Here is a 221747-nt window from a genome sequence, read left to right on the forward strand (position 1 = left end):
AAAATCCAGAGGCAAGATTGCTCTCGAGATTAAAGAGAGAACAAAACAAAGAGAAGGAAAAAGAGAAAAACACATGCAGAAACAAAGATGAAAAGACAGGATGTAGAGGTTAGGCAGAGAAAACAAATCAGAAAGAGACAGAGAGACAGAAATGAGACAGAACGACACAGACAGAGAAGGCAGGCAGAGACCAAGAGAGGCAGACAGACCAAACTAGGGGTCAGAAGGGAGGGGAATGTCATTCAGTGACTCAAAGCACAAACTGGAGGTAGATTTGGAGAAACAGAAAGACAGGTGGAGGCAAAAGATACAAAATAGGTGGGTTTTAATGGAGAATTTTATAAAAGGGAAAGGGCATGTGAAGGGGCCCCTGGGCCAGGCCCGGGACCACTGCATCAGTGGGAGCGCTGGGGGAGGCGGGGCAGTGCAGGGCGTCGCAGCTTCCAGGCGTCTGTAGGTCCCTTCTCCAGGTTCGGGCGGGCTGCGCCGTGCACATACGCATAAGAGGGCTGCAAGATGCACTGCAGGGGCCCCGTGTGGTAGGCGCGGATGAGCGGCCAGCAGGTGCCAGGGCTCAGGCCCGGGGCCGCGCGGGCGCACAGTGGTGCGGCTGGTGCGTGGGTGCGAATCCCTGGCGGCAGATACAGCGGAAGGAGCCATCCGTATTGAGGCAGCGCGCGTTGACGCACAGCGGGGAGGCAGCCTCGGCCTCATCACACTCGTTGATGTCTGCGGAGGGGGGACAAGGATCGCTGCTGAAGGCTGGGGCCCCAGAAGCTCGCCTCCTCGGCCCTTTAGGCTCTTGGAACAGAGGAGCAGATGCTGAGCCTCTCGTTTGGAGTCCAGTCTGACCTCAGCCATCTGCTAGCTGTGTGAGCCCGGCCAGGTGGCTTAACCTCTCTGTGCTTGTTTCGTGTTCTGTAAGACGGGTATGGTGGCCCATACGGCACTAGGATTTTGTTAAGAAAATAATAACGGCCGGGCGTGTAAGGGCTCATGCCTGTAATCCCAGCACTTTGGGAGGCTGAGGCGGGCAGATCACTTGAGGCCAGAGTTCGAGACGAACCTGGCCAACATGGTGAAACCCCGTCTCTACTAAAAATAGAAAAATTAGCCAGGCGTGGTGGCGGGTGCCTGTAATCCCAGAGACTCGAGAGGCTGAGGCACTAGAATCACTTGAACCCGGGAGGCGGAGGTTGTTGTAAGCCGAGATCAGGCCACTGCACTCCAGCCTGGGCGACAGAGTGAGACTCCGTCTCCAAAAAAAGAAAATAATAATAAAAAAAAGAAAATAATACTGATGATGGTGTCAACAACAATAAATGTTCATGCATTGTTTTAAGCACATTACGAGTATTAACTTTGTTCTTCTAATATCCCTATTAGGTAGGTACTGTAATTCGTTTTACACATGTGCCTCCATTTGCGCATGGGTCTTAATGTTATTGTAAATCAGTGTTAATAATATTCACAATTCTGTGAAATGGGATCTTTGACTATAGCCATTTTTCAGATGAGAAAAATTAGGTAAGGGCAGCGACCTGTCCAGCGTCACACAACAAGTTGCTGGACTGGGCCTGAGGTCTATGTGACCTCCTTGAGTTTTTTTGTTTGTTTTTTGAGACAGAGTTTCGCGCTTGTTGCCCAGGCTGGAGTGCAATGGCGTGATCTCGGCTCACCGCAACCTCTGCCTCCTGGGTTCCTCCCAAGTAGCTGGGATTACAGGCATGCACCACCACACCCGGCTAATTTTGTATTTTTAGAGACGGGGTTTCACCATATTGGCCAGGCTGGTCTCAAACCCCTGACCTCTTGATCCGTCCGCCTCCGCCTCCCAAAGTGCTGGGATTACAGGCATGAGCCACCGCACCCGGCTGAATTCTTGATTTTAATCACTTGGCTTTACTACCATCCAAATTAGGCAGACTTGATTAATACTCCCATTTTACAGGTGGGAAGACTGAGGCTCTTCAGAGAGGTCCTGCAAATTGCCCAAGGTAGCATTGCAAGTCACACCAGCACTATTCTATCCTTCTATCCTGCTTCAAGGCCCAGTTCAGCCCTGCTGACACCCTGACTCCGCCTTCTTCAGTCAAGCCCCACCCAGGTGCAAGAATTACTCCTCCCCTCTGGGCTGGTCCGTCCCCTGTAGTGAGGTCGTTTCCCGTCCCTTACCAGCACCTCCTGCTCAGGGCTTTCACCCTCCCTGGACAAGCCTTGCCTCTCCCCACGCATGCTGGCCCCGGGGCCGCCCTTACCAACGCAGGCCATGCGAGTCATGTCCAGGCGGTAGCCATCGAAGCAGCGGCAGGTGAAGCCTTCGGGGACGCGCACGCAGCGGCCGTTGGTGCAGCCGTCCAGGATCCCGCACTCCTCTGCCTCCAGCTCCTCGTAGGGCTCAGCCAGGGAACCTGTGGGAAATGCGGGGACCCTGTGACTTGAGGTCCCTGCCTTAGTCCCTTACCCACCACGGTGGGTGCGCGTCCTTGGCTCCATCTTTCTTGCTCTAAACTGTCCATCCCGCTCCAGGGCTGCGGCGGGCGCTGTGGGGCCAGTAAGCTTACCGCATTCTCTCGCCAGCTTTCCCTCTGCCGCTTTCTCGTTCTTTGCCGGGCTACAGACACTTGTCTGTCCCTCTCCGTGGCTCTCTCCAGTTGCACCTGTGTTCCGTCTCTCCTCCCACCTCTGTTTCCCTCCCTCCTCTCTCTGTGCACACCTCACCCCTCATTTCAGTCTCCTCATCCGCTGGCGGTGCTCACCAGCGTAACTTCCGCCTTCAGGAAGCTCCTCGGGCTCTGGGAAGGAGCGGCGGGTGTCCCGGGACCGATAGGGCCAGCGGGTGCCCGGGCCGGGTGGCGCAGGAGCCTCAGACTCGCCATAGGGACCACCATCGTCCTCAAAGTCTGGCATGTCGAAGCGGGGTGCCCCGTAAGGAGCCTCCCGGCGGGCAAAGGGCCCAGGTGGCGGTGGGTAGGGGTCGTAGGGTAACGCAGGTGGCGGGTACAACTCAGGCCCATACGGGAGGCCCTGGTAAGGTGGGCCTAAGTCTGGGCCATACTCGTAGGGGAGTCCAAAGCCACCTGGTCGCGGGGGGCTATATGCAGGGGGGCGTAGCACATTGCACAGGGCCTCGAAGTCATCTGGGAACAGAAGTCAAGGCAAACAATCAGCCCCCGCTGGCCCCCACACCCACCACTCATGTACCTCCCTTGGGAAGAGGAGGCAGAGGAGTGGATGGGGAGGGTCCTGGGTGGCCCTGGGGTGTCTGGAGCCAGCACTGAGAATCTGAAGGCTAAGACTGGGATTCCAACGTGCTGAGATCAAAGGTAATGAAGCCTGCTAAAAATCAGGGTCTGAGGCTGGAACTGGAGGGACCCATGGGAGCTAGGACTAGGGACCTGAAGAAGTTAGAGGAGGGTGTTCTGTGGACCAGGACTGGGGAATCCCAGGAATTGCTGCAGGGGAACCGAGGGGGCAGGATGTGTGGGAGAGGGTCTGAGCCACTGGGACCTGGAGGTCTGAGGACCCAGGACTAGGGTCTTTGGAACTGGGCTCCTAAGGGCTGAGGATTGAGGACCTCAGGGGTTGTAGGAACCAAGACTTGGGAATCTCTGGGGCTGTATGTTGGGGTCTTAGGCACCCGGATGTGGTGTCCAAGGAAATGGGATTGGAGTTCTGTGGGGCTGTGACCATGGGGTCTGGGGCCAGGATGGTGAGGTCTGAACAACTGGTATTTCAGGTCTAAGGGCCCAGGATTTAGGGGAGGACATCTCATAGGCTGTGTCTTGTGGTTCTACAGACCAGGAGCGGAGGGTATGAGAGACCAGACCTCAGGGGCCTGCGGGGCTGGTACCATGGGATCTGCTGGGTCAGGCCTTGGGATGTCTGTGGCGAAGACTTGGAAGTCTTTGGAATGTGACTCGGGGACCAAGATTTTGGGATGGGCTGTGACATGGGGGTTGGTCTAGGGGACAGAGTTTGGGTAGAGTCTGGGGGTTCTGAGACTGGGGATCTGAGGGCCTAGATTTGAAGCCCATGGGGCAAGGCCTCTGAGTTCAGCTTAGGCCAGCGTCAGCACCTGAGTCCTGGGCAGGGCAGAGGGCACAGTCCATGCCCCAGGCCTCTCCATACAGGCAGCAGCACTCTGTGTAGGTGGCCTGACGGTCCAGCCGAGGGTGACTGCACACGAGGTCAGCCCCAACTTCCTGCCAGCACACTCCCAGATTGTCATCTGCAGGTGTAGACAGCATGTGTCAGATTGGGCCTGGCACTCAGGTCCTCCCAGGGGCTGGGCCCTTCCCCTGCTGAGCAGCCCAGTCACCCTCTGCCTATCAACAAATCCTTCTCATCAGCTGTGATCTAACTCCGGAAGTTCTCTGAGGTCGCTCCAGGGGTCTGGATTGAGGAACAAGGAGACTGTCATATAGGAGGAGAGGGCAGAAGAAGGGGGTCTAATAACTAGGAGGTAGGGCTTGAGAGGGGTCTACCCAAGTCTGGCTTCTGGAGGGCTGTGTGACCTCGAGGCAGTTGCTTTGCCTCTCTGAGCATTGTCTGACATCTCAGTGTATGGGGGCAAGTGCTGAAGGCACAGGAAATGAGAGAAGAGTGGTTGGGACAGTGGGCAAAAAGAGAGGTGGCAAGATGCATAGAGAGTGTTGGAGCCTGTAATCCACTTTGGGAGGCTGAGGTAGGGGCGTTGCTTGAGCCCAGGAATTCAAGTTTTGCTGGGCAACACAGCAAAAATCCAGCTTTATGAAAAAAAAAAAAAAAAAAATCAAACAAAACCAAAAATTAGCCAGGCGTGGTGGCAGGCTCCTGCAGTCCCAGCTACCGCAAGACTGAGGTGGGAGGATCATTTGGGCATGAGAGGTGGAAGCTGCAGTGAGCTGTGATCATGCCACTGTACTCCAGCTTGGGCGACAGAGCGAGATCTTGTCTCAAAAATGAAAACAAACAACAACAACAAAGAGAGTGTTCAAGAGACAGAGCTTCAGGAGAAACTGTCAGAGATCTAGAGATAGGAAAAGAGTCAGAAACAAAAAGGGAGAAAAAAGACCCAAAGAGAGAGAAACACATCCAAAGAGTCAAAGACTCAAAACAGGAAAACAAAGATACAGAAGCAGGAGAAAGAGACCTGAAAACAAAGATCCAGAGGGTGTCAGAAATTCAGAGAAAATACGAAAGACAGAAATCCACAAACACCTGGAAAGAGACAGAGACCTAGAGATGCAGAGAAATAATAACAGGTAGCAGCACTCATGTGGCACTTAGTAAAAACTAAATAATAAAATTTGAAAAAATAAAAAATAAAAATAAAATAAAATTCCTTGGCCGGGCGTGGTGGCTCACGCCTGTAATCCCAGCACTTTGGGAGGCCAAGGCAGGTGGATCACCTGAGGTCAGGAGTTCGAGACAAGCCTGACCAACATGGAGAAACCCTGTCTCTACTAAAGAAAATAATACAAAATTAGCTGGGTGTGGTGGCACATGCCTGTAATCACAGCCACTCGGAAGGCTGAGGCAGGAGAACCGCTTGAACCCCGGAGGCGGAGGCTGCGGTGAGCTGAGATGGCGCCATTGCACTCCAGCCTGGGCAACAAGAGCGAAACTCCGTCTCAAAAAAAAAAAAAAGAAAAGAAAAGAAAACTCCTCACAGGCACCCTATAAGGTAGGGGCTAAGTGTGCAGAAAGGAAGCTGGAGTCCAAGAGGCAACATGCAAAAGTTGCCTCTAAAACTTTTGCCTTTAACCACCTAGCCAGCTCGCCTCAGACAGGCACTGGGACAGAGACAGAGCTGGGGCTCAGTGGGGCGTGGCCGAGCCAGGAGCATAGGGCGTGGCCTTTGAAGGGCGTGGCCGTCGCAAAAGTGTAGCCGGGGTGCGGGTGTGAGGCTGAGCCGAGGGAAGGAGAGACTGGACGGTGTGGGCGGGGCATAGCGGATTTGGGGGCGGGGTTACCGAGGCTCTGGCTCTCGTTGGAGACGCAGCGGCGCTGCGAGCCATCCAGCACCAGTGGAGGCTCGCAGGTGCAGTGGTAAGAGCCCACAGTGTTGACGCAGCGGCCGCCCTCACAGGCCGGCTCCTCATCGGCGCACTCGTCATTATCTAGGGAGAGGATGGTTAACAGGCAACCCCTTCAACAACCCCTACCCTTTCCCATTTCTCTTCCCAGCACATTGGCAGTGTGATGGATGGAGTCTAGACTCCAGGAAAGACTTCCCGCTGGTGGTGGCCACATTCCAGAGAGGAACTGACATGGCTAGGGGTTGGAGAGAGTTGCCAGGGGTTGGGGGAGGTGGGGCTTGTACCGATGCACTCCAGCCGCTGTGTGTGGTAGTAGTAGCCGTTGCTGCAATAGCACGAGTAGCCTGGGGCCGTGTTCACGCACACGCCACTCTTGCACACCTGGTCTCGGAAGAGCTGACATTCGTCCACATCTGTGGGAAAAGCAGAGAGAGAGATGGGGGTGGGCTGGATGGGTGGAGTGTGTGAGGGCATGACCAGGGAAGACAGAGACAGAGGTGGTGATAGAGACCGAGAAGTAGAGACAGGGAAAGAAAGATGAACAGGCCAGGAGCGGTGGCTCATGCCTGTAATCCCAGCACTTTAGGAGGCCAAGACAGGCAGATCACCTGAGGTCAGGAGTTCGAGACCAGTCTGGCCAACATGGTGAAACCTTGTCTCTACTAAAAATACAAAAAAATTAGCCAGGCATGGTGGTTCGTGTCTGTAGTTCCAGCTACGCCAGAGGCTGAGGCAGGAGAATCGCTTGAACCCAGGAGACAAAGGTTGTAGTGAGCCAAGATCTCGCCATTGCTCTCCAGCCTGGGCGACAAGAGCAAAACTCTAAAAAAAAAAAAAAAAAAAGAAAAGAAAAAGAAGAAAAAGAAAAGAAAAGAGACAGAGGACGGGTGGGGTTGGGGAGACAGATACAGAGAAACAGAAAGGGTGAGAGACAGAGGCAAAGAAAACAGGAAGAGACACAGCTGGGCCTGAGAGCTGAGTAGGGTGGAGGGTCAAAGGCTGGCCTCACCTCTCCGGAGGCTCGGGTCTCCGCTGGGCGCCAGGTAGCCCCGGCCATGAGGGCACAATGACTGGTACTCAGCTACACACAGAGACAAGCCTGAGCCAGGACACCAGAGCCCCAGCCCCAGCCCCACCCTGCTCGTGCCCACTTGTCACAAGTCACTCTGGCCCTGTGCCTGTTAATGCCCACCACTCAGCCTCATGCCCGCCCATGCCCACCTGTCTGGCAGCTCGCCCTTGCCCTGACAGTACTAGTACCTCAACATCCTGTCCAAATGTGTCCCCTGTCCCAGGCCCACACCCCACCCAGTATTTCCACCCAAGCCCTCAGCCCTGTGTTCCCATCAGCCCATGCCCACCTGTCTCGGTGCCTGGGCACTGCTGGATGCGGCAGCCGCTGCCCCAGCCCTCACCCACAGTACAGCAGCACTCCTGCCACGTCACATTCCGAGCCAGGATGTTGTCACATGCATCCGGGGCCGCCGTGTCAAAGTAGCACTCCCGGCGCCCGCTCCCCACAGGGCCCTGCCTAGGTGTGCTGGGTCGGCGGGGCGGGGGTGGTGGGGGTGGCCTGGCCGGCAGAACGGGGCTGGCAGGTGCCTGGGGCTGCGAGCCTGGGAACGTGCCTAGGGAGACAAGGGGCTTTAGCCCAGTGTGGGTTGAACCCCCAACCCCGCCACATCATAGATGGGGAAACTGAGGCCGGCATAGATGGGAAAACAGAGGGCGACAGCCATCAGTGGCAGAACCAGACTCCACACCTCTCACACTCCTCTGTCATTGTCTCTCTTTCTCACTGTCACCTCTTGTCATTTCTGCATCTCTTGCCTCCCCACCTCACTCTTCCCCGTCACTGCAGCTAACAGCTCGGGTGGGTGGTGAGGGAACATCCCTGGCTTCCTGGATGCCTCTCTGGGTCTCTTATCTGGTGTGTCCCAAACTGGCTGAGTCTTCATCTCAAAATCTACACTTTGTCGCCAGGTGCAGTGACTCCTGCCTGTACTCCCAGCACTTTGGGAGGCCGAGGCGGTCGGATTACTCGAGGTCAGGAGTTCCAGACCAGCCTGACCAATATGGTGAAACCCTGTCTTTACTAAAAATACAAAAAATTAGCTGGGCGTGGTAGCGGATGCCTGTAATCTCAGCTACTTGGGAGGCTGAGGCAGGAGAATCACTTGAACCTGGGAGGCGGAGGTTGCAGTGAGCCGAGATCGCACCAATGCATTCCAGCCTGGGCGACAGAGTGAGACTGTGTCACAAAACAAACAAACAAACAAAAAACCTGTGCCTTGTCTTGGACACAGCTTCCCCACCCACACATCCACAGCTTGTCCACATGGCCTCTTGGGTTTTTCTCCCACCACCCTTTCCTCCCCTTCCACAGCCCCTGCCTTGGTCCAGCCCTGTCCTCTCCTGTCCAGGCCCCTGCCCCAGCCTGTTCCCTGATCTCCCAGCCTCCAGTATCACCCGCTGCAATCACCTTCACATGGCGGCCAGAGGGAGGTTTCAAAATCCGATTCTATCTTTCCTGCTCAAAACCTTTCTATGAATACTACACAGCCATGAAAAAGAATGAAATCATGTCCTTAGCAGCAGCATGGATGCAGCTGGAGGCCATTATCCTAAATTAACGCAGGAACAGAAGACCAAATACCACATGTTCTCACTTATAAGTGAGAGCTAAACAATGGGTACTCATGGATGTAAAGATGCCCACAATAGATGCTGGGGACCACTAGATGGGGGAGGGACAGAAGGAGAGGGACAAGGGTTGAAAAACTGGATGCTAGGTCAGGCATGGTGGCTCACGCCTGCCTGTAATCCCTGTACTTTGGGAGGCCAAGGTGGGTGGATGACCTGAGGTCAGGAGTTTGAGACCAGCCTGGCCAACATGATGACACCCCATCTCTACTAAAAATACAAAAAGTAAGCCGGGCATGGTGGCGGACGCCTATAATCCCAGCGACTTGGGAGGCTGAGGCAGGAGAATTGCTGGAACCAGGGAGGTGGAGGTTTCAGCGAGCCGAGATCGTGCCACTGCACTGCAGCCTGGGCAATAAGAGTGAAACTCCATTTCAAAAAAAACCAAAAAAACAAGAAAAACTGGCTGTTGGGTATTATGCTTATGCTTACTATCTGGGTGACGGGATCATTTGTATCTCAAAGCTCAGCATCATGAAATATATCCAGGTAACAAACCTGCTTATGTATCCCCTGAATCTAAAGTAAAGAAGGAAATTATTAAAAATAAATAAAATAAATACGTAGCTTTTTTTTTTTTTGAGATGGAGTCTCCCTCTGTCACCCAGGCTGGAGTCCACTGGCGCAATCCCACAACCTCCGCCTCCTGGATTCAAGCGATTTTCCTGCCTCAGCCTCTCGAGTAGCTGGGATTACAGGCGCACACCACTACATCCAGCTAATTTTTGTATTTTTATTAGAGACGGGGTTTTGCCATGTTGGTCACGCTGGTCTCGAACTCCTAACCTCGGGTGATCTGCCCGCCTCGGCCTTCAAAAGAGCTGGGATTACAGGCGTGAGCCACCACGCCCAGCCTAAATATGTAACATTTAAAAATTAAAAAATATATATATACTGCAGCCTGGGCAACATGACAAAACCATGTCTCTACAAAAAATACAAAAATTAGCTGTGGTGTGGTATATGCCTGTAGTCCCAGTTATTCAGCAGGCTGAGGTTGGAGGATTCCTTGAGCACAGGAGGTGGAGGTTGCAGTGAGCTGAGATCATGCTACTGCACTCCAGCCTGGGTAAAAGTACGACCCTGTCTTAAAAAAAGAAAAACATTAAAAAAAAATTTTCCAAAAATGCTCTGAAACCCCTTCCACGGTACCGCAGTGCTCTCTTACTGTGGTAAGTCAGTGTGATCGGGCACCTGACTCTTTCCCTGGCCCCATCTCTCCCCACCCCTTCCTTTGCCCTCTAAATCATGCATGTTGAACCTGTTTCAGTTCCTCTTACATGCCAGATGCTCTCTGGCTTTGCCAGGCCTTTGCCCTTGCTATGTCCTCTGCCCAGAATGCCCTCCTCACACATCGGGCCTGGCTCATTTCTACTCATCCTGCAGCTCTCAGATGTCCTCTCCTACAGGAAGAACTCCCTGACCCTCTTCTCATGCTGGGCCAGGCGCCTCCTCCAAAACCCCCCTGGGCTTTCCCCATCACAGTCTTGTTGATTTCTCCGAGTTGTCACTATCTGGTGATATCTCTGTTTGTCCCATTGGCTTGTGAGCCCCTTGAGGACAGACAGTGATCCCTCCTGGTCACTACTACGTCCTCAGTGCCCAGAAGACGGCCTGAACAGAGTGCACGCCCTGTGAACACTTGTTGAATGAAAGAATCTGGTAGAGTCACAGCCAGGATCTAGTTCTCCTGACACAGTCTCACTACCCATGTTAACCTATGTGTCTTTTGTTGATGTTTAAAACAACAGTATTTAACTGATGGTAGCTGTCCACATCAGGAATGATTAGACCACATGATTTTCCCATGGGGCCAGCAGTCATCAGTTAAATAGACACAACAGTCTCACCAGCAGAAGTTCGTGGGGAAACACAGCGTCCAGTCATGGGGTCAAACTCCTCCGGGCTGTTGGGGCAGACACAGAGGAAGGAGCCTTCGACATTTTCACACAGGGCAGCTCCACATACACCCTGTAGTGTTTCACACTCATTCACATCTGTAAGCAGGAGACAACAGGGGACACAGTGGTTATAAGCTTCTGTGATTCCAAAGGTCTGAAAGTCTGAGCTTTCAAATATAATGGGTATATTTAATGGCCCAAACTCCATCATCTGTTTTTCTTCTAGTGACAAGCCCTGAATTTCCCTTGGGAACCCTGTGCTCCTCTATTTTCAATCCTGTGCTTTGAGTAGGGCTATATCTACTCTGAGAGGTGAGCACAAGTTCCAGGAATGACCAAATAGATGACTGCATTTCTCTGGTTCAGAGATAGCAGTGATCATGCTGGGTCAATCAAAGCCAGGCCTGGCACTTTCGCTAGAAATATTGAAAAAGAACCTCCCTTTTTAGCTCTAGGGTTGTCAACTGGCGATGTTAGCCCGGAGGTTCTAAGGCCACCTTCATCATTATGAAAAATAATCTGCCTGAAAATCATGCAATAGAAGAAAGCAGAACTCAGAGAAGACAGAAATAGCCTTGTTAAAATTCCTGGATCCAGTTATGCCTGGAGTTCAAATATATCCCAGGACTTTATAGTTTTAATTCCCTTTAAAGAAATAAAACCTGTTGTGTTTGCTTTTGTGAAAATTTACAGAATGCATAATTAAGATTCCTGCATTTCATTGTATATAAATTGAACGTCGAATGAAAATATCTGTAGGATACAATGGCTCATGCCTATAATCCCAGTGCTTTGGGAGGCCAAGGCAGGAGGGTTGCTTAAGGCCAGGAGTTTGAGACCAGCCTGGGCAACAAAGCAAGATCTCTACGGGCCAGGCGCAGTGGCTCACGCTTGTAATCCCAGCACTTTAGGAGGCCAAGGTGGGCAGATTACCTGAGGTCAGGAGTTCAAGACCAGCCTGGCCAACATGGTAAAACCCCGTCTCTACTAAATATGCAAAAAATTACTGGACGTAGTGGTGGGTGCCTGTAATCTCAGCTACTTGGGAGGCTGAGGCACGAGAATCGCTTGAACCTGGGAGGTGGAGGTTGCAGTGAGCTGAGATCACGCCATTGCGCTCCAGCCTGGACAACTAGAGCAAAACTCTGTCTCCAAAAAATACTCATCTCTACAAAAATTAACAACATTAGCTGGGCGTGGTTTTGTGTGCCTGTGGTCCCAGCTACTCGGAAGCTCAGTTCTGGAGGGAAGTTGGCTTGAGCCCAGGAGTTAGAGGCTGCAGTAAGCTATGATCACACAACCACATTCCAGCCTGGGCAACAGAGCAAGACCCCAGTTCAAAAAAAAAAAAAGAGAGAAGAAAATATTGGTAAACACATATTGAATTCTGGTTAGTGATATGTATATTGAAGAATTTATGGGGAAGCAGACTGGTGCCTGCAATTTACTTTTAATTCTGTCCAAAAAATTAGATGGATTAAGGATAGATATGTGAGGAAGCAAGTATAATAAAATAATATAATCTAGATCATGAGTAGGCAGGTGTTCATTCTATGATTCTCTCAATTTGCTTTGTGTTTAGAAATTTTCCTCATAAAATGTTAGGAAAAATTAACATTTATGAACACTTTAGTGCTTTATACATTTATACTTTATACATTTTTTAAAATTTATTTATTTATTTATTTTTGAGACGGAGTTTTACTCTGTCGCCCAGGCTGGAGTGCAGTGGCCGGATCTCAGCTCACTGCAAGCTCTGCCTCCCGGGTTTACGCCGTTCTCCTGCCTCAGCCTCCTGAGTAGCTAGGACTACAGGTGCCCGCCACCGCACCTGGCTAGTTTTTTTGTATTTTTTAGTAGAGATGGGGTTTCACCGTGTTAGCCAGGATGGTCTCGATCTCCTGACCCTGTGATCCGCCCATCTCGGCCTCCCAAAGTGCTGGGATTACAGGCTTGAGCCACCACGCCCGCCCTATTTTTATTTTTTTGAGACGGAGTTTTGCTCTTGCTGCTCAGGCTGGAGTGCAATGGTGGGATCTCAGCTCACTGCAACCTCCGCCTCCTAGGTTCAAGCAATTCTGTCTCAGCCTCCCGAGTAGCTGCAATTACAGGCATGCACCACCATACCCGGCTAATTTTGTATTTCTAGTAGAGACGGGGTTTCTCCATGTTGAGGCTGGTCTCGAACTCCTGACCTCAGGTGACCCGCCCACCTTGGCCTCCCAGTGCTAGGATTACAGGCGTGAGCCACCGCGCCTGGCCTACTTACACATTTTTAAAAGTATGCACACAAAAATAAAACCTGAATAGGTCAGGTTTCTGTCACCAGCCACTACAACAGTTCTGAGATTTTTTTTTTTTTTTTTTTTTGAGACAGGGTCTCACTCTGTCACCCAGGCTGGAGTACAGTGGTGTGATCTAGGCTCACTGCAACCTCCACCCCTTGGGTTCAGGCCATTCTTGTGCCTCAGCTTCCTGAGTAGCTGGGATTACAGGCATGCGCCACCAGACCCTGCTAATTTTTGTATTTTTAGTAGAGATGGTATTTCACCATGTTCACCAGGCTGGTTTCAAACTCCTGACCTCAAGTGATCTGCTCGCCTCGGCCTCCCAAAATGCTGGGATTACAGGCATGAGCCACCGTTCTCGGCATGAAGATGATCTTATATTCCAAAGTCTAAATTCCACAACCCGAAAGTTCCTATTTGTTCAGATATATGGGGAGGGACAGGACTTGACCAACCTCCCCCACCCGCTTTGGTCCCATCCACCCCCTGAAGTCCCGTACCCACGCAGTGACGCCCATCCCGCGCCCCCTCGTAACCCTGGTCACAGAGGCACTGGAAGGAGCCGGGCAGGTTCTGGCACACGGCGTGGGCACCGCAGAAGGACCGGTTCCGGCATTCGTCCACATCTGCAACCACCAGACAGTCAGGCCATTTCTGGACCTTCTACCATCTCCACATCTCACCCGATGCCCGACGGACACCCACCCTGGCATCCGCCCCCTGGCGTGGGCTGATAGCCAGGGTCACAGGCCGGTGTGCAGCGGTAGGAGCCGGGGGTGTTCTCACAACGCTGGGCTCCACAAATCTCAGGACCATATTCTTGGCACTCATCCACATCTGCAGAGTGTAGAGGAGATGAAACGGGAGTCAAAGGCCTGAATTCAGAAGTTCTAACACCACTTCCAGTCCCCAAGACTAAGAAGTCTTTAGAAATCTGGTATGAGCCTGAGCTTCTAAAGATCAACAATGTTGAAAACTTTGTTTTTTCTTTGAGACGGAATCTTTTTTTTTTTTTTTTTTTTTTTTTTTTTGAGACGGAGTCTCGCTCTAGCCCGGCTGGAGTGCAGAGGCCGGATCTCAGCTCACTGCAAGCTCCGCCTCCCGGGTTTACGCCATTCTCCTGCCTCAGCCTCCGGAGTAGCTGGGACTACAGGCGCCCGCCACCTCGCCCGGCTAGTTTTTTGTATTTTTTAGTAGAGACGGGGTTTCACCGTGTTAGCCAGGATGGTCTCGATCTCCTGACCTCGTGATCCGCCCGTCTCGGCCTCCCAAAGTGCTGGGATTACAGGCTTGAGCCACCGCGCCCGGCCTGAGACGGAATCTTGCTCTGTCACTCAGGCTGGAGTGCAGTGGCTCAAGTTCGGCTCACTGCAACCTTTGCCTCCTGGGTTCACGCAATTCTGCCTCAGCTTCTGGAGCAGCTGGGACTATAGGCATGCACCATCATGCCTGGCTAATTTTTGTATTTTTAGTAGAGATGAGATTTCACCATGTTGGCCGGGCTGGTCTCAAACTCTTGACCTCAAGTGATCTGTCCACCTCAGCCTCCCAAAGTCCTGGGATTACAGGTATGAGCCACCACGGCCAGCCACTTTTGTATTTTCTTCTTTTTTTTTTAGTAGAGATGGGGTTTCATCATATTGGCCAGGCTGGTCTTGAACTCCTGACCTTGGGCAATTTACCTGCCTCAGCCTCCCAAAGTGCTGGGATTACAGGCATGAGCCACCACACCCAGACATTTTTTTTTTTTAATGGGGGTCTTGCTCTGTTGCCCAGGCTGGAGTGCAGTGGCAGGATCATGGCTCACTGGAGCTTCAGCCTCCTGGGTTCAGGCAGTTCTCCTACCTCAGCCTCCCAAGTAGCTGGGATTACAAGCATGCACCACCACACCTAGCATAGTTGATAACTCTCAAATCCTCACTGCCGTTTCTCAAAAGCATGGTCCCGCCTCAGGACCTTTGTACTGGCTCTTCCCTCTGCCAGGAACAGTCTCCTCTCAGCTCTCTGCATGGCTGCTTCCCTCACTTCCCTCTGGTGTCGAGGTCAAGCCCTCCTAGCACTCCTCCCTCCACTGCTCTGTCATCTCTGTCCTGCTTTGTTTTCCTTCCTAAACCTGACCTTATACATATGTTGCCTCCCTAGAATGCAAACTCTACAATAGCAGGGATTTGTGTCCATTTTGTTCCTTGCTACATCTCCAGTGGCAGAACAGTGCCCGATACATAGTAAGGTGTCCCCCAGTTTTTTGTTGTATAAATCTTTTTTTTTTTTTTTTTTTTTTTTGAGAAGGAGTCTCACTCTGTCGCCCAGGCTGGAGTGCAGTGGCATGATCTTGGTTCAACTGTCACCTCCGCCTCCCAGGTTCAAGCGATTCTCTGCCTCAGCCTCCTGAGTAGCTGGGACTACAGGCGCATGCCACCACGCCCGGCTAATTTTTGTATTTTTAATAGAGACAGGGTTTCACCATGTTGGCCAGGCTAGTCTCGATCTCTTGACCTCGTGATCCACCCTCCTTGGCCTCCCAAAGTCCTGGGATTACAGGCATGAGCCACAGCGCCTGGCCTGGTGTATAGGTCTTTAATTTATTTACATATTTATTACCCCACAATGATAACTCCAGGAAGGCAGGGGTTTTTATATGACTTATTTCCTGTTGCACTTACTTCCTTTTCCAGACACTGGCATAGAGTAGGTGCTTAATGAATTCTTGTGGAATTAATGAATATGATCTTATGAAGCTAGACTTCCGTGAGTCAGAGGTCTAGCAGAGTCAACGGCAGCCCACAGATGTTTTGTTTCAAGTATTCCACAAGATGCGGACTCACACATCATCACCGCCCCACAAAAAAAAATTTAAACTGTATGGAAGATTAGCCCCACCCTCCTGCCTCCCTGGAGTCTGACTCAGGAGGGGTGAAATTGCCGGGCGGGAAGGAAGACCTGGAAGGTAAGAGAAGGCAAGGGGCGGGTCTGTGGGCGGAGCAGAGATAGGAAGTAGGGCCTATGTGTTCAGAGAGACTGAAGCCGTCTGAGCGAATGGAAAGGCCAGTGTAGAGAGGCCATGGAAGGGCAGAGCTTAAACGGGCGGAGGCCAGCGCTAGGAGAATTTCACCTTGGGAATTTCTCATTGGGCAAGGATGAGGCCTAGGGTCGCCGGGATTGGGCCTCTTTGGAGGGAAGGCTGGAAGTAGGACTGGTGGAGGACGGGGAAAGGGCGCGTCCAAACTTCTGTTAGGAAGAGAAGGGGCCTGAAGAGGGGGTTTTAATCCAGAGGCCGACTGGAAGGGGCGGGGCCTAACAGTTTTGGGGAGGTGTCCTACTGGGGGCATAGCCTAAAATGTGGACCGGGCTTCGGCTGCAGAGGCGGAATGGACTGCGGCTGGAAGGGAGGCTTGGCCGTGGTCCTGACACAAGAAAATACATGGACACGGTGGCGGCTTATTTCCACTACAGAGATACCGTGCTTTCCCTCCCCCTAAGTCTGGGAAGTAGGGCGCCCCTCCTCAGTCCCCAAGGGAGCAGCCTCCAGCACCCCGTTGCGAGCGCTAGCGGAGGTGGAGGGGGCAGGCTCACCGTCACAGGTGCCCTCGGGGCCCGCATGGTACCCAGGATCGCAGTCCCGGACACAGCGGTAGGAGCCGGGGGAGTTCTCACAGCGCTGCGACCCGCACAGGGCCGGGCCCCGCTCGCGACATTCGTCCACGTCTGAGGAGGGAGGTCGGGTGGTCGGATGTGGGAAGCAGGGAGGCAAGATGGGGGAGATAAGGAGGGGAGAGGAGAGTCAGAAAGGGGAGGCCAGGGAAGCAGAGAGGGCAGGGGAAGATTTGGGTAGAGGAGAGATGGGGAGGCTAGGAGAGGAGGGGAAGGAGGTAAGGGGAGGGGAGAAGCGGAGGAGGAAAGACAGAGGTGGGAGGCCAATGGACGAGTCCGGGAGTCGGAGGGAGGAGGGATCAGGCCGGGGCGGGGCCTCTCACCGAGGCAGGAAGCGAGGTCCGGGCCGGCGCGGTGTCCCGGAGGACAGATGCACTCGAAGGAGCCGTCGGTGTTGGTACAGATGCCGCTCTGGCAAAGGTCCTCCTCGCTGCACTCGTCCACGTCTGCGGGACAGGGCGTCCGAAAGCCCGGCCCACCTCCCCCTCTGCCTAACATTCCAGTCCACACCCCTCCACTGCTTCTCGTCGCTCCTAGGCCTTTCACGCCTTCCCCAACCTGCCTCAGGCTCCTTCCCTCCCGGCAAGCATCGGCCCCCGACGGGCCGACGGGTTTAGAACAGCTTCTTTCCAATCATTGTCCGAATACCCAGACTCCGCCCTCTCCTCTCCATACCCCTCCCCGGTCACTGCCTCGAGACTCCCACCAGCTGCCCCCGATCGTGCTGGAAGATCCCGGCCAAAAACTCGTTTTCCCCTTTTCGCCCTCTTCTCCCCGTCCCGCCTTTTCCTGCCCTAAGCCCACCCTTTCCGGAGCCAGGACCAGCCTGGGTACGAACCGAGGCAAGAGGCTCCGCGGGGTCCGGGTCGGTAGCCGGGGGCACAAGTACAGGCAAAGGAGCCGTCAGTGTTGAGGCACTCGCCGTGAGGGAAGCAGAAATCGCCCTCCAGGCACTCGTTCACGTCTAAGGTACGCGGGAGTTTGGGCGGAGTCACAGGACCCGGCCTCCCAGACACAAGCCCCGCCCACATCGCAGTAACCCCGCCTCCACCAATGCCAGGTTTCTGAGCTCCTCCCACAGCGCCTTGGTCCCGCCTCCACCTTTCCAGCCGGCTTTGCCCTGGAACCCAGGCCCTACTCCCAGGCTCTCTGGCGGATCCCTATGCTGCTCACCTGCGCAGGGCCCGGCCCGACCCGACGGCGCCCGGTAGCCTGGCGCGCAGCTGCAGCGGAAGGAGCCTTCGGTGTTAGTGCAGTGGCCGTGGGGACCACAGGGAGGAGCACCTGAACTGCATTCGTCAACATCTGTGTGGGGTGGGTGTGTTCAGAAAGGTTCCAGTCTAGGGACACACCGGACGAATCCCCTTGGAGTAGGGGGTCTGGGGGAGGTGGTGGGAAGTGTCCTGAGTTGGAGGCCAGGGTAGGGCTCTATGGCAGAGGTGGGTAGGTCTGACCAAGGTTCCGGGGTTTCGGGGACCATGGTTGTGAGTCCTGTGGGTCTAGGTTTCTAGGAACTACCTGTGCCAGGATTTTGGAGTCAGGAGAGGGGACTCTGGCTTAGACAGGGATCAGAAATGAACTAGGGCAAGGGACCAGTCAAGTATTATAAACCAGGATCATTGGATGGGATTCGGTTGAGCCACGGGTTGGAGTTAGTGACTGGAATCTGAGTCCAGTTAGCATCAGAAGTTACAGTCAGGGTCCAGAATTCTGCCTCAAGTCAGGGGCCAGGGTCAGGGATTATGAACCCAACCAGGTTCCAGAGAAGGGATTCTGAGAAGAGGCAGGGGCTGTGAAAGAGACAGGACCAAGAGTCACACAGTCAAGGTTATGGTCAGTGCTATGGTTAGTGGTTATGATTAGGGTCAAATGTCACAGTCAAATTCAGGAGTTACAGGTCACATTCAGGGCCAGAGTCATGAGGGTCACAATTGCTATCAGGGTGTGGACAGGGACTATCATCAAGGGTGATGGTTCGGGTCAGATGTCACTGTCAAGTTAGGTCTCAGGAGTCACATTCAGGGTCAAGAGTTATGGTCCAGGTCAGGGTCAGGAGTCACAGGCTCTGGGGACTGAGGGACTGAGGTCCAGGTCAGGAAGTTATGGGCCAGGTCATAGTTATGATCTGGGTCAAGGGTCAGGGGTCATGGTGCAGGCCCAAGGTCACAGCCAGGGCCTAGTCTCACCAGTGCATCTGCCACGGTGCAGGTGGTGGCCAGGAGGACAGGGCCTGCACTGGAAGGAGCCAGGTGAGTTCATACACTCCTGCCCAGGGCATGCCAGGTGGTTCTCACACTCATCCACATCTAGGGGGCAGGGGAGAGGGTGGCCTTGAAGAAGTGGCCCAATGCCCCCCTCACCCATCCACACTACTCCCCCCCTCCCCGGCCTCACCCTCGCACTCGGAGCCAGCAGTGTTGGGTTGGAAGCCGGTGGGGCAGACACACTGGAAGCTGCCTTCTGTGTTCTCACACCGGCCGTAGGTGCAGGGTGGGGGGCTTCGGGCACACTCGTCCACATCTGGAGCAGAGGGGACCAATCAGGCTGAGGAAAGGACCTGAATCCATCCCCATGGCCATTACTACCCACCCCAGCATTCCAGTCTTGAGCCAGCCTCCTGGACTTGCCTCAGGCTGCTCCCTCTTCACAGGAAGACAGACGCCTTCCTCCCTTCCTCGTGTCCCCATTCAGTGGTCTCTCCAGCTACTAGGGTGGGGCTAAGGCACCAACTCCATGTTGCCTGCCCTGCCTCAGGTGACACCCTCCTCAGGGTTCCCAGAAGCACAAGAGTATCTTTCAAAAAGGGAGGAGGGGTGGGGAGCACTATCTTATTTTGTTGAAAGGAGGGAAGACTCTGGAGTGAGGTCCCCATCCCTCAGCCCCTGTTCTTCATCCCTGAGCCCCATCACTCTGCCTCTCTGCCCCTCAATCTCTCTCCAGTCCCCACAGCAAACAGTGATGGAGTGGGGCTGGGCTCAGCACCCTCACCTTGGCAGGGGGCCCCGGGCCCTCGGGAGCGGAAGCCAGCAGGGCAGGCACAGTGAAAGGAGCCTGCCGTGTTGTCACAGCGGCCCGGCCCGCAGGGCGGCGGCTCCTGGGCACACTCATCCACATCCTCTTCACACGCCGAGCCCCGGAAGCCAGCCGGGCAAACACAGCGGAAAGAGCCGGGCAGGTTCTCGCAGACCCCTCGGCCACACAGGCCTGGGCTCTGGGTGCATTCATCCACATCTGCACAGGGCAGGGGGCCTGGGGTCACTTGCTCCCCTCTGCCTCCCTGACCTCTGTCACTTTGGCTTTCCACCCTCCATCATTCTGTCCCCCGACCCCATCACTATTCCTCCTTGTAACCATCATCTGACTCTGTATCCTCCACCAATCCCTACTAAGCTGCCTTGCTGGCTCTGTCTCTGTAGTCCCCATGAGAAGGCCTTCTCCCCTGTCCCCCATAACTCTGCTCCTCTTACCTGATGACTGACATCTCCATCCCTCCTCACTCTGCTTCCCCATCTTCCATGACTCAGCCTTTCTGTTTCCCATCACTTGGCCTCTCCATCCCAGGTCTCTCTACTGCCATTAAGCCACACGTCTGCTCCAGAGCCTGGCCTCTGTCTCCCATCAATCAGCTCGCTTTGCCCTGTTGTTCAGTCTCTCTGGCCCTCATCATCGCGCTCTACCCAACCCCTCACACCCCTTCCCAGCTGCCCCTCCCAGGCCCTCACCCTGGCAGCTGGCTCCGTGCGGTGCAGCCTGGTACCCGGCGGGGCACACGCACAGGAAGCTGCCTGGCGTGTTTTCGCAGCGCCCGAGGTCACACGGCGGCGGCACGCGGTGGCACTCGTCCACGTCTGTGGGCACAGACCAGGCGGCTGGGACTGGGGCAGACAGTCCCGGGAGAAGCGACGCAGAGAGGCGGGGGTCGGGGGAAGCGGGAGCGGGGCCAAGCTTGGGCCAGAGCCAGGCTAGGGACCGGCCAGGACAGGCGGAGAGGTGCACAGTGAGAGGGGCAATTGGAGAGGGTAGAGTTTGGTAGGGCAAGGGCAGAAAGGAGAGCTTTGGGGACCGAGCAAAGGGAAGGTGGGGTCGGGACTAGAGAAGAAAGGAACAGTCTGGGGATGGGGCTCTGGTGTGGCAGGGTTGGAATCAGGGGTCGTGGTCAGGAGATTGGTTGCCGCAGTTGCAGGACAGTGGCTGGGCCTGGGGGAGGGAGTTAGTCTGGGAGGGGGAGAGGCGTGGCCAATAAGGGCGGGGCCTGGGCGTGGGGGCAGAGCAATACGAGCCGCGACCAGGCCCCAATAGAAACTGGCAGTTTGGGAGCTAGGTAGGGGCGGGGTCAAAGGGAGGCTGGAGCTGGATGGAGGCGGGGCAGGGAAGGGCGGGGCCAAGGACCAGGGCAGAGCGGTCCTGGGGCGGGACCCGACAGGGGAAGCGTGGGAGGGGTGGAGAGGCTCTGGAGTGAGAGAAGGAGCGAGACCCTGGGGTGGGCCTGGAGCCGGGTGGGGCAAATTTCTCACCCAGGCATTCGGCAGCCCGTGGGCCGGCTCGGAAGCCCGGGCCGCATACGCAGCGGAAGCTGCCTGGTGAGTTCTCGCAGCGCCCGGGAGCACAGGGCGGGGGCACGCGGCGACATTCGTCCACATCTGAGGACACGGAGGGGGCTGGTGACAAGGTGACCGGGCAAAGCCCCCCGCCCCGCCTCCTTCCACCCCCTCCGCCTTGCTCACCAATGCATCGGGTGCCCTGGGGGCTGAGCCGGAAGCCAGAGTCGCAAGCGCAGGTGTAGCCGCTGGGCCGGGAAATGCAGCGTCCTGGGCCGCAGACCTGGGGGTTGCGCTGACACATGCCGGAGGAAGGACCTGGGGGGTCCAGTCAGCCAGGGTTCCCCCATCTCTGAATCCTCCGTTCCTTTCCTCCCAGTAGAACCCCCACCCCCGGAGACATTCATAAAACACCTTCATGGATGTCTCCTCCCCAAGCAAGCCCAGTCTTCTGATCTCCATTTTTTTTTATACTGGAACGTTCTCATCAGATCCTTGGCCGAATCCCCTCATAATGCCACCCCAAGGTCTCTGGCTTTGAATAGTTTGCCCTCCAACCCTCTGCCTGAGATACATTCTTAGTGCCCTACCTGAAAAATAATTATCTAATATTAGATAATGAAAAATAATTATCTACCGTAAGTATCTGAGCACTTACTAGGTGTCAGACACTTCAGAGACATCTCAACAATGATCCCCATTTTACCGATGAGAAAACTGAGTCTCAGAGGTTAAATGACTTGCTTAATTGACACAGAAGAGCCCAACTCCGACTCCAGCTCCTGATCTAACTACCACCCAGCCTTTCAAATGCTTCTCTCTGCCCATAACATTCCTATTTGCTGTATCCTGGAATATTCACCTTGGAGTTTCTTACCCCAGAATCCCACCTGTAATACCCCCATCAGTGCCCTCAATTCTTTTTTTTTTTTTTGAAACGGAGTGTTGGCCGGGCGCGGTGGCTCAAGCCTGTAATCCCAGCACTTTGGGAGGCCGAGACGGGCGGATCACGAGGTCAGGAGATCGAGACCATCCGGCTAAACACGGTGAAACCCGTCTCTACTAAAAATACAAAAAACTAGCGGGTGAGGTGGCCGGCGCCTGTAGTCCAGCTACTCGGGAGGCTGAGGCAGGAGAATGGCGTAAACCGGGAGGCGGAGCTTGCAGTGAGCTGAGATCTGGCCACTGCACTCCAGTCCGGGCGACAGAGCGAGACTCTGCCTCAAAAAAAAAAAAAAAAAAAAAAAAAAAAAGAAACGGAGTGTTGCTCTTGTCACTCAGGCTGGAGTGCAATGGCGCAATCTCAGCTCACTGCTACCTCTGCCTCCTGGGTTCAAGCAATTCTCCTGCCTCAGCCTCCCAAGTAACTGGGATACAGGCATCTGCCATCACGCCCAGCTAATTTTTGTAGTTTTAGTAGAGACTAGGTTTCGCCATGTTGGCCAGGCTGGTCTCGAACTCCTGACCTGATGATCCACCCTCCTCAGCCTCCCAAAGCGCTGGGATTACAGGCCTGAGCCACCGCTCCCGGCCCAATGCCCTCAATTCTTTCTATCAAACCTGAATCAGGAATCTCAGGACCAGTCCAGGCAGGGATGCTGGGCAAGGGAAGCTCAGGGCCGGGCCGGGGGTCGGGCCGGGGGTCAGGCCGGGGCTCCGGGCGATGGGTGGGCAGAAAGCCTGATAAAGAAGGGGTATCAATGAGTGGAGCCCAAATCCTCTCTTGCCTCCTTTCACTATGGGGCTTGGGCAGCCCCTTGAAGATGGCACCCACTTCTGCCAGAGCCAGCTCACCTGCAGATGGCCGAGAGGTGGCTGGCAGGGTACGAGGCTGGCTGAGTGACACTCGGGGTGGCTCCTGGCCCAGTGGTCTGGTGTTGTAGCGGAGGTCGGAGGCCGAGTAGTGGTAGCCAGGGCCAGCCGGGCAGATCTCCCGGAAACCCTCTGGGAATAGGAAAGAGAGAGGGACACAGAGAGGACAAGACAGCAGGAGGAAAGCGATGGCAAGCCCACACCCTGGCCTTGCCTGAGGGCAGGGCTTGGCCGGACAATGTCAGGGTTTTGAGTTGGAGGCTGGGATGGGGTGGTGTCCTGGCCAAAGAGTAGAATGTCTCAGAGGTTAAAGGTGGGACCAAGAGCGTTTTCCCCCATTTGGGATGGTGGTAGGGACAGGGTTAAGGGTAGGATCTGGTTGGGTCTATAGGGACAGACTTGGAGGCTAGGAAATAGCTCCCTTGTGGGATTTAGTTTTAAGCAGAAGATAGAATGCCAGGGAGGTGTCTCAGGGAGAGGCATGCCTGGGGTGGGGCTAAGCTGAAAGCAGTGTCTCAGAAGCTAAGGACTTGGTCAAAGCTCAGGGACAGGATGAGACTGGGCGTTGACGCTCAGGAGACAAAACCTAACTTGGGGGCTACGGGGTAGGTGTGGCTACGGATGGAGGGGTGGATGTGGCTACGGATGGAGGTGGAGCCGTGGATGAGGTCCAGTCTGAGGCCCACGGGTCGCAGAGGCTGGGGCGTGGCCAAGGCTGGAGCCCAGCCAGGTTAGGGGCGGTGAGACTCAGGGTTGGAGGGCGCAGCGTAGAAGGAGCGCCACGTGTGTTGCGCGTAGGGTTAGGCATGGCCGCAGGAGCTCACCTGAGCCGAAGGGTGGGCAGAGCTGGCAGCCCCGGCCCCAGGCCTTGCCCACGCGACTGCAGCAGCAGATCTGTTTAGTGATGTTCCGCAGAATGGGCAGCGAACAGCCGCCGTCGCGGAGCACGCGGAAGCAGGGCCCTTTGGCCTCTGAGATCACGTGTTGGGCTGCGAGGAGCAGGGAGGAAATTCTTCAGGGCGGGGCTGGGAATGCTGCGGCACTGAGGGATTTGGGAGAGAGGGGAATGGTTCCGGGGTTGGGGATGGGGGCTGCTGGGTGCGAGGGACATTTGGGAGAGGTCTGAGGGAGAGCAGTGGGCTCTGGAGGTCTGAGAAGGGCTTGGAGCCTGTGAGGTGTCAGTGGTGAATGAGACTCTGAGAAGGATCTCAAGATCTGAAGAAAGTCGAGTCTCGAGGGGAAGGAGAGGATTTGAGGGTCTGAGAAGGATTCCAGAAAGTCTGGGAGAGCTGGGCGCGGTGGCTTACGCCTGTAATCCCAGAACTTTGGGAGGCTGAGTTGGGCAGATCCCTTGAAGTCAGGGTTTGAGGCCAGTCTGGCCAACATGGTGAAACCTTGTCTCTACCAAAAATAAAAAAAAAAAAAAAAAAAAAAAGCCAGGCATGGTGGTGCCCGCCTGTAATTCTAGCTACTCGGGAGGCCGAGGCAGGAGAATCACTTGAACCCGGGAGGCAGAGGTTGCAGTGAGCCGAGATCGCGCCACTGCACTCCAACCTGGGCGACAGAGCGAGACTCCATCTCAAAAAAAAAAAAAAAAAAGTCTGGGAGTCTGGAGGTATCTGGATCCAAAAGACTTGTAAGGTCTAAAGGTGGTCCAGGGATGCTGAGGCTGTATGAGAATCTGAGAAGTTCTGAGGGGGCTCTAAGGCTGACTGAGAGGAACCCGGAAATCTGGGAGGATCTGGGGGGGGGGTCAGAGGGAATTAAAAGCCCCAGTATGCTCTGGGACGCGGTCTGAGGGCAGGGAGGGCATGGGACCCAGCCTCAGCTCCCTGCTGGTGGCTCACAGATGCAGCTGCTGCGGGACGAGTCGAGCAGAAAGCCGTCGGGGCACACGCACGTGTACCCGCCGCGCGTGTTTGCACACTCGCCGTGCTGGCAGCGCCCGCCAGTCGCGCACTCATCCACATCTGCCAGGGTTGGGGAGGTCACTGTGGAGTCAGCAACTTGATCCCTGCATATCCCGCCCCCAGAACCAAGCCCCTCTCACTCCTGCCCCATCGCACCTTCGCAGGACCCATTAACTCTTTCAAAGCCGGTTGGACAAGGTCCATCTGGGGCGCCCACTCTTCCGGAGTTCCCTGTGGCGAGAGGAGAGGGGTGGGCCAGGGACAGGTGGGCTAAGCGAGAATGGAGTGGGCAGAGACGAAGACTGGGTGGAAGGAACTAAAAGATGTTGGCTGTAGTTGAGTGCAGGGTCAGCCTTAGGTTGGCAGTTTGAAGTGGCAACACTGGAGACTCCCAAAGACATGGGAGGTGCCATGGCACAAAAGCAGGGTGAGAATAGAGTGGCCAAAGTCAGAAAATGGGGTGGGTGGTCCCAGAGTGGTATGAAAAGCTTAGGAATGGAAGTCGCCTCCACAGTGGGGTAGGCGTGGCTACAATTTGTGAACTGGGTTTATTTAGGGCAGAGTAGGAGCGGTGAGGTTCTCACCCCTCCCCAGCTCCGAGCACCTCGTGGACGTCCTGGGACTTACCCAGGCGCTCGGAGCACAGCTGACAGTCGTGAACGCCCCAGGCCAAGCCGGCCCCTCGGCAGCAGACCTCCTGCGTCCGGAGCCCGGGCAGCGGGGACGCGCACTGCGGGGAAGTGTTGGGTGAGCGCGCCCCCGCGCGGAGGCACGCTCCGGGTCCCTCCCCACCGGCCTCCTCTCACTTCGCCTCCGCGCAGCTCCCGAAAGCAGTAACCGAAGCCCGAGGCGTCCGAGTAGCCGTCTTCCCGCGGCGCGCTCTGTGCCAACACCGTGTAGGGCGCTGCTGCCTCCGCCCGCGCCGCCGCTTCCGCCCGCGCCACCGCCTCGGCGTCCGCCTCCTCCCAAGGGCCAGACACACGCTCCACCTGGTGCACCACCACCGACGCCTCCTGCGGGTGCTCCACGTGGACGCTCACCATAGATGCCACGCCTAGGGGAGGCACGGCCGGGCAAAGGGATTTCTACACGGGTTCTTACGGGCTGGGGCTAGACAAGCGGGGGAGGGCGAGTTGGGCAAAGGTGTTGGGGAAGGCGGGAAAGTTGGGGGTCAGGGGCACAGTGAAATGCTTGACAGAGGGGTCGGAGGGGACTCTGGCCACACTTTCCTCACCGTGCTCGTCGTCGCGGTGGTTGGCCAGTGGCATAGTGTACACGGAGCGGGTGAGTCCTGGTATAGCCGGGGCCGGGGGCCGGGCGCCCGAGGAGTGCAACTGGCAGAACTTGCCAGCGAAGTCCGGGGGACAGAGGCAGCGGTCAGGCTTCACGCACACACCGCCATTGTGACAGATTAAGGGACACAGGACTGGGAGAAGAACAAAGACACTCAGGGGCGCCACCATTCCTGGTATGTTCCCCTGGGGCCAGCGAAGTTCCTACTCCCTCAATATCATTCATTTCTAAGTCGATCTGCCCTCAGCTGTCATGTGGCCCCGCCCTAGTTCTGGCATTAGCATTGGCCCAGTCCAGTCGTTCAGCCATCAGAGGTACAGCACCACCCACTAAGTCCGCAGGATCTCGCTCTATTGCCCAGGCTAGAATGCAGTGCCATGATCAAGGCTCTGCAGCCTCGACCTCCTAAGCTGAAGTGATCCTCCCACCTCAGCCTCCTAAGTAGCTGAGACGACAGGCGTGCACCACATCGGGTTATGTTTTTTAAAAATTTTGTAGAGGCGGGGTCTCACTATGTTGGCCAGGCTGGTCTTGGAGTCCTGGGCTCAGGCAATCCTCCTGCCTTAGCCTCCCAAAATGCTGGGATTACAGGCGTGAGGCCGGCCAGCCCTCAGGCTGTTTATTCACTTTCATGTCAACCTTTCTGATCCCACTTTCTGGTTGAGTCCACGGGGTTCCAGACCAACCCAGATGGCGCTGACCCCACCCGATGCTGATCCCTTCCATTGACTCAAACCACATTTTAACCACTCCCTGGCATAACTCCCCGCCCAACTCTGTCTCCTTCGCATTCTATGCCCGCCCACACTCCCTCTGCTAGGTCCACGAAGTCCCATCCCAGGCCCCTGGCTCTGCCCCCTTTCTAGCCCCTCTCACATTACCTTCTACCCGCGGGATTCTAAACCCTGCCTATCCAGGAGCTTAACCTGCCGCCTCTAGCCCCTCCCACCTCCCTTTTCCGCACTCTGATTCGCCCGGCACACTAGTTCACGCCCCTCCCACCCCACCTCCAGGCCGTCCGGGTGCACTAGTTCCGCCCACCGCACTTTGTCTCCGCCCAACTTCTTTCTGGCTGGGGCTTTAGAGTTCTAGCTCTGCCTTACCGCCTCCAGTAGCACCGGGGCGGGCCCAAGAGCGGGAACGCGCCTCCACTCCCCTCTGCGCGCCCTCGCTGGGCCCCAGGCCACCTCTGGGCGGGGCACTGCCAGCTGTGCGGCGGGGTAAACAAAGAGAGAGGTGCGGCGGGGGCAGGGCGGAGGCTCCGCATTCCGGACCCTTGGGGAGCCCCGGGACCTTTGAGCCAAAGGAGGCCGGACTGTCCTGCGAGGGCACCCCCTCCCTCTCTCTCCCGGGGCTGCAGAGAACAGCTGGAGACAGCTGTGCGGAGGGGAGGGAGGAGGCAGACGGCCGGGGGAGGCGCGTGTGGGATTCTGAGCCACAACTGTAGAGAGGAAAGGGCACGGAGAGCCACCTCCATTTAGAAGGATAAAGGGACTGGAGTCCTGGGAGGAGATCGACTAAAGGGCCGTCCTCTCGAGTTCAAAGTCAGCTGGAGGTTTCTGGGATGGAGGAACCTAGCTCGGAGGAAACTGAGGTGGCCTTTCAGCAGGAGTCCTTTTGTGGACAGTTACCTAGAAAACAGGACTTTAGTGCCGCCTAGTAGACAACCAGTTTGAGGGTGCTGAAAGCAGGGTTTAGATAGTGAAGTGGAATTCCTGGAAGTTATCCGCACTTAAGAGGCTCAATTGGCTGAGACCCTATGTGGAATCCCCTCCCCTCCCAGCTAAGGATTAGGTGCCAAAGGCTTTTTATTAATGGCTGCCTGTGAGGAGCACAGTGTCTGGAGTCCTCTTGGGAGAATCCACCTATCAAGACCAACCCTGGGGTTCTCTGAAGATAAATGGGATCAGAAGTTCCTGGGGAAGGGGGTGAGCTAGAAGAGCAGGACTTCTGGACAATACTACAGAGTTCTCTAGGGAAAGGCACAGTTTGGGAGGTGGGAGGGAAGAATGAGAGGGAACTTCACTGGAGGAGTGGTCTCTAAAGTCTGTTGCCGGGGTGGAGAGGGGGCCTAGGGCCTAGTAGCAAAAACTCTGGGCTCCCTTAGGTAGGAGTGTGGGCCCACGACTCCAGGGTGGTCTAATAGGGGCTTTTAATTGAGTAGTGGGGCCTAGAAGAGGCTTAACTAGGAATCAGAATTGCAAAATGGTGGGAAACCAGCCAGGTCTGAGGGCATTTCCCAGACTCCAGAGGCATTTATCTGCCTTCTCTTGGCCTGAGTGCAGGCCCCTAGGCCAGCTCCCTGGGGGTGCCTACACCCAGGGTGGGCCGCTAGATGGGCACAGCCAATGTCATGCCCCACAGCCCTGGCAGAGCGGGGAGTTGAGGACATAGGGGTCCCTCTGAGGTCAGCCTCCACTTCACATGCCACTCCTTGCACCCCCAGGGGCTTGGCACCCGCCTGGGCATGGCGCCTGGCACAGGCACATTGGGGCCGGGCCGGGAAAGAGTGAAAGAAAGAGGGAGGAAGGGGAGGAGAGAGGGAGTGGCAGCGGGCGGGGGCTCAGGCGGGAGATGAGCTCACGCCGGCCGGGCTGGGCTGGCTGGGGGCCAGGTTGGGCGAGTTCTCCGCGACAGGGGCCCCCACTCCCCAATTCCATAGGGTCTGCGGGGTAGGGGGCAGGGAGGCCCCGATCCCAGAGAGTCTGCCCACTTTTGCATCCTGGAACAACAGGTGGCGCGCCCTCCCCACCTCACCTGAACCCCCAAGGCTCCCCATCTCTAGGAGTGCCTGATGCATACACCTCCTGTCCCCTCCGCCCCCAGGGGGCGCCCCTTCCTTAAAGCCTCTTATCTTAATTTCTCTCGCACGTGGGACCCCCGCAACTCAAGTCCTGCGGAGACACCCCCCCCAGACACACACACAAAACCCCCTTCTCTGTCCCCTCTCCCTCTTAGCTCTTCGGATCAACTTTCTTCTCTCCAGTGCCCCACCTCACAGGCATTCCCATACGGAACCTTCCCACCCAAAGACACAGAAACTGATACGTCCCCCATGCAGCCGTGAGACTCTTGCTTGGTCCCTGGAGACTCCTTACTCAGCGTCTCAGAATTCGAGTCCCCCTCCCAAAAGTTCTCAGGCCCCTCAATTCTGAGATCCCCATTTTGACTCAAAGCATGAAAGCTGGCGCCAATTCTCTCACGTGGGACATCACAGGCCCCTAAGAACCCTCATTGCTTGCAAAATCGGAGCCCTCAGGACCCAACCCCAAAAGCCAGGGGCCCCCTTCCTCAAATAGCCCCTGCGATTCCCTTGCACTGTTGCATATGGAATCTGGGCTCCCTCTCCCTGGAGGACTGTCTCCTCCATCCCCAGGGATCCTCCTCCCCCCGGGAGTCGCTCTCTTGGGACCACCACCCCGCACTCACAGGCGCGGAAGCCGGGTCCCCCCGGGGCCGCCCCGCCGGGCGCGCCGCTGTCCACGCTGGTGGCGTTGCGGGGCGCGCAGGTCGGGGTACAGCGGGAGCCGGTCGGCCCATGGATGCAGCGCAGGCCGCACACGACCGGGGTGAACCGCACGCGGAGACGCTCTCCGGGCCGGCCCAGTCCGGGCTGCGGCCCTAGCTGCGCCAGCAGCACCAATAGCGACACCCAGAGCAGCCGCACGCCGCCCGCCATGGCTGCAGCGCCGCGCTCCGCCGCGCCGCCGCCCCAGCCCGCCCGAGGGGCCCGGCCGCGCCCGCCCGCCCGCCCGCGGGGGAGGGCGGCCGCGCCCCCGCTCAGGCCCCCCCTCCCCACCACTCCCTCCCCGGCGGCCGCGCGGGGGCGCGTGGGGCTGGGCGCTTAGCCAGAAGCTCGCAGGCTGGGCGCTAGACTCGCAGGGGTGAGCGGGGCGCCCCCTCTGTCCCCATCCGCGCACCAACAAGTGGACCAGGCCTGTAGGGGAGCGGCGGGGAAGGGAACAGGTGGGGGCGGGCGGGTTTCCCCCCAGACAGAGCTGAATCCATAAAGAGGAAATCCATTAAGAGTAGTGGGGGCCGCATTTGGGGAGACAGCTAAAAGTTGATCCTCTTCTGCCCTGGGCACAGAGAAAGGGGCTTCATCTTGATGGGGGCTATCATGTCACATCTGGGCAGTCAGGTGGGATATCTGAGGGATGGGAGAAGGGTCTCTGCACCTGGGCACATAAAGGAATTGGGCATCTAGATCCTGGGCAGGAGGCTGGGGCGGGGAGGTATACATCCAAAGATACAGCCACATCTGGCCAGAACCCCACACCTGGTGGGAGAAGTCACAATGGATAAAGGGAGACTGTGGGCGGGGGTACTAACATCTGGCCCGAGGCTCACATCTGGAAGACTTTAGGGGGAGGGGTCACATCTGAACTGAAGGCCACAGCAAGAGGAGGGTTTTGAGGGTGTTTGAGATGAGGGGTATTCTAGAATAGGGGTCAAGAGCTGGAGTGGGAGGAGGGCAGGGGGAGGATTCGGGAAACAGGAGGAGGCCTTTGGCCCCCAGCCGCCCCGCAATCTTGAGCATTCGGTGCCCAGGCAGGCGCCAACCCGCACAATCGCTTTTGTTGTCTGGGCTGGTTCCGCGGAGCTTTCTGCCGGGCCAGCGCCCTCCCTCTTCGGCTGCGGGGAGCCCGGACGCCTGGCTTCCCGGCCCCACCCCCGCGGGTCAGTGCCTCTGGCCTGCGTCTGGTCCTGTCCTGGGCTCACCTCGCAGGGCCGGACGCTGGGGTCCCTAGAGGGGGCCTCATCCTGGGGGTGGGGGCTGAGCTACAACGGGGGCGGGGGGGAGGCGGCGGCTGGACCGTGGGAACCAGACGGCTTTATCTGGCCCGGAACCCCCCTCGCCCCAGGCAGAGGAAAGGCGGATGTGCTTACCCGGGGCCTTGCCAGCGGGGGCACGCTGTGGGGGCCTCCTTCTCAGTAGTCCCCGGCCCCCAGGCCCCCGGGGCCGCCGCCGCTTCAGTAGAGCTCTGGCCTCCTGCAGCCTGGGTGGGAGAGGACGGAAAAGCTGCTGTCACCGAGTTAAGCTGACCTCCCCACCAAAGGGCCTCCATGCCAGGAAAATGTCTTTCAGTAGCGACTCTGCCCAGCCCTCCCCCCACAACACCCATTTATGGGGACCAGGCCTCTAGTGGGAGAAAAACAAAGACCCTGAGAAAAAGAGAGATGATGGGGGTGGGGGAGAGAAGAGAGAAGTGGGAGAGAGACTTAGACATAGAGACAGGCAGTGAGACGCAGGGAGAAACAGAGAGAGGAAAAGAGACAGGTAACTAGAAAGAAACAGAAAGGGACAGAAATAATGCAGAGATGGAAAGAGCCTGAGATAGGCAGGGAAGGGATGAAATAGAAACAGACAGACAGGCTGATAGCAAAAGAAAGAGCGGGGAGGGAAGGGGGAGAGAGAGGAGGGAGTGGGGGAGGGAGGGGGAGAGAAACGGGGGCAAAGCTGGGAGTTCCTGAGGGAGGATTTGGTAGGGGAGGGACTGCCCACTCACGTCAGTGGCTGCCAGTTCAGGGACACCTGTCTCTTCCTCACGCTGGGGCTGGGACTGGGCACTGCAGGCACTGGGTTCAGGCACTGCTGGGGGCCTGCACACTTTCTGGGCTGGCAGTTTCGGACCCTGCAGGAGGCTTCGGAGACAGCCAGGGACTAAGTGGGGAAGGAGGGGACCAAGTACTTCTCTACCAAATGCATTCAGCTCTCCCACTGGGATGAGGGGCGGGATGGGGAGGGAGCTCCCTGGCCCTCTCCTCCTACTCCCTTTTGCCCCCTACTCATATTCCATCTTCCAGAACCCACCTTGGATGCAGCGGCTCCTCCTAGACGTCTGGCCTGGGCAGCAGCGACAAGCAGCAACGCTATAAATAGTGGGGTGGAAGTCACTCAAGCCCTTAGCACCCCAGAACTCTGCAAAGGAGGGCAATCGGGGGAGGGGAAACCAAGACGAATCCTGAGGGGGCTTGCAACAGGTATATGACTAACTTGAGGTTCTTCTCCCCATGCCTCAGTTTCTCCATCTGTACAATGGGAGGCAAATTGGCTTAGACTTCGGGCTGAAGGGCACAGAAACCGTACATTTGTCTTATGAAGAAGTTTTGGCAGTAAGGTTTTATTGAAAAAAATACGTTATTTTAAAGCCTTTTAAAAGTGACTTAAAAACAAAAACAGAAAGACTCGATTTCTATGCATTTCTAAGCCGGGACTGTCTGGGAGTCTAGAACCCCGCCCTCCCGCACATCACGGTCCGGGACTCAGACGCCATCCTGAGCCTGGCCGACAGGTGGCGCCATTTTCAAAGGCCTCGGCAGCTGGGGAGGGAAGGCTCTTCCCTCTGACTGTGGGTCCAGCAGGGTGCTGAGGTGGAGGGGATACAGGAGTCACAGTCCAGGACCGAGAATCCCAGAGCCTGAATTCTAGCCCCTTCTTGCCCTTCCACGATGTGTGTCCATAAGCCAGCGTTTCTTGGTCTTTGGGCCTCAGTTTCCCGTCTGACCAGGAGAAATGTGCCGTTCTTGGAGACATCTCCGAGCCCAGAGGGTCTCAGTGGCGGAGCTTCCAGCTCCGGTTCAAGTGCGTCGCAACGAAGGGGCCCCCCAGACAAGTCCATTATCCCCAGGCTAAGGGGGGGCTAGAGATTAGGGCGCACGCCCAGACCCCGAGAGGAGAGCAGTGGGGGGCTGCAGAGAAGGGGGTATCTAGCGCTTAGGCCCCTCTCAGGTGGGTGGGGCCGAGTGGAGGATGAGGCCATCTGGCGGGGAGCCTCGGGGATCCCCGATCCTGCCGTCATCCCTCCCGCCTTTTCTCCAGGTTAACCCCTTCCCGGCCCCGCCCCCGCCGCGGCTCGGGTTACTAAACGCATTCGCAGAGACCCAGGCGGGAGCGGAGCCCGGGGCCTTTGTAACGGAGCGCTGGGCCGCCAGGCGAGGAGGGTGGGTGGGGGTGCTGGGCAGGCGGCTTCCTTCAGTTCCGTCACCCGCAGACAGGAAGGGCGCCTACAGCCCCCAGATCTATAGGGAATCCTGGATCTCTCGCGGTGAAATCACTGGAGCCTCATTCAATCCCGGAGTTTTCTAATTCTAGGAAACTTGAGCATCCCCAACCGTTCTGAAGCCTGAGGACTTCTCCACCCCACCCAACTCCCCACAAGCCCCTCCGCCATCAACCCAAGAGTCTACGTCTTCCTGACCAGTTCGAAAAACCCAAAAGTCCCTTTTCATGAACACAGAGCCCCCAAATCCTAGAAAACCAGGACAACTCAGCGGCCTCATAAAGTCCCTCCAGAATCCCCCAACACTTTTCCTCCTATGCGCCCAAAAACTTGGGGAGCTCCATCCTAGCTCGAAGACCCCACACGTCTCTATCATTCTAGGAGAGCTCAGGCCACCACCCCCTCCCCCGCCTCAATAAACTAGAGATCTTTCCTCGAAAAAAAACCCGGGATTCTCTGGAGACAGCCTTCTCCACCACAATAAAGGGGACCCTTTCCCCTAAAAATCTCAGTACTCCCCGAATCTAACCTCTACAAATTGGGGGCGCCTAATAAATCCAAGAGCCCTCCTTGTATCTCCGAATCGAACAGTGGGTTCGATTTCCTTTAAATCCGAAAGCCCTGGTCCCCGTGGACCACCAGACTTATTGGGTGGAAGGGGCACAAGGAAGCAGGGGCCGCAGCGGGGCTTACCTGGCCAGGCGGCTGGGGACCCCTGCGACCTCGACGACCTGGCTGAGGCTGGGGCTGGGGCTGGCGGCGGAGGCGGCGGCTGCGAAGAGCGGCAGCAGCAGCACCAGCAGGAGGGGGCGGCGGCCGCTGGTGCCAGGCCTCCGCATCGTGTCGGGCGCCGAGTCCCGCTCCGGGCGGGCGGTCTGTCCAGCGAGTCCGGCTCGCCGCGGCCCCGCCCCTGTCCCCGCCCCCACCCCCGCCGGAGGCCGACTCACTTTCTCCACCGTCCAGCCAAGGGCCGTGAACTTCCCGCCAATCACAGCCGGGCGCCGCCAGCGCTCGCCGTGCGGCCAATCAGGAGGCAGCAGGGACAGGTGCCGGACGCGGGGCGCGGGGGACCTCGAGTTCCCCACGCGGTGGGGGGAAATTAAGACTCGGGTACTGGCTCCGTGAACCTTCTCATGGAGCAGAGGTCCCAGGCGTAGGGGTGCTTACGGGGAGGGAGTTGAGGGCAGGGTCCCCTAAACTGGACTCCATCTGGCAGGCCTCAGCCCTCTGCTCCCAGTTCTGGGAAAACCGGGTCACAATTTAGCTCCCTCGTTGGCGTGGAAGCTGGAAGCCCCCCGCACGCGTACCCCTTTCCACGCGAGAGACAGGATTCTGCGAATGGAGCACCAACCCTGCACTAGGTCCCAGCTCCTGCCCCTCTGAGGGTCCCAAGTTCACAATGGATCTTTTCAAAGAATTGATCCCTTCTCAAGGCCCTAGGCTTCAGGGGTTCCAGGCTCACCATCTGCAAAAGCTTGCTCCCCGAAGCTCTGTCCCTCAGTGAACCCAGCCAGGCTCTGCCCCTGACCCACACACTCTGCTCCCAGGGGACTCCTGGCTCTGCTCCCTCCTGCACACCATTTATCACCACCCCCCGAGGGTATCAGACCCCCTTCCTTACCTGAGTCTTTTAATGCTCCCAAGAGCAGCCTCCCACCACCCAGAATTGCAGACTTTCTCCTTAGAGAGTTACCAGTTCCGGCTAGGCGCCCCGGCGCAGGCCTATAATCCCAGCACTTTGGGAGGCCGAGGTGAGTGGATCTCTTGAGTCCAGGAGTTTGAGGCGAGCCTGGGCAACATAATACAACTCTATTAAAAATCCCCATCTCTATTAAAAATCCAAAAATTAGCCGGGTATGGTGGCATGCGCCAGTAGTCCCAGCTACTCGGGAGGGTGAGGTGGGAGGATCGCTTGAACCTGGAAAGTGGAGGCTGCAGTGAGCTGAGATGGCACCACTGCACTGCACTCCAGCCTGGACGATAGAGTGAGACCCTGTCTCAATAATAAATAAATACATAAACTTATATAAAAGAGAGTTCCGATCCCCTCCTTGCCTAAGAGTCTCCACCACTAGGAGCTGCAAACCACAGGGGACCTTAAACCACGTCCACACCGGGGTTCCAGGCTTCAAGCCTTCAAACTCAGGGTCTCAAGCCCAGCTTGAGACTGAATGCTCTTGGGAGCATTCAATGACTCAGGCAAGGAAGGGGGTCTGATAGCCTCTGGGGGTGGCTATAAGTGGGGTGCAGGAGGGAGCAGAGCCAGGAGTCCCCTGGGAGCAGAGTCTGTGGGTCATGGGCAGAGCCTGGCTGGGTTCACTGAGGCACAGAGCTTTGGAGAGCAAGCTTTTGCAGATGGTGAGCCTGGAATCCCTGAAGCCTAGGGCCTTGAGAAAGGATCAATTATTTGAGATCATTATAAATTCAAGGCTCCACCCTACATTCTCTGAAATACAAACCCCTTCTCTCCCAAAGGCACCACCCGCAGAGCTTCACTCTGCCTCTAGTCACCTCTTTTTCCACTGCGTTCCAGGCCACACCCTTTCCCACAGAAAATTGGGATGTGACCACATGTAGGATCCCAAGCCCACCCCTTTCATGTTTGCCTCGCTTTGGGATTCCAGGCCCCATATCGCACAGCAGTTGAATTCTTAAGGTTTCCAGTTCTGTAGCGTTAGCCCCGCCCCCACCTCGTGGATCACAGGCTCCACCCACACAGGGTACTAGGCCACACGCCCGTGACCACAAAGCCCACCCCAGACCAAGAATGGCAACTGATCTAGTTGCACCCCCCACCCTGCACTCCTGCTCCTTCTTCCAATCGAGGAGGGTGTGCAGGACTGACGGGGAAGCCCTTCACCCCCCTTACAACGAGACACACAGGCTGACTCACATGGCTATACACTGTTACTGCCACCTACAGCAATCCATGTCTCCATCCCACACTGACACCCAGAAATCTGGGTCCAGCACTGTCCAGGGACAAACAGTCCCTGAGGCAGTGACGACGGCACTCACACTCCATTCACAGCCGTTCCTGGGCTGTCCCAGAGCCCAGCTCTGCCCAATGACTGTACTCCATGACCCTGTTTTTGTATAACCCCCAAGACCCCTTCTCACATGACCCTGCAGGACAGCATATCCCTGCCCGCTTCCCCCCTCACCACCTCCTACCCTGTGGCTGGAGCATTTGCTGGGGGCGCTGCTGAAATTTCTCCCTTCTGTCCGGGATCCAGCGCATCTTCAATGCTTGTTGCTAGGCAACAGCCTCTGGCTCACCACTGCAACTTCCGGCGTTAGCCTGCCCTCCCCCTAGAATTTGGAGTCCCCAGCTCCCAATCCCCCCTATCAGTGTCACTATCTCCCAGGGTCGTGTCTATGTCACCCCTTGGATCCTAACTCATCTCAACCCTTCAGAATCCCTCAGAGTTCTAGTCACCCCGCATTCCAGAATCTTCCACCCCTCCCTTCATGCCCTCTCACGCACAGCCTGGGAAACACACAGAGTTAATACTATACTAGGATAATACTATCTCTAGCATTTAAAAAAACCCAGCTCTTCAGTGTTCTACATTTGCTGACATCCCAAATTCTCTCCTCTCTCTGTTTCTCTCTCTCTCTCATTTCTAGAATGAGGCTGGATGCGGTGGCTTACGCCTGTAATCCCAGCACTTCGGGAGGCCGAGGCGGGCGGGCAGATCACTTGAGGTCAGGAGTTTGAGGCCAGCCTGGCCAACACAGTGAAACCCTATTTCTACTAAGAATACAAAAATTATCCAGGCATGGTGGCGCACGCCTGTAATCCCAGCTACTCAGGAGGCTAAGGCGGGAGGATCACTCGAACCTGGGAGGCGGAGTTTGCAGTGAGCCGAGATCACACCACTGCACTCCAACCTGGGTGACAGAGAGAGACCCTGTCTCAAAAAAAAAAAAAAAAAAAAGAAATAAAGAAAATAATAAAAATTTAAAAATGAAATAAAATAAAAATAGAATGATCAGCATTCCAGAAACACGAGCATTCTGGATTCTCTGGCCTGGAAAAAAAAATGACCCTAATATTCTAGATCTGTAAGCATTACAAAACACCACTATATTCTAGATTTCCTGACCTTCCAGTCCCTCCCCCCACATACTAGATTTCCTAATATGCCAGTATCCCCCAATATTCTGAATATCCTGGCATGTAAAAAATTTTCTAGAGTCTGAGGCTGGGCGTGGTAGCTCACATCTGCAATCCCAGCACCTCACACCTCAAAATCCCAGGAGTTTGAGACCAGCCTGGGCAACACAGTGAGACAATGTCTCTACCAAAAAAAAAAAAAATTAAAAATTAGCTGGCTGTGGTGGCACACACCTGTAGTTCCAGATACTCAGGAGGCTGAGGCAGGAGGATCGCTTGAGCCCAGAAGGCTGAGGCTGCAGTGAGCCATGATTGCACCACTGCAGTCTAGCCTGGGCAACAGAGCAAGACCCTGTCTCAAAAACAAACAAACAAAAACAAAATTAGGGTTTGAGATGCATAGCTATTTCAGAACACCCCGGTTTCAGAAGCACTCACCTTTGAAGTCTCTCATTTGTGTTCTAGATTCTCTGATAATCCAGAATCTCCCGCATTATGGATTTCTTGGAATGCAAACAAACCTTCCAGTACTCTGGAAGGGCGGATAGTCCAGGATCTCTTCTATTCTCTAGATTTCCTAGTAATCCAGAGTCCTTTCTGTATCTTATAATTCTCAGCATTCCAGACATCCTGGCATGCAAGATATTCCTATCGGTGGAGATTCACGGGTATGAACTCCCCTTGACACTCCCCTATTCTAGAATCAGTGATTTTCCAGGTCCTTTTTGTCAGAAACTTCTACATTCTGGATTCTCTGATAAGCAGGGGAGAACTCTAATATTGTTAATCCATGAGCACGTCAGAATATCCTTGTGTCCAAGATGCCCTAACGTTCTAGACCCCTCTTTACTATATTTCAGAAGCTCTGGCATTCCAGAAACTATGGAATTCTAGAATTAGCATGCTCTAGTATTCTCTGCTCCTCGTCTGTCCCCACTTTCTATCCCTTTTTTATTGGCACAAAGAAAAAAGATGCAGAAAATCCACTCGAGGAAGTGCCACAGAACAGGCATTATTTGGTGAAAAAAAAAATCCCAAGGCCAGTCGGGCAAAGTGGCTCACGCCTATAATCCCAGCACTCTGGAGGCCAAGGCAGGTGGATCATCTGAGGTCAGGAGTTCAAGACCAGCCTGGCCAACATGGGGAAACCCTGCCTCTCCTAAAAATACAAAAATTAGCTGGGCACAGTGGCGGGTGCCTATAATCCCAGCTACTTGGAAGGCTGAGGCATGAGAATCGCTTGAACCCAGGAGGTGCAGGTTGCAGTGAGCCTAGATCGCGCCATTGCACTTCAGCCTGGGCAACAGAACAAGACTCTGTCTCTAAATAAATAAATAAATACTAGCCAGGAATGGTGGCAGGTGCCTATAATCGCAGCTACTCAGGAGGCTGAGGTAGGAGAATCACTTGAACCTGGGAGGCAGTCGTTGCAATGAGCCGAGATTGTGCCACTGCACTCCAGCCTAGGCGACAAGAGCAAGACTCTCAAAAAATAAATAAATAAATCCCAAGGATGTCAAGGCTTAGGTTAGCTGAACCTATCCCATACACCCTCTCTAGAAGAGGTAAGAAACAGCACAAGCAGGGATGCTGGTGGGGATTTTTGCAGTGTTGAGGTTTGAGGTGCAAATGTTAAGGATGCAGTAACCAATCCATTTACATCTGTGTTTATGCCTCCTGCAGCCACTCGTCCCTGCTTGATCCTCTGTCCAGGAACTCCTTCACTCTACCCACATGGGGTTGACCTCACCTCCAGGATTGTGAGGACACATGATCCAGGCTGGAATAATGGAAGGCCTTCATCACACTGGCCACAGTAATTGGTTCAGGGATGGCCACCTGACTTAATTCAAGCCCATGAGAATCAGTTCTGTGATTTTTGCTGTTGCTGGGGAGAAGAGAGTTGCTAAGGAGCTGCTTAGAGTCACCTTGCCACAGAGAGAAAACCTGACTGAGGATGCATTCCAGAGGTAAGTGAAGTTAGGAGATAAAAAGATATTCTGGGCTGGATGCAGTGGCTCTTGCCTGTAATCCCAGCACTTTGGGAGGCTGAGGTGGGCGGATCGCTTGAGGTCAGGAGTTTGAGACCAGCCTGGCCAACATGGTGAAACCCTGTCTCTACTAAAAATACAAAAATTAGCTGGGCATGGTGGTGCACAACTGTAATCCCAGCTACTCGGGAGGCTGATGCAGGAGGATTGCTTGAACCTAGGAGGCGGAGCTCGAAGTGAGCTGAGATTGTACCACTGCACTCCAGCCTGGATGACAGAGTGAGACTCTGTCTCAAAAAAAAAAAAAAAAAAAGAAAGAAAGAAAGAAAGAAAAAAAGAAAAAAAAAGAAATTCTGGATTAGTGTTTGAACCCCTGGATCCAGCCATGCCTGAAGGCAAAGTAAAAGTCAACACATTCCTCCCCTGCAACACCTCTTTTGGTTTGGTTTGTTTTTTGAGACAGGATCTCACTCTTGTCACTCAGGCTGGAGTGCAGTGATGTGATCATGCTCACTGTAGCCTTGGTCTCCTAGGCTCAAGCGATCCTCCCACCTCAGCCTCCCAAGAAGCCGGGACCACAGGCATGCATCACCATGCCTGCTTAATTTTAAAATTTTTTTTGTAGAGATGGGGTTTTGTTATGCTGCCCAGGCTAGTCTGAAACTCCTGAGCACAAGCAAACTGGCCTCCCAAAGTGCCGGGATTATAGGTGTGAGCCACTGTGCCTGGCCTTCCTTTGCTTAAACAAGAGAGGTAGATGTTCCTGATTTTGCATTATCAGGTTGGGTCCCACATCTCCCCCACCCCTTTCCTGAGGAGTCCCAAACCTGCTAAGAATAAGCAAGATGTTGGCAGTGAGGACTTTATTGGGGAGGGTGAATTTGGCTTCCAGAAAAGAGGGAAGGTGGGGACCTAGTAACAATGACTATTTATTCCAAGGAGGCCCTGGCCCTGAACCCAGGGTTCCCATAGGAATCAGGGAGGCACCTGAGTCCCCCAGGACCAGGGCATCCCAAGGCATCATGGCAGCTGCATTGTTCAAAAGGAAGTTTCATTGAGCTTCATCTTGGGAGGTGTGAGGGGAGTGCCGAGACTGGTGGAGGGCCAAGGGGCTGGTGTGGGTGGCCGTCGGAGGTCGGGCCCACTCCGCACCAGTTCCTGGCAGCGTTCCACAAAGCTGCCCCCACCACGGCGCCGGGCCTCAGCCTGCGGGGGGCTTGGGCTCCCACGGTGGCCAGACAAGGAGGTGTTGCTGGTGGCTGAGTGGAGGCTGAGGAAGTAAGGACAGTAAGTGCACGTCATCACGGGGCAGCTGAGCCACTCTGCCCCTGGGGCCACCACACTGTCCCCTCTCCCTCCATTGCACAGACAGGGAAGAGGAGTTGTGGCTACCTGGTGAGGGAGATGCGGGGTGAGGGGCTGGGGAGAGAGCCCCGCAAGGGAGCCGAGGGAGCCGGTGGGGCCAGCTCGCAGTGTTCCAGCTGTTCCATCAGTTCTTGCTCCGTCAGGCCACCTGCTGCGGGGCACGGAAGCAGGGTCAGGGGGCAAGACAGGGGTCATAGGGCAAGGGCCTGGGTTACATTGCAGTGCAAGCACCCAGAAACAGGACAGGAGAGAGGAGGCAGAGATCAATGCATGGGGGCCAGAGGCTGAGACAGGGGTTGAAAAACAAGGGCAGGAAGGGATGGGGAGCAGAGAGGGCGTCAAAGGAAAAGAGGTCAAAGGGCAAGGGCCTGGGAGAGAGATCAAGAAGTTGGCTATGGAGAGTGGTTCTGGGTGAGGCTGTGGGGCTTGGGATGGGATTGGGGTGGGACAGGGAGTACCAGGGGCCTGGCCGAGGCCGTCCATGGCGGTGGTTAGGTCCCACATGGCCAAGCTGCCGTTGGCCTGGCCAGTGAGCAGGTAGCGCCGGGGCCGAGAGCCGAGCCGCCGGGAGCCCTCGCACTCCAGCACTGTGAAGGCCGTAGTGGGTGAGCCATCCACGGAGCGCACGGAGCACACCCTGGGGGATGCAGTGGGGAAGGCAGTCACCCTCGCTGTCTCACCCTTCCCAGTCCCAGTCCCCACCACTGTGGCTGCAGTTCCTGCCTCCCCAGGGGCCACCCCAGTCTTTATCCCTCCCTAGCCTGCTTTTCTCTCAAGTTCCAGTCCCAAGGGTCCAGCAGCTCTTGGACACCCCAGCCCCAAACACCCAGGGAACCTCCCAGAGACTTCTGCTCTTCCCTGCTCCCGCTGCCAGGGAAGGCCCAAGGCCTGTCCCAACTGCTCCCCCACCTCCTATCAGCCTCCTGGCCTCCTCCCTGGGCTCCTGGCCTCCCATCAAGCTTCCTTTCATTCCCCGTGCAGTGGCCACAGTTCTCCGCATAGGACAAAGCTTCAGCCCTTCTACAGCCTGACAAGGACCGCCCGCATCTGCACCCCATCCTCACCTCCTGTGCTCCAGGCCAGGAGCCCACATGTCCTTCCCGTGTGACCCTATTTGGCCCTTCTCAGTCTCTGCACATCCGGTTCCCTCAGCCTGGGGCCCCCTTCCCCTCCCTTCTTTCTTCTGCTCCTTCCTACTTGTCCTCTAGGTCTCTGCTCAGAGTCCCTTCATCCAGAACAGCCTCTGAGGCCCCTTTCCCAGCTGAAGCAAGGCTCCTACAGCTCCCTGGGTCTCCTCTATTCCACCCCAACCCCTCTGCCTGTGCCTCCCATCCCACCCTGACCCCTTTGCCTGTGTCCCCCATCCCACCCTGACCCCTTTGCCTGTGCCCCCATCCCACCCTGACCCCTTTGCCTGTGCCCCCCCATTCCACCCTGATCCCTCCCCCTGTGCCTCCAACCAACTTGGCCCTGCCTGCACTGGGCTGGCACTGCACCAGGTTACTCCCACCCACACCTATCACACCTTTGATACCTCCCGCCCCAAACCCACCAGGCCTGTCCTCCTTCCCAGCCTTTGATCCTTCAATGCTCCTTGGCTGTGACCCCTTCCTGGCCTCAGTGACCTGGCTGGCATCTTGCCTTCTCCCCTGACCTCCCTCCCTGTTGGACAGGACTGTCCTCACCGCTGCCCAGTAGATGAGAGACGCACGAACAGCTGGCTGGCGCTGGGCACCACCTTCTGGATGAACACTTGCTGGTCGTCCCGTTCGCCGTAGGGACCTGGGCCAGGCAGGGGCAGGGGTCAGGGCCAGCTGGGGTCCCCTCAGCCTCAGATTTCCTTCCCCACTGATGAAACCCACCACCCCAAGACCCAGGTCCCATTCCCAGGCTGTTGGAGTTGGGCAGGGTCAGAGAGGGCTGGGGGGTTGCAGCAGTCAGTGGAGCTCAGGTGCCTTAAGGATCAGGACACCCCAACCATTGCAGGCTCCTGTGTCAGGTGGCCACAAGTGGGAATTAGTGGAGGTCAACAGGGGTCAGGTAAGGGGGTCAGTGGAGTGGGAAGGCCAGAAGCCAGTAGGCACCAATGTCATTGCCAGCACTGCAGCCGCCATGCCCATCCGCCGACTCCAGCGCCAGGATCTTGAAGGAAGCGAGTGGGGTAGAGCCGGGCTGGGTGGAAATCATGCCACGGAAGCGAGTCACAGACCATGTCCGCACGTGGTTGTTGTCGGCACAGACTGAGGGGGGCACAGGGAGAGCAGGAGATCAGGCCTGCTGCAGGCATCAATGCTGCCTGCCCCTCCAGAGCCCCAGGACAGCTCCGTTTCAGGAGGGTCAACCCTTGCTGAGTTCTTCCCTTTCAGAGAATCCTTTCCTCCCCAGAATTCCAAATGCTAAAAACCCTGTTGCCTCTGCCTCCAAAACTGTTCCAGAGCCTGATGTCACCTTGCCCTGTCCTTTGCCCCAGGCTGGTCCATTTCATCACCTGCCTGGACCATATCAGTACCCCCCTCCCAGAGGTCCCTGCTCCTGTCCTATCCACTCGCCTTGGCCTCCCAAAGTGCTGGGATTATAGGTGTGAGCTACCGCACCTGGCCATTGATGTCCATTTCTATATATTTATTGTCTGCCATCCCTGCTAGAATGTCACCTCCATGAGGGCAGGAACTTGGCCTGTCTTGTTCATCACTGTATCCCCTATGCCTGGCACACGGTGGGTGCCCCATAAATCCTTGCTGAATTGATGGATTCCTGAACACACACAGATTCACTCCTCCCCAGACCGATCCCCTTATGGTATTCTCTCACTTCTGCAATTACAGTCCCATCCCAGGTCAGTCCTCTCCACCAGAGCTCTCTTCCTACACAATGTCCCTCCCCAGTGGAAATTCTAATCCTTCTGCCTCCACACTCCCATCTGAGCTGTCTCTCCCAGCACTGGAGCACCCCACAGAGGCTCACCTGAGATGAGGTGCTTCTCCGACAGCATGATCTTGGTGACAGGGCTGCGGTGCACAGTGAAGGTCTGGAAGAGCTGAGGCCCTGAGCCCACAGTCTCTGGGTGCTGCACGATGACCCGCACGCCCCCTGAGCTGGTGCCATAGGCAATCTCGATCCAGTTCCCACTGTCACCTGGTGAGGGGCCAAGGATGAAAAAAGGGCCTGGGCCACAGAAACAGAAACCAGGGCAGAGAGAAAGAAACAGGCACAGAACAGAGACACAGTCAGAAAGCAAGGAGAGGCTGGGCGCGGTGGCTCACGCCTGTAATCCCATCACTTTGGGAAGTTGAGGCGGGTGGATCACCTGAGGTCAGGAGTTCAAGACCAGTCTGGCCAACGTGCTGAAACCCCATCTCTACTAAAAATACAAAAATTAGCTGGGTGTGGTGGTGCACACCTGTAATCCCAGCTACTCAGGAGGCTGAGGCATGAGAATTGCTTGAACCCAGGAGGCAGAGGTTGCAATGAGCCAAGACCACGCCACTGCACTCCAGCCTAGATGACAGAATGAGACTCTGTCTCAAAAAAGAAAAAGAAGAAGAAAGAGAGAGAGAGAGAGAGAAAGAGAAAGAAGAAAGAGACAGACACAGAACAGAGACACAGAAAGCAAGCAGAGAGGGAAGGACACAAAAAGATGGTGATGAGATGTGGGAAATGCAGGAACAGGGAGACAAAGGCACAGGTTAGAGGAGGAGAGGCCCAGAGACAGAAATTATAACAATGAAACAGCAAATAAGACAGGAAAGAGAAAGAAAAACAGAACAGAGGCCGAGGCAGGAAGATTGCTTGAGGCCAGGCGTTTGAGGCCAGCCTGGGCAACATAGTGAGATCCTCATCTCTACAAAAGATTTTTAAAAAGCTATTTGGGTGTGATGGCATGCACCTATGATCCCAGCTACTCAAGAGGGTGAAGTAGGAGGATCACTTGAACCCAGGGGGTGAGGCTGCAGTGAGCTATGATTGCGTCACTGCACTCCAGCCTAGGTGAAGAAGCAAGACTCTGTCTCAAAAAACAAACAAAAATGACATAAGAGTGGCATGTGGTGGGAAGGAAGATGAGGAGGAAATGAATAAGTAAGTGAAATAAGAAAGAGGCTGGGTGCAGTGGTCCACGCCTGCAATTCCAGCACTTTGGGAGACGAAGGCAGGAGTATCCCAGGAGTTCAAGACCAGTTCGGCCAATGTGGCAAAACCCCGCCTCTACTAAAAATGCAAAAATTAGCCGGGCATGGTGGCAGGCACCTGTAATCCCAGCTACTTGGGAGGCTGAGGCAGGAGAATTGCTTGAACCCAGGAGGCAGAGGTTGTAGTGAGCCGAGATTGCGCCATTGCACTCCAGCCTGGGTTGAATGACAGAGCGATACTCTGTCTAAGAAAAAAAAAAAAAGACAGAAATAAGAAAAAGGCCTTACAAAGAAGAAAGGTGATAATCTGCCGTGAAGTTAGGTGTATTATTAACTTATTTTTGCTTTAAAAAAAAAAAGAAGAAGAAGAAGAAGCAGCAGCAGCAGCAGCAGCAGCTATGGCCAGGCACAGTGACTCAAGTCTGTATTTCCAGCACTTGGAGGCCAAAGTGTCAGGATCACTTGAGCCCAGGAGTTCAAGACTAGCCTGGGCAACATGACAAAACCCTGTCTCTACAAAAGAATACAAAAATTAGACAGGTGTGGTGATGCAAGCTTGTGGTTCTGCTGTTCAGGAGGTTGAGGTGGGAGGATCACTTGAGCCCGAGTGGCAGAGGTTGCAGAGAACTGCCGCTGCACTCTAGCCTGGGCAAGAGAGCAAGACCCTCTCTCTATTTTTTTTTTAAAAATAATAATCCCTACCTCACATCATACATAAAATTTAATTTCTGATAGAACAGACTTCCATGTAAAAACTAAAACTGTAAATCTTCTAGAAGAAACTCAGGAGAAGATCTGTGTAACCTAGAATAGGTAAAGATATCTTAAGACCCAGAAAACACTAACCATTCAAAAATTATGCTAAGTGAAAAATGCAGACACAAAAGGCCACATAATGTATGATCCCATTTACATGAATTGTCCAGAACAGGCAAATCCATAGGTATAGGAAGTATATTGAGCCTGGCCAACATGGCGTAACCCAGTCTCTACTAAAAGTAGAAAAATTAGCTGGGCATGGTGATGCGCATCTGTAATCCTCCGGTACTCGGGAAGCTGAGGCAGGAGAATTGCTTGAACCCAAGAGGCGGAAGTTGCAGTGAGCTGAGATCACGCCACTGCACTCCAGCCTGGGCAGCAGGCTCACTACAGTCTCTGCCATGCCTGGCTAATTTTTGTAGTTTTAGTAGAGATGGGATTTCATCATGTTGGCCAAGCTGGTCTCAAACTCCTGACCTCAGATCCGCCCACCTCAGCCCCCCAAAGTGCTGGGATTACAGGCGTGAGCCACTGTGCCCAGCCAGATTCAACTCTCATCCAGTCATTCAACAAATATTTACTGAGCATCCCTGTATAAGCACTGTTCTAGGTGCTAGATCGTGACCAGCCTCTCCACCGGGGGCAGAGTGGACCATTAGGAGTTAATCTTTGTGTTTCTTTCCCATCTTTGTGATTAAGGCATGATGTTCACATGTTCATAAAACACCACAGATGCAGGTTTTACAGCAGATGAAGCTGAGTTCTCTTATTTGAGACAGGTTTTTTTTTTTGTTTTTTTTTTTTGTTTGAGACAGAGTCTCACTCTGTCGCCCGGGCTGGAGTGAAGTGGCCGGATCTCAGCTCACTGCAAGCTCCGCCTCCCGGGTTTACGCCATTCTCCTGCCTCAGCCTCCCGAGTAGCTGGGACTACAGGCGCCGCCACCTCGCCCGGCTATTTTTTGTATTTTTAGTAGAGACGGGGTTTCACCGTGTTAGCCAGGATGGTCTCGATCTCCTGACCTTGTGATCCGCCCGTCTCGGCCTCCCAAAGTGCTGGGATTACAGGCTTGAGCCACTGCGCCCGGCCTGTTTTGTTTTCTTGACATCAAATGCAGAATGGGTTAATTTTTGAGACGTAATTCTCATACCATAAAATTTGCCATTTTAACGTGCACAATTCAGCGGATTTTGGTATATTCACAAGGTTGTACAACTATCACCATGAACGAATTCCAGAGTATTTTCATCACCCCCGTAATAAACCTCCTGATCTTTAGCAGCAGCTCTACATTTCTCACTTCCGATACCCTCTAGAAATCACTAATATGCTTTCTTTTTTTGTTTTAGCCAGGCCTGATGGTGTGCACCTGTAATCCTAGCTACTCGGGAGGCTGAGGCAGGAGAATCGCTTGAACTCAGGAGGTGGAGGTTGCAGTGAGCCAAGATTGCACCACTGCACTCCAGCCTGGGCAACAGAACAAGACTCTGTCTCAAAAAACAAAAAAACAAAAAAAAAAAGAGAGAGAGTTGAATTTGCTGCCCCTCGATAACCCCCCCTGGGTCATGCTACACAAGTTGGGGGATAGCTACAAGCTGGGGCTGGGGCTGGCTGGTGACAGCAGCAGGGGAAGATGGGTCATAGCTTACTGGTCTTGGGGGTGAGGTAGACACTGAGGGCGGTGACCCCATCCTCTGCCGGGTCCCGATAGAGCTCGCTGACAAGGAGGTCGTTGTCTTTCATGCGCAAGGGAAACTTCTGCACATCTGGGGTGGGCAGGGAGGGTAGAGCGGGTTTGTTCCAGGTGCCCCAGCCTCTCTCCCTCCCTTCCCCTCTCCCAGGGGAGGCTCTCGGGCACCCAGGACACAGGCTGCTGCTCACCCACATAGTAGATGGAGCCGTTGTTGCAGCCCAGGAGGAGGAAGGAGCCTGCTGCATCGTAACTGGTGATGGGCTGCACCTCCTGGACCTGGGGGTGGGGCAGGACAGGCTGCAGCCGGGAGCCCTTCCACTCCTTTGCTTCCGTGGTGACCCCTCACAGAGGACGGGCCCTCTCCTCCACCTCCAGAACCCACCCACTGCTCCCCAGCCCCATCCACCCCAGGCCTACCTTGTCCCTGTCTTGTTCCCTCCCTTCCTCCCTTTGATGCATCTCTCTCTGACTCTTGGCCTCTCCTGGACTCTGTACTTTTTAAAGTTTTAATTTTTTAAATTTCTGTGTAGAGAGAGTCTTATCATGTTGCTCAGGCTGGTGTCAAACTCCTGGGCTCAAGCCATCCTCCTGCCTCGGCCTCCCAAAGTGCTGGGATTACAGGCGGGAGTCACCGCACCCGGCCTCCACTCTACTTCTGACATGACTCTAATTCATCCCCCTTTATCTCTCTGTGTTCCCCCATCTGCCACAGTGGTTCAGTCTGGTTTGACTCTGTCTACCCTTCTCTGTCACCTCTTTCTGATTTTCTATTTCTTATTTCTATTTGCCTGGTTTTCTCCCTTTCTGTCTCTTTCTCTGCCTCTGTCTGTCTTTCTCCCAAAGCCATCCTCCCACCTCGGCCTCCCAAAGTGCTGGGATTACAGGTGTGAGCCACCGAGCCAAGCCAGTTCTTGTCTCCTACAGCATCTCCCCTAACCTGTTCTCTCACCCAGTCTCAGAGAATTCTCCCTCCTCCTTTTCAAACACATTCATGCTTCATGTGGGCTCTGCAGCCCTTCCTCCAGGAAGACTTCCCTGATGCTCCTTAGGCCTTTATCACAGACATCCCCAGGCTCTGGCCAGCTGCCGGTTCTCTGGCTTCCTCCAGGTTTAGGGGATGGGGGTGGGGGCAGATGCGAACCCCTCCCTGGGTCTGTACGGTCTGGAAAACTGGGAAGGGGTCAGCCAGGCTGGCCAGAATTCTGACCTGCCAGTGCTTGGTGACGGCATTCCACACCCCAATGCGCCCTGTGTGGCTTGTAGCAATGAGCTGGTTCCCAACGAAGAACAAGGCCTCCACAGGCACCCCCAGATGGAAGACCCCTGCAGTGGGCAAAAAGGGCTTGGCTAGAACCCTGCCTCATGGAGGAGGAGCAGTGGGAGGAAAAACTCCAAGGACCAGAGGATTCAGTGGGACCACAGAATGCTTGAAGGATAGAAGATTCCGTCAGGGGCCGGGCACGGTGGCTCACACCTGTAATCCCAACACTTTGAGAGACTGAGGTGGGCGGATCACTTGAGGCCAGGAGTTCAAGACCAGCCTGGCCAACATGTTGAAACTCCATCTCTACTAAAAATATAGAAATTAGCTGAGTGTGGTAGCGCACACTTGGGAGGTTGAGGGAAGAGAATTGCTTGAACCCAGGAGGCAGAGGTTGCAGTGAGCCGAGATTGTGAGCTGTACTCCAATCTGGACAATAGACAGAGACTCCATTTCAAAAAAAAAAAAAAAGTGAAGATTCCAGCAGGAATTAGGATAAAATGGGCCAGAAGATTTCTGATGGGGTATGGGATTCTAAAGAGTTCTGGAATTCTAACAGCATTGAGCTTTGCAACAAGGCAAAAAAACCTCCAGTGGTGGCAGGGTATTCTTACGAGGGCTGAGATTTATTTGGGGACAGATTAATAAGTCCGAGATTTGTTGTTGAGGCTTTGAGACAGGGTCTTGCTCTGTTGTCCAGGCTGGAGTGCAGTGGTGCAATCATGGCTTACGTAGCTCACGGCAGCCTCAGACTCCTGGCCTCAAGCAACCCTCCTGCCGTGGCCTCCCAAAGTGCTGGAACTACAGGTGTAAGTTACTGTGCCCAGCCATAAGTCAGAGATTTCTTTTTTCTTTGTTTTGTCTTTTTTTTTTTTTGAGATGGTGTCTCACTCTGTCACTCAGGCTGGAATGCAGTGGTGTGATCTCAGCTCACTGCAACATCTGCCTCCTAGGTTCCAGTGATTCTCTTGCCTCAACCTCCTGAGTAGCTGGGATTACAGACACGTGCCACCATGTCCAGCTAATTTTTTGTATTTTTTAAGTAAAGATGGGGTTTCACCATGTTGGCCGGGGGGGTCGCGAACTCCTGACCTCAAGTGATCTGCCCGCCTCAGTCTCCCAAAGTGCTGGGATTACAAGCATAAGCCACTGCGCCAGGCCAAGTCAGAGATTTCCAATGGCCACACAGAATGGCACATTCTAACAAAACCAAGAGATCTAACAGGGCAGGGAATTCTGATGGAGGGAGAATTGCATGTGGGTGGATTTTTCTAGGAAGCCAAGGAGTTCTAAGAGGATATAGAATTCTGAAGGGCTGGAGCATTCTAATGACACAAAGAGATCTAATAAGGCAGAGAATTCTTATGGGTTTGAGAATTTTATGGGGTGGGTTATTTTAACAGGCCGTAGAATTTAAAGGACAGAGGGTTCTGGAAAAGGCTTGGGGTCATACCTATCTCGGAGCCACTGCCTTCCGCCTGCAGAGCCCATAGCAGGATCTCGCTGCCGGTAGCCGCTGCCACCATCTTGTCATGTTCACCCAAAGCCCCACCAGGCACCCGGGCTGTGAGCGCCAGTCGTTCAATGGGCCAGTCCAGGCGGGGGCTGGAAAACACCAGCTGCCAGCCGGAGGCTTCCTTCAACCTGTAGGATTGCGGGGACACCACCAGCCCTCAGCGCATGCCCTTCCCATCACCAGGGCTGGGACTTCCGGCCACTCCCTCCCCAAGCACCTGTAGCAGACTAGAAACTGGGTATAGGCCACAGCGATCCAGTTATGGTGTCCACACACCAGGCGCACCATCCCCGGCTCCTCAGGTTGTCCTTGAGGGGAAGAGTAGGGATCAGAAGAGGGTCACAGGGGCCCTACAGCTCCCCCAACCTTCCACAAGATAGAATCGTACCTGAGGGTGAGGGAGGGGTTTTCTCATCCAGCATTCGGCCCAGCAGCCCTGCATTGCCAAGGTTGGGGGGCATCGTGTTGCTCCGTCGGACAGGGGCTGGCCGTCCTCCTAGCTGCTGAGGCCCCACGAGGCTGTGCCGGTTCCGCCGCTTCACTGGGAACACTAGAGTGAGAACAAGAGGTAGAGTAACAGTCATTGTAATCGTGGCTGTCACACAGCAAGCACTTACTATGACAGTGATTGATTTCCCCACGTGTGGGACATAGTCTCCGGGTGAAGATTTTAGGTGGTGCAGTGACATGGCATGAAATGACACTAAACCACATAGCAAGTTATTTCCCTTTCAGTTCCCTTGAGCCCAGCACAGAGGAAGACTGAGTCTGGTGCTGCTGTTATGTTAATGAATCTGCAGTATTACCTAATTTTCCTTTTTTTTTTTTTCTGAGTTGGAGTTTCGCTCTTGTCACGTAGGCTGGAATGCAATGGTGCAATCTTGGCTTGCTGCAACCTCCACCTCCCGGGTTCAAGTAATTCTCCTGCCTCAGCCTCTCAAGTAGCTGGGATTACAAGTACCCACCACGACACATGGCTAATCTTTTGTATTTTTGCCAGACACAGGGTTTCACCATGTTGTCCAGGCTGGTCTTGAACTCCTGACCTCAGGTGATCCACCCACCTCGGCCTCCCAAAGTGCTGGGATTACAGGCATGAGTCACCGTGCCCAGCCCTAATTTTCACTTTTAATAAAGGGAAGACTGCACCTTTCACAAGCAATAGCATCTAGCCAGAGTTGTTTTTCGTTTTGTTTTGTTTTGAGACAGCATCTCACTCTGTCACCCAGGCTGGGGTGTAAGGCATGATCATAGCTCACTGCAGCCTTGACTTCCTGGGTTCAAGTGATCCTCCCACCCCAGCCTCCTGAGTAGGTAGGACCACAGGTGCACACCACCACACCTGGCTAATTTTTTTTATTTTTAGTAGAGACGAGGTCTTGCTATGTCACCTGGGCTGGTCTCAAACTCCAGGTCTCAAGTGATCCACCTGTCTCAGCCTCCAAACTGCTAGGATTACAGGTGTGAGCCACAGCTCCAGGCCAGAGTTTAATAACACTGCTATGTTTGGGTTTTATTTTCATGTTTACTTTGTATTTATAATATAAAGCTTGCATTTAAGATGATTTTTCTTTTTAATTAGCCGGGCGTGGTGGGAAGTGCCTATAATCTCAGCTATTCGGTGGCAGACCTGAGGTGGGAGGAAGGCTTGAACCTGAGAGGCAGAGGTTGCAGTGAGCCAAGACTGCACTCCAGCCTGGGCGACAAAGCCAGACCCTGTCTCATAAAATTAAAAAATAAATAAATAAATAAATAACAAATAAAATGATTGTTTTTTGGAAAACAGGATAAAACTCAGTTGGAAAAATACTACTACAGGTCTTTATATCTGGCAAATTTCATGAAGGTAGCAGGTACTGACTGCAGTTAGGGAAATAAAGCTGTAGATGAAATTTCCCTACTCTGTTCCTTCTACCAATCAGAAAAGCCTAGTTCCAATAACCACTGGGGCATACCTTCAATGGTCAGTGGGCTAGCTATCATGGGCATTACTGTCAGTAACTTCCTATTAATATTTCTCCCCTCCATGCAAAGAATCCAAGGTCTTCCAAAGCCCCCCTACAAAGAAACCAAACCTGGACTACAACTCCCATGGGGCTCCAGGGCATCCTTCTGAGCCTCAAGGGCTAGCTGACCCATAGCCTCATGGGGAATGCTGTTTCCGACTTCCTTTCCAAGTATCAGCCCAAGCACCTGATAGGGAACTACACCCCCCACTGTATCTCAGGGCCCACTAGCACAGGCACCAAGAGCTGCAGCCTTATGGGAAATGTAGTCTTTAGCCCACCTCCACGCCCCTCCATTCCACTGGGAGTGCCCACCTGGTGGGGGCAGGTAACCATTGAAGAGGACGTTTCCGCAAGAAGATCGATCCAGCTCCTCTCGAAGCTGAAGGCGACGAACTGCAACAGGAGGACTTAAAGGCTGGGACTTAGGGAGATGCTGAGGCCACCCCATTTCTTTCTACACAGAGTACCAGTATTCCTCCCAGTACCAATACAGACCCAGCCAGGGCTATAACCAGTCCTCCCACCTCTACCCCAGCCCTCCTTCAGGAGAGAAGGGGAAGAGGGGCAGGCAGCATCACTACAGAGTTGGTTTTCTATACAATGAGGATAATAGTTGGGGCTCCCACTTACCCAGAGGAGTGAGCCCATAGAACTGGGCTTCGTGGAGGAGGCTGGAACCGTGGACACCCCTGGGTAGTGGAATTGACTAGAGGTCAGGGTCTAGGTGTGGGGGTGAGCAGAGAATTCTGAGAGGGCAATTTTCAAAACTGCACAGAGAATGTCAAGGGGTAGGAAGTTTTGATGGAATCAAGATTCTAAGGAGTGATGATATGGGTGGAGGAAATGTGAGTGTGTGTGTTTGTGTGTGTAGGGAGAAATCGAAGGACATATAATTTTAAAATGATCAAGGTTCTCATGAAGTTTTGCTTGTTTGCTTTTTTAGAGATGGGGTCTCGCTATGTTGCCCAGGTTGGTCTCCAAATCCTGGGCTCAAGTGATCCTCCCACCTTCGCCTCCCAAAGTGTTGGGATGACAGGCGTGAGCAACCCTGGCGCGCCCGGCCTTTGATCAAGGTTCCGAATGAGAATTCTAATAGAATGGAGCTCATGTGGACATTCAGAGGTGAAAGAACTTCTCGGGGGTGAAGACAGTGAGGGACTCCCTCCCCTTTTTCCACGCCAACCTGGGGTCCAACTCTTTGGTGCGCAGGAAGTTGAGGATGGGGGCGAAGACTGTAGGGTCCCTGTCGATGAAGATCTGCGGGAAAGTGGGGCAGAGGATGGTAAAAGGGAGAACTGAGTGGGGTCCTGCCCCTCTTCCTACCAACCCCTCCCCCCATCCCATTTCAGCTGTTGTCCGACTCACTGCTCCGGTCTCATCTTTCAGCGTCGAGATGCGTCCGCTCAGAAGACTGCAGGGAAGGGACAACGAGCAGGCGTCACGGGCCGGGGGAGTGCTCATTAGGTCTCCCACGCCCTCTCCATCCCTCCTACCCTCTCCCCAAACTCGCTCTCCCGATCACCTGGAGAAGAAGGAGTCTGGGATCCAGGTGAGAGTCTGGCGAGAGGTACTGAATCTGGGCGGGGAAGGTAAACGGACGCAAGAGATGAAGAGGAGCGGGTGAGGAATGCGGCCTCCTCCCGCAGGATCCAGGGTTCCCTCCCTTCCCCCGTCCCCCGGCGTTTTTCCAGGCTCTCGCGCCTCCAACGGGGGGCGGAGCAACCCTTGATGGACAGGGATTCCCCCAAGAGAGGCGGATACTCCCACCCTGCTTCCCGCCCCCAAGGATGGGACCTCAGGAGTCTCCCACACTCACCTCTTGCCTCCTACATTCAGATGAATGACTTCCCCGGGAGGCCCCCGACTCGGTAGCCCCTCGGCTGCAGTAGCCGCTGCTGCCATGGCCCCCAGGCGAGCCGGCTGGCCCTCACCCACTTCCGGGTGTGCATCCGGACCCCGCCTCCATCGGCTGCTCATTGGGCCAGAGACTCCGGGGTCACTAGCGATTGGACAGAGCGCCTGCCCATCGCGGTTAACTTTTCCGCCTCCTTAAAGGGGTCCGCCTTTCCTGAACTGGACGGGGCGGACCCGGAGTCGCCTTTGGGGAAGTTTGTTACAAAGCATAACGAAATATTCTCCATCCCTCTAGATTCTCGTTTTAGGTATGGCATCTAGGTGCTTCGTCAAGGGGCGTGTGTTTAGACCCCGAAATTAAGTCCACATCAAGGGGTACATCTGGATGTTCTCTGCAGCCACGGTACTCCCGTGCCCCGCTCCCCACCCCGCACCCACCCCTACAGCCACCACAGCCCTCCTTTCAATCCTCCCGGGCGCAGCCCAGAAAACCCAAACAAAGGACCATAGACCGTCAAAGCCAAAGGGTTTATTATAGGTACATACAGTGTGCGCCCGCCACACCGCCCCACACCCCCGGGCCCCAGCGGCTTCTCCAGGCGGCCATGGGGGCTGCCCACAACCCAATTCCCCCACTCCCCGGGGAGGTGCTCCAGCCAGAAGCATGCAGGGAGAGGGCTTCCCCTTGCCCCTCCCCTCATGAAGTGGCATTTACAACTGGAGGGGGGAGGAGAGAGGAAGACAGTTTTGAGCTTTGACGCCCCTCCCATTAAAAGCCTTCGCAGATGCGGGGCGGGGGAGAAGGAGATCGACGTTTTGCAAAAATAAACTAAGTCAGGAATTAACCGCATGGCTCTGAGGCGGTGGAGTGCAGGGGCTAGGGCCCCTTCACTCCCCCCTCCCAGACAGAGATCAAGGCAGCATTGGAAGTGAGGTAAAGGCGGGGAGGGGGTATCCCCTCCCTACCCCCTAGCACCCTGGATGGTCCAGGGGACCTCACCAGCGCCCCCGTGCCCATCCCTAGGGCAGAGAGGGGGGGCAGGAATTACCGCCCCCACCACCCCAGCTTCTTGGGGCAGGATCTGCAGATGGGGCAGGGGGCTTGGCTCAACTAGGCCCCTGCCCACCCCCATCAAGCTCAGTTATTGCATAAAAATAAGGGAGCCCCAGCACCTGGGGTGGGGGTGGTGAGTGGGAAGGGGCCGAGATATGGCTATAGGGGCAGCAATCTCCCCACCACTTCTTGGGGTGCCGGAGAAGTCCCCTCCTTTCCGGTGCCCACCATGTCACGCGTCCTCAGTGTTGGAACTAGGAGCTCCCGCCCCTGCGGAAGAAAAAGTGTCTTTGTGCCCACAGTGCGGAAAAGAGAGGGGACAGATGTGTCAAGCCCTGGGGGTGGAAGTCACTTCCTGCGCCCGCTGGCCCTGCGATCTCCGCCTTCCCTCCTAGGGTTGCCCTCATCTGTGGATGAAGTAGTGGGTAGTGTCTGGCCCCAGCGGGCGATCTCTGCGTGTTCCGCCACTGAGGCAGCCACAGCCTCCAGCCAGCCGTTCATCTCCTCCTGGGGGAAGAAACAGGGCACAGAGTCCGCATTTGGAAGAGGGAAGCTGGAATAATAGGTGAATTTCAGATCAGACTACCCTCTCTGAAATTCAGTTTTCTCATCTATTAAAAAGGGATGATGATGATGATGATGATGATGATGATGATGATGCAGTTACAAAGCAGTATGTGCCAGGCTCTGTTCCAAACACTTTAGTGGTTTAACTCCCTTAAACTTATGCAATAGGATTATATATACTTCCTACTACAGAGATAAATGACACAATGATAATAATATGGGCAGGCACTACTAGAGCACTGACATTTACTAGGCCCTGTGCTAAGTATCAGTTTATCATGTATCAATTAAACATGGAGCAATTTAATTCTCACAGTAACCCTAGGATAAGAAACTTTTTTTTTTTTTTTTGAGACAGAATCTTGCTCTTTCCCCTAGGCTGGAGTGCAATGGCTCCATGTCAGCTCACTGCAATCTCCATCTCCCAGGTTCAAGGGACTCTTGTGCCTCAGTCTCCCGAGTATCTGGGACTACAGGCATGCGCCACCATGCCTGCTTACTTTTTGTATTTTTAGTAGAGATGGGGTTTCGCCACATTGGCCACACTGGTGTTGAACTCCTGACCTCAAATGATCTGCCCACCTCAGCCTCCCAAACCCTTCCAGCCTTCCCAGCTGGAATTGCAGGTGTGAGGCACCATGCCACGCCAAGAAACTACTTTTCATCTTCATTGTGCAGATAAGTAAAATAAGTCAGGTAGTGGGTAAAGGCCTACTTCTGGCTGGGCATGGTGGCTCATGCCTGTAATCCCAACACTTTGGGAGGCCGAGGCGGGTGGATCACCTGACACCAAGAGTTTGAGACCAGCCTGACCAACATGGAGAAAACCCGTCTCTACTAAAAATACAAAAATTAGCCGGGCATGGTGGCACATGCCTGTGATCCCAGCTACCTAGGAGGCTGAAGCAGGAGAAACGCTTGAACCTCGGAAGCGGAGGTTGCATTGAGCTGAGATTGCGCCATTGCACTCCAGCCTGGGCAACAAGAGAGAAACTCCGTGTCATTAAAAAAAAAAAAAAAAAAAAAGGCCTACTTCTTCATTGCATCTTGTGAGGATCGAAAGAGATAACAAGTGTTAGTTATTACTCTCAACATCTCTTCAAACCACCTCCACGCTTGCCTCTCTCAGACTCCTCTGCCTCCTCTCCCCACAGGCTTGTGTGGCCCAGCCATGGGCTCTCCTACTTGGGTCCCTGCCCTGGCCCTGGCCACGGCCTGGGCTACCCATGCAGGTAGCCAAAGGAATCTGTCTTTGTTTTTTGCTTGTTTTGTTTTGAAACGGAGTCTCACTCTGTCGCCCAGGCTGGAGTGCAGTAGCGTGATCTCAGCTCACTGCAAGTTCTGCCTCCTGGGTTCACACCACTGTGCCTCAGCCTCCCGAGCAGCTGGGACTACAGGCACTTGCCACCACGCCTGGCTGATTTTTTTGTATTTTTACACTGTGTTAGCCAGGATGGTCTCAATCTCCTGACCTCGTGATCCACCCGCCTCAGCCTCCCAAAGTGCTGGGATGACAGGCGTGAGCCACCATGCCCTGTCTGTTTTGTTTTTGAGATGGAGTTTCACTCTTGTTGCCCAGTCTGGAGTACAATGGCGCTATCTCAGCTCACTGCAACCTCCGCCTTCTGGATTCAGGCAATTCTACTGCCTCAGCCTCCCGAGTAGCTGGGATCACAGGCATGTGCCACCATGCTCGGCTAATTTTGCATTTTTAGTAGAGGTGGGGTTTCTCCATGTTGGTCAGGCTGGTCTCGAACTCCCAACCTCAGGTCATCCACCCACCTCGGCCTCCCGAAGTGCTGGGATTACAGGTGTGAGCCACCACGCCAGGCCGGGAATCTTTTTCACACATCACTGTAATCCCCCCTAGCTCTCCAGTGCCCTCAGATAAAAAATCCAATCTCCTCCAAATGGCCCATCATGTCCTGAGACACCTATCTCCCGGGAACCTTTCTGGGACCTTCTTCCATGAACTCTGTCCTCCAGCAGTTAACCCTTTGCAATTCTGCACTCCTGGTCCTCTGCACTTGCAGTTCCCTCTACCTAGATCCCCCACCCCCTCTTGTTTTTGAGACAGCATCTCACTCTGTCACCCAGCCTGGAGTGCAATAGCACAACCACAGCTCATTATAGCCTCGACCTCCGGGATTCAGATGATCCTTCCACTCGGCCTCCTGAGCAGCTGGGACCACAGGCGTGTGCCACCACTCCTGGCTAATTTATTATTATTATTTGTAGAGATGGGATCTTTCTGTGTTGCCCAGGCTGGTCTTGAAGTCCTGGGTTCAAGCAATCTCCTGCCTTGGACTCCCAAATTGCTGGGATTACAGGCATGAGCCATGCTGCCTGACCTGAATCACTCCTTTTTTTGGACCCCCGCCGTCCCTCTGAATCACCATTTTTATTTTTATCATTTTATTTTATTTTTGAAAGCAGTCTCGAGCTGTTGTCCCCCAGGCTTGAGTGCAATGGCTCCATCTCGGCTCACTGCAACCTCCGCCTACCGGGTTCAAACGATTCTCCTGTCTGTGCCTCCCAAGTAGCTGGGATTAAGGCACCTGCCACCATACCCAGCTAATTTTTGTATTTTTTAGTAGAGACAGGGTTTCACCATGTTGGCCAGACTGGTCTCGAACTCCTGACCTCAGGTGATTTGCCCGCCTTGGCCTCCCAAAGTGCTGGGATTACAGGCATGAGCCACTGCGCCCAGCCAAATCACCCCTTTTTAAAGCAAACTCCCTCCCATCTTTCCAGTCTCACCTGAGTGACCACCGCAGAGGTTGGACTTTGTCATCAAGAACTGCAGGCAGCCCTCCCTGAAGCCCTTCCTACTCCCCGCTGGGTTAGGAACCTCCTTTGGGTTCTCAGTGCCTGTGGGCTTTCTCATTACAGCCCTGATAACTCTGGCCTATGAGTGTCCCTTCTCACAGCCCCATCACTCTGGGCCAGGAGCCAGCCAGCCAGGTCATTACTGAGGTCCACACAGAGGGAGGAAAGGACCAGATCTCACCTCATCTTTTGCCTGGAGCAAAAACTCACTGCCATCCTGGGTCCTGCAGGAAGGGACACAGAACTTGAGAGATCTGGGGAAGGAGCCCAGCCCACCTGCCCACCAAGTGTCCCCCAGGGAAGTCAGGGTCCCACTGGGATTGAAGCTGAGCCTTGGATCCCTCCCTCCTGCCCACTGGGGGGCTCACTGGAGCTTGAAGACATGCTTCTTTTTCTTGTAGTCACTAGCCACCTCGCTGGTGGCCTTGTGCAGGCTGAGCAGCGGCTCCCCACCGTGTGTGCTCCCGGATGCCGGGCCCTTGGAGTCCTTGTAGAAGCCCAGTTCCCCCTTACTAAGCACACAGTAAAGGCTCACCCACGACCTGGAGTGACAAGATGGGGCTCAAGGCAGAGCCACAGCACTCTGCCTGGTAACTCTTCACTAACATCCTCAAGGGCTGAACATGCCTGACCCTTACTTCCTCTGGACTTTTGCACCCTAGTTGGGCCATATGCCTAAAATGCTCTTCCTCATGGCTGTTGCTGCCTGGAGGGGAGCATCTAAGTCTCTCAGTACCAAGCCTTTGCCTAGACTGGGGTTTCCCTTCCTTATCCCCTCCCATACTGAATTTCCTGAAGGTAAGACTTAAGCTGTCTCCTCCATAAGCCTTTGCTCCACTCAATCCTCCCCAATCATGGAGCTTTCTCAAGGAAGGTCTATTGGTCTACTGTCTGGAATAAAGAATTCCTGTCTCTCCAGCCATCCAAAGTCTCAATCCTGGAAGAATCCCTCCAAGAGCAAGATATACTAGGTGCCCTTGCTTATTCCTACCTTGGCATTAGGTATGAGGAATAAAGACCACCTACAGATTCCACTAGCAAAATCTGAATCTGTCCTGCCCACTTCATATCTTGGGACTAGCCCTCACGCCATTACTGGCTGGTGATACCCCTTTTTGGCTCCACTTGTCCCCAGATTCTGCCTTTCAGTAGGACAAAAAGAGGGTGGACAAGCAGGAGCTGGACTCCAAGAGCAGGTACATCGTGGCTAGACCCTCATTTGGAAACCTGTAAGAGATGATGCCCCCTTCCCAACCCCTACCCTCATTAGTTTGGGCTCTGCCCCTTTTCGGACCCTCCCCCAATTTGAAACTTAAAGGGTGGACCCACCCCACTCACTGGCTGGGTGACCTCTCCAGGCTCCACGACAAACCATTGAAACCTTCTCAGCTAGACGCCTGCCTCTTTGCTATTAGCTAGTCAACTCCCGGGTTGGTTGCTAAGAGGTTAGGTTCCAATTTATTCACTTTCAGAACATTTTCCCTCTGTTCCCACCTAAGCTCCATCCATCAGCCATTAGATGCACGAATCTTAGGTCCTACCCCTTCCTGTCCATTGGTTGGAATCATCAAAGTTGAGCCCCCCCCCCATCTGGCCCCACCTACTACCCAAACGGGTTGGCGCGTCTGACGTTAAACCACACCCTCTCCTGCTCATTGGTTGGCTTTCTTGATTTAATCCACCCCCTCCTCTGGCCCCCACCTACCACCCCCACCTGCCGGAGGGCCTGAAGTTCAGCCACACCCGCTCCTCAGTCCCACCGCTCCACTCATTGGTCACCCGGAGCCTGAGACCCACCTTCCAAAGCCCCGCCCACACGCTCACCGGTTGGACGACTTGCGGTTAGCATCGAGCTCGCGCTTGCGCAGTAGGAAGCCCTCGTGCTGCACTGTGTGAGTGGGCGGTGGCGGAGGCGCGGGGGCGGAGCCGCCCTGGGCCGGGGCGGAGCGCGAGCGCCGGCTTCCCCCGCCCTCACCACCCTCTCTGGGCCGAGGCCGCCGTCGCGGCTTGGGCCGGTCCCGCGCCCGGGGCCGGTCCGGCCGAGGTGTCCGCTCGGGCGGCTCAAGCCCGTTGGGCAGGCGGCCTGGGGGAAGCTCGCGTGGCTGAAGCAGCGACGGCTGTGTGAAGGGAGGGGGAAAGGGGTGCTGTCCATGGAGGGGGTGTGGGGGTCATCTGTTTTGGGGGAGTCATGGGTCTGGGGTCCTGTCTGCAGGGCCGTCTGTCTTGGAGGCGAGTATGGGAGGACCTCAGGGTTGGAGGCCCAATTCTTAGGGCCCCATGGGGTCTTGGGAGTGAGTCTGTTAAGACTCACTGGTTTCGAATCCCTCTCAGTGGTGGGAAGAGGCAGCCAGATCTCTGGAGGTGGGGGTGCAAGCAGGGCGTGTCCCCTCTGTCTGCAGGAGGAACCTGGGGCTTCCTTCTGTGTGTGCGTGTATGAGGCTCTGAAGAAATTTGGGACCCCACTGGGCTGAAGAAATACAGAGTCCAGGACAGATGTGGGAAGAGTCTGTGTGTGTCTGTGGAGGGGAGTAGGGGTCTCTTAGGTAGGTGCCCCGTCTTTCTAAGGGGGACATTTTCAGATTCTGGGGACCCTGAGAGTCCATGCTGTCTCTGCAGGTTCCAGGTAGGGAATGGGTCCTGCCAGGGCTAGGCATTGACTGTTTCTGAGATCCTGCCCCTTGCTCTGAAAAAGGGGTCCTTGTATCCCCACCCATCCGGGGCTCAACTTACCCCAGAAGGCAGCCCTGGGCCTGCCTCTTTCTCCTGCAGCTGTTCCACAATGTCAGCCAGAGTAGCCTTCCTGGGGGATGGGGGACAGAAAGACTCAATGAAACCAGGGTTCCTTCTCCCAGGGACCTGCCTAGCTGGGCAGAGGAGCCTCCACTTCTTAGCTGGAAGTGCCAGGCCCCTGCCTACTTCTGCAGCTGTTTCTCTCAGATGCTCGCCTTAGGTACCACAGGTGTTTGAGACATGTCTGCTGAATGGAGGACCAAACCTCTCGCCCCTTTGAAAAAAAAAATTTTTTTTTTTGAGACGGAGTCTTGCTCTGTTGCCCAGGCTGGAGTACAGTGGTGCATGATCTCGGCTCACTGCAACCTCTGCCTCCTGTATTGAAGCAATGCCCCTGCCTCAGCCTCCCAAATAGCTGGGATGACAGGCATGCACCACCACGCCAGCTAATTTTTGCATTTTTAGTAGAGACAGGGTTTTGCTATGTTGGCCAGGTTGGTCTCGAACTTCTGACCTCAAGTGACCCGCCCGCCTCAGCCTCCCAAAGTGCTGAGATTACAGGCATGAGCCACCACACCCAGATACCCCTTTGAATTTTAAGCAGCACAAAGAATAACTTGTAAATGTTGCCTTTCTCCACCCACCCCTGACTCTCCAGTCCCCCGATCACCCCCATTCCAGCCCAGATAATTCTGGGTCATCATTGATGACAAGCCTGTTTTCCCCAATGGACTGACTGTGAGTCTCTAAAGTCAGGGATGGGACTGGTTCAGTCGCCGCTCGACTCAGCACATGTCAGGCAGAGTGGGCACTCAGCAAATGTTCATGAAATGTGAAATTTAAAAAGAGTCAAGAAGTAATTGTCTCCTGACCAAAGGCTTCTTTCTGGAGACACATAGAGATGATTGGACGGATCTGCAAAACACACAGTGGCCAACTCTGGATTCTGAAAGTCCTGGTGTGTTGAAGCTGAGTGACTTGCTCTCTTTGCGCCTCAGTTGCCCTAGCCGTATGTACAACGGAGAAGACAACAGCCCCCACTTCATAAGGCTGCTCATAGAATTGTGATAAAGGGTCTTCTTTCCAAGGAGGTGAGGGTTCCACTATCAGCCCAGTGGACACACTGAGGCACAGAGAGGACAAAATCCCTGCCTCGGGGCACCCGGGAGACTTGATGCAGGAGTCACAACCCAGGGGCCGAGAACCTGCGTCTGGAGAAAGGCTTCCCTTCCTGTGTAATAATGGGCACATCGATTCTTTTGCAGCCTCAGTTTACACCTCTGCAAAATGGGTACCGCGACGATATCTCCTTCCTTGGGAAGTTCGGAGCCCTGAAGCCCCTTCACTGGGCCTGTGCTGTGCCAGGAGCTCTCAGCTTTCCCCTCCCCTCACTTCCTGGTCATGCAGTGGGCGCCTCACCCCTTGACTAGGTCTCCTCTGATGGGCATCTCCTGTTCGCTGGACTCCTGCCGCTCCAAGCGCCGCTCACGCCGCTCGCGCCGCCGCTCCATCTGCTCGTAGCGGCCCAGGGTAAGGCTATGTGCCGCCTCGTGCTCCGCTGACTCCTGCCGTTCCGGCCGCCGCCTCCGCGCAGCCTCCTCGGATTGATCGACTGACTCTTGCCGATCGGGCCGTCGCCTCCTGGGAAGCTCCTCTGCGCGATCAGCTGACTCCTGGCGCTCCGGCCGTGGCCGGACCTGCTCCGCCGCCACGGGGGCCGCGGGGGTCTCCGCCGCGTCCTCTGGTGCGACCGGCAGGGCCGCGGGCTCCACCCTCCCCGGGATCTCCGGCAGCCGGTCAATGCGCGGCTGAAGGCGCTCGGGCTTGAGCTCCTGGCGCACATACCCCACCCGAGTCCGCACCTCGGCCGAGAGCGTGTCCGAGGCCCGGCGGGCCAGGGGCTCCAAGCCCCTTTCATAGCCCCCTGGCCGCAGCAGGGGCGCCGCCTTGGCCGCCAGTTCCGTGGGGTCCCCAAAGAACTTGCGCCCCAGCAGTGGGGTGGGCGGCTGCTTGCTCTGTTCCGCCTTGATTTTCTCGATCTGGGGATGGAGGGACCAGGATTAGGTTGGAGGCGTCGGGCCGGGGCGGGGTAAGGGGGAGGTCGGGGGAGGCGGCCTGGGTTTTCTGCCTCACCACTCAATTGATCAGTTCCTTGAAAAAGCAAGGTGTCCAGGCCTGTGCGATGCTTTGCTCTCTGTCAAGAACTTAAAGCCTTATTCTCGCCGGCAAACACCTATTTCTCTTTTAAGAATTGGCTAAATCACTTTTTAAAAAATTGAGTAAATCAATTTCTCTGCGTGCCTTTCTGACTCCCATTCTCCTTCCTTAATGTCCCCCACAGGACTTTAAGACTTTTTTTTTTTTTTTTTTTTTTTCAGAGTCTTGCTCTGTCATCCAGGCTGGAGTGCAAGGGGCAAGATCATAGCTCACTGCAGCCTTGACCTCCAGTGCTCAAGTGAGCCTTGAGTCTCAGCCACCCCTCTTAGTAGCTGGGACTACAGGCACATGCCATCATGCCTGGCTGTTTTTTCTTTTTTTGCTTTTGGTTTTGGTAGAGACAGGTTCTCAGTATATTGCCAAGGCTGGTCTTGAACTCCTGGGTTCAAGTAATCCTCCTGCCTAGGCCTTCCAAAGAGAGTACAGGTGTGAGCCACCCCACTCAGTCTTTAAGCATTTTTTAAAAAATTTTTTTGAGATGGAGTCTTGTTCTGTTACCCAGGCTGGAGTGCAGTGGCACGATCTAGGCTCACTGCAACCTCTGCCTCCCAGGTTCAAGTGATTTTCCTGCCTCAGTCTCCCGAGTAGCTGGGATTACAGGTGTGCACCACCTTGCCCAGCTAATTTTTTTTTTTTTTTTTTGAGGCGGAGTCTCGCTCTGTCGCCCAGACTGGAGTGCAGTGGCGCAATCTCGGCTCACTGCAAGCTCCGCCTCCCGGGTTCACGCCATTCTCCTGCCTCAGCCTCCCGAGTAGCTGGGACTACAGGCGCCCGCCACCTCGCCCGGCTAGTTTTTTGTATTTTTAGTAGAGACGGGGTTTCACCATGTTAGCCAGGATGGTCTCGATCTCCTGACCTCGTGATCCGCCCGACTCGGCCTCCCAAAGTGCTGGGATTACAGGCTTGAGCCACCGCGCCCAGCCAATTTTTGTATTTTTAGTAGAGATGGGGTTTCAACATGTTGGCCAGGCTGGTCTCAAACTCATGGCCTCAAGTGATCCACCCATCTTGGTCTCCCAAAGTGCTGGGATTACAGGCATGAGCCACCACACCTGGCCTAATTCTTTTTATTACTAGTCTCTTCACCTAATTATTCAAGTCTCAGAACAGAATCCCCCAGGCCAGTTCCCCCTCCCTCTGCCCATCCCAGGCACCATCCCTCTGCTTGTTCTTCCCCTATCACATCCCTGACATTCTGGGCTGTCACTGGTGACAGGTCTGTCCCTCTGCTCCACTGGGAGCCTAGCAAGGGTCTTGGCACTCACACAACACAGGACTAAGCACCATGTCCGGGTGTGTCTGTTTCATATAGAGCCATGGGTGTGGGGGGTCTTGGTGGGGGTGGGGTTAATGGGGCAGGATCTGGGGAGCTGACCGTGGTCAGGCGCCGCAGAGAGCTGAACCTCTCTTCCCAGGCTGCAGCCGCTTTGCGGAAGGCCTCGTGTCGCCGGATAAGCTGCTCCACCTCATCCACGCTGCTGCCCAGCTCCCGGCTCTGCAGGAGTGGCTCCTGGGCTGTCAGCCAGGCATCAGCCACCACCGCCTCCTGGGCAAACTGGTGCACCTCCAGCACTGAGGAGGGGCATGCAGGGTAAGGATTCTAGGGCATCTGGAGCCCTTCCTAGGGCAATGGCTGTTTCCCCTGGCCTTCCACACCCCTGCGGCTTTCCATACCCCAGCCCTGACCATCCTGGGCTCTGCAGGAATGACAGAAGCTGGGGCTATTTCAGTGGGCATCATTCCTCCTTTCTGACTCCCATTCCTCCTTCCTTAATGTCCCCCACCCAGGACTTTAAGACTTTTTTTGGGGGGTGGGTATTCAATGGCAAGGCAGCCCCCTTGTCCACCCTTCCAGGCCCTTATGTTTGCTTCTGGAGACCCATGGGTAGGGTGCAAAGCATGCTCCTGTCACCCTCTGGGCCTTGGCTGGACAGGCTGGAGCATGTCCCTGTGCCCTTGAGCCACGTATGCCTGGGCCCCCACTCACTCTGCTGCAGCCACTCCCAATGGCGGTCCCACTTTTCCGACACCTCCTCCTTCCTGGTTCCCAGCTTGTCCAGCTGTGCCTGGATCTGGGAGTGGCAGGTGGGTGGGAGGGAAGTCAGGGTGTGGAATGGCTTCCACCCCAATGTGCCCAGGTGGCAGAGGGGGACCCCCTCCCTGCTCCCCACCTCATCAGCCATGGCACTTTTGTTGAGCAGCAGAGATCGCCCCAGCTCCTGGCAGGCAGTCAGCTCAGGCACCCGCGCCTCCAGCTCAGTCTTCAGGCCCTGGTGGTAGTTCATGAGCACCTCCACTGATGACACGTCCCTGCAGTGGGTGGCAGGCAGGGATCTGAGCCACGGGCAGCCTCCTCAGCCTGCTCCATACATATGGCTCCTGGTGACCCAGAATCCTTGAGGCTGACATCCCACACCACCTCGAGACACCTACTTTCTTTTCTTTTTTTTTTCTTGAGATGGAGTCTCACTCTATGGCCCAGGCTGGAATGCAGTGGGGCGATCTCAGCTCACTGCAAACTCCACCTCCCGAGTTCAGGTGATTCTCCTGCCTCAACCTCCTGAGTAGCTGGGATTACAGGCACCCACCATCATGCTCAGCTAATTTTTGTATTTTTAGGACAGATGGGGTTTCACCATGTTGGCCAGGCTGGCCTTGAACTTCTGACCTCAGGTGATCTGCCTGTCTCAGCCTCCCAAAGTGCTGGGATTACAGGCATGAGCCACTGCACCAGGCTGAGACACCTACTTTCGATGACCAAGTTCTGAGGGCCCATGGTTCACTAATTCAATGATGCAAACTTTCTAAGTTTCTAAAATTTCACACTTTGGTGATTCTAATCTTCTAGGATTCCAAGATCCAAACTTCCTTTTTTTAAAGAGGGTCTTGCTCTGTTGCCCAGGCTGGAGTGCAGTGGCAAGATCACAGCTCACTGCAGCCTCAACCTCCTGGGCTCATGCAGTCCTCCTGCCTCAGCCTCCTGAGTAACTGGGACCGCAGGCGCACACCATCACACCCAGCTAATTTTTTTATTTTCTGTAGAGACCAGGTCTTGCTATGTTGCCCAGGCTGGTCTCAAACCCCTGGGCTCAAGCAGTCCACCTGCCTCATCCTCCCAAAGTTTGAGGCTATAGGCATAAGCCACCACACCCAGCCAAGATCCAAATTTTCTAACTTTTCCTAGCTATGCTTCTGAAGGTTCCACTAGCCAATGATTTTAACCTTGCAAGTCTGTGCTCTCCAAGGCAGTAGCCACTAGACATGTGAGCACTTGAAATGTGGCCAGTCTGAATTTTGATATGAAGTGTAAAATGCACACCAGATTTTGTGGAGTTAGCATAGTAAAGAATGTAAAATGTCTCATTAATAGTTTTTTGTTGTTGTGCAGTGGCACGATCCCCGGTCACTGCAACCTCCCCCTTCTGGGTTCAAGTGATCCCCTGTCTCAGCCTCCTGAGTAGCTGGGATTACAGGCGCCCGCCACCACGCCTGGCTAATCTTTTTGTATTTTTAGTAGAAACGGGGTTTCAACATGTTTGTCAGGCTGGTCTCGAACTCCTGACCTCAGGCGATCCGCCCACCTTGGCCTCCCAAAGTGCTGGGATTACAGCCACACCCGGCTTTTTTTTTTTTTTTTTGAGATGGAGATTTGCTCTTCTTGCCCAGGCTGGAGTGCAATGGCGTGATCTTAGCTCACTGCAGCCTCCACCTCCCAGATTCAAGCAGTTCTCCTGCTGCAGCCTCCCGAGTAGCTGGGATTACAGGCACCCACCACCAAGCCTGGCTAATTTTTTGTTCTGTATTTTTAGTAGAAATGGGTTTTCGCCACGTTGGCCAGGCTGATCTTGAACTTCTGGCCTCAGGTGATCCACCCACCTTAGGCTCCCAATCTCTGCCGAGATTACAGGCATGAGCCACTGTGCCTGGCCTCATTAATAGTTTTGTTTTTGTTGTTGTTTTTGAGACGGACTGTCTGTCACCCAGGCTGGACTGCAGTGGTGCAATCTCCGCTCCACTGAGATTGGGAGGCTGAGGAGGGCAGATCACCTGAGGCCAGAAGTTTGAGACTGCCTGGCCTCATTAGTAGTTTTAATATTGACTACCTGTTGAAGTGAGAATACTTTGGGTATGTCAGGTTAAATAAAAATGTATTACTAAAATTAATTTTCATTTGCTTTGCTTTGTTAATATGGCCACAGATTTTAAAGTACATATGTGGCTCACATTTGTGGCTCATGTTATATAACTATTGGACAGCACCATTCTAAGCTATCGTATGTCCAAAACAAATTCCAAGTTTCTGAAGGTTCCATCAGATGGCAATCATGGCTTCATGCTATGGTTTGAATCTACCACTTAGGCTCAAGAGATCCTCCTGGCTTAGCCTCCAGAGTAGCTGGGACTACAGGCATGCACCACAATGCCCAACTAATTTAAAAAAAAAAAATTTTTTTTAAAGAATCACCATGATTGACTAATTTTTCCTTTTTTGTAGAGATGGGGTCTCACAATGTTGTGTAGGGTGGTCTCAAACTCCTGGGCTCAAGTGATCCTCTTGCCTTGGCCTCCCAGTGTTGGGATTACAGGCGTGAGCCACCTCTTCTGGCTACATTGGCCAAATGTTGACGGTTGTTCAAGCCACGTGTTCACGATACACATGTGGGTTACCTTTACTTCCCTGTATATTAATTTTTTTTTTTTTTTTTTGAGATGGGGTTTTGCTCTTATTGCCCAGGCTGCAGTGCGATGGCACAATCTTGGCTCACCGCAACCTCTGCCTCCCAGGTTCAAGCAATTCTGCTTCAGCCTCCCGAGTAGCTGGGATTATAGGCGTGTACCACAACACCCGGCTAAGTTTGTATTTTTAGTAGAGACAAGGTTTCTCTATGTTGGTCAGGCTGGTCTCGAACTCCCGACCTTAAGTGATCCGCCCACCTCAGCCTCCCAAAATGTTGGGATTACAGGCGTAAGCCACCAAGCCCAGCTTTTTTTTTTTTTTTTAGCATGGAGTCTTGCTCTGTTGCTCAGGCTGGAGTAGTGCAGTGGTGCGATCTCAGCTCACTGCAACCTCTACTTTCCAGGTTCAAGCTATTCTCCTGCCTCAGCCTCCCCAGTAGCTGGGATTACTGGTGTCTGCCACAACGCCCAGCTGATTTTTGTATTTTTAGTAGAGACGGGGTTTCGCCACATTGGCCAGGATGGTCTCAAAGTCCTGGCCTCAAGTGATTCACCCGCGTTGGCCTCCTGAAGTGCTGGGAAGACAGGCATGAGCCACCGCGCCTGGCCTATTTTTCTCAAATGTACACATCACATCACTCCACTCTGCTCTAAACTCTCGCATGGCTCCCACCTTCCTCATAGAGAAGGTATCTCCTCACCATGTGTGGTTTCCAGGGTCCCAGTGCCCCTCTGACCTCACTTCCTCTCACCCTGCACTTCCTCACTTCCTCCCTCCATCTGGTCACAATGATCTCTAGTTCTTCCTCACACACACCTAACTACAGCCCACCTCTGGGCCCTTGCACTTGTGGATCCGTCCACCTAGAAAACTCTTCCCCCAAAACTTTACCTGACTCCCCCATCACTTCATTCAGGTCTCCAGTCAAATGCATATCCTCAGAGAGACTTTGCCAGCTGTCATTCCCTTCCTATGTATATATACCCACACTATCTTTCTTTCTTTCTTTTTTTTTTTTTTAGACAGGGTCTTGCTCTGTTACCCAGGCTGGAGTGCAGTGGCAAGATCTTGGCTCACCGCAACCTCTGCCTCCTGGGTTCAAGCGATTCTCCTGCTTCAGCCTCCCAAGTAGCTTGGGTTACAGGCGTCCGCCACCATGCCTGGCTAATTTTTGTATTTTTAGTAGAGACGGGGTTTCACCATGCTGGCTAGTCTGGTCTCAAACTCCTGAGCTCAGGTGATCCACCTGCCTCAGTCTCCCAAAGTGCTGGGATTACAGGCGTGAGCCATCATGCCCCGCCCCCATACTATATTTCAGAAAGTAATAAGTGCTATGAGAATGCAATCTGTCTCAGGGCAAGGGCTTGGCCTTGCTCACCACGTGGCACACCATATGCATTTAATACATATTTGCTGAGTAAATGAATGCAGGCTCCAGGTCCTGCATTCCCAGAAGCAATGCCAGGTGTCCCTGATTCCCCAGGTCCTTTTCTTCCTGGCCACACCATGCGACTAAATTTCCAGCCTAGGTCAGGCATGGTGGCTTATGCCTGTAATCCCAGCACTTTGGGAGGCTGAGGCAGGTGGATCACTTGAGGCCAGGAGTTTGAGACCAGAGTGGCCAACGCAGTGAAACCCCATCTCTACTAAAAATACAAAATTAGCCAGACATGATGGTGAGTCCCTGTAGTCCCAGCTACTTGGGAGGCTGAGGCAGGAGAATCACTTGAACCTGGGAGACGGAGGTTGCAGTGAGCTGATACTGTGTCACTGCACTCCAGCCTGGTCGACAGAGCAAGACTGCGTCTCAAAAGAAGAACAATTTGCAGCCTCCCTGGCAGACAGGTGAGGCCACTAGACTGGCAGTGTGTGCGTGATGGCTTTATCCCTAAAACCTTCTGTGTAATCCTCCTCCTGTCTTTTCCCATTTGCAGAGGGATGCAGAAGGTCCAGCATGTGACTCCCAGGGTGGCGTGATGGAAGGACCCTGGCTCCCAATCACCATGGGACAGGATTCTGCCGGACACTCACATCCAACCACTATGTGAGCAATAAGTCAATGCCTACTAATGAAGCCACTGCGATGCTGGAATTGTTACAATTCTTCACCCACCCTCACAAATACAGTCCCACACCTCCCTTGCCCATCCTGTCTTTAGCCTGTTTCATGCTGTGACATCCCATGGAGAGGGTAATAATGGGCAACTGGGAAGGACAGAGGACAGAAGGATGCCCCATGACCTAAGTCCCCAATGACAGGCCTAAAAATGGGGTCTGAATACACACGAAGCCCCTAGAACAGTGCCTGGCACACAGAGGTGCCACACAGATATTGGCTGTTGTCATTCGGTTGGGAAGGGGGCTGTCAATGGGCTGGGGTTGGCTGGGGGAGGCCGCCAGGGGCAGGCAGGAAGCCCGAGGAGGGATGAGGGGCACCTGGGCTTGTCAGCTGCCCCAATCTGGCTGGCGATGCCATCCATCCAGGAAAGCAGGTCACGGACTTGGCTGTGGAAGCGCAGGGCGTCGGCCGTGGAGCTGACGTGCAGGCGGGCATCTTCGCAGGCTGACAGCAGCTCTTTCCAACCCTGCAGCACCTCCTGCTCCCGGCTAGCGATGGCCTCGGCATGTTCACCCGCATACACCGTCCGCAGCTGGGCCGCCCCCTCCTGCAGCTGCCGTACCTGAGGAGCATGCCAGGTCGGGCGCCAGCCCTCCATGGGGCCCAGGCTGTGCCCTCCCTCCCGCCATCTGCTCCAGCACGGAAGCCCAAGATATAAGGAGCCTCAAACTGTGATCCCACAGCCAGGCTCCTGTCATATCTGCTGCCTGATTTCTCTTTGACTTACCCGCGTTCTGACTTCTTTTCGTTCTACTACCACGTCTCTTTCAGCCCACTGCCTGATTTGTTTTGGTCTGAGAGCTCTATTTCTATTGGGTCTGTCACCTATGTTTTCAGGCAGGCCCACCTCTACCTTGGGTCTTTCAGGAAACCCCTTTCCACTTTGATGTCTTTTAGATGTGCTAATTTTTTTTTAACTTGGTTTATTTCAAACCCACTCCTTCGTAGTAGCCCAGTTTCCTGCACGATGTCTGTTCAATTGCTATTAGTCCCCTACCCAATTTCCATTCATTCTGCTGTATGAGTTCTGCTCACTCTGTCTTTCGGGTTTTGGGTTTTTTGTTTGTTTGTTTGTTTGTTTTGAGACAGGGTCTTGCTCTGTTGCCCAGGCTGCAGTGCAGTGGCGCAAACACAATTCACTGCAGCCTTGACACCCTGGGCTCAAGTGATCCTCCTGCCTCAGCCTACTAATAGCTGGAAGTACAGGTGCATGCCACTGCACCAGGATACATACATATATGTTGTAATAGAGATGGAGTCTCACTATGTTACCCAGGCTCATCTTGAACTCCTGGGCTCAAGCAGTCCTCCCACCTCAGCCTCCCAAAGTGCTGAGATTATAGGCATGAGCCACTGCGCTCAGCCTGTTGCTCACTCTGTTGATTAAATCTCCTGATTTCTTTTGGCATGACCTCCCCATCTCTAACAGATCCACCACTTATTGCTGTCAATCTCTCAGCCTGATTTCTAAGTCACTTTCTTTTTTTTTTTTTTGAGACGGAGTCTCGCTCTGTCGCCCAGGCTGGAGTGCAGTGGCCGGATCTCAGCTCACTGCAAGCTCCACCTCCTGGGTTTACGCCATTCTCCTGCCTCAGCCTCCCGAGTAGCTGGGACTACAGGCGCCCGCCACCTCGCCCGGCTAGTTTTTTGTATTTTTAGTAGAGACGGGGTTTCACCGTGTTACCCAGGATGGTCTCGATCTCCTGACCTCGTGATCTGCCCGTCTCGGCCTCCCAAAGTACTGGGATTACAGGCTTGAGCCACCGCACCCGGCCTTCTAAGTCACTTTCTAAGTAGGATTTATAAAAATAATTGGGCTGGGCATGGTAGCTCATGCCTGTAACCCCAGCACTTTGGGAGGCCAAGGCAAGCAAACCACTTGAGGTCAGGAGTTCAAGACCAGCCTGGCCAACATGGTGAAACCGCATCTCTACTAAAAATACAAAAATTAGTTGGGTGCGGTGGCTCGCACCTGTACTCCCAGCTACTCAGGAGGCTGAAGGGGGAGAATCACTTGAACCCGGGAGGTGGAGGTTGCAGTGAGTCGAGATTACACACTGCACTCCAGCCTGGGTGACAAGGTGATAATAATAATAATAATAATAATAATAATTTTATTATTAAATAATATATATTACATATAATATAATATATAATAATAATAATAATAATTGCCAGCTGGGCGCAGTAGCTCATGCCTATAATCCCAGCACTTAGGGAGGCCAAGACGGATGGATCACCTGAGGTCAGGATTTTGAGGCCAGCCTGGCCAACATGGTGAAACCCCGTCTCTACTAAAAATACAAAAATTAGCCAGGCATGGTGGCGTGTGCATGTAATCCTAGCTATTTGGAAGGCTGAGGCAGGAGAATCGCTTGAGCCTGGGAGGCAGAGGTTGCAGTGAGCTGAGATCAAGCCACTGCACTCCAGCCTGGGTGACAGAGTGAGACCTTGTGTCGAAAAAAAACAAAAAAACAAAAAAAAAAAATTGCCCAACTTTTACCTTCCATTAGACCTGCAACGCGGTTTCTTTCAGTCCTGCTCCCTGAGTTGTATTGGGCCTGCAGCTTCATTTCCATCTGACTGCTCAGATCCACCTCTGAATTTTGGCCAGACCCTCCGCCTAATTTCTAATATCTCTGTTGCCTTTTTCATTAAATTCACCCCCATCAAATTACTTTCAGAAAAGTCATATGATTTCTATCACAGACCCGTTATCTAATTTCTTTTCTTTTCTTTTCTTTTCTTTTTTTTTGAGGTGAAGTCTCGCTCTGTCACCCAGGCTGGAGTGCAATGGCCGGATCTTGGCTCACTGCAAGCTTCCCCTCCCGGGTTCATGCCATTCTCCTGCCTCAGCCTCCCGAGCAGCTGGGACTACAGGAGCCCACCACCATGCCCGGTTAATTATTTTTTTTGTATTTTTAGTAGAGATGGGGTTTCACTGTGTTCGCCAGAATGGTCTCGATCCCCTGACCTTGTGATCCACCCTCCTCGGCCTCCCAAAGTGCTGGGATTACAGGCGTGAGCATTTTTTTTTTTTTTTTCTTTGAGAAGGAGTCTTGTTCTGTCACCCAGGCTAGAGTGCAGTGGCACGGTCTCGGCTCACTGCAACCTCCACCTCCCGGGTTCAAGCGATTCCCCTGTCTCAGCCTCCTGTGTAGCTGAGATTACAGGCGCCTGCCACCACGCCTACTAATTTTTGTATTTTTAGTACAGACGGGGTTTCATCATGTTGGTCAGACTGGTCTTGAACTCCTGACCTCGTGATCTGCCCGCCTCAGCCTCCCAAAGTGTTGGGATTATAGGCATGAGTCACCGTGCCTGGTCTTGTCTGTTGTCTAATTTCTATCTACACCATAGCCAAATTCCTCTTAGCATTCTCAAAATTCCCTTTAGACCCTCGATCTGGATTTAGGTAAAATTCACAGTTTTAGGAGAACCACTGCCCAATCTCTGTTGGAAGCTTTTTTTTCTTTTTCTTTTTTTTTTTTTTTTTTTTTTTTGAGACGGAGTATCACTCTTGTCACCTAAGCTGGAGTGCAATGGCAAGATCTCGGCTCACTGCAACCTCCGCCTCCTGGGTTCAAGCGATTCTCCTGCCTCAGCCTCCCAAGTAGCTGGGATTACAGGTGCCCACCACCAGACCTGGCTAATTTTCGTATTTTTAGTAGAGATGGGGTTTCACCATGTTGGCCAGGTGGGTCTTAAACTCCTGACCTCAGATGATCCACCTGTGTCGGCCTCCCAAAGTGCTGGGATTACAGCATGAGCCACCACACCCAGTAGGAAGCTGTTTAGTATCTGTGAGACCTTCTGTACCACTTTTCCCTGCCACTACCTGATTTCTATATACCATTCCATCAGTCCATTTTCTATCTCCTCCATTATCTAATTTCTTCCTGGTCTGTAGTATGCTTTCTGTCTGTGCCACTGCCTAATTTCAACCTGCTCCACAGCCTGATTTTTGCCCACTCTGCTGCCCACAGCTGTCTGGGCCCTTCCACCTGTCCCGATGGCCACCGGAGCCCCACCTGGGACACGAGGAGCTGCAGGTCATGCTCAAAGGCTCTCAGGGTCCGCTGCATGGAACTGGCGCTGGGTCTCGGCTCAGGCGGGGTGGTCAGGCGGGGCAGCCGCCTCCGCTTCTCCTCAATCTGTCCCTGAAGCTCTCGGGCGTCACTGAAGAACTTATGAAGCTCCCGAGAGGCGGCCAGCAGCTGGGCCCGTGTGCCCATGAGCTCCAGCAGCTCAGCCCAGGCCTCATTCAGCCCGTCCTTCCACTCGGCCATGGTGGCCGCTGCTGTATGGCCACACTCGATCAGCTCATCCACCATCTGGTTCACAGCTGCCAGCCGCTCCCGCCCTGCCGTGCCTGTCTCGCTGGCGAACTCTGAGAATTTCTCCTGCAGCACCTGCCATCAGGAAGTCAGGGGTGGGGGAAGGGGTACAGCAAAGTGAGCAAACGGGCAGCACACACCAGCCCCCTCCAGCCTACCTTTTTTTTTTTCTTTTTGATACAGAGTCTTGCTCTGTCACCCCGGTTGGAGTACAGTGGTTCAATAGCCACTCACTGCAACCTTCACCTCCCTGGTTCAAGCGATTCTCCTGCCTCAGCCTCCCAAATAGCTAGGACTACAGGCGTGCGCCACCACACCCAGCTAATTTTTTTGTATTTTTAGTAGAGACGGGGTTTCACTATGTTGGCCAGGCTGGTCTCATACTCCTGACCTCAAGTGATCCACCTGCCTAGGCCTCCCAAAGTGTTGGGATTACAGGCGTGCGACACCACACCTGGCAGAGACTACTATTTTGTGGCAGGTAAGAATAATAAGAATCATCATCATCATCATAAAAAATAATATCTAACACTTACTGAACACCTAGCAAGAAAAGTAACAAAATAGTAACAATAAAAATAACAATAAGTAACAATAAAACAATAAGCTGATAACAGTAACTAGCACTGTGAGGCACCACGTGTGCCAAGCAGGGTCCTCAGTGCTTTACATCATATTAACTCATTTGTCTCACCGCAGAGCCATGAGGTGGGTGCTGTTATTATCCTCATACTACAGATGAGGAAACGGAGGCCCAGAGAACCTTAGTGGTAGCTCCTGGTATCACTTATTACTAATGATGCTCACCGAGACGTGCTCAAAGTCCTGGCCGAGCTCCGGTGAGCCAGCCACCACCTCCTTCTCGGCGATCCAGTGCTCAAGCTCGCTCACCTGGCGGCTGAGCTGGTACAGCCAGTACTGCTGTTCCAGAGCCACCCGGCGCTCCTCACCCAGCTCCTTGAGCGCCACGTACAGGCGGTCCACCTGAGACTGCCGCCGGCTGATCTGCTCACTGATCGGGGACATGGAGGGGCAGGGATGGACCCCTGAGACTGCTGGGGCAGAGCGTGACCCCCCTAAACCCCCTCCCCAAGACAGGGCTGTGTTTCCTTGGAATCTTCAGACAAGGCTGTGTCCCCAGGTAGAGCTCTGTTTTCTTTTCTTTTCTTTTTTTTTTGGAGACAGGGTCTTGCTCTGTTCCCTAGGCTGGAGTGTGGTAGTGTGATCACAACTCACTGCAGCCTCCACCTCCCATGCTCAAGCTATCCTCCCATCGCAGCCTCCAAAGTGGGACCACAGGTGCGTGACTCTACACCTGACTAACTTTTTGATTTTTTTGTAGAGATGAGGTCTCACTATGTTCCCTCTGTTCTCAAACTCCTGGGCTCAAACGATCCTCTTGCCTCAGCCTCCGAGTGTTGAGACTACAGGCGTGAGCCACTATGCCTGGCCAGGACTGTGTTTTCTGCAAGTCTTGGGTTCAGACAGCCCTGCATTTCAGTATGCAGGGAAAGCTGTGCTTCCCTAGATGGGTAAGCTCACCTCCATCCAGCCTCACCTAGTTTCTTTTTTTCTTTTTCTTTTTTTTTTTTTTGATGGAATTTTGCTCTGTCGCCAGGCTGGAGTGTAGTGGCATGATCTCGGCTTACTGCAACCTCTGCCTCCCAGGTTCAAGCCATTCTCCTGCCTCAGCCTCCCCAGTAGCTGGGACTACAGGCATGCACCACCATGCCAGGCTAATTTTTTATTTTTAGTAGAGATGGGGTTTCACCATGTTGGCCAAGTTGGTCTCCAACTCCTGACCTTAAGTGATCCGCCCACCTCGGCAGCCTCACCCAGCTTCTATCTCAGTGTCACGCCTCCCTTATCCAGGAACCTGGGTGGGACTCTGGACTCCCAAGTTGGGTCCCCAGCCAATTCACCCCACCTCTAGCCCCAATCGCTGAGCCCACTTGCACAGAGGTCTCTCTCTCTGTACCTCCTTTCAGATTCCATCCCTGGTCTAGGCCTGGAGCTCAGCACCCGCCTACACCAGGAGGTCTCCAGCCCCACCCCCATAACCAATCTCAGCACAGGCTTTTCTGTCCTCCCAGACACTGGGTAGAAAGAGCCCCTTGCTTGTCCTGAGCAAATTCTTCTCTGCCCCAGTCCTAGACATCACCTCCTCTTTTCTCCCCTGACGAGGTGCCCCCAACTACACTCATATCCAGGTGTTCCTGGCCCCACCCTCTCAACCATCTCTGGGCCGTGTCCCCCCATTCCAGCCAGCCCACTTGCCAAATCCGAGGGCTCCAGCACACAGCAAGGAGGACCTCTCCCACCCAACGTCCAATTCCAGCGCTGCGCTCCCAGCAGCGAAGCTTCAGGTCCTGCTGGACCATTCCTGTGAACCGGCCACGCCCCCGTCCCCGCCCGCCCACCTGTCCGGGTGCCCCATCTCCAGCAGCGCCCGGCACTGGCGCGACAGCTGAGCGATGCTTTCCTCATAGTTCTCCACGCCTTGCTCCAGCTGCAGGTGTTTCTTGAGCAGCTGCAGGGTGCTCTGTTCGTCCTAGGGGCACAAAGCGCCCACGATGAGGCGGCAGCGGCGGCCCCGGGCTCCAGCGCCCCCAGGCCTTCCGCACCCCCAGCTCGGGCGCACCTTGCCCTTATCCTCACTCATCATGAGCAGCTCCTGCTCGCCCAGCCACGCCTCCACCTCGGCCACGTCGAAGTAGTACTGCTCCACCTGAAAGGCGGCGTCCAGCGCCTGCTGCCGTCGCTCGGCAGCCTCCCGCAGTCCGGCCCAGGCACTCTGCAGCTGCTCCAGGCCCCGGCGCACGGCCTCTGCCTCTGGGCTGCGCAGCGACGACAGCACGCCGGCGCGCTCCAGCACCTCCTCCAGGCGCGGCCCGTGCGCCTGGATCTCCCGCCGCAGGCCCTGGGGGGTGGGAGGTAGCGTGATGTGGGTGGAGAGGGGACGTTCGAGGCCCTGCAAGACCACATGCTCCTCTGCTACTGGCACGGCCCATGGGACAGTTAACAAGCACCCCCAGCTCGCTTACCACGTGCCAGGACCATGTAAGCATTTTACTGATACTCCCTCAATCATCATAACCCTATGCTGCAGGTGGGAACACAGGCACAGAGGGGCAAGGTAGGGAGCCCAAGAACAAGCAGCCAGTGAGGAGTGACAGGATTTGAACACAGAAGACTGGTTCCGGAGACTGTGCTCTGAGCTAAGACGCTTGCTGACCCAACATCGGCCCTAATACAAAAACCCTGCAGCTTAGCAGCCGAGGTATCATTTATATATGGTGAAGTACACAAATCTTACGTATACGGTTGCACACATATGTACAGATGCATACACCGGTGTGCCCAGATCAGCATGCGGAACACTTCCACCCCCCAGAAGGTTCCCTCAACCAGCTCTGTACTTGCAGAGTACCTTATTTAACTTTTTGTGTGCCTTCACCTCATTTAACTTTTTGTGTGCCTCAACTGGTAAACAAAGATAATAACAGCCAGCATGTCCTCTTCTTATTTTGCTTTTTTAGAGACAGGGTCTCACTCTATCACCCAGGCTGGAATCCAGAGGCACTACTGCAGCTCACTGCAGCCTTAAACTCCTGGGCTCAAGTGATCCTCCTGCCTTAGCCTCCCAAGTAGCTGGGACTACAGGTGTGCACCACCGTGCCCGGCTATTTTAAAAAATATTTTTGGATAGATGAGGTCTTGCTATGTTACTCAGGCCAGTCTTGAACCCCTGGCCTCAAGCAATCCTCCCACGTTGGCCTCCCAAAGTGCTAGGCTTACAAGCATGAGCCACTGTGCCTGGCCAGCCAATACTTCTTGAGTATCTGCTACTCTGCTACCTGCCAGGTGCTTTGCTAAGTAAGAGCTTTACATAACATAGCCCCACACCTCCTCACTCCCAACCTATGGAGCCAGACATTACCATCTCTGTTTTACAGATGAGAAGATTGAGGCAAAGAGAGGGTGAGGGATTTGCTAACGTCACACGGCTAGTATCAGGCTGAGATGATCTACCTTGTGGGGTTGTTGTAAGGTGATAAACTATGGAGCACTTAGAACTGAGCCTGCATGCAGCAAATGCATATTTGCAGCTATTTTTTGCTTAACAGCCCCTGTGTATCCACCACTCTCACTGCACACACAGCTGAGCTCCCTCAATTTTAAGTACTAAGTGCATTTGATCAGTTTCCTCAACCATGAGGATACTGTCAACACTGTTGACAGCCAAGAGTATTTTTGTCAAGACAGGAAAACAAAATCTCAGCAAAACCCCAGTCTCTTAAAGAACTCCACCTACTGCAGAATGATCGGGAACCTTCCAAAATAATCTGTGGACCTACCTCCCCACCATCCTTCAGTGTCCTATTCTTCCAACATACACTGTTTGGTGAAATGAGGATAATGACAATATCCACCTCATAGGGTTATTGAGAGGACTAAATTAAATAATCAGCATAAACCCTAACACAGTACTTAGCACATGGTAAATCTTTTTTTTATTTTTTGAGACAGAGTCTTGCTCTTGACACTCAGGCTGGACTGCAATGGTGCGATCTTGGCTCACTGCAACCTCTGCCTCTCAGGTTCAAGCTATTCTCCTGCCCCAGCCTCCCGAGTAGCTGGGATTACAGGCACGTGCCACCATGCCCGGCTAATTTTTTGTGTTTTTAGTAGAGATGGGGTTTCACCGTGTTAGCCAGGATGATCTCGATCTCCTCCTGACCTCATGATCCACCCACCCCGGCCTCCCAAAGTGTTGGGATTACAGGTGTGAGCCACTGCTCCTGGCCTTAATTTTTTTGTATTTTTAGTAGAGACGGAGTTTCACCATGTTGATCAGGCTGGTTTTGAACTCCTGACCTCAGGTGATCCACCTACCTCGGCCTCCCAAAGTGCTGGGATTACAGGCATCAGCCACTACACCTGGCCAGCATATAGTAAATCTTTAATCGATGCTTTTTTTTCTTTTTTTTGAGACAGGGTCTCACTCTGTCACCCAGGCTGGAATGCAGTGGTGTGATCTCGGCTCACTGCAACCTCTGCCTACTGGGTTCAAGTGATTCTCCTGACTCAGTCTCCCAAGTAGCTGGGATTACAGGCGCCTTCCACTACGCTCAGCTAATTTTTGTATTTCTGGTAGAGATGGGATTTCCCCATGTTGCCCAGGCTGGTCTCAAACTCCTGGGCTCAAGTGATCCTCCCGCCTCTGCTTCCCAGAGTGCTGGGATTACAGGCTGGAGCCACCGTGCCTGGCACAATGCCTTATTATTATTATTATTCCTCTCTTATGTGTCTTGCTTTAGGCTTTGGTGAAATAGTTGCTTTGACCAAGGAGTTCCCCTGCTATGAAGTTTGAGAACCACTGTTCTAAACCAACTCTACTTATTTAGATGTGGAAACTGAGCCCCAGAGGGATGAACAGAGATTCAGAGACTTTTTAGGAGCTCAAAAGCCCCCTCCCCCCACCTTGCTCAGGTTAGCAGACAGTAGTACCCTCTTGCTGATTCTCTCTGTCCTTCATCCCTATGGGTGTTTTTTATTTGTTTTGGGGTGTGTGTGTGTGTGTGTGTGTGTGACAGAGAGAGAGAGATAGGGTCTCATTCTGTTGCACAGGGTGGAGTGCAGTGGTGTGTTCAAGGCTAACCACAGCTTTGACCTCTGGACTCAAGGGACCCTCCCTCCTCAGCTTCCGGAGTAGCTGGGACTACAGGGGTACACCACCACACCAGGCTAACTTGATGGTTGTTTTACTTTTTCCTTGTCCAATAGCCATTCCTCTTCCTTCTAGTCTCAAGCCGCTGATTTTCCTTTGGAGAACCCCCCTTGCCTCCATCCAGCCTTGGTAATTAAGCTAAGGCTGATTCCAGCAGCAGGTTCCAGGGGAGGGCGCCTAGCCAGGCCAGCCCAAGGAGCAGTCTGAATCCCCATCCGTCATGATTAGTTCCGGGATGGGCATGGGACGCCACGTGCATGGTGAGCCAATGAGAGTTATTCCTGGGACTACTGCTGACATTATTGAGAGGGGGAAATTCTCTTCAGTTTTGCTGGCGGGAGGTAAACCTGAATCTATTGGAGGCCTTTTACCACCAGGAGAGGAGGACTGGCCTAAGAAGAAAGCTCATGCAGAAAAACAAACAGGCTGGGTGCGGTGGCTCACGCCTGTAATCCCAGCACTTTGGGAGGCCGAGGTGAGTGGATCACTTGAGGCCAGGAGTTCGAGACCAGCCTGGACAACATGGTGAGACCCCCATCTCTACTAAAAATACAAAAATTAGCCAGGTGTGGTGGTGCACACCTGTAATCCCAGCTACTTGGGCGGCTGAGGCAGGAGAATCGCTTGAACTCAGGAAGTGGAGGCTGCAGTGAGTGAAGACTGTGCCACTAAACTTCAGCCTGGATGACAGCAAGGCTCCATCTCAAAACAAACAAGCAAACAAACAAAAAATACAGCCCAGAGTCATGAAAATATATGGAAGCACCTGGATCTGCTGTCCACAGTCTTGTTAATTCCAAAAACCAATAAAGTCATTGTTTTGGCTTTAACCACCTTCAGCTGTTTTCTATCACGTGTCTCCAGATGTGTCCTAACTCACTCCCTCACCTGGCTCTGCTCACCTGGTTCTTTTTGATGTACTGCTGGACCGCCTGCAAACCGTTGCCTCGCTCTGTCTGCATGGCCAGTGGCAGCCGCTCCTGAACCCATGCCTGGAGAGGACACAGGAAGCAGGTCAAGGGGAGAATGCATCCAAGAACTGCTGCATCGCAACTAAACTTTAAACCTGCATGGTATCCCAGGCCCTTCCTTGCCTAACAGCCCAGTCGAATCTTTAGCCTCCTCCATTTTTTTTTTTCTTTGAGATGGGATCGAATCCCCAAGCTCAAATAATCCTCCCACCTCAGCCTCCCAAGTATCTGGGACTACAGGCGCCATCACACCTGTCTCAGTCTCCTCTGTTCACATACTCTGTCTTGCTCTCTGCACTTAAGCCAGGCTCACACTATTGGCCTTTACACATACAGGTCTTGTTTCCTATCATATTCCTAACCACCCTGAATTGTCACTGTCTGGGGACAAGTCTGTTTTCCCAGTTGGACTTTGAGTCCTCTGGGACACAATGGGGTCTGCCTTGGCCACCCCTGTGGCCCCAGTATCATCCACACACCGGGTTGGGGCCAGAATGATCAACTGAGTGAGCAAATTAGTGAGCAAATCAGGAAGTTGAGTGATGGAATGAGGAAATGAACAGAAGAGTGAATGAGTGAATAAATAATAAGTAAATAAATGAGTGGAGGCAAAAACAAACAATGGATGAGTGAATAAATGAGTGACTTCATGAACAAATCAATGAATGATTCAAAGTGAGTAAATGAATGTGAATGAATGAATGAGTGAAGGGCTGAGTGCATCTTTCAGCGTATGAGTGGGAGGGTCTCAGCCTTCTCCATCTTCGGCCCCGTCCCCCGCCCCGCCCCAGGCCCCTGCGCTGGCCTCACCAGCTCGTCGTCCAGGTCGTGCGCCACCTGGTGCAACTCCTTGGAGGCCAGCAGCAAGCGGCGGCGCTCCTGCAGCGGCTCGAGCAGGCGCACCAGGCGCTCGCCCACCGCGTTCTGCCGCTCGCCCACCAGCTCCTTGCTGGCCGGCTCCAGCGGCAGCGCCGCCGTCTGCGCCTGCAGCTCTCCCACCTCGCGGTACCACTCCTCCACCTGCGACTCCATGGACTGTGGGGACAGAGGCAGTATCAGTGGGCCCCACCCACCCTCCTGATCCTGCTGTGGTTCTCCAGTACCCTTATGGTGACAGCCAGACCCCTCATTGGCCCACCCTTCCACCCTCTCCTTGCTCAGTCGCCTCCAGGAGCGATGCCCTCCGCATGAACCCGCATCACACTAAGCTAATCCCTGCCTCGGAGCCTTTGCCTTTGCTGTTTCCTCTGCCAGGCATGCTCTTCCTTGTCAATCAGATTTTAGCTGGAGTATGACCTTCTCAAAGAGGCTTACCTGACCCAGGAACTAAAGTGGTCCATTAAATCACTAATTCTCAGAACAACCCTTCAAGGTTGGTAGTCTCCCTGTTTTACAGAGGAGGAAACTGAAGCCAAGAGAAGTTAAAGAATTTGTCCAAAGAGTCAACTTTCCAAAATTATTATTATCAAATATAGTAATAATTTTTTGTTAACGAATTTTTTTTTTCTTTTGAGACGGAGTCTCGCTCTGTCGCCCAGGCTGGAGTGCAATGGCACAATCTTGGCTCACTGCAACCTTCACTTCCTGGGTTCAAGCAATTCTCCTGCCTCAGCCTCCCGAGTAGCTGAAATTATAGGCACCTGCCATCATGCCCAGCTAATTTTTGTATTTTTGTGGAGATGGGGTTTCACCATATTGGCCAGGCTGGTCTTGAACTCCTGACCTCAGGTGATCCGCCCACCTTGGCCTCTCAAAGTGCTTGGGATTACAGGCATGAGCAACCATACCTAGCCGATTTTTTTTTTTTTTTTTTTTTTTTTTTTGTAGATGGATGAGCAAATCAGCCTGGGCACTGTGTCGTCCAGGCTGGAGTTCAGTGGGCAATCTCAGTTCACTGCAACCTCCACCTCCCAGGTGCAAGTCATTCTCGTGCCTTGGCCTCCCCAGTAGCTGGGACTACAGGCACCTGCCACCATGCCTGGCTATTTTTATTTATTGATTTATTTGTATTTTTAGTAGAGATAGGGTTTCACCATGTTGGTCAGGCTGTTCTCAAACTCCTAACCTCAAGTGATCTGCCCACCTTGGCCTCCCAAAGTGCTGGGATTACAGGCTGAAAAAACATTTGATAGTAAAAATTTATCAAAAATAAATACAAAGCTATAGTGATTTGGATGGCTGCTGTGTCATAGGGATAGACAGAAAGTGCAAAAGCAGACCCAAATACACAAGAAAATTCATGTGTTTCATAGATGCCAATGCAAATCCCCAAAGGAAACGATGGATTATTTAATGAATGGTCATGGGCCAATGGCTAACCAACTTAGCTGGATCCTTTCCTTGCTGTTTGTACTGAAAACAATTCCAGATGGATTCAAGACTTAAATGAAGTAAGTAAATCCATAAGGCACTAAAAGAAAACCTGGGCAAATGCTTTTATAATGCTGGGATGGAGGAAAATCTTTCCAAGCATAAAAAAACATAAAGGGAAAGATTTATAAATTTGATCACATAAAAATACTTCTGCATCAGCCAATAGACATATGAAAAAATGCTCACCGTGACTGGTCATCAGAGAAATGCAAATCAAAACCACAATGAGATACCATCTCACACCAGTTAGAATGGCAATCATTAAAAAGTCAGGAAACAACAGATGCTGGAGAGGATGTGGGGAAATAGGAACACTTTTACACTGTTGGTGGGAGTGTAAACTAGTTCAACCATTGTGGAAGACAGTGTGGCGATTCCTCAAGGATCGATCTAGAACGAGAAATACCATTTGACCCAGCCATCCCATTACTGGGTATATACCCAAAGGATTATAAATCATGCTGCTATAAAGACACAAGCACATGTATGTTTATTGTGGCACTGTTCACAATAGCAAAGACTTGGAACTAACCCAAATGTCCATCAATGATAGACTGAATTAAGAAAATGTGGCACATATACACCATGGAATACTATGCAGTCATAAAAAAGGATGAATCTATGTCCTTTGTAGGGACATGGGTGAAGCTGGAAACCATCATTCTGAGCAAACTGTTGCAAGGACAGAAAACCAAACACTGCACATTCTCACTCATAGGTGGGAATTGAACAATGAGAACACTTGGACACAGGGCAGGGAACATCACACACCGGGGCCTGTCATGGGGTGGGAGGAGTGGGGCGGGATAGCATTAAGAGAAATATCTAATGTAAATGATGAGTTAATGGGTGCAGCACACCAACATGGCACATGTATACATATGTAACAAACCTGCATGTTGTGCACATGTACCCCAGAACTTAAATTAAAAAAAATTTAAAAATACTTCTGCATCAACCAAAATTTCATAGAGTTAGAAGGCAAATGAAAAACTGAAAAAATTGATATATATTAGAGCAAGGAATTAGTTTATTTAACAATCAAAGAATTCCCCTCCATCCTGCTTCCTTTGTCTTCATAGTGCTTACCACCATCAGACAACTCTCTTGATTTGTGTGTATGTGTGCTTTGTTTTTTGACAGGGTCTTGCTCTGTTATCCAGGTTGGAGTGTGGTAGTGAGATAATAGCTCACTGCAGCCTCAAACTCCTAGGCTCAGGGGATCCTCTTGCCTTAGCCTCCCAAGTAGCTACAACTACAGGCACACACCACCATGCCCAGCTCATTTTTGAAATTTGTCATAAAGATGGGGTCTTGCTATGTTGCCCAGGCTGGTCTTGAATGCCTGGACTCAAACTATTCTCACATTGGCCTTCCAAAGTGCTGGGATTACAGGTGTGAGCCACTGCACTCAGGTACTTGTGTATTTTTATTGGTCCCCTGCTTCCAGAATGTGACCCACATGATGGAAGGGGCTCTGTCACACTCACTGCTGTATTCTTGAAAACCTAGAACAATTTCTGGTACACAGTAGGCCTCCAATTAAGATTTGTTCAGTGCATACATGAATGATATCAGCAAAAAAAGGTTGCCCAAAAAGAGAAATGGGCATCAGATGTGAACAGGCAACAGACAAATAAGCATATGAAAAGATGCCCAGTCTTATTAATCAGCTGGAAAATAGAAATTAAAACAAGATATCCTTTTCTTTTTTCTTTTCTTTTTTTTTTTTTTTTTTTTGAGACGGAGTTTCACTCTTTTTGCCCAGGCTGGAGTGCAATGGCATGGTCTCGGCTCACTGCAACCTCTGCCTCCTCGGTTCAAGTGATTCTCCTGCCTCAACCTCTCGAGTAGCTGGGATTACAGGCACATGTTACCATGCCTGGTTAATTTTGTATTTTTAGCAGAGATGGGGTTTCACCATGTTGGCCAGGTTGGTCTTGAACTCCTGACTTCAGGTGATCCACCCACCTTGGCCTCTCAAAGTGCTGAGATTACAGGAGTGAGTCACTGCGCCTGGTCAAGACATCCTTTTCTACACATTAGGTTGGCAAAAATGTAAAACACTTATAGTATCTAATGCTGGCAAAGATCCTGGGAGACAGGCACACTCAGCCACTGTCAGTGGTGGTGTAAACTGGTAGAGCCTTTTTGGAAGGCAATTTGGCAGGTCTTTGCATCAAAATGCAAAATACACATCTGCTTGACCTAGCACTTGCACTTCTAGGAATATGACTAAAGAAATACTGTCATAGGCCAGGTGCAGTGGCTCACGCCTGTAATCTCAGCACTATGGGAGGCCAAGGCAGGTGGGTCACAAGGTCAGGAGTTCAAGACCAGCCTGGCCAACATGGTAAAACCCCGTCTCTACTAAAAATACAAAAATTAGCTAGGTGTGGTAATGCATGCCTATAATCCCAGCTTCTTGGGAGGCTGAGGCAGGAGAACTGCTTGAACTTGGGAGGCAGAGGTTGCAGTGAGCTGAGATCGTGCCACTTCAGCCTGGGTGACAGAGCAAGACTCCATCTTGAAAAAAAAATTTAAAATAATAATAAAAAAAATTTTAAAGAAGAAAAAAGAAATACTGGCACAGATGCACAAAGTTGTAGTCACAGCAGAGTTTGTAATGGGAAAAAAATTGGAAGCAACCTCAATGCCCATCAAGAGAGAAATGGTTAAGTCAGGTGCAGCAGCTCATGCCTGTAATCCCAGCTACTCAAGAGGTTGAGGTGGGAGGATTGCTTGAGCCCAGGAGATCGAGACCAGCCTGGGCAACATAGCTAGACTCCCTCTCTTGAAAAAAAAAAAACAAACAAACAGTAAAATGGTTAAACAAATCCAGACCAATATGGAATAATAGCCAAATGTTACTGTTAAGAAGAAAAAGCATGCGGGGTGCGGTGGCTCACGCCTGTAATCCTAGCACTTTAGGAGGCCGAGGCGAGTGAATCACCTGAGGTCAGGAGTTGGAGACCAGCCTGGTCAACATGGTGAAACCCCATCTCTACTAAAAATACAAAAAATTAGCCAGGCGTGATGGCAGACACTTGTAATCCCAGCTACTTGGGAGCCTGAGGCAGGAGAATCACTTGAATCCGGGAGGCAGAGGTTGCAGTGAGCTGAGATCATGCCACTGCACTCCAGCCTGGACAACAAGAGTGAAACTCCATCTCAAAAAAGGGAGGAGGGAGGAGGAGGAGGAGGGGGATGAGGAGGAGAAGGAGCAGCAGCAGCACAGCAGAAGCAGAATATAAATTTGTAGTGGATTGCACATGCATAAAAATTCCCTGGAGTAAACAAGAAGTTCATAACAGATGGTACTTATTGGGGGGATGAGAACTTAATGAATGGGGTACAGGGATGAAGGGGATGGATAATTTTCCCATGGGATTTCCCTAGAGGTTTTGATGTCTTAACCATGAAAATTTATTTATTCAAAAATTGAAATTAAACATGAAAAGCAAATAAAATAAAAACACTAAACATCCATATAGGTACACTTGTAAATGCACAGAAGGAGGTCTAGATGGATGCACACCAAATAATTGAGGCTCCCTCTGGGATGTGGGATTGCGAGGCAGATCGCAGTGAGACTTTACGTTCTACTGAAGACTGCTGGGTTAGTACAAATTTTCCCAAAAGAATGTATTTATATATTACCCTTGTAATTCTAAACAGATGGAGGAAAGCTAGAGAAGAAAACAAAATAACAATTAAAAAATTAAGTGGTAGCAGATTATGGCAAATGACTGCAAAACAAAACCCCAAACTCAAGAACCAAGCCAAGACTTCTTGTTTCAAGGTTCTGTAGTGCAGAGTTGTTGGTTTTGCCTGCCCAGAATCCATCCTCTCCTTCCAAATACATCAAAACTCACTCTCAGGTCCTGAGCTTCCTGAAGGGCAAATGAAACCTAGAGAGCCATGGGTAATCACATGACACAAGTGGGGCCAATCAGAACACTGAAAACACCCTGGTCACAAAGATTGGGTCAGAGATGAACATGTGACCTCAGATGGGCCAATGAAAACTCTTCCCACTTTTTCTTTTTTGGTAGAGGTAGGGTCTCACTATGTTGGCCAGGCTGGTCTCAAACTCCTGGCCTCAAGCAATCCCTCCCATCTTGGCCTCCTAAAGTGTGGGATTACAGGTGTGAGCCACTGTGCCCAGTCACTGTCCCCACTTTTTCCAGGAAAGTGTGTGTGCACAGAAGAGATACTCTCTTTCCCATGGACTTCCTAAGTTGGGAGGAGATAGGTCAGGCATCCTGGGGTCATCCTGCCAACGTCTGGGACTCCCTGACAATGAGGTCAACACAGAAGAAAGTGGTGCTCAGAAATGAAGACAAGGAGATCTGTGAAGACATAATTTGAGTTACTGATCACCCCTCAGACCCTGAGCCAGCATCTTCATAAACTGAAGACATAATTTGTGAATTATGAAGACATAATTAGCCGAGATTGTGCCACTGCACTCCAGCCTGGGCAACAGAGTGAGACTCTGTGAAAGAAAGAAAGAAAAGAAAGAGAGAAAGAAGGAAAGAAAAAGAAAGGAAGGTGGAGTCCCTTGCCTTGAGTCACAATAGGGCAAGGACTGGGATGGTATAAGCCCCTGAATCTGCACTCCTCTTCCAGGCCATGCTGAGCTGGATACAAAAACATGAGACAGAGAAGTAGAACACGGGGAGGAGGGTGTTTCCCTGGCCAGAGAAAGAGCTTTGCTTAGGGTGGGGGTGGGCCTGGAAAAAGTGTGGGGTCCCCAGGGACAGAGCCTCGCAGCTGCAAAGCCTCTAGTGCATTTTCTCAGATGGCAGGAGACCAGCCCCCACCCCTCCAAGCAGGAGCCTGCGGCCGAGGCCGACCAGCTGGCCAGGTCCCTGAGGGCTGGGGAGCCGGGACTTGAGACTCCACCATCTGGCTTCTTGGTCAGGAAGCACAGCCTGGCAAGAGGCCCCAAGAGAGGATTCTGGGTCATGTGGCCAGGACCTGGGAGGTGGACTCCCAGGGAGCCTGCTGCAGCAGGTGTGGTGGGGGACAAGGGAGAGGACACAAGGAGGATATGAGGAACAAGGGAAGGAGGCAGAGACAGAGAAGTCAAAGAAAAAGAGACAGAGAGACTGGGGTGATGGCTCACGCCTGTAATCCCAGCACTTTGGGAGACCGAGGTAGGCAGATCACCTGTGATCAGGAGTTCAAGACCAACCTGGCCAACATGGTGAAACCCTATCTCTACTAAAAATACAAAAATTAGCCGGGCATGGTGGCTCATGACTATAATCCCAGCTACTCGGGAGGCTGAGGCAGGAGAATCACTTGAACCTGGGAGGCAGAGGTTGCAGTGAGCTGAGATTGCGCCACTGCACTCCAGCCTGGGTGACAGAGTAAGACTCTGTCTCAAAGTAAACAAATAGACAGAGAGAAGGGAGTGAGAGAGTAGGACAGAGAGGGACACAAAGGGAAGAGAGAGACACAGAGATGAGGACGGGATGACAGAGAGAGGCAGAGAGGCAGCGATGAGAGGCAGAAACTAAGGGACACAGAAAGGCTAAGGGACAAGGACAGAGACACAGGCCTGGAGAGAGGCTGAGGGGGACAAATGGCTCACATAGCACACACCACTACACACCTCAGACCCCAAGCCAGCACCTCCCCCAGCCCAGCCTGGCCCCAGTGCCCTCAGGGTGGATGGGACAGCCAGGAAACGTGCCAGGCTGGATGGCAGCCGACCCCCCTCCTGTGTATGCCCGAGGGGATAGTGGGGCCTTGGCAGGTCCCTTCCCCAGTGGCAGCTCCTGAGGGGCAGCTGGGCTTCATCTGGGTGCCATGGCTCACACAGTCACTTCTTGCCTCGGGCTCCCTCTGCTGGGAAAAGGGTCAGGTAGTCTCGTGCTGGAGCCTGCCTCCGGTACCCATCACTGTGTGACCCCAGGGCTACTCCCTTGTCCCCTCTGGGCTTCAGCCTCTCCCTTGAACAATGGGGACCCCCATCTCATGGTTTGCTGGGCTTGGTCGAGATTGAACCCCCTGCGGGGAGGGAAGAGCTAACTCTGTACTCTGGCTAAAGCAGGAGGCCCCAACTCCTTCCTCTAAAACCTAAATAGTACAAAAGAGGGTCAAAGATGGTCAAGCTCACCAGTTGCATTAGAAAAAAATGCAAATACACACACTGCAGTGAGGTACCACTTCCTAGCCATCGGACTGGGAAAAATCTAAAACGTCTGACAATACCAAGTGTTGGCAAGGATAAGAGGAAACAGGAGCTCATGTGGACTGCTGGGGAGAGAGCGCTCAGCCACACAAGGACCTGGGCAGGCAATCTGGCAAAAGCAAGTGAGCTAAAGATGGTTCTAACTTTTAACACTATAAAAATATTTCATTTACCACCTTCAAATTACTTCTTTTTTTTTTTTTGAGATGGGGGTCTCACTCTGTCTACCAGATTGGAGTGCAGTGACACCATCACGGCTCACTGCAGCTTCAACCTCCTAGACTCAAGTGATCCTCCCAATTCAGCCTTCTGAGTAGCTGGGACCACAGGCATGTGGATCTTGCTATGTGGCCCAGGCTGGTCTGGAACTCCTGGGCTTAAGCAATCCTCCTGCCTTGGCCTCCCAAATTACTGGGATTACAGGCATGAGTCACTGTGCCCAATCATCCATGTTGCCTTTTTAAAACGTGTTTTGGGGCCAGGCACAGTGGCTCATGCAAATAATCCCAGCACTTTGGGGGGCTAAGGCGGGAGGACTATTTGAGCCCAGGAGTCTGTGACCAGCCTGGGTAACATAGAGAGACCCTAGCTATTAAGAAATAAAAACATATTAAAATTAAAAAGCAGCATGGGGAGGGGTAAATGCCCCAAATGGAATATGAACAAAAACAAATGAAGTAACTGTGTATCACATAAGTAACATAACCAAAGTGAAGGTGAAAACTAGCTTTTGAAAACAGTAGAGTGATGATGATACGCTCTCAGATTTAGGACAGTTCAAATTAAAGACTGGCTAGGCATGGTGGTTCACACCTATTATTCCAGTACTTTGGGAGGCCGAGGCAGGTGGATCACTTGAGGTCAGGAGTTCGGGACCAGCCTGGCCAACATGACGAAACCCCATCTCTACTAAAAATACAAAAATTAGCCAGGCATGGTGGCGGGTGCCTGTAATCCCAGCTACTCAGGAGGCTAAGGCAGGAGAATCGCTTGAACCCGGGAGGCGGAGGGTTGCAGCGAGCCAAGATTGTGCCATTGCACTCCAGCCTGGGCGACAAGAGCAAAACTTGGTCTGAAAAAAAAAAAAAGAAAAAATTAAAGACCTGTGAATAAATATTGAATCTTAGATTTGTTGGGTCAGCAGTTCTGAAACCACTTAATGTATTATATCTTTTCACCTTCACAATGTCCTTATGAGGTCAGAAATATCATTATGCCCATTTTACTGAAGAAGAAAATGAGGCACAGCCGGGCGCGGTGGCTCACGCCTGTAATCCCAGCACTTTGGGAGGCCGAGGTGGGTGGATCCCTTGACGTCAGGAGTTCGAGACCAGCCTGGCCAACATGGTGAAACCCCGTCTCTACTAAAAATACAAAAATTAGCCAGGCTTGGTGGCAGGTGCCTGTAATCCCAGTTACTCAGGAGGCTGAGGCAAGAGAATCACTTGAACCCAGGAGGCGGAGGTTGCAGTGAGCCAAGATCATGCCACTGCTCTCCAGTCTGGGCAACAGAGTGAGACTCCCTCTTAAAAAAAGAAAAATAAACTGAAGCACAGAGAGAAAAGTCGCCTCCTTGGGCTACCCAGGTGATAAGGCACACAGCCAGGCCTTGACCCAGGCAGCCCAGCTCCAGCGTTCATGCCCTTCACTGTGCTGCTTCCCACACTTCCGCTATCCACCAGGGGGTGAGCATTGAGGTCCTTCCCATTGCAAGGAGAAGGCTTCCGAGGCTCAGAGGGAGAGACATAGGCAGCAGGTGGGGGAGCTGTGACTCAGAACCAGACCTGCTGGAGTCCTGAGTCTGTGCCTTCAGCCACTGCAATACACTGCTGGGGAAGAATTAGTAATCACTGCAAGATAATTATGAACCCTAGCAATAGACGGGGGCGGTGGCTTACGCCTGTAATCCCAGCACTTTGGGAGGCCAAGGTGAGCAGATTGCTTCAGCCTGGGAGCTTGAGACCCATAGTCCAAGCTTCTTCACCCTGCCCTGTGCAGGACTGACCTGCATGGACCAGCCCTCCTGTCCTCTGGCTCCCATGTGGGTTGGCCTCAAAAATGGCTTATAATTTTCAGTGCAAAATGGAAAACACAAGGTCCCTTGTTCAAATATTTATTAAGAATTTTGTCCAGGGGCAGTGCCTCACCCCTGTAATCCCAGCACTTTGGGAGACTAAGGCAGGAGGATAACTTGAGGCCAGGAGTTTGAGACCAGCCTGGGCAACATAGTGAGACCCCCATCTCTACAAAATAATACAAAAATTATCTGGGCATGGTGGCACACGCCTGTAGTCCCAGCTACTCAGGAGGCTGAGGTGAGAGGTTCACTTGAGCCCAGGAGTTCACGGCTGTAGTGAGCCATGATCATGCCATTGCACTTCAGCCTGGGCGACAGAGGGAGAAACTGTCTCCAAAACAAAAAAAATTCAAGACATCAATAGTAGGGCATTAAACTAAGCATGGAGCCCTGTGCCACTGCATGGGCAAACACCCACAAAGCCAGCCCTGGTTGGCATAGGGAAGCCCAGAGGAAAGTGAGTCTGGGGTATTATCTCCTGGCTCTTCCCTGCTATGGTGCCATGGTCTGGCTGCCGTTCTTTTTTTTTTTTTTTTTTGAGACAGAGTCTTACTGTGTCACCCAGGCTGGAGTGCAGTGGTGCAATCTTGCCTCACTGCAACCTCCGCCTCCCAAGTTCAAGTGATTCTCATGCCCCAGCCTCTCGAGTAGCTGGGATTACAGGCACGTTGCCACCACACTCGGCTAATTTTTGTATTTTTAGTAGAGACGGGGTTTTGCCATGTTGCCCAGGTGGGTCTTGAATTCCTGACCTCAAGTGAGCCACCCACCTTGGCCTGCGAAAGTGCTGGGATTACAGGTGTGAGCCACCGCGCCTGGCCATGGCTGCGTTCTTGACTAAGAGTCCCAGCTCCTGTCTCGAGACTCTCCCCTTCCAAGTTCCAATAACTTCTCCTTCCCTGCCTTCTCTGGCTAGGGGGGAGCAAAGGCTCCCCTCCATGAGTCCCACAGCCCTATATGCTTCCTGCAGCTTCCCATTCTCCACTCACACCTTTGTCAAGAAACTCAAGTTTTCTACAGGTGAGCCTGCCTTTTGTTTCTGGCTGCGACCCTAACAGTCAGATGCCCCTTTCTTGCAGGCTTACCACATCCTGGGCACTGTGCTAAATGGCTCCTTTCTGTGCACAACCCCACCTGGCCCTGGAAGACCTGCACTGATGATAGAGTCCTATTTAAGAGGGCGGACAGAGGCTCAGGGAGGGACTAAAGGTGGTATTGAATAGCCACTTGGTAGCCATGTGACCTCTGTGAGCCACGGATCCTTTCTCTGCTGTGGTTTTCTCCTGGGTAGGGGTAATAACAGGACCTCCCTCACGGGGCTGCTGGGGAGGACAGAGGAGTTAACGGTGCCCAGCACATCATGTACATCAGCAGTTCTCAAACTGTGGCCAAGGAACCCCTGGGGATCCCTGAGATCTTTTCAAGGCATCTCCAAGGTTACAACTATTTTTATAAAAATACTAAGATGTTATTTGCCTTCACCATTCTCATTCTCTCCCCAGCATGCAGCAGCATTTTTCAGAGACCTAATGACCTGTGCTAGTGAAATGGATTGAATACAGACACAGATGGGAGAAGCCAGCTCTCTTCTATTCTAGACATGAAACAGAACTACAGGCTGGGTGCCATGGCTCATGCCTGTAATCCCAGCACTTTGGGAAGGCAAGGCAGCCAGATCACCTGAGGTCAGGAGTTCAAGACCAGCCTGGGCAACATGGTGAAACCCCATCTCTACTAAAAATACAAAAATTAGCCAGGTGTGGTGGCACAGGCCTGTAATCCCAGCTACTCCAGAGACTGAGGCAGGAGAATTGCTTGAACCCAGGAGGCGGAGGTTGCAGTGAGCCAAGATCACATCACTACACTCCAGCCTGGGCAACAGAGCCAGACTCTTTTAATTTTTTTTTTTTTTTTTTTAGTTTAATAAAAGAGATAAAGACTGGACAACATAGTGAGATTCTGTCTCTTAAAAAAAAATCAGTCAGGCATGGTGGTATGGGTCTGTAGTACCAGCTACTTGCGGGACTGAGGGAGGAACGTCACTTGAGCCTCAGAGGTTGAGGCTGCAGTGAGCCGTGATCACACCACTGCACTCCAGCCTGCTGACAGAGTGAGATCCTGGCTCAAATAATGAAATAAAATAAAATAGAGACAGGCTCTTGCTCTGTTGCCCAGGCTAGTCTCAAACTCCTAGGTTCAAGCAATCCTCCTGCCTCGGCCTCCCAAAGTGCTGGGATACAGGCATGAGCCACTATGCCTGGCCTCAATTTTCATTTTTAATACAGTGAATGTCAATAGGTCTAACCCACACAGACAAAGCTTTCTGAGGATCTCAGTGAAGTTTAAGAGTGTAAGGGGGTCCTAGAAACCCAGACATTTGAGAACTGCTACTCTATATAAAGTAGTGACTTCATTGGCTGGGCATGGTGGCTCACGCCTGCAATCCCAGCACTTTGGGAGGCCAAGGTGGGTGAATCACCTGCAGTCAGGAGTTTGAGACCAGCCTGGCCAACATGGTGAAACCCCGTCTCTACTAAAAATATAAAAATTAGCTGGGCATGGTGGCACATGCCTGTAATCCCAGCTACTCAGGAGGCTGAGGCAGGAGAATTGCTTGAACCTGGGAGGTAGAGGTTGCAGTGAGCCGAGACTGCACCACTGCACTCCAGCCTGGGTGACAGAGCAAGACTCCAACGAAAGAAAAAGAGAGAGAGAGAGAGAGAGAGAGAGAGAGAGAGAGAGAGAGAGAAAGGGAAGGAAGGGAAGGGAAGGGAAGGAAGGGAAGGGAAGGGAGGGAAGGGAAGGAAGGAGGGAGGAAGGAAGGAAGGAAGGAAGGAAGGAAGGAAGGAAGGAAGGAAGGGGGGGAAGGGGAGGAGGAGGGGGAGAGAACGAACTGACTTCATTGGCCATCACATTCAGATCTGTTTGTCTTTTTGTTCTTTTGCCTGTTCCCCCAACCAGAATGGGATCACCATGAAGCCAATAACTTTTCTTTTTCTTTCTTTTTTTTTTTTTTTTTGAGACGGAGTCTCACTCTGTCGCCCAGGCTGGAGTGCAGTGGCCGGATCTCAGCTCACTGCAAGCTCCGCCTCCCGGGTTCACGCCATTCTCCTGCCTCAGCCTCCTGAGTAGCTGGGACTACAGGTGCCCGCCAGCACGCCGGGCTAATTTTTTGTATTTTTAGTAGAGACGGGGTTTCACCGTGTTAGCCAGGATGGTCTCGATCTCCTGACCTCGTGATCCGCCTGTCTCGGCCTCCCAAAGTGCTGGGATTACAGGCTTGAGCCACCGCGCCCAGCCAAAGGCAATAACTTTTCATCCATTTTGCCCACTGCTATATCCCAACACCCAGAAAAGTGCCTGGCATATAGTAGGTACCTAATAATTATTTGCCACCGAGATGAATGAATAAATACTAATCAGTGTCATTATGCATTTCTTACTAGCCTTTTTTTTTTTTGCCATACACTATGCCAAGCACTACCCAGGAAGTATACACAACTACCCAGGAAGTATATCAAAAAGGAGGAGTGAAGAGTCAAGGGCCCTGGATTGAAATCCAGGCTTTGCTATTTGCTACTCTGGACAAGTAAGTTCACTTCTCACCTTCTGGAACCTCAGTTTCCCATCAGTCAGTCAGGCATTGTTCCTGACAGGAAAAAGCAGGAGCAACGTGGGCCAGATACCATGGCTCACACCTGTAATCCCAGTACTTTGGAAGGCTGAGGCAGAAGAGTTTCTTGAGCCCAAGAGTTTGAGACTAACCTAGGCAATATGGTGAGACCCTGTCTCTATAAAAAGTTTAAAAAGATTATCCAGGTGTGGTGGTATGCACTTGTGATCTCAGCTATTTGGAAGGCTGAGGTGGGAGAATCACTTGAGCCCAAGAGTTTGAGGCTGCAATGAACTGAGATCAAACCACTACACTCCCACTTGGGTGACAGAGTGAGTTGCTATCTCAAAGAAAAAAACAAACAACAACATCAACAACAACAACAAAAAAAGAAAACCAAAGGCAAGAGCCATTACTCCTTGGGAGGTGAGAAGCAATGGCTACGTTCACCTCTGGTCATTCCACGTGAACTGCTGTGTACCAAGCATGGAGCTGCCAGGCTGGGAGCAAATACAAAGCAGATGCTGTGTCTGTTCTCTAAGAGTGCCCTGTTTCATAAAGGAGACACTGGTTATCTATGTGTCCTTGGGCCAGGTGCCTTACTTTCTGTGCCTCAGTTTCCCCATTGGTAAAATGGGATAATAACAGTACCAATCTCCAGAAGTTGCTGGGAGGAGTCAGTGAGTGCTTGGCCCAGAGACTGGTAGAAGAATGCTAAATGAATGTCATTGTTATTCCATGCAAAGTCATTCCACTACCCCTGGGTTTTGGTTTCTCCATTCAGGAAATGAGTGTCAGGGTCCTGTGAATCCTTTAGCATGCTAGTCATTTACCTACTGCTTTGTGGCTCTAGATCCTTCCTTTTCCCTTTGTACACCATACCTTAGGGGGTGGTGGCTGCTTCCAACAGTTATTACTAGCTGGATTGCTTCAATATTCCCTTTCTACTCTTCTACAAGTTTGAAATAAATCCCTGTATTCAATCCCCTCCATTTGAAATACCTTGAGTGGGGCTGGATCCTGACCTGGCCCCCATGTGGCATAGGGAGCCCTCATCTGGGCCAGGAAGGCCATACCTGCAGCTTCTTGAGTTGACTGTTGACAGTGGCCAGGTCCCCTCCAGGGTCCACGTCTTGCAGCTGGCTCTCCATGTGAAGGAGCTTCTTGTCCAGCTCAGCAAAGCTCTGCACCAGCTGGTCTGCTTTGCTGGCCTCAAAGAGCTGCCGTGCCTTGGCCTGGGTGGTGCTCTCCAGCTCTGCCCAGCACTGGCGGATCTCGCCCAGCTTCTTCCGCACAGAGGCCGCCAGTTCGGGCTTCTCCTGCATCAGTTGCTGGCCCTCCTGCCCCAAGTGGGTGGATGGCAGGAGATGGGGAAGAAAGATAGATGGTGGGGAGAATCAGAGAAGTGTGGGAGAGTGACAGGACACAGGGAAAGATGTGAAAAGAGAATCAGAGGCAGGGAGTTGGAGACACATAGGGAGAGAGAGACATGAGGGGTGGATGCCGAGATAGGCCCAGAAATGGAAGAAACCAAGGAAGTGAGACAAGAAAAGAGAGACAGACAGACAGAGGTGAGGGGAGGGAGACAGAAAGATGGAGAGACAGACAGATGGACACAGAGACATGGGAAGGAATCAGGGAGGACACACAGTCATAGAGTGATCAACAGAGAGACACGCACAGAAAATCAGAAGCATGGGGAGAGGACCATAAGAAAGACAAGGATAGAAGGACAGACAGAGAGGAAAGAAAGACAGAGGAAGCCAGAGAGGCAGGGAGAGAATGAACTTCCATTAAACTCAAAGTCAAGAAGACTGCCTTCACCATAAGCCACCACTTATGAAACATCAATGACCAGTTAAGGGTTTAACGCCAACCTGGGTGCCTCTGTGTGAGTCAGAAGAGTGTGTATATCCAGGGCTGCAGGTCTAGGGGTTCAGCCAGAGTAGGGGGAAGTTCTGAGGGTTGAGGCTTGGAGCAAATATCTGCCTCAGTCCCTCCAAGAGTGAAGTCAAGGTTCTTAGTGGCCCAGAGCTACTTAGGTAACATTAAGTATTAAAAGTAACAAGACCATAGTAATTACAGCTCCTAGGTAGGTGGCCTTGTGTTAAGCACTTTATGTGCACAGAGCCCAGGAAGTAGCTATATTTATTATTTCCCTAATTTTATAGAAGAGCAAACTGAGGCTCCAAGAGGTTAACACAATTACCTAAGGCCCCATAGCTGTTAACAGGCATAGACACAATTAGAACCCAGCGCTGTAAGAATCCAAATTTTACTTTAACCCTAGGCTTCCCAGGGGCTGTCCCAGCCCATCTCCCCAACTTTCCATTTTAAATGCCCCAAATGGTATGGAAGAAATCTGGTAGAGGAGGTTATATGAAAAAGTGAAGTATTTAACAAACAGGAGGATACAGGCACCATTCAGAAGAGATGCTGGCCATTTTACAGATGAGCAAATTGAGGCTCAAAGAGGTTACATGAATCACTCAAAGCCACATAGCTAGGAGCAGATCTGGAGCTGATTTGAGTCAGTCCAGAGGTGTGAGACCAGCAGGATGGCAGCAGAGGGTGCAGCAGGTGAGACGTGGGCTCCCTGGAGGCCTCCTGCACCTGGCACAGGCAGAGGGGCCATCAGCTTCCTCACCCTCTCAATCTTCTCCAGCCACTCCTTATTCTGAGCCAGCTCGGCCATGAATGCCTGGTGCCGGAGCCATCTCTTATGCAGCTTGTGGCTGTCCTCCCGCGTGCCATCCCGCGCCATCAGCATCTTCTCATGGATCCAGCCATCCAGCTGTACAGAACAGGGTAGGAGGGCTCAGCCGGTCCCCTCAACCTGCCACAGCCCCCCATTCCCTTCAGGAAGTCCCAGGTTCAGGACCTGGGCTGCTAGGGTGTATGGGTGGAACGAAGAGAAGATGAAAAAACCTTTGCAAGTGAGGCCTTTATGTTGGGGATGGGTGCAGCTCAAGCCCTTTCCTGGGTAGAGGATGGATGGAAGGGTCCCCAGAATGCCCAGTCCTTTGCCCCCCTGTCCTCTGTCTTGAGGGAAGCCCTCCTCAACTTCCCACAAGCCCCCAAGGCAGGACCAGTCAGCCCCTTAGACTTGGAGACAAATCATCCCCCCAAAACAAGCTCTCTAACCCAATTTAGCTAACTCCCAATTCATCCTCAGGACCACCCCTCACATAGCAACACTTAGACCCTTCATTCAATCTTAGTCACCCCCTAATAAGGACCAATTGAAGAGCCTCAACCCATTCCCAAGGGTATCCAATGAAGCCCCCATATCTAGCCCCAGTTCCTCCAGTATGGCCAGATCAATCCCCCAAACAATCTCCCAATTAAAGCTAACTCTAGCTGTCTCTAAACTAGCCCTCCAATCTGGAGTAGATCCATCCTCCACAATTGAGTTCTAGCACCCCTAATGAGTCCACAGGGCTCCCCAATTGTTTCCCTGGGACTCTAAGACCACAGATTCCCAAACCATGACCAGTTCTAGCCCTCAACCAAAGCCAACCCCAGTCAAATGTGAAAAACAAAGCTGTGTTCTGGCTCTCCAAACCAGTCTACCCCAAAATCTAGCCACAGACTCGCCATCGTGGATCAGATCGAACCTCCCAAGCCAGCCAGCACCCCATTCTACAACTAAAGCCAATTCTAGTCCTCCCACCCACCAACGAAACCAGTCATGCAAAACGCAAGCACCAAGAGTGGGCCCCTCTCACGGCACTGGGCAGGATCAATCACAGGCTGCTTTCTGAGCCACCCCCCAACCCCCTCCAGTAAAAAACCAGACTTATCCCCCAAGCCAGAACTTCCCCACTCATGACCAAACCTAGCACCTGAAACAGTTTGCTCCTCCCCTTTCTCCTCCCCACTCCAGTCACAAGATCCTCCCTCCTCCCTCCTGCAAAAAGAAAAAAAACAAAACAAAACGGACTCCAGCTCAGCGGGGCCGGGAGGCAAACGCAGTCATAGCCAAGGACAAATCCCAGATCCCCAGCCGGTCAAACCCCAGCCCATGTTCCCTGAGCATGTGTTCCCTAGGGGTCCAGGACAGCATCACACTCCTTCATACACACACTAGAACCAAGTCCAATGTTGAACCCCCCAACTCAATTCACAGGTTCCCGATGCATAGGGAAGAGTCCAACGGCAACCACAGCCCGCAACGAAAGCAGACCCCTTAAAGAGATGGTACCCCATCCTCAAAGTAAAGCCCCCTCAAAAGTGATTCATTCATCATGGAAGGCAAAACCAGACTATCCAACAACCCAGGAAAAGCCCCACAAAGTCAGAGCCCCCTATATCCAAAGAAAATCCAAGACCCCTCATCATCCAAGCCCCACAAAAGTGATTCACCTCCATCATCCAAAGCTAATACAGATCCCCCAAAACAAGAAAGAAACCCCCCAAAAGGTTGAGAAGCCCCCAACCCCAGGGCAAATCTTAGATGCCCCATTACCCGGAGAAGAGCCCCCCCTAGAGAGGCTGAGACGCCCTGAACCCTCAGGGCAAATCCAGATTACCCTAGAAGTGGTCTTAGAAGTCCTCCCGCTTCGCTCCCCTCCCCTGGGGGCCGGCCCCTCAGTCTCGCCCGCGCCAGCACCGCGGACAGCTCCCGGCATCCTTGCCCCTCCCCCAGGGCGGGGGTCCGGGAGCCTGCCCGGCCCGCCCCCGCGCCGCCCCGCCCCTCCCTCCCGCGGCCACGGCGGGCGGGCACGCGCCTGAGCCCCCTCCCCTGCCTGTGTCCTCGGGGTGCGCGCCAACCCCCTCCCCTGGGCGCCCCCGAGACCTGAAGCGGCAGTGGCGTTGGCGGGGCGTCCCTGCGGCGGGCGGGCGGGCGCTCGCCCCTCCACTGCGACGGTAGCGGCAGCGGCGGCTACGGCTGAGGCTCCGGCGGCCGCGCGCCCCTTCCCTCGCCCCCGCGCCGCGGCCGCGCGCCCGCCCGCGTGCGCCCCCTGCCTGCCTCCCTGCCCGCCTCTTTGCGGGGCCCCAGGTGGGGGTGCAGGAGGAACCACCACTCTCCCCAAGGCTTTGGGTGGGGGGCTTCTGTGCCATCTCAGATGATTGCTACCTGGTCCAGAACAGTCTCATGAGGGATGAGGCGGGTGCTCCTGGACCAAATCAAATGCTGGGAGGGGGCGCCTGGGGCTTGGACTGCCTCACTATGGGAGTGGGGATTATGGGGAGGGCCTAGGTGGGGGCCTCCTGAACCATCTCTAGTGGGAAGAAGCTCGGGCTCCTGGCCACCACATGTGGACAGGGGATATGGGAGGGCGACCTGGAACATCTCTTACAATCTCCAGTGGGGGCGATGGGGAACAGGGGATTCCTCCAATGGCTCAAGTCCAGGCCTTCCCCAGTTATGGGGGAGGGAGGAAGGGTATGGAGGCCCTTGTTTATTTCGTATGCGGAGAGAACAATCTCCCATGGGCTTTCAACATAGCGGGGAGGGTCGAATCATCTCTAATTGAGGCTGAGAGGTTTAGGGGTTAGACCTGGTTCCTGAACCAGCTTTGGTTGGCAGAAACTTAGATACGGGGTGATGATGGAGGAGGGGATGATCCTGAGTCACACAGATGGAGGGGCTCGAGGCCAGGACTATCTCTGTTTAGGGTTTAGGAAAATGTTTACTGGGCCATTTCTAATGTGGCCAAAGTCTAGAATCGTTTTATGGAATGCAGGGGAAGGAGGGGAAGACAGCAGGTCTCCTGAACCGTCACTAATAAGGAAGCGGGCCTGGACATTTCGGATTAGGGGAGATCGTCCCTAATGTGTGCAGATCATCCCTTAGGGAAGGGACTTAATTCCTGAACACATTTAAAGGGGCAAGGGCTTGGTTCAGAGCCATCGCTGGCTGCAGGAGGGTGCAGGGCCGCTGGACCCCCCCACGGCCCTCAACCCCTATCCCCATCGCCCGCCCCGCCCCTCTCCTGGGGTACAGCGATTCTCACAAATCTCAGGAGAGAAAGGTGAGATCAGCGCGCGTCCCCGCGGGACCTGCAGGCGCGGACACGCGCGGTTGCCAGGGGCGCCCGGGGCCCCTCCTTCCTTCCCCGGAGTCGGCGTGGGCGGGCAGGGACCTGCGGAGCATGCGCACTGATACCCTGCTCCGCGCGCCTCCTGGCGGCCTAGAGCGACCATCACTCCGCGACCCACTTAGACGGGGCGTCCCCACCCCCACCTCGGCGGAGGATCACTTCCCTCCCAACTAAAGGGTGTGTCTCCGTCCCCAGCACACCTGGAGTTCCTACCTCATGGCAGTCTCGGAGGAAGTGCTGCAACTCAAGTTGGTCATGTAGCTTTTGCATCCATTGCTGGGCCCGTAACTGGTTTTCTTGGTTCCTGGGGATGGGGAGATAAGGGCTGGGGAAAGGTCCCGGGGGGTAGCGGGGAGGCGCTGGCAGTAGGATCGTGAGGGCATTGGGTTGGGTAGGGAAAGAAGGGCGTGGAGAACATGTAAGAGAGAGAAAGGAACTAGTGGGGCAAAGCCAGGGGGGACAGGGCTGGAGAAGGGCAGAGAGAGAGAGACAGAGGAAGAGAAAGGGAGAGGGAGAGACAGGCACTTAGAAAGAAAGAGATATAGATGCAGAGAAAAAAAGGCAATTCTAGAGAGAAAGATAACAGAGAACCAAGACAGACATACCCAGGGACAAAAAAAACAAAACAAAAAACGAGAAAGTGAGAGGAAACACCAGAAAGAAGGAGAGAGAGAGAGAAAGACAGTAAGAAAAGACGAGAAAAGAGATGGAGTAAGGCAGAGCCAGAAAGATACTCAGGGAGCAGCAGATGAGGAAAGAGGAGGCAGAGAGAGGGAAAGTGACAGAAGGAGTCCAGTCAGGGATAGCCCAGAAAGAGACAGGCAGAGAAGTGGCAAATGCCACCAGGAAAAGACAGCCCCACAGACAACAGACAGACCAGGGGGCCACAGAGTTGGAGAGAGGGAAGAGAGCAGAGTGTGGGGAGAGATGACAGCAGAGTCGCAGAGAAGCTGAAGTGGGCATGCCTGGGGGCAGAGCCAGGCCCTTGGCCTGACTGAACTGACCAGGCTGGACCCAGGCCACACCACCCTGGAGTCAGCTGGGACCATGGGCCCCGGGCAGTCTGGCCTCCCGCCCACAGTGCAAGGCAAAGTGCCCAAGAGGCCTAGTGGATGGGGCTGGGGCATCCCACATGGGCTCCCATGCATCCCTGTCCTGTTGCTGTCTGTCTCCCCTAGGAAGAGAGAGAGAATGAGACTGTCCTCCCAGGGTCCCCCTAAGAGTCCTTAGAGTCTTTTTTTTTTTTTTTTGAGATGGAGTCTCGCTCTGTCGCCCAGGCTGGAGTGCATGATCTCAGCTCACTCCAACCTCACCTCCCAGGTTCAGGTGATTCTCCTGCCTCGGCCTCCCAAGTAGCTGGGGTTACAGGTGCCCATCACCAGGCCTGGCTAATTTTTGTATTTTTAGTAGTGACAGGGTTTCACCATGTTGGCCAGGCTGGTTTCGAACTCCTGACCTCAAGTGATCTGCCTGCCTTGGTCTTCCAAAGTGCTGGGATGAGAGTGAGCCCCTGCACTTGACCAATCTCAGAGGCCTTTCTGACCTTCCAGTCCCCACCCCCCCACCTTCCAAACTCTTATCCTCCTCGCACTCTTCCCCCTCACTCTGTGATAACTGCACTGGCCTTCTCACTGTGCCTCGAGCAAGCCTCAGGCCCTTGGCACTGGCTGTTCCCTCTGTCAGGAATGCTTCTTCCCCCAGTGTCTACTCAAAGATCACCTTCTTCACGAGGTCCCTCCTGACCACTCCCCAACACTTGCTAGCTTTCTTTCCTTCTTTAATTTTCTCCTTCGCACTTAACACAATCTAACACATGCTATATGTTACTTATTTATCTTGTCTGTCTCCTATGCTAGGATATGTCATTTCCATGAGGGCAGGGATTTTTGTCTGTTTTGTTCATAGATGTATCCCCAATGCCTAGGAAAAGGGCTTGGCACACAGTGCACGCTCGATATATTTTTGTTAAATGAATGAATGCAAGAAACACAGTGGCAGAGAGAAAAAGAGATGGGAGAAACAAAAGTACAGTGTCTGTGAAAGAGGCAAAAAGACAGACAGGGCTACAGAGGTGCAGATGGAGGGAGAGAAAAACAGACAGGGAGCAGGAAACAGAGATACAGAAATAGATGGATAGATGGAGGCAAAGAGACAAAGTGTATAGGAGACAGTTCCAGAGGCAGAACCAGAGAGAAGGAACAGGAAGGGCCTGAGACAAGCAAGTGAAGCACTCACTGCCTCCTGCTTAACTTAGCTCAGGAGCCAGGAGAGACAAAATGCCTCTGAAATTGAGCTGAAATCAATCCCTCTAGGCCTTCAGCAGCCAAACTGTCAAGCATCAGTCTTAGAGATGAGGAAGACCCTGAGTCTCCATGAGGGTAAAAGAACAACAGGCTGGGCATGGTAGCTCATGCCTGTAATCCAAGCACTTTGGGAGGCCAAAGTAGGAGGATTGCTTGAGCCCAGGAGTTTGAGACCACTCTGGGCAATATAGTGAGACCTCATCTCTACAAAAAAAAAGAATTAAAAATTAGCCGAGCAAGGTGGCACACACTTGCAGTCCCAGCTACTCAGGAGGCTGAGGCAGGAGGATTGTTTGAGCCCAGGAGGTTGAGGCTGCCGTGAGCAGTGCTCGCACCACTGCACTCCAGCCTGGGCAACAAAGCAAGACCCTGTCTTTAAAAAAAAGAAAAGAAAAGAAAGCAACAGGGTTCAAATCCAGGCTGTGGCACTTCCTGGCCATGACTCTGGGCAAGTCAGTTTCCCTCTCTGAGCCTCACATGCAAAATGCAAAAAAGAACAGCACCTAGCGGCTGGGCACAGTGGCTCACGCCTGTAATCCCAGCACTTTGGGGGGCCGAGGCAGGTGGATCACTTGGAGTCAGGAGTTTGAGACCAGCCTGGCCAACATGGTGAAACCCTGTCTCTACCAAAAATACAAAAATTAGCTGAACATGGTGGCTCTTGCCTGTGATCCCAGCTACTCAGGAGGCTGAAGCTGGAGAATTGCTTGAACTCAGGAGGCAGAGGTTGCAGTGAGGCAAGATCGCCTGACAACACTCCAGCCTGGGTGACAGAGTGAGACTCCATCTCAAAAAAAAAAAAAAAAAAAAAAGAACAGCACCTCACACACAGGTTCCAGCTGAGGGGCCAGGCAAGCTGAAGCTCTAAGTGACTTGCCCTGAATGTCATAGTTTGAGGGGGAAGCCAGGTCTAAGACCCCCAGGGCCCCAGTCCCCAGCTCTGTATGGCTTTGCCCCCTTGTGGATGTAGAAACCCCTCCCACTCCTCCCACAGGGTGGGAAATGTGCCCCCAGATAAATAAATGACTGGGATGGTGAGGAGGCGCAGCGATTAGTCCATCTTAATACCTCTGTGTTCACACCTCACCCACCACAAGCCTGGGGCAAATGCCGCGTCTCCCATAGCCCCTGCACGTCTCCCATCTGGGCCCTGACCTTTCTGCCTGGGCTTCCTCCCTCCCAGCCCCGAGCATTCTGGGCCATCCTTGTCAGACAACGTTTGAGCTCTGTGAAGCAGGAATCATATTCTATCCTGGTCATCTCTGTGACCAAACCCCACTCTGTACCGAGCACAGGCTCAGTACATGTTTAATTGACTGGAGAATGAGTGAATAAACAATAACGGTGAAAGGAGCAATTAATGAATGACTGAAAAGAAATGAATGAGTGAATCATGGAATGAACTATCCTCCGGGCTCCTCCTCCTCATTTTGCTGAGCCTGGCATGCAGCAGATGCTCAAGAAATGTGGAACAGGCCGGGCTCAGTGGCTCACATCTGTAGTCCAGCTACTCAGGAGGCTGAGGCAGGAGAGTTGGTCGAGCCTAGGAGCTCTAGGCTGCAGTGAGCTATGACTGCACCACTGCACTCCAGCCTGGGCAACAGAGTAAGATCCCTGTCTCAAAAAAAAAAAAAAAAAGGTGGGACAAAGGAAGGATCCAGGCCTGGATGGAAAAGGGGGCACTAAATGATGAGTTTGCATCCTCAAGAACAGAATTTCCATAAAAGTTTCTTTTAGAAACTTGCAGCCTTGTCCCAGATAAATCTAAGGAAAGGATGTCTGAGCCCTAAACAGAAAATGGGTAGCGGTCTTGGGGCTGGAGGTGGCACAGTGAAGTGACCAGGGATGCTTTCTGTCAGAAGACGGGAAGACAGAAGGAGGGGTACTGGGTCCTTTTCTGGCCTGGATCATGCCAGAGAGAGCCAGAGAGCTTGAGCGGAGAAATTTAGGGTCACAAGGAGGAGCAGAAACAGCTCTAATGATGGACAGAACTGGGTTTGGAAGATGAGAAGGGATTTCCCATGATGGCTGGAGGTGGTGGTGCTGTTTTGTTCAGGGCCTACCTACAATAGTGCCTGGCACACAGCAGATGCTCAATAAATGTCTTCGCTTGATTAGTGCAAGGACAGACAAGAGAGTGGTGGCAAGAGACAAATGGTGACAGAAGCAGAGAACAACGAGGTTCAAGAGATGAGAGAGACACAGAGACACACAGACACTCACTCTGCATGCTTCCGAGAGTAGCTGGGGCCAGGCAGAGGTGCTTACACAAAATATTTGACAACCAGCCTGGCAGGGGACACTGTCCCATCTGGAAAGCTGGAGCACACCTGTGCCTAGCCTCTAGCTGCTGGATCTGGGGAGTTCTGGGAGTTCCCAAGGAGGCTGCAGAAGAGCAGGAGGGATAATGGGGCATCTAGGGAAGTAAGTTAACCTTTTTTTTTTTTTTTTTGGAGTGGAGACAGAGTCTTGCTCTATCATCCAGGCTGGAGTGCAGTGGTGTGATCACAGTTCATTGCTGTCTCAATCTCCCAGACTCAAGCAATCCTCCCATCTCAGCCTCAAGAGTAGCTGGGACTACAGGCACACATCACCACACCCAGTTATCTTTTTTTTTTTAAATTTTAGAGAAGGGGTCTCACTGTGTTGCCTAGGCTGGTCTGGAACTCTTGGGCTCAAGTAGTCCTCCCGTCTCAGCCTACCAAAGTGCTGGGATTACAGCTATAAGTCACTGCACCCAGCCTAACATTTTAACAACAGGACCAGCTATCGCACGCTGAGGGCAAGCTTGAGGAAGAAACCTTTCATTGTATATCCTTCTGTATCTTTTGCGTTGACAGCCTCAGGTTACCTTTTCACAATATATCCACTTAAGGCCAGGTGCAGTGGCTCATGCCTCTAATCACAGCACTTTGGGAGGCCGAGGCAGGTGAATTACCTGAGGTCACGAGTTCAAGACCAGCCTGGCCAACATGGTGAAACCGTGTCTCTACTAAAAATACAAAAATTAGTCAGGTGTGGTGGCTTATGCCTGTAGTCCCAGCTACTCAGGAGGCTGAGGCAGGAGAATCGCTTGAACCCAGGAGGTGAGGGTTGCAGTGAGCTGAGATCGTGCCACTGCACTCCAGCCTGGACAACAGAGTGAGACCCTATCTCAAAAAAAAAAAAATCCACTTAAATCAAATCTAAGAAAACATGAAATTAAATAGAAATAGGAAAGGGCCACAGAGAAGCAGAAATCGTGATGAAAGGAGTGGGACCCTGGCCTCCCACACCACTCCCCTGTGCTGGGCCCCATCTTCTGCCCCCTCCCTGGGGTGGACGGGTCTGGGAGACCTACTTCTCCAGCAGCCGAGTCACAGCCTCCTGAGCCTGCTCCGCATAGATGTTGCCCTGCCTCAGCAGGCCCTCCGCAGCCTGCACGGCCACCTGCATCTTTTGCTGGTTCAGCTCCATGGTGGTGAGAAAATCCCGGTGCTGTTTCAACGCCTCCTCCACCGATTCCACTGTGCCCGGGAGCTCCGCACCAGACAGCGCCATCTCCTGGGGAGGAGGGAGCATGGTGCAAAGGTCAGCCTCATTCCATTCCAGGACCTGGGAGAGGCTGCCAGCCCGGCTTGTCACCACTCCCCGCAACCTTGCAAGCATCGAACATTGCAGTTGTGGTCCCACCTCAGGGCCGCTGTCCATGCTGGTGTCTCTGCCTGGCAGTCTGTCCCTCCAGATACCCCCATGGCTGGCTCTTTCACTTTCTTCAGGTCTCTGATCACCCTGCCAAAAATATCAACCCCCACCCCAGCCCTATCCCACTATCCTCCTGTATTATTTCTTTTTGTCGGGGGAGGGAGCCGACGGAGACTCACTCTGTTGCCCAGGCTGGAGTGCAGTGGTGCAACCCAGTTCACTGCAACCTCCACCGCCTGGGTTCAAGTGATTCTCCTCCCTCAGTCTCCCAAGTATCTGGGATTACAGGTGCATACCACCAAGCCTAGCTAATTTTTTGTATTTTTGGTAGAGACGGGCTTTCACCATGTTGGCCAGGCTGGTCTCAAACTCCTGACCTCAGGTGATCCGCCTGCCTTGGACTCCCAAAGTGTTTGGATTACTGGCGTGAGCCACCGCACCTGGCCAACCCTCCTGTATTATTTCTCATAGCATATACCTGGCAATATTAGCAATGCACTGACTTGTTTACTCGCTCTTCTCCCACATACTAGAATGTCAACCACATGAGGGCAAGATTTTGTATTTTGTTGCCTGAGGTGTGCTCTGCCCCAAAATAGTGCCCAGCACAGGGGAGGCACTCAGTAAATATTTGCTTAATATGAAGACTGAAGCCTGGGCATGGTGGATTATGTCTATAATCCCAGAACTTTGGGAGGCCGAGGCGGGAGGATCACTTGACCCCAGGAGTTCAAGACCAGCCTGGGTAACATGGTGAAACCCCATCTCTACTAAAAATACAAAAAATTAACCAGGCGTGGTGGCACGTGCCTGCAGTCCCAGCTACTTGGGGGGCTGAGGTGGGAGGATTGCTTAAGCCCCATAGGTCAAGGCTGCAGTGAGCTGTGATCGTGCCACTGCACTCAGGCCTGGGTGACAGAGTGAGGTCCTGTCTCAAAAAAAGAAGACAACTAAACTGGGTACTGTGTGACCTCAACGAAGTTCTTTTCCCTCTGGGGTTAGTTTCCTAACTGGTCAAATGGGTGGGTCAGGGCCGGGCACAGTGGCTCACACCTGTAATCCCAGCACTTTGGGAGGCCAAAGCAGGGGGATTGTTTGAGCCCAGGAGTTGGAGATCAGCCTGGGCAGCATAGAAAGATCCTGTCTCTCTCTCTTTTTTTTTTTTTTTGAGACTGAGTCTCACTCTGTAGTCCAGGCTAGGGTGCAGTGGCACGATCTTGGCTTACTGCAAGCTCTGCCTCCCAGGTTCACGCCATTCTCCTACCTCAGCCTCCCGAGTAGCTGGGACTACAGGCACCTGCCACCACAACCAGCTAATTTTTTTTTTTTTTTTTTTTTTTTTTTAGTAGAGATGGGATGTCACCATGTTAGCCAGGATGGTCTCGATCTCCTCACCTCGTGATCCACCCACCTTGGCTTCCCAAAGTGCTGGGATTACAGGCGTGAGCCACCGCGACCGGCCCCTGTCTCTAGTCTTTAAATGGGTGGGTCAGAAAGGGTCTCTCAAGGCCACTCACTTCAGCTCCATATTTAGTAATCTTATGATTCAGGGGCTCTCTGTCCTTTCTCCCCTGCTCCCTAGATCAGAATTTCCCAAGCCTTGGGCCACAGAGGGGTACTAGTCCATAGCCTGTTAAAAACTGGGCTGCATAGAAGGAGGTGGGCGGGCAAGTGAGCATTACTGTCTAAGCTCCGCCTCCTGTCAGATCAGCAGCAGCTTTACATTCTCATACAAGGGCAAACCCTATTGTGAACTGCACATGTGGGGGATCCAGGTTGCACGCCCCTTATGAGAATCTAATGCCTGATGATCTATCGCTGCCTCCCATCACCCCTAGATGTCACCAGATGGGACCGTCTAGTTGCAGGAAAACAAGCTCAGGACTCCCACTGATTCTACATTATAGTGAGTTGTATAATTATTTCATTACATGTTATAATGTAATAACAATAGAAATAAAGCACACAATAAATGTAATTTGCTTAAATCATCCTGAAAACATTCCTCCTTCCTCCACCAGTTTGTGGAAAAATTGTCTTCCAGGAAACCGGTCCTTGGTACCAAAAAGATTAGGGAGTGCAGTGGCTCATGTCTGTAATCCCAACAATTTGGGAGGCCAAGGCAGGTGGATCATGAGGTCAAGATACCGAGACCATCCTCGCCAACATGGTGAAACCCCATCTCTACTAAAAACACAAAATTACAAAAATACAAAAATTAGATGGGCATGGTGGCTCGCGCCTGTAGTCCCAGCTACTTGGGAGGCTGAGGCAAGAGAATCGTTTGAACCCAGGAGGCTGAGGTTTCAGTGAGCTGAGATCATGCCATTGCCCTCCAGCCTAGCTACAGAGTGAGACTCCATCTAAAAAAAAAAAAAAAAAAAAGATTGGGGAGCACTGCTGTAGATAATCCTCAAACTGGTCAGCATCCTTTAGATAACCAGTATAGGCAGGCACCCCTTCTAAGATGGTCCCCAAACACTGAAAGCTACTCTTGGACAATCTGAAAACTGGCTGTTTCATCTTGCCAAAATTCTCAAACTTGGTTCCCATCCCAGAGCGATCTCCAAACTGGATTGGCTGCCCTGAGATAACCACTGCACTTGGTTCCTCATGCCACAAACACAGTTATTCTCTCCAGAGAATCCATAGTTGTCATCCCCAGAAATGAAGATATTGTGCTAATTTAGGCATCCACACCATGTAATCCACAATCACTGACTGACTCCAATAACCCCTCAGCCTGTTACCTACCTCCATAATCCTAATCCTTTGTTATCCATACCAAGATCTTTGAACCCCATTTAACCATCAAATCAACCTCATAGTCTTATTTCCTTTCAGATAATCCACGAACCCAGGAAGCCACTCCAATAAATATCCACGTGCATTACTTACTCGGAATAGCCCACAAGCTGTCACCTGTAATAAGACACCAACCTACCCCACTCATGATACTCCTCAAATTCTGTTACATACACGCTTCCACACACACTGGATGATCCACAAACTCAGTTATCCATTCCGGATGTTCTCTCAACTCCTACCCACCTCAGAACCCAGTGGTCCCAGCAAACACCCTCCTCCCCACCCCCGCATGTCCCTGTCCCTGCAATCCCCCGCGGTCTCGGACTCTCCCTCTCCGAAATGTACACTCCGAGTGGGCACCTGGTTACGCAGCACCACGAGCGCCTGGCGTAGATCCCGCAGGAAGAGCTGGTAGATGTGCGCCTGGACCAGCGCCTCCCTGCGCGCCTCCCACAAGCCGAGCAGTTTATGCCAGCCAAGTTCGAGGTGTGGCAGCCACTCGTCTAGTGCCAGGCCCGGGCCCAGCTCTGCTCCGTCGGCGGCCAGCAGCGCCTCGCTGGCCGCCACGATGCGAGCATAGTCTTCCTCGCGCTGGTCCACCTCCTCCTTGAGCGCAGCGTGGCGCGCCAGCAGCGCGTCCGCCTCTTCTAGGCTGTTGGGCAGGGGCCCCTCGCTGCCGCCCGCCGCTTCCTGGGCGCGCACGAGCCAGTCCAGGAAAGCGTCGAGGTCATGTAGGAAGCGCTGCAGGCGCCCTGCTGCAGCCACCGCCTCGCCGCAGGCCTGAGCCGCGCTGGCTAGCGCGCCCCACTCGGCGCCCAGCTCCTCCGCGCCCTGGTGCAGCCGCGCCGCCTGCGCCGGGAAGCGCGCGGCCAGCAGGGCTGCCTCCTCCAGAAGGGCCGCCTGGCGTGGCTCCAGCGCCTGCAGAGCGGCCTCTAGGCCGCTAAGACGCCACTGCAGGGCGCCGCCGGCGCGGGGCGCGCTCTCCACAGCTCGCCGCTTCTCACGCACCTGGGCGCGCACCTCTGCCACCTCCAGCACGTGGTTCTCCACCAGCAGCACCGCGCTCATTTCTTCTTTGCGCTGTTCCACTAGCTCCACGATGCGGTTCCACCTGCCCAGGAGAAAAAGAGTGACTTGAGGAGGACAGGGACTCCTCTTGGGCGCGGAGGGCCCGCCGACGCAGGGTAGAATCCAGGCCCCAAGCCACGCAGCCATTGTGTGACCTCAGTTTCCCCAGTTTCTGCCGGTGTAAAATGGAACCCTACCCAGCACTTTTGCTTAGGGCAGCCGTTCTCAACATGTAATCTGATCGAGGACAAAACAATCTTCATAAAAATGTGTTAAGACGCCATTTGCTTTTTCACTCTCATTCTCTCCCGAGAGTTCAGTGGAGTTTTCCAGAGGCGGCAGGAGAGGCTGAGTGCAGAAGCCGACTCTGACTTAAGAGAAGCCCAGCTGCCATCTCTTAAACCAGACTTTAAAGAGATTTACAAAGGTACGAAACAATGCCATTCTTAGTACATTTTTTGTTATGAAAAGTTATTTTTTTATAAAAATGTGTTAGTTGGCCGGGCGTGGTGGCTCACGCCTGTAATCCCAGCACTTTGGGAGGCCAAGGCGGGCGAATCACGAGGTCAGGAAATCGAGACCATCCTGGCTAACATGGTGAAACCCCATCTCTACTAAAAATACAAAAAAATTAGCCAGGCGTGGTGGCGGGCGCCTGTAGTCCCAGCTACTCGAGAGGCTGAGACAGAAGAATGGCGTGAACCCAGGAGGCGGAGCTTACAGTGAGTCAAGATGGGGCCACTGCACTCCAGCCTGGGCGACAGAGCGAGACTCTATCTCTAAATAAATAAATAAATAAATATAAAAATATGTTAGTTATATTAACATATTAGATATTTAGATTTTTAAAAAATTTTTGAGACATGAGATATCACTATGTTGTTCAGGCTAGAATGCAGTGGCTATTCACGAACTCGTTTATGGCACACTGAAGCCCCCAATTCCCAGGCTCAAGCGGTCCTCCGACCTCAGCCTCCTGGGTAGCTGGGACGACAGGCAGGCACCACTCCCAGCTTATTGTTATTTTTAAATAACTTAATGTTTTCAAATTTCTCAGCCAGGTGCAGTGGTTCACACCTGTAATCCCAGCACTTTGGAAGGCGGAAGCAGGTGGATCGCTTGAGCTCAGGAGTTGGAAAGCAGCCTGGGCAACATGATGAGACCCATAAAATACAAAAATTAGCTGGGCTTGGGGGCGCACACCTATGGTCCCAGCTACTTGGGAGGCTGAGATGGGAGGATTGCTGGAGCCTGGGAAGTCGAGGCTGCAGTGAGCCATGATTGTGCCACTGCACTCCAGCCTGGGTGACAGAGTGATGAAACCCTGTCTCAAAATAAATAAAAAGAAAAACATTTAAAATTTTCTCAGTATTAAGTTCTAATATAGTAAATAGCAATAAATATGACTCACTAAAACAAGCTCTTGGAGTCCTCAATAGTCTGGGTTTATTTTATTTTATTTTATTTTATTTTATTTTATTTAGACACAGTCTCACTCCGTCGCCCAGGCTGGAGTGCAGTGGCGCAATCTCAACTCACTGCAAGCTCCACCTCCTGGGTTCAGGCCATTCTCCAGCCTCAGCTTCCCCCGTAGCTGGGACTACAGGCACCCGCCACCACACCTGGCTAATTCTTTTGTATTTTCAGTAGAGACAGGGTTTTGCCGCGTTAGCCAGGATGGTCTCGATCTCCTGACCTCGTGATCTGCCTGCCTTGGCCTCCCAAAGTGCTGGGATTACAGGTGTCAGCCACCGCTCCCAGCCTGTTTTGTTTTTGAGACAGAGTCTTGCTCTGTTACCCAGGCTGGAGTGCAGTGGCACCATCTCAGCTCACTGCAACCTCTGCCTTCCAGGTTCATGGGATTCTCCTGCCTCAGCCTCCCAAGTAGCTGGGATTACAAGTGTGCACCACCACACCCGGCTAGTTTTTGTCTTTTCAGTAGAGATGGGGTTTCATCACATTGACCAGGCTGGTCTCAAACTCCTGACCTCAAGTGATCTGCTCACCTCGGTCTGCTAAAATGCTGGGATTACAGGTGTGAGTCACCATGACCTGCCTATTTCTTGCATAAAGCCATTATAATTCTCTAAATATCTTGTTCATTTATTAGCATATTTAATTGTTTCTGTGCCCTCTCTAGAATGGACACACTACAAGGATAGAGATTAGGACTCTGAAATCAGACGGACCTGAGTTCAAGTTCTGCTCTAGCCAGATTTGCCATGTGACCTAGGGCAAATCATTTCCTTCTCTGATCTTCAGTTTCCTTATCTGGAAAATGGGGATAATAAAGTCCACTTCATTGAGTGTGTAATGAGATCATATGGCTAAAGCACTTGGCATATAGATCTCTCTACATGCTGTAAATTGTTACTGTTGTAGTTATCTTTTTAGGCTGGATGCTTTGCGATTGTCTCGGCTACAGAGGTTTTAAAATCCCTGGATATGGGAACTTTTTTTTTTTATTTTGAGACGAAGTCTCGCTCTGTCGCCCAGGCTGGAGTGCAGTGGCCGGATCTCAGCTCACTGCAAGCTCCGCCTCCCAGGTTTACGCCATTCTCCTGCCTCAGCCTCTCGAGTAGCTGGGACTACAGGCGCCCACCACCATGCCCGGCTAGCTTTTTTTGTATTTTTTTAGTAGAGACGGGGTTTCATCGTGTTCGCTAGGATGGTCTCGATCTCCTGACCTCGTGATCCGCCCATCTCGGCCTCCCAAAGTGCTGGGATTACAGGCTTGAGCCACCGCACTGGGCCTGATATGGGACTCTTAGCACCAGAGAGTCAAGAGCATAGTCTTTGGGTGGGGTGCAGTGGCTCTTGCCTGTAATTCCAGCACTTGCGGAGTCCAAGGCAGAAGATCACTCGAGCCCAGGAGTTTGAGACCAGTCTGGGCAACAAAGTGAGACCCGATCTGTACAGAAAATACAAAAAGTAGCCAGGTGCAGTGGTGCGCACCCATAGTCCCGCTACTCAAAAGGCTGAGGCAGGAGGATTTCTTGAGCTCGGTGGGGGGTGAAGGCTGTAGTGAGCCATGATTGTACCACTGCACTCCTGTCTGGGTGAACGAGCAAGACCCTGTCTCAAAAAAAAAAAAAAAAAAGAGCACAGTCTTTGAAGTCAAACATATCCATCTTCAAAGCCCGGTTTGGTCCCCTAACTTGCTGTGTAACCTTGGACCTCCATCTTCACCTCTCTGAGATCCAGTTTTCTTCTTTCTAATGTGGGGTAGTTTCCACCCCATAGTGTTACCAGGAAGACTGGATATATTAGATAAACAGCTCCAGCTCAGGATTCAGCCAGAACTGCATTTGACTCCTACTTATAGACTGAGTAATCTTGGATAAGGAGTTCACCTCTTTGGACCTGTATCTTCATCTAGGAACCCCACCTGCACTGGGAGAATTGCTGGTAGTATTCCAGAGGTACTGTATTAGTTTGTTACTTATCTTAAAAGAGTTCTAGGCTAGGAGCAGTGGCTTACACTGTAATCCCAGCTCTTTGGAAGGCCTAGGTGGGAGGAGGCCAGGAGGTTTTGTTTGTTTGTTTGTTTGTTTGTTTGTTTGTTTTTGACATAGATTCTTGCTCTGTCACCTAGGCTGCAGTGCAGTGGTGTGATCTCGGCTCACTGTAGGCTCTGCCTCCTGGGTTCAAGCAATTCTTCTGCCTCAGCCTCCTGAGTAGCTAGGACTACAGGCACATGCCACCATGCCCGGATAATTTTTGTATTTTTAGTGGAGATGGGGTTTCACCATATTGGTCACGCTGGTCTCGAACTCCTGACCTCAGGTGATCCACCTGCCTTGACCTCCCAAAGTGCTGGGATTACAGGTGTGAGCCACCACGCCCAGCCACACCCAGGAGTTGTAAGACCAGCATAGCCAACATAGTGAGAACCCCGTCTCTACCAAAAAAAAAAATGTTTTAATTAGCTGGGCATGGTGGTGTGCACCTGTAGTCCCAGTTCCTCAGGAGGCAGAAGTGGGAGGATCGCTTGAGCCTAGGTGTTGGAGGCTGCAATGAGCCATGATCATGCCACTGTATTCCAGCCTGGGCAACAGAGCAAAATCCTGTCTCAAAAGAGACAGAGAGAGAGAGAGAGGCTGGGCGCGGTGGCTCACGCCTGTAATCCCAGCACTTTGGGAGGCCAAGGCAGGCGGATCATGGGGTCAGGAGATCGAGACCATCCTGGCTAACACGGTGAAACCCCGTCTCTACTAAAAATACAAAAAATTAGCCAGGCATGGTGGCGGGCGCCTGTAGTCCCAGCTACTAGGGAGGCTGAGGCAGGAGAATGGCGTAAGTAAACCCGGGAGGCGGAGCTTGCAGTGAGCCTAGATCGCACTACTGCACTCCAGCCTGGGTGACAGAGCAAGACTCCATCTCAAAAAAAAAAAAAAGAAAGAAAGAAAGAAAGAGAGAGAGAGAGAGAGAGAAAGATCTGAATTCTAGGACCTTTACAATGGAAATTGGGATATTGGAATTTTTTTTTTTTTTTTTTGAGACAAGGTCTGGCTCTATTACCCAGGCTGGAGTACAGTGGCATGATCTCTGCTCACTTCAATCTCTACCTCCTGGCCTCAAGGCATCCTCCCACCTCAGCTTCCCGAGTAGCTGGGACTATAAGTGTGCACCACCATGCTTGGCTAAATGTTTTTTTTTTTTTTTTTTTTTTGTAGAGAGAGAGAGACGGGGTTTTCGCCATGTTGCCCAGGCTGGTCTCGAACTCATGAGCTCAAGTGATACACCCATCTCAGCTTCCCAAAGTGCTGGGATTACAGGTATGAGCCACTGTGCCCGAAAGAACATTGGGATACTGTAAAAAGTTACATAAAGTGCTTGGAAATACTCCTGGCAGATTGTATCTATTCAATAAATTATTTCTGGACAAATAAATGAACAGCCAACTGAAATGTCTGTTTTAATTTTACCACGTCATCACCAGTACTGGGGATTATGATTTTTGGTCAACACTTTGTTGATTTATCAGGTGGCCATTATGATTCCAAGGGTTTGAGATTGCACATCTTTGCTGTCCATGGTTGTGTGAGTGTGGAAGGGAAGGATGGGAGGGACTCCCAGCCCCAGGCCCTCCTACCTGCTGTTGAGGTGGTCCTGGCAGGAACGCACCTCATCTGAACTGGGGTGGCCTCCTTCCACCAACTCCTGGACTGTGTGGTTCACGTCCAGAACGCGGCCCATCAGGCTGTTCATCTCTTGGTCCAGGCTCTCGAATCTGCAGAAGGAGGATGGAGATGCTCAGACACCCGAACCCTGCGGACCTTGGTTTTATGAAATGCCTTCTACTGGTTCTGCTCCTAATTCTCCACCCTCCTTTTCAGCCTCCTTTGTGGGCTCCTCCTCTTTTACCTGCTGTTAATTTAATTTAATGTAATTAATTTATGTATATATGTATGTATATATTTATTGAGACGGAGTCTCGCTGTGTCACCCAGGCTGGAGTACAGTGGCGCAATCTCGGCTCACTGCAACCTCCACCTCCCAGATTCAAGCGATTCTCATGTCTCAGCCTCCCAAGTAGCTGGGATTACAGGCATGCGCCACCACACCCAGCTAACTTTTCTATTTTTAGTAGAGATGGGTTTTCACCATGTTGGCCAGGCTGGTCTCGAACTCCTGACCATATGTGATCTACCTGCCTTGGCCTCCCAAAGTGCTGGGATTAAAGGCGTGAACCACCACGCCTAGCCTCTACCCGATGTTTAAATGTGAGTTTCCGCAGCAGCAACTCCACCCTGAGCCCTCTGGGTTTTCTCTCACACCCTTCTTCTGATGATTCCCCCAACCCCACAGCCTTGGTCTTCTCCCCTGAACTCATGACAGTCACACCTCAGTCTTCAGCCTCAACCTCTTACCTTTTGAACCTGTCTTCAACCTAAAGTCTGCTGTATACCTTCTTGGGGCTATTCACACCCACCTGACTCAAATTTGTTCTTCCTCTGGGCCCCCATGTTGGGGACAGCACTGTCATCCCCCAGGCCAGAGCCCTGGGCTTTGTTTTAGAAAATTGCTCTGGCCCATCGGCCTCCATGGCCTGTCTGTCTACTTACTTCCAGCCCTGGTCTAATCCGTTCCGCTCCATCTGGGTCCCCACCCCAGTTGCCTCTCTGGGTTCCCAGCCACAACTCTCAACTGCTCCAACCCACCCTCCACATGGCAGCCACTGAGGTCTACTTTAAGCTGGACATGGTCCTCCCATCTTTAAATCAATGTTTCAAAGAACTGGGCAACTGCGGGCACAGTAGGGGCAAGGAGCAGCCCTGTGTTTCCAGCAGTGCGCAGCATAAGACCTAGAAAGGCATAGGCACTCAGTACTAACACCTGCTGAATGAATGTATGGATGAACAAGATGCTCAGAGAGAGTGGTGCAGAGGGGGAATAGACATTGTTCACCCACTAATTGAACAACTCATTGCTAAGTCAGCCAACAGACAAGTCAGTATATAATACGTCATGGGATGGTAAGTGCTACAAAGAAATGTAAAACAGGATGAAGCAATGGAAAATGTCAAGGATCAGAGCTATTTTAGTAGCTTAGGGAGGTGATATTTATGCAGAAGCATTGGGAGGGCTCCCAGAGGAGGGGCCAGGCTGAGGTGTCCCTGTAGAAGCACAGGTCGTTTATTTCATGCTTGGCGAATGTAAGCCTGGGTAATAAGAGCAAATGCTGGGGGAATGCTTCCTCTACCCCCAGGCATTTACTTCATGTTCTGCATGTATGAACTCATTTACCCTTCATCACAAGCTTGGGTAGGGACTAATACCACCCCCATTATACAGGTGGGCAAGCTGAGGTTCAGGAAGGTTAGGCAGGTTGCAAACCTTCTAACTGCCACAAAGCTGGTTATGAGTGAAGCAGGGATTGGAACCCCTAGTTCCAGCTGAGCGAACATGGGAACTGTTGAACCAATGAAGGTGAGACTGGGTGCATGAGGAATTGGACCCCGGAGTCCCACCCCGGAGTCCCATGTGTGTGCGCTCACCGGTGCTGCACCACCTCAACGTCGTCGAGTGAATCGGGCACACGCATGGAGAGCAGCCATTGCTCCTTCTCGCCGATCCACAGCTCGCACGCGTGCACCTCGCCAAACATGCGGTAGACAGCGAGCGCGTCCCGCAGCCACTGGCGCCGCAGCGCCGCCACTTCGGTCACCTCAGCGAACAACTGCTCGGCTTCCACCACGCGCACCTGCAGCGCCACCACCAGCGGACCTGCGCCGCTGGCACCCCCGAGTGTCGCCAGCTGACGTCGCAGGCCGCTCACTGGCCCGCGATGCGCCTCCACCTCTCCGGTGAGTGCGCGGTGCTGGCGTGCCAGGCGGCGGCTGGACGCTTCGTCGTGGCCGAAGTCGCCGGCGGCTGCCAGGCGGTAAGCGTCGCGAAGCCAGTCCAGCAGCCCATCGAGGTCAGCGCCAAACTGGTGCAGCGCCCGCGCCTCCTGCAGCCGCCGCTCGCGCCGCGCAGCCGCCTCTTCCAGCCGCTGCCAGCGGCGCCGGGCGCTCGCCGCGCGCTCCGCCAGGCCCACCAGCTGCACCGTCTCTGCTCCCGGGCCGACGGCGCCGCCGGCTGCAACCAGCTCCTCGCCACACCGCAGGGCCTGCTGCAGCAAAGCCCGCCGCCCTCCCAGCTCACCCTGCAGGATCTTGTGCTGGGCCAGGAGGCGCGCGGTGCTGGACAGGTCATGCGCACCGCCCGCTGTGCCCGCTGCGCCCGCTGCGCCCGCCGCACCGCCGCCGCCCGCAGCCTCCAGGAGGCGCTCCTTGTCGCGCGCCCAACTCTCGGCCTCCTCCAGCTCCTGCAGCAGCGCCCACAGGCTCCGCGAGGCCTCCAGCTCCGCCCGTCGCCGAGACGCCTGCTCCTGCAGCTCCGCCAAGCAGCCGTGCACGTGGTTCACGCGGTTGCAGATGACCTGCGGGTCGCAGGGCTGGTAGCCTGAGCCAGGAGAAGGGGAGCATCCAGGATTGGTCACAAGCCAAGGGGCGCCCAAGAGAGGATGGTGCGGGCTACCTACCCTGTCCTTGATGTGACTTCATCAGGTGCCGGGTCACGTGGCTCCTCCTGCGGGCAGCCTTCCCTGACACCCCAAGGCTGGAGCAGGCTCCTCCTCGATCCTCTCAGGCTGCTCTGCTTCCCCATCCCAGCCCTGACTATTCTCTGTTGTCATTGCTTTGTCCTGTCTCCCCCGCTGGACTGAGAGCTCCTTAAGGACAGGACCTGGGGCTGTCACACCCTATCCCAATCACTGCCTAGCAGAGGGTGGCAGCCAGAGCTGTAGCCTAGTGAATGTAGTGATTTGTTGACTGAACGATGGATGGATTCAGAGCATCTCAGATTCTGTATATTTGAGTGAAAACTGTGCTTATGTCAGAACCGAGTCAAAAGAAACTTCTTTGGTTTTCGTTTGTTTGTTTTTTTGAGACAGAGTCTTGTTCTGTTGCCCAGGCTGGAGGGCAGCGGTGCGATCTCAGTTCACTGCAACCTCCACCTCCAGGTTTAAGTGATTCTCCTGCCTCAGCCTCTCCAGTAGCTAGGATTACAGGTGCCCACCACCACGCCTGTGTCATTTTTGTATTTTTAGTAGAGACAGGGTTTCATCATGCTGTCCAGGCTAGTCTCAAACTCCTGACCTCAAGTGATCCGCCTACTTTGGCATCCCAAACTGCTGGGATTACAGGTGCCTGCCACTACGTCCAGCTTTTTTTTTTGTTGTTGTATTTTTAGTAGAGACGGGGTTTCACTATGTTGGCCAGACTGGTTTTGAACTCCTGACCTCATGATCCACGCCCCCCTCGGCCTCCCAAAGTGCTGGGATTACAGGTGTGAGCCACTGCGCCCAGCCTGGAAATATTGTTTTATAAAACCTCTGTGTTAGTGTGTGTATCCATGTATGCATGTGAACTCTGAGTCATGAGGTAAGTGCATTTTTTTTTTATTTTAGAGATAGGGTCTCACTCTATCACCCAGACTGGAGTGCGCGGCACGATCATGGCTCACTGCAGCCTCCAACTCCTGGGCTCAAGTGATCCTCCCGTCTCAGCCTCCTGAGTAGCTGGGACTATGGGCCCACATCACCATGCCTGGCTAATTTTTTTTTCTAAGTATTTTGTGGAAATGGAGTCTCACTAGCTGGTCTCGAACATCTGGGCTTAAGCAATTCACCCACCTTGGCCTCCCAAAGTACTGGGATTACAGGCGTGAGCCACTGCCTGGCTGTGTATTTCTTACTGGATCATAAAAGTGAGAGAGAGACACTGCCCTAGGTGGAATGCAGGATTTCTGTAATTCTGGATGTTCACTGGTGTTGACTCAAACCACAAGGTATCCAACTGAATAATAGTTACAATAACAACAGCTTCTTGCCAGGCACAATGGCTTATGCCTGTAATCCTAACACTTTGGGAGGCCGAGGTGAGCAGGTCACTTGAGGTCAGGAGTTTGAGACCAGCCTGGGCAACATGGCGAAACCTCATGTCTACCAAAAATACAAAAATTAGCTGGGCGTGGTGGCGTGCACCTGTAGTCCCAGCTACTCGGGAGGCTGAGGTGGGAAGATCACTTGAGCCAGGGACGTTGAGACTGCAGTGAGCCGAGATAGAGCTACTGTACTCCAGCCTGGGCAACAGAGCGAGACTCTCTCTTAGAAAACAAAACAAAACAAAACAAAAAAACAGCTTCCATGTACCCAGCCCTTACTCTGACACAATGTCATTTGATCCTTACAACCATCCTGTGAGGCCAGTATCCTTATCAGCCCCATTTTCCAGATGAAGAGACTGAGCCTCAGAGAGAGGAAGGATTGCCCTAGAATCAGCTAAGAAGCGGTCCATCAGGAGCTCACACTCTGGACCACCCATCAGGCAGCGCTGCCTCCCATCCCCATGACAACGCACTCCCCACACTCGCACTCCCCACACCAGCCCCTCTGCTGTATTCTCGGGGCTGCTGATTGTCACAAGAGCCAAGAACTCACAAGGCGAGGGCAAAAGGAGCTTCCCGAGACAAACCTAGCTAAGGTGAAGGAGAGGGTCCCAACAACCTCGCCTGGAGATGAGATGGGGATGGGAGGGGGCTGAGCCAGGGTCAGGATGTCCACACCAGGGCCTGGAGGGAAACTTCAGCATTTCCATTTAGGATGTGACCCACGTCGGCTAGGGCGAGAAACTTCCCCACCAACCTGCAAGCCAGACAGGTTCTCCCTTTTCTAATAATGCTCCAAGATTCCAAAGGGCTGTGGGCTCTGGATAAAGGAGGAAAACATCTTTTTTTTTTTTTTTTTTTTGAGACGGAGTCTTGCTCTGCCGCCCAGGCTGGAGTGCAGTGGCCGCATCTCAGCTCACTGCAAGCTCCGCCTCCCGGGTTCAGGCCATTCTCCTGTCTCAGCCTCCCCAGTAGCTGGGACTACAGGTGCCCGCCTCGTCGCCTGGCTAGTTTTTTGTATTTTTTAGTAGAGACGGGGTTTCACCGTATTAGCCAGGATGGTCTCGATCTCCTGACCTCGTGATCCGCCCGTCTCGGCCTCCCAAAGTGCTGGGATTACAGGCTTGAGCCACCGCGCCCGGCCAGGAAAACATCTTAACGGAGACATACGGACCAGCCTCAAGACCCTCTTATCAGCTCCATGGCCTGGGCCTCAGTTACCTCATCAGTGAGAAAGAAAAAAAGCAGTCCTGACTGCCATCAGCACTGAGGGCTAGCCATGGTGTTCTGAGGAGTATAAATAATCTCACAGGCTGGGCGCGGTGCCTCACACCTGTAATCCCAGCACTTTGGGAGGCTGAGGCGGGCAGATCACCTGAGGTCAGGAGTTTGAGACCAGCCTGACCAATATGGAGAAGCCCAGTCTCTACTGAAAATATAAAATTAGCGGGACATGGTGGCGCATGCCCGTAATCATAGCTACTCAGGAGGCTGAGGCAGAAGAGTCACTTGAACCCAGGAGGTAGAGGTTGCAGTGAGCCGAGATCGCGCCATTGCACTCCAGCCTGGACAACAACAGCAAAACTCCATCTCAAAAAAAATAAAATAAATAAAAATAATAATCTCATAGAAATGGCCAGGGACAGTGGCTCCCACCTGTAATCCCAAAACTCTGGGAGGTGGAAGCAAGAGGATTGCTTGAGCCCAGGAGTTCAAGACTAGCCTGGGTAACATAGAGAGATCAAGTGTCTTAAAAAAATAAATAAATAAAATAAACAACAACAATAATAATAAAAAAAAAAACTCACAGAACACTCATATCAGATGGGGCCACTCTGCCCATGATGGAGTAGGACAAAACCAAGCTCACTCCATAATCATGCCTGAGCATAGACAAAATCAAGGTCACTGTGCAAACCACAAAAATGACCACAGGCTGGGCGCAGTGGCTCAAGCCTGTAATCCTAGCACTTTGGGAGGCCGAGACGGGTGGATCACGAGGTCAGGAGATGGAGACCATCCTGGCTAACACGATGAAACCCCGTCTCTATTAAAAAATACAAAAAACTAGCCAGGCGAGGTGGCTGGCACCTGTAGTCCCAGCTACTCGGGAGGCTGAGGCAGGAGAATGGCATAAACCCGGGAGGCGGAACTTGCAGTGAGCTAAGATCCAGCCACTGCACTCCAGCCTGGGTGACAGAGCGAGACTCCATCTCAAAAAAAAAAAAAAAAAAAAAAAAGACCATGCATCCCCCTCACTGGCTAAGATGAATGACAGCTGCCAATGACTGCAATAGCCTCCTTCTGTTCCTCCCACCATCTAGATCAAAATGATTAAGATGCCCGATCACCTAGTCACCCCCATATTCTGACATCATCCAATCCACAGCACAACTCACTACACTGAATCATCTTCCAAATCACCTAACACAAGCCCAAATCCTACAATAAGCCCCCAGTCATATATATATATTTATTTGAGATGGCGTCTCACTCTGTTGCTCAGGCTGGAGTGCAGTGGCACAATCTAGGCTCACGGCAACTTCCACCTCCCAGATTCAAGCAATTCTCCTGCCTCAGCCTTCTGGGTTGCTGGGATTACAGGCACGCGTCACCACGCCCAGCTAATTTTTTGTATTTTCAGTACAGATGGGGTTTCACCATGTTGGCCAGGCTGGTCTCGAACTCCTGACCTCATGGAATCCACCTGCCTCGGCCTCCCAAAGTGCTGGGATTACAGGTGTGAGCCACCGCGCCCGGCCCCCCATCACACTTTCTTGCTGAGATGCCCCACAGCTCCCCATGGTGCGTGTAAAGAGCCACCAAACCCAACTTGCTTTGACCACAGAGGGACTCCTGGTGCTCTCTGGCTGGAGGGCATCGACATAAGTAAGACAAGAACCTTATTAGAGCCAGTCTTGGTTTTGCCTATCAGCATCCATGACCCTGTGTCTGGTAAGGGCGTCCCTTTCTCCTCTTTTTCAGTCTAAGTCTTTGGAATGGGCTGACCCCACTCCTGGCCCTGGGATAGGTGTGTCACATGCACGTGGCCAATTAGATTCCTGCATACCCTGGGGCCACAGCGATTGGCTGAGCAATGATGGAATCCACTGTGAACCAGTGCAAGCTCTCCTAAGACTTTTTGTTAGAATTCTTGGGAGAAAGGGGCCTGTGTCCCATTGGCTCTGATAACCTGTTAGGATGTATACCCAGGGCTGAATGATCCCAGATTTATACCACAAGGGGCAGAACTGCTCGACAGTGACACCAACACAGAGACTAGAGATGGAGACAGAGGAGAGAGATAGAGTTTTTTGTTTATGTTTTGAGAAGGAGTCTCACTCTTCACCCAGGCTGGAGTGTGCCTGGTGGTACGATCTTGGCTGACTGAAACCTCTGCATCCTGGGTTCAAGCAATCTTCCCACCTCAGCCTCCCGAGTAGCTAGGATTACAGGTGTGCACCACTATGCCTGGCTAATTTTTTTTGTATTTGTAGAAGAGATGGGGTTTCACCATGTTGGCCAAAGCCTAACCTCAAGTGATCCGCCTGTCTCGGCCTTCCTAACACCTAACACATAAGTGTTAGGATTACAGGCATGAGCCACCAAGCCTAGCCTGAGTCTTTTTCTTTTTTGATATAGAGATGGGGTCTCGCTACGTTGCCCAAAACTCCTGGCCTTAAGCAATCCTCCCATCTTGGCGTCCCAAAGCTCTGGAATTACAAGCATGAGACACCATGCCTGGTCTCAGATGGAGTCCTAAAAGCACCCTTGAGCCACACCTGGATCCAGCCATGCCTGAAGTAAAACCCACCCTTCTCCAGACTTTTTTTTTTTTTTTTGGTGACAGGGTCTCAGTCCAGTTGCCCAGGCTGGAGTGTAGTGGCAGTCTTGGCTTACTGCAGCCTTGACTTCCCAGGTTCAGGTGATTCTCCCACCTCAGCCTCTGGAGTAGCTGGGACTACAGGCATGCACCACCATGCCTAGCTAATTTTTTGTATTTTTGGTAGAGACAGGGTTTTGCCATGTTGCCTAGGCTTCCCTGAACATTTTGGTTACGTTAGCCAGTCCACTCCTCTTTTCACTTTAAGCCATTTGAACTGAGTTTCTTTTACTTGCAGTTAAACAGGCCCTGATTAACATTACTTAGCACAGGTTTTCTTGTTTGTTTTTTAAGAGACAGGATCTCACTGTGTCACCCAGGCTGGAGTGCACTGGCATGATCATGGCTCACTGAAGCCTCCAATTCTTGGCCTCAAGTGAGCCTCCTCCCTCAGCCTCCAAGTAGCTGGCACCACAACCACAGGCATGTATCACCGTGCCTGGCTGGCTTATTTGTTTGTTTATTTATTTATTTATTTATTTATTTTGGTAGAGATGAGGTCTTTCTGTGTTGGCCAGGCTGGTCTTGAATTCCTGGGCTCAAGTGATCCTCCTGCCTTGGCCTCCCAAAGTGTTGGAATTATAGGCATGAGCCACCGTGCCCAGCCTGCACAGGTCTTTTTATTTTATTTCATTTTATTTATTTATTTTTTGAGAGGAAGTCTTGCTCTGTTGCCCAGGCTGGAGTGCCAGTGGCGGGATCTCAGCTCACTGCAGCCTCCACTACCTGGGGATCCAGCGATTCTCCTGCCTCAGGCTTCCAGGTAGCTAGGATTACAGGCACATGCCACCATGCCTGGCTAATTGTTTTTTGTATTTTTAGTAGAGACGGGGTTTCACCATGTTGGTCAGGCTGGTCTTGAACTCCTGACCTCAGGTGATCCACCCGCCTAGGCCTCCCAGACTGCTAGGATTACAGGTGTGAGCCACCATACCCAGCCAACACACAGGTCTTTTTAAATGGTATTCGTTGAGAGCAATCTGTGAAGGGCTTGGCACATAACAAGTGCTCAATAAATGTGGGTTATTACTGCAGAATCTAAAGCAGGAAGAGGTCAAGTGGTCCATCCTGCCATTCAGGGCATTGATTCTCCCCATGACTTCCTTAATGGAATGTGATCTTAGGCTCTGCTTAAATGCCTCCAAGGACAAGGAGCTCACTCTTTTCTCAGGAGTCACTCTTGCCTCTATCGGCAACAGTCCCAAGAGTCTCCAACCCCAGCCCCAGCCCCAGCCCCAAGACTCACCCTGCAGCTGGGAGAAGCGCAGGGCAGCGGCATTGAGTGCCTCCACCCGCTCGCTCTGGGCCACAATGTCTCCTTCCAGCAGTCCATGCTTCTGCAACAGGTCGTCTGCCTCCACCAGGTGCTGCCCACACTCCGGGGACAGCAGCTGAACCTACAAGCGGGGACAGCACTGAGCACACCTCTGGCACTGCCCTGGCCACTCGCCTCTCCCCCATCGCCTGTGCCAGCCCCTGCTGCTCTGCACTGTCACTCTCGACTCTGACCCGTCTTGGAGAGATATGGACCAGCCTCAAGACCCTCTTACCAGCTCTGTGGCCTGGGCCTCAGTTTCCTCATCAGAAAGAAAAAAGCCGAGCCCCGTCTGTTGTTGGCTGTCACAGCTAGCAATGGTGTTCTGTCTCTGTCTCCCTCTTTCTCTACCTGTCTCTCTCTGAATGTTTCCATCTCTCGTGGACTCTACATTTCTGGGCTCTGTCTCTGTCACAGTAGCTCAGTCTCTGCTTCCATGTCTTTCTTGTCTATACATCTTTGTCTCTGTCTCTCTCTGCATCTCTCTTTCTACATTTCTACCCCTTTCTCTTTCTCTCTGTCTGTATCTTCCTTCCTTCCTTCCTTCTTTTCATTCTTTTTTTTTTTTCTCTTCTTCTTTTTTTGAGACAGAGTCTAGCTCTGTTGCCCAGGCTGGAGCGCAGTGGCAGGATCTCGGCTCACTGCAAGCTCCGCCTCCCGGGTTCAAGCGATTCTCCTGCCTCCCGAGTGGATGTACCTTGCCCGGCTAATTTTTGGATGTTTTAGTAGAGATGGGGTTTTGCCATGTTGGTCAGGCTGGTCTCGAACTCCTGACCTCAGATGATCCACCTGCCTTGGCCTCCCAAAGTGCTGGGATTACAGGTGTGAGCCACCGCACCGGCTTCTTTTTTTTTTTTTTTTTTTTTTTTTTTTTGAGACAGGATCTCGCTCATGGCTCACACAGCCTCAACCTCCTGGGCTCAAGCGATCCTCCCACTTCAGAGTAGCTGGGACTACAAGGGCACGCCACCACACCTAGGTAGTTTTTGTTTTTGTGGTTGTTTTTTGTTTGTTTGTTTGTTTGTTTGTTTGAGACGGAGTCTTGCTCTGTCGCCCAGGCTGGAGTGCGGCGGCCGGATCTCGGCTCACTGCAAGCTCCGCCTCCCGGGTTTACGCCATTCTCCTGCCTCAGCCTCCTGAGTAGCTGGGACTACAGGCGCCCGCCACCTCGCCCGGCTAGTTTTTTTTTTTTTTTTGTATTTTTTAGTAGAGACGGGGTTTCACCGTGTTAGCTAGGATGGTCTCGATCTCCTGACCTCGTGATCCGCCCGCCTCGGCCTCCCAAAGTGCTGGGATTACAGGCTTGAGCCACCGCGCCCAGCCTTGTGTTTGTTTTTTGACAGGATCTCACTATGTTGACCAGGCTGGTCTCAAACTCTGGGGCTCAAGCAATCTGCCTACCTAGGCCTCCCAAAGTGCTGGTACCGCAGGTGTAAGCCCCCATGCCCAGCTGGCTTCTATCTTTGTTGTCTCATCTCTCTCTAGATCTGGTAGGTCTTTCTCTCTCTCAAACTGATTCCCATCTTCCTGTCGCCATGTAGATTTTCATTGTCACCTTTGTGTCTGCCTCCCCCTCTCTCTGTCTCTCTGATTTCTCTCCCTCTCTCTCAAACTGTCACTCTCTCTGTCTGCATCCCTGGCTTACTCTGTCTCTATATCTCCATGTCTTTTTTCATTTCTCTCTCTTTTTTCTTTCTTTTTTTTTTTTTAGACAGAATCACATTCTGTCATCCAGGCTGGAGTGCAGTGGCACCATCTTGGCTCACTGCAGCCTCTGCCTCCTAGATTCAAGCGATTCTTGAACCTCAGCCTCCCAAATAGCTGGGACTACAGGCACATGCCACCACACCCAGCTAATTGTTCTGTATTTTTAGTAGACAGGGGGTTTCACCATGTTGGCCAGGCTGGTCTGAAACTCCTGACCTCAAGTGATCTGCCCACCTCGGCCTCCCAGAGTGCTGGGATTACAGGTGTGAGCCACCGTGTCCAACATTTTTCTATTTCTCTATTCATCTCTGTCTCTTTCGCATTCTGTTTCTTTGTCTGCCTCTCTTGTCCATCTCTGTATCTTTCTCTCACTCTCTCTCTCGTTCTCTCTTTTTGTCTTCCTGGCTTTCTCTTTATCTTCTTCTATCTCTGCCCTTCCCTCTCCAGCTCCAGCTGTCTGTCAACGCTTTCAGCGTCTGTATCCTCCCCTCCCTCCTGGCAAATCCACCCGCATCCGCGGCCCCCGCCTGGCACCTGCATCTCCTCCATCCAGTCCACCATGTACACCATCTCCTGGAAGACCTTCTGCAGGGCCAGGTTCTGCTCGAGCCGTGTCCGCCGGGCACCCACAAGCCCAGTTAGCAGGGCCCACTGGCGCAGGACGCTGTCACGCTGGGCTGCCACCCGCCGGATATCGTAGTAGCCTTCGGCCGCCAATGCCTGGGCCAGCTCCGCCACACCCTGTACCCGCTCCTCGTAGGCTGCAATGTCTGCCTCGATCGCTTCGTGTTTCTTCATGGCTGCCTCCACTGCGGGCAACTCATACCCAAAGTTGTCCTGGGGCAGTGAGCCAGACACTCACCCATGCTGCCTCAGCAGTCCACCTGTTACCTTGACCCTGTGTGACCCTGGGGACTCCCCCTCCATTACCTTGGAGACCGGCCCTGCCCTCCCTAGTTATCCTGGAGACCAGCCCCGCCCTCCCCTGTTACCCAGGTAACCTGGAGACCAGCCCCACCCTCCACTGTTACCTTGGAGACCAACCCCACCCTCCCTTGTTACCCTGGAGACCAGCGCCACCCTCCACAGTTACTCTAAAGACCAACTCCCCTCCCCTGTTGCCCTGGAGATCAGCCCATCTTCCACAGTTACCTTGGAGACCAGCCCCATCCTCCCTTGTAGCCCTGGAGACCAGTGCCACCCTCTCCAGTTACCCTGGAGATCAACCCCACCCTCCCCTGTTGTCCTGGAGACCAATCCAATCTTCCCCAGTTACCCTGGAGAACAGACCCACCTCCTCTGTTGCCCTAGAGACCAACCCCACTTTCCCGTTTCCCTGGAGACCAGCCCCACTCTCTCCAGTTACCCTGGAAACAAGTCCCACCCTCCTGTTACATCTCTAACCTTAAACTTGTTACTCAGGAAACAGGCCCATGCTTCCCCTGTCCTGGAGATTAGGGACCAGGTTTACCTGACTCTGTTACTTAGGAAACCAATTCTATCCTCTTGAGTTACCCTAGACACAAGATACAACCTCTCTTGTCATTTAAAACACTCCCCCTATTGCTGAAGAGACTAATTCTGCCCTTTCTAGTTACCCTGAAGACCAGCCTCACTCTCCCATTACCCTGGAGATCTGGCCCATTCCCCTCACCCAACAATGACTTAGAAGACCAAGTCTCCCTTCCCGTCCTCATTTATCACCAGGAAACGAATCTAACTCTTCCCTGTTGCCTAGGAGATCAAGTCTCCCTCTTTGGTCCCAGGACCATCAGCCCCGCTCTCCCTCCCTTTCCCCCGGAGCCAAGCCCTACGCCTTGTACCTGGGAGACCAGACGCTGGTTCTCATTCAGCCAGCTCTCTCTCATAGCCACCTTGTGGTCAAACCTCTGTGCCAGTAGTTCCAGCTTCTCCTGCCGAATCAGCTCAGCCCGTAGGGCAGCCTCCCGCTCATGCTCAGCCTTCTCCAGCTCACCCCATGCCTGCAGGAGATGGGAGGAGGCAGTCAGACTCTGACAGCTCCCCACAGTTTAATGGTCTTGACTTAGTCCGAGGCCACTCATAGCATTATGGCAACTTCATGCAAATCGGAAAACATGTTGCTTCTTTATGACACTTTACTACTGAAAAACTGTCAGAATGAATATCTAACCCATCATGCCTACAATGTGAATGACTCCCTTGAGCAGTGTGCAACCTATACAACTCCACAGTGCAACTCCACCTCTCCCCTGCATCCGTGGCCTTACCTTGTCAATATCCCAGATGCCACAGCCCTCCCGAGGCACAAAGAGGCGACGGTTGCAGGCACGCAGTTTGCTCTGGATGCTGAAGAGCAGCACCTCTAGGTTCCCCTTCTCCTGGAACCTGAAGGGGCATGAGCTCAGGAGCCCTGCCGTCATGCCACCCCTTCCCACCCTCCCTCCAGAGCTGGGCCTCACTTGACAGGCTTCTCCAGCGTGCAATAGGCCGTGAAAGCCTGGAGTTGCTGCTGCACCCCACTTAAGGAGTTGGCAAATTTCTGGTTGCTGATGAGGCCCACGGTGCGGTGAATCCAGGCCAGCAGCTCGGCCGCCAGCTCCTCGTAGCGTTCTATGATCTTACCCACCTCCAACACCTGGTCCAAGACCTGACACAGCAGAGGAAGTGGGGGTCAGCCTCATCCCACCCACGCCTGCCGCCAGCTCCCAGCTTCCCACTCACCCACTCCTTGGCTCCTTATACCTTCCCGATACGCTTCCCCTCCACAGCCAGAGCCTTCATCTTGGAGAAATAGTGGTAGAAAGAGACTACGTAGGTGATGATGGACTTCTCATCTGGAGCCTCCATGTTCACATCTGGAGGGAAGAGGGAGTGGGAAACAAGACAGTAGGCACTTTGACAGAGTGCTTGAAGGTATTGGGTGGAGGGATGGAGAAGCCACTCTCACTAGCTGTGTGACCTTGGGCAAGATAATTAGCCTCTCTGTTCCTCATGTTTTGTCAAATAGAAATCTACCTCCTGGGATTAAATAGTGCCTGACACATATAAACCACCATAGAGAAATAGCTATACTTTTCTTTTCTTTTTTTTTAAGATGGAGTTTTGCTCTTGTTGCCCAGGCTGGAGTGCAATGGCATGATCTTGCCTCACTGTAACCTCCACCTCCCAGGTTCAAGCGATTCTCCTGTCTCAGTCTCCCAAGTAGCTGGGGTTACAGGCATGCGCCACCATACCTGGCTAATTTTGTATTTTTAGCAGAGACAGGGCTTCACCCTGTTGGTCAGGCTGGTCTCGAACTCCTGACCTCAGGCGATCCGCCCACCTCGGCCTCCCAAAGTGCTGGGATTACAGATGTGAGCCACCATGCCCAGCCTACACTTGTTTCTTGAACACACCATTCTACCTTCCACCTCAGGGCCTTTGCATGTGTTGTTCTCACTGTCTGGAGCACTGTTCCTCTTCTGTGTTCCTAATTCCCGCTTATGCTTCAGAACTCAACTCAACTTTTTACTTTTTTTTTTTCAAGAGATGGAGTCTGGCTCTGGCTCTGTTGTCCAGGCTGAAGCACAGTGGTGCAATCATAGGTCACTGCAGCCTCAAACTCCTAGGTTCAAGCAATCCTCCCACCTCAGCCTCCTGAGTAGGCAGAACTAAAGGTGTGCACCACCATGCCTGGCTCACCTCAAATGTCCTTAGACAAGCCTCCGTGTTCACTGTGTCTATAGTTGGTAATCCTCATGTTATTCTCCTCTTAGCATCTTATGATGTCCTTCCCAGAATGTATCACAATTTGTAATTACCTACTCACTTACGTGATTATGTCATTATCTAGAGCTCGAGCTTCATGAGGATAAAACTATGCCTATTTTATTTTCTTTTATTCTATTATTTTCTTTTCCTTTCTTTTCTTTTCTTTTTGAGGCAGAGTCTCAAGCTGTCGCCCCGGCTGGAGCACAATCGCGTGATCTTGACCTACTGCAACCTCTGCCTCCCAGGTTCAAGCGATTCTCATGCCTCAGCCTCCCAAGTAGCTGAGATTACAGGCACGCACCACCACGCCCAGCTAAGTTTTTGTAATTTTTTTTTAATAGACTTTTTCTTTTTTATAAAATAGAGACAGGGTCTCATTGTGTTGCCCAGGCTGATCTTGAACTCTTGGGCTGAAACAATCCTCCTGCCTCAGCCTCCCATAGTGCTAGGACTATAGGCATGGGCCACTATGCCCGGCCATATGCCTGTCTTAGTTACCACTGTTCTGCCTTCCCCGGCACACAGTAGATGCTAAATAAAAATTTGGTTAGCTTACAAATGGTGCACGAGGCTTGATGTCAAGAAACAGGCTTTGGGGGCAGCATCCACTTGAATCCCAGTTCAACACTTACTGCATGTCCTTAGAAAATCATCTGGCTTCTCTGAGCCTCAGTTTCCCCATTGTTATAATAAAGATGATCATGGTTCCTGCCTCCTGGGAACAATGTAAGTATTAGAAAGACCAGCCTGGCACAGAGGGGAAGCTCAACAAATTCTAACATCATTTTCATTGGTTGTTGTTTTTGCTTTTTGAGTCGGGATCTGGAGTGCAGTGTTGCAATCAGAGCTCACTGCAGCTGAAACTCCTGGGCTAAAGTGATCCTCCTGCCTTGGCCTCCTGTGTAGCTAGGACTACAGGTGTGTGCCACCATGCTCAGCTAAGATTTTTCGTTTCTTTCTTTTTTTTTTTTTTTTTTTTCTTTTTTTTCTTTCTTTCTTTCTTTTTTTTTTTTTTGTAGAGATGGGATTTCGCTGTGTTGCCCAGGCTGGTCCTGAACTTCTGGCCTCAAGCGATCCTCTTGCCTTAACCTCCTAAAGTGCTGGGATTACAGGCATGAGCCATCACCATGCCTGATTGATATCATTTTAATTTACCCATTGGATGCACAACAGTATACCTGGCCTTTATTCTTCACTGCATTGTCCATCTGACATCCATTAGCACCTACTATGTACCAGGCACTGAGCATAGGATACAGCCATAAGAGGCAGGGTAGAGGACTGATTAAAACCATGAATTCTGGAGCCATAAGGTCTGCTTTCCTGATTTTCAGTGTGATGCTGGGCAAGTGACGTCACATCCCTGAGCTGTCATTCTCATCACTTTAGAAGACAGGTTAAGCCAGGAATGTGACTCAGGCCTGTAATCCCAGGCACTTTGGGAGGTCAAGGTGGGAGGATCGCTTGAGTCCAGGAGTTTGAGACCAGCCTGGGCAACATAGTGAGACCCCATCTCTAAAAAAAAAAAAAAAAATCAAAAATTAGCTGAGCATGGTGGTGCACACCTATAGCCCCAGCTACTCAGGAGGCTGAGGTGGAAGGATTGCTTGAGCACAGAAGGTTGAAGCTTCAGTGAGCCAAGATCAGACCACTGCACTCCAGTCTGGGCAACACAGTGAGATCCTGTCTCAAAAATAATAATAATAATTAAACAGGGTTTAAATATTAAATTCAGTTGGATAAAAAAATAAATAAGTAGGCCAGGTGCGGTAGCTCATGCCTGTAATCCCAGCTTTTTGGGAGGATGAGGCGAGCAGATCACTTGAGGTCAGGAGTTTGAGACTAGCCTGGCCAACAATGGTGAAACCCCGTCTCCGCTAAAAATATAAAAAAAATAGCCAGGTTTGGTGGCATGCACCTGTAGTCCCAGTTACTTGGGAGGCTGAGGCAGGAGAATCACTTGAACCTGGGAGGTGGAGGTTGCAGTGAGCTGGGATCGCCGCCACTGCACGCCAGTCTGTGACAGAACAAGACTCTGTCTCAAAAAATAAATAAATAAATATAAGAATAATAAATAAGTGAATAAAAACAAATAAGTAAAATAAAATGGCCAGGTGCAGTGACTCACACCTATAATTCCAACAGTTTAGGAGGCTGAAGTGGGCAGATCACCTGAGGTCAGAAGTTTGAGACCAGCCTGGGCAACATGGTGAAACCCCATCTCTACTAAATATACAAAAATTAGCCAGGTGTGATGGCACACGCTTGTAGTCCCAGCTACTTGGGAGGCTGAGATGGGAGAATCACTTGAGCCTGGGAGGCTGAGGTTGCAATGAGCCAAGATCATGCCACTGCACTCCAGCCTGGGCAACAGAGCCAGACTCTGTCTCAATAAATACATACATACATACATACATACATAAAATAAAATAAAACAGGGTTGATAAATTCTCTCTAACCAGGTCAGCGTGAAGATGAAAGTGAATAGCTCTGATAAAGTTCCCAGCCAGGTATTTGGCAGACAGTAGAGCTCAGAGGAAGGGAGCAGCTTTGATTCGGAACGGGAGATGGGTGTTAGGGCTGATCCTGGATTGGGGCTGAGGCTGAAGTCAGGGATGGGGTTAGGGATAGATTGGAAAAGGAAAAGCAGCTGAGGATGAGGATGGAGTTGTAGGAGAGGTAGACATGGGGATGGGCTAGGGCGAAATGAGGTTGGAAATGGATTAGGGCAGGGATAGGAATGGAGCTGGAGCTGAAGATGTGGGGATGGAGACACTTGAAAATGGGTGGCATTAGGGGTGGCGATGGCGTTGGAGGTGCCATTGGGTTTGGGGCTGGGGTAGGGGACTGGGAGTTGGTTTTGGGGGAGATGGTTGAAAGCGGGGTTGGGGAGGGTGTTGGGGATGGGAGGAAATTGCGAATGGGGAAGAGGAGGGGTTACTTTGGGACAGGGTTGAGGATGAGAGAGGAAGAGGTGTGAGGATGGAACGTGGGAGGGATCGCACAGGAGGAAGGGGAGGCAGAAAGGGAGGAGGCTGAGGAGAGAGTTGGGATTTGGAGAGACCTCAGGATTTGGGATGGTGCTGGGGTGGCATGGAGTTGAGTTTGACATGGCATTGGGGTTGGGAGTCCCCCAAGAGGAAGTCCGGGCTGGGCCCGCACGAGACTCACCTTCAGGATCCAGCAGCCTGGCCAGCCCCAGGTGCTGCTCAGCTGTGCGGAAGGCTTTCTGCAGGTTGTAGTTGGCGTTGGACTTGGTGAGTTTGCTGAAGTCCACGAGATCGGGCCTGGGCAGGGGCACAGAGCAGGCAGGCAGCAGGCAGGCTCCAGAGCCGGCAGGCAAGCAGGGAAGAAGTCACCCTTGTCTGAGCGCCACCCAGGGCAAGGGGCACAAGGGCACAGTCTAGCCAAGGGGCACGCTGTGTGTGCTGTGCAGCATTTAGCCATGATGTGAATGTGATGGACGCAGGCATGTCTCTGTGGGTTCCCGGGAATGTGTGTGTGAGTGTGCATTTGGAGCTGGGCCGGCCTGTGCACACAGACGAATGGGTAGGCCAGCCTGAGTGTGCTTGGAAGAGGTGAGCTCACATGGTGCATGCCTGTGTATGTCTCTGTGAAGTCCTATGACAATACGAGTGTGTACAGCCCTTATGTGTGTTGTGTAAGGACACATGTACTTCTTTTCTTTTTTCTTTTTTTTTTTTTGAGATGCAGTCTCACTCTGTCACCCAGGCTAGAGTGCAGGAGTGCGATCTCGGCTCACTGCAACCTCCGTCTCCAGGGTTCAAGCAATTCTCCTGCCTCGGCCTCCCAAGTAGCTGGGATTACAGATGTGCACCACCACGCCCTGCTAATTCCACTAATTTTTATATTTTTAGTAGAGACAGGGTTTCACCATGTTGGCCAGGCTGGTCTCGAACTCCTGACCCCAAGTGATCCACATGCCTAGGCTTCCCAAAGTGCCGGGATTACAGGTGTGAGCCACTGTGCCTGGCCAGGACACATGTACCAGTGGACATATATATGCTTACTTTGGGGGTTCTTATGTGGTGTTATGCAGTGGTTAGAAGTGTGGGGACCAGAGCCAGTTCATCAGAGCTTGAGCCCCAGCTTGATCACATCCTGGTTGTGTCACTCTGGGTGAGCTACTGCGTTTCTCTGTGCTTTGATTTCTTCTAAAATGGAGATAATAATAGTACCTGCCGGCCAGGCATAGTGGCTCATGCCTGTAATCCCAGCACTTTGGGAGGCTGAATCAGGCAGATCACTTGAGGTCAGGAGTTTGAAACCAGCCTGGCCCAAATGGTGAAACTCCATCTCCAGTAAACATACAAAATTAGCCAGGCATGGTGGCACACGCCTGTAATCCCAGCTACTTGGGAGGCCGAGGTGGGTGGATCACCTGAGGTCAGGAGTTCAAGACCAGCCTGGCCAACATGGTGAAACCTCATCTCTACTAAAAATAAAACAATTATCCGGGTGTGGTGGCGGGCGCCTGTAATCCTAGCTACTCAGGAGGCTGAGGCAGGAGAATCGCTTGAATCTGGGAAGCAGAGGTTACAGTGAGCTGAGATTGTGCCACTGCACTCCAGCCTGGGAGACAGAGTGAGACTCACCCTCAAAATAAATAAAGAAATAAAAATAGTACCTGCCCACAGGTGGATCGGACACATTGAATGGATACATTGACTATCGAATGCTTTAGTGGGAAGCACTTAGAACAGTTCCTGTGCATAGAAAACACTGAGAGAATGTCACCTAGTGTGAGGATGACCCTGGTGCAGCTTCTGAGTATCTGTGTATGGAGGTGGGTCTGGGTTTCCCCATGTGTGTACGAGTGTGTGTAGGTGTAAGAGGCAGGGATTGTGAGTGGACAGGTGTCCGCAGCAGAAAAAGCTGGATTCTGGCTTCTGCTACACCACCACAAGCCCCTTCCTGCACCTGAGACTCAGTTTCCCCGATATGTCATGTGGACAATGATGATGTGTGTATAATTTGTGTGGGTGTCTGATCCTCTGCCATTTCAATGGCAGGCCCCAAGTTATCAATCCGTGGGTGTACAGGGACGGGGACTCTAAGGGCTCACTTTGAGGAAGCATTTTCTTTTCTTTTCTTTTCTTTTGGGTGGGGGTAGGGGTGGAGTCTGACTGTTGTCCATGCTGGAGTGCAGTGGCACAATCTTGGCTCATTGCAACCTCCACCTCCTAGGTTCAAGCGATTCTCCTGCCTCAGCCTCCCCGGTAGCTGGGATTACAGGGGTGCACCACTACGCCTGGCTAATTTTTTTTTTTTTTTTTAGTAGAAATGGGGTTTTGCCATGTTGGCCAGGCTGGTCTTGAACTCCTGACATCAGGTGATCCGCCCGCCTCAGCCTCCCAAAGTGCGGGGATTACAAGCGTGAGCCACCGTGCCCGGCCCGAGAAAGCATCTTCTGATAGGAGGAGGTGCTGGGTACATAGCAACATGGACAGTGACAGGGGACCGAGCTTCCTATCCTGTGGGCAGGCTGTGCACATGTGTGGGTATCTGTGTGTGTGCACACATCTGTGCGAGGGCTTGTGTGTGCCCATGTGTGCACAGGGTATGTGGCCTGGGCAGGAGCCTGTGTGGGTGCTCCTGTGTGTAAATGTGCAGGACATGTGTGTGAAGGGAAAGAAAAGTGTATGTGCGTGTAGAGGTGAAGGGATAGGTCTTTATGTCTGTGTGTGCCATCTACACACGTACACGTACAGGTGTGCAGCTGCGGGGATATGGGAGGGTGCAGGGCAGGGCTGGGCTGCCCCATGCCAAGTGGTACCTGTGCCGGTGAATGAGGGCATTGAAGGCCAAGCCGTCCCGCCAACTGGTGGTGAAATTCTGGATGTTTACCTCAGGGTAACTGGAAGTGTGAAGGGAGAAATGGAGGCAGAGATGGGGAGAGTTAGGAGGGAAGAAAGAGGGAAAAAGAGGGAGACCGAATGATAGGGAAGGAAGGTGAGAGAGAGGGGGTAGAACATCAAGAGATATATGGGTGGGTGGGTGTTGGGTGGTTAGAGAGAGAGATAGGTAGATACATAGATGATAGATAGATAGGAGATAGATAGATAGATAGATAGATAGATAGATAGATAGATAGATAGAGGTTGATAGATGATAGATATATAGATTGATAGAAGATAGATAGATAGATAGATAGCAGGAGAAGAGAGGAAAAAGAAGCAAAAGAAAGAAGAGAGAAGAGAGGGAAGGAGAGAAGGAGGAAGCAGAGCGATAACAAGACAGGGAGAGAGCAAGATATAGACGGAGATGGGGAGAGAAAGGAGAGGAGAGAGAAAGGAGACATGAAGGAAGAGAAAAGGGAAGGAGGAAAGGAGAGAAGGAGGGAGTTGAAAAGAGGTAAGTACAAGGAAAAGCAGACATAGAGATAGACAGACACATGGAGAAACAGATGGCAAAAGTCCCCATGATCTCCCTTGCAAGACAGACAGCCCAGAAGGATGAGAGTCAGAGAAGCCCACCTCCATCCCATACCTGCCCCTCCCTCCATCCTCCTAGGGGCTGCTCTACAGAGGACAATTGAGTTTCAGGTCTTACTGCTCCCTACAGGGCAGAGAGTTGGGGGCCCAAGGGAACCTGCCCAGTAGAGCCTGCACTCCACCCCGCCACCAGCTCAGCCACGCTGAAGGGACCCAGGACTTTGAACTTTCCTGTGTATGCCCTGTGAGGCAGAAGGGTGATGCTCATAGCGGGAGAGGGTGGCCTGAGCTTAGACATAGCGCTGAAGGTCCACATAGGTGAATGTGAGAGCTCTTGAAATGTAGGATGAAATGAGATGGGGGACAGAGAGAAGAGAGCAGGCTGGGGACAGTTCACCTCTTTCCAGCATTGGTCTCTGAGGAGTCCAAGAGCTCTATTTTATTTTTATTTATTTATTTGTTTGTTATTTATTTTCCAGACAGGGTCTTGCTCTGTAGCCTAGGCTGGAGTGCAGTAGCATGATTGTAGCTCACTGTACCCTTGAACTCCTGGACTCAAATAATCCTCCCATCTCAGCCTCCTGAGAACCTGAGAAGCTACGACTATAGACATGTGTCCAACAACAACAACAAACCAACTTTTTGTAGAGATGGGGTCTTGCTATGTTGCCTAGGCTGGTCTCAAAGCCCTAGCCTCAAGTAATCTTTCCATCTCATTCTCCCAAAGTGATAGGCATGAGACACTGTGCCCAGTGAGGCCAAGAGTTCTACATTTGAAACTGGGTGGGGTGCAGTGGTCCCAGCTACTTAGGAGGCTGAGAAGGGAGGATCACTGGAACCTAGGAGGTCAAGGCTTCAGTGAGCTATGATCATGCCACTGCACTCCAGCCCGGGTGACAGAGCAAGACCCTGTCTCTAAGTAAATAAATACATTTGAACCAGTCCTTCCAGCATGTTAGGAAGGATTATTAGTCAAGGCCGGAGAAGTGGATATATTTTATTTACCAGTTGGTTAGCTTCAGATGTAACTTTTTGACTCTGAAGACATGGGCTGCCTCTTGAGCTCTTGTCTGGGAAGGAACTGCAGAGGTTAGGGGACCACTTGCCTAACCTCCTAAGGAAGGTGGTGGGGGTGCTTACCCAGCTGTCTTCATCTGACACCACAAGAGCAGAGCATCCTTGGCTGAGCGTGTCTCTCTGTTGTCCTCAGTCTCAATTTTGATGACTTGAATCTGTGAAGATACAAAAAATGGCTACCAGGGCCTGGAGAGCTTGAGGCTTGGAGACACCCCCCACTCACCATCTGCTACCAGAGAGAGTGGCAGGTGACAGATGAGATGGGGGAGGCAGCTTCTAGCTTGGAGTCGGGGTTCAGTAGTGTGAGGATAAGTTCTGGAGTGGGCCAGGACATCCACAATGATGGGAGCAGTTAGGACTCAGGTCTCAGTTTCCAAGGAAGCCTCCAAACTGAGCATCTGGGCCACTTTCTCGGTCTAAGCCACTGCTATCTCCTGCCCAGGCTAGTGTGGTGGCCTTCATGCTGATCTCCCCACTCCTGCATCCACAATCTGTTACCCACATGGCAGAGAGAGGGACCCTGCGAACTCTCAAATCAGATCCTTGCTCCTCTTATCAACACCCTCCGTATCTCTGTTTCATTCAAGGTAAAATTGAAAGTTCCCATGATCTCCCTTCAGTAAATTGATGACCTCATCTTCAACAGCTCACTCCACTCCATACCTGCTGTCCTCTTCCCTGAATCACGAGCATTCTCCCTCCTTGGTCCTTTAGCACTGGCTGTTCCCTCTAACTGGAACATCCTTTCCCCAAGTCCTACATGGCTCCAACCTCCTTCAGGTCTTTACTCAAATGTGACCTTCTCTGTAAGGCCTTCACTGACCATTTGATTTTAAATCTCATCACACACTCAAATTTCATATCCCCTTCCCTGTTTTATTATCTTCTTAGCATTTACCACAGCCTATACATTTAATCTTTTCATCAGATTTACTGCTTTCCCCACTAAAATGTAAAAGCTCCAGGACCACAGGGATGTTTACCTGTTTTGTGCACTGTTGTATCTCACTTAGTAGTGTTTGATAAAGTTCTGAATGGCCTAGAATCTAGAGTGGATTCTAGAGCCTAAGGTGGATATCTGAGACTTGGGTCCTGGATTTAGGAACTAGGTTTGGGATGTGGGTTTCAAGGGAAAGAACCAAGACCCTTCCAAGGAGGTCCCAGCCCGTACTGCAAGGCTCCAGCTGCCAGCAGTGATCTCCCACTCTCATGATCTCATTCCTCAATTTTGTACTGACAGTGTCCGTACCTGTCTCCAGTGTCTCTTTGTCCCCTGAGCTCCATGCCCAGGACCCAGTGGACTCCCAGATGTCCCCCAGCTCTCCAATGTCCTGGACCCATAACCACTGGACCCATTTCAAACTGGCCCTCAGGGTGTTCCTCAAACCTGCTCCTTCTACCTGTCCCTGTCTCAGGGCAGCCCCATCATCCTCTAGTCCCCAGGTCAGAGCTCTGAGTCTTCCCCTGGACACCCTCTCCCTCTCCCCTCCCATAAGGCCTGTCTGCTCCACTCCCTGAGTGTCTCCCCAGCCCTGCCCCCTTTTGCCTCCATATAGTCCCACCCTGATCCAACTTCATCCTCCTCCCTGGGCTCCTGGCTCCCAGTGTTGGTGAACACCTCCAACCCAGAGGGATCTTTCTTTCCTTCCTTCTTCCCTTCCTTCTTCCCTTCCTTCCTTCCTTCTTCCTTCCTTCCTTCCTCCCTCCCTCCCTCCCTTCCCTCCCTCCCTCCTTCCCTCTCTCTCTCTTTCTTTCTTTCTCTTTATTTTTTCTTTCTTTTCTTTCTTTTTTTTTTTTTGAGATGGAGTCTTGCTCTGTCGCCTAGGCTGGAGTGCGGTGGCGCAATCTAGGCTCACTGCAAGCTCCACCTCCCGGATTCACGCCATTCTCCTGCCTCAGCCTCCCGAGTAGCTGGGACTACAGGCGCCCACCACCATGCCCAGCTAATTTTTTGTATTTTTAGTAGAGACGGGATTTCACCGTGTTAGCTAGAATGGTCTTGATCTCCTGACTTCGTGATCCACCCGCCTCAGCCTCCCAGAGTGCTGGGATTACAGGCGTGAGCCACCGCGCCTGGCTCTTTTCTTTCTTTTCTTTTTGAGGTGGGGTTTCGCTCTTATTGCCCAGGCTACAGCGCAATGGTGTGATCTCAGCTCACTGCAACCTCCGCCTCCCAGGTTCAAGCGATTCTCCTGCCTCAGCCTCCTGAGTAGCTGGGACCACAGGCACGCACCACCACCATGCCCAGCTAATTTTTTAAAAATGTTAAAGGTCTCTTTAAGTTGGCCAGCCTGGTCTCACACTCCTGGCCTCAGTGTTCCTCCCACCTCAGCCTCCCAAAGTGCTGGGATTACAGGCCACTTCACCTGGCCCTGCATAGCTTTTTACACTTCTTCTCTAACTAGAACTGGTCCTTTTTCCATACATGTCTTCTTTAAATATTTCTGTATTTATTATGCATCATTATGCATTGGATCCCTCTCTCATCCACCAGTGTTTTGCCATTAAGCCTGTGGCTGCCCAGGCACAGTGGCTCATGCCTGTAATCCCAGCACTTTGGGAGGCTGAGGCGGGTGGATCACTTGAGGTGAGGAGTTCGAGACCAGCCTAGTCAACATGGCAAAACACTGTCTCTACTATTATTCATTGTTCTTCTCACCACAATGTAAGCTCCTAAAAGGCACATCTTTGTCTATTTGTCTCTATACTGGATTAAGATTGCCTGGATTCTAATTTCAACTCCAACACCCAGCTATGTGTGATTCTGGGCAGATGACACCTCCTATCTGGGCTTCCATTTCCTCACTGGCAAAATGGGCTAATAAATAGTGTCTAATTTATGGGGTTGCTATGTGTATTAAATGTCAAGTGCTTAGAACAGTGTTTGGAACAGGGTGGATACAACATGATTATCGTGATGATGGTGATATGACAATTACTTTCATCATTATTTTCATCCCTACCACCTGGAATAGGATTCCAGCATATTAGGATATTACTGGCCGGGTGCGGTGGCTCAAGCCTGTAATCCCAGCACTTTGGGAGGCCAAGACGGGCGGATCACAAGGTCAGGAGATCGAGACCATCCTGGCTAACACGGTGAAACCCCGTCTCTACTAAAAATACAAAAAATTAGCCGGGCCTGGTGGCGGGCGCCTGTAGTCCCAGCTACTCAGGAGGCTGAGGCAGGAGAATCGCGTGAACCCGGTAGATGGGGCTGCAGTGAGCAGAGATCACGCCACAGCACTCCAGCCTGGGCCACAGAGACAGATTCCATCTCAAAAAAAAAAAAAAAAAAAAAAGGATATTATTGGAAGGAATGAATGAATGGGTAAATGGTGGGGGAACGCCTTCCTAAATCCTACTGTTGCAGGGCTTGGCAGGGGCCACTCGAGGGTCACCTGGAAGCGCAGGATGATGGTCCAGACCAGCCCCAGCGTCAGCCGGTGATTCCCATCCACGATGTCATGCGAACCCACGTTCTCCAGGTGCACGCGCTGCTCCTTCAGAAACTGCAGCGCCTTGTCCACGTTCTCCAGTGAGTGGATCCGCATGCGGCCGCGCGTGGGCCTGGGCTAGGACGACAGGGGCGGTGGGCGATCGGGGGTCTGGACAGACAGGAGCATGGCTCCCTCGGCCCCGCCCCTTCCAAAGAAGCCGCCTCCCATGGCCACGCCCCCTACGTGTCCAGGATCAGGCTATCCTCTTCTCATTTCAACTAAGACGCAGGATTCAGTCCTTCTAAAGAAGCTCTGCCCCGTCCCATAGCCAGACCCTTTCAAGAGTCACATCCCTTCAAGGCTTATTCACGTCCCTGGCTCTGCCCCTTCCACAGGCGCCCAACTTCCAACCTGACAACTACGCCCCCTCATCATGAAGCCCCGCCCTCCTAGCCCATAGCCACAGCCCTGGCCCTAGCATTGGATCCCTCTCTCGTCCACCAATGTTTTTCCGCTAATCCATGGCTGCCTGAGCACGGTGGCTCACGCCTGTAATCCCAGCACTTTGGGAGGCCGAGGTGGGTGGTTCACTTGAGGCGAGGAGTTCGAGATCAGCCTGGCCAGCAAGGCAAAACACTCTCTCTACTAAAAATACAAAAATTAGCCAGGCGTGGCAGCGCGCTCCGGCGAGTCCAGCTACTCGGGAGGCTGAGGCAGGAGAATCATTTGAACCCGGGAGGCGGAGGCTGCAGCGAGCCGAGATCGTGCCACTGCACTCCAGTCTGGGTGAGGGAGCGAGACTTCGTCTAAAAAAAAAAATCCTCTGTCACACCCCTCGCTGCCTCTGCCTCACTGCTTCCCTTTATGGTCCCTACCCAGAGCCACGCCCATTACAATTAAGCTCCGCCCTGCCCCAGTGATCTTCCCCATGTTTATAGCTCACTTCCAACAGCGTTGGTTCCTACTCTTTTTTTTTTTTTTTGCTTTTGTTGTTGTTGTTTTTGAGACGGAGTCTCGCTCTGTCGCCCAGGCTGGAGTGCAGTCGTGCGATCTTGGTTTACTGCAACCTCCACCTCCTGGGTTCAAGGGATTCTCCTGCCTCAGCCTCCTGAGTAAGTGGGACTACAGGTGCCCGCCACTATGCCCGGCTAATGCTCTTTGAGTTTTTAAAATTCTTTTTGTAGAGACGGGGTCTCGCCACAGCGCTTGGATATTTATGTATTTATGTATTTATGAGAGAGGGTCTGTGCCAGGTGCGGTGGCTCACGCCTGAAATCCCAGCACTTTGGGAGGCCAAGACTGGAGGATCGCATGAGTCCAGGAGTTCTAGACCAGCCTGGGAAGCATAGTGAGACCTCGTATCTATTAAAAAAAAAAAATTAAGAAAAAAGAGAGAGAAACAGAGTCTCGCCTTCTCGCCCAGAGTGGAGAGCTATGGTGCAATCATGGCCCACGGCAGCCTACCGACCTCCCAGGCTCAAGCAATCCTCTCACCTCAACCTCCTGGGTACTTGGGACTACAGGCTCATGCTACCACGCCTGGCTAATTTAAAAAAAAAAAAAAGAAAGAAAGAAAGAAAGAAGGAAGGAAGGAAGGAAGGAAGGAAGGAAGGAAGGAAGGAAGGAAGGAAGAAAGAAAGAAAAAAGAAAGAAAGAAAGAAAGAAAGAAAGAAAGAAAGAAAGAAAGAAAAAACGTAGAGACGGGGGTCTCATTATGTTGTCCAGGCTGGTCTGAAACTCCTGGGCTCAAGTGTTCCTCCCGCCTTGGCCCCTCAAAGTGCTAGGATTACAGGCATGAGCCACCACACCTGGCTGTTTGTTCCTATTCTATCGCCATGCCCCTCACAAGTCCCTGAAGGCTCCAGAATTCCATGCTTTTAGATGAAACCCCATTCAAGCCCAGAGACACAGCCCCAACTCATACAACAACCACATCCCAGGACACCGTCTGCGTCCCTAGACACCCAGGACCTAGGTGTCACCCTACTAAGGAACACTGCCCCTTAGCCTAGAGCCCCACACCTTCATCCACTACCCACTCCCCCAACCCGCAACACAGTTCTGCCGCTGTTTTATAGCCATGCCCCTGCTAGCTGGTAACCCAGGCCAGTCCCTTCTAACAAAACTCCTCCCTTATCTAATAGCCCTGCCTTTTGCAACAGAGCGCCTCCCCTTCCACCGAAGCCCCGCCTCGCAACTGTAGCTAGCGGGTCATCAGCTTCGGTTCCAGCCACCCCTCCAGGTTTCTCACAACCAAGCTCCGCCCCTGCGCCACAGCCCCACACACCCATGTAGAGGGACCTCTTACCCACAGGGCCCTTCTAGCACGCTCCACCCGCCCATGAGCCAGGCCCCTGCTTGCAGTTCAGCCCTTCCAGAGAAGCCCAACCCCAGCCTGAGACCCCAGGGAGGACCCCTGCCCCAGCCCTTCAGGCCCCCTCACCAGCTGCTCCCCAGAGAGCACTTCCAGGAGCCGCGTGAGCACGAAGCCGTCCCGGAGGTCCATATAGAGGTCCCCGATGTGGCAGCCCACGCGGGCGAGATGCGAGTTCACCCACTTGGTGAAGGTTTTCTTCTGCACGGCTTCCCGCTCATCTGGAGGACAGGCCCTGATGAGCCTCCCAGGCGCTTCCATCTTCACCCCAGCCCTCCCCAAGCCAAGCCTGCTCAGGCCCAGCTCCCTGCAAGAGTCCCCCCTCACAGGCGGATCACTTGAGGTAAGAGTTCAAGACCAGCCCGGCCAACATGGTGAAACCCTGTCTCTACTAAAAATATAAAAAGCAGCCGGACATGGTGGCGGGCGCCCCCATAATCCCAGCTACTGGAGAGGCTGAGGCAGGAGAATTGCTTGAACCTGGGAGGTGGAGGCTGCAGTGAGCCAAGATCGCCTCACTGCACTCAGGCCTGGGCGACAGAGCAAGACTGCACCTCAAAAACGAACAAAAAAAAAGAGTGAGTCAGCCGGGCGCGGTGGCTCACGCCTGTAATCCCAGCACTTTGGAAGGCCGAGAGGGGCAGATCGCAAAGTCAGGGGTTCAAGACCAGCCTGGCCAATATGGTGAAACCCTGTCTCTACTAAAAATACAAAAAAAACTTAGCCGGGCGTGGTGGTGCATGCCTGTAATTCCAGCCATTCAGGAGACTGAGGCAGGAGAATTGCTTGAACCAGGGAGACAGAGGTTGCAGTGAGTCAAGATCACACCACTGCACTCCAGCCTGGGCGACAGAGCAAGACTCCGTCTCAAAAAAAAAAAAAAAAAAAAAAAGAGAGAGTCCAGCTTCAGCAGCCATGTCTCCTCCTACTTGGGACGCCTTCCCCTACCCTCTGCCACCCACCTGGTGACAACCTTCCTGTCCCTTGAAGTTTTCCTGAGATGTCACTTGTATAGGAAGCCTTCCCCACTTGTGACCCCAGTTGGCTGTAGTCATTCATTCATTTAATAAACATTCGAACACACACTCTGTGCCTGTTAAAGACTCTGTGAATACAGACAGGGCCCTCACAGAGCTCAATTCAGTGGGGACACAGATAAATACAGCCATGGCCTCAGCCTCCCAAAGTGCTGGGATTACAGGCATGAGCCATCGTGCCCAGCCTTAAGGAACTGTCAAACTGTTTTCCAAAGTAGCTGCACCATAGTCCAGGCATGGTGGCTCATGCCTGTAATCCCAGCACTTTGGGAGGCCAAGGTGGGTGGATTGCTGGAGTTCAGGAGTTTGAGACCTGCCTGTACAACATGGTGAGGACTCTGTCTCTACAAAAAAAATACAAAAAATTAGCCAGGCAGGGTGGCATGCCCCTGTAGTCCCAGCTCCTTGAGTGGCTGAGGCAGGAGGATCGCTTAAGCTGAGGAGGTCGAGGCTGCAGTGACCTGTGCTCATGCCACTGCACTCCAGCAAGGGTGACAGAGCCAGTCCCTGTCTCAGAAAAAGTAAAAATTTTTTTTAAAAAAGTTGCTATACCAGCAATATGTGAAGGCTCCAAATCCTTGCCAACACTTGCTATTTCCCAACCCCTCCTTTTTTTTCCCCTTGAGATGGGGGTCTCACTTCATTGCCTAGGTTGGAGTGCAATGGTGCGATCTTGGCTCATTGCAACCTCTGCCTCCCAGCCTCAGGTGATCCTCCCATCCCAGCCTCCCAAGTAGCTGGGACGACAGAGGCATGCCACCAGGCCTGGCTAATTTTTGTATTGGTGTAGAGACAGAGGTCTCACTATGTTGCCCAGGCTGGTCTCAAACTCCAGGGCTCAAGCAATCCACCCAACTTGGCCTCCCAAAGTGCTGGGATTACAGATGTTAGCCCCACTGTGGTTAGTCATTTCCCCTCCCTTTTTTTTTTTTTTACTATGGCCATCCTAGTTGGTGTGAAGTGGTACCTCATTGTGGTTTTCTTTTGCACTTCCCTAATGACAAGTGAAATTGTGTATCTTTTCATGCTCTTATCAGACAGTTGTATATCTTTGGAGAAATATCTATTCAAATCTTTTGGACATTTTTTAGTAGAATTACTTTTTTTTTGGAGTCACAATCCCTCTCTGTCACCCAGGCTAGAGTGCAGTGCCACAATCATGGCTCACTGCAGCCTCAACCTCTCAGGCTTATGCAATCCTCCCACCTCAGCCTCCTGAGTAGCTGGGGTTACAGGCAGATGCCACTATGCCCGGCTGATTTTTTTGTTTTATTTTTGTGGAGACGAGGGTCTTGCAATGTTGCCCAGGCTGGTCTCAACCTTCTGTGCTCAAGCAGTCTTCCCACCTAGGCTTCCCAAAGTGCTGAGATTACAGGCTCAAGCCACCATACCCAGCCAGTTACATGCCTTTTGTCATCTGTACTATCTTTGCGACTTCCTATGAATCTGTAATTATTTCATCATTTAAAGTTTTTAAAAGGCCGGGCACAGTGACTCACACATGTAATCCTAGCACTTTGGGAGGCCAAGGCAGGTGGATAGACTGAGCTCAGGAGTTCGAGACCAGCCTGGGCAACTTGGCGAAACCCTGTCTCTACTAAAAATAGAAAAAACTAGCAGGACTTAGTGGCACACGCCTGTAATCTCAGCTACTCAGGAGTCTGAGGCACAAGAATCACTTGAACCAGGGAGGCGGAGGTTGCAGTGAGCTGAGATCGTGACACTGCACTCCAGCCTAGGCTACAGAGTGAGACTCTGCCTCCAATAACTAAATAAATAAATAATAAAGTTTAGGCCAGGCACGGTGGCTCATGCCTGTAATCCCAGCACTTTGGGAGGCTGAGGCAGGTGGATCACCTGAGGTCAGGAGTTTGAGACCAGCCTGGCTGACATGGTGAAACCCCATCTCTACCAGAAAAACAAAAATTAGCCGGGTGTGATGGCGGGCGCCTCTAATCCCAGGTACTCGGGAGGCTGAGGCAGAACTGCTTGAACCCGGGAGGCGGAGGTTGCAGTGAGCGGCGATCACGCCATTGCACTCCAGCCTGGGTGACAGAGCAAGACTCTGTCTCAAAAAATAAATAAATAAAAGTTTAAAAGAGAAAAAGAAAATTGCTGCCTGGCCTTCCTCTTTCTTCCCCTGACTCCCATAAACTGGAAAATCAAGGTCAAGGTCTGCAGAACATAAGATGAAATTAACCAGGAATCTACACTGACCTCTCTGAGCTACGTCTTCCTGCTAACTGGGTTGCTCATCTCGAGGTTATCTGGGAGGGAGAAATAGCTTCTCCATTAAGCCACTGTACTGTTAAGTCGATTTTTGGCCGCTTAGCCTGTACGGTTACTGTTAAAATCCCATTACTAAATAATATTGTTTCCTATTAATATTAAGTTTTCTATTAATTCAGGAATAAAGATGTGTATTTCCAGTCTATTTCCCCTTTAACCATTTGAAATCTCTCAATAATTTCCTTTTTCATAAAATTTACCTTGGTAATATTATCAATAGTGGGGTGAAGGGAAGGGGTGATGGTTAATGGGTACAAAATATGGAAAGAATGAATAAGGTCTAGCATTTGATATCAGTACAACAGGGTGATTACATTCAATAATAATTTAATTGTACTTGTCTTTCTCTTTTTTTTTTTTGATACAGGGTCTGTCCTGTATCAAATCCAGGCTGGAGTGCAGTGGTGTGAGATCATGGCTCACTGCAATCTCTGCCTCCCGGGCTCAAGCCATCCTTCTACCTCAGCTTTGTGAATAGCTGGGACTACAGGCATGCACCACCACACCTGGCTAATTTTTGTATTTTTAGAAGAGTCAGGGTTTAGCCATGTTGCCCAGGCTTGTCTCAAACTCTGGGACTCAAGTGATCCACCCGCCTCGGCCTCCCAAAGTGCTGGGATTACAGGTATGAGCTACTGCACCTGGCCTGATTGCACATTTTAAAATAATTAAAAGAGTATAATTGGATTGTCTGCAACACAAAAGCATCTATCCCATAAATATATATAACTACTATGTACCTACTAAATTTAAAAATACAAATTTTTTAAAAAGTATTGCTTTTTACTCTAGCAGTAGAAAATATACATTTACTTATCTGTATTTTTTAACTTTAAATTGCACCTTGAATGTTTACCTCTAGTTTGAAAATGAATATGCAAATATTAACAGTAAATGCAAAGGAAGTATCTTGTTTGTGTCAATGTGGGTTTTGTGCTGTTTAGATAAGATGGTACCCTACGTTAATACGATCATCAATCATACCTGAGGAAGTGATGGCAGAAAAGATGCTAAATTGAGTATTTATTCCTCTGCCTTCTAACAAATGATGCCCACACCAAATAGCAGATTTTGGCTAGTACTACAGCCAAAGTGGAATTTTAGTGCATCCCCAGGGTGGTACCAGAATGAGGACAACTGGGTTCTGCCTTGTCTCTATTAATAACTGGCCAGGTGACTTCTCAAGGTCATCTCCCCTCTTTGGACCCCAGTTTTCACATTTGCAAAAAGAAGGATTTGGACTAGATTTGGCTTTCTTCAATGGATTCTGGGGGATCATTGATTTTGGGATCTTATACTTGAGAGAGGTAGGGGTGGGTATGTATGTGTGTGCATGTGTGTGTGTGTCTGTGTGTATGTGTGTGTGTATATATATACACACATATATATATACACATACACACATATATATATATATAAATTTTTTTTGAGATGGAGTCTCCCTCTGTCTTCCAGGCTGGAGTGCAGTGGTGTAATCTTGGCTCACTGCAACCTCCACCTCCCAGGTTCAAGCAATTATCCTCCCTCAGCCTCTGAGTAGCTGGGATTACAGGCATGTGCCACCATGCCCAGCTAATTTTGTATATTTAGTAGAGACAGGGTTTCTCCATGTTGGTCAGGTTGGTCTCGAACTCCTGACCTCAGGTGATCTGCCCGCCTCAGCCTCCCAAAGTGCTGGGATACAGGCATGGGCCATTGTGCCCAGCCTCGGAGATATATTTGGTTGCACCCCTACTGCGTTTTATAAAAATGTAAATCAGTTGCCAACATTTTAAAATAGGAAGATTTTGTCTTTAAAAAATTTAGATTTTTGGCTTCTCATGAAATATCACACGATAGGGCAACCCTGGACCTCCATTCCTGCCAGGCTGCCATTGCGGGGGCTGTGTGGGTGCTGCCCTCTTACAGGAGGTCCCAGTTCTCTCAGCATATGCAGCCCATCTGGTCTTGGTGGGCATTTCAGTTCTCAACTCTTGCTCCATGCTGACAAGACTGTAATCAGGAATAGAAAAATCAGGGCAGGCATGGTGGCTCATGCCCATAATCCCAGCACTTTGGGAGGCCAAGGCAGGAGGATTGCTTGAGGCCAGGAGTTTCACACCAGCCTCAGCAACATAAGCAAGACCCCATTTATGTAAAAAATTAAAAATCAGGCCAGGTGTGGTGGCTCACGCCTGTAATCAGAGCACTTCAGGAAGCCAAGGTGGGTGGATCACCTGAGGTCAGGAGTTCGAGACCAGCCTGGCCAACATGGTAAAACCCCGTCTCTACTAAAAACATAAAAATTAGCCAGGCATGGTGGCAGGCGCCTGTAATCCCAGCTACTCAGGAGGCTGAGGCAGGAGAATCACTTGCACCTGGGTGGCGGAGGTCACAGTGAGCTGAGATCACGCATTGTATTCCAGCCTGGGAAACAAGAGTAAAACTTTGTCTCAAAAAAAAAAAAAAGTTAATTAATTAAAACTTAGCCAGGCATGGTGGCCTGTGCCTATAGTCCTAGCTACTCAGGAGGCTGAGATGGCAGAATGCCTTGTGCCCAGGAGGCTGAGACTTCAGTGAGCCATTGTTGCAACACTACACTTCAACCTGGGCAACAGAGTGAAACCCTGTTTCAAAAAATAATTATATATATATATATACACATACACACACACACACACACAGGAGTATCATCCTTTGTGAAGTTGCCATTAAGATGGTCCAGGATCAATTTCCTCTTTCTTTTCTTTCTTTTCTTTCTTTCTTTCTTTTTTTGTTTTTTTGAGACGGAGTCTCGCTCTGCCACCCAGGCTGGAGTGCAGTGGCCAGATCTCAGCTCACTGCAAGCTCCACCTCCCGGATTCATGCCATTCTCCTGCCTCAGCCTCCCGAGTAGCTGGGACTACAGGCGCCCACCACCTCGCCTGGCTAGTTTTTTGTATTTTTTTAGTAGAGATGGGGTTTCACCGTATTAGCCAGGATGGTCTCGATCTCCTGACCTCGTGATCCGCCCATCTCGGCCTCCCAAAGTGCTGGGATTACAGGCTTGAGCCACCGCGCCCGGCCCTTCCTTCCTTCCTTCCTTCCTTCTTTTCTTTTATTTCTCTCTCTCTCTCTCTTTCTTTCTTTCTCCTTCCTTCCCTCCCTCCCTCCCTCTCTTTCTTTTTCTCTCTCTTTCTAACTTTCTCCCTTTCTCTTTCTTTCTTTCTTTCTTTTGTTCATTCTTTCATTCTTTCTCAATTTCGTTCTTTCTTTCTATGCCTCACTCTGTCACCCAGGCTCTGGAGAGCAGTGGCATGATCATGGCTCAGTGAAGCCTCAACCTCCCTGGGCTTAGGTAATCCTCCCACCTCAGCCTCCCCAGTAGCTGGGACTACAGGCACACGTCACCACACTTGACTAATTTTTGTATTTTTTATAGAGACAGGATCTTGCCATGTTGCCCAGGCTGGTCTCAAACTCCTGGGCTCAAGCAATCCTCCTGCCTCAGCCTCCCAAAGTGCTGGGCTTACAGGTGTGAGCCACTGCACCCAGCCCAGGATCAGTTTCTATTCACTTTCTTTGGGTATCATCAAAATGAAATCATAAAACAAAAAGCATTGTCATGGGGCTGGGCATGGTGGCTCATGCCTGTAATCCCAGCACTTTGGGAGGCCTAGGTGGGCGGATCACTTGAGGTCAGGAGTTTGAGACCAGCTGGCCAACATGATGAAATCCTCTCTCTACCAAAAAATACAAAAATTAGCCATGCGTGGTGATGCGTGCCTGTAATCCTGGCTACTCGAGAGGCTGAGACAGGAGAATCACTTGAGCCTGGAAGGTGAAGGCTGCAGTGAGCCGAGATTGCGCCATTGCACTCCAACCTAGGTGACAGCAAGACTCTCAAAAAAAAAAAAAATCTCAGAGTGTTGCCCTGACCTGAGATGACGTTGAATGTTGACCATGTTGGTGTGTTTACTGTGTAGGGGTCTTCTGTTTCCCCCTCTGGTGCCACCCTCCACTCCTCTTCCCCGTGCTGTGGTGGGTCCAGGGAGGCTGGCCAGTGTGGACTGTATGAATGGACTCCCCAACCCTCAGAGCCCCTCAGACTTCCAACTGGGTTTGGCCAGCAGGAGATCAGAGGAGTCAAGGGCTTTGTTCCTTCCTGCTCCCTCCCTCCCTGCCTGACTTGCTCCTGGCAGTGCCTGGTTTCTTTCCGTACATCCCCAGCTCCTGCTGGTGACGTCTCTCTCCTCTCTCAGTGCTCCCTTCTCTGCACGCTGCGGGTGCCTGCTGCCCTTGTAGGTTCCCTCAATCCTGCCCACCCCTATGTCAATAGTCCCTTCATTAAACTTGCCCCAACTTTACCCCTTTGTGGGATGCCATCTACTTCCTGCCAGGACCGTAACTGACACAGATACCTTTGGGGTTTCAAGACTCCTGGCCAGGTTGGGCGAAGTGACTCACACCTGTAATCTAAACACTTTGGAAGGCCAAGGTGGAAGGATCACTTGAGCCCAGGAGTTTGAGACCAGACTGGGCAATATAGTGAGGCTCCCATCTCTTAAAAAAAAAAAAAAAGTAATAGCTAGGCATGGTGAGTGTGCACCTGTGGTGCCAGCTGCTCAGAAGGCTGAGGTGGGAGGATCGCTTGAGCCTGGGAGTTCGGGGCTGCAGTGAGCCATGATCGCACCACTGCATTCTAGCCTGGGCAAGAGAAAGAAAACCTGTCTCAAAACAAACAAACAAACAAACAACAAACAAACAAAAATACTCCAGGCCAAATGACAAGTTTCCTCTGTCTGCTATTGTGCTTATATTGAGTTCTTTTATTTATTTATTTATTTTTTATTTTTTTTAATTTTTTTTAATTTTTTTTTTTTTTTTTTTTTTTTTTTTTTTTTTTGAGACGGAGTCTTGCTCTGTCGCCCGAGCTGGAGTGGAGTGCAGTGGCCGGATCTCAGCTCACTGCAAGCTCCGCCTCCCGGGTTTACGCCATTCTCCTGCCTCAGCCTCCGGAGTAGCTGGGACTACAGGCGCCCGCCACCTCGCCCGACTAGTTTTTTTTTGTATTTTTAGTAGAGACGGGGTTTCACCGTGTTAGCCAGGATGGTCTCGATCTCCTGACCTCGTGATCCGCCCGTCTCGGCCTCCCAAAGTGCTGGGATTACAGGCTTGAGCCACCAAGCCCGGCCTTAATTTTTTATTTTATTTTATTTTTTTGAGACGGAGTCTCGCTCTGTCGCCCAGGCTGGAGTGCAGTGGCCGGATCTCAGCTCACTGCAAGCTCCGCCTCCCGGGTTTACGCCATTCTCCTGCCTCAGCCTCCAGAGTAGCTGGGACTACAGGCGCCCGCCACCTCGCCGGGCTAGTTTTTTAGTATTTTTTAGTAGAGACGGGGTTTCACCGTGTTAGCCAGGATGGTCTGGATCTCCTGACCTCGTGATCCACCCGTCTCGGCCTCCCAAAGTGCTGGGATTATAGGCTTGAGCCACCGCGCCCGGCCTATTTTATTTATTTATTTTTTGTTTGAGACAGTCCCACTCTGTCACTCAGGCGGTAGTTCAGAGGCATGATCACGGCTTAGGGACCTCCTAGGCTCAAGGGACACTCCCAACTCAGCCTCCTGAGGGGACTACAGGCGTGCACCACCACAGATGGCTATGTTTTTCATTTTTACTTTTTGGAGAGATGGGGGTCTTGTTATGTTGTCCAGGCTGGTCTCAAACTCCTGGGCTCAAATGATCCTCCCACCCTTAGCCTCCGAAGTAGCTAGGACTATAGGCAAGTACTATTATGCCCAGCTTTTTACCATTTATACATTCTTCTCCAATAACTTCTTCTCCAATAACAATCACAAGTGAAACACATTTCCCTAGGATAAGACTTTAATTTGGCCGGGTGCAGTGGTTCATTATGGTCCTGTAATCTCAGCACGTTGGGAGGCCAAGGTGGAAGGATTGCTTGAGCCCAAGAATTCGAACCCAGGGAAGAACCTGGGTTTTGTCTCTATCTACAAAAATATAGAAATTATCCAGGCATGGTGGAGTGCACCTGCAGTTCTGCAGTACCTGTAGTACTGGAGAGGATGAGGTGGGAAGATCGCTTGAGGCCAGGAGTTAGAGGTTGCAGTGAGCCGAGATCACACCACTGCACTCCAGCCTGGGTGACAAAGCAAGACCCTGTCTTAAAAATCAATAAATAAACAAATGCACTCAGAGACACATGGATGAGTCTTAAGGCAGAGTTCTGAAAAAATAATAATAATAATGTGGCCAGGCGTGGTGGCTCACAGCCATAATCCCAGCAATTTGGGAGGCCGAGGCAGATGGATCACCTGAGGTCAGAAGTTCGAGACCAGCCTGGCCAACATGGTGAAACCCCGTCTCTACTAAAAATACAAAAATTAGCCAGGTATGGTGGTGTGCGCCTGTAATCCCAGATACTCCGGAGTCTGAGGTAGGAGAATCACTTGAACCCGGGAGGCGGAGGTTGCAGTGAGCCGAGATTGTGCCGCTGCATGCCAGCCTGGGAGACAGAGCAAGACTCTGTCTCAAAAAAAAAAAAAAAAAAAAAAGCAAAGAATGCAATCTGGAACATGATAAAACTTGTATCAGTTATAGCAATACCTGCATGCAGAAACCCATAGATAAGTGGCTCTCAGATTTATGACAAAGCAACATTGCAGTTCAGTAGGGAAAGGATAAATAAATGGACCTGAGTCAACTGATATCCATATGGGGGACGAAAACAAACTGACCTGCACTGTACACAATAATATATACAAATAAATTTCATTCCGCTTACAAATCCAAATGTGAAAGGACTAAAAATAAGGCTTTTAGGCCAGGTGCAGTGGCTCACGCCTGTAATTCCAGCACTTTGGGAGGCTGAGGTGGGAGAATCACTTGAGGTCAGGAGTTTAAGATGAGCCTGGCCAACATGGCAAAACCCTGTCTCTACTAAAAATACAACAATTAGCCGAGCGTGGTGGCATGCACCTGTAGTCCCAGCTACTGGGGAGGCTGAAGCAGGAGAATCGCTTGAACCCGGAAGGTGGAGGTTGCAGTGAGCCGAGATCATGCCACTTCCCTCTAGCCGGGGTGACAAAGCGAGACTCCGTCTCAAAAAAAAAAAAGGAAAGAAAAATTAGGTTTTCAGAAGAAAACATCAAGGACTATTTCCATAACCTTGGAATAGACAAAGATTTCTTAAACAAGACACAAATAATGTTAGCCATACAGGAAATGATTGTTAAATAATTATTAAATTATACTACATTCAAATTAAGATATCTTGTTCATCAGGCTGGGCACTGTCGCACACACTTCTAATCCCAGCACTTTGGGGGGCCGAGGCGGGCTGATCACTTGAAGTCAAGAGTTTCAGACAATTCTGGGCAAGATGGCGAAATCCCGTCTCTACTAAAAATGCAAAAATTAGCCAGGCATGGTGGCCCGTACCTGTAATCCCAGCTACTCAGGGGACTGAGGTGGGAGGATCTCTTAAGCCTGGGAGGTTAGGTTGAGGGTTGAGGCTGCAGTGAGCAGACACTGAGCCACTGCACTCTAGCCTGGGAAACAGAGTGAGATCCTGTCTCAAAAAAAAAAAAGAAAGAAAGAAAAAAAAATCTGTTTATCAAAGGCCCTGTTAAGCCAGTGAAAAGATAAGCCACAGAGTGGGTGAAAACATTGACAACACATATGTCTGCTTACGTACTTGCATTCCTCCAAACACATCAGAAAGAGGCAGACAAATTAATAAGAAAATGGGCAAAAGATTTGAATGGGGCCAGGCTCGGTGGCTCATGCCTGTAATCCCAGCACTTTGGGAGGTTCGAGACCAGACTGACCAACATGGTGAAACCCTGTCTCTACTGAAAATACAAAAATTAGCCTGGTGTGGTAGCGCACACCTGTAATCCCAGCTACTCAGGAGGCTGAGGCAGGAGAAACACTTGAACCCGGAAGGTGGAGGTTGCAGCGAGTCAAGATCATGCCGTGGCACTCCAGCCTGGGCAACAGAGCAAGACTCCATCTCAAAAGAAAAAAAAAAAAAAGACCTGAATGGGCATCTCGCAAAAGGATATCTGAATGGCCAATAAATGTATGAAAATATGCTTCACCTTCTTCGTTGTTCTTAGTCATTAGGAAAATGCTAAGTAAAACCACAGCAGAATGCACAGCCACCAGAATGGCTAAAACTAAAAAGACTGGCCATCAGCCAGGCATGGTATCTCATGCCGGTAATCCCAGCACTTTGGGAGGCCGAGGCAGGCGGATCACCTGAGGTCAGGAGTTCGAGACCAGCCTGGCCGACATGGCGAAACCCCGTCTCTACTAAACATACAAAAATTAGCTGGGCGTGGTGGTGTGTGCCTGTAATCCCAGCCACATGGGAGGCTGAGACAGGAGAATTGCTTGAACTCAGGAGGCGGAGCTTGCAGTGAGCCAAGATCGCGCCACTACACTCCAGCCTGGGTGACAGAGTGAGACTCTGTCTCAAAAAAAAAAAAAGAAAAGAAAAGAAAAAAAAAGACTGACCATCACAAGGGTGGGGTGCACAGCAACTGAATCTCTGGTACACTGCTAGTGGGAATATAAAATGATACAAACTGGCAGTCTCTACTAAAGTTAGATATACAGTCACTTGGCGGGGCGCATGGCTCACGCCTATACTCCAAACACTTTGGGCGGCCAAGGCAGGAGGACTGCTTGAGCTCAGGAGTTGGAGACCAGCCTGAGCAACATAACGAGACTTCGTCTCAATTAACAACAACAAATACATATACATATAAAATAAAATACATACCCTTACTCTGTGATTGGACATCTTCACTCTTGGGTGGGTGTAAACCACCAGAAACAAGCGCTTATGCCCACCAAAAATGGGTACTAGAAACTTGAGAACACCACCATTTATTTTATGTATTTATTTATTTAAGACAGAGTCTCACTCTGTCATCCAGGCTAGAGTCCAGTGGCACTATCTTGGCTCCCTGCAACCTCCGCCTCCTGGGTCAAAGCGCTTCTCCTGCCTCAGCGTCTCAAGTCGCTGGGATTACAGGCATGCACCACCATACCCAGCACATTTTTTTGTATTTTTAGTAGAGATAGGTTCTCACTGTATTGCTCAGGATGGTCTTGAACTCCTGGCCTCAAGTCATCCGCCCGCCTTGGCCCCCCAAAGTGCTAGGATTACAGGCGTGAGCCACCATGTCTGGCCCAACACCACCATTTATAGTAGCCCCAAACTAGCAGCAATCCAAATGCTCATGGACAGGTGAATCCATAAACAAACTGTGGTACATTCACACCGTGGCACACTATACAGCAAGGAGAAGGACCAACCCACAATCACAGGGAGACATGGATGCATCTCCCACAGGCATAAGGTTGAGTGAATAAAGCCAGACACAACACAGCACACAATGCATTATTTGATTTACATAAAGTTAAAACACCAGCAAAATGAAGCTGAGCTGTTAGAAGTTAAAAGAGTATGCCCTTGGACTATAGTGATAGGGAGGTGGCATGAGGATGCTTTTCTGGGTCTGTCATATGTCACATTCTGTTTGTTTTTTAAAGATGGTATCTCATTCTGTTGCCCAGGCTGGAGGGCAGTGGCACCTTCTTAGGTCACTGCAGCCTGGAACTCCTGGGCTCAAGCAATCTTCCCACCTCAGTCTTTTGGGTAGCTAGGACTACAGGCTCATGCCACCACACCCAGCTAATTTTTTTTTTTTTTTTTTTTGAGACGGAGTCTCCCTCTCCCACCCGGGCTGGAGTGCAGTGGCTTGATCTCTGCTCACTGCAAGCTCCGCCTCTCAGGTTCACGCCATTCTCTTGCCTTAGCCTCCCGTGTAGCTGGAACTACAAGCACCCACCACCACACCCGGCTAATTTTTTGTATTTTTAATAGAGACGGGGTTTCACCGTGTTAGCCAGGATGGTCTTGATCTCCTGACCTCATGATCCACCCACCTCAGCCTCCTAAAGTTCTGGGATTACAGGCGTGAGCCACTGCACTTAGCCCCGCCTAGATAATTTTTAAATTTTTTTTTTTTTTTTTAGATATGGGGTCTCTCTATGTTGCCCAGACTGGTCCTGAACTCCTGGTCTCAAGTGATCATCGTGCCTTGGTTTCCCAACGCACTTGGATTACAGGCATGAGTCCCCACACCCCGTTGTATATTCTGTTTTTTAACATGGGCGCTGGTTACAAGAGAGTACTCATTTGTGGAAATACTGGCATGATTTTTCTGCCATTCTGTGGGCATGAACTACTTTAATAATAAAAAGTTAAAAAATATATATATATATATATGCTTACTCATTAGCAATGCACATTTTGCAAAATTATCCTCATGCAAAGAAAAAGATCCACATTAAAAACTATCTGAATGAGGTCAGAAGCAGTGGCTTCCCAACACTTTGGGAGGTCGAGGTAGGAGGAGTGCTTGGGCCCAGGAGTTCAAGACCAGCCTGGGCAACAGAGCAAGACTCCATCTTTATTTAAAAAACAAAACAAAATAATGTCAGTGGTTGCCCACAGGGAAGAAGAAATTGATTTGAGATTTGGAAATAAAAGAGAATTGGAGATAAGCCTCACACAGGTCAGTGACAGTAGTGAGCCACAAACTGTGGAGGGTGAGTAGAGAACACACTGAATGTGGGGTCCAAACAATTTTCCTTAATTTCGAAAAAATTGACAGAGACAGGGTCTCACCATGTTGCTCACTCCTGGGCTCAAGTGATGCTCCCATCTCAGCCTCAGTGCTAGGATTACAGGCGACCTGAGAGGTCGAGGCTGCAGTGAGCCGTGATCGCACCACTGCACTCCAGCCTGGGTGACAGAGCGAGACTCTGCCTCAAAATAAAAGAGGGAGAAAAACCATGAGAGAGCTGGGCAAAGGGATGCAAAAGAAATGCAGCATAGTGGTCTATATCATATTTGCACTTTGAGCGGCCAGGTGGTTTCAGCAGGAGAGCAGCATCATGAAGTTACCATTAAACTGAATGTTACTGGTTTGGGGTCTCGAGTTCCTCTACAAATGTGTTTTACTTGTAGAGCTATATGTGAACCCTAAGCATGGGAGATTTAAGCAGAGTTGTGCATTTGCGAGCATTTATGAAAATTACACAGGCTGGACGTGGCTCACGCCTATAATCCCAGCACTTTGAGAGGCCAAGGCAGGTGGACCACTTGAGGTCAGGAGTTCAAGACCAGCCTGGCCAACATGGTGAAACCCCATCTCTACTAAAAATACAAAATATTAGCCGGGCGTGGTGGCATGCACCTGTAATGCCAGCTACTCAGGAGGCAGAGGAAGGAGAACAGCTTGAACCCAGGAGGCAGAGGTTGTAGTGAGCCAAGATCGTGCCACTGCACTCCAGCCTGGGCAACAGAGCGAGACTCTGTCTCAAAAAAAAAGAGTGGCCGGGTGCGGTGGCTCACGCCTGTAATCCCAGCACTTTGGGAGGCCGAGGTGGGCGGATCACGAGGTAAGGAGATCGAGACCATCCTGGCTAATACTGTGAAACCCCCTCTCTACTAAAAATACAAAAAATTAGCGGGGCGTGGTGGCGGGCGCTTGTAGTCCCAGCGACTCAGGAGGCTGAGGCAGGAGAATGGCATGAACCTGGGAGGTGGAGCTTGCAGTGAGCCGAGATCGTGTCACTGCACTCCAGCCTGGGCGACAGAGCGAGACTCCGTCTGAAAAAAAAAAAAAAGAGAGAAAATAAAATACAAGTTCTTAAGGTGGGATCTCTGTTACCCAAGCTGGAAGGTTGGAATGTAGTGGTGCCATCATAGATCACTGCCTTCAATTCCTGGGCTCAAGCGATCCTCCTGCCTCAGCCTCCAGAGTAATAGAGGCACATGCCAGTGTGGCCAGTTAATTTTCAAATTTTTGTACATACAGGATCTTTCTTTGTTGCCCAAGTTGGAGAGAATTTTTTTTTTTTTTTTTGAGGTGGAGTCTCGCTCTGTCGCCCGGACTGGAGTGCAGTGGCCGGATCTCAGCTCACTGCAAGCTCCGCCTCCCGGGTTTGCGCCATTCTCCCGCCTCAGCCTCCCGAGTAGCTGGGACTACAGGCGCCCGCCACCTCGCCCGGCTAGTTTTTTTGTATTTTTAGTAGAGTCGGGGTTTCACTGTGTTAGCCAGGATGTTCTCGATCACCTGACCTCGTGATCCGCCCGTCTCGGCCTCCCAAAGTGCTGGGATTACAGGCTTGAGCCACCGCGCCCGGCCGAGAATTTTTTTTTTTAATCTCAAAGGGGATTTCTACATTTCCCTGGGCAAGATGCTCTCAGAAGCATAGTTCTAAGATTTGGAGAGTCCTTAATTCTCATCTTACCATATCCCACCTCTGCTTAAAAATCTTTCCATAGCTCCCTGGTACCCCGCAAGGCCCTTTAAGATCTGGCTTCTGCCAGGCTCAGTGGCTTATGCCTGTAATCCCAGCACTTTGGAAGGCTGAGGCGGGTGGGTCACCTGAAATCAGGAGTTCGAGACCAGCCTGGCCAACATGGTGAACTCCCCATCTCTACTAAAAATACAAAAATTAGCCAGGCAAGGTGACAGGTGCCTGTAATCCCAGCTATTTGGGAGGCTGAGACAGGAGAATTGCTTGAACCCAGGAGGCAGAGGTTGCAGTGAGCCGAGACTGCGGCATTGCACTCCAGCCTGGGCAACAAGAGTGAAACTCCCTCAAGAAAGAGGAAAGAAAAGAAAAGAAAAGAAAAGAAAAGAAAAGAAAAGAAAGAAAAAAAAGAAAAGAAAAGAAAAGAAAGAGAGAGAGAGAGGGAGGGAGGGAGGGGGAAGGGGGGAGGGAGGGAGGGAGGGAAAAGAAAAGAAAAGAAAAGAAAAGAAAGAAGGATCTGGCTTCTACTGGCTCCTCCCCCATCATCACTTACTCCTCACCTGTGTCCTTCTCAGTTAAGCCACTCCCAACTTTTGGAGGCCTTGCATATGCAGTTCCCTCTACCTAGAACACTCTTCCACCCTTCACTCTGGTGTTCATGCCAATTCACCCTTTAGGCCTGAACTTAGGCCTCTCCTTCTCCAAGAAGTCCTCCTTGATTCTCCAGGCTGGATCAAGTACATCCTATGGGCTCCTGCAGTCCTTGGGCTTCCTCATCACAGCCCGATGCTTGTGCCTCTCTGTCAACAGCCCCGACCTCTCTGCCTGTGCCTCCCCTACCCTGTCTCTGACTCCTCTGAGTCAACACTGTCTAGCTGGATCTCTCTGTCCCACTGACCTATGAGCCCTATAGGGGCAGGACCCGGGCTGCCTCAGTCACCACTATTCCCCTCATGTTGTCCAGCACGAGCCAGGCACACAGCAGGCACTGAATTCATATTTTCTAGATAAAATAAATTCCAGTGGTTCACACCTGTAATCCCAACACTTTGGGAGGCCAAGGTGGGAGGATCGCTTGAGTCCAGGAATTCAAGATCAGCCTGGGCAACGTAGGGAGACCCTGTCTCTACAAAAATTTAAGAAGAAAATTATCCGGGCATGGTGGTGCATGCCTGTAGTCCCAGCTACTTGGGAGGCTAAGGTGGGAGGATGGCTTGAGCCTAGGAGTTGGAGGTTGCAGTGAACTATGATTGTATCACCACACTCCAGCCTGGGCAGTAGTCCAAATAATAATAATAATAATAATAATAAATTCTACAACTGGGAGTGGTGGCACACGTCTGTAATCCCAGCTACTCAGAAGGCTGAGTTGAGACCAGGAGTTTGAGACCTGTCTAGGCAACGTGGAGAGGTCCCCTCCCCCTCAAAACACAAACAAACTCACTTACACTAAATTAGTAAATTCTAGAATTCTAAGTTGATATGTTCCTACCTTTTTAAGGTTCTAAGACTCTAAAGGTATAACTATAAGTTTCCATGAGTCTATGTTTTCATCAGTCTAGGTTTCTAGATCAGACGAAGCTGGCAATCCATCAGCTGAATCTGGTTCATACTTTGTGGCACATACGGATTCTCTCTCTCTCTCTCTCTCTCTATTTTTATTATTTTGTTGTTGTTGTTTGTTTTTGAGATGGAGTTTCGCTCTTGTCGCCCAAGCTGGAATACAATGGCATGATCTTGGCTCACTGCAACCTCCGCCTCCCAGGTTCAAGCAATTCTCCTGCCTCAGCCTCCTGAGTAGCTGAGATTACAGGCACGCACCACCAGACCCAGCTATTTTTTGTATTTTTAATAGAGACAGGGTTTTGCCATGCTGGCCAGGCTGGTCTCAAACTCCTGACCTCCAGTGATCTGCCCACCTTGGCCTCCCAAAGTGCTGAGATTACAGGCGTGAACTACTGCGCCTGGCCAGGTTTCTTATTTTTTTGAGACAGGGTCTCACTCAGTTGCCTAAGGCTGGAGTGCAGTGGCTCAATCTTGTCTCACTGCAACCTCCACTTCCCCGGGCTCAGGAGATTCTCCCACCTCAACCTCCCGAGTAGGTGGAACTACAGGCATGCGCCACCACACCTGGCTAATTCTTATATTTTTAGTTGAGGCAGGGTTTCACCATGTTGGCCAGGCTAGTCTCAAACTCCTGGGCTCGAGCAATCCGCCCGCCTCAGCCTCTCAAAGTGCTGGGATTACAGGTTGCTAGATCAGCCAGGTTTCTTGAGCCAGTGCGATGGCTCACGCCTGTAATTCTAGCACTTTGGGAGGCCGAGGCGGGTGGATCGTTCAAGCCCAGGAGTTCAAGGCCAGCCTGGCCAACATGGTGAAACCCTGCCTCAACTAAAAATACAAAAATTAGCCAGGCGTGGTGGTACGGGCCTGTAGTCCCAGCTACTCGGGAGGCTGAGGTGGGAGAACCGCGTGAACCTGGGAGGTGGAGGTTTCAGTGGGCTGATATTGCGCCACTGCACTCCAGCCTGGGCAACAGAGTGAGACTCCAGCTCAAATAAATAAATAAATAAATAAATAAAAGTTCCAAAAATCTTAGTATCAGAGAGCCATCCTGTGATTACAAACTGCTGAGTTACTAAAGTTCTAAGATTTGGAGGGAACTGATTCTGATCTTTGGGTTTTAAGAATTCATGATTATGATCATCTATATTTTACGATTCTAGCACTCCGTGTTTCTAAGATGTTAAGGTCCCAAGGGTCAAAGGTGCTAGGGTGTCATGTTTTAAAGGCTTATGATTATGAAGTTCCATATCTCTGAGGCTCCTCAGGGTCTTTGCCAGTTTTATTTTTTTGTTTTTTTTTTTGAGACCAAGTCTCACTCTGTCGCCCAGGGCTGGAGTGCAGTGGCCGGATCTCAGCTCACTGCAAGCTCCGCCTCCCTGGTTTATGCCATTCTCCTGCCTCAGCCTCCCAAGTAGCTGGGACTACAGGCGCCAGCCACCTTGCCCAGCTAGTTTTTTTGTATTTTTTAGTGGAGACAGGGTTTCACTGTGTTAGCCAGGATGGTCTCGATCTCCTGACCTCGTGATCCGCCCGTTTTGACCTCCCAAAATGCTGGGATTACAGGCTTGAGCCACCGCACCTGGCCATTTGCCAGTTTTAATGCTGATGATTAAACATTTCTTTTGCCAGTTTTAATGCTGATGATTAAACATTTCTAAGGTTCCAAACCTCTATGAATACTAAGTACTAAGGTTCGAGGGTCTACAATTCTAAAGGTCTAAGGTCTTTCTATAATTATAAAGTTCTCTGGTCTTTGCTAATATTGTTTTGATACATCAAAGTAGGGTGACTACTAGGCACTCTGGCTTACCCCTGTAATCAAAGCACTTTGGGAGACCGAGGTGGGAGGACTGTGTGAGCCCAGGAGTTCCAGACCAGCCTGGGCAACACAGCAAGACCCCATCTTACAAAAAAATTTTTTTTGTTGTTTTGAGTTGGAGTTTCACTCTTGTCACTTAGGCTGGAGTGAAATAGTGTGATCTCAACTCACTGAAACCTCCATCTCCCGGATTCAAGTGATTCTCCTGCCTCCCGCTTCCTGAGTAGCTGGGATTACAGGTGCCAGCCACCATGCCTGGCTAATTTTTGTATTTTTCACTAGAGACAAGATTTCACCATGTTGGCCAGGCTGGTCTTGAACTCCTGACCTCAATCCGCCTCAGCCTCCCAAAGTGCTGGGATTACAGGCATGAGCCACCATGCTCGGCCAAAAAAAAAAAAAAAATTACTTTTAATTAGCCAGGCATTTTTATTTTTTTGAGACAGGTTCTTGCTTTATTGCTGCGGCTGGAGTGCAGTGGTGTGATCTTGGCTCACTGCAATCTCCAACTCACGGGCTCAGGCCATCCTCCCACCTCAGCCTCCCAAATAGCTGGGACCACAGATGCATGCCACCATGCCCGGCTAATTTTTTTTTTTTTTAATTTTAATTTTTTGTAGAGACAGAGTTTCATTATGTTGGCCAACCTGGTCTCCAACTCACACACTCAAGAGATCTGTCCACCTCAGCCTCCCAAAGTGCTGGGATTACAGGCATGAGCCACCACGCCCGGTCAAAGATCTTCATTTCGAGAGGTCTAAGAATCTCTTAGGCATTTCAAGTTCCAAGGATCTGATGGCTCTGCATTTCGGGATTCTAAGGGAATATGCTTACAAAGTCCCACCATTCTGGGACTGTACATTTCTAAGGCTCTAAGGCTGCGCTGCTCCATACAGCAGTCACAAGCCACATGCGGTTATTTAAATTTAATTAAAACTGGGCGGGGTGCAGTGGCTCATGCCTGTAATCCCAGCACTTTGGGAGGCCAAAGCAAGTGGATCAGTTAAGGTCAGAAGTTCAAGACCAGCCTGGCAAATAGAGTGAAACACCATCTCCACTAAAAATGCAAAAAAAAAAAAACAATTAGCCAGGTGTGGGGGCATGCATCTGTAGTCCCAGCTATTCAGGGGGCTGAGATAGGAGGATGGCTTGAGCCCGTGAGGAAGGGATTGCAGTGAACCAAGATCTCGCCACTGCACCCCAGCCGGGGCAACAGAATAAGACTCCATCTCAAAATATATATATATATAAAAATAAATTTAATTAAAACCAAATAAAATTTAAAACTCAGTCTGTCACATAGCACTGGCCACATTTCAAGCACTCAAAAGCCACATGGACTAGTGATTATTACATTGGACATCACGGATATAGACTATTTCCACCATCATGGAAAGTTCTATTGGACAGTGCTGGTCTCTCTTCCCACCCTCCCGACCACCAAGGTTCTCGGGTACCCTTCCCCCTTCCTCGTCCTCCTCATCCCACCCCAGCCCTCCTCCAGGTACCTGCCAAGGCCTTGATCCGGGAGCACTCAAAGAGCGAGGCCGCTGCGGTGGAGGCGGCTGGCTGCTCCCGCTCCCAGCCCCGATCCGGACTCTCCCAGCGGGTGGCAAGGTTGTTGTTGTTAGGGGCAGGCAGGCCCTCCATGTTGTCCACTTCCCCTGGTATCTGCGCCATCGGGGAAAGTGAGGCCTGGACATGGGGAGAGATAGGTTAGGTCTAGGATCAAGTCCCATTTCTAACAGTGACTGGCTTTGAGTCCTGTCCCCTCTCTTGTCCTCAATTTCTCTGTCTTTAATGCGGACATAATAATAATGATAAGGCCTGGGCACAGCGGCTCATACCTGTAATCCCAGCACTTTGGGAGGCAGAGGCAGGAGAATCGTTTGAGCCCAGGGGTTGGAGACCAGCCTGGGCAACATAGCAAGATTTCACATCTATAAAAATAAAAATAAGCCGGGTGCAGTGGCTCAGGCCTATAATCCCAACACTTTGGAAGGTTGAGGAGGGCAGATAGCTTGAGCCCAGGAGTTCGAGACAAGCCTGGGCAACATGGTGAAACCTATCTCTACAAAAAATACAAAAATTGGCCAGGCACGGTAGCTCACGCCTATAATCCCAGCACTTCGGGAGGCCAAGGCAGGCGGATCACCTGAGATCAGGAGTTCGAGACCAGCCTGACCAACATGGAGAAACCCCGTCTCTAATAAAAATACAAAATTCGCCCGGCGAGGTGAAGTATGCCTGTAATTCCTTCTACTTGGGAGGCTGAGGCAGGAGAATCACCTGAATCCGGGAGGTGGAGGTTGCAGTAGGCCAAGATTGTGCCATTGCACTCCAGCCTGGGGCAACAAGAGCGAAACTCTGTTTCAAAAAAAAAAAAAAAATTAGCCAGATATGGTGGCAATGTGCCTGTAATCCCAGCTACTCAGGAGGCTGAGGTGTGAGGATGGCTTGAGCCCAGGAAGTGGAGGTTGCAGTGAGCCAAGATAGCTCCCACTGCACTCCAGCCTGGGCAGCAGAGCCAAAAATTGTCTTAAAAAAAAATTTAAAAATTAGCCAAATGTGGTGGCTGCCACCCATAGTCCCAGCTGTTTAGGAGGCTAAGGCAGGAGGATGGCTTGAGCCCAAGAAGTCAAGGCTACAGTGATCTATAATAGTGACACTGCACTCCAAACTGGGCAATATGGTGAGACCCTATTTCTAAATAACAATAATAATAATGTTTACCCTCACCACTTCACAGGATGTGGTAAAACACATGGCTTAGACCCTGGCACATATTAAGGGCTCAGCAAACTGTCACTGTTATTATTAGAACAATAGAGTTCTGTAATGCAGTAATAACAATAATGAACATATTGAACACTTGCCCTGTGGCCAGTACTTCATGTACATTCTCTTATTATTTCCACAAATTTAATTCCCTAACAGTTGGCTATTATTACACCTATTTTACAGAGGAGGAAACTGAAGCACAGAGGAGTTGATCTATTTTTCCAAGGTTACACAGCTAGTAAGTAGCTAGAATTCAAACATAGGTGATAGGGCCAGGCACGGTGGCTCACACATATAATCCCAGCACTTTCTGAGATGGGTGGATCACTTGAGGTCAGGAGTTCAAGACCAGCCTGGCCAACATGGTGAAACCCTGTCTCTACTAAAAATACAAAAATTAGCTGGGCGTGGTGTCACGTACCTGTAATCCCAGGTACTCAGGAGGCTGAGGCAGGAGAATCGCTTGAACCTGGGAGGTGGAGGCTGCAGTGAGCGGAGATCATGCCAATGCACTCCAGCCTGGGAGACAAAGCAAGACTCTGTCTCTAGAAAAAAAAAAAAAAAGGTGATAGAATGTTTGCATTAATGGGGCCAGGCACAGTGGCTCCTGCCTGTAATCCCAGCATTTTGGGAGGCCAAGGCAGGCGGATCACGAGGTCAGGAGTTCGAGACCAGCCTGGTCAACATGGTGGAATCTAATCTCTACTGAAAATACAAAAATTAGCTGGGCGTGGTGGTGGGCTACTGTAATCCCAGCTACTCAGGAGGCTGAGGCAGGAAAATCGTTTGAACCTGGGAGGCGGACGTAGAAATGAGCTGAGATCGGGCCGTTGTACTCCAGCCTGGGTGACAGGGAGAGACTCCATCTCAAAGAAAAAAAAAAAAAAATGTTTGCATTAATGGCCCTAATTCTTCACCCTTGTAGCCACAGCCTTTGCCATATAACTCTTCAGTGTCCTCCTACTGCTAAGGTAGGATAGAGTGGCCGCATGCCCTACCCATTGACTCCAGCCCTGTTATTTGCTTTGGCCAGCGGAATTAGGTGAAAGTGCTGCTGTGCCAGTTTTGAGCCTAGGACTCGGGAGGGAGACTTTGCATGTTTCTGCTTGTGCTCTACTGTGCCTATAAGAAAAACACACCAGGCCAGACCAGGTCCAAGGTCCTAGTCATTCTAGCCAAGGCCAGCTAAGGTTGCCAACACTACCCTCAACTCTGACCACAGCAGAGACCAGAAGAACGGCCACCTGATTCCAGCCTAAATTGCTGAGCTCAGACTCAATGGCTTAGTAAAGGTTCTGTGTTTTTTTTTTTTTTGAGACGGAGTCTTGCTCTGTCGGCCGGGCTGGAGTGCAGTGGCCGGATCTCAGCTCACTGCAAGCTCCGCCTCCCGGGTTTACGCCATTCTCCTGCCTCAGCCTCCCGAGTAGCTGGGACTACAGGCGCCAGCCACCTCGCCCGGCTAGCTTTTTGTATTTTTTAGTAGAGACGGGGTTTCACCATGTTAGCCAGGATGGTCTCAAACTCCTGACCTCGTGATCCGCCCGTCTCGGCCTCCCAAAGTGCTGGGATTACAGGCTTGAGCCACCGCGCCCGGCCGGTTCTGTGTTTTTTTGTTTGTTTGGTTGGTTGGTTGTTTTTTTTGTTTGTTTGAGACGGAGTCTCCTCTGTTGCCCAGGCTGGAGTGCAGTGGTGTGATCTCCGCTCACTGCAAGCACTGCCTCCTGGGTTTACGCCATTCTCCTACCTCAGCCTGCCAAGTAGCTGGGACTATAGGCGCCCACCACCACACCCGGCTAATTTTTTGTATTTTTAGTAGAGACGGGGTTTCACTGTGTCAGCCAGGATGGTCTCGATCTCCTGACCTCATGATCCGCCTGCGTCAGCCCCCCAAAGTGCTGGGATTACAGGCATGAGCCACTGCGCCCAGCCGTTTTTTGATTTTTGAGACAGTCTCGCTCTGTTGCCCAGGCTGGAGTGCAATGGTGCAATCTTTGCTCACTTCAACCCCTGCCACCTGAGGTCAAGTGATTCTTGTGCCTCAGCCTCCAAAATAGCTGGGACTACAGGCACACAGCACCATGCCCAGCTATCCTGTACTTTTAGTAGAGACAAGTTTTCGCCATGTCAGCTAGGCTGGTCTCTGACTCTTGGCCTCAAGTGATTCGGCTGGGCTCAGTGGCTCACGTCTGTAATCCCAGCACTTTGGGAGCCGAGGTGGGAGAATTACCTGAGGTCAGGAGTTCCAGACCAGCCTGGCTAACATGGTGGAACCCTGTCTCTACTAAAACTACAGAAATTAGCCGAGCGTGGCGTTGTGCACCTGTAATCCCAGCTACTCAGGAGACTGAGACAGTAGAATTGCTTGAACCTGGGAGGCGGAGGTTGCAGTGAGCTGAGATCGCACCAGGGCACTCCAGCCTGGGCAACAGAGTGAGACTCCATCTCAGAAAAAATTAAATTAAATTAAATTAAATTAAAATTTAAAAATAGAAAACAAAAAAAATTTTAAAAAAGAAGAAATTAGCCAGGCGTGGTGGCTCACACTTGTAATCCCAGCACTTTGGGAGGCCGAGGTGGGTAAATCACCTGAGGTCGGGAGTTCCAGACTCTAACATGGTAAAACCCCATCTCTAATGAAAATATAAAAATTAGCCGGGTATGGTGGTGCATGCCTGTAATCCCAGCTACTCGGGAGGCTGAGGCAGGATAATTGCTTGAATCTGGGAGGCAGAGGCTGCAATGAGCCGAGATTGCGCCACTGCACTCCAGCCTGGGCGACAGAGCGAGACTCCATCTCAAAAAAAAAAAAAAGAGAGAGAAGAAATGTAAAGGGTTGAATGACATTAGATGTATCTCCTCTACCTTCTGAGCCCCCAGGCCTGATTCTAAGACCAACAAAGGAGGAAGTTAGGAGATCAATGTCCTCAAAAGACCCAGACAATTGCCAACTCACTGAATTCTAGGAAGATAGGGTCTGAGTCTTGGTCAGCAGAGTGAGTAGAGTGGAAATTGTCCCTTGGGGGACACACTGTAATCCCCCCCTTTTTTTTTCTCCTGAGACAAGGTATTGCTCTATCACCCAGGCTAGAGTGCAGTGACAAAATCATAGCTCCCCGTAACCTCCAACTCCTGTGCTCAAGCGATCCTCCCACCTCAGCCTCCTGAGTAGCTGGGACTAGAGGTAAGCTCCACCATGACCAGGTAATTTTTGTATTTTTGGTAGAGATGGGGTCTCGCTATGTTGCTCAGGCTGGTCTTGAACACCTGGGCTCAAGCTATTTCCCCACTTCAACCTCCCAAAGTGCTGGGGTTACACGTGTGAGCCACTGTGCTCAGTCCCAAATCCATTTTTGTTCTTCCCTCCTTCCATGGAAAAGTGAAAGTGAGCACACAGCTACCTACCACCTGTGTGACTTTGGCTGAGATATTTCTACTCTTTGGGCCTTAGTTTGTTCATCTGCAAAATCGTAATGATGGCCCAGCACAGTGGCTCACGCTTGTAATATCACCACTTTGGGAGGTCCAGGTAGGTGGATCGCTTGAGGCCAGGAATTCGAGACCAGCCTGGCCAGCGTAGTGAAACCTCGTCTTTACTAACAAAGTACAAAAATTATCCAGGCATGGTGGCACGTGTCTGTAGTCCCAGCTGCTCAGGAGGCTGAGACAGGAGAATCGCTTGATCCTGGGGGATGGAGGTTGCAATGAGCCTAGATCGACACACTGCACTCCAGACTGAATGAAAGAGTGAGACTCTGTCACACACACACAAAAGGGTAGGCCAGGAGGTGGCTCATGCCTATAATCCCAGCACTTTGGGAGGCCAAGGAGGTGAGTGGATCACCTGAGGTCAGGAGTTGGAGACCAGCCTTACCAACATAGTGAAACCCCATCTCTACTAAAAATTAAAAATTGCCGGGCGCGGTGGCTCAAGCCTGTAATCCCAGCACTTTGGGAGGCCGAGACGGGCGGATCACAAGGTCAGGAGATCGAGACCATCCTGGCTAACACAGTGAAACCCCGTCTGTACTAAAAAATGCAAAAAAACTAGCCAGGTGAGTTGGCGGGCGCCTGTAGTCCCAGCTACTTGGGAGGCTGAGGCAGGAGAATGGCGTAAACTCGGGAGGCGGAGCTTGCAGTGAGCTGAGATCCGGCCACAGCACTCCAGCCTGGGCGACAGAGCGAGACTCGTCTCAAAAAAAAAAAAAAAAAAAAAAAATTCAAAATTAGCCAGGCGTGGTGGCTCATGCCTGTAATCCCAGCTACTTGGGAGGCTGAGGCAGGAGAATTGCTTGAAGCCGGGAGGCAGAGGTTGCACTGAGCCGAGATTGTACCATTGCACTCCAACTTGGGTGACAAGAGCGAAACTCCGTCTCAAAAAAAAAAAGTAACGATAATCCTACCCGTTTCTTAGCGGTGTTTGAAGAAGTAAGTTAATAATGCAGGGATCATGGTATCTGGTACACTGCAAGCCCTCGATATACGTTACTTGCTACATCTTTTCCTCACATACCTCAGCAAATCAATGTGCCTGTTCCGGAGTCAGACAGAAATGAGTTCAAGTTCCGCTTTATCCTTGCTGTTTATTTAATCGAGTATCTTTAACTTGGCCTTTCTGTGACTCAGTTTCCCTCCCTGTTAAACGGTGTTTACAACTGTTTTCTTCAGTGGAGAACACTTAAACATGGGGAGGCCGTTAGCACTCCTGTTAGCTCTCCGGCCAGGCCGAGGATCAGCTCTAGCCATAACGCGATTGAACGGGAAGGAAGGGAGCAGGTAATAGGGGAGCCGAGAAGGGGTGTCCTGCGAGCCGCCCCCCCACTCCCTCCTGCAAAAGCAGGCGGGGCGCTGGGCTGCGGTGGCATCAGAGGCTTTAACCCTTCCCAGGCCGCGCCTCTCTCCCTGCGGTTCAGACACCGCACCCAAGGAGGGGGCCTGGGAAGGACAAGGCCTGGGGGTAAGACCCACGCGTGGCGCGGAGGCTAGACTGGGTGAGGGTTTGGGGACTAGTCCTGCCCTCGACCCTTTGCCTCCCTCCAGCCGGGGAGACCAGGGGCTCCAGCTATGCCCCGTGCGCGCGGAGGAGGGATGCTCGCCAGGTGGGGACATGCTTGGGGGAGGGGCTGTCGGCCCCCTAGCCGCTCACCTGGGCCCGCGGCCGCCGGCGCCGCTGTCCCCACTGCTCACTGCGACCGACCGACCTCCCTGTCGGCGTCCGCTGCCCGGCCCGGCCCGGCCCGGCCCAGCCCGGCTCAGCTCGGCCCCGCGGGCTCACGGCTCAGCCAGATCCGCATGCGCCGCCGCGCCTCCCTCGCTCGCGCCGCCGCCGCGCTCCGCGCGCCCCCGGGGCCCCCTCCCGCCCGCGGTCCCCGCGCCCCGCCGCCCGAGGCCCACGCACAGTCACACCCGGCCGTGGCGTGGGGTGCACGGCTGCACTCGCGCGGGCGCGGCGGCGTCACGCGCTGCACACTCCCACGGGGTTACGCTCGCCACGCTGCTATGCAATACTCGCGGGGGCCTCGACACACAAACTCATCCCCGCATCCACGCGCTCGCGCGCCGTCACTCCCTCCTGTGAGGTCCCACGGGGTCACACCCTCACGCCGTCACAGGCGGCGTCCACACTGGAACAGTGTCACCCAGCACCACACAAATCCAATAGGGTCACCACCGCCCACGCGGCGTCACACACAAACGCACCTGTCACACACAGTCGCACACTCCCCGGCAGTCACAAACAGTGTCATAGGCCCACACATCGCGCACAGCTTCACAGCCACAGTGTCACACACTCTGCACACTCGAACCTTCACAGCAGTCGCCCCGCACATGCTGCACCCCCTCACCTCGCACATCATAATCACAGGGGGTCACAAACAGCAGCACAACAGAGACACCCACAGTCACACACTCGAATGGAGTCCCGGTGTCACACATCCTTACACGAGACATGTGGTGGCACACACTGTCACAGTCTAATAATCTCACGCTTCCATGTAGCACACCTCACACGTCCCACACCCTATCGTACAGGCTGACGCAGTGTCACCCACGGTGTCACCACAAGGTCACAAAAGAACAGAATCAATGCCTGGCACAGGTGGTGTCACGCACGTGTAGTCACACTGTAACACGGGATCACACACGGAGGATGACACAAGGTGTCACCCACAGTCATGCTTGCCCTTCCGGTCACTGAGTCACACAGGGTCATATAAGTGCATAGATATGCTGTGACACAGTGTCTTAACACTCAAGTGCACACACACACTCTGTCCTCCCTCACTTTCTCTCCTTGCTGGTTCTGGGAGGCCCTGCGGCTTAGAGTGCGCCCCAGATCGCTACAGGCGCTGCGGGAGGGGGCGTGAGCTACGAGAGGCCGTGGGCGTGGCTCGCCTGGCCCCGCCCCTCTCCGGGAGGTAGAGCGCGGAGGCAGGATGCTGAGTGACAAATTATCTCGGCTCCGCCCACTCGATTTATTGCTACATGGAGGCGTGGCCTTCTGTGGCCCCGCCTTCCGACCTAAGTGGCTGGCAGAGAGGGCGGTGCTGGGCGGTGAGCGAATGCGAGCTGACTCCTGCCCCGCCTACCCGCGTTAGGCCCCGTCCCTTGACCTGAGCCGCGGGCGGAGCCGCGCTGAGGCGTGGCCCTTCGAGCCAGTTCCGCCCAGTTGTTCCTGCTTGAATAGGGCAAAGAGCGCCGCCCAGCAGCCAGTAGGTTCCCGCGCGTGCCGAGACTCTGAGGCCTTGCACCCCCACGACCCCGCAGGATGGCCGTCAAGAAGATCGCGATCTTCGGCGCCACTGGCCAGACCGGGCTCACCACCCTGGCGCAGGCGGTGCAAGCAGGCATGAGCCGGGGCGGGCGGGGCGTGTCACGGGACAGACGGGCAGAGCTTTAGGAAGGGGCACCATGGGGCAGGGCCGAGGCTGACTGGGGCCATGAGCGCCCCAGCCAGGTGTATGAGGACTCAGGGGCCAAAGCAAGTGGCCACGGGGGCAGAAATGGGAAAAGATGTGAGATCCAAGTTTATGTGAGTCCAAGCCAGAGAGGAATTGGCCCCGGGAGCCCCGGGGGGACTACTGTGGTACAGTCATGTGTAAGTCCAGAGCTCTTATGCAATGCAGTTGTCATTATTGTGGTTGTGGTGGTGGTTGTTCGCACACCCAGAGAGGATTTACTAAGCCAAGCTTGCTCTGTCATCTCTTCACATGAGAGTTCTCAAAATGGAGTGGGAACTAGTATTACCCTACTTGACAGATGAGAAAACTGAGGCCCAGAGAGTGATTTGCCCAACATTACACAGCTGGTAACTAACAGGGCTGGGATTTGAACCCAGCTCATGCTCTTAACCACCACAAGTCCCCAGGCTGGCAATTGAAAAAGCTGGGGGATCAGGTTGCTGTGAGTACCTAATGGGAAGGAGTCACAGAGAGACATGAGTGAAGACTTGGGGACAGCAGTCCTGGGAAAGTCAATGAGGGCTGAAAATGTGGAGTTCCCCCAGGAGACAGGGCAGGAAAGGGGATAACCATCCCCCAGCACTCCCTGCCCCCACAGCCCAGACTTGACCAACTCCCAGCTGGGCCTGGGACTTCCAGATATGGGGCCCCACCCTTACAGGCCTTGGTGATGCTGAAGATATTGACTATCTGCGTGCCCCAAAAGGGTGGAGGCCACCAGGACCCCACTCTGCTGTCTCCCTTGGAGGGACTCTGAAAGTTCTTCACCAGGTTCGAAACTCTTCCCTTCCCCAGGGAGACCCCGTGACGATCTTGACTTGTGGAGAGTGGGGGGCTGTGGGCCTTTCAGTAAAAACCAATTTGCTGATAAGCACTTACTGGGGAGTAAGGAAGAAGGAAGTGAGAGAAGTTGAAAGGTGCTGAGTCACGTGGAAATCCACTAATTCCACTGAATTCCACTCGCCCACCCCTGCTGGTCATAGCTGGGACTGCACTCAGGGGGATTAAGAACTGGAGCCTAGGGAGCTTCAGAGCTGTGGCTCTGAACAATCTCTTCCCAGCTCTCAGCTTTGATGTCCCCATCAGCAAAGGGAAGGGCTGGCCAGGCACAGTGGCTCATGCCTTTAATCCCAGCACTTTGGGGGGGGCAAGGCGGGAGGATGTCTTGAGGCCAGGAGTTTGAGACTAGCCTGGGCAACATAGCAAGACCCCATCTCTACAAAAATATAAAAAATAAAAATAAATTAGCTGGGTATGGTGATGCATGCCTGTAGTCCCAGCTACTCAGAAGGCTGAGGTGGGAGGATTGCTTGAGCTCGGGAGTTCAAGGCTACAGTGAGCTGTGTTTGCACCACTGCACTCCAGCCTGGGTTACAGGGTGAGACCCTGTCTCTAAAATTTAAAAAAAAAAATAAAAAGAAAGAAAAAGAGGCTGGGCACGGTGGCTCAAGCCTGTAATCCCAGCACTTTGGGAGGCCGAGACGGGCGGATCATGAGGTCAGGAGATCGAGACCATCCTGGCTAACACGGTGAAACCCCATCTCTACTAAAAAATACAAAAAGCTAGCCGGGCGAGGTGGTGGGCGCCTGTAGTCCCAGTTACTCGGGAGGCTGAGGCAGGAGAATGGCGTAAACCCGGGAGGCGGAGCTTGCAGTGAGTTGAGATCCAGCCACTGTACTCCAGCCTGGGTGACAGAGCGAGACTCCGTCTCAAAAAAAAAAAAAATGTTTGAAGACCACTTCCCCAGAACAGAGGAGGGGATGGATTTGAGAGTTCATGGTGGCTTCTAAGACCCAGCCCCTGGAGCCCAATAGTGCCAGCCCACAAGCCCACTGACCAGCCTCTCTCCTCCTCTTTGCCCACAGGTTACGAAGTGACAGTGCTGGTGCGGGACTCCTCCAGGCTGCCATCAGCGGGGCCCCAGCCGGCTCACGTGGTAGTGGGGGATGTTCTGCAGGCAGCTGATGTGGACAAGACCGTGGCTGGGCAGGATGCTGTCATCGTGCTGCTGGGCACCCGCAATGACCTCAGTACTGAGCCCCCCCTCTGCCCACGGCCCTCCCCTACACCTCGGCCCCCAGCGCCACCCCCGCCCCCAGCCCCACCCTTGCCACCCCTGCCGCCGCCGCCGCCCACCAGTGACAGCCACTCTCTGTCCCCTCTAAGGTCCCACTACAGTGATGTCCGAGGGCGCCCGGAACATTGTGGCAGCCATGAAGGCTCATGGTGTGGACAAGGTCGTGGCCTGCACCTCGGGTGGGTGGTGGGATCATGGAGGTGGGGCTGAACTGGGGGGTACTGGGAAGGCAGCCCAAGGGCCTCTGAAAGGTGACACAAGCCATTCCATGTTCCTGTGCATTTACTGAGCACCAGCTGTGTGCCTGAACCTTACTGGGTGATGGTGGGGACACAGTGGTGACCTGTGCAGCCCTGGGCCCTGCACACACAAGACTCACAGGTGGGAGAGAGGTGGTAAACAGATCCAGGATCAAACTAACATCCAGATCATCAAAGCTGGGATGGGGGAGGCAGGCAGAGGGGATAGGGCCACAATGGGAGAAACTACAGGACTGTGGGAGCCAAGAGAAGGTGTCTGACCCAGGCTGAGAGAGGTCAGGGTGGGCCCGCCAGAGGAAGTGATAGAGCTGTGGATATATACTAGGTCTCCGCCCTCACAGAGCTCCTGATTATGGGGACAAGGACATTAAGCAAATAGTTGTCCTGTATAATCTATTTATGTATGTATGTATGTATTTTTAGTTATTTTGAGGTTTGTTTGAGATGGAGTCTCCCTCTGATGCCCAGGCTGGAGTGCCGTGGCATGATCTTGACTTACTGCAACCTCCGCCTCCCAGGTTCAAGTGATTCTCCTGCCTCAGCCTCCCAAGTAGTTGGGACTACAGGTGTGCACCACCATGCCCAGCTACTGAGCGCTTACTGTGTACTGGGTGCTATCTGAGCACCTTAGGGATGAATGTCACTGAATCCTCCCAAAACTCCTTTGAATATTTATACAATAATAACAACAGCTGGTATCTTCTAAGCACCTACTATTTGTAGGTGCACAGTAGGTGCTCAGAAGATACCAGCTGTTGTTATTATTTGTCCCTGGTATAGCTCAGGGAGCCAAGGCACAACAAGACCAGTTGGCTTGCCTCGGTTTACATAGCTTGTGGCTGGTAGAGCTAGGATGTGCACCCAGCTATCTGTCTTCACTCCCCATCTCTGTCTTTCTTTCTTTCTTTTTTTTTTTTCTTTTTTTTTTTTGAGATGGAGTTTCACTCTTGTTGCCCAGGCTGGAGTGCAGTGGTGCGATCTCGGCTCACTGCAACCTCCGCCTCCCAGGTTCAAGCAATTCTCCTGCCTCAGCTTCCCAAGTAGCTGAGATTACAGACACCTGCCACCACGCCTGGCTAATTTTTGTATTCTTAGTAGAGACAGGGGTTCACCATGTTGGCCAGGCTGGTCTCGAACTCCTGACCTCAAGTGTGTTTCATCACACAAATTGCCTCTCTGGAAAGGGAAGTGACGTGAAAGAGGGCTGCCTGATGATTGTAATTACACTCTAGGCAGAGGACAAAGCAAGCAAAGAGGCCTGGAGGCCAGACCTAGCTGGAGGGTAGGAAGCAAAATCATTTATGGCTTTTTTCCTCAAGCTTTGAAATGGAAAAGTAATACACAAGTAATCTTGCGATTTCAGAATGGTTCACTTGGTCTTGCTCTGTCACCCAGGCTGGAGTGCAGTGGTGCGACCATGACTCACTGTAGCCTCAACCTGGGTTCAAGTGATCCTCCCCACTGCAGCCTCCCAAGCGGCTGGGACGGTAGGCATGCACCACCACACCTGGCTAATTTTTTGATATTTTTGTAGAGACAAGGCCTTACTTTTGTTCCCAGATTGGAATGGTCTGCTGTTAATTTTTGAGTTTTTTTCTCCCATGTCTTTTTTTCTTTGAGATGAAGTCTCACTCCATTGCCTAGGCTGGAGTGCGGTGGCGCGATATCAGCTCACGGCAACCTCCGCTCCACCTCCTGGGTTCGTGGTGCCTGGGACTAAGATCTTGGCCTGCAGCGATTCTTCTGCCTCGGCCTCCTGAGTAGCTGGGATTACAGGCGCCTGCCACCACGCCCTGCTAATTTTTGTATTTTTGGTAGAAACAAGGTTTCGCCATGTTGGCCAGGCTGATGTTGAACTCCTGGCCTCAAGCAGTCCTCCTGCCTCGGCCTCCCAAAGTGCTAGGATTATAGGTGTAAGCCACCATGTCCAGATTCTCTCATGTCTTTTTTTTTTTTTTTTCTTTTTTTTTTTTTTTTGAGACGGAGTCTCGCTCTGTCGCCCAGGCTGGAGTGCAGTGGCCGGATCTCAGCTCACTGCAGGCTCCACCTCCCGGGTTCACACCATTCTACTGCCTCAGCCTCCCCAGGTAGCTGGGACTACAGGCGCCCACCACCATGCCCGGCTAGTTTTTTTGTGATTTTTAGTAGAGACGGGGTTTCACCGTGTTAGCCAGGATGGTCTCGATCTCCTGACCTCGTGATCCGCCAGTCTTGGCCTCCCAAAGTGCTGGGATTACAGGCTTGAGCCACCGCGCCCGGCCTCTCTCATGTCTTAAAAATCAATTTAAGTGGTTAAGTTTTGCTTCCATGAAAAAGACGAACCTGTAAAATTGATTTAATATGCTTTCTTTTTTCAATTTTTTTTTTGTTTGTTTAGATTGTTTTCTAAATATTAAAGTCTTATGTGTGCCAGGATTTTTTTTTAATTAAAAAAAAATTTTTTTTTGAGACAAGATCTCACTCTGTCACCCAGGCTGGAGTGCAGTGGCATGATCATAGTTCATTGTACCCTTGAACTCCTGGGCTCAAGGAATCCGCTCAGTTTAGCCCCTCAAATAGCTAGGATAACAGGTATGAGCCATTGAGTCCAGCTTAACTTTTTCTTTGGAAATGATCTCAATCTTACAGAAAAATTGAAAGGACACCGGTATACCCACCGCCCTCTGTTCACAGACACACAATGTTTTCTTTGCTGACCCATTTGAAGTTAGCTTACATACCTCATGGCTGCTTACTTCAGTGTGTAGGTCCTCAATATACTTTTTAACTTTTTGTTATAAAAAGTTATAAACAGGCCGGGCGCGGTGGCTCACGCTTGTAATCCCGGCACTTTGGGAGGCCGAGGTGGGAGGATCACGAGGTCAGGAGATCGAGACCATCCTGGCTAACACGGTGAAACCCCATCTCTACTAAAAATACAAAAAATTAGCCGGTCGTGGTGGCAGGGGCCTGTAGTCCCAGCTATACTTGGGAGGCTGAGGCAGGAGAATGGCGTGAACCCGGGAGGCGGAGCTTGCAGTGAGCCGAGATCGCGCCACAGCACTCCAGCCTGGGCGATAGAGCGAGACTCTGCCTCAAAAAAAAAAAAAAAGTTATAAACAGAAAAGTTAAAAGAATAGTCATGTGAACAACCATATTCCTTTTTTTTTTTTTAATTTTTAATTTTGGATTTATTTATTTATTTTGAGACCGGGTTATGAGGCTGGCTAATTTTTGTATTTTTGGTAGAGATAGGGTTTCACCATGTTGCCCAGGCTGGTTTCAAACTCCTGGACTCAAGCGATCCACCAGCCTCAGCCTCCCAAAGTCCTGGGATTATACGTGAGCCACCGCACCTGGCCAACAGCCATATTCCTGATTTTAAAATTTTAATTGTGTTTTGTAATTGGTTTATGCACATACACATACACAAATAGTTTTTGTTTTTGTTCTCCTAAACTATTTGGGTTTTTTGTTTGTTTTCGCTTTCTTTGAGATGGAGTTTCACTGTGTCACCCAGACTAGAGCACAGTGGCATGATCTCGGCTCACTGCAACATCCGCCTCCCGGGTTCAAGGGATTCTCCTGCCTCAGCCTCCTGAGTAGCTGGGATTACAGGTGCCCGCCACCACGTCTGGTGAATTTTGTGTGTGTGTATTTTTAGTATAGATGGGGTTTCACCATATTGGCCAGGCTGGTCTGGAACTCCTCACTTCAAGTGATCTGGCCTCCCAAAGTGCTGGATTACAGGTGTGAGCCACTGCACCCGGACTTCCTAAACTATTTGAAATGGAGCTGCACACCCACAGACGCCTTCAGCAGGTCCCAAGAAAAGGACCTTTCTCTTCCAGCACCACAGTGCAATGGTCACCCTTTAATTACCTTCCACCCTCTAATTATTAGAGTTTAATATTCCCTCCATATTCAAATGTCAAGGTAAAAGATTAGAAAGATTTTTGTCATCTAAGGAGCTTGGAGTTTATCCATTAGGGCTTGAGAAGGATTGTTTTTTACGGAGGGAACTGAGAGGATTAGAAAGAAATCCAGAGTAAGACCAGGCACAGTGGTTCACGCCTGTAATCCATGCACTTTGAGAGGCCAAGGTGGGCGGATTGCTTGAGTCCAGGAGTACAGGACCGGTCTGGGCAACACAGCAAAACTCCATCTCTCCAAAAAAAAATACAAAAAATTAGCTGGGTGTGGTGGTATGCACCTGCGGTCCCCACTACTTGGGAAGCTTAGGTGGGAAGATCCTTTGAGCCTAGAAGGCAGAGGTTGCAGTGAGCTGTGATTGCACCGCTGCACTCCAGCCTGGGCTACAGAGCGAGACCCTGTCTCAAAACACAACAAAACAAAACAAAAAAGAAAGAAACCCAGGGTGAGTTAGAGACTGGATTTGAGATTGTGAACTGGAGGCTGGAGGCTGCAGATAAAAACATGGAATGAGGAGGAGGGGACTAGGGCCCTGAGATCCTTGCTGTGTGGCCTTGGGCCACCGCTTCACACTCTGCACTGCAGTTTTCTCATCTGAAAAGAGGAAACCCTAGGCCAGGTGCGGTGGCTCACACCTGTCATCCCAGCACTTTGAGAGGCTGAGGTGGGTGGATCACTTGAGGTCAGGAGTTCGAGACCAGCCTGGCCAACATGGTGAAACCCCATCTCTACCAAAAATACAAAAATCAGCTGGGCATGGTGGCGCGTACCTGTAATCCCAGCTACTCAGGAGGCTGAGGCAAGAGAATCACTTGAAACTTGAAGGCCGGGCGCGGTGGCTCAAGCCTGTAATCCCAGCACTTTGGGAGGCCGAGACGGGCGGATCACGAGGTCAGGAGATTGAGACCATCCTGGCTAACACAGTGAAACCCCGTCTCTACTAAAAAATACAAAAAAAAACTAGCCGGGCGTGGTGGTGGGCGCCTGTAGTCCCAGCTGCTTGGGAGGCTGAGGCAGGAGAATGGCGTGAACCCGGGAGGCGGAGCTTGCAGTGAGCTGAGATCCGGCCACTGCACTCCAGCCTGGGCGACAGAGCGAGACTCCGTCTCAAAAAAAAAAAAAAAAAAAAAAAAAGAAACTTGGAGGTGGAGGTTGCAGGGAGCATGATGTGATCATAACTTACTACAGCCTCCAACTCCTAGGCTCAAGGGATCCTCCTGAGTAGCTGAGACCACAGGCATGTGCCACCATGCCCATCTAATTTTAAAAATGTTTTTGTTGCGACAGGGTCTGGCTATGTTGCCCAGGCTGGTCTCTGTGACACACCTTTTTATAACCACTAACATTACTCAAACTATTTTTTTTTTTCTAGACAAGGTCTTGCTCTGTTGTCCAGGCTGGAGTGCAGTGGTGCAATCACAGCTCACTGCAGCCTCGAACTCCTGAGCTCAAGTGATCCTCTCACCTCAGTCTTCGAGCAGCTAAGACCACAGGTGTGGGTCATCACGACTGACTAATTTTTTAATTTTTTGTAGAGACGGATCTCACCATCTTGCCCAGGCGAGTCTAGAAATGCTGGACTCAACTGATCCTCCTACCTCAGCCTCCCAAAGTGCTGGGATTATAGGTGTGAGCCACTGTGCCCAGCCTTTGAACAATTTATATCATCCCAGTTTGCACATGAGGAAACAGGAAGCTGGCCAGTGGTCGATCCAGGACTTGACTTTAGGCAGAACTCAAGCTCTTAACTATTCACCAAACTGCTCCTAAAAGTATTTAGCATAGTTCTTGGCTTGAGGTAAAAGTTCTACAAATGTCAGCCAGTATAGCTTGGCCAAGTTATAGCTTGTTGAAAGCTAATTCCTGAACAAATATTTAGTGAGTACCTACAATGTTCCAGATACTTCTAAGGGCTGGGATTGAAGCAGGAAATGTGATAGAAAGAGTCACAGAATAACTCTAGGGTGTGGCGACAGGGGAAGGGTCCTAGGGAGAAAACAAGGCCCCAAGAAAAGGAATTGGTAAACTGGGCTGGGGGAGATGGGATTTTGCTATTTTAAGCAGGACAGTCAAGAAAAGCTGTACGGAAAGGTGACCTTTGAGCAAAGTCTGCAAAGAAAACAGGGAGCCACGTGGCTATGAGAGGGAATTGGCAAAGGGTCCTGGGTCACACCCGTAATCTCAGCACTTTGGGAGGCCGAGTTGGGAGGATCTCTTAAGCCTGGGAGTTCAAAACTAGCCTGGGCAACTTGGTAAGACCTCCATCGCTACAAAAAAAACTTTTTTTTTCTCTTTCTTTAGAGACGGAGTTTTGCTCTGTCGCCCAGGCTGGAGGTGCAATGGGGCAATCTCGGCTCACTGCAACCTCTGCCTCCCAGGTTCAAGGGATTCTCCTGCCTCAGCTTCCTGAAAATAGCTGGGATTACAGGCTTGCACCAAGTCACCCAGCTAATTTTTGTTTTTTTGTTTTGTTCTGCTTTGTTTTTGAGATGGGGTCTTGCTCTGTCTTCTAAGCTGGAGTGCAGTGGTGTGATCTCAGCTCACTGCAACCTCCGCCTCCTGGGTTCAAGCGATTCTCCAGCCTCAGCCTCCTGAGTAACTAGGACTACAGGCATGCACCACCACACCCAGCTAATTTTTGTATTTTTAGTAGAGACAGGGTTTCACCATGTTGGCCAGGCTGGTCTCAAACTCCTAACCTCAGGCGATCCGTCCTCCTCAGTCTCCCAAAGTGCTGGGATTACAGGGGTGAGCCACTGCACCTGGCCTAAAAGAATTTTTTTTAATTAGCCAGGCTTGGCCGGGATAGCACCATTGCACTGCAGCCTGGGTGACCAGAGGGAAACTCTGTCTCAAAAAAAAAAAAAAAGAAAAAAAAAGTGGGGTTTGGTGGCTCACCCCTGTGGTCCCAGCTCCTCAGGAGGCTAAGGCAGGAGGATCACTTCAGCCCAGAAGGTCAAGGCTGCAATGAGCCGTGCTCACGCCACTGCCCTCCAGCCTGGACAACAGAAGGAGACCCTGTCTCCGAGAAAATAAAAAAGAGAGGGAAATGCATCAGAGGCAGAGGGATCAGATATTGCCAAGGCTGGGAGGCAGAACCTGGCTGGAGCAGAGGCATGTAAGGGAGAGTGGTAGGCAGGGCAGGCAGGGACGTCAGAGAGCTGATGGGGCCATATCAGGTGGGGCCTTGAGGGCTGGCCATGAGGACTTTGCTTCTACTCTGAGTGAGATAGAGCTCTGGATGTGAACTGATAGGGGTGTTCATGGGCTCCTTGGGAGGAGGGAAGGGGGCTGAGAGACCAGGGAGGAGGCTGCTGGGCTGGTCCAGGCAAGAGGAAACAGTGGACAGGACCAGGCAGAGTGAGAAGAGGTCAGATTTGGAATGATTGTGATCAGCAGACAGCTCTTACCGGGCCTGTGAGGGAAAGAGGAGGCCCAGAGGACTCCCCCCATTTTTGCAACTGGAAGGCAATGGTGAGCCATGGCAGGGTTTTGTCCTGGCATCAAGACAAGTGGGCCCTTGGCCGGGCGCAATGGCTCGTGCCTATAATTCCAGCACTTTGGTAGGTGGAGGAGGGCGGATCACCTGAGGTCAGGAGTTTGAGACCAGCCTGGCCAACATGGTGAAACCCTGTCTGTACTAAAAATACAAAAATTAGCCAGGCTGGTGATGTGCACCTGTAATCCCAGCTACTGGGGAGGCTGAGGCCAAATTGCTTGAACCCAGGAGGCAGAGGTTGCAGTGAGCCGAGATTGCACCACTGCACTCAGCCTGGGTGACAGAGCAAAACTCTGTCTCAAATAAAAAAAAAAAGAGAGAGAGAGAGAGCCCAGGCTGATCCTACCCTGTGTCCTCCCTCCAGCTTTCCTGCTCTGGGACCCCACCAAGGTGCCCCCACGACTGCAGGCCGTGACTGATGACCACATCCGGATGCACAAGGTGCTGCAGGAATCGGGCCTGAAGTATGTGGCTGTGATGCCACCACACATAGGTAAGCAGGGCAGGAACCTGGTGGCACCAATGCCACCTGCCTGTTCCCTCCTGCCCTCTGGGGAGATCTGCAAGGCCTTCCCTGATCACCCTAAAACTGCAAACCTTCCTATGATATTGTGACATATATATTTGGCCTTTGTCCCTGTTTCCTGGCATACAACTCCTAAAATCCTTGGAATCTCCAAAATGATAAATGTCTTTTTCTATGCTAATGAGTTCACTGAGAGCTGGCATCCCCTAGGCAGCTTCAGGTCTGGTCACCAGAAAGACTAAGGCTGGATTAGAGGCTTGGGACTTTCCCTTCTGAGGAGTGGTGAGGGATTGAAGGTTGAGGGGATTACCACTGGCTAATGGTTTAATCCATTATATCTATGGATTCTGGGGCCTCAGCCTCCTGAGTAGCTGGGATTACATGCCTGTATCACCATGCCCGGCCATGGCTTACATTTCTAGTATGGGAGATAGAGATTAGACAGATAGATAGATAGATAGATAGATAGATAGATAGATAGATAGATAGATAGATAGACAGACAGACAGACATGCAGGCCAAGCATGGTGGTTCACACCTGTAATTCCATCACTTTGGGAAGCCAAGAAGAAGGATTGCTCCAGCACCAGGAGTTTGAGACCAGCCTGGGCAACAAAGATTTATCTCTACAAAAATACAAAAAAAAGGGCCAGGCGCGGTGGCTCACACCTGTAATCCCAGCACTTTGGGAGGCCGAGATGGGCGGATCACGAGGTCAGGAGATCGAGACCATCCTGGCTAACACGGTGAAACCCCGCCTCTACTAAAAAATACAAAAAAAAAACTAGCCGGGCGAGGTGGCGGGCACCTATAGTCCCAGCTACAGCTACTTGGGAGGCTGAGGCAGGAGAATGGTGTAAACCCGGGAGGCGGAGCTTGCAGTGAGTTGAGATCCGGCCACTGCACTCCAGCCTGGGCGACAGAGCGAGACTCCGCCTCAAAAAAAAAAAAAAAAAAAAAAAAAAAAAAAAATTAGCTGGGCATGGTGGCACACACCTGTGGTCCCAGCTACTTGGAGGCTGTGGCTTGAGGATGGCTTGAGCCCAGGAGATCAAGGCTGCAATGAGTGTGATAGAGCCACTGCACTCCAGCCTAGGCAACAGTGTGAGACCCTGTCTAGAAAAAAAGAAAAAAGAAAAAGACAAGAAAAGACAGATATTAATGGCTGGGCACGGTGGCTCACACCTGTAATCCCAGCACTTTGGGAGGCCAAGGCGGGTGGATCACGAGGTCAGGAGATCAAGACCATCCTGGCTAACATGGTGAAACCCCATCTCAATGCCTGTAGTCCATTCTCCTGCCTCAGCCTCCCGAGTAGCTGGGACTACAGGCACCCGCCACCACACCCGGCTAATTTTTTGTATTTTTAGTAGAGACAGGGTTTCACCGTGTTAGTCAGGATGGTCTCAACCTCCTGACCTCGTGATCCACCCACCTCGGCCTCCCAAAGTGCTGGGATTACAGGTGTGAGCCACCATGCCTGGGCTTTTTTTTTTTTTTTGGAGATAAGAGTCGCACTCTATTGCCGGGCTGGAGTGCAGTGGCGTGATCTTAGCTCACTGCAACCTTTTGCCTCCTGGGTTCAAGTGATTCTCCTGCCTCAGTCCCCACAATAGCTGGGACTACAGGCATGTGCCACCACGACCAGCTAATTTTTGTATTTTTAGTAGAGATGAGGTTTCACCATGTTGGCCAGGTTGTTCCCGATCTCTTGACCTTGTGATCTGCCCACCTTGGCCTCCCAAAGTGCTGGGATTACTGGCATGAGCCACCGCACCCGGCCAAGTGTGTGAAAACTTTCAAACTTCCCTACCTGAACGCATTAAAGGTTTATGAATACACATAAACTCTTTGTTTAGGTTCAGTGCTTAGCATTTTGTCCTGTTCTCTCTCCCTCTCTGCTCTTCTCTCTCTCTCCATGAATATATAGATAGATTTTGCTGAATATATTGTGAAAAAATATATGCATATATATATTTGGCTTAATCATTTGAGAGGAATTACAACATTGTCTCACTTCACTCCTAAATACCTAGACAGCTATCTCCTAAAAGAAAGATATTTGCACACAAAACATGATCACACCTAAGGAAAGTGACATTTACTGTCATATCATTTAGTATCCACTCCATAGTAAAATTTCCCCAACCGTCAGGCCGGCACAGTGGCTCACATATGTAATCCTAGCGCTTTGGGAGGCCAAGGTGGGTAGATCAGTTGAGGTTAGGAGTTTGATACCAGCCTGGCCAACATGGTGAGACCCCCGTCTCTACTAAAAATACAAAAATTAGCCAGGTGTGGTGGCAGACACCTGTAATCCCAGATACTCAGGAGACTGAGGCACAAGAATTGCTTGAACCTGGGAGGCAGAGGTTGCAGTGAGCCGAGATTGTGCCACTGCATTCCAGCCTGGATGACAGAGCAAGACTGTATCAAAAAAAAAGAAAATTTTTTTTCAACCTACCCTGCCCTTTTTCTTTAAGTTTCTCATAACATTAACCAGGCCAGGTAACTTTAAAAGGCCCACATTCTGGAATTTTCTAGCTGTTTTGCCACAGATTCAGATTAAACATGTTGGGCAGGAATGTCGCATGGGTTAGGGTGTGTGGCTTTTTTTTTTTTTTTTTTTTGAGATAGGGTCTCCCTCTGTTGCCCAGGCTGGAGTGCAGTGGCACAATCTTGGCTCACTGCAACCTCCACCTCCTGGGCTCAAGTGATTCTCCTGCCTCAGTTGCCCACGTAGCTGGGACTACAGGCATAAGCCACCACACCCAGCTAATTTTTGCATTTTTTGTAGAGATGCAGTTTTGCCATGTTGGCTGGTCTCAAACTCCTGAGCTCAAGTGATCCTCCCACCTTGGCCTCCCAAAGTGCTGAGATTATAGACGTGAGCCACCGTGCCCAGCCAGGGCAGGCGATTCCCGTCTGCTTTGTCCCAAGCAAACACATAGCCAAGGGTGTGTGTTCCATACTGTGCATAATTCCAGCCTGTCTCTGCTTGGGTGATGGTACATTTTATCCCTAAGTTTAGTTGGTTACTGTCAGACAATTTGTTGTTGTTGTTGTTGTTGTTGCTGTTGTTGTTGTTAGAGACAAGGTCTTGCTCTGTCGCCCAGGCTGGAGTGCAGTGTCACAATCATGGCTCTCTGCAGCTTCAGCTTCCATGACTCAAGAAATTCTCCAGGCCGGGCGCGGTGGCTCAAGCCTGTAATCCCAGCACTTTGGGAGGCTGAGACGGGCGGATCACGAGGTCAGGAGATCGAGACCATCCTGGCTAATATCGTGAAACCCCGTCTCTACTAAAAAATACAAAAAGCTAGCCGGGCGAGGTGGCTGGCGCCTGTAGTCCCAGCTACTCGGGAGGCTGAGGCAGGAGAATGGCGTAAACCCGGGAGGCGGAGCTTGCAGTGAGCTGAGATCTGGCCACTGCACTCCAGCCCGGGCGACAGAGCGAGACTCCGTCTCAAAAAAAAAAAAAAAAGAAATTCTCCAGCCTCAGCCTCCTGAGTAGTTGGGACTACAGGGGCACGCCACTGCACCCGGCTGATTTTTGTATTTTTAGTGGACTCAAGGTCTCCCTGTGTTGCCCAGGCTAGTTTCAAACTCCTGGGCTTGAGTGATCCTCCCGTCTCAGCCTCCCAAAGTGCCGGGATGATAGGCATGAGCCACCGCCACTGGCCAGGGCAGGGGATTCCTGTCAGCTTTGTCCTTTGCTTGGGTGCCCAGCACCTGGCCACATAATAGGTAATCAATAAGGATTTCTCGAATGAATGAAGCAAAGGATATAGATGAGCACCTGCATATGGGAAGTCCATTCTTGGCTGTGACACCACCCAGGCTGGGCACACAGTAGGCACCCTGGGAAGGTCTTTCTGGGGGTCAAATTTTGGGGGAGGGGAAAGGTGACTGCTTCACCCAGCCCCTCTGTCTTTACTTCACAGGAGACCAGCCGCTAACTGGGGCGTACACAGTAACCCTGGATGGACGAGGGCCCTCGAGGGTCATCTCCAAACATGACCTGGGCCACTTCATGCTGCACTGCCTCACCACTGATGAGTACGACGGCCACAGCACCTACCCCTCCCACCAGTACCAGTAGCGCTCTGTCCCCATCTGGGAGGGTGGCATTCTGGGACATGAGGAACAGAGGAAGGGGGCAATAAATGTTGAGCCAAGAGCTTCAAATTATTCTAGAGAAACCGACTCTGTGACTCCTCTCTCTGCCTCTGTCTGAGTATTTTGGTGTGTCTGCCTGCCTCTGTGTAAGATTTGCTTAGTATGCATTCATTCATTTGTTCAGTAACAGCTTATTGAGTCTGGCCGGGCATGGTGGCTCACGCTTGGAATCCCAGCACATTGGGAGGCCGAGGTGGGTGGGTCACTTGAGGTCAGGAGTTCAAGACCAGCCTGGCCAACATGGTGAACCCCTGTCTCTACTAAAAATATAAAAATTACCCGGGCATGGTGATGCACACCTGTAATCCCAGCTACTTGGGAGGCGGAGGCAGGAGAACTGCTTGAACCCGGGAGGTGGAGGTTGCAGTGAGCCGAGATTGCGCCACTGCACTCCAGCCTGGGTGACAGAACAAGACTCCATCTCAGTAATAATAATAATAATAATAATAATAACTTAGCTGGGCAGGGTCATGTGCACCTGTAGTCCCAGATATTCAGGAGGCTGAGATGGGAGGATGGCTTGAAGCCAGGAGTCCAGGTTGGGCAGCATAGTAAGACCCCATCTCTACAAAATTATTTTTAAAAATTTAGCTGGGTATGGTGGTATGTACCTGTAGTCCCAGATACTCAGGAGGCTGAGGCAGGAGGATGGCTTGAGGCCAGGAGGTCAAGGCCTGGCCACTGCACTCCAGCCTATAGGACAGATTAAGACCCTGTCTCCGAAAATAAAAAAAGTTTATGTTTTATTTTGAGGATTTATGCAAGGAGTGGAGCATCAGAGAGGTAAGGCAGGGGGACAGTTGGGTGTGTGTCTTATGAAACTTCCTTTGGCTACTCTGTGAAGGTGGATAGGAAGGGCACAGGAATGGAGGCTGATAGCCCAGAGGGAGTTGGAGTTGGAGGAGGAGCCGTAAGGAGGGGAGGAGAGAGAGGGTGGGAGGAATGCCTGGGACCCTGTGTGGACAGTTGGTGAGGGGTGGAGGGGAGACATCAGGAAGAAGCACAGGGCTGTAACCTGGGGACAGAGTTACAGTAGTGCTTCAGGAGGGAGGCTGAGGCTGCAGTGAGCCGAGGTGCGTCACTGCACTCCAGCATCCATGACAGAGTGGGACTCCGTCTCTAAAACAAAAACCCAAATGCAGTAGGGCTTTCCTGAGTTGGGGACCCTATAGGAGGAGCAGGTTTTGGAGGAGGAAGGGGAATAATTGCTCCTTCCTAATTATGTCCTTTTTTAGAATCAACTGTCCCTTTCTTTCGTTCCCAGGGACACCTTCCCCAGGCCTGAGTGAGCTGAGACGCTTCTCTCTCCCTGCCTCCAACCCACACCACCCACCTACCTATTCCCCTCCCCTTTATCCCCTTCCTCCCCCCACCCCGTGAAATCCTTTCGTCTTACATTGCAAACAGCAGGATGACTTGGTTGACAAACTCCAACCGGCAAGAACTGGTCTGAGGAGGCTTAAACCTCCCTTCCCAGAGGTGGCCTGGAGAAAACTGCCTCCTCCCCTTAGGGAAACTCATTGTAGGGTGGGGCATTACGGGTGTGGGCTTTCAGGACACTAGCAGTGACTTCTTTCTGCCTTATTTTTCTGTCACATTCCTGAGCATTTAGCAAACTTTCACTGGGACCTGCTACATGTTCAGCCCTGTGCTACATGATCCTGCAGACCAAGCGGTGGTTGACAGATATATCCTTAGTACCTGCCCTTGGTGGGGGGTTCCTCAGTCCATCCCAGGACTGGGATGGTGGCACAGGAGGCCATGGAATCCTAGAATAGATCCTAACTCAACCTAGACTGCCAGGGAGGGCTTCTGAGAGGAGGAAACCTTTGAGATAAGTTCTGAGAAGCAGCCTGGGAATTGAGGGTATATTTTCAGGATGAGGAAACAAGTTTAAATATCCAGAGGCGAGAGGATTGCTTCAGGCTAGGAGTTGAGCAACAACTGAGCAACCAACCTGAGCAACACAAGGAAACCCCCACTGCCTCCCCCATCTCTATTTTAAAAAGTGTGTGTGTGTGTGTGTGTATACATATATATATATAATATATATATATATTTTGAGACAGAGTCTTGCTCTGTCGCCCAGGCTGGAGTGCAGTGGCCGGATCTCAGCTCACTGCAAGCTCCGCCTCCCGGGTTCACGCCATTCTCCTGCCTCAGCCTCCCGAGTAGCTGGGACTACAGGCGCCCGCCACCTCGCTCGGCTAGTTTTTTTAAAATATTTTTTTAGTAGAGATGGGGTTTCACCGTGTTAGCCAGGATGGTCTGGATCTCCTGACCTCGTGATCCGCCCGTCTCGGCCTCCCAAAGTGTTGGGATTACAGGCTTGAGCCACCGCGCCCGGCCTTTTTTTTTTTTTTTTTTTTTTTTTTGAGATGGAGTCTAGCTCTGTTGCCCAGGCTGGAGTGTAGTGGCACGATCTCGGCTCCACTGAAACCTCCACCTCCCAGGTTCAAGCGATTCTCCTGCCTCAGCCCTGCGAGTGGCTGAGATTACAAGAGTGCGCCACCACGCCCGGCTACTTTTTGTATTTTAGTAGAGACAAGGTTTCACCATTGTGGGCCAGGCTGGTCTCAAACTCCTGACCTCACGTGATCTGCCCTCCTCGGCCTCCCAAAGTGCTGGGATTACAGGCATGAGCCACCGCGCCCGGCCTGGATCTTTATTATTAATAATATTATTTTTTGCCGGGCGTGGTAGCAGCACTTTGGGAGGCCGAGGCGGGCGGATCACGAAGTGAAGAGATCGAGACCATCCTGGCTAACACAGTGAAACCCTGTCTCTATTAAAAATACAAAAAATTGGCCGGGCGCCGTGGCTCAAGCCTGTAATCCCAGCACTTTGGGAGGCCGAGACGGGCGGATCACAAGGTCAGGAGATCAAGACCATCCTGGCGAACACGGTGAAACCCCGTCTCTACTAAAAAAAAATACAAAAAACTAGCCGAGCGAGGTGGCGGGCGCCTGTAGTCCCAGCTACTCGGGAGGCTGAGGCAGGAGAATGGCGTGAACCCGGGAGGCGGAGCTTGCAGTGAGCCGAGGTTGCGCCACTGCACTCCAGCCTGGGTGACAGAGCCAGACTCTGTCTCAAAAAATAGTAATAATAATAATAAAGATCCAGAGGCCTTTTATTGTCATGTTTGAGAACTTATGTACCTGGCATTGTAGACACTGGGGTAAGGCAGGGAAGAAAACAGACAAAATCCTTTCATTTTCGTGATGGGGGAATGGGAGCTTGAAGCCATTTTAGAAAAACTATAAGTGACTCAATGGGGCAGGATCGGAGAGAACCAGGAGAGCGCATCAGGCAAGGTCGTGAGGGGCTTTGTGGCAAAAGGAAGGGGTTTGAAGTTTGTCTTCGGCGGGGAGGGGTAGGAAGCCATGAACAGTAGCGGAGGAGTCATCCTGATGGAGCGGGGAAGGAGGTGTCAGGAGACCCAGGTGGGACCACCTGAGGACGTGTTGAGAAAACCCGAGGATTAAGAAGGGGCCGCGGGGCAACGTGCGGGGAACAGGAGAAGGGCAGCAAGGGGGCGGGGCTACGATCGCCTAGGCAACGCGGGCCGCGTCACACTATTGGCTGGTCTTTCGGTACGTCATCCCCCGCCCCACGTCCGCCCTCGGAACCCCGGGGGCGCGGCCTTCTCCGGTTGTTCGGCCCCGCCTGCCTGGACCTCCCGGAGCCAGAGGGTATGCCAGTCCCTCTGGCTCCGCGGTGGGGTCCAGGCCTGGCATAAAGGGACCGCAGGGAGTAGTGATGACGAGCTTGGAGCGAGGACCGTAGCCGAGTGGAAGGAAGCGGTTCTGTTGGACCCGCCGCCCTCCACCCCTGGAGGCGCTGCCCCGCCCCCTGCCGGTTGCACTCCTTTAAATAGCCCGGGGCGCTAGGGAGGGGTGGGCGGGTCCGGCGTCTCCCGGCCCGGGCGGATGGCTCCGCCCAACCAATCGGCGCCCCGCGGCGAGCGGGACTTCAGCCAATCGCGGCTCGCAGCTCGGCTCCGGGGCGGGGCTGGGTGGGCCCGAGGCCAGACGGAGAGGCCCTACCGAGGTGAGCGAGGCCGCGGCCGGTCACTGGTGGGTCCCGGCACTGGCGGGTCGTGACGCTGTGGGCGTTCCAGAAGGTGGTCGTGGCGAACCTGGCAGCTGGGGTGAGGAGTGGTCGCCTGGCTTGGGAATTTACCTTAGGCTGGGGGAGGGAGAGGCGCGCCCCGGAGACTTGCGGAGGCGGGGTCTGGGTGAGACAAGGGGAGGGGGCCTCAGATTCAGGGTGATAATAGGGAGGGTCTGGGGGCCCGAGACTGAGTTCGAGACCCAGGAGGGGATGCGAGGTTGTTGGGGCAGTATTTTCAAGTGGAGGGAGTTTGAAGCTGGGATGTGGGGCGTGGGGCGTTTAGAGAAGCGAGAGAACAGAGGGAAGGAACTTTTGAGACAGGGAACCTGGAGATTCGATTCCACTTGGGTCTTCCGGACGGGTTGAATTCGGGGCTTTATCGTGTTCTGGAAAAGGTGTGAGAGGTTTGGGGCTGAGATCCTGAGTATTTGGAGAAGCGAGAGAACTAGGGTCAAGGATTCTTGGACTCCAAGACGCACTGGCGGGGGAAGGGAGGATGCCGGGAAGAGTTCAATGTTCGGGTCTTGGAGCCGGGCAGCGAGTTTGGAGGTGTAGTCCAGGGGCGTTTGAAAGTCAGGAGAATAGGGGAAGTGGGAGGAAGTATCAAAATTAGGATACGTAGTCTCGCGAACTAGATCGCAGCATTGTCGTCTTTAAGCGATGTGTTCGGATCTGGGTCTCTGGATCCAAGGGCAGTTTGGGAGGAGAATCCCGGACTTTTAAGGCACGGAGGGACAGGAAGAAAGCAGATTTAGAGTCGGAGTCAGGGGTGGGGGAGGGGTGTTCCGGGCATGGAGCTCAGACTCGCCGCCCCGGAGGCAACGGAGGGCGGGGCTCGGCGGGCGCCGGCAGCTGGACGTCCGGGTTCCCTTCCCCCACCCGCTTGTGCCCCTGTGCGCATGCCCTGAGGGAGCGCGGGGTCGGGGGAGGGGGCTCGTCCCTGGACGGGCGGAGCCCTCTGGGGATTGTAGTGCGTGCTCGACGTCGGTTCGTGTACCTGGCGGCTGTTGGCCCCCGTTTCCCAGAAGCCCCTGGGCCAAATTGGGGCGTTCCTGGATGCTCTGTAAGGACCCATGGAGGGGCGGGGCCTTGCAGTACCGACGTCTGATTGGGTGGGACCCCCTAGGGGGCGGGGCTTGGTCTGAGCTGAGTTCTAGCAAGTTTTTCTATGGGGCGCGCTTTGGGGGAATCAGAAAGCGCGGGCAGAGGGAATGAGACAGGCCGCTTTCCTACTCTTGGGAGCGCTCCCAGTTGGTTAAGGAAGAGGATATAGAAATATCCTGACTGTGAAAGAAGAATCTTAACATAGGTGCCCAGCAGGGCTCCAGGAGGTTCGAATATAGTAGGCACTCAGTAAATCTGTTGAGCGTATAACTGGCAATTAACTCTTAATCGAGGCCGGGTGTGGTAGTAATCCCAGCTACTCAGGAGCTGAGGCGGGAGGATCGCTCGAGCCCGGGACTTCGAGACGTCAGTGAGCTGTGCTAGCGCGGCTGCACTAAGCCCCGGGCGACAGAGCGAGACCCTGTCTCTGACAAAAAAAAACACAACTCTTGTTCATTAAGCACTTCCTGTGTGGTGGGCCCTATAGATACGTGGCATCTCCTTGACAGAGGTGGTGAGAACTGTTTTTTCACAGTCCCCATTTTACAGATGAGGAAACTGAGGCCTGAGAATTGACTCAGGTCACTTCCCACGATCACGCAGCTGAGCAGTTCCAATACAGAATTCAAATTTGGGGTTCCCTACTTCCAATCCAGGTCTCTGTGCTCCACACTTGTCTTTCGTGCCCCATGTTTGAAGAAATTAATATTGTGGAAGAACAGTTTTAAGGCTCAGAGGAACTTGAGTTAGGATCCGTATTTGGCAGATGAGGAAACTGATTCTCATGGATGTAAATTCACTGTTTGAGGCCACAATAGGCAAGTAAGTGGGATTTAAATCTAGCTGTACTTAAGTCCAGATATTTTCTTAATCATATATGTATGCACCTCCTTAATCTTGTGGGATTCAGACAGCCTTCATTTTATAGATGAGTAAACTGAGATTCAGATGATTAAAAATCACCAACTCAATAGGCCTGAGAAAGTGGGATTTGAGCCAGCACTATGGTGTCTGGTGTCTGACATGCCCCTATGCCCCTCTTCTCTCTGCAGGGCATCATGGTGGGAGGCTTGAAGAGGAAACACTCTGATTTGGAAGAGGAAGAGGAGAGGTGGGAGTGGAGTCCAGCAGGCCTTCAGAGCTACCAGCAAGCCCTGCTCCGCATCTCCCTAGACAAAGTCCAGCGCAGCCTGGGCCCCCGAGCACCCAGCCTCCGCAGGCATGTCCTCATCCATAACACCCTCCAGCAGCTGCAGGCTGCACTTCGCCTGGCTCCAGCCCCTGCCCTGCCCCCCGAGCCCCTCTTCCTGGGCGAGGAGGATTTCTCCTTGTCAGCCACCATTGGCTCTATCCTCAGGGAGCTGGACACCTCCATGGATGAGACTGAGCCCCCTCAGAATCCAGTGGCTCCCCTCGGCCTCCAGAATGAAGTGCCACCCCAGCCTGATCCAGTCTTCTTAGAAGCGCTGAGCTCCCGGTACTTGGGGGACTCTGGCCTGGATGACTTCTTTCTGGACATTGACACATCTGCGGTAGAAAAGGAGCCCGCACGGGCCCCACCAGAGCCTCCGCACAACCTCTTCTGTGCCCCAGGTTCCTGGGAGTGGAATGAACTGGATCACATCATGGAAATAATTCTGGGGTCCTAAAACTGTGATGGAGGGGATCCTTTCTTGTGTCACCTTCTGTGGCCTGGATCCCTGAATGCAACTCTGGGTGTGTGTTTTTGTGGGGGCTCTAAGCAGCGACTGTGGCCTCCTTTGTTCCCATTTCAGGGTTCCACAAACTGTCTTGCATGTGTGTGTGTGTCTGGTTACCCCAACCTTCTGTGAAGGTGGGTCTTCCTGAATTAATTTATCTATTCCAAATGCCTTAACGAGACTCTGTTTCTGGGAGTCTGATTTTCCACTTAAACATTTCTTCCACCTTTCCCTCTAGTTCCCACTCCCTTGTGACCACTGGGGCCTCAGGGAAGATAAAAGAAAACTGGGCCTGTCGAAGGATGACAGGGATGTGCTGCCAGGTTGCTATAGAAACCCAGGCTCTGCCTCTTGCACCTTGAGGGGGTGGGAGGGGCTGGTCTCCTCCCTCCAGGCTGAACCCCACTTCCTTGGCAGGACCCCAGTCTCAGCAGCCTCCTGATTTCATAACCAGGCCGGACCACGTGCAATAGGGTGGAAACCAAACTGCTCCATGCCACGTTATTTAAAAGAAAGGCAGAGTTTGTGGTGACTTTTCTTTTTTTGGGATTGTTTGTAATTTTTTTTAATAAAAGTATTTTGGAAGGAGTGATGTTGTCTTATGTTTCTAAACTTCACTGGGTCCGTGGGAGGGACCTGGTAAGTTCCTAAACACCAGCACCACTTTAGTTGGGGTAGATGTGTCATTGTACATGACATTTATTCAGTGCTTGTTGGCCAAGTGCTCTAGCTCCCACTTGTAATCCTAGCACTTTGGGAGGATCCACTTGAGGCCAGGAATTCAAGGCCAGCCTGAGAAATGTGGCGAAATACTACCTCTACAAAAAATACAAAAAGGAGCTAGGCATGGTGGCATGCAGCTGTAGTCCCAGTTACTGGGGAGGCTGAGTTGGGAGGATCGCCTGAGTCTGGGAGGTTGAGGCTTCAGTAAGCCATGATTGCACCCCCTGCACTCCAGCCTCAGAAAAAAATAGAGTGCTTGTTAAGTTCTAGCCACTTTATTTGAATTAAGTCCTTTAATCCTCATAATTATATAGAAGTAAGTACTATTACCACTTTTTATACAGGAGGAACCTGAAGTTCAGAGAGGCCAAGTTGCTTGATTCAGAGCCACACAGCTAGGAAGAGCAAGGACCAGGGAGCTAGGCTGAAATGGCTTCCAGAGCCTTATCCTTCACTATTATAAATGTTGCTTGTTAGACTCACCAGCCACATGGGTGGGCAGAGGAGGGAGAAACTGAGTCACATGGAGTAGGTGTCACTGTGCTCCTGAGTCTGGAGGGGCAAGAAAATGCCCAAAGACTCCCCAGTACTAAAAGACCTCTTTAGGAGAGTTGGCTAGGAAGCAGAGCCCAGATTAGAGTTACGTTGGTAATGCTTTTTTTTGTTTTTTGTTTTTTTTTGAGATGGAGTCTCACTCTGTCACCCAGGCTGGAGTGCAATGACAGGATCTTGGCTCACTGCAACCTCCGCTCCCGGGTTCAGGCAGTTCTGCCTCAGCCTCCCGAATAGCAGTGACTGCAGGGGCTCGCCACCATGCCCAGTTAATTTTTGTATTTTTTTTTTTTTAATAGAGACAGTTTCACCATGTTGGCCAGGCTGTTCTCGAACTCCTGACCTCAAGTGACCTGCCTGCCTCAGCCTCCCAAAGTGCTGGGATTAAAGGCATGAGCTATTGTGCCTGACCTGTGCTGATGCTTTATTAGGGAGGTGCAAGCCCAGCCTGCTGAGATATGGGAGAGGAGAAAGGAGGTGAAGCCGTAATGTGATACCTCCGTGTACTGGCTGTGCCTTTACAATGGTCTTTGAAAAGATGAAGCAAGTGAGCTTACACAGCATTAGGGACTTTTCTGGAAGGGTTGTGAGGAGGAACCACACCTGGGTATAGTCCACGGGCGGAGAAAGGATGGGGATTTTGCTTGTGGTTTCTGGGTCAAAGCCAGATTTCTCAACCTGAAGGTGTCATTGTCAGAAAGTGGAGGGATAACCTGAACAGGTGGGTGCCAATCCAGAGAAAGAGGAAGGAGGTGGCCCAGAGAATCTAAAAGCAACCAGGTACAGGCTGAACACGGTGGCTCAGGCCTGTAATTCTAGTACTTTGGGAGGCTGAGGCGGGCGGATTGCCTGAGGCGAGGAGTTTGAGACCAGCCTGGCCAACACGGTGAAACCCTGTCTCTACTAAAAATACAAAAAATTACTTTTTTGTATTTTGGGTGGCATGGTGGCACACACCTGTATTCCCACCTACTTGGGAGGCTGAGGCAGGAGAATCACTTGAATGCAGGAGGCACAGGTTACAGTGAGCTGAGATCATGCCACTGCACTCCAGCCTGAGTGACACAGCGAGACTCCATCTCAAAAAAAAAAAAAAAAAAGCAACCAGGTATGATATTTGCTGTGGACTTGTAAAAAATAAAAATAAAAGCTAAGCAACCAGGTCTGCATCCCAATATGATGGCAATTGAATCATGTCTCATGTCTTCCTCCTTGAAACCTCCAGTGCCTTTTCTTTTTTTTTTTTTTTTTTTTTTTTTTTGAGACAGGGTCTCCAGCTCTGGCGCCCAGGCTGGAATGCAGTGGTACAATCACAGCTCACTGCAACCTCCACCTCATGGGCTCAAGCAATTCTCCCACCTCAGCCTCAGCCTCCCAAGTAGCTGGGACTACAGGCACATGCTACCACACCTAATTTTTGTGTTTTTTGTAGAGACGGGGTTGTGCCATGTAGCCCAGGCTGGTCCTGAACTCCTGGAATCAAGCGATCCTCCCATCTCAGCCTCCCAAAGTGCTGGGATTACAGGTGTGAGCCACCACGCCCAGCCTCCAGTGACTTCTTGACACACTCAGAATAAAACCCCAACTCCACCAAGACCTGCAAGGACTGACTTATTCTCACTGCAGACAACTTTCTCAGCTCCATCTCCCACTCTCTCCTTCACTCAACTGGGATCCCTTGACCCTGGTTCCTTCTCACCCCAGGGCCTTTGCCCTTACTGTTAAATCTGCCCAGGGGACGTTTTCCCCAATAGCTTCACTAATCCTAATATCCACTTCTCAGACAGGTCTTCCCTGCCCTTCCTAGCTCAACACATCCAGGTGGGTCACCACCCCACCACAACCTGTTTGATTTTTTTTTTTTTCTTTGAGATGGAGTCTTGCTCTGTCTCCTAGAATGGAGTGTAGTGGCATGATCTTGGCTCACTGCAGCCTCTACCTCCCAGTTCCAGCAATTCTTCTGCCTTAGCCTTCTGAGTAGCTGGGATTACAGGCAAGCACCACCACACTTGGCTAATTTTTTTTTTTCTGACACGGAGTTTTACTCTTGTTGCCCACGCTGGAGTGCAATGGTGTGATCTCGGCTCACCACAACCTCCGCCTCCTGGGTTCAAGCGTTTCTCCTGCTTCAGCCTCTCGAGCAGTTGGGATTACAGGCATGTGCCACCACACCCAGCTGATTTTGTATTTTTAGTAGAGACGTTGTTTCTCCATGTTGGTCAGGCTGGTCTTGAACTCTTGACCTCAGGTGATCCGCCCGCCTCGGCATCCTAAAGTGCTGGGATTACAGGCATGAGCCACCGCACCCGGCTGATTTTGTTTTAGTAGCACCTACCCAATCTTGAGTTACTTACTTCCCATCTATAGGTAGCCTCCTACTCTCCTGAGAACTCTGAGGGTTGTGTCGGTCTGTGCTTAGAACTATGCTTGGCGCAAGTGCACTCTCAAAAATTATTTGTTGTTGAAGGGCTGGGTGCGGTGGCTCACGCCTGTAATCCCAGAACTTTTTTTGGGAGGCTGAGGCAGGCAGATCACCTGAAGTTGGGAGTTCGAGACCAGCCTGACCATCATGGAAAAACCCCGTCTCTACTAAAAATACAAAATTAGCCAGGCGTGGTGGCGCGTGGCTGTAATCCCAGCTACTTGGGAGGCTAAGGCAGGAGAATCGCTTGAACCCAGGAGGCAGAGGTTGTGGTGAGCTGAGATCGCGCCACTGCACTCCAGCCTGGGCAACAAGAGCGAAACTCCATCTCAAAAAAAAAAAAAAATTATTTGTTGTTGAAAAAATAGCCCAGATGCAGTGGCTCACGCCTGTAGTCCCAGAACTTTTGGGAGGCTGAGGCAGGAAGATGGCTTGTGTCCAGTTCAACACCAGCCTGGGCAACATAGGGAGACCCCATCTCTACAAAAAACTAAAATAAAATTAGCTGGGCTGGTGGCATGCCCTTGTAGTCCCACCTACTCAGGAGGGTGAGGTAGGAGGATCCCTTGAGCTCAGGAAAAGGAGGCTGCGGTGAGCAGAGATAGCACCACTGCACTCCAACACTCCATCTTGGACAGAGCAACACAGCGAGATCCTGTCTCAAAAAAAAAAAAAAAAGTCCGGGCCTGGTGGCTCACTCCTGTAATCCCTACACTTTGGGAGGCTGAGGCGGGAAGATCACGAGGTCAGGAGATCGAGACCATCCTGGCTAACATGGTGAAACCCCATCTCTACTAAAAAAAAAATACAAAACATTAGCCGGGCGTGGTGGCGAGCGCCTATAATCCCAGTTGCTCCGGAGGCTGAGGCAGGAGCATGGCGTTAACCTGGGAGGCAGAGCTTGCAGTGAGCCGAGATCGTGCCACTGCACTCCAGCTTGGGCGATAGAGCGAGACTTCGTCTCAAAAAAATAAAAATAAAAATAAACTCCAGACCTAGCAATGACTAACCTTCCCTCCCACCTTTCTGAACTCATCTCCCATACACACCCTCACTCTTATACTCCCACCACACCATTCCCTGCTGTTCCTCAAATACACTGTATTCCAAACTGAAGGATCTGGAGTAATACCTGCCTCACACAGCAAAGTGTCAGGGAGCCTGAGGCACACCAAGGATTCCAATAATGGCTTAAATTTATTGAGTGCCTGCTGTGGGCCTGGCACTCTTCAGCAGGAACATGAATAAAATAGACAATTCCTGCTCTCATGAAGTGTAACAGTGGGGGAAGAGTGAAATACACATGAAAAACAATGCCAGGCACAGCAGCATGTGCCTATAATCCCAGTAACTCAGGAGGCTGAGGCAGGAGGATTATTGGAGGCCAAGAATTCAAGACCACTTTGGGCAACATAGCAAGATCACATCTCTAAAACAACGAAAAAAAAGAAAATTTACCTGGGCACGCTAGTCCCAGCTATTCAGAAGATTTGGGTGGGAGGATCCCTTCAGCCCAGGAGTTGGAGGTTACAGTGAGCTGTGATCACAGCACTGCACTCCAGCCTGAGCAACAGAGTGAGACTCCCACTCTAAATAAATGAATAAATAAATAAATAAATAAATAGGGCCGGGCGCCGTGGCTCACACCTGTAATCCCAACACTTTGGGAGGCCAAGGTGGGTGGACTACCTGAGGTCAGGAGTTCAAGAGCAGATTGACCAACACAGTGAAATCCCCTCTCTACTAAAAATACAAAAAATTAGCTGGGCTTGGTGGTGGGCACCTATAATCCCAGCTATTCCAGAGGCTGAGGTAGGAGAATCGCTTGAACCCAAGAGGTGGAGGTTGCAGTGAATTGAGATCAGGCCACTGCACTCCAGCCTGGGCAACAAGAGCAAAATTCTGTCTCAAAAATAATTAAGTAAATAAAAAGAAAAATAAGGCCGGATGTGGGGGCTCACACCTGTAATCCCAACACTTTGGGAGGCCAACCAAGGTGAGTGGATAATTTGAGGTCAGGAGTCCGAGACCAGCCTGGCCAACATAGTAAAACCCCATCTCTACTAAAAATGCAAAAATTAGCTGGGCATTGTGATGCACACTTGTAATCCCAGCTACTCAGGAGGCTGAGGCAGGACAATCACTTGAACCTGGAAGGCGGAGGTTGCAGTGAGCCGAGATCACACCACTGCACTCCAGCCTGGGCGACAGAGCAAGACTGTCTCAAAGAAAAAAAAAAAAAAGAAGTGAAAATGTATAAGTCGGCCAGGTGGTGATAAATGCTGTGGGGGCAGGGGGAGTCAGGGAGTAAGGGGAGTGTTGCTATTCACATAGGATGGCCAGATAGGGCTTCAGAGACAAGGTGACATTTGGGTAAAGACCTGAAGAAGGGCCAGGCAAATTGGCTCACTCCTGTAATCCCAGCACTTTGGGAGGCCAAGGCAGTCAGACTGCTTGAGCCCAGGAGTTTGACACCAGCCTGGGGCAACATGAGGAGGCCCTGAGGTCCTGTCGCTACTAAAACAAACAAACAAACAAACAAAAACAAAAAAGCAAACAAACACACAAACAAAACTGGGTGTGGTGGTGCTCGCCTGTAGTCCCAGCTACCCATGAGGCTGAGGTAGAAGGATCGCTTGAGCCCAGGATGGGCAGAGGTTGCAGTGAGAAGAGATCCGGCAGCTGCACTTCAGTCAGGGCTACAGAGCGAGACCCCTTCTCAAAAACAAAAACAGGTAGGGCGCCCTGACTCACTCCTGCAATCCTAGCACTTTGGGAGGCTGGGGCAGGCAGATTACTTGAGGTCAGGAATTCAATACCAGCCTGGCCAACATGGTGAAACCCCATTTCTACTAAAAATACAAAAATTAGTTGGGCAAGGTGGTGGGTGCCTGTAATCCCAGCTACTCCTGAGGCTGAGGCAGGAGAATCGCTTGAACTCAAGAGGCGGAGATTGCAGTGAGCTGAGATGGGGTCACTGCACTCCAGCCTGGGCAACAAGGGCAAAACTCCATTTCAAAAATGAACAGGCCGGGCGCGGTGGCTCACGCCTGTCATCCCAGCACTTTGGGAGGCCGAGGCAGGCGAATCACGAAGTCAGGAGTTCGAGACCAGCCTGGCCAACCCTGTCTCTACTGGAAATTAGCAAGGTGTGGTGGCGGACGCCTGTAATCCCAGCTACTTGGGAGGCTGAGGCAGGAGAATTGCTTGAATCCGGGAGTCGGAGGTTACAGTGAGCCGAGATGGCGCCACTGCACTCTAGCCTGGGCGACAGAGCTAGACTTCGTCTGGAAACAAACAAAAACAAAAAAGTGAGCCACCGTGTCCCGCCCTCCCCCTTTCCCTGCAGCTCTCTGCCTGCCCTGAAGGGGAGGGAAACCGCATAGTTCCTTAGCACCGCGATGAGGCCAGTAAGAGGAGCACCCCCTTTCCAGATGAGAAAACTGAGGCTCCGAGAGGCCCAGCGCCTTCCTTAACACCGCAGTTGTTAAAAAGAACTGGCCACAGAAGTGGAAAGGCTGGCCCTGCAGAAGGAACCGAGTCCCCGAGGGCAGTGTCCACGTTCCCCAACCTGCCCTCCTCCGCGGCGGGGGATGGGCCCGCGACCCGCCCTGGGCGTGGCGGGAAGGTCAGGTCCCTCCCCGCTGCCCACCCTCCGCTCTGGGCCGGCCGGGGTACCCGGGAGGCGGCCGCGGCCCGGAGCCGGCCTGGCGCCTCCTCCCTCCCCAGAGGCCGGACGGGGCGGGCCGCGCCTCCCGACCCCCCTCCCTCCTGCCCCAGCGGGCGGAGGCTTCTCTCCAGGCCTGCCGGGCCCGGTGGCTTCGCTGATGGTTTCATTTCCCCAGGCCCGGCCTCTCTTCTTCTCCCTTCCCCCAGCCTTTGAATTCCTGGCTCCGTCTCCATTTTCTCCTCCCAGCTCCAATGTCAACGCCTCGAACAATCTCTCTCCAGGACCACCCTGGTTACAGGCGATTATCCCGTCTTAGTTTGTTTTCTTCAAGTCACTGAACAGAAAGGGAAATAATTTTTCTCATCGTTTCATCTTCCAGGGTCTTCTCATCCCACTCGGAATAAAAAACAAAGGTCCACAGAGTAGGCTAAAAGGCCTCACTCGCTTCTCGGACCTCCTTCCCGGCAGCTCCCAGTCCATCCCAGTCCAGCTGCCCTGGCCTTGCCTCCTGACAGACAGCACCTCAGAGCGTTTGCACTGGCTCTCCCCTCTATCTGGAATGCTCTTCCTCTAGTTTTCCTACCTCTCTCATTTGTGTTTTGGTTTGTTGATTTTTTGAGACAGAGTCGTTCTCTGTCGCCCAGGCTGGAGTACAGTGGGGCCATCATAGCTCACTGCAGCTTCAAACTCCAGGTTCAAGTGATTCTCCTACTTCAGCCTTCCTAGTAGCTGGAACTACAGGCACGATCGACTAATTTTTTTTTTTTTTTTGAGACGGCAGTGGCACAATCTCGGCTCACTGCAGCCTCCGCCTCCTGGGTTCAAGCAATTCCGTCTCAGCCTCCCGAGCAGCTGGGACTACAGGCGCCTGCCACCAAGCCCGGCTACTTTCAAAACAAAAAAACACACAAATTATCTAGTACCTTAGGAGCAGGTAAATGCAAAGGAAAAGAAAAAAGCAGGCCGGGCGCATTGGCTCACACCTGTAATTCCCAACACTTTGAGAGGCCCAGGCGGGTGGATCACTCCAGGTCAGGAGTTCGAGACCAACCTAGCCAACATGGTGAAACCCTCCTCTCTATTAAAAAAAAGAAAAATTAGCCAGGCATGGTGGCAAGGCACCTGTAATCCCAGCTACTCGGTAGGCTGAGGTAGGAATTGCTTGAATCCAGGAGATAGAGGTTGCAGTGAGCCAAGAGATGTGCAGCTTTGGGGAGGAGGATGTGTTATGTCTGAAGAGGTGACAATTCAGCGGAGACCTGATGAAACAAAAGAAGTAGACCCAGCCAGGTGGCTCACTTCTGTAATCCCAGCGCTTTGGGAGTCGAGGCAGGAGGATCACTTGAGCCCAGGAGTTCAAGACCAGCTTGGGCAACACAGAGATACTCTGCTTCTACAAATAAAAAATTTTAAAAAACTGGCCAAACACGGTGGCTCATGCCTGTAATCCCAGCACTTTGGGAGGCCGAGGAGGGCAGATCACCTGAGGTTAGGAGTTCGAGACCAGCCTGACCAATGTTGTGAAACCCCATCTCTACTAAAAATGTTTATCCAGTGCTGTGTCCTCACCATCTACAACAGTGGACACCACATAGTAGGTGCTTAATAAATATATGTTAATCAGATGATTCCTCTGAGTTCTTGTTCTTGTTTTTTTGTTTGTTTGTTTGTTTGTTTGTTTTTTGACAGAATCTTGCTCTGTCGCCCAGGATGGAGTGCAGCAGCCTGATTCTCGCTCACTGCAACCTCTGTCTTCCAGGTTCAAGCCATCCTCCCACCTTAGCCTCTGAAGCAGCTGGAACTACAGGCATGAGCCAATACTCTGAGCCTTTTCCCTTTCCTTCAATGTATGCTGGAGTGAGCCACTGGGAGACTCCAGGTCCAGGCCTCCTTTTTGCCAGCCGTAAAAATGGATTCTGGAGGGCAGAAAATGTGAATTTGCCTAGCAGGGGCCTGGTTTTAATTAGCATCTTACCTTAATTTTATTATAAAAAATTCAAGCACATAGAAACGATGGGGAAAAAAAGTATTCTGAGCATCTGAATACTATCTTACCTAGGTTTATTTGATAGTTGTTGGCCAGGGAACAACTGTAATCCCAGTACTTTGGGAGGCCAAGGCAGGATGGTCACTTGAGTCCAGCAGTTCAAGATCAGCCCGGGCAATATAGTGAGGTCTCCTCACTACAAAAAAAATTTAAGAATTAGCCAGGTGGGCCGGGCGCGGTGGCTCAAGCCTGTAATCCCAGCACTTTGGGAGGCCGAGACAGGCGGATCACGAGGTCAGGAGATCGAGACCATCCTGGCTAACACGGTGAAACCCCGTCTCTACTAAAAAAATACAAAAAACTAGCCGGGCGAGGTGTCGGGCGCCTGTAGTCCCAGCTACTTGGGAGGCTGAGGCAGGAGAATGGCATTAAACCCGGGAGGCGGAGCTTGCAATGAGCTGAGATCCGGCCACTGTGCTCCAGCCTGGGCGACAGAGCCAGACTCCGTCTCAAAAAAAAAAAAAAAAAGAATTAGCCAGGCGTGGACTGGGCGTGGTGGCTCACGCCTGTAATTCTAGCACTTTGGGAGGCCGAGGCGGGCAGATCACCTAAGGTCGGAAGTTCAAGCCCAGCCTGACCAACATGGAGAAACCCCGTCTCTACTAAAAATACAGAATTAGTCGGGTGTGGTGGCGCATGCCTGTAATCCCAGCTACTCGGGAGGCTGAGGCAGGACAATCGCTTAAACCTGGGAGGCAGAGGCTGTGGTGAGCCAAGACCACACCATTGCACTCCGGCCTGGGCAACAAGAGTGAAAAAATAATCATCCCATAAACTGACAATGAGACTTACCTTCTTCAAGTAGCTCATTTGTTAATTCCGGAGCTGTGGGAAGAGCTTTTAGTTTTTTTTTTTTTTTTTTTTTTTGTGAGACGGAGTCTGGCTCTGTCGCCCAGGCTGGAGTGCAGTGGCCGGTTCTCAGCTCACTGCAAGCTCCACCTCCCGCGTTTACGCCATTCTCCTGCCTCAGCCTCCCGAGTAGCTGAGACTACATTAGCTGGGACTACAGGCGCCCGCCACCTCGCCCGGCTAGTTTTTTGTATTTTTTAGTAGAGACGGGGTTTCACTGTGTTAGCCAGGATGGTCTTGATCTCCTGACCTCGTGATCCACCCGTCTCAGCCTCCCAAAGTGCTGGGATTACAGGCTTGAGCCACCGCGCCCGGCCGAGCTTTTAGTTTTGAATAAAGCTCCTGGCCAAAGTTAGTTCTCAAAAATGCTAACTACAGTAGTTCATTCAGGCAGCAATTATCAATGAATGCTCAAACCATTGGGTGAAAAGTTAGTAGAAAACAGGATCTTTTTGGGGTCTTACTTTGTTGCCCAGGCTGGCGCACACTAGTGCAATCATGGCTCACTGCAGCCTCAAACTCCTGGGCTCAAGTGATCCACCTCAGCCTCCCAAGAAGCTGGGACTGCAGGTGCATGCCACCATGCTAGCAAAAGATTTTAAAAACAGTATTCTGTAGATAGTGCCACTGCACTCCAGTCTGGCAACAGAGCAAGACTCCATCTCAAAAACAAACAAAAAACAAAAACAAAAAACTAGTATTTTGGCCGGGCGCGGTGGCTCACGCTTGTAATCCCAGCACTTTGGGAGGCTGAGGCAGGCAGATGACGAGGTCAGGAGATCGAGACCATCCTGGCTAACACAATGAAACCCCGTCTCTACTAAAAAATACAAAAAAATTAGCCGGGCGTGGTGTGGGCTCCTGTAGTCCCAGCTACTTGGAAGGCTGAGGCAGGAGAATGGCGTGAATCCGAGAGGCAGAGCTTGCAGTGAGCCAAGATTGCGCCACTGCACTCCAGCCTGGGCGACAGAGCAAGACTGTGTCTTTAAAACACACACACACATACACACACACACACACACACACACACACACACAGTATTTTGTGGAGATTGGGTCTTGCTGTGTTGCCTAGGCTAGTCTCAAACTCCTGGGCTCTGGCCAGGCACAGTGGCTCACGCCTGTAATCCCAGCACTTTGGGAGGTTGAGGTGGGCGGATCACCTGAGGTCAGGAGTTCGATACCAGCCTGGCCAACATGCTGAAACTCCGTCTCTACTAAAAATACAAAAATTAGCCAGGCATGGTGGTGCATGCCCGTAATCCCAGCTACTCAGGAGGCTGAGGCGGGAGAATCATTTAGCACGGGAGGCGGAGGTTGCAGTGAGCTGAGATTGTGCCACTGCACTCCAGCCTGGGCGACAGAGAGACTTCATCTCAAAAAAATTTTTAAAAGGCCAGGCATGGCGTCTCACGCCTGTAATCCCAGCACTTTGGGAGGCCAAGGCAGGCAGATTGCCTGAGGTCAGGAGTTTGAGACCAGCCTGGCCAACATAGTGAAACCGTATCTCTACTAAACATACAAAAATTAGCCAGGCATAGTGGCATGCGCCCGTAGTCCTAGCTATTCAGGAGGCTGAGGCAGGAGAATTGCTTGAACCCGGGAGGCAGAGGTTGCACTGAGCCAAGACTACGCCATTACACTCCAGCCTGAGCGACAGAGTGAGACTCCATCTCAGAAAAAAAAAAAAAAAAAAACTCCTGGGCTCAAGCTCCTGCCTTGGCACTTAACAGGCTCTAAAGCATCATCCCAAAGGTTATTTGCTAACTAGAAAAGATAAATGTATTTTATGATGTACCCCTCACAATCTTTTTTTTTTTTTTTTGGACAGAGTCTCGCTCCATCATCCAGGCTGGAGTGCAGTGGCATGATCTCGACTCACTGCAACCTCTGCCTCCTGGATTCAAACAATTCTCCTGCCTCAGCCTCATAAATAGCTGGGACTACAGGTGCGCACCACCATGCCTGGCTAATTTTTGTATTTTTAGTAAAGACAGGGTTTCACCATGTTGGCCAGGCTGGTCTTGAACTCCTGACCTCGTGATCCACCCGACTCGGCCTCCCAAAGTATTGGGATTACAGGCGTGAGCCACTGCAGCTGGCCAAACCCTCACAATCTTAATCATGTGATGAAACTCTGCATTACCAATGGTGGGACATCCTGACACTGGGTGCCACCTACTATAATGCATTAGGATTAGGAAGTGATTAATAAGGATTAGGACATACCCTGTGGAGTCTACCTGTTCACTGCATAAGCAGAATCTCACCAGGCCTCTAGACCCAACCTCCAGCTTATTGGAAAAAGAGAGGAACAAATTAAACACAGACAAATCCAGAATGTGGGACACTATGCAGCATGACTAGGCTGTTTTGCCAGAAATTCGATGTCAAGAAAACATAAAAAACGATTTGGGGCTGAGTGTGGTGGCTCATGCCTGTAATCCCAGCACTTTGGGAGGCCAAAGCGGGCAGATCACCTGAGGTCAGGAGTTTGAGACCAGCCTGGCCAACATGGCATAATCCTGTCTCTACTGAAAATACAAAAAATTAGCCAGGCGTGGTGGCACACACCTGTAATCCCAGCTACTCAGGAGGCTGAGGCAGGAGAATCACTTTAACCTGGGAGGTGGAGGTTGCAATGAGCCAAGATCGCGCCACTGCACTCAGCCTGGGCGACAGATTGAGACTTTGTCTCAAAAAAAAAAAAAAAAAAAAGGATTTCGGTGGGGGAATATTCGAGAATAAAATACAGTGTGTAATTTCTTCATTACAACCAAATTAGCATGTGAACCTTCATTGGATTCTGATTTTTGGAGAAAAGAAAGCAACTATAAAGGACATTCTTGGGTCAGTTGGAGAGAGTTGAATATAGACTAGATATTAGGTGATATTGTGTAATTCTTGATTCTATTAGATGTGAAATAGTATTTTTTGTGGCTTGTACATGAATAATGAATATCCTTATTTTTTTTTTTTTTTTTTTTTCTGAGATGAAGTTTCCTCTTGTTGCCCAGGCTGGAGTGCAATGATGCGATCTCAGCTCACTGCAACCTCCGCCTCCCAGGTTCAAGCGATTCTCCTGTCTCAGCCTCCTCAGTAGGTGGGATTACAGGCACCCGCCACCATGCCCAGCTAATTTTTGTATTTTTAGTAGAGACGGGGTTTCATCATATTGGTAAGGCTGGTCTCGAACTCCTGACCTCCGGTGATCCACTGGCCTCGGCCTCCCAAAGTGCTGGGATTACAGGTGTGAGCCAAAGCACAGGGCCTAATGTCCTTATTCTTTTTTTTTTTTTTTTTTTTTTTTGAGACGGAGTCTTGCTCTCTCTCCCGGGCTGGAGTGCAGTGGCCGGAACTCAGCTCACTGCAAGCTCCGCCTCCCGGGTTTACGTCATTCTCCTGCCTCAGCCTCCCGAGTAGCTGGGACTACAGGCGCCCGCCACCTCGCCCAGCTAGTTTTTTGTATTTTTTTTTTTAGTAGAGACGGGGTTTCACCGTGTTAGCCAGGATGCTCTCGATCTCCTGACCTCGTGATCCGCCCGTCTCGGCCTCCCAAAGTGCTGAGATTACAGGCTTGAGCCACCGCGCCCGGCCAATGTCCTTATTCTTAAGAGATGCCTGCTGAGCTGTTAAGGGTAGAATATCAAGATGCTTGCAACTTACCCTCCAAAGGTTTAGCAAAAGAAACAATATATATACATATGTAGATAAAGGCAACTTCACACAATGTAACCAACTATTACTTTTTATTTCTTTCTTTTTTTTTGATACAGGGTCTTGTTCTGTGACCCAGACTACAGTGCAGTGGCATGAACATGGCTCACTGCAGCCTTGACCTCCTGGTCTCAAGGAATCCTCCCACCTCAGCCCCCCCAGCAGCTGGGACCACAAGAACATGCTACCACGCCTGGCTAATTCTTTTTTTTTTTTTTTTTTGAGACAGAGTCTTGCTCTGTTGCCCAGTCTGCAGTGCAGTGGTGCTGTCTCGGATCACTGCAACCTCCGCCTCCTGGGTTCAAGCAATTCTTCTGCTTCAGCCTCCTGAGTAGCTGGGATTACAGGTGCCTGCCACCTCGCCTGGCTAATTTTTTGTATTTTTAGTAGAGACAGGGTTTCAGCATGTTGGCCAGGCTGGTCTCAAACTCCCGACCTCGTGATCCGCCCACCTCCGTCTCCCAAAGTGCTGGGATTACAGGCGTGAGCCACCACACCCAGTCCACGCCTGGTTAATTCTTAAATTTTTTTTGTAGTGAGGAGATCTCAGTATGTTGCCCAGGCTGATCTTGAACTCCTGGACTCAAGTGACCCTCCTGCCTTTACAGTTGTTGCCTGGCCAACAACTATCAATTAAATCTAGGTGAGAGAGTATTCAGGTGTGAGCCACTGCATCCAGCCAAGGGAGGAGTATTATACCCTGTCTACCTCTAGCCCCATCCTGCATATCTATTCACCTTGAACTAAAAGCTTATCTTATTACAACAGCTATTACTGCTAACAAAGAAACATGTCGCTAACCAGGCATGGTGGCATGTACCTGTAGTCCCAGCTGCTTGGGGGTCTGAGGCAGGAGGATGGCTTGAACTCGGGAGGTCTAGGCTGTAGTGAGTTGAGATGGCACCCCTACACTCCAATCTGGGTGACAGAGCGAGACCCTGTCTCAAAAACAAAATAAAATAAAATAAAAAGTAAAGAAAAAAAAAGGCAGCTGGGCGCGGTATCTTACGCCTGTAATCCCAGTACTCTGAGAGGCCAAGGAGGGCGGATCACCTGAGGTGAGGAATTTGAGACCTGCCTGGCCAACGTGGTGAAAACCCATCTCTACTAAAAATACAAAAATTAGCCGGGCGTGGTGGCACACGCCTGTAGTCCCAGCTACTCAGGAGGTTGAGGCAGGATAATTGCTTGAACCTGGGAGGCGGAGGTTACAGTGAACTGAGATCGTGCCACTGCACTCCAGCCTGGGCGACGGAGTGAGAATCTGTCTCAAATAAATAAATAAATAAAATGAAAAAAAGCACAAAACACATTGCATCTCACTCTGAGGATTTTGCATGAATTGTTTTATTTAATCCTTAAAACAATCCTCTAAACTAGGGGCTATTTTCTCTCATTTTAAAAAAAAGACGCGAAGGGATTAAAACACTTGCCTCAGGTCACACAGCTGCTTAGGGAATGGAGCCCGGGATGTGATTCCGCACTCCCACCTCACTCCCGCCCTTAACCACAATGAAGTCCAACTGTCCAGCATTGCTTGAGTGTGGTATTGTGTTCTTATAGATACGATCCTATGTAAACTTTCTTGTCAAGAGGTAGGCAAGAAGATCCCCATTTAATTTTGTGTAGCTTGAAGAGGTTGATCATTTTTCCAAGGTCACGCATCGAGTGAGCGGGGAATCCGGAGTCGGAATTTGAACCTGGGCTTGTCTGTAGTGTAGACCCCTGTCGGGGGTGGATGTGTAAGAAGCTTAATTGCCGGGTTTGGCAGGTGCATGGGTAGTTGTGAGGGGCTCGTACTTTGAGAGGCAAAAGCCCCCACTCGCCACCGTCCCCCAGAGTAAAAAGCCACCTCTTTCCACCCTTCACTCGCGAAGCTGCCCGGGCATGCGCCCAGAAGCCCCTCCTTCAGAATCCGCCCTTTACAGGTTCCGCCCATCACCGTCGAGGGCCAATCCCTGGGGCGGAGGGCGGGGCAGCCACGAGAGTGGGCGGTCGCTAAGGGTAGTTAGGAGTCTGGAGTCGTGAGCCGAAGTCAGAGCTGCGTCTCGCGACCCAGGCGCCGGTTGCTGGAGAGCGAGCAAGCGATGCTGCCGCTGCCGTTTCCTGATTGGTTGTGGGTGGCTACCTCTTCGTTCTGATTGGCCGCTAGTGAGCAGGGTATGTAAATGAAGGGGCCTGGGAAGAAAAGGGGTATCAGCGGCCGGGTCCTTCACGGAGTTCGATCCCTGGGTCCGACAGGTTCCCCCCGGGGCTGCCCGGGATCGAGGCGCACGGGCCTCTACGTGCTGTCTACCCCGGCCGGGCCGGGTGAATCACGCCGCAGTCCGAGAAGGGGGCGGAGGCGCCGGCTCCTTGGCTCCGGCTGCGTGACTCACCCGCCCCCGCCGCCGCCGCTTCGGGAGGAGCCGCCTCCACTGCCGGAAGCGAGCGGAGGCCGGGCGCAGAGAACAGCCCGCCTAGGGTCCCGGCTCGCACGGCGCCGGGAGGCCTGCAGGAATCACAGCCGGGAAGAGGGGCAGTAGAAGGGGTTCTGGGGTCAGAGGGGCCAGAATCCCCAGGGGAAAGCCGGCCTGGGCACCGCCAGGGGGCGCCGGGACTCGGGGGCGGAGTCGGGGGTGGGGGCGGAATTCCTGCGGTTCCGGACTCCCTGGACTGCGGGGAAGGGGACGAAGACCCAGTTTTGAGTAGTGTGGTGGTCCACTCTTAAAATCTTGCTAGGCAGGGTCCCGGAACTGGACTCCAAAGTCTTCCTGGCCCAAAAAAGTAGGTAGCGCCAGGGGTCCAAAACTCCATCCAGCCCTACCCCCGCCACCCTAAGAAAAGAGTGGACCCTCAAACTTAATCTCAGTGACTGACCCTGGTGCCGATCACGATTTCTCGACAAGCCCTGTCTATTCTGCCTCCCAAAGAAATCCTGACTCGACCGACTTCCTTCCATGCCCACTACCAGCTCCTGCTCCAGGCCATCACCATCGTCAGTCCCAAACGAGTACAGCCTACTTAGTGGGTCTCAGATCCCCCCTCTTTTTGCCCCCTACAGTATTCCTGGAAGCAGCCATGGGGGGGATCTTCCGGAAACCTAATCAGCTCACACCCCCATTCCCTCCGTGCTCAAATTCCTTTAATGACTGCCCACCACACTCAGGATAAAATCCAAACTCCCTACTAATGCATATGTGGTTTTCTGTGACCTGGCTTGTGCCTATTCCCCCAGCCTCTGGGCTTTTCTTTGCCTTTTTTTGTTGTTCCCTCCTCCTGGAATGCTTTTCCCAGGGTCTCCCATGGCTGACTTCTCTGGCCTGAGGGCTCCATTCAAATGTCACCTCCTTACAGGAGCCTTCTCTGATCATCTAAAAGGTCTCCAGGACCTTTTAGTGTCTTCCTGTAATTCTCTGTACATTTCCTGTGTTTGCTTATTTATTTACTGTTTGAAACATAGTCATAGTAGACAATAAGTGTTAAACTATGTGAAACTAGTTTAGTATTTATAATATAACTTACTTAGATATAATTATTTATAACATTATAATATGTGAAACAGCTGCTTTTGTAGGGGAAAATGTTGAATATTGGTCATTCCACATGGTTCAATGTGGTCATTCCACAAATCACTTCATTTCTGAAGAAATAATAATGTTATCATTAAGTGTACTTATTGGCAGGGCATGGCAGCTCACACTTGTAATCCCAGGACTTTGGGAGGCTGAGGTGGGAGGATGGCTTGAGGCAAGGAGTTTGAGACCATCCTGGGCAACATAGTGAGACCTTGTCTCTACAAAAAATAAAAGAGGGAAAAAAAAGAGTGTTTATTGACTGAGGGGGGAGGATCGCTTCAGGCCAGGGGTTTGAGACCAGCCTGGGCAATATAGTGAGACCCCATCTCTTTTTTCAGATAAAAAAGTCTATAAATATACTTAAATTTAAAATTTAAGGCCGGGCGCAGTGGCTCACACCTGTAATCCCAGCACTTTGTGAGGCCGAGATGGGCGGATCACGAGGTCAGTATATCGAGACCATCCTGGCTAACATGGTGAAACCCCATCTTTACTAAAAATACAAAAATTAGCCGGGCGTGGTGGTGGGTGCCTGTAGTCCCAGCTACGCGGGAGGCTGAGGCAGGAGAATGGCGTGAACCCGGGAGGCGGAGCTTGCAGTGAGTGGAGATCGCGCCACTGCACTCCAGCCTGGGCGACAGAGAGAGAGACTGTCTAAAAAAAAAATTTTTTTTTTTTTCTGAAAGTCTGTAGGCTGGGTGTGGTGGCTCACACCTGTAATCCCAGCACTTTGGGAGCCAGAGGTGGGCGGATTACTTAAGGTCCAGGAGGTCGAGACCAGGCTGGCCAACATGGTGAAACCCCGCCCCTACTAAAAATATAAAAATTAGCCAGATATGGTGGTGTGCGCCTGTAATCCTAGCTTTTGGGGAGGCTGAGGCACGAGAAGCACTTGAACCCGTGAGGCAGAGGTTGCAATGAGCTGAGATCACGGCATTGCACTCCAGCCTGAGCAACAGAGCGAGACTCTATCTCAAAAAAAAAAAAAAAAAGGCCGGGCGTGGTGGCTCAAGCCTGTAATCCCAGCACTTTGGGAGGCCAAGACGGGCGGATCATGAGGTCAGGAGATCGAGACCATCCTGGCTAATACGGTGAAACCCCGTCTCTACTAAAAAAATACAAAAAACTAGCCGGGCGACGAGGCGGGCGCCTGTAGTCCCAGCTACTCGGGAGGCTGAGACAGGAGAATGGCGTGAACCCGGGAGGCGGAGCTTGCAGTGAGCTGAGAGCCGGCCACTGCACTCCAGCCTGGGCGGCAGAGCAAGACTCCGTCTCAAAAAAAAAACAAAACAAAACAAAACAAAACTATAAATATACATATACAATTAAATAAAAATTGTCTATATCTTTAAAGTTCCCTAAGAAAAGCTAGACACAGAGAGGTTAAGTGACTTGCCCAAGGTCCTACCTGTAGCAACTGTCAGATCCAGGCTTTGAACTTAACATTTGTTTTCTATAACTGACTATAACTCCATAACTCCCTGCCCTCTGCAGATGCTGAGCAAGGGTCTGAAGCGGAAACGGGAGGAGGAGGAGGAGAAGGAACCTCTGGCAGTTGACACCTGGTGGCTGGATCCTGGCCACGCATCGGTGGCACAGGCACCCCCAGCTGTGGCCTCTAGCTCCCTCTTTGACCTCTCGGTGCTCAAGCTCCACCACAGCCTGCAGCAGAGTGAGCCGGACCTGCGGCACCTGGTGCTGGTGGTGAACACTCTGCGGCGCATCCAGGCGTCCATGGCACCCGCGGCTGCCCTGCCACCTGTGCCCAGCCCACCTGCTGCCCCCAGTGTGGCTGACAACCTACTGGCAAGCTCAGACGCTGCCCTCTCAGCCTCCATGGCCAGCCTCCTGGAGGACCTCAGCCACATTGAGGGCCTGAGTCAGGCTCCCCAACCCCTGGCAGACGAGGGGCCACCAGGCCGTAGCATCGGGGGAGCAGCACCCAGCCTGGGTGCCTTGGACCTGCTGGGCCCAGCCACTGGCTGTCTGCTGGACGATGGGCTCGAGGGCCTGTTTGAGGATATTGACACCTCTATGTATGACAATGAACTTTGGGCACCAGCCTCTGAGGGCCTCAAACCAGTTCCTGAGGATGGGCCGGGCAAAGAGGAAGCTCCGGAGCTGGACGAGGCCGAACTGGACTACCTCATGGACGTGCTGGTGGGCACACAGGCACTGGAGCGGCCGCCGGGGCCAGGGCGCTGAGCCCTTGTGCTGGGATGGTTTTCTGGTGTCTGAACTGAGCTTGCTGGCTGGACCAACTGTCCTCGAAAAGACACAGCTGGCTTCCCTAGTACAGAGAACAGGGCTTGGGCCACTTTGGAGAGACAGAATCCAGTCCTGGGCAACTTCACATCCGTCCTCCTGTCTCAGGGCTTGCAGGGGAGCCTGGGATTACCCCCTAGTGATGGAATGACAGGGTCTGGTGGCAGACTGAATCCCCTGGCCCTGGGGTCATAGCTTGGGCTGTTCCTTCTCTGATATGGGAAGAGACCCCAATCAGATTTTTCAAATTAAAACCAGTCCTGGGAAATCTCAAATCCGTGTGCTTCTTTGTCTCTGGGCAAATGTGAAGGCGAGATAAAAACATCAAACATTTTATTGGGCGTAGACCATGTACCAGGCACAGTTCTAAGTACTTGACTGTGTTAACTCGTTTAATCCTATAACAGCCCTACAAGATCGGTAGTATTATTATCATCCCCATTTTACAGGTGAGAAAACCGAGGCTCCAAGATTATCACCTGAGGTGAGTTTTAAATTATGAACTTACTTTTCTTTTTTTTTTTTTTGAGATAAGGTCTTGCTCTGTTGCCCAGGTTGAAGTACAGTGGTCCCATCATGGCTCACTACAGCCTCAAAACCCTGGGCTCAAGCGATCCTCCTACCAGGCCACATTTTTTTTTTTTTTTTTTTTTTGAGACGGAGTCTTGCTCTGTTGCCCAGGCTGGAGTGCAGTGGCTCGATCTCGGCTCACTGCAAGCTCCGCCTCCTGGGTTCACCCCATTCTCCTGCCTCAGCCTCCCAAGTAGCTGGGACTACAGGTGCCCACCACCATGCTTGGCTAATTTTTTGTATTTTTAGTAGAGACAGGGTAAGACGGTGGTGTTAGCCAGGATGGTCTCGATCTCCTGACTTCATGATCCACCTGCCTCGGCCTCCCAAAGTGCTGGGATTACAGGCATGAGCCACCGCGCCCAGGCCTTTTTTTTTTTTTGAGACGGAGTATTACTCTGTCGCCCAGGCTGGAATGCAGTGGCATGACCTTTTCCACCTCCTAGGTTCAAACGATTCTCCTGCCTCGGCCTCCCCATTAGCTGGGACCGGCTAATTTTTTATATTTTTTGTAGAGGCAGGGTTTCACCGTGTTAGCCAGGATGGTCTCGATCTCCTGTCTCAGCCTCCCAAAGTGTTGGGATTACAGGAGTGAGCCACTGTGCCCGGCCTTTTTTTCCTTAAATTTTATTTATTTTCCTTGCTAGCAGGAAGTCAAGGCCACTTTTTAAAAATGAAAGCAAGTCTTCGCATGGAGTCTACCTGTATTTATGGAGGAGAGAAGGGGAGGTTGCTTTCAGAATGGTCCGGAAATAAAAACACAAAACCTGGATCTTGGACAGATCCTCTCCAAGGAGCCCTGAGAGTCGTCTCTCCAGGAAAATGAGGAAGGAAAGGGGGACAACAGCCCATTTTTAAAAACAAAATCCACTCCCGGTCTCAAATCTCTGTTTGGGCAAAGGATAGGGCCGCTTGGAGGCTGTGTCTGAAATAAAGCCACTAGGCTTGGTAGCTGGACTGCAGAGAGGGCGCTCAGGGCAGGCAGCTGTGCCTTCCTTCTAGAAGAAACCCAGACCTGGGCGAGCTGGGGCCACCTGCCCGTGTGCTGGGCCTGGCTGGAGCGCCGGGTGTCAGCGGCCGCCCCCGCGGTCCAGCCGCATTCCAGGCCTGGCTGGGAGGGGCCGCACACTCAGAGGCCTGGCACGGGACCCAGGCTGCGTCCTTCCTGACGGCCGCAGGGACAGGGCGGAGCCTAGGGTGGGTGCACGGAGGGGAGGGAGTGTCACCGTGAAAACTGCGGGTGCGCTTGCAGAGAGGCACAGGGGGCTGGACGGTGACCCGAGGGGCCAGCAGGGCCTTGAGTGAGGGAAACGCCGCCATCGTGGGGTCCCAGAGCCTCTCCTCTGGCCAGAAGCCTCGGGAAGGCAGAGGTGGGGTGGAGCTGGGCCAGACGGGGAGCCCGGGTCGGCCCCAGGGTCCGGGAAGGGGCGGGCAGAGTGGCGCTTCCTGGAGGAGCAGAGGAAGTTGTGCCCATTTCTGGCAGTGGATGAGACGGGCCGTGGAAGGGGCTGAAAATGGTCTGCGGGGAGCTGGCGTCCAGGCTGAGGGTCTTCCAGGCGCCTGACTCCAACCCCGAGTGACTCCAGCCCCTGGGCAAATGGGACTCGGACTACTTTACCGCAGACTCAAAACTTGGGCGCCTGGGCTGAGCTCAGCACCGCCCCCTGGTGCCTAATAGGGCTCTGCGATGCCGCCTTCTTCGTTCGAGGGATCATGAACGCCCTCTGTTTACAACACTCTGTGGGCCCCTTCTCCCTTCTCCCTTCTTCTCCCTTCTCCCTTCTCCCTTCTTCTCTTCTCCCTTCTCCCTGATGGAATTTTGCCCAGGCTGGACAGTGGATCATAGCTCACTACAGCCTCGAATTCCTGGGCTTCAGCGATCCTCCGGCCTCAGCCTCCCGATTAGCAGGGGTTACAGGTGCGTGCCACCACGCCCAGCTGATTTTTATTTTTATATTTATTTATTTATTTTGAGACTGATTCTCGCTCTGTTGCCCAGGCTGGAGTGCAATGGCGCAATCTTGGCTCACTGCAGCTCCCGCCTCCTGGGTTCAAGCAATTCTGCCTCAGTCTCCTGAGTAGCTGGGATTACAGGTGCCCGCCACCATGCCCGGCTAATTTTTTGTGTTTTTAGTAGAGACAGGGTTTCACCATGTTCGCCAGGCTAGTCTTGAACTCCTGATCTCAAGTGATCCTCCCTGCCTCGGTCTCCCAAAGTGCTGGGATTACAGGCATGAGCCCCTGCGCCCGGCCGATTTTTTAAAATTTTTGTAGAGACAGTGTTGCCCTATGTTGTCCAGGCTGGTCTCGAACCCCTAGGCTCAAGCAATCCTTCCATCTCAGCCTCCCAAAGTGCTGGGATTCCCATGGGCCTGTTATTATTTCCTTTACCCCCTTTTTCAAAGAGATTGGGTCTCACTATGTTGCCCAGGCTGGAGAGCAGTGTCTGTAAAGAGGAGTGATCATAGTGCTGTACAGCCTTGAACTTCTGGGCTCAAGGGATACTCTGGCCTCAGCCCTCAGAGTAGCTGGGACTACAGGCACAAACCACTGTGCCCAGCTAAGGACCTGTTTCTGATGTCTCCAAGGCCCAATATGCAGTGAACTGATCCTTCCATCTGCCCCTGTGCCTGCTTTGCCAGTGATGGCCCCTCTCCCCAGAGCCTCTAGGTACAGTTGCATAGGTTGTGCACTGCATTTAGACTCTATATGTAAGGGGCTGCCACACATGTTCCAGGTACCCTGCATTGACATATTTATTACAAGTTTCCCAGCAGATGGAGGTCAAGTGCCTCCAGGAAGGGGCATGTCTTTTACACAAAAGTACCATATGAGCTACATCAGCCCTGGTCCCATCTGCCTGGTGCCCTCAGGTTTATGAATGCCTCATGCGTGAGGACCCGCCCCTCTCTCCCCATGTCTGACCCCCAGATGGGTTGTACAGGCTCCCTGGCTCTGGTGTGCTGCTCCACCCTCAGGCTCAACCCCAGGAGGCCACACAACCTTGGCCAGCAGACTCCAGGGCACACACCATTCCTAGCTGAGCCACCAGCCCTGGCGCTGCTGCCACCTTTCACAGAGCCTCTGTGTATGCCTGCCGTGACACTCCCTAGGCCAGCTTTCTTCCATGGCATTCACAGGAACACCCCCCAAACATACACACACACACACACAGACACACACACACTCACACTGACACATGGAAGAGCTGTGACCAGCTATCTGGTCTCTTTTTCCTCCCTCCCTTATTCCTGTCCCTCATTCAGCAAAAATTTATGAGCACATACCTACTCTGTGCCTATCCATACGTAAAGGGTAAATCTGAGCACATCTCTCCCCTGCCCCTGCGCCCTTATTACTGTAATTATCTGGGGTCTGAACTCTGCATCTTCCAAGGCTCACCTTCTACCTCTGTCCCTATTCGTTAAACACTTATTGGGCAGCCGGGCGTGGTGGCTCACGCCTGTAATCCCAGCACTTTGGGAGGCCGAGGTGGGTGGATTACAAAGTCAAGAGATTGAGACCATCCTGGCCAACACTGTGAAACCCTGTCTCTACTAAAAAATACAAAAATTAGCTGGGCATGGTGGCGCGCACGTGTAGTCCCAGCTACTCAGGAAGCTGAGGCAGGAGAATCACTTGAACCTGGGATGTGGAGGTTGCAGTGAGCCGAGATCGCACTGCTGCACTCCAGCCTGGTGACAGAGCGAGACTCCATCTCAAAAAAAACAAACCAAACAAAATTTTAAAAACACTTATTGAGCACCTATGGTATGCAGTCCTAGCACATTGCAGAAATCTAACAGAGATGTTACTGAAGCAGTAAGCTGGTGAGAGGAGATTGTTCCTGAAAGCCAGACTGCCTGGGTTTGAACCCCAGCTTTGGCCAGATGTGAGGGCTCATGCCTGTAGTCGCAGCTACTCAGGAGGCTGAGGTAGGAAGATCACTTGAGGCCAGGAGTTAAAGGCTGCAATGAGCCATGATTGCACCACTGCATTCCAGCCTGGGCGACATAACAAGACCCTGTCAGAAAGAAAGAAAGAAAGAAGGAAGGAAGGAAGGAAGGAAGGAAGGAAGGAAGGAAGGAAAAGAGAGAGAGGAAGGAAGGAAGGAAAGAAGGAAGGAAGGAAGGAAGAAAGAGAGGAAGTAAGGAAGGAAGAAATAAAGAAAGGAAGGAGAGAGAAAGAAGAAAAAAGAAGGGAAAGAAGAAAAGAAAAGAGTTGCCCCTCTGTGGCTGTGTGACTCTAGGCAAGGTACTTAACTTCTCTGAGCCTCGGGGTCCTCACCTGTAAACTGAAACAGTAACAGTATCTGAACAGTATCTGAACAGTAACCCCAAAGAACTATTGTTCTGGTGGGCAAGGAAACAGCAAGGGTCACTGAGAGAGAGACCCTACAACATTTTCGGGGATCTCTTAGCTGCTGGGTTTGGCTGGAAGGAGGAGGAAAGCAGTAAGGTAAATGACAAGACTGGAAGGGTCCGCAGGGGCCAGGGCATACAGGACCCTGGAAGGGGGACTTAACTCTGAAGACGCTGGGGAGCCATGAAGTAAAAGGATCCCTTCACTAGGTGGGCGGCATCGTCGGGGAGGTGACACTGGAGGCCAGGAGCCCAGAAGCCCAGGGGTGGAGAATCTGGGGAGGGATAGAGCAGCTGTTAGGAGGGAAGAGGCACTCAGGAGGCCCAGCAGACAGGCTGTGGGACTGACGAGGCATGGAGGGGTCTCAGACCAGGCTTAGGGCTCTAATCAGGGGACTGGGAGATAGTGGGGCCATCCCTGAGATGGCAACTGGGGAGAGAAGCAAGTCTGAGGTTGGGGCTGAGGCCAGGGAGGGACCCAGGGGGTGCAAGAGGCTGGGGAGACACCCAAGGGAAGGCATGGAGCTGCTGGGGCCCTGGGCCAGGAGCTCAGGAGAGAGGACTGGGGTGCCGGGGTGGGCGTGAAGGGTGGGCTCGAGGGAGACACCAGTGGCCCTTGGCTGGACTGGGTGAGGCGGAGTGGCTAGGCCGGGCAGGGCAGGCCAAGGCTCCTGCTTGGCTCAGACTGGGTCCGGAGAGGGTGGTCCCTGAGGAGAAGCGTCCACCTCCTTCCCTAGCCTCACAGGATGTCCTGTGTTTACTGCGGTGGCCACAGCCGGAACCAGGACACCGGTGCCACCCCCAACTTAGCTTCCCATGGCCACACCCCCTCGGGTAAGGGAAAGCACGACAGAGAGAGAGAGAGAGAGGGGGAGAGAAATGCACAGACAGAATGAGACAGAAAGAAACCAGGAAAGACACAGAAAGAGAGAATAAGGACAGAGAGAAAGAGAATAGAGAGATACAAAGATAGAGACACACCATTCGTGATAAAAACTCACAACAGGTGAGGTGTGGTGACTCATGCCTATAATCCGAGCTGTTTGGGAGGCCGAGGCGGGTGGATTACCTGAGGTCAGGAGTTCCAGACCAGCCTGGCCAACATGGCAAAACCCCATCTCTGCTAAAAATACAAAATTATTGCTTCTTGGCCTTTTGGCTAAGATCAAGTGTAAAATACAAAAATTAGCTGGGTATTGTGGTAGGTGCCTGTAATCCCAGCTACTCGGGAGGCTGAGGCAGGAAAATCTCTTGAACTCAGGGGGCAAAGGTTGCAGTGAGCCGAGATCATGCCACTTCTCTCCAGTCTGGGCGAGAGAAGGAAAACTCTGTCTCAAAAAAAAAATAAAGAAAAAGAAAAAAAGAAAAGAACTCACAGCAGGCCAGGGCCTGGCACAGTGGCTCACACCTATAATGTCAGCACTTTGGGAGGCCAAGGCAGGAAGATCGCTTGAGGCCAGGAGTTTGAGGCCAGCCTGGGCAACATAGTGAGACCTGCATCTCTCAAAAACAAGAAAACAAAAAACTCACAGCAAACTAGGGAAAGGAGCTTCCTTAACCTGATAAAGCGTATCTACAAAACACGGACCGCTAACGTCCTACTTAATGTCAAAAGGTTAAATGCTCTCTCCTAAGACTGAGAACAAGCAAAGATCTCTGCTCTCTGAGACAAGGGAAGAGAGGGGGTGGTATGTACCAGCCTCCCTTTTCTGTTTGATCCTGAGCAGAGAGAGGGAGATTTTCTTCCCCACTCTAGCCTGGCTGATAGCTCAGCCTCTTTCTGCCGTCACGTACCTAAAAGCTCAGTGCTATTAATACTATGTCTCTCCAATAGCTCCTCAGGGCCCTCCTCATGGCCCTGCTGACCCCTGGACCTCCTCTTACCTTTCCCTCACACTCTCACCTTAACCATTTTCCCAAAGGGCCTTTGTACAGGCTGTTCCTGCTACCTGAAACACACCATCATTCCTTCACCACCCATGGCTTTGGGTTAACTCCTATATATCTTCCAGGTGCAAGCTCAAATGCCACTTCCTCCGGGAAGCCCTCTCTGATTTCTCTTCCTAGGCTGGGGCAGGCACCTTTTCTGGACTTCCCCATCAATAATTTGACCTCTCTGCCTATGATTGCTCCATCACAACCCTCCTCTTTTTGGGTTTGTTCCCTGCTGGACTGTGAATGGTGTGGACGCAGGCCTGAGCTGTCCCAGTCACACTGCGTCCCTAGCA

General features: G+C 52.0%; 6 protein-coding genes and 1 long non-coding RNA gene across 25 annotated transcripts; 4 read left to right on the forward strand and 3 right to left on the reverse strand.

The window, feature by feature from the left end:
• Window positions 1-307: 307 nt before the first annotated feature.
• LTBP4 (latent transforming growth factor beta binding protein 4) lies at window positions 308-33977 on the reverse strand. Of its 10 annotated transcripts, none has more exons than XM_033224950.1 (33): window positions 33817-33977; window positions 31935-31993; window positions 31630-31765; window positions 31010-31119; window positions 26061-26252; window positions 25633-25880; window positions 25454-25556; window positions 24983-25057; window positions 24764-24886; window positions 23741-23905; window positions 22899-23048; window positions 22665-22784; window positions 21291-21422; window positions 21081-21224; window positions 20289-20414; window positions 19555-19797; window positions 18961-19086; window positions 18753-18872; window positions 17740-17871; window positions 17405-17530; window positions 16890-17012; window positions 16489-16620; window positions 13621-13752; window positions 13416-13541; window positions 10577-10723; window positions 7385-7651; window positions 7033-7104; window positions 6308-6436; window positions 5958-6104; window positions 4079-4231; window positions 2760-3140; window positions 2259-2411; window positions 308-729 (listed from the first exon to the last, which is right to left on the reverse strand). In XM_033224950.1, the coding sequence occupies exons 1-33, from the start codon at window positions 33960-33962 to the stop codon at window positions 575-577; spliced, it is 4893 nt and encodes a 1630-aa protein (XP_033080841.1). In that variant the 5' UTR covers window positions 33963-33977; the 3' UTR covers window positions 308-574. The 10 variants fall into 10 exon arrangements, with proteins under 10 accessions (XP_033080841.1, XP_033080843.1, XP_033080845.1 ...); XM_033224952.1 differs by having other exon boundaries at window positions 21081-21206; window positions 33817-33962; XM_033224954.1 differs by lacking the exon at window positions 22665-22784.
• A 6103-nt stretch (window positions 33978-40080) lies between these two features.
• SHKBP1 (SH3KBP1 binding protein 1) lies at window positions 40081-53931 on the reverse strand. Of its 2 annotated transcripts, XM_033224961.1 has the most exons (18): window positions 53779-53931; window positions 53485-53538; window positions 53328-53373; window positions 53146-53219; window positions 52593-52651; window positions 52275-52355; window positions 50342-50503; window positions 50171-50261; window positions 49891-50081; window positions 48384-48499; window positions 47365-47452; window positions 47133-47249; window positions 43564-43734; window positions 42684-42839; window positions 42285-42381; window positions 41058-41236; window positions 40627-40750; window positions 40081-40504 (listed from the first exon to the last, which is right to left on the reverse strand). In XM_033224961.1, the coding sequence occupies exons 1-18, from the start codon at window positions 53862-53864 to the stop codon at window positions 40273-40275; spliced, it is 2124 nt and encodes a 707-aa protein (XP_033080852.1). In that variant the 5' UTR covers window positions 53865-53931; the 3' UTR covers window positions 40081-40272. The 2 variants fall into 2 exon arrangements, with proteins under 2 accessions (XP_033080852.1, XP_033080853.1); XM_033224962.1 differs by lacking the exons at window positions 47133-47249; window positions 47365-47452; window positions 48384-48499.
• A 394-nt stretch (window positions 53932-54325) lies between these two features.
• SPTBN4 (spectrin beta, non-erythrocytic 4) lies at window positions 54326-171903 on the reverse strand. 5 transcript variants are annotated; one of them, XM_033224963.1, is made up of 36 exons: window positions 171604-171903; window positions 165188-165374; window positions 144715-144866; window positions 142233-142406; window positions 138895-138986; window positions 137097-137177; window positions 134471-134586; window positions 130292-130404; window positions 130009-130196; window positions 129817-129934; window positions 129391-129549; window positions 128102-128404; window positions 125792-125942; window positions 118229-119177; window positions 116323-116460; window positions 110520-111270; window positions 107008-107210; window positions 101578-101668; window positions 97965-98111; window positions 96394-96657; window positions 81860-82084; window positions 80981-81070; window positions 76989-77267; window positions 76768-76898; window positions 75155-75359; window positions 74042-74422; window positions 70328-70572; window positions 65385-65523; window positions 65201-65285; window positions 64589-64785; window positions 62416-63035; window positions 60997-61066; window positions 60091-60383; window positions 58635-58808; window positions 58448-58490; window positions 54326-55377 (listed from the first exon to the last, which is right to left on the reverse strand). In XM_033224963.1, the coding sequence occupies exons 2-36, from the start codon at window positions 165357-165359 to the stop codon at window positions 55219-55221; spliced, it is 7698 nt and encodes a 2565-aa protein (XP_033080854.1). In that variant the 5' UTR covers window positions 165360-165374; window positions 171604-171903; the 3' UTR covers window positions 54326-55218. The 5 variants fall into 5 exon arrangements, 4 of the variants coding, with proteins under 4 accessions (XP_033080854.1, XP_033080855.1, XP_033080856.1 ...); XM_033224964.1 differs by lacking the exon at window positions 171604-171903 and adding an exon at window positions 166882-166937; XM_033224965.1 differs by lacking the exons at window positions 58635-58808; window positions 171604-171903 and adding an exon at window positions 166882-166937.
• Window positions 60078-69913, forward strand: LOC117091947. 2 transcript variants are annotated; one of them, XR_004440581.1, is made up of 3 exons: window positions 60078-60158; window positions 64629-64804; window positions 69826-69913. It is a non-coding gene; the product is annotated as an uncharacterized LOC117091947 (long non-coding RNA). The 2 variants fall into 2 exon arrangements; XR_004440580.1 differs by lacking the exon at window positions 60078-60158 and adding an exon at window positions 61577-62526.
• Window positions 171904-173061: 1158 nt separating the features above from the next.
• On the forward strand, window positions 173062-187893 carry BLVRB (biliverdin reductase B). The gene is made up of 5 exons (XM_033224968.1): window positions 173062-173305; window positions 175286-175450; window positions 175587-175676; window positions 183533-183661; window positions 187636-187893. Exons 1-5 carry the CDS (start codon window positions 173227-173229, stop codon window positions 187791-187793), a joined length of 621 nt encoding a protein of 206 aa, XP_033080859.1. The 5' UTR covers window positions 173062-173226; the 3' UTR covers window positions 187794-187893.
• Window positions 187894-191532: 3639 nt separating this feature from the next.
• On the forward strand, window positions 191533-195376 carry SERTAD3 (SERTA domain containing 3). 3 transcript variants are annotated; one of them, XM_033224969.1, is made up of 2 exons: window positions 191533-192020; window positions 194140-195376. In XM_033224969.1, the coding sequence occupies exon 2, from the start codon at window positions 194146-194148 to the stop codon at window positions 194734-194736; it is 591 nt and encodes a 196-aa protein (XP_033080860.1). In that variant the 5' UTR covers window positions 191533-192020; window positions 194140-194145; the 3' UTR covers window positions 194737-195376. The 3 variants fall into 3 exon arrangements, with proteins under 3 accessions (XP_033080860.1, XP_033080861.1, XP_033080862.1); XM_033224970.1 differs by having other exon boundaries at window positions 191752-191920; XM_033224971.1 differs by lacking the exon at window positions 191533-192020 and adding an exon at window positions 192176-193909.
• Window positions 195377-210770: 15394 nt separating this feature from the next.
• Window positions 210771-214863, forward strand: SERTAD1 (SERTA domain containing 1). Of its 2 annotated transcripts, none has more exons than XM_033224972.1 (2): window positions 210771-210926; window positions 213818-214863. In XM_033224972.1, the coding sequence occupies exon 2, from the start codon at window positions 213818-213820 to the stop codon at window positions 214526-214528; it is 711 nt and encodes a 236-aa protein (XP_033080863.1). In that variant the 5' UTR covers window positions 210771-210926; the 3' UTR covers window positions 214529-214863. The 2 variants fall into 2 exon arrangements, with proteins under 2 accessions (XP_033080863.1, XP_033080864.1); XM_033224973.1 differs by lacking the exon at window positions 210771-210926 and adding an exon at window positions 212706-212767.
• The last annotated feature ends 6884 nt before the right edge of the window (window positions 214864-221747 follow it).

The sequence above is a fragment of the Trachypithecus francoisi genome, unplaced genomic scaffold, assembly GCF_009764315.1.
Source record: "Trachypithecus francoisi isolate TF-2019V2 unplaced genomic scaffold, Tfra_2.0 Lachesis_group12, whole genome shotgun sequence".
In the NCBI taxonomy this organism is placed as follows: Eukaryota; Metazoa; Chordata; class Mammalia; order Primates; family Cercopithecidae; genus Trachypithecus; species Trachypithecus francoisi.

Bases quoted from the DNA above. Each gene is read 5' to 3' on its own strand.
- SHKBP1 (XM_033224961.1), bottom strand. From the start codon at position 53,864: ATGGCAGCAGCGGCTACTGCAGCCGAGGGGCTACCGAGTCGGGGGCCT. The intron at 53,220-53,327 runs GTGAGTCGGACA...ACTTTCCCGCAG, and splicing joins TGAAAGATGAGACCGGAGCA to ATCTTCATCGACAGGGACCC. The intron at 41,237-42,284 runs GTGAGGACAGTC...TGCATCCCCCAG, and splicing joins CTCTCATCTACTGGGCAGCG to GGTGTGCTCCGTGCGCTCCG.
- LTBP4 (XM_033224950.1), bottom strand. From the start codon at position 33,962: ATGCGGAGGCCTGGCACCAGCGGCCGCCGCCCCCTCCTGCTGGTGCTG. The intron at 24,887-24,982 runs GTGCGATGGGGC...CAACCCTGGCAG, and splicing joins AGTTAATGGGTCCTGCGAAG to ATGTGGATGAGTGCGCGACT. The intron at 7,652-10,576 runs GTGAGACTGTTG...TTGTCTCCCTAG, and splicing joins TTCCCCACGAACTTCTGCTG to GCACGTTCCCAGGCTCGCAG.
- SERTAD3 (XM_033224969.1), top strand. From the start codon at position 194,146: ATGGTGGGAGGCTTGAAGAGGAAACACTCTGATTTGGAAGAGGAAGAG.
- SERTAD1 (XM_033224972.1), top strand. From the start codon at position 213,818: ATGCTGAGCAAGGGTCTGAAGCGGAAACGGGAGGAGGAGGAGGAGAAG.
- BLVRB (XM_033224968.1), top strand. From the start codon at position 173,227: ATGGCCGTCAAGAAGATCGCGATCTTCGGCGCCACTGGCCAGACCGGG. The intron at 175,677-183,532 runs GTGGGTGGTGGG...TCCTCCCTCCAG, and splicing joins GGTCGTGGCCTGCACCTCGG to CTTTCCTGCTCTGGGACCCC. The intron at 183,662-187,635 runs GTAAGCAGGGCA...TTTACTTCACAG, and splicing joins TGTGATGCCACCACACATAG to GAGACCAGCCGCTAACTGGG.
- SPTBN4 (XM_033224963.1), bottom strand. From the start codon at position 165,359: ATGGCGCAGATACCAGGGGAAGTGGACAACATGGAGGGCCTGCCTGCC. The intron at 137,178-138,894 runs GTAAGCACCCCC...TCACACTTCCAG, and splicing joins TGTCAGATGAAGACAGCTGG to TTACCCTGAGGTAAACATCC. The intron at 130,197-130,291 runs GTATAAGGAGCC...CTGCTGTGTCAG, and splicing joins AGGGGAAGCGTATCGGGAAG to GTCTTGGACCAGGTGTTGGA.